The sequence below is a fragment of the Poecilia mexicana genome, unplaced genomic scaffold (assembly GCF_051168715.1).
Source record: "Poecilia mexicana isolate PSO_F unplaced genomic scaffold, ASM5116871v1 scaffold_9, whole genome shotgun sequence".
Taxonomy (NCBI): domain Eukaryota; kingdom Metazoa; phylum Chordata; class Actinopteri; order Cyprinodontiformes; family Poeciliidae; genus Poecilia; species Poecilia mexicana.
In genome coordinates this window covers 6,601,205-6,884,914 of record NW_028263378.1, presented here as the reverse complement: position 1 = coordinate 6,884,914, position 283,710 = coordinate 6,601,205, and the positions used below count along the sequence as shown (strand labels likewise).

At 38.2% G+C, this 283,710-nt stretch overlaps 8 protein-coding genes across 13 annotated transcripts in view; 6 read left to right on the top strand and 2 right to left on the bottom strand.

The window, feature by feature from the left end:
* Positions 1-4,032: 4,032 nt before the first annotated feature.
* Positions 4,033-11,869, bottom strand: inpp5e (inositol polyphosphate-5-phosphatase E). Its single transcript, XM_014996958.2, has 11 exons — positions 11,394-11,869; positions 9,462-10,282; positions 8,755-8,878; positions 8,583-8,680; positions 8,394-8,518; positions 7,246-7,365; positions 7,017-7,124; positions 6,324-6,485; positions 5,546-5,661; positions 5,333-5,469; positions 4,033-4,973 (listed from the first exon to the last, which is right to left on the bottom strand). Exons 2-11 carry the CDS (start codon positions 10,214-10,216, stop codon positions 4,841-4,843), a joined length of 1,878 nt encoding a protein of 625 aa, XP_014852444.2. The 5' UTR covers positions 10,217-10,282; positions 11,394-11,869; the 3' UTR covers positions 4,033-4,840.
* Positions 11,870-13,096: 1,227 nt separating this feature from the next.
* Positions 13,097-16,961, top strand: LOC106923727 (gamma-crystallin M3-like). The gene is made up of 3 exons (XM_014996959.2): positions 13,097-13,848; positions 15,334-15,576; positions 16,646-16,961. The coding sequence occupies exons 1-3, from the start codon at positions 13,816-13,818 to the stop codon at positions 16,922-16,924; spliced, it is 555 nt and encodes a 184-aa protein (XP_014852445.1). The 5' UTR covers positions 13,097-13,815; the 3' UTR covers positions 16,925-16,961.
* A 46,108-nt stretch (positions 16,962-63,069) lies between these two features.
* On the top strand, positions 63,070-114,156 carry notch1b (notch receptor 1b). 2 transcript variants are annotated; one of them, XM_014996955.2, is made up of 34 exons: positions 63,070-63,371; positions 64,031-64,112; positions 79,626-79,888; positions 79,965-80,300; positions 82,218-82,340; positions 82,429-82,662; positions 84,196-84,351; positions 84,645-84,830; positions 85,627-85,740; positions 89,476-89,589; positions 90,263-90,496; positions 90,599-90,709; positions 92,867-93,059; positions 93,695-93,840; positions 93,918-94,031; positions 94,737-94,856; positions 95,738-95,890; positions 95,967-96,195; positions 96,511-96,712; positions 96,834-96,987; positions 97,064-97,248; positions 98,251-98,383; positions 99,521-99,778; positions 100,206-100,318; positions 100,943-101,514; positions 102,425-102,859; positions 103,676-103,824; positions 106,167-106,380; positions 106,581-106,671; positions 107,184-107,346; positions 108,396-108,694; positions 109,399-109,546; positions 110,126-110,223; positions 111,061-114,156. In XM_014996955.2, exons 1-34 carry the CDS (start codon positions 63,311-63,313, stop codon positions 112,351-112,353), a joined length of 7,476 nt encoding a protein of 2,491 aa, XP_014852441.2. In that variant the 5' UTR covers positions 63,070-63,310; the 3' UTR covers positions 112,354-114,156. The 2 variants fall into 2 exon arrangements, with proteins under 2 accessions (XP_014852441.2, XP_087864809.1); XM_088008683.1 differs by having other exon boundaries at positions 84,642-84,830.
* A 1,210-nt stretch (positions 114,157-115,366) lies between these two features.
* On the top strand, positions 115,367-127,426 carry ubac1 (UBA domain containing 1). 2 transcript variants are annotated; one of them, XM_014996956.2, is made up of 10 exons: positions 115,372-115,877; positions 119,676-119,796; positions 119,902-119,975; positions 120,052-120,159; positions 120,247-120,349; positions 121,053-121,161; positions 121,885-122,152; positions 122,318-122,404; positions 123,361-123,499; positions 123,783-127,426. In XM_014996956.2, exons 1-10 carry the CDS (start codon positions 115,740-115,742, stop codon positions 123,896-123,898), a joined length of 1,263 nt encoding a protein of 420 aa, XP_014852442.1. In that variant the 5' UTR covers positions 115,372-115,739; the 3' UTR covers positions 123,899-127,426. The 2 variants fall into 2 exon arrangements, with proteins under 2 accessions (XP_087864807.1, XP_014852442.1); XM_088008681.1 differs by having other exon boundaries at positions 115,367-115,877; positions 120,052-120,349.
* Positions 127,427-128,593: 1,167 nt separating this feature from the next.
* Positions 128,594-158,968, top strand: camsap1b (calmodulin regulated spectrin-associated protein 1b). Of its 2 annotated transcripts, none has more exons than XM_088008680.1 (18): positions 128,594-129,021; positions 130,947-131,113; positions 137,505-137,767; positions 142,804-142,965; positions 143,394-143,474; positions 148,529-148,670; positions 149,061-149,200; positions 149,329-149,425; positions 149,583-149,706; positions 150,533-150,618; positions 150,699-150,786; positions 151,271-153,500; positions 154,901-155,037; positions 155,112-155,326; positions 155,994-156,096; positions 156,214-156,326; positions 156,536-156,654; positions 156,942-158,968. In XM_088008680.1, exons 2-18 carry the CDS (start codon positions 130,948-130,950, stop codon positions 157,236-157,238), a joined length of 4,563 nt encoding a protein of 1,520 aa, XP_087864806.1. In that variant the 5' UTR covers positions 128,594-129,021; position 130,947; the 3' UTR covers positions 157,239-158,968. The 2 variants fall into 2 exon arrangements, with proteins under 2 accessions (XP_087864806.1, XP_087864805.1); XM_088008679.1 differs by having other exon boundaries at positions 149,583-149,739.
* Positions 158,969-159,411: 443 nt separating this feature from the next.
* Positions 159,412-164,211, top strand: LOC106922574 (uncharacterized). 2 transcript variants are annotated; one of them, XM_088008678.1, is made up of 8 exons: positions 159,412-159,526; positions 160,037-160,564; positions 160,641-160,778; positions 160,889-160,990; positions 161,062-161,133; positions 162,353-162,415; positions 162,489-162,539; positions 162,631-164,211. In XM_088008678.1, the coding sequence occupies exons 1-8, from the start codon at positions 159,412-159,414 to the stop codon at positions 163,713-163,715; spliced, it is 2,154 nt and encodes a 717-aa protein (XP_087864804.1). In that variant the 3' UTR covers positions 163,716-164,211. The 2 variants fall into 2 exon arrangements, with proteins under 2 accessions (XP_087864804.1, XP_087864803.1); XM_088008677.1 differs by lacking the exons at positions 159,412-159,526; positions 161,062-161,133 and having other exon boundaries at positions 160,641-160,799.
* Positions 164,212-164,227: 16 nt separating this feature from the next.
* kcnt1b (potassium sodium-activated channel subfamily T member 1b) lies at positions 164,228-243,309 on the bottom strand. 2 transcript variants are annotated; one of them, XM_014995099.2, is made up of 39 exons: positions 243,174-243,309; positions 240,239-240,271; positions 238,349-238,397; positions 236,606-236,773; positions 210,044-210,082; positions 199,740-199,819; positions 198,297-198,402; positions 197,503-197,559; positions 197,349-197,397; positions 197,085-197,144; positions 195,655-195,729; positions 195,307-195,390; positions 193,627-193,721; positions 191,245-191,425; positions 190,664-190,828; positions 189,688-189,824; positions 188,787-188,850; positions 188,498-188,606; positions 188,292-188,400; positions 185,835-185,984; positions 185,518-185,753; positions 185,265-185,285; positions 184,062-184,275; positions 182,831-182,936; positions 182,518-182,690; positions 181,952-182,023; positions 181,717-181,851; positions 181,348-181,459; positions 179,971-180,036; positions 179,287-179,388; positions 179,056-179,139; positions 178,844-178,972; positions 177,448-177,468; positions 177,019-177,316; positions 174,278-174,340; positions 174,010-174,060; positions 171,242-171,253; positions 168,352-168,436; positions 164,228-166,981 (listed from the first exon to the last, which is right to left on the bottom strand). In XM_014995099.2, the coding sequence occupies exons 1-39, from the start codon at positions 243,238-243,240 to the stop codon at positions 166,858-166,860; spliced, it is 3,981 nt and encodes a 1,326-aa protein (XP_014850585.2). In that variant the 5' UTR covers positions 243,241-243,309; the 3' UTR covers positions 164,228-166,857. The 2 variants fall into 2 exon arrangements, with proteins under 2 accessions (XP_014850585.2, XP_087864802.1); XM_088008676.1 differs by lacking the exon at positions 240,239-240,271.
* A 32,131-nt stretch (positions 243,310-275,440) lies between these two features.
* The window catches only part of LOC106922572 (uncharacterized), an 11,376-nt gene continuing 3,106 nt past the window's right edge, over positions 275,441-283,710 (top strand). The window contains exons 1-9 of the mRNA XM_014995098.2: positions 275,441-275,524; positions 275,615-275,729; positions 276,460-276,638; positions 277,202-277,382; positions 278,743-278,926; positions 279,133-279,230; positions 279,394-279,774; positions 280,945-281,118; positions 281,463-281,662. Coding sequence (XP_014850584.2) covers positions 275,441-275,524; positions 275,615-275,729; positions 276,460-276,638; positions 277,202-277,382; positions 278,743-278,926; positions 279,133-279,230; positions 279,394-279,774; positions 280,945-281,118; positions 281,463-281,662 — 1,596 coding nt within the window. The remainder of the gene's footprint in view (positions 275,525-275,614; positions 275,730-276,459; positions 276,639-277,201; positions 277,383-278,742; positions 278,927-279,132; positions 279,231-279,393; positions 279,775-280,944; positions 281,119-281,462; positions 281,663-283,710) is intronic.

The following is a 283,710-nucleotide window of genomic DNA, read 5'->3' as shown; positions in this document are numbered from 1 at the left end:
TTCAACACTTCCACAAGACTTTGAAGCAGTAAGAAGCTGCAGACGGAACCAGAAGGATTACATCAGTACCTCGTTGGCCAGCCCCCTAGTGGACGTTTAGCTATCAATTGATCCAAAGATGCTGCCTATCTTACAAGTCACTTCAGTGGTGTGGTGGATATTTCTGCTTTCGCGGTGCAGCTCAGCGTATGAGCTGCAGGACACCATCCATACTCTGAAAGAAGAGAACCTCCACCTGCAGCACCGCTTGGAGAACCTCACCCGAGCCCTCAGAGAGCTGAAGCACCTTCTGACAGAGACCTCCAAAGGTAGGAATGGAGACATCGCAGAACTGGCACACATTTCCAAAAACAAAACTTCTCAGCAGTGTTTGTTTTTTTAATACTCTGAAACAGCTTCTCAGGGGGAATTTGATCCTGCATATGTGCACGCCTGGAGGGAGTGGTCCCAACATGGTAAGAAATAGAAATTAAGTCTTTCTAAAAATGATTTAATTTAAATTAGATGTGAATTTGGTCAAAGCCACATAAAGACAGTTACAAAGTCGGTCTTCTGTCACCTGAAGAACATCTACAGGATTAGAGGACTAATGTCTCAGCAAGATCTAGAGAAACTCATCCATGCATTTATCTTTAGTCACATTGATTACTGCAAAAATGTCCTCACAGGTCTGCTTAGCAAATCAATCCTGCAGCTGCATCTGATCCAGAACGCTGCTGCTGGAGTTCTGACTAAAACTAGGAAAACAGAGGACATCACTCAGTTCTACAGTCCCTACACTGAGAGAACAGACTTTAAAATGCTGCTGTTAGTTTATAAATCACCGACCGGTTTAGCACCACAACACATTAAAGATCTCCTGTTGTCATATCAACCTTCCACACCCCTCAGGTCTTCTGGTTCTGGGGATGCAGAACAGAACCAGAACCAAACATGGAGAAGCACCTTTCAGCTTCTATGCACCGCAAATCTGGAACAAATTGCAAAACAGCTGAAACACTGAGTTCATTTAAATCAAAGTAGAAACCCGACCTGTTTAAAGTTGAACCGTAATAAATGAAACATTGACCAACATATTTTATGTATTTATGATTTTTTATTGTTTGTTTTCACTTTGATCTGCCATGTTGCTGAAACGTGCTGCACAAATCAACTAGATTTTTTAAAATTTTTGATAAGTTTACTATCTTTCAGGCATCAGCGCTGAGACTCACCAGATGTTGGAGCAGGCTTTGTGTTTAACTGAACTCCATGATGCCGCACATCCCTTCTTCATCTCTCCAGGCCTCCTCCTCTTCCTCACATCTGTAGTCTCTATTCTTGCTGCACACTTTTGGTTTTAATTAACAAATATTCAGCTATAACATAACATAACATAACATAGAAATCCCTGATAATTCTATTACTTTTCAAAATTGTGAACTGTAAATATATTGTATTAATAATAGAAATAAGATGTTATTGAAATCTTCACAACTTAATTTGAGCTGTATCTCTGAAAATGCGCTTTTTCATGTCATATTGCATCCAAATAAGCAGAAATACACAGAGTGTCTGCAGGATTATTATGTTTATATAACAAGTAATAATAAATAATTTTTGCATTCAACTTGAGTGTGATTTCGATGATTAAATCTGATGGGAAGATTTATGATAAGATGCTTTTCTTCTTTACAGAAAGAGAAGAAGGATACAATTCAAAGATACAATACAGCTCTGGAAAAAAAGACAAGATACCACTTAAAATGATCAGTTTCTCTCGTTTTACTATTTATATATGAGTAAAATGAACATTGTTCTTTTATTCTATGAACTACTGACAACATGTCTGAAATTAAAAGCAAACATTTTGTATTTGCAGAAAATGAGAAATGGTCAAAATAACGAAAACGATGCAGAGCTTTCAGACCTCAAATAATGCAAAGAAAAAAGTTCATATTCATTTAGAAACAACAATACTGATGCTTTAACTCAGGAAGAGTTCAGAAATCAATATTTGGTGGAATAACCAGGAGGTTATTATAAAATAATAACATTGTACAGTTGTCTTAAATCACAGATCTTCAGAAAATATCACTTGCTCAGAAGCAATTGATATTTCATTTATAACTAGTATGTATGTCTTTTTTGTAAAAATGAGTGGTTTTTAACATTTTTACTTGCATTTTATAGTTTTTTTTCCTAGTTTCACAATTTTAAATAGAAAATACAAGTTGTTTTTATTCATATTTCAGCAGTTTTGTGGTTGTTCTGCTGAGGCAGTGACATCAGTTAGTGTCATCACAAAGCCGAATTCCTGAATTCTACAGTGACAAACGTTACAGAACTATGAAAACACACAGAAGATTCATTTCTGAACAACGGACTTAAACGGTAAGCTTTCTGGGACAAAAGGCGCTTCCTAACGTAAAAATAACAAAACATTTAACATTTATTGTATTTGTCCAGACAGAACAGAATAACAATGAGTGAGCAAAGGAACCCCATTTTTGAAGAGTGGTTGGAGGATCTTAAAAGGATCAGAAGTATGACATTTGAAGAATTCAACGAACGTCTGGATGCCATTCAGAACATATGTTTAGCTCAACACATTGGACTAACGGTGACCAGACTGTCTAGGCCTGAGTTTGGCGAATTCCAAGTTTTTCTGTCTGACTACATCCAGGACCTGGAAAAGTCTTCTGAAGAAAGAGCTGCTGCAAATCAGGAAGCCAGGAAATTGGCTAAATATGCCGTGAAATGTGCAGGAAAATGGCTGTTCAGTACACTTCTGAAAATGCACCAGAACGGCTCTCTGAGGTACTGGATCGACATCTGGTATTTTTAAATAAACAAGAGTCATGAAAAGCTATCTCAGATGTATGCACTCATCATTTATTAGAATATCATACCCTTATAAAATATGTACTGAAATCTGATTACAGAAAAGTAATTGTAATCAGATCACTGATTACTGATTACAGTTACTTCGGAAAAGTAACTGTAATCAGATTACTGATTACAGTTACTTTAATTTTAATCCTGGCTTTCATTAAGCTGCTGTATTACTTCATGTTTTAAGTTTACATGACAGGCAGTTTGTAAGCATAGTGTAAGATTACTTATTTTTACATTTCAATTAATGTGGGTAGATACAAGATGAGTTATTTACTAAAGTTGATCGATAGCTTGGGAATTGAGCTGTGCCTTTAAGAGGAGTCGTTTCCTTCTTCTTCGTCCTTCCACTCCTCATCCTCTGGAGTTGGTCAGGGTCCCGTCTCCGTTTCCCCTCAGCACCATGGTGAGTTCACGGACCGCCTCTCTCACCACGGACAGCTCATTCTTCGTGTTCAGGATGATGTTGTGGGCCTGCAGGCGGTCCAGCTCCGGCCTCACCTCCACGATCTCATTCAAAGCTTCCAGCTGCGTTCGGCGCCGAACACCTGCAGCGTCACTTCCTCCAACTGCTTCGCCGCCCTGCTCAGCTTCAGGATGGAGCGCACTGCTCTGCAAAATACTGCCCACTAATCTGTTTTTGGGTAAATAACTGGGTAGAAAAGGTGCTGAACAGGTTCTTTTCACAGAATTTTAACTAAGTGAAGTAAAAATGCATTCAGGGAGAAATTTATGGTCAATTTATAAACTGGACGAAAACACAGTTTGTTATGCTGATAATAATCTAATATTTTATAGTTGAAACATGTTTTTTTTCCCCATTTCTTTCTGTTTTTTTATAAAATCAAAAGGAAGTTTGATTTGGACTTGAATGTAATTAAAGCATTTGCTGCAGGTCCGACTAAGTGTCCTCACACTGATAATGTACCATTTATTATCTGTACATCACTGAAGGTTAAATTTATCTCTACTGAACCCCCCGGGATCAAATGTCATGCAGCCCTGAATAAACAGAGGCCACTACAGTAAAATGGCTCATAAATAGCAAGTTTTCCTACTTTATTATTCTCTGATTCAAAAATAAATGTCTCCAGTTTGATAAATACATACAAACATCAGTAAAACTTTGCAGCTATTAACAAAATGAAGCAAAAAATGTAATTTTTCATACATTTATTACTGGATGTTACACATTAGTTTACATAAAAAGTTGCAAATTAAGACGGGTCATGTTGACATGATACCAAGACCCACAGGCACTTTTATTTTATTTTTTAAAAATACGAGCAGAAAGCTTTTTAAGCTCGGAATGCAGGTTCATAGCTGTGCTACATACAGTACATTCAAAGTTTACAGTATTTATGGGGTTAGATGAGAGGTAAGGCATAAAGTTAGTGTTTATGATGAGGACTGGATGGCCTAAATGATGGTAAACATTTCAACATAGTTTTTACAGAAGCGAGTTCCCTGAAGAAAAGTTAAAGTTCTTCATATAAATAAAAACATCAGATTTCCCTGAAATGGAAACAAGTCGTACCTTCCTTTTTCTTCTTCATGCTCTGTAAATTTTACTAACCTCGGTAGAAATGGTATGACCAAAAAAAAAGAAAGAAAAAAAGCCAAACAGCTGCGTTTTCACAATAGTTAGGCTCAGTGCACTATAAATCACAAGGCATTTGATCGTTTAATCATAAAAATGCAACATTATGGTTAAAGATGCAAGTGAAAGACAAATTAGGATGAATGAGGTCGAGTCAGTCGAAGCATGTGAGCGAAGAGTAACCCTCTCACTTTGCGTGTTTGAGAAAAGAAGGCTAGATAAGTAAAGGCCAGACTGCTGATATCTGCAAACCTCGTATCTGTCTGACCTTATGGTCCTCGCACTCCGTCGTCCCAGCAGCTAAGACAACACTGGTTTTCGCTTTGGTCCATTTCCACGCGTGGCACAGAGAGTTGATGGGAACGTTTAAGAGATGGCGCAGATGGTGCTGTTTTGGCTGGATATGGCCTCCCTCCTCTTCAGCTCTCTGGCCGTCATCCTTCGCCTGATGCCCTCCAGGTACAAACTCCGGTCAAACAGACCTCCACACAGAGGAATACTGACCAACACACAAGCAAATACAGTAAAGGGAAAATCTAATTAGCATGGTTGATTAACGGGTTATTGGATTAAAATTACTTCCAGTAAATTTCCACCAAAAACACAAAAGTTTTTAGAGTAATATCAGAAATTTTCTGAAAAAACAAACAAACAAAAAAAAAACTTCTGAGCTTAAAAAGTCAAAAAATGTCTGCAGGGTTTCCCCCAGTGTATTACAAGCCTGGTGGGCCACACAGACATGTGATCTGATCACAAACATGTTGGTTAAATGAAAATAATTTAAAATCTAAAACTGCTACGGCTGTGAATAACATTGGGACTAGGTGACAGACAAAAAAACTTCTTTAATGGACTCACTTGTCTCTTCCCGGCCTGAGTTTGACCTGAAAGACGGCGATGACGGGTCGGTGGTCGGAGGTCTTTATGCTGGAGCAGCTGTTGTATTTCAGCACTCGTATGTCGTTGGCCTGCCTGCTCCTGAACATGACTCTGTCCTGAGAAAGCAAGCGTGCTAAACCACACAAAGACCTAGAGCAACTAGACGCTGAACACAGCAGGCGGGCTTCTTACTGTGTATGAGGGCGTTCTCTGCTTGGAGGTGGTGTCGTAGTTATCACAGCCGATGTCGAACTTATATGTGGGGAAGAAGTGAACCGGTGCTTCCTGGAAACCTTTAAAGATCGAACCTGCACAGAGACGGACAACCAAATACGACAGAGTACCAGGGTCATACTGAGAAAAAATACAAAATCAAATTATGAGGTGAACTACTAGAATGAAGTCGAATAAATTTATGATATTTTGAGATTGCAGTCATATTGTGAGAATAAAGTCATATTATGAAAGTAAAGTTTTAATAATACGAGAATAACACCAGAATATTTCAAGAATAAAGTCAAAATAATGACAATAAGGTTGCAATAATATGAGATTAAAGTCACAATATTTTGAGGTTGAAGTCATAATATTATGTCAGTAAAGTTAAAATACTGTGAGAATAAAGTTATATTAATACACAAATAAAGTCGTATAAGCACAAAGTTGTGAAAATATGAGAATATAGTCAATATTTTAAGAATAAAATCACAGAAGAATAAAGTTGGAATATTAGGACAATATTCTTAGTAGTATGACGCTTTTCTCATAATCTCATGACTTTATTCACAGAATTTCATGACTTTATTCTCGTAATTTTATGGCTTTATCATTGTAATTTTGTAACATAATTCTCATAATTTTAGGACTTCATTCTCGTCATATTATTATTTTATTTTCTTAGCATGGCTTTAATACTCTGTCTTCTCACCAAGCAACCATATTGGCCATCTTCAGCCTCCCTCATACGTACCGTCCTTCATTTGGTTTGACAGCTGGTCGTGCTCCAGCAGAGGGCTCATGTCGCCCCCTACTGTCCCCTTCATGATGGCTTCCACCTCCGCCCGGTCTTTACCGAGCCGGAAGTTGAAATCCCCAAACCAGAAGACCTGATCGAACCTTGTGGTGACATCGGCTGCAAGTAAACAAAGTAATCACGTGAAATAAACCAGGATTTGTTTTAAAGGACGAGTGCATCCAAAGCAAAGACGAGATAAAGAGGGAGAAATGTTAAATTTAAAGAATAAATTTAAGCAAGAGAAAAAGAGATACATATTTTAAGGAAAAGAAATATAAAAATACAAAATAAATAAATCAAGAAAAAATAAGAAAACAAAAAAAATCATACAATCAAAAAACAAAAAACAAAAAAAAAAATCTGAAGTTTTGGGAAAATATTTTGTAATTAGAAAGAAACATTATTGTTTTTATTATTAATTATTTTGAGGGGTTCAGTCAGAGATTTTAGTTCTGGCAGGAAATGAGTAATATTAGTTTGCAAACTTTTGTTTGTGGGTGAAAAATTTGGATACATATTTTATTCAATAAAGACAAAAATGTTCAAATGATCAAGGAAAACATATCTTTACATTGTAAAAAAGACCTCATTCATAATCACAGCTGTTGTTTTAATTTTTTCACATTTAAAGACGCTTTAGCGTCTTACCTGGCGAGGAGCGATAAGGGTTGGTGTCCGGAAGGCTTTTGGGCAGAGCTAAAGCTTCGATGATCTTGTTGTAATCAAGAATTCTCTCGTAAACTTTGGTATCTCCAGCTGAAGGAAAAACCAAGAAACAGAATCATCCAGAGATAAAGAGGAAAACAAAAAAACAACAAAATAGTTTAGTCTTAGTGCGTCTTCTTTACCGTCTTTATCAGCAGACACACCTACTCACATGTGAAGTGGGATGTTATGAAGAGGAAGGAAGTTCCAAAAAAGGTAAAGGTGATGCCGACGGCTCCTTTCGTCTTGATCTGAGAGATGATTCTGGTCGTGACTGTGGCATGTTCCACCTCTATTTAACAATCAATCAATCAATCAATCAATCAATCAATCAATGGAACATGTGAAATTGTTCACAAAATTTCTGTATTTTTCTGCAAGAATTTCTAAGGCCACTCTGATTTAAATTTAATAATGAAAAATAACCGAAACACTTACACACTTTAGCAAGTTGAGTAACTGTTTCAACTTATGTTTGTGTTTTTAAACTCAATATCTTCTTACAGTTCAATGAAAAATCCCTGAAATCTTGTTACTCATACACTCTCAAATTAGTTGGTGTTTGCCATAAGGCGACCAGGACATTTCAATTCAATAAACAAACCACCACAATCCAGTTGAACCATATTTCTTTTCCAAAAATAAGACACAAAACAACTTAACGCAGGCAGCCGCTTTTCTCAAAGATGAAAGGAGAGCGACAGAGGAGACAAAGATTGAACAACTGTAAAAATATGAGACTTTTAACTGTCTCATAAAATGTCCTGTTCACACTACAGGTTTTTATTGTTATGTTTAATAAAATTTATGATCAGATCAGAAATTTTGTTCATGCAGTTTGAAACAAGAATTTAAAACATTCTAAAGTAAAATAAGTAGTTATTTTAACTTGATATTGTGAGTGAACATAATAACGAAATGTGGCTCTTTAACCAGGTGAGGGTAGTTTTTTTTTCTTGCATATTGTGAAATAATTACTTGGTTTGAATTGCAGCATTTAGTTAAAACTCACAATTCAAGATTAATTAACTTAAAAAAACAATGTTTAGTCAACTTGTCTCCTGTTGTTAAATCAATTTCATGAACTTTAATTTCTGAGTTAAAAACAAAACAATTTTCTTGTTGACCTTAATTGCATTTTCAAGGCAGCAGGTGGACTTTCATTCTCAAGTTAACCCACCTTCAAATGTTTTACAGTGTATCGCCCACCCTTAGTCTCTTGCACCTAGGAGTTAAAGTCCCAACATAAATCTAGATTTCGTCTGTTATGATTGATTCACCATGTAAAGATAAGCAGCAGAGCGACATTAGAGGACAGACCTGAACAGAACCACATGAGGTCTCTCCTGATGAACACGGTAAGGTAGAGAACGCCATGCGACGCCGTGTAAAGCATAACATAGTGAGGTCCCAGAGTTTCCTGAAGACAGGTCTCCCACTCTCTCCTGCAAGCAAACAAATGGATAATTAACTCAACATTAATTGTAAAAACCCTCTACCTGGACGTACCTGTCAGGGCAGCCCTCCTGAACCCCAATGACGTAGAAATCCTGTGCAAAGTCAGAGTCCGTCGGAAGGAGGAGATCGTTCAGGTTGGTTGGTAAGAACTGAAATGTCAGACGTTTGGGAATGACCTGGAGGTTAACGATGTGCTGTAAGGGTGTGTGATGCTTCCTCCTACCTTCTCTCCCTGCATGTTCCAGGTGACGACATAAACACCGACTCGTCTGTCGGGGAAGTGGCGGTCCAGCTCCTCGGCCCCGAGCAAGGCACCGCTTCCCAGCATGCTCCCCTCCAGGAAACTCCTGGGAGAAAACAAAATCAGGATTAGTTTCTGCATCACAGCTGACATCTAACGTGAAAGAAACAAAACAAAAAAAAACAATCTGCTGAAACTAAAAGTTTGGATTTTCTCTTTAATAGCTGCTGACAAGAGAAAAACTATCAAGACTTTAGACCCATTTTTGCCTTCATTCCTGTCAAAAATAAGGCTGAGCAAGCATGTTCTCTGATCCATGCTAGTCCCATAACACCACTCTTCTTGCTCAAGATGTTGGCACATAATACATTTGTAAAACCTGAATTTGCAGTGAAACACAGCAGAAGTGGAAAACACCATTTTGGTATTTTGCAATTTTTTTTTCTTTGACGTTTTTGAAAAACAACTTAAAGATGCAAGAAGGCATTTGAGTTAATGTATTAATTAAGCGTTTGATCGCATAATAAACTAACCTGATCATTTTAAGCATCCATATCAACCCTGCTAAAAGTCATCAGCATCTAATAGCCCTGCTACACCAGGAAGAGAAAGCTACACAAAAGACCCTTAATGCCAACCTGATGGTAATCTGAGCCCGGCACTTATGAAGCGTCCTAAGTCCACCTTACCTGTTTCGCACATCCTGGGGTCTGATGGGGCTTAGCACGCTGTAGATGGACTTCATGGAGTTTACCGAGGTGCTGTCCGACCCCATGTTCTCCAGAAGCCGGCTGTCGCTCAGGTTCCTGTGGAGTCTCTCACCGCCCTTCTCTTTGGCCAGCATGCCATAATCCAAACAATCCCTGTCAATCCTATTAGCTGCCCGTAAAGTGGCTGACGCAAAGTTCCTGTCCAGAGTGGGCAGCGGCCCTATGGGCTGCACTGGAGACAGTCGCGGCTTGGCGGCTCTCCCCCTTTGGTCGTCCGGGACGCTCTGCTGCCTGTACGGCCGAGCTTCGTGCTGCGGCTGCCAGGACTTCCTGTCCTCGAAGACCGGAGATCCCACTGAGAACGCAGGCTGTGGTCTGGAGATGGAGTTCTGCTCATTTCTCTGAGATGTTCGGTCATCTTTGAGAGAGTCTGTGGAGGAACCCGTCTCTGCTCTGTCACTCAGACTCTCCTGGCTGCTTCTCAGTTTCCTGGTCCTCATGCTATCCTCCACAGACACACTTTTGCCAAACTTTGAGGCTTTGGGTATTGATGGAGGGCGAGGCAGATACACAGGGATCTCCCTGTCTGCCTGTCCTTCATCATTGTTCTTGTTGGTAGATTTTACATCAACGAAAGGAGTTTTGGGGATCTTGCTTTCTATGTTACCATAGTCTCCTTTCCCAGGAGCTTCACAGGGGCAGTTGAGAGTACAGTCCTCTCCATTCTCAGTCATCCTTTCTTCATGTCTGAAACAAGCTGTGGTGAGCCGGAAAAAGCTTTTTCATTGCTATTAAAAGACCTGCAAAGAAACAGAAAGCGTCTCAGTAAAATGTAAAATAAGTTGCCTAGAGGAGCTGAGGTGGCAGAGAATAGGAAAGGTATTGTTGAAATACAGAAGATATGTGGAAGAAGACAATCTGATGAGAGGAAAGTGAAATTAAACTTTATATCTACATGCAGAATACTATTAAAAGCAGAAAATTAATCTTACATCCCCCACCATGACCTACATGGCAGCATCTAAACAGAGATGCTGTTTTCTCAGCAGCCACAGGCAAGGAAATCAGGGTAAACTGGGGGGAAAATCAAAGCAATCCTAGATGTTAAGATTCAAACTAACAAACCTGAACATGTATCCATTGCTACATCAGTTAGGTTTAGATCAGGGATCTCCAGCTTAACAGCTACTGTTCTGAAGTTTTTATATGCATCACTGCTAAATTTGGTGGACTATCTACATTTTGAGATTCTATTTACGTTTGCGGTATTCCGTTATTTAACAATCAAAAACGTTTTCTACATAAATCAAGCGCCTCTGTTTGGTTTTGTACATCCCTAAGAACATACATTGTTACTTTGGTCTAATAAACGTTCACATGTTACAGATAATTTCATCTGTAACTTTCCCACACAAGTGAACTCTGATTTGCGATTTGAAAACCAAATCCTTAAGCGTAGTATCGCTTTTTATTGTCCTTCCTGCGCAGAATATATTTCAGATGTCATAGCTGACATCGCTACACAATGTCACATTTAGCGATTAAAAACTCAAATGTTTGACTCAATCAATTAAATCACTGCTGCTAGCGAACATTATTAGCCATCTTACTTCAACAAAAATAAAGTTATTTCTAACTTTAACATATTTTACCACTTTTAAACGTTTTACTTTCTAACCAGAAAGCCTCACAACAAAAGCAACTGTTTCATTTCCACTACTTTATGGACACTGGGTAGCAATTCTGCTGTGGTTAGCAATGCTAAATGCTAACTAATAGCAACAATATATTCTAGCTAGCTGAGCTAAATAACGTTACCGTTAAATCTTTTTCAGCCGGATTAACAGAAAATCTCCGTTTATTTGTGTTGCTTTATTCAACCAAATCGAAATCATAATAATGTAGTGTTACCTTCAATGAACTGTCAATATCTGAGTAGCAAATTTAAAATTAGCTCTGCGACTTCCCTAGCAACGTCTAACAAAACGGATTTTGTTGCCAAGAAGACAGAAGAGAACTCGATTGAGATGTGTCACAGCGCCCCCCTCAGTCAGAAAGTTATATTACAACTGTTCCATCACTACCATAGTCGTTTTTAATTTTCTTAATGAATTTTACAGTCAAAGGTGGGTAGAGTACACACAAATTGTACTCAGGTAAGAGTAGCACTACTTCAACATATTTTGACTCAAGTAAAAGTAAAAAGTAGCTATCTACGAAATCACTAAAGTAAGAGTAAAAAACTAACTGGTCAGGTCGGAGTTAATACTTAAAAATTATGTTATCAGTCAGACAAAAAAAGAGAAAAAAAATTGACATGTTCAATGTCAAATTATTTCAATATCGTATGAAACTAAAACTCAACAGATTTTTTTTTACAGATCAAGATGCTCTGATGACAATATTTCAAAATGTCACAACAGGCTCAGAAAAAAAAAATACAGCAACTTAGAGTACAAATAAGAAGTCTCACTTTAACATAACATGTTTTTTCTTCATTCAGTGAAGTTACTTGCAGCAGAGAGAGTATCCTGAAATTTTCCCCACAGAAATTATTCAAGTATATGTAACTGAGTAAAAGTAACTACAGTTATTGTTGCATTTATTCAATAAAAAAATGTCCAGGGAAACCAGGGAAGACAAAAGTCCAAAAACATCAAATACATTTTTAAAAAGCAGTATTATATGTTTATTCCAAGTCATTTCTCTATTTTCTGTTAAGACTTTCTGATTCATGTGGTTTAATTTTAGATCACATTTAGTTAATTATGCCTTAATATCTTTGGAGACGGCAGAACATAATATGTTTATCTCAAACTTGAAACATGACAACATTTAAATAATTTAGAATATTGCAGAACAGCTACCTTTAACCCAATGTAGAATCATCCTTAATTTATTTCTGGGATGCATCAATTTAAAACAATTAATACACATGGTCAATTTGGTTTATTTTTATAGAGAAAACAAATGGAGTCTCAATTTAAATTCATTCACACAAATACTCCAATTGATCCTGGTTATCAGTTACTAAACAGGACAGTATTCTCCATTAGTTATTCAAAGTAGATTAAAACCAAATAAAAAAATCTGCTGCTTTAATTTCTACACATAGTATTTTAGTTTTCTTCTATCGTTATAGAACTTTACTACAATTTTTTGTTTATTTTGTATAACACACTCATTGTACCACCTTTGACATATTGTGTGGGGTATGTATTGCCGACATACAAAACAAATTTACAACGATTTTAAGTAAAAAAAAAAAATAAATAAATAAATAAATTCAAATACAACATAAAATGGGATACTGGGAACATACAAACCTGTTATTTTTTAAATCAAATGCACTGAAATTCTTGGACCTTGTAACATTTAAAACTGTACAATTCATGTTTAAAGTAAAAAAAAAAAAACATGATACAAAAAATGTTTTGTGACAGAGAAGGAAGTTATAATTTAAAAAACAATGTATAGAACATTTATCAGTGTGTAATGGACGACAGAAATATAAACCAGCTTAAAAAACTGATTAAAAAGGAGCTTATTAGGAAATATGTTGCATAGGATGGGTGTCTCAAAGACCAAAAATGCTATTATTGATATTAAAAATGTATAAATAATTGTACATTTAAGGATGAGAATGTGAGATGTTAGTGTCATATAATGTGGAAATAATTTAAGTTTATCTGGTGTTTGGAGATTTAAATGTTTGTAAATTGATGATCTTGTATCTTCTGCTCTTTTCAAACAGGTAAAGTTGTATGTCAATTGGGCATGATAATTTGTTTTAACTTTTATTTTCTCTAGTTTTTACTTTTTGTCAGTTTGAAGTAAATAAATAAAAATAAAAAAAGAATTGTATTGTGTCGATCTTTTCTTTCAAATTGTTTTACCTTTTAACGGAATCACAAAACTTTCCACACGCTTAGCAACATGCCAAAAGGACTGACTGCACACAGCTCATTATGTCAGGGGGAAACAAAAAAGAGAACGCTGTTGTTGCTGAGGTAGGTCACGGTGAATGGACAACGTCAAGGTGAGAGCGCCGATTGTTAACCCCGCCATCCTTTCTGTGACCCGCCGACACTTTTCACGAGAAACAGCCGCTGAATGGATTTCTGAGCTGGCTGGCCCCCCGGGAATGTTGACGACCCTTTCCATATTCTGTGTTTTTCTATGGCATTGTTGCTGGCTCAGGGAGTTTGAACAAAAAGGGGCAGTCTTTGGGTCAAGTATAAAAGGAAAGGGTTAAGCCAGGTAAGGCACAGTTTGGTGCAAGAGAAAGAACAACAGCAGCTCCCGCAGCAGCAAAAGCCGACTGACAACCAAAATGACCTCTTCTGGAATGAACATGATGAGCAGGGTGAGTGCCATTCTTTAATTATGTGTTTTGAGGAAAACTTTTTAAAAAAATGAAATAAAAACAGCGCGATTAATCACTATGCTCAACTTAATCACTACGCTTGAGATGCAAATATGCATGTTTTCAAAATATATATATATTAAAAATACATTTTTTTGTCTGTTTTCCAGGTTTTCATACAGTTTTTGTTTAAAATTTAAATTTAGAGATGCTAACGCTCTGACCTGCTTGTGCTTCAAAGGAAGGATAACTCATCATTGCAATATTTAGTTTGATCAAAACCTCAATCTTAACACTGATCGCACCACTTTGACTCTCCTGGCTCATCTTTTCACTGGCGTTTGCAACGCTGCATTGTTGACCGCAGTACAAGACCATGTAAAGTGCTGCTGTGAGCTAGTGTCTATGGCAAGCCGATTTAACATAAAATCAGTTTCACCGCACTTACATTCCAGATATCTGATATTGGTTTATTACTATAAGTATTAGTAAATAGAGATGTTTCTAGCTATGTTTTTGACTAGACCAGATGCTTATTTGAGAAATCTTTATTATGTCAATATAAATTATGTCAAATTTACCATCTACAATGAACAAGAAATTCTTACGTATAAAATGCAATTATGACCAGTCGTAATTAAAATGAATTTTAACAGCCAAAATGTAGAGGAAGCCCAAAAAGAGGTGCAACAAATGTTGATTTCTGGCTTAAAGAAACAACTCGAGTTACCCAAATGTGGGTAGAGCACCCAAAAATTGTACTCAAGTAAAAGTATAACGACTTCAACATATTTTTAGTCAAGTACAAGTAAGAAGTAGCTATCCAAGAAATGACTCAAATAAGAGTAAAAAAGTATTTGGTAGAAGGTCCACTCAAGAATTGAGCAACTAATCAAATTATTAATCACTTTATATTTAAAAACAAACCAAAATTAAAATGACAATAATTTACATAAGTAACAAAAAATAAAATCAGGCATAAAAAAAATCTTTCAATTGAAAATTAAAAATTTATGAAACTTCAACAAAACACTGCAAGTGTTTGTGTCTGTTTATGGTGAATTTTTGGTTAAAACATGTTTGTTTTTTATTCAGTGAAGTAGAGAATCCAGAAATTGTACTCAAATAAAAGTAGCGATACTTCATAATAAGGATTCAAGGGCTCAAGAAACCTTTGCTTGTTTCCGGCATGAAATTAAGACTCAGGCCCCAGATTAAGAAATGTAATACTTAAATAAAAAATAAGAATAGTAAAGTAATTGTTGTAACATATATATATGCATATTAAAAAAGTGTGTAAATAATCTAATAAATTTAGTAAATTAATATATTTATATCATTTATTAAATTAATTGTTAAACTTATCAAATTTAAGTGCAATAAGATTACTCAAGTAAAAATGAAAAGTTCAGCGTAGTAAAAATACTAAATGTAATTGAGTAAATGTAGCTAACTCTGGAACTAACCAAAGTCTTTCCGTCTCAGATCGTCTTCTACGAGGACCGGAACTTCCAGGGTCGCTCCTATGAGTGCATGAGCGACTGCCCAGACATGTCGTCCTACCTGAGCAGGTGTCACTCCTGCCGGGTGGAGAGAGGCTGCTTCATGGTCTACGACCGCACCAACTACATGGGCAACCAGTACTTCATGAGGAGGGGCGAGTACGCAGACTACATGAGCATGATGGGCATGAGCGACGGCATCCGGTCCTGCCGCATGATCCCCATGGTAACCAACCCCACACTCCCCGCCAAGGGCGTGACTAGAATTTTTTTTAAGGGCCCAAGCACAAACTGTGATAGGGTGGCACAAACTATTAGGACAATGCTAGCAAAAAAAAAAAAAAAATCATAATTATAATGTTACTTTAATCTGTGAATATTATGACTTCATTCTCTTAATTTTATGATTTTATTCTCTTATGATATTATTCTCTAAATAGTAATACTTTATACACTGCAAAAGGACAAAATCTCAAATATTTTTTGGTATAGTTCCTAGAGCGAATATCTTAGCACACTTGAACTAAAACCAACTAACTCAAAAGTAACTTTTCAGTATAATATAGAGGCTTGTTTTAAGTAAATAATTCCTTATTATTGCTGAAAATGTATTGTTGCATTGTCAGATTCTATCACTTATAACAAGACATTTTTCCCATTTTATAAGTTAATTTATCTGCCAATGGAACTGCCGTCACCTAGTTAAAGAACCACATTTCTCTATTATTTTCACTCACGAAATTAAGTTAAAATAATTACTTATTTCACTTTAGAATAACTTAAATCCTTGTTTCAAATTGCATGAACAAAATTTCTGTTCTGCTAATGATTTTTATTAAACGTCACAATGAATTCTGATCAGAAACATTTAGAGTGACCAGGACATTCTCCTCAAGATGCATTAAAATGAATATTTGCTTTAATAAAACACAAGAGTCAGATCAATGTACTGCACTTTCACCTCAGGATACAGAGACATGCTGCTGAGCATTCTGGGAAATAGTTCCCACTCCTGTCTTTTTATTTTTTCAGGTTTTTTTAGTGCCAACTATAAACTGTAGTTTATTCAACGTTTGGAGGTTTGACCAAATTAATGAAAAGTTAACACAAATTACTGCTGTAAGTTTATTTTTCACAAACTCACATTTAGGTTCAAAATCTAAAACTGGCTCAATTTATTTGACTTAAAGACTTGAAGCTAGTAGACACAACTAAATTCAGTTGAAATGTTTTACAGCGTTGGTCCGGTGTTGTAATATTCTGAGCTGTAACCCTCTTTTTGTCTCGCTCCACAGTACAGAGGATCCTACAGGATGAGGATCTACGAGAGGGAGAACTTCGGGGGTCAGATGTACGAGATGATGGACGACTGCGACAGCATCATGGACCGCTACCGCATGTCCAACTGCATGTCCTGCAACGTGATGGACGGCCACTGGCTGATGTACGAGCAGCCCCATTTCAGAGGCAGGATGATGTACATGAGGCCCGGCGAGTACCGGAGTTTCAGCAACATGGGCTGGAGCGGGACGAGGTGGATGAGCATGAGGCGCATCACCGACTCCTACTACTAAACTCTCTTTGCACTGAATAAAGCTGTCAAAAAATAAACTCCTGCTGGGTTGAAGTCACTGCTTATTTCCAATCAAATTTCAAACTTATCAATGAAAGCATAAGCTTTAAAAGTTTTAGACATTTAAAATATCAAATTTAAAAAAGCATCTATTTATGTGACACAAATTAGAAAAAAAGTGAAATGGAAAGAAAACTACACGTGGTTTCAAAATATAAATTAAATTTAAAAGTAGCCGTCCAAGAAACCACTTAAGAGTAAAAAAGTATTTGGTAAAATCACTACTCAAAGTACTGAGTATCTGATCTAAACATCAATCATTTAATATTTAAAAATTGCTCAAAAGAGTAAATAAAACACATATTACATTTTTCATTTCAAACAGTAAGAGGGCAAAAGGGATCTAGTTTATTTTTTTTATTTTATTTATTTTAGCATCATCACAAGTAGAGTACAATACAGGTCAAGCAAAGACATTTAAACTTACATTCAAATTCATTCAGTTCAGTCAAATTCCTTCCAAATAAATGAACTATTTAAATTTAAATTTGTTACCTTAACCGGAATCATTTAAGTTCAGTTGGAAACAAAATTGATTCTGTATGAGACAAAATTTGCGAAACAAAAATTAAGATAGTCTACAAGAAACCGCTTTTAAACCTGCATTGCGTTAAAAGACCACTAGGGGGAGACCAATCAAAAGTATTGCGATAGAAAAGAACCCCAAGTAGAAAATTCTTCTTTTATCACTTGATTTATTACCTCTTTGTCTTCAGACCTTATCCAAAGAGTTTTAATATATTTCCTATTGTTTATTGTTGAGTCTGTGAATAGTGGTCACACTTGGAGAAAAACTGACAATAAAGTGCAAGATTGCACAAGTCACCACCATGATTTAGGCGTTGTCAGCTTTAACAGCAGCACATTCAGTTTGCAGACAATGCACAATAAAAAAACAAATGATACTGAAAACAGTTTGAAAACCACTGTATCATATTATCATCTTTGTGCTCTTAAATTTGATTAATTAAGACAGTGAAATATGCCCTTGTTGAGGAAACAATAACTTTACAGTTTGAAACAGATTGTTCTCTGTATGTATTGTGTTTTTGGACATCATGTGGTTTAAATAGCCTTCATTTGGGTGTTTCAGATAAAAATCACAAATGGACGTCAAACACCACTTTAATATACAGCATAATCAGTTTCTTTTGACTTATTGTTTGATTTGTAATATGAGTTATCAGGAGTCTGACTTTCTAATATTTTCAAGCAGCCTCAAGGAATAGTTTTATCAATCTGTCAGACTACAGACACATTCAATAAATTTTTTAATGTTATTGAAAAGTTCATTTATTTCAGTACCCTCATCACAAAGTCAGATAAATAAATTAGACAGAGACCTTTTTAACACCTTTATTTCTCTTAATCGTGATGATTTTCTGCTAACAGATAATAAAATCACTACATTTAAAATCAGGATAAAGAACTAGTTTTAAAAACAGATAGCTGAATTAAGAGAGAAAGGTTCTTAAGTTCAAAATACACTTTCAATCTGACAAATGATACCGTGATGCATCTTCTAATTTACTAAAAAAAAAACAATATTCATTTGGGATTTGGCTGGTTTTTCATAATATATATATTTTTTAGAGATTTTGCAAACTCCTCTTAGCATCTTGCAGTGTGAAGTTGAATGGTTAAATATTACCATCTTAGCAGTTGCTTTTGCTTGTCCTTTACCTTTAGACTGTTTCTAGTGCAGTGCAGTGGCTGATTTTAGATTATTTTGAGATATTTTTAATAAAATTAACAGATTTATATGGTTTCTGAAGCCCTCAGACATCTATTTAAATACAAATATTTTTCATTTAGGAGCACATGTAGCTAAATCAGGAAAAACTCTTTCAAAGTAATGATTTCCTAATGATGTGTACCTGTTATGTGCCTTTGTGTTTTTTTTCCTGCCATTTTAAGAGAGAAAACATGCATGGGGTGTCCTACATTATTCCTCAAATGATTTTTTTAAAATCATATTTTACACAGAATATTGTTTCTTTTGTCAGTTGTTTATATTAATTCAACTTCTCAGTTATGTTAAAATGTACATTAACTAACCATATGTCCACATACGTTAGAGAAACATCTTACAGAGTTGTAATTTGTTTGCAGAAATTGTGCATGTATGAGGAATTAGTTATCACAAAAACATAAATAAATAATGATAACATGAAAAAGATTTGACGGCTAGATTAGTTTCAGCAGAGGAGCTTTCCTGCTGCTGCCTTCGCTGCACAATAAAGGTGCCAAACTCTGAGCTGGAAGAGGTGTAGTCTGAATCCAAAAGGAAATAAAACTGTTATGTCTGTAGCATTTGCATATAAACCTCCAGTTTACAGACTAAATAGTGTAATAGTTTTCCAGTCGTCTCGGTTTTTAATTTGCCTTTAGTGCCGCTCAGCTGTTGAAATCATAAATATTAATGTTGGACCACCTGAGATTGTTTTTCTGCGCTTCCTTTAGTTATGCTCGGAGGAAGAACAACAAAAGAAAAGTGCTGGAATCAATGTGCAAACACCCTAAAACAATTATCCAACTGGAAATAAACTCACACAAAACACATAAAACAGGGTTTCTACAGGTTTCCCACAGTAAAATTCAAGCTATTTTTAAGCATTTCCAAGGAGTTTTCAAACTTTTCCAGCAGCACATTCTGGAAATAAAACAATAGAAATGAACTAAAGAAGGCAGTTTCAGTTCACTATTATATTACATTACATTATATTACATCATTTATTACTGATGTAATATAATATAATGTAATATAATGTGCTGTGATGATATTCTATCAGCGTCAAAGTAAAATATAATAATTCTCCCTCACTCCCTATAGACCAAAGTGGTCTGAGAACAAAACACAAATTTAACAATAACGGGAAGAAAAACCAGTTTAGTTAATTAACTTTAAAACTATAAAACCACCTTTAATTCAATTAAGATTAATAAATGTTCAGGAAATCAAACAAACCGGTTAAAATTAGATGCTGAAACACAATATAAATGATCACTTGACTTTTAGTCGGTTCTCCTAAAAGTTTATTACAACTTTACTACAAATCTGTGATGTCAAGGACTTCATACAGAATTCAAACACTTTCTAAACCTTGAAAATACCTTATTTAAGTATTTTCAAGGATTTCAAGCACCTGTATGAGCCCTGTAAAAAGTCACGCAGTAATCATTTTACATTTTCTGGTAGCTGGAGGCAATCCTAGTCAGTAGCTGCTTTTTAATTGACCACATAATTGCGCAATGTGACATTTTGAAAATAAACTTACTTAATGGAAACACCATTAGCAAAACATTTAGTTTCAAACTAACTGCTTAAGCCTGAGCTAAATATTTAGCTTTCAAATTGAATATTTAGTTTGTAAACTAAATATTTAGTTCATAACTAAATTTAGTTTGAAATTCTGACATTTATAAACGTAGGTGAAAATATGGCTTTTAGAATTTAATTTTTACCTGTTTGACAGACTAACTAAACCAGATTATTGAAGTTAATTGTTTGCAGTGAGACTTTACGAACGGTACATAAAAATTGCCCAGGATGTTCAGACGTTGCTTCATTTTCTGAGAGCAGGATCTGTACGTTAGTTGCAAAGATTCGTCTCCAGGCTCAAATCATCCGTACCAGTTCTTCAAAGCAGCCTCTTAGTTTTGCAAAATGGATAGCATAAATCCCTTCATATCTCATATTGTCTTCATTCCTCAAAGGAGGATTTCACAAGCGCAGCTTTCTAACATTCCTTCTCCATCTTTTTTCATCTTCCTTCTTCCTCCAGAGAGCAGCCAATCCAGTGGCCGAGCGGGGAATCGATGCCCCTATACCAGATTCAGCCTAATGAGGATCAGAAACATCTTAATAAAGACCCGTAATCCACCACTTAATCCCTCATTACAGAATCATCTGCATTTTCTTGTGGTGCTCCATAAACCGCCGCAGTGACGGCGCATTCAGGCCCATTGTTCTGACTGGCCTCATCTCTCACCCAGGACTACGACTCCCTTTGTCTCCCCTTGGTGTCAGTTTTATTTGATCCGCTCTCATTAGACTTTCAGACTAGATGAGCAGAAGGGCCTGAAAATAGTGCTTTTGTGTGCATTTCTATGCTATCTCTTGTCTGAAATGAAAAACCAGACATATGTTTAATGAGGACGGGATGGACTGGGACCTGCCGTCTGACAGACAGATAGAGGAGCGCGTTGTGGAGAAGGTGCAGTGACCGATTACTGCTAAAGGACACGCTTCCCAAGCAATGTCTAATTATGACTTATGAGAAATTACTCTGAAGTGGGACAGAAAGATTAATCTGGGCCGCAGAGAGATTCACAAAAGTATCACGATAAAAGTTTTACTCAAGTTTAAAAGGGACCTATTGCGCAAAATTCACATTTTGAATGTTTTTGTGCTTCTAACATATGTCCTTCCTTCCTTCCTTCCTTCCTTCCTTCCTTCCTTCCTTCCTTCCTTCCTTCCTTCCTTCCTTCCTTCCTTCCTTCCTTCCTTCCTTCCTTCCTTCCTTCCTTCCTTCCTTCCTTCCTTCCTTCCTTCCTTCCTTCCTTCCTTCCTTCCTTCCTTCCTTCCTGCCATCCACCCATCTTTCTATCTTCCTTTCTTTTTTAATTTAATCCTATAAATTCATGATTTAATCTCAATATAATTTCTACTGTAACAGAATCACAGTTATACGCATATGTTGGTCAAGGATTATGGTTTCTTTGTTGCAACTGGGATAAAGGAGGAAAACGTTTATTTAAACACTCAGCAGTAATAAGGCAGCCTGCTCTGCTTGCTAGTTTCAAGGAATAATAACAAATAAGATGCCAAAGAAAATCATCTCCATTCAGAATAACCACAAGCAAACATACAGACAGTAACGAAGAGGGTTGAAACTGAATTATGTGAAGAGAGGGAGAGAAATCTTTTTCCTTTAGGTGAAGCTGAGAGACGATCCTTGATCCACAGGGTTGGATAATTAGCCCCATGAAGGTACGGAGAGGCCGGCTTTTATCCTGCACTAGCTCTGGTTCATCATTACTTGGTGCGCTGAGGTGAGTGGGAGGTGGAGGGGATGAAACAAAACAAATAAAACTCATTAAAGGTGCCGGAGTGGATACAAATCCCCCCTCTGCAGCGTGCTCAGGTGCTGCAGAAGCATCATTAGCTGTGGTGAAAGGAGCCATCGTTATTCTGCCTGGATATGAACACAGATCAAAGCCTGCGATAGTTCACCGTCTTTTAACCTGAGGCGGGATTCTCAAAATCACAGCTCTCTTTTTGGCAGTTTTTCCATTTTTCCTGCCTGGTTTTGGCCTGTGGAGTTGAAGAAAATCACACTACACAGAAAGAGCAAATCTTCATATTAAGAAATATTTAACTTTTCTTCTTTCCTATCGTTCACCTATGGCAATATTCTGGCAGCAAAGAGTTCAGGTAACTTCTGAAGTTACAAATTATATGAGGGATCATCTGAAAGGTAAAGCTAGCTACTATAAAATGACAAATTTATTACTTTGTGGGAGAATTTTCTACTTTAAAACCATTATTTTAGACACTATTGATATAAACAGTCAGTGGTGTCAATTACTGATACATTTAATCTAATTAACGCCTTCCATCACATATTTTGACACTCCAAGATCAGGATGAGTAAAAAAGGCCTTGAAGGGGATTTACTAAGCAAAATGTTTGTACTTCCATTACAAATGCTTTTTGGCAATAAGTTCAAGTTTTTTGGTGTCTGGAAAATGAGCCGTTTCAACAACCTCCAGAATGTAACAGTGCTGTGGTTACCTAGCAACCACAGCAAAGCCCAGCCCGTTACCTAGCAACCGTATGGAGCTCTCGCACGTTTAGTCGACTGGTTTTCCCGCTGTATGTCCTGTACAATGGCTGCTGGAAAAGACAACTGTTCAGTTGTTGACCTACCATCCAGAAACCACTTGCTCCATTCTTGTTGCGGGAGGCTCCACTTCTGCTTTTCAAAGATGTACTGTTGTATAATTGTCCATCTCTTTGCAGACATTTTCATGTGCAGGTGTAAATATTGAGTTGTGGGGGGCGTGACCAGGAGTTGCTTTTTTAAATTTGAAGTGACAAGAGGCCCTAAAACAGCTCAAAATAGGCGGAACAGAGCAGACTAAAATCTCATTATCTGAGAATGAGTTTGTATAAAAGATGAAATGAATGTGATTTCCAAACCAGAACACCTTTTAGATCTAAAGACCCCAACCTCCTGCATAATGTCCCTCACATTTGCATTAGTAAGTCATTGAGACTCATTCCAGCGATCCTGACGATCTGCTACGTCAAATAAGAGAAACGTATTTCTTCAGATGACCTCTGTGCTCCCTGACAACTTGATCTCTTTTGTGCAAATCAGACCTGCTCAGAAAGGCTGTTTACACTGTAGCAGTGGCAGGTGCAGCAGTTTTCTCCTCAGGGCAGCTTAATGCTGCAACTGTTACCAAACAGAAAAACTGAGGAGAAACATGTGCCAACATATTTGCTCTTTGTTAATTGTAATAATAACATCTTCAGCTAACAGACAGCAGACACACGTTGGAAGCCTCAGGCACTAACTGTGCAACATACCGAATGAAGAACTACATGCCTGAAAATTTTTTTAAATTGTTTAGGATGACCTTAAAGGTGATCTATTATGCTTCATTTAACAGGTCTGTAGGCTATACAAAATATGTTCATTGCATTTTTTGCACAAATTCTTAGTTAATGATATTTCAGTCTGCTCCTTTCAGAATGAGATGTTTTAAATTCAAATAAGCTGCTTGACACACCCTCACAACTCAACGTTTACACTCACACATGTAAATTGCTGTAAGTAGATGGACCATCAAATAACCATATGTCATTGAAAAGCAGAAGTAGAGCCTCCTGCACAACCAAGAAGAATGCAGCAAGGGGTTTCTGATTGGTAAGTAAATAACAAAACACTTGTATTTTCCAGCCGCCATTGTAAAACCATTTGACTGAACATCTTTTAGCTCCACTTGGGTTGCTAGGTAACGAGTTGGGCATGGCTGGGGTTGCTAGGTAACGAATGTGACTTAACAATTGGGAGGTTTATAAAACGTCTCATTTTCCAGACACCAACAAACATTAACATATTTCCAGAAAATGGCTGCGTGGGTTTTTTTTAAGTGTTTTTGCTGGTTTTGTAAATAGTTGAGACCCAACTGAAAGAGTAGAAATGTACAAAAAGTGAATTTTACGTGATACGTCCCCTTTAAAGTGCAGTCTGGAATGTAAGTTAATGAAAATTATTGGTACCTTTTGATCTGTCAAAAGGCATCCGACGTTTCTGCTACAGTCCCACCCGAATGCTAACTCTGGTTCCTGTGGGTTACAGAACCATTTCCTCCACTTGTCTCAGCCATTGCTGATTAGCTTTTTAGGAGGAATGTCAGCTCTGGAGTTTTGCTTTTCCCTCTTTGTGTTTGTTCTCCGCATGTTTGTTCCAGCAGGGAGAAACAAACACTGCAGCCCACTGATGTCGTCCATCCAGATGTCCGGGAAGTGGAGAGTGAATGTCGTAGAGATGGGGCAAAGCTGATACTATAGTGTGATGTGCCACCCTCCCTTCCACAACACAAGCACACCATGAAGCACTGGAGGTTGGTGGGGTCAGGTGGTGACCTCTGATACGACCTTTAAGAGCCAATTGACTTACTACGGCGCAATAATGTAATAAAATCAAGGCTTCAAAATGTAACAAAATGTCATTAAAACGTGAACAACTATGCAAAACAAAATCAGATTTCAGAAAAAAATCAGATTTGAGTGTTAAGCCCTGCAGTTTAAACATGTTTCTGAAAGGACAGGATAGGTAAATGGAAATGATCTTGTATGTTGTAAAGTTTTCTGTAAGTTATGTTTTTTTTTCTAGTACTTTAGAAGTAAGTTCTGGTATTCAGTCTGTAAGGTATAAAAAGGATCAATATGAATTCTTGGAAATTAACCTTTAAGTTTTGAGAAGTTGTAAATTTAGTCCATAAGTTTCAGGAAGGTACAGTCTACCCTACCAACACAGTACCTTTCTTTTTGCTAACTTTCCTACTAAAATACTATAATGTAAAAATGTCTACAGTGTTTACAAACTAAATTATGGATTTTTTTTGTTTGTTTATTTAGGTTAACTATTCTGAACTTGTGTTTTTATTTACTGTGTCATCTGACCTTGGTCTGTTTACCAACATCCAAAACTGAGTCAGTCATTATAAGGAATGCCTTTAAAAATGCATTTCTTTATAAAAGTGACTATAAGTTATTTTTATTTTTGTGTTGCTTAACACTTATCTTAGAGATCTAACCTGATGTAAATCCAAATCACAAAGCTAAAATATTCAAGAAGAAAAAAAATGTTTTCCATTTTGTTACCAAATTAAACCATATGAAGATAAAATCAAACTGTTTCTGGGTTTTTAAAATTGTTATCATTGTTTCCACAGTCAATTGTCTCAAGTCTCCATTTAACTCTAATGAGGAGCTAGTTTACTTGAGGGAATGCTTTATGTCCTGGGAGTCCGCTTCAGTGGATTGACCTCTGACCTTTGCCACATTACCCCCTGTTAGTTGAGAACAAATACTTTAAAGACCAGTATGTTTGTTAACTGAGCTTAAAAGTCAAAGTTAACCACTAATGCAGGACGCATCAATTTCAGTCTAATCTTCTTTAAATTTAACCTTTAAATTTTAAACTTTAAACTATAATTTCAACATTAAATGTGTTTTTCATGGATTTCAGTAACTGGATATAAATAAACTTTAAAATTGCCCTCCAGCCAGTGACAGCAGACCTTTGACTTTAAGGAGCTTGTTTAATTTCTTTGTGCAGCTAAACCGAGAAATTCACAGCAAAACTTTTTGTCTGCAAACCCACTTTGTCTGCAGTTGTGATGGGAAGAAATTCATGAGCCTCTACTGACCTTCAGTGACCTCTGACCTGGGTTCAAACCCTTTAATAAAACCAGCAGATACAATCCGTATGGGGATTTAAAATAAAAGCCATTTAAAGTTATTTTTGTGTGAGTAGAGGATCCAAAAAGTCAAACTTTATTAGTGTAAGCATTAATTGTTCATGTTAATAGTTTGTGTGTATTACAAACTGATCTGGAATCTGGTATCTTCCCTCCGTAACACATTATAACATTATCAGTCTGTGGCGTGGGTCTTGCTGTTGACACAGCTGCCTTGTGGGTGTAAACTAACATGGCCAGGATGCACCTCCCTGCTGCCCAGCCCACCAAAAAATAACACAGCAGCTGGAAGATAACTCCTAACTTTCTTTGACTTGTAAAGAAAAATCTCACAGATTTTAGAACAGGAAAACAGCTAAAGCTACAAATTCCTGTAGGATCTTCACTAAGCAACAGGCTTCTCTTGCAGTAGTGAATCTACACAATGCACCAGTACTAACTATGTTGTTTCTAATCTGTACTACTATCTGGTTTCTATTAATTATTTGCAAGCTAAAGCTATTTTAATTTATAAAGCCTCATAAAAGAAATTGTTATTAAGAAATTATTTCATTTTCCAGTTGAACTTTTTTTTTGGAAGTTTTAAACAAAACAATGCAAAATTATGTAAAAAAATTACCTGGATTTTTCAGCTTTTCTCTACAGCAGTTATGTACTTTTAATCATATAGTTATATTTTTCCATCCAAATCAATACATTTTTCTATCTGAAATCATTTACAACTTGTAAAATATTTTTCCCTCCCATTAGTCTTTTATTTTTATACAGAATTTGTACAATTCAACAGGTTAGGTTGAGGTCTGGATGTGACTAGCAAAATTAAACCAATTACAGGCTTAAGAGGAGGAAACAAACTTAAGGTCAGTTTGGATGGTTTTATGTGACTTTTGTATTTTCTCAAGTTTTCAGATGTTACAAGATATGGATGACCTGAAATATTTAGGTGTGACATAAAGCAAAACAGAAAAAAAACAGTTGTAAAGCAAATGAAAGAAAAAACAACAGAACTGTTTGAGGGAAAATGAAAGTAGTTTTCATGTGGCTCACAGTCTCATAATTGTTTTAGTTGTATTGTACAGTTATTTACATCATTTCTATAGATCAACATTTGCTAATAAATAAATTTAAGAACTGTATGAATAGTCAAGCAGTCATAATCCAACACTTTTAGTGAAAATCAGTGGCTCTGAATAAAAAAAAATGTCAGCATATACCTTGCCTGGCCAGAAGGAGGCAGTAGAGTCATTACTCACTCTTTTTGATTATTTATTTATTTTTTAGAAACAAACCTTGACGCCTGAACTCAACCCTCCACTGCTGTGTGATGTTGGCAGGATTTTTCTGTCACAGTTTCAGCAGTGATGATGAAGCAGAGAGGAAGGCACCCTGGTGGGGAAAACTACCCCGTGTTTGACCCACTCACCTCCTGCTAAAGTTGCACTCGTGCATTCAGCCTGGTGTGACTTTACCCAGAGACAATGGTGTCAGATAGTCGCTCCATGGGGACAAGTGCTCTGAGGTCTATATTTAACGCTGTGTTTGTGCTCAGGAGGAGTGCAGCGTTGTTTGTATTGTGATGTGGAGGTCAGCGGCTGGAGGATGAGAGAACATCCTCCCTGCAATGTGTAACAGGTGCTGCAGAAAGTGGTGTTCTCCCACAGGGCCCAAAGGGGGAAAAACTCTGAGGTCTGCAGTTCACATGATTGTAAAAATGTCCATGTACGGAAGAGTTTCAGTGCCACTGAGTTTTTTTCTCAGAATTGTGACTCTTTCTTTTTTCTCAGAATCAGATAGAGATGAGATTAAAGTCAGAATTCTGGCTTTCATCAAAGAAATTATGTAAAAAAAAATTCCCTTCTCACCCTCCGCGGGTGGTCTCTCTCTCTCATCCTCTGAGCTCGGGTCCTCTACCAGAGGACTGGGAGCTTGAGGGTTCTGCGCAGTATCTTGGCTGTGCCTAGAACTGCACATTTCTGGACTGAGATGTCTGATGTTGTTCCTGGGATCTGTTTGAGCCACTGCTCCAGTTTGGGGGTGACTGCCCCGAGGGCCCCGATGACCACAGGCACCACTGTGGTCTTCACCTTCCAGGCCTTCTCCAGTTCCTCTCTGAGGCCCTGGTATTTCTCCAGTTTCTCGTGCTCCTTTTTCCTGATGTTGTAGTCACTTGGTATTGCTACATCCACCACAACGGCTTTCCTCTGTTCTTTATCCACCACCACAATGTCCGGTTGGTTCTCCATTACCATCTTGTCTATCTGGATCTGGAAGTCCCGCAAGATCTTAGCTCGGTCATTCTCCACCACCTTTGGGGGTGTTCCCCACTTCGATCTTGGGGCTTCCAGTCCATATTCTGCACAGATGTTCCTGTACACTATGCCCGCCACTTGGTTATGTCGTTCCATGTACGCTTTCCCTGCCATCATCTAGCACCCTGCTGTTATGTACTGGACTGTCTCAGAGGCCTCCTTGCACAACCTACACCTTGGGTCTTGTCTGGTGTGGTAGATCTGAGCCTCTATTGCTCTGGTGTTTAGTGCCTGTTCCTGGGCGGCCAGGATGAGGGCCTCTGTGCTGTCCTTGAGTCCAGCTTTCTCCAGCCATTGGTAGGATTTCCTGATATCAGCCACTTCAGTTATTTGTCGGTGGTACATCCCATGTAGGGGCTTGTCCTCCCATGATGGTACCTCTAGCACCTCGTCCTCTGTTCCCCATTGTCTGAGACATTCGCTGAGCACATCATCTGTTGAGGCTTTGTCCTTGTATTTATGGATCTTGGATGTTTCATTCTGGACAGTGGCTCTCACACTCACTAGCTGACTGTATAGCTCAATGGTTAAGTCACCAGTCTTTCACCCAGGAGACCAGGGTTTGAATCCAGGCAGGGGCAAAAAAAAAAAAAAAAAAAAAAAAAAAGCTATCCAGTGTGGGTCCTTAGGCAAGACCCTGTGAGCTTTATAGCCTAAGGGCAGGCCTCATCCAAAACACAGAGGATGGGATGAGACCCTGTCCTCTGTTTCCAGTGCTGTCCTTGAGTCCAGCTTTCTCCAGCCATTGGTAGGGTTTCCTGATATCAGCCACTTCAGTTATGTGTTGGTGGTACTTCCCATGTAGGGGGCTTGTCCTCTGTTTCCAATGAACCAATGCATGGTTAATATTTATATAATTATTTTTGTTTTTACATATTTGTCAAAACTGCCACCATGTCATGACAGTATGGTATCTATGGTATCTTCTCTCAGTGCTAACTAGGAACAACTAATCAGAGCCAGGAGGTATGTGTTAGCGCTGTCAATCACAATCTTGTATGACGCTGCTCATCCCTCTTTTGATCCCCCCCTTGCACTGTGCTACTGCTACAGGTTTTCCCCATCAGTAGATCCTCTTGTGAATGGCAGTCTAGTTAGCATGACCACAGATGATGGAAGATAAACGTTTTTCTTGTAACAGTATGTTGTTTCTTAGCCATTAGCATTTAGCAGCAAATACATTATACATGTAACAGCTTCTGGCTCTGATTGGTTGTTTTTTGCCGGTAAAAGTGAATTTCTTCATAAGGCAATAATAGCTCAAGGAAGGAGATCAATCTTTCAAAGATCACCTGTCTCATAACAAACTGTCACAACATGGTGACAGTTTTAATAAATATGTAAAAAAAATAGTAAAATTTTGTCAGACTTCTGATTTTAAATAAGTCGGAATTTTGAGAAAAAAATTGGAATTCTGAGTTGAAAGTCTAATTTCTGAGAATGTCAGAATTCTAAAGTGAGAATTTTGAGGTTAAAGTCAGAATTATGAAAAAAAGCCAGAATAATGTCAGAATTCAGAGATTAAAGCCAAAATTCTGAGAATAATCTGTTTTAATAATAACTGTTTAAATAATTCTGAGAATAATCTGTTTTAATAATAACTGTTTAAATAATTCTGAGAATAATCTGTTTTAATAATAACTGTTTAAATAATTCTGAGAATAATCTCCAAATCCTGAAAATCTCAGAATTCCAAAGCCAGATACCTAATTTTAAAAAAGTAAGAATTCTGATTTTAGAGTCAAATTCTGATTATAAAAAAGTCAAAATTCTCAGATTAAAGTCACAGTTCTGAGAACAATTTGGAATCTGTTTGTTTTTTTATTCTGTAGTGGTCCTTATCTTCCTCCGGAGACAACAGCTCTCCTGATCTCAAATGGTCCGTTTTACAGTAAACCGTATCTTAGAGGATCTGAGCTCATTTCCTGTTTGTTGTTCCTGACGCAATCAAGCTACAAGACGTTCTGCAGTCGTTTCCCAAAGGTCCAGGAAGCCATTTCCTAATTTGTTACGCCTCCATCACCTCTTTTTCCTCTAACTCCCGGTGACAACACGGCACAAAGAGCAGGCTGGTTCTTATCAGTGTGGGACTTTAAACACGGTTATTTACAGACCGTCAGAGGCCTCGGAGGAAGACGCCCGCTGGCCTTCAGACCCTGAGACGTAGCCCTCGCCGAAGCGTCGGAGGCCTTGCTCCGGCTGCCATGTTTGATGGGTGTCGACAGCCACTTAACAAGACTTCAAAGAGGAATGTTGCAGATGTGTGACTGCTCTCAGGCTCCTAATCTGTTCAGAGGAGAGAGGGCATCCAGGCCGGATCTGTTTCATCCAGCCTCACAGAGGCAGGGCTTTTTTCAGAGAGTCCTGCTGTAATGCGGTGCATTAGCGAGATAAAGGCCTCTCCTCACAGCTGTCTCATGCTGACAGACTCTTGGAAAAACTGATCCCTTCCCTCTCCGCCGCCGTATCTCCTCTTCAGGTCTCTGCAGCCTCACACTTTCCTGAGCTCCGTCTTCACTTTTACCCTGAAAACTCTTTAATCATCCGACTCCTTGAGGTTTCGGGTTCATAACACAGTTCACCTCTCCGCAAAGCCTCAGCAAATTTTCAAGAGTTTCTCAGACACGAGAATTATCGAAGATGTGAGTCCTCTTTATCTGTTTGCCACCTAAAGACTTATATTTAGGTTTAAAATAAAAAACAAACTTTTTCGTTCCTTTATGGAAAAGTAGAGCTGCCACCACAGCAAAATGAGAACTGATTACAGACATTCATTGTTCAAAATACATTCTCATAACACATCACATTACTGCAGTAGATTGCAATGTCATAAATAGCTTTTATAATTACATGATAGACATGATACTACAAGACCCTGCTTGTATTTTGACAATGATTTGTTGATTCATTTACTACAAAACTACCTTGCTTTATTATAATGTTGCCTATTTAGTATATGGTAAGTCTTAAGAAATAAACATGGCCCTTGAGTGCTCTCAATTTAACATTTGTGGCCCTAATGGCAAAACGTAATTTTTCCCCAAAAGATGATTTAAGTAGATCAGTTAAACTTAAAAAGGCATTATTTTAAAATATACTGCTAGTTTAATAGTTATCAGTAATATAATGATGTATTTTTAATGAGGGCAGTGAGACAGATTATCGTAAATATCTGGTTAAAGCAGTCAAATGTTACTTCTCAATAAAATACTCTTATTTAACTCAAGACAATGTTCCTTTCATGTTTTGAAGTTTATGGTATGACTTTAATAGTGAAGAAACTTTCCGATACCAGAGTAAATATGTCATGTAGACATTTTTGTACGTGTATTTAACAAATAAAAAAAACCTTGTGCAAAATATCATGTCAGAGTACTTTTAGGGAGGAATTATTGGTCAAATAGTGTCAGATGGGCTCATGGTAATCACAACCAGTTGGAGAACATGGAGAAACATCCATATTAGACAGCATGGGCCTCTACCAAGATGGGTTTCCTTCTTGTCTTAACTTTCAAATCTTAAATGAATTTGACACGTTCTGCCCCATAAAATTTAAATAAACCAGTAAAAGGGAGACACAGAAGTAAAAATTCAGCCTTCTTGTGTCTCAGACACTCAGTCCATTAAACTCGGTGACATCAAAAGCTGGCTGCAGCTTATGAGCAAACAGCTGTTTCGAAGCAAACAGTGACAAAGACCCGTTTATCCACCCTGGAGCTGTTGGCTCTGACACATATTAGCTCACTTTGTTATTTACTGTCCTCATATGTTCAGGGATGGAACAAGCATCATAAAACATGCCAGAAATGATCGATAAATAACAGATGAAGTGTTAAATATCTCAAAAGTAACAAATCCCTTTGACAAATTAGATATATTTTAATGGGTTCAAACTTTTTTTTGCCTATTTTGCTTCCTTCAGGTTAGAATAGGTCTATTGGCTGTACAAAACATGTTTTAACTTTGAGCTCCTTTAAGAATATGCTGTTTTAGGGCCTCTTATCTCTTTAAATCCAAATAAGCCTCTCAATTCAATGTTTACACTGGCACAAAGATGGCTGCAAACAGATGAACAATTAAACAGTCGTACATCTTTGAAAAGCAAAAGTACAGCCTCATGTACAACCAACAAGAATTCAGCAAGAGATTTCTGGATGGTAAAGTTTACAACAAAACACTTTTCTTTTTCAGCAGCACTGAATGTGCTGGAATTCAGATTAGGTTGCTAGGTAACAGGGTTGGGTTTGGTTGAGGTTGCTAGGTAACATGGCTGGGCTTGGTTGAGGTTGCTAGGTAACGGCTCATTCCCTCCCTCTGCAATGTAATTTAGCAATCAGAAGAAAAAAACATTAATTTATTGCCAAAAAACACTGCTAGGTCTTTTATTTAAACACTTGGGCTGTTTTTAAAAGCACTTTAGACCCAAATGGAAGTACAAAACTGTTCAAAATGTGAATTAAATAACAAAATATTTCCACATGAAAAAGTCAAAGATAGGAATAAAAGAAAGAAAATATTGTTTTTATAACACATCTATGAGCTGGTTTGCACTGTTCAAAATGCTTTACATCATATTTAATACTTATATAATTTAGTTTTAGTATCAGTAAAGCATTTCTGAATTAAAATAATAAAAAAGGCATTATAAAAGGCAACAACAAATGACAAAAGCAATCCAAAAAAAAAATAGAAACAATAGATTAAGACTTTGTGTCACTGCTGGGAAGTAAAACTATGAGTCTCTTCTATAGTAAAGAGCATAAAGTGATGGATTAGAAACCATTTTGATTTAGTCTGACAAACTGGGACATGGAAGAGCGACATCCAGGCTGGAGAGGAAGAGAAGCAGAGATGAAGAGGAGGCTGGCCCCTAGACTTCACATCTGCCACCACCGCACCCCAGGGGCCTCCAGGGCATGGGAACCATGCTCATCCACACCCCCTGTGCTCTTACTGGTCTCTGTGCAAACCTGGGTCCCCACCACTCTCACTTGTTTCCATGTGACACATTTCTGTCTTTGCCTCTTGAATTCATGCTGCAGATCAGCAAAATTCTCCACGGGCCAGCCCTTCCCTCGTCTTATCTGTCTCTTATCAAATGTTTTTAAAGTCAGGGCTTTGATTTGGCCATTTAACCTAACTAAAGTGCTACCTTTTAATTTCAGCTCACATTGTACATCAGGATTCATTTTAGTTTTATATAATCTATGGATTTGTTGTTTAAAACCCAGCTAAGGGTTAAAAGCACAAACCAAAAGATAAGAGACAGAAAAAGATCTCACTCAAGACCAGACTTCAGGGAAAATGTGTCTCAAGGTTTCCCATTATTTCCACTCCTCCCAGTACCGCCTTCCCTGTTTGTGTCATGGAAAATGAAAATACTTTTTCTTTTTCTCTTGGGAAATAGCCAACTTTGACAAAACAGCAGTATTTGACTCCATGGGAATGAAAAGTTTAATTTTATCCAAGGCTCCTTTTTCAGGAAAGAGTTACAGACAAGGATGTGAGATTCAAAAAGAGAAGCTGAAGCATATTAGAGATTAGATTTAATACCTAATGTTTTTAACATTAAAATATAAGTTAGTCATATTTAATGAAATGACCGTATGGTAAAAATAAGTTTCTTATTCTAATGCTCTGTCCAGCTAATACTTAAAAAAACACTGAAAGTATGTTTATGTTTCATTGACTCCTCTGATGATTCAGCTTCAGGATTTGAGTCATTTTCTGCCGAAAGACCCAATTATTATTATTTTATTTTTAAACGCCAGAATTTATGATAAAGCACACTTTAACAACATTCCGAGTCCCTTAGTTTCTTCTTGTGTGCTGTTCTCAGCCTCAACTACATCACATTTCCGCTGATTTGCTTATCTGATTCTTTGTGATTTTCCACCTCTGCCTATGTATTAAAGTTTTTTATTTAAGCATTTTATTATTAAAGCACTCTGTTTCAACCATATTTTACTGTGCATTTGGGTGCTTTCTACTATAAACATGACAGAGTATGTGCAGGTCTTCAGCCTTACCTGACCAAAACAACTGGATCCATTAAAACTGGAATAACACATTATACTCTTCATGTTAATGTTTGTGATGCTTGGACACCAATAAGGTAGAAATTAAGGGTGTTTCCGTTAAGATTTGGTTCAACTGGGGACCAAAATTGCAACATTTGTTACATTTTCAGCTGGCGGGTTGAAAAACCTGTTCACCTCCTAGCCTGTAGTGGCGCTGCACCAAGAACAACTGAAGGAAATAACACGAGAAAACCTCTGAAGAAGATACGTCTTTCTTCGTAAAATGTAAACAAAAATGGAGTAGGGTCAGATTTTAACGGTTGTAGGTTTCTCTTTTGTATTTGGTTTTTTTAAAAATTGGAAGCTATTTAGACTCTCGTGTTTGTTTTGGTTGTATTTACCCAGAATGCCCTGCGCTACGAACAGCACCAAATTTAACTTCAACTGAACAAAAAAAATAGATTTTTAGGCGGTTTTGGTCCATATCACAGCTCTCCAAATGAACCGGACTTTCCAGGCAAATAAACTACAGAGGACTAAACAGGACCAGTTAAGTGTTGTTTTAGATGACTTGGTGGGCCCAAAAGTTTGTTCAACACTTTCAAAAACTTTTTTTTTTTTTTTAACCTTTGTATACCACTATGCAAGGTGCCAAGGTAAACCTGGATGTTTTTCCAGCCTTGTTAATTTAAGCTGTGGGAAAGTTTATGTGAGTAACCATTTTCTTGCTGTCCTTTTGTAAAATAAATAAATAAAAAACCTAAACCACTAACATGCATGTTATGCTCATTGAGAAAGAGGGATAAACACGCCTGTGCTACATCATATGCCCCACGCTATCTTCTAGCAAACTAAAAAAGTATGTGGTGTTGGAGCATTTTCTGTCTTTTTTGGTGTTATTTTCCTACGCTTTAATTTGCGCACTAAATTAAAAGACATATAGCATTTCCTCTCACTAGAGCAAACACAGTATCCCTCCAAAAAACCGTATAAATGTTGGATTTTAGACACTGTGCCATTCATGATTATGTTCTTACTCGGTTACAGAGGGATTACAATGTTTTTCTTGATTTATTATCCCCTATAAACAAAATGGGCATTCATGCAGCATTGTTTCATTTTTTTCACAGTTTTGACAGTCAATGTTACCACGCCACATTAACTCGCCTTCCGTTGCGTGCCTAAAGTACTACAGCACTTAGATCTCTGCCAGCTGCTAACAATGGCACCCTGTGTGTGTGAAGACCTCTGTTACGGCTGTGGGCTTGCACACATGCATGCGCTGCAGCTGTCGGCAGCATGCACGGCCTGCAGTCAGTGACCACAAAACAGCAGCCAGCTGCTTGCATGGAAGCCACCTTCTTATATTCGCAGCTAATTGCTGCAGTGGTCTGTGGCGATACTATTCGAAAAACTCGTTCCAGAAATCACACTTTAAAGCCCATTAAAGTAAGTGGACGGTGACAATTTCCTTTTTATAAATATATATCATTATGGAAGAGCAAAACACAAGGATGGAAAAGCAGCAAGATATTATTGGGCAGAGAAAAGATAAGATGGAAGTGTTTTCAGATTACTAGGGAGAACAGGATGAGATATTGACCCTTTTATAGTTTTCTTCTTTCAGAAAGGTGTAAAATGTTGACTTTTTTGCTCATAATCATTGTTAGATAATGAAATTTTAGTCTGATCAGTTCTGTCTATTTTGATCTCCTTTCAGAATGAGCTGTTTTAGGGGCACTTGTCAGTTTAAATCCAAATAAGCTGCTGCTGGCCATGTCAGGTTTACACTCGCACATGAAAATGGATGCAAACACTTGCACAAATTTACAGCTGCACATCTTTGAAAAGCAGAAGTGAAGCCTCCTGCACAGCCAACAATAATACAACAAGTTGTCTCTGGATGTTAAGTCAACAACAAAACACTCCAGCAGCCATTTGAGCATACAGTAATAAAACCACCTAACCAAATGTGCTGGAGCACAGTTTGGGTTGCTAGGTAATGGGTTGTGCTTTGCTGGGGTTGCTAGGTAACAGGGAGTGCCTGCTTATTTGGAACGTTGCATTCCAGAGGTTTTTGAAACGGCTCATTTTCCAGGCACCAAAAAAGTTTTAACTTATTGCAAACCCTGTGTGGATTTTCTGTTTTTAGAAGCAGCAGAGACCTAAATGGAACAAAGCATGAAAAAATGTTGATTTTTAAAAAAAAATAGTCTCTTTTTTATGAGCATTTTGTGTCAGCTTCATTAAAGTGGAATATTATGTCATTTTCTAGCAAAATCAACTGTATTCAGATATATATCAAGAATAGTTTAAAAGGCTGAATGTTTTTGATGAGGAAATAGCATTATGACACGATATACAGTTTTAAAAAGTCAATTTTGCATAATACTCCCTCTTTAAAGAGGAAATCTGGTGTATGATGTTCCCTAATGATGTGGACATGTCTGTATATTAGCCTTGACACTTAAAATCTGAGAATAAATACTCAACAATATATTTGAACCTGATTATAATTTGACAGCATGAGACGGGAAACTCTGCCAGACTCAGACAAGTGCTACCCGCAACAAAACACACTCCGGCATGTGGAGAAATTCCTGTTTATCCCCCTGACAGCGTCTCAGACCTGCTCAGAGAAACTGGAGCATCTGTCAAGTATGTCTTATGCGTTTGATGTTTTTTTTTGTTGTGAGTCTGGCAGGAAACAGGATACCTTTATGACACATCAGATGCTTCTTCCTGGCAGGCAGTGGAAGATGTCAGGGATTGCAGCTTTATGATGGGCGATGACCTTAGCATGTTCACACAGTAAATGACAACTCTGACAGCTCAGCTTCTGTCATTTACTAAGTTTCCATGGATAATAATAAGGCAGTCACTATTTCCAGCATGCTGCTATAAATTAAAATGTTTAAACTGGTATGATCTGTGGAGGTGGAGCTATAAATTTTATCCAAATAAGTAAGAAATCCAATTAAAATCCTATGTGAATAAGTTTGTTCACATGATAAGTTATTAAAAACCATAATCCTTCTATTTCCTGTCATCTTCTTTGTGATTTCTGCCAGTAGTAACATCCGGTTATTGACCATGTGGCTTCTGTGATCCAAAAAGTATTTAGACTTCAGTTTAAAAAAAAAATAAAACTTTAAATAAAAAGTGCAAAAACACTTTATTGAAAAATGTTATTGTTTTAAATTGTCATGTTTCCATTAAAACTGCAGTATGTAACTTACTTCTTCTGTGTCTTCTGGTAGACCGACCCAGTGGACTGAATCTTAGGGAGAGATAACTGGAATAAATACAAAACACAGTTTTGAAATGGACATTTTTATTTCTTAAAGTTGTAGTATGTAACTTTTATAAAGAATATGTATTTTTTACTGTTTTATTTGTTGAAACTATCACTGCCATGACAGGTTGTTTTGAGACTGACAATCTGTGAAAAAAATTAGCTCCTCTGCCTGCAGTGCTAACTAGAAACAACGAATCAGGGTCAGAAGGCGGGTCTTAGTACTGTCAATCACTCTATGTGTGGCACTGCTCCCTCCCCACCTTGCTCTCTGCTAAGCTGTAGCTCGCAGAGTCTCTCATGAGTGCTAGGCTAGTTAGCACGGCCACTGGTGATGGCAGGTAGACGGTTTTTCTGTAATGGTAAGTTGTTTTCCCACCATTAGTACATTTAGCAGTGAGTACATAAGGTTGATTGAGAGCACTAAGACCCTCCCCCTGGCTCTGATTGGTTGTTTTTGGTTGGGAGTAGCACATTCCTTCAGAAGGCCATAGTAGCTCAGGGAGGAGGTGGAGGAGCCTCATAATATGGTGACAGTTTTAAGAAATATGTAAAAATCATTTTCTGTACAAAAGTTACATACTTCAGCTTTAAGAAATAATAATGTACACTTCGAAGCCATTGTTTTGTATTTATTCAGGTTATCTTGGTCTACCAGAAGACAGAAGTAGTTTGGGGTTCCTTACATTCCTGTCATGGCAGCCATTGCTGGCGTTCAGTTAGAGGCAGACACATGCTGACAGATTAAGCCGGGTCTGAACTCGAACATTTCTGACGTGACATAAATCACTGAGAACTCCCTCTGGAGAAAGTTAAGCAGCATACAGTATATCCTGTCTGTTCTGTAGCGCTGAGCTACTGTTAAGAACAAACCTGTCAGCTATGTTTTGGAGAAGATAAACATACACGATTTGGCGCCTCGTTCATCCTGGTAGCAGGATTTTAAACATAGATAACCACTTTATTTTACTGCAACGCTTATTGTTGTTTGGCTATTTTGTTTAAAGTTTAAATAGAAACTCTTCAGCATTATTCTTTAAATAAAGTATGTTATTAAAGACTTCTCTTTACTCTGCTCTTATTTGCTATCAGAACCTTGTAGTTTAATTTGTAGTTTAGCATTTTTAGGATGATTTTTCATTCTGTGCTTTAACAATAATCACTTCCTGTTTGAATAGGTTTTTCCCCCTGCCTTTGATGTCCTCTCCTGAGCTTACAACTTACGTCAAGCATTTCCTTTGTTCTGGGTCAGATCGTCTCAAAATAAATGTTCAAGATTATTTCTAAATTTCCCTTCTTACAACACCCTTTAAAGATATATAATTTTGTTTTATTTCCCCACTCAATTCACTTATAAAAGGAGAAATTATTTAGAAACTTCAGAGAACGTAAATCCTTTTCTAGAAAAACTCATTTATTATATAAACTGTTAATCTTTTAAAGGAAGCATTCTGCATACATGCCCAGTAGCTCTTTGCTCTCTGATTTATTGTTTTGTTCACATTTCTGCAGTGAAATTAACTTTGGCTTCCTCCTGAAAGGCTCCAGACTGCAACTAGGGAACAAACTTTATACTTTCCGGAGACCTTTTATTTTTTTTACTCTTGAGCACAATCAAGCTTGAAATTCACCTTATCACTACAGGAACCATGACCTCAGTCAGGCCACTTACACACAAGGAGTTGGACCAACAGTAACAAGCTGATATATACACAAACTTTCACCCATAACTCTAAGCCTATTGTTTCACTTGTCTTAATGTAAAACATTAAGAAACATTGTGATTTTCATAACAAGAAAAAAAAATTGGCTTAAATGAAAGGGGATCTATTGTGAAAAAAATTCATATTTTACATGTTTTGTACTTAAATCATGTTCCATCTGGTTCTGAACAAACCAGGCACTTAATGAAAACAACTGGTTGTTTTTTGGTAAAAAGTTTTTTTTTGGTGTCTGAAAAATGAGCCGTTTCAAAAACCACCTGCTTGTCGAGTCACAATCAAAAGACATGGCAACCCCAGCCATTGCCTTGCAGGGCTTGCTAGCATTACCTACCAGCCATTGTATTCACTGTACAATGGCTGTTGGAAGAGACTAGTGTTTTGTTTTGGACTTACTAATCGAAAACCACTTGCAGCATTTTTGTTGGTTGTGCAGGAGGCTCTGATTTTGCTTTTCAAAGATGTACAGTTGTATAATTGTGCATATGTTTGCAGTTGTTTTCACATGTGAGTGTAAACATGGGGGTGGGGGACATGGTGTGAAATTAGTGTGTTTTGTAAAAATGCAAAGGAAACACTTTTTTCGCATTACATGTGATCAGTATCCAGATGGTCCAGACAAATTTATTCACGTTTTTTATATAATGGAAATATCGCAATTGTGAAGTTTTTTTCAACGTTAGCGGAATATTGACAAAGTTTTACGTATATTTGTAGTGGAAATGCAACTACTGTCTTTCTGCTTTTGGCTAAATGAATAAGAAAAACGAGTGCATAGTCCTCCTTTCTGTCCACATAAAGAGATGGGAGAAGCTATCGAGAAAATATTCAATGTACTAAGACATAAGGACGGAGAAGTTGTAAAATAAACTGCATATCTTCATGACAGAAAGCGACAAGTAACATTTGTCGAAAACAAACCACTGTGTGTGATAGATGTTGAGTAATCTCTGTGTGGAGCTAAGGCAGCTGGGAGATTGGCCACTGTTCAATCACTAATGAGCACCAGTGGCTGTGACCCAGTGTCCTTTGCTCAATAAAAGTCCGAACCCTATCCTCGCCTCACTCCGGCCAGCTCTCAGCAATTAGCAAAGGGGCCGAACAGAGCTGCGATGAAAGGCGGGGAGCCTGTGTGGCTCTCGCCGCCGCCGGTTCGACTGTGTCAGATCCAGGCGCCTCGCTGTTCTCGACCGGGGCCGTCTGTCCACAGTGAGAGCCTTTATTCTCAGCGTTGAGCAGACGACGACAGAGAAAATGACCAGTTCACCCCCATCAGGAGGTCAGCTGCCCTGCAGAGGTCCGCATAGTTATCAAAGGCGGTCTGGGGTGAGAGGGGAGTGCGACAAACATTACACTAAACGGGCATTTTTCAGACACTGAGGGTGGATAACATGAAACTTGTTTATCTCTTGATCACTCTGAAACAATGATTAGGGTCATACTGGGAATTTAAAAAAAATAGAATAAAGTCATATTATTACAAGAAAAAAGTATTAATACAAGAAGAAAGTTGTAATAATATGAGAATAAAGTCGTAATATTATGACTTAATTATTGTAATACTATCATAATACTATTGTATTCTCTTAATTATGAAAGCCTGTTTCCGCTATTCTGATAAAAAAATATAATATTATCCCATTATAGTGAGATAATGAGATATTTTTTAATCAAAGTTGCGGAAACAGGCTTCTATATGTACAAACTTTGCATAATAATACTTAACTAAAACTCTATTACACTCATACCTACTGAATGTACCACAGGGAAACCAATCGGTTAACCTTTTGCATGTTTAGCAAAACCTACTAACTTTATGTAGCTAGCAGAATATTCCTGGACATCATCACAAGACTGAAAAACACAGTGGATTATGTTTGTTTTTTAATAAGAAAAGAAAAATGCTGGAAAGACAACTAAATCCTTTCAAGCTTTCCATCTTCAGCTGAAATAAATTTTTTTTTTGTTCTGTTCTAAACAGACACAAAACCAAAACATTTACACAGCTGAACTGTTTAATGAAATTCAGTTATGCAAAGTCTCTCAGCGTTGATGCAGTTTGAAGGATAATGTTCATGAAAATGATACCATCTGCTAGATTAGATCGTCAACTGTCTTGCATTGGAGCAAAATGTGGAACATTTAAACGCCCTGATTTTTATTTTTATTTTTATTTTTACCCCCTTTCAGAAGGGAAACAGTGCGTTGCTAAACATGAGCTAAGTAAAATGTAGGTGTGACTAGACTAGTTAAAATCAAAACAAAGTGAAATCCAAGCCTTTTTCAGGTAGCAGAAAAAGCTTGTTTGAACACAAACAGCAATATTATTTTCTCATGCAGGGTTTTTCCCAAAACCACTCCAAAAAGAAGAAAAAAAAAATTCCCACGAATCATGTGTACAGAGAGGTGGAAAGTTATGGGGGTGGGTGGGTAAACAATAGTGAAAACCCTCAGGCTGTTTTCCGTTATGCTGCAGGGATCACAAGCTGGGAAGAAACAAGATGGCAGGTGTCACCTCTGAGAGTACCTGGGCGGGAAGCAAGAAGCGTTAACGCCTGACCTGATGCAGGCAGCAAAATAAATCGTGCAGCGTCAGCAATCGCAAAACAACCGCAAACAGAGCAGGAATGTTGTGCTCAGCGGACGCAGTGTGGGAAACTGATGTCAGGCTTGATAAGAGCTGCTGGAGGTGGGAATCTTACAGTTTCTGCTGAACTTGGACGGTGAATCTGTCTACCAAAAACATTGTGATGTAGAAACACACAATATCCTCAACAACATGTGTGCTTGTAAAGTTTCTTGTTTGTTATTTTACACCTAACCTTGGCTGAAAATAGATGGTCATTTCCTTTACGTTCAGCTCACGCCAGACATCTAATTTCCACCTTCTGCAGATGTTGATGGGAACTCAGACTCCCAGACACTGGAGGTCATCTATTTAATGAAAAGCTGGACAGAGATGTCAATCATGTTTATTTGTGTTGTGCATTTCAGCAACATGGAAGTTCAAACATAAAAAAACATCATATAGTCAACAGCTGTGAAAATCAGGAACAGACATTTTGCCAAGTGCCATCATTAAAATAATCAATAAATATCAAACATGTTAATCAGTGTTATTATGAATCAAAAGCAACTCTGCAGGTGAGTTTTTAGTCTAGATCTAATGGAACTCAACAACATGTTTGCTTGTAAACCTCAGGCTGTTTTGCAGTTTTCTGGAAGTTTGTTCCAGATTTGTGGTGCATAGAAGCTGAACGCTGCTTCTCCATTTTTGGTTCTGGTTCTACGTTCTGCAGACCAGAACCAGAAGACCTGAGAGTTCTGGAAAGTTGACACAACAGCAGCAGATCATTAATGGATTGTTGTGCTAAGCTATTCAGTAACTTGTAAACTAACAGCAGTATTTTCAAGTCTATTCTCTCAGTGGAAGGACTTTAGAACTTGTCCTCTGTCCTCTGTTTTCCTGGTTTTAGTCAGAACTCCGGCAGCAGTGTTCTGGATCGATTGATTTTTTTTAATGCAGACCTATGAGGACACTGTTGCAGTAATTGTTGCGACAAAAGATTAGCACATAGATGAGTTTCTTTAGATCTTCCAGAACATCAGTCCTTTAATCCTGCAAATGTTCTTCAGGTGATAGAAGACTGACTTTGTAACTCTTTATCTGACTCTGAAGGTTCATGTCTGAGTCCATCGCCACACCCAAATTTTGGTTGTCTCTCTTGATCTTCCTCTTTGGGAATAACTTAAGTTTTCTTTCTGTTCAGCTGGAGAAAGTTATGGCAAATCTATGATTTATTCTAATCATCTGTTTGGTGCATGAATGGTAACTATGGTAACTGTACGATGGTTTGAAGAATAACAACACTTTCCACAGTTAAGCTAAAGTTTGTCAGCTCAGATTTTGAAGTTTATTAAAGGTGCTACAACAATGGAGATGTTCTCCAAATAAGTTTATGGGGATCAAATAACAAATGAACTTACACAAAACCACTTCATAAAATATTTTCTTTTGCTAAACAAACTGTTTTACTAGGTTAGCAGCATCACTCACAAGCTAAATTTTGGGTTGATTTGTTTTGCTATAAATGCCAGACATGTGAATATGAAGAAATCATACAACTGAATAAATTTTGTTTGTTAAAAAGCTAGTTATGAGGATAAAGAGTCAGTTGTTTTAAATGTACTGCTATGCATAGCATCTTTTATGAGTTTTACACATTTTACTTTTTAAATTGTGTTTAAGTTTCAAGCTCATAATTATGACATAAAATATGAAAACAGAGGAGAGCTGTGTGATGATGAATGATAATACAGAATATTACATTGTGTTTTTACTCCATTTTCTTACACACAGCAGCTTCTTTCAGGCTTCTGTTGACTGGAGGATCTTATTGTGTTGGTTGTGATGAAGTTATCGCCTTTTGTTTGCTGTTGAAGTCACTGATGTTGTGAGACTGAGCCACATGTCACTGGGTCACTGCTGGTTTACACACTTTAATCAGTGTGTGAAAGCGTCGGCTGGCAGCTGGTGGGACAAGAGCTAAAAGCACTGCAGGCTGAATAATAGGCTTTATACTGAGATGGATTATGATTATCAGTTATTTGGTGCGACATATGAGATGAATAAATGGTTGGACAAACAGACAGATCTGAGCTACATTGGAAATAAATATCTGCTCATCCAGCTATTCAGCTTTTATTCAGGAAAAATCTCAAACTGCATTGTTGAGCTGTAGCAGAGTGTCATTTTAGGGTCACAAAGTTTCCATAGAGACAATTAGGAACCATTTCTGTGGCAATTGGTTGTTCGGGGAAACAAAACAAATGCAGAGCTTATTAATGTATACTGTTACTTCAGCTTTGGTCAGATAAGACAAAATTGAGCTTTTTGACAACAAAGAAAACAAAGTATAGATATATGGAATAGTATCTCATGCCCACTGTTAAGTATGGTGTGAGATTAGTGATGCTGTGGGCCTATTTCTCTTTCAAAGGCAAAGTAAACCTTTTCTTCATGAGCTATTTGAAATACAAGATAATTTTTAAAAATAAAATGCTGTTGAAAACCTAGAAGTAACCTAAAATAGATCCACATTTTAGCTTTCATTTACTCAGTTACATTTACTTGACAGTTTTACTACGTGTTTTATTTATGTGTGTTAATATGAAACATTGCTGTTTGTATTAAAGTTTCATAAATGTTACATTGAAATAATCCGATTTGCCTGATTTTGTTATTTTGCAATTATGTTCTTTATACCAATTACTTTCATTTTGGTCCTTAAAACACCAACATTTCCACATACCTTTATATTTTAGTCCATGTGATGACATAATTTTTAAGTATTAAATGATGGATGTTTTAATCATTTCCTCGGTACTTGAGTACCAAGTACTTTTTTACTTTTACTTGAATAAAGATATGTTGAAGTAGTGCTACTCTTACTTCAGTACAACTTTTGGGCACTGCATCCTTCTCTGCATTGTGAAAAAAAAGTTTCTAATTTACGGTGAAATATCGACAGCTTACCATACAAATACGGTAAAATTAGTAATTAGAGATCTTATTTTTAGAGTGTTCTTATGGCTAAATTAAAACAGAATCAGTGTTTGTCAATATTTTCTCAGTCCTAAACTCTGTAGAAAAGCTGTGAGTTGAGCTAAATATGAGGATAATCCTTAAAAATAGTAAAAAAGAAAAAAAAATGGATTCTCCATCCTTCTGGTAGCCTGGTCCTACTAGCCAAAAAAACATTGTACAAATTAAAAAGAAGTGGTCCCAACAAACATGGAGGCTGCTGTGAATTTCAAAGATCTATTGCTGATGAGACAAATGAACTTTTTAAAACTTACCAAACAGATGGTGAGTGATGCAAACTCTCATGCAAAGTCAGTGTTGGGAAAATGCTTAAAACTTCACAACAATGCTTTGTTCTGTTGAAAAGTAATCACCATTTCACAGCTATTAGCAGTCATAACATGAAACACAACTCCTTTTTTCTGCTTAATGCTCACACAGCAGTAGTTTAAGGATTAACACCTCCTATTTATTTCTCCTAATGATGGTGCACCATCGTGAGGTGGTCTTGTTCATGAGAGCCTGGAGGTGAAATTCAGACTGATTACTTTTTTTTTTGTTTGTTTTCACCTTCATGACAACTATGCAAGGAAGCTTCAAATAGCTGTTTTCTTTTTGAGAGCAGGATTATGTACACCATTAACAACTAGCTGGTCTGTAATTTACAAAAGAAGTTTGTCAAGCCTCCAGCAGGTAAAGGGGGAAATTCTGAACAAAAGTCAGCCATATCTTTGATCCTGTGGATGTATTTATGAGAACGCAAAAACAAGAAGCCAAGAGCCTTAATTGCAGAAAGCAAACACTGACTTCCTGAGGAGTGTGTACGTGCAGCGCAGTGGGGGATTCTGCCATTTACGTAAGGACGAGCAGGACCTGTTTCTGCACGCTAATGGAGCTTATTATCAAATTATAGATTCTAAAAGATGATTAAAGTGGAAGGAATAATTCACTTCTTATTTGCTTTAGATCTGACAATAATAGGTTGAAACATCTTTGAGGGATTTTTTTTATGAATGCGGGAAGTTCCTCTCTCATCTTTAAATAAACCTCTCAGGAATCAGACTTTTACTGCATGATTTTAAAAGTCGTCGTGAAAAGAGTGAAGGTAAAGAAAACAAGACTAAAACAATGATCACACAAACTTCTTATTTTTAAAAACTGACTTTGAACACATCAAGAATTGTCCAAATTTTTTAAAAATGCGATATGAAAAGTTACACAGTCATATGTGAGCATCAAATTTGGGTTATTTAGTCTGTCATAAGATAAACAACTTATTTCATTTTTCAGGTTCATTTTTCAAAGTCTTTTTCACCATTTTACTCATTCTGAGATCCAGCTTTTATTTTGATAATCCACTTCCGGTTATCGGTCCATAAGTTAGCTTTGGTTAATGGCCGATAATGTTTAGTTAGAGCTAGATATAGCTTGCTATATGAAACTCTTACATTTATAAAGGAATGAATAATTTGCTGTTTTGTATTTCTTTTCTTTTATGATAGACTAAATAATCCAAACTATTGCTGTTAATACAGAAAAAGAGGCAAAACACCATAACAACTACATTTTTTAAAACAGATGTTACTATCAACACAAACTCAAGACCCAACACATATTATTATTTGTGTTCCTTTGCACAATTATTGTTATATGAACACATCCTGTTAAGCCTATACCAAGCATCAGTGATCAACTTTGGGGCAAAAAAGACATTTTGTAAGAGTTGATAGTATGTTTTGAGTTACTGTTAACTGTGGGAGGTAGTATAAAAAATAATAGGCCATAAAAGTCACAGATTGGGCAAGTCAAGGGCACATAGAGGTGACCAATTTGAATTGAAGGAGAGACTTTGGGACAGGTCTTCTCGTCCAACATTAATGTCTGACCTCCGGAAATGATTGTGGAAAATAAACATCCCATAAACATACTCCTAAATCTTATGGAAAGCCTTCCCAGAAGAGTTAATGCTGTTTCAGCTGCAAAGAGCAGGCCAATATAATGTTAAATCCAGTGGATTAAGAATAATATGTCAGTCAGGCAAGTAAATACTTTAACTTGCCTGACTGTGTATTATCTAGTGTAATATTTACTGATTTGCACTGAAGCTTGGACGCAGCTTGGACGGCTTGACTCTGCGGCCCTGTGGGATTGTGGGTAAATATCTGACGTTCAGTCATGGGGATGAAATGTCCCCCATCTAGTTCATAAATTGATATAGATTTACCCAGTTCAAAGTTAATGCCTGGGCTGAGGGGTACTTTCTGTGTTTTCCCATTGCAAAACGTTTTAAGATAAACATTTGCTGGAAAATAACTGGTTACATGAGACTTTGATGCTTTGAGAATTTATTATCCTGAGACTAAACGTCTTCTCAGGGTTAGAACAATATAACTGCAAGCCCCAGTAATCTGCGTGTCTATGCGCTGTTTGTTTGCAACACTAATCACATAATTGCAGTTCATGGATGAGAAGGAAGAGTGAGGATTAGGGCACCTTTGTGTGTTGCTGTGAACAGTGTGGGAGCTCATGACCCGGTGCCACACAAAGAGAAAGGGAACCAGGTGGAACTGGGATAAAAACCACCTGTGAGCTTCAGGTTTACACATCTCTCAACAACAAATGACAGACATTTCTTTTCTGATCAAGGTTTTTTTTTTCCTTTAATGGTAGAGTGCAATATTAGACTGGTGGTCAGCAATTTTACAATCCTTATTGATTTGATTACATTTAAAGCACAGTTTTCTATACATATTGAATGTCATGCGATTTCTCTACCATACAAGCAACCTGAAGTAGGTAGGAAGCACATGATTTACCGCATAAACTTTCCAAAATGATAATATCACAACCACACGTATGACACAATATCCCCTAAACACAATCCTCCAGTTCTTTGTGATTTTTTTGAATAAAAGTGAAAAGATTAACTTTGTACTGTTGGCAAAGACACTTCAGCTATTGTAAGACAGTTTAATGATGTATAAGTTTTTTATAGTTAAACAAAATTGTCATATGTATGTAATGTTATATAATATTTTTGTAAATGGCCATGTTAAAAATGTACAATGAGTGTTTTTTCATAAAAATCAAGATACATGTAATCAGATTTTACGTGTTTTAATGTGTTTTCGCATTTCTGTTTCTTTTGAAAATAATGTATTTGCACGCACGTGAATACATGTTTTAAGAGTTGGCACAGTTTGCAGAAGTTTGAAAGCGCCACTTACTTCTTCAGTTTCACCCTCCTATGAGCCAGAACATCTTGGAACGCTTTAAAACATTTAGCAAAGTTTGTTTTTCTACTGATTTCCATCTGTTTTTATTTGATAATAACATCCTATTTTAGAAGTGTTTACTTAAAAAAATAGAAAACGAAAGTGACACATGCCTAAACATCTACATGCGACCACACAAATATTTGGACACCTTCAAGTCTGAATGAAATGTGCAGCAACCCACACAGACAATTCAAAATTTTATGCTCAGATGAGACAAATATTAAGCTATTTTGGCCAAAATGTACACAGACGTTTGTTTCAAGAAATCTAGGTGAGCTTTTCAAACTTGCACCACTGTACTAGCGGTGAAGCACGGTGGTGGTACTGTCATACTGAGGGGCGCTTCTCTCCCACTGGTGCTGATGTGTTGAATACTAAATGGGCTAGTTCATTAAACCTCACCTGAAATCAACCATGCACACATTTGTGTATAATTTAGAAAGACTAATTGACCTAAGAGCCATGTTTTTTAACGGTGGGAGGAAGCTGGAGTACCCAGAGAAAACCCACACACCCGCAGGGAGCCATGCAGAAAGATCCAGTGCCAGAACTCGAACCTTGAACAAGCTCTACTAATTCTGCCAAAACGAGAGATGGAAATATACCAGAAAGTTGTTGATGAAACTTCTGTTAGAGTTGCAACTTTTTGAAATTCAAAATTTACTGGTATATAAGAATGCAATTATTAGTTAATTGTTGAATAATGGTTTTTTAGATTACAATTAGTTCCAATCGATTAACTAATAACGTCCGTTCAAAACTTATATTAGTGTTGTAGTTTGGACGCCATTAAGAGGAGGGCGCCACTGGTCATCATTTAACAGTTGATCCAGAATTAAAGATTGCAGCTAATCCAGAACCATAATCCAGAATGAGTAAATTGAAACACTGTCTGGTTTGGGGATGGACAATGCACTTTATGCTATGGTGTTTTGAAATATTTATTCTCGCCAAGTATCAGCCACTTCTCAATCAAAAAATACTGATGGCGAAGGTGAGCTGACAAAAAGCCCAGACTATAACGCAGAAAAATATGGGGAAAAAAACCATGACGCTAATTGATTGTCGTGAGATAATCCACTTCAAGGTGCAAAGTTTTAACATTATCTAAAGCGGAACCACAAACAGCACTTCTGTATGTCTCTACTAAGACATATTTTACTCTTTTCATCCTTTATTTTTATATTCAGCTACCTAGATTCTTATTTTGTTATATTTTATAAGTATCTCTAAGTTTACTAATGTGATAAAACCCACATTTTTTGTTTATTCAGCCAGTATTTAATCCAGTTAACACAAAATAATGTCAAAATCTAATGATGTGCTTTTTTGAAAAATAAGAAAATGTTAGCCCTTCATGTTATGTTGGCATCCAATTGTAGTTTTTCAAATACATCTCACTGGCTGTGTATTAAAAATTAAACATGAGAGAATAAAGCATCTTCTTTTTTGTAGAATTTTCTCATTATGATAATTTTCAGTGGTTAGCTTCTCTCTTCACTCTCGGTGGTTAAAACTATCTTTATAGGCTGCAGAGGACATTTTGTGACATTCTTACCTAACCCAGAGTAAAACTGCCTGCGAGATGCCAAAGTGGTAAAACTAAGAGGAATTTGTTTAATGTTGCCTATTCTTGTGTCTCTTTTCCAACTTTCTGCCTCCTCTCAATGCCAAAAATCTATCAATTCCCCCCCTGACCTGGTTCAAAGATCTATACACAGACTTCCAAGAAAAGCAGGTTTCTCACGTTCTACTTTTACCTCTCGTTTGCTCCATTTCCTCTGTCTGTTTAACGTCTCAAAAATGCATCCAGGACGAGGGCAGGGCTCTTTCAGAGTCATTAAAAGAAAAATGGGAAGTGCCAGGACTGGAGTGAAATGGACTGTGACTGGGGGAAAGTGACACACCTAACAGTAAAAGTTAGGTGGTGGTTCCTATTCTGCAGGAAGTGATTCAGTGTTGGAGAATATGATGCTCTTTGGTGACTTCACCTTGTAAATGTTGGCATCCATGAATGTGCTTTTAAAACTCTCAGATGTAGCTCACTTTTATGTTCACAACCAAGATGAGGTCAATAGTAATCAAGACTGTATTTTTGCAGGTGTATTCATAAAAGGCTAATTTTCCTAGCAAATGTTTAGCCAGACACAAAAATTACATGTGAATTATATCTGCAGCCTGTGTTTTATATTTAACAAGAAGAGCTGTGATTAATAAGAAAAGAAAATTGTTTCAAACTTGGGAAAATGCCCTTTGGATCTCTGACACATGGCATGAAAGCTGGGTGTGTAGGAGTAAAACAGTCCTGGAAAGAGAGGAAAAGGAATGAAGCAGAGGAAAGTAAATTACATCAATATGGCAGAGGCAGAGCCAAAGGTAAAGCAGAATATTGGAGAGACTGGGTGTGAATGATGGAGGAAGCAGTGGAGGCAAAGTGGGATTATGATCCCTTGGGAAAATCCACATAAGGAAAAGGCAACATGCCTCTCAAACTCCTTCACACACTGCAGTTCTTTACCTGACTCACCGCTCTAATGTTTGGGAAGCCAACATTTTAAGCAACATTTAATCCCCTTGGGAAGCCTTTTCATCCTAAAAACACAGCTTCTGATATTACTTTTTCTGTTAATCTACACGCTCCGCCCAAAACGGGGTATAATGGCTGAGGCTTCCCACAATGTACACAGTGGGATGAATTCACAGCAGACAGAGCCCAGACAGTTAAAGGTGACGTATTGTCAGGATAGCTCTACGGGCTACAAAAACATGTTCATCACATGTTTTTGTACAAAATCATTCTCAGATGACATTTCAGTCTGTTCAGTTCTGCCTGTTCTGAACTCCTTCCCGAATGAGCTGTTTTAGGGCCTCTCGTCACTTTAAATCCAAATAATCTGCTGCTGACCATTCCCCCAACTCAACGTTTACACTCACAAGTAAAAATGGGGGTAAAGAGATACACAAATTTACAATTGTACATCTCTGAAAAGCAAAAGTAGAGCCTTCTGCACAACCAAAAAGAATGTAGCAAGTGGTTTCTTAATTGTAAGTCAACAACAAAATGCTTATCTTTTTCAGCAGCCATTGTACATTGCATAGCGGTAAAACCTGCTGACCAAACATGCTGGAGCTCAGCTTGAGTTGCTAAGTAACACTACCAGTCAAATATGACTTAATGATTGGGAGGTATTTGAAACGTCTAATTTTTCAGACACCAAAAAACATTAATTTATTGCCCCAAAACTAGTAGATGTTCTCTTTAAGCACTTGGACTGTTTTCAGAATCAGCTGAGACTCAAATACAAATATAAAAATATACAAAATGCAAATTTGGCATGATAGGTCCCTTTTAACGCAGGTCGGTACGCAGAGAAAGGGATAAGCATCTCCTATAACCAGGGGTCCCCAAACTTTTTCCTGCGAGGGCCACATAACTGTTCCCTTTTCTGGTCGGGGGCCGGTCTTAGTTTTTCGAGAAAGAAACCTTAGAAAACTTTTGTTGAGGGGGGGGGGGGGGGGGAGTGAAACTGTGGACGGGGGGATTACTGCCGACGACATATTCGCGTTTGTAGATAAATTTTTACCCAGAATGCAAATGGAAAAAAACCGTGAGCGAAACGGTGACTGGTACTGACTAGTATATTTTCCATTGAGGGAAAATAAGTTTCATATCTGCTCAAGAGCTCCCCTGGTGGTTGAAGAAAAATCCACATATATATGAAAAAAAACACTGAATGCTCTCTGGTATTGTTCAGGGGGCCGGACCAAATGAGGAGGAGGTCCAGATCCGGCCCGCGGGCCGTAGCTTGGGGACCCCTGCCTATAACCATCTAATATTTAGGGAACAGTAGATGGTAGATTGAACTCATGAGGAATAATATAAATGCTTTACTTGCATAAATAAATCTTTAGTGTGATTTTCTAAACTGCTTTATGTGTTAAATGTTTTTTGCAGTTTCCAGAGAGGGCTGCTTGAAATCCAATGAACTGATCTGCAGGGTGAGTCTCCTTGGCTGTGCGAAGGAAAAGAAAGTTAAGTTTTCTAACAAATCCACAAAAACAAAATGGTCCAAAATTGATTTTTAGATGAACAGTTTAAACACAAAAGCGAATTATTTGGGATTAAAATAGCCATTTCCTTTCATTTTAGCAGTTATAGCTGGTTTGATAGCAAACGCCACAGTACAGTCATGTTAAAACCACAAACTAAATAAAACAACCGAAACCTGGAGGAAAAATAAAGTGAGAAACACTCAGAAAACAAGAACACATTATTGGTTTGGCTCAAAGCACTTTGCAACACTTTTAAAACTATTTCAAAAAGACTGCTGAGATATCATAAAGACAGAAAATTCATCCCAGACGATGCAGTTGTAAGAACTAGGTCAGTAATGTGCTGATTTTATTTTTCCTATCCCAGATTTTTAATTGACCAAATTTTGGGAGCAAAGAGTTTCAACAATAGGGGTAAAGTCGAGCTGGGGCAACAAAACATGCAAAACTTTGCCTTTGAGACTCTAATTCAACCCAAACAAAGGGAGGAAGTGGCGCTGTGTGACTGGTTTGCAGTGACTTCCTGTTTGTGATTATGTGTCCAAAAACAGAACCAGGCTCTGCGGACCTCCCACGACTCTCCACTCGAGGCCAGGCAGCCGCTGACCCACTGCGTCTAGCTGTCCGCACATTGTGCTCGGTAACCGGGGCGCCACAATACTGGGAAGCAGCTGCAGCTAACAAAAACGTGGCAAATGCATGGCATTCAGCATCTATAGCTACATGTTTAATGTGTGTTATTAAAAGAGTCAGGTCTTTTAACAAGCTGGCTCAGACAACGTGACTGTCTTACTGTGACCTTATTCGATAGAAAATTTAGAAATTACCACAGCAAGTGACTTTCAGTTAATTTAATTCAACTTTTACAGCATTTTCAGGCAAAATATTAAAGAAAAATGCTCAGAAATACAAGACTTATAACCGAATTAATCATTTAAAAAAAAAAAAATCATTCAAACATTAAATTAATGTATGACTGTAAACTAATATAATATAATATAATATAATATAATATCATATCATATCATATCATATCATATCATATATAATATAATATCGTATAATGGTAATGGCATCATAACTTAAGAAAACATTCTCAGAGATCAATAAACTTTAAATTCTAATGAACATTTAACACTGGAACTGGAAGATATTTTAAATATCCAAATGAAAATGATTGAGTTTGTTTTAATTTATCGTGAGATTAATTGATTTATTCCTTATTATTTCAACAAAATCACCAGGTAAATGTAAAACTAAATTAAAACTCAGAATTTAACTAGAAAAACTATTTTTAAATTCAAGTTCTCAGAGAGTAATGCTGAGGTTTTCTTTTCTTCAGCTTAATAATCACATTAAACTGATGACTGCTAGAGATAGACAAGGACAAGCAGGTATAGACAATAGATGGATGGACAGATGACTTTATTTATATACAGAAACTGTGGGAAAACTCATTTAACGGCAGTCGCTAAGGCATTTTTTTCCAGTCTTTTAGAAGGTCAAGACTGGCTGTAGAAATCCAGCCCAGTCAGTTTGAGGTTTTCCAAACTTTCCCAACAGAACCTCTTTGCTTCCAGACTATCTGCTTCCCATAACCTTGCAACTGCAGGAAAACAGGAGCCAGGGACCCTCGCCTGCATTTCCTCACATTGGGAAACATAATCCACAATTCAGCTTTAAAGTCATTATCAGTCGCTAATAAGAACAATACAGCAACACCAGGATACATTAATCCCTGTTTGAAACACTAAGGAAATAATACAACTGCAATACAATGGCCAATTTTCCTTCCCTCAGCTCAGTTTTGGGCACCGTTCCTTTAAGAACTCTCTGTCCTGGAAGGGAGGTGGGTTTTGTAAAAGGTATGGCCCTGAACATGGCAGCTTGGTTTAGTGGGAAAGAGGAAACAGAACAAGTAATCAAGCAAACTTTCTACGTTTCTCATAGTTTGATTTTTAAGATATGAATGAAAGTTATCCTGTTTCATCACTTTCCACAGCACTTCTTCTGAAAAATTAATTAAAAAATGGTTTCTTGTTGCATTATTTAAAGGTGCTTCATTTTTACACATTTTAAATCATTTTTAGTGAGATGTTAGTCTAGAAAGTTCTGCCTATTTTGATTTCATGGGCTGTTTTAGGGCGTCTTGTCACTTTAAACCCCAATAAGCTGCTGTTGCCCCTCAGCTCAGTGTTTACACTCGCACATAAAAATGGCTGCAAACTGATGCACAATGCTACAACTATACATCTTTGAAAAACAAAAGTAGAGCATGGTGCACAACCAACAAGAATGCAGCAAGTGGTTTCTGTTTCACCTGGACTCTTTTTCAGGAGGGATCGTCTCAAATAACCAAGTAAACAGAGTTAAAAGCAACAATCCAATTTGTTAAAGCACTAAGTAATAATAATTATAATAATTATTAGTAATAAAATAATAATAATAATTATAAGTAATAATAATGTATGGAAACAACAGAGAAATAGTTTACCGTTTCCCTGTGACATTATTTCTTTAACCTTGTGTGTGTATGTGCATTCATGGATGAAAACAAGAACTTAACATAACATAAACTGAAGAGAGAAAAAACCTGAACATGCAAACAAAATCCTACAACATTTCTGAAAGTCAAAAACGAAACACTCATCTCTTCCAACAGCCATTGTACATTATATACAGCGGTAAAACCAGCTGACCAAAAGTTCTGTAGCTCTGCTTGGGTTGCTAGGTGACAAGCTGAACTCTGCTGTGTAACGGAGGAACGCCCGTCGAATGTGACTAAACAATCAGGAGATTTTTTTGAAACGGCTCATTTTCCAGGCACCAAGAAACATTAACTTATTCCCAAAAACCTTCTGGGTGTTTTGTTTTAAGCGTTTGGGTTGCTTTTAGAAGCAGTAAATGAAAGTATAAACGCAAGTCCCCTTTAAGATTTTTTCTTATGTAATCTAAATTTAAATCAGCTGCTTCACTCAATCACACACAAAAGGTTACCTAAGCAAGCTTTTCTTTGTAAATGATGTACATGTCACGATTAAAACATTAAAATCATGAGTAAAACATGTAAAATGATTCACCACTGAAGCGTCTTAAATGGTTTTGGTTGGTCTAGTGAAACACCTCACTTTTAAATGTGCTTTGAGCTCAGCAAAAAAAACTGAGATCTAAGAAGTGAAAGTTCCTCAGGGCCCTTGGAAGTGATGAAGGTTGTACATTTTTTCCAGTCATTCACTTTTTAACAAGCTACTTAAACTGTGAGTGGTAAACAAGACTGCGTAATTAACATTAAAAACTGAGACCCACTCATTAAAAAGTGTGGCACCAGTAATTTTATGGAAAATAAACAAAATCACAATGTTCCCAATAAAGCAAGAGGGAGCTTTGGACTACGACTCATTGGGCTCTAATGGTTTACTTTATATTTAACTTTATCCAGTGGATTGTAATGGTATTCACCCTCCTTTAGATTCTTTTTGGTGTTTTTTTTGTGTGCTTATCACTGTTTAAAAGTTGATCATAATCATTTTACGACCATCCTTTACATTTTTACCTTTAATTTAGAGCACACTGAAACATGTATGTTATATTTTGGAGGGTTTAAAAGAAGTAGTTTTGTTTCAAACTTAATTAAAATGCAATAAGCTGGTTGTTCTTTGGTAGAAGGATAATCCATCCATCCATCCATCCATCCATCCATCCATCATCCATCCATCCATCCATCCATCCATCCATCCATCCATCCATCCATCCATCCATCCATCCATCCATCCATCCATCCATCCATCCATCCATCCATCCATCCATTTTCTTCCACTTATCCAGGGTCGGGTCGCGGGGGCAGCAGCTTCAGAAGGGCGGCCCAGACTTCCCTCCCTTTCTCCAGCAACTTCTTCCAGCTCCTCCAGGGGAACCCCAAGGCATTCCCAGGCCAGCAGAGACATAGTCCCTCCAGCGTGTCCTGGGTCTTCCTCGAGGCCTCCTCCCGGTGGGACGTGCCCGGAACACCTCACCAGGGAGGCGTCCAGGAGGCATCCGGACCAGATGCCCGAGCCTCAACTGGCTCCTCTCGACGTGGAGGAGCAGCGGCTCTACTCTGAGTCCCTCTCGGATAACCAAGCTTCTCACCCTATCTCTAAGCTAGGGGTTGTTTATATATTTATATTTTATTTCTTTTACATGTAAATATAGCACAGACAAATAGAAACTCATATAGCCCCTTGGATAAAACCAAGTTATTTAAAAGTGCCAAATTTTGATTTTTATTGCTGAACCAAAAAAAAGAAAAAAACTTCTTAAAAAAACTAAAAATTTTATTAGGAACAAGGAGCAGAAAGGTTGGACTATTCAAGTTTATCTTGTGACATTTATTATTTTAGCTAGAGGAGGCTAAAAGGAGGAAAATTACTGGATTGGTTTGTGGTAAAAGCCTGGAGAAATCTTTAGTGGGGAAAGCTGCAGAAGTTCAATGAGGCCACTTACAAGTCAAGAAATTACAAGTAATTTGTACTTTTCTCTAATCGAAAGCCTGACTTATTAAAAATTTGGATTCCTTATAAATAATGCAGTCTTCTCAGCAGATTAATAGATATAGGACAACTAAAATATAAACCATGTCTATTATTTATCATGCAAATCAAATGTTTTTCAGTTTTTAGCAGAAATGAAGAAATATCATTGTTGATGCTTTGCACTGTGTGGCCTGAATACGCATGACAGACTTGAGCGGATGTGCGAACATGCCCAGAACCGTCCTTTCATGCGCCACATCTGCCGCTGCAGGCCGGCGAGGAGACGGCCACCCACACTCCTGTCAAACAGAGGGCCATTTATGCAAAGCAGTATTAACTTTTTACACTCTTGGCATAAGCAGTGAATTCATATGTACAGTCAGTGCAGCCAGTTTAAATTATGTCACCAGCAGCTGCTGGGATCCTAAATGTTCAAATGCAACCATGAATCCTCCTGATGAACAATTGAGTTTTGTGTAAAAAGAAACTTTTTAACTCTGAACAGTCATGCAAGTGATTTTGTAAGGGTGGAATTATATTCAGTAAATTAAAAAAAGTTCTTTTAATAACTAAATGAAACTCGTTAAATAGATTAGTTACACTGTTTTGAATTAGAAAGATTTTCAGCTTACAGCTCAGTTTTTTGGTCCGCTTCAGAGTTTGATTACACATTCACACCTCGCCAAACAAACTGGACTTCCTGGAGTTCAACGAAAGCAGACTAAACAGCGCTGGCGTGAATGCACCCTTTTCGTGAAAATTGACAGCAAAGGTTTTAGTGACTAAACATTTTTGAGATTTGAGTTGCCCTGAGGTTATCAACGTTATAATTTAAACAGAAAAGCAAACCATCCTTTGAAAATCTGAACTTGAATTTGAAAGTATTTTGAAAGTTTGAGTTCTTCTACAGAAATCAGTAAATAAATCAAACATTCTTGTGTAGACTACATACATGAAGATGTAGGTAAAGTAGCAAAACATATAAACAGATTAGTTCTCTCTTCGCCTCCTGACTGTTGTCAAAAAGAAAAATTAGGACCATTATGTCTTCGGACTGGCATGGATCGCAGAGCTTCCCACATGATTACATATGGATGAGGATGCAGGCCACAGCATCATCAGTCAGATTATAGCGTGATTTCATCCAGCATTGAGCAGATGCTTGTTTCTTTATGGTAATAAAGTGGAACAGGTCCTTCCATCTGTGCTGTACCAGTCGGAGGGAAAAACCTCAACCCCCCAGTTTGACACAATGAAAAGGAAATCAACACAAATCCTGTTTACTCTCCACATCACAATGTGATGCAATAAACACATTTCCCCCATTTTCCCACAGTAAACAGAAGCACAATAGATATGTCAGTAAAGCACAGCTCTTGTAAAGCCTGAAAAGTTTACGAATAAGTGTGAAGCTTATATATAGCAACATTTACGACTGTATTGTAGTGATGTGTTGCTGCGGTGCAGTTAGATCTGGCACTGGTTGAGCTTTAAGATGATAATCGCTGCAAAATGCTTTTATAATATTCATAAAATCACAAAATGACCCTGATAAACAGCTCAGGTTGACCTTGGGTCGATCTCAGTGGGAAACTGCAAAGCTGAACACTGTGTGGATCACAAACCATCTGTCTATTTTAATATCATGGTTTGCCAATATTTTACTTGTAAAGCTGTTCATGTGAAGTACTCATAGTAACCAATCAAAGCTGGTTATACACTTAATGTAACAAAGACAGTTAAACTCAACAATCTGCATTACAATAATCTTATGTGCCTCAATCAGTGTGGGTGTATATCATTTCATGTCTGCGGTTAACATCTTTCTCTTATTTTTATGTCTTCTTGCAGACACTGGGTTCTACGTGCCTCTACACATGGTGGTTCAGTCAAGTAAAAATAATAAAACACTGTTAAAAAACATGTTTTTTTAAAAAGAAATGTTCATGTACTTATATCTTATCATTTTACTATTATTTTTCTGGGAAAGAAACTAGATTAGCTACCATAACTACGTGGACGATATGCAGCTCTGAGTCACCAGGTGACTCTGAACCCATCCAATCACTGAACAGATGCTTCGAACAGATCAATGTGTGGCTGACATAAAACTTTGGTTCTGGTCTGCTCTTCATCCCCAGAACCAGAACCAAATGACAGGAAGCAGCATTCAGCTTCTATACACCACAAATCTGCAACAAACACCAGAAAACTGCAAAACAGTCGAAACAATGAGTTCCTTTAAACCTAGACTAAAACCCACATGTTTAAAGTTGCTTTTGAAACTTTATAAATGAAACAATCAACGTTCTGATGTGTAACAATGGCAAAATGTAATGTTTCAATTGTTTCTATGACTTTGTAATTATTTTTTTTACGATGTAAAGGGCTTTGAAATGCCTTGTTGCTGAAATGTTCTGTACAAATAAACTTGATTGATTGATAATTACAGGTATAACCTCAATTAACCCTGTTTAAATGAAAAAAAAGAAAAGAAGTGTATTTACTAACCAAGGAAAAGTTAAGACACCATATGCCCCTAAAAACTAGCGATACCCCACCTGTGGTTTGAAAAACAGACGGCGCTCTCATATCCATCTCCCAGCATGTCCGGGTTTCCTGCATGTTCAGTCCGTTTTGAGTCACCCCACAACATGTCTGCTTTGACTAGGCCGAGGACCTTCCATTTGTCAATTCTCTACCCAACCTTGTTGGGCTAAAACAACTAATCGGACTCGTGGTTTTCTTAGACAGGAAATGTGTCCTTTTGGCACACCAAGTATGAAAGTTAAACTTGGTCAGTGTCTTTCTAGCTGTGCAGACATGTCCGTTCATATCTACAGAGCTAATCTAGGTCCCTTCATGGAGACTTAGGTTTTCAGAAACTTTTTTCAGAAACTTCTCTCAGTATTTTATTAATTTCCTGACTCAGTCATGTTGACTAATTTTATTAGCCCTTTTTAAATGTTGGATAATTTCAAATGTTTTGGAGATCTGCTTAAATCTCACACATTTCATAAGTTACAATAATTTTGATCTGAAGGCTCTTTCGATCTCACATCATTTCATGAATGTGAGATCATGAAATCTCAGACATGAGATTGGACACTCATGTCTGAGAGCATACCAGTCAGTCAGAAGCATACCATATCAAATGTTGAAGGTTTAAACAGAGCAAAGCTCCTTTAATATATTGAGAAATAATGTCCTGTAATGATATGCCTTTGCGAGTGTTTATGAATAAATGTGATGGAGTCTTAGTTTGTTTCACCGGGATTTTTATTTTTTAAATTAAATTTTGCAAAACATGTCAGCTTTTACTTTATTGTTTTCAAATATTTGTGTATGAACGTATTAAGTTGTTTTAGGGATTTGTATTTGTTTCATGTCACATGTATTTGTCTCTCTGACAGGTGTTTTACCTGTAATCTCTTGGCAATCTCTCAAAGTGTCACTCAGAGTCTCATTGTACAAATAACATCCTGGCAGCAATGAAAAACGATATTTCCAAACTTGTGCAGCAGTTAAGGTTGCAGTATTTGCTTCAGGCTGTGTAAACATTGGAATGAAAAGTGAAAAGTATTATGAAAGAGAAAATTAAATGAGAAATATTGTACAACGCAGATTATTTTACCAGTTATTCACAACAGATGAGTTAAAGCTAGATTTCTTTCACATTAAGCTCTGCAGAAGTAAGTCAAACCCAGCTCTATTTTCCACGCTTGTGCACACAAACAAGAAATTTAATTTTGTTTCCATTTTTCTGTCAATGAAAACATAAAAATATATATATATAAAAGTAATTGCTTAGAAATATACAATGTTTTTTTTTTTTTACAAAAGAAGTTGAATTATTGTAAATGTGCATGGTATCAATCTGGGTACAGATGTTTTGTGCCAAACTGCAGGTAAATGTCTAAACTGTTTTTGTGTCCAGAATATGTGGGCTCTGCAGTGAGCTGCCATTTTCTAGGCATGTATATCTCTTGGCTGGAGGGAAGTCAGCTTCAAAGATCCTCTGTGCAGATCTAATTGTTTGTTCCAAGATAGTACAATACGCTTTCTCTGTAAAATTACTTCTCATCGGAGAAATAATTTGGATTAGATTAATAGATTCATACAAATCTTCTCCTTTGCTCCAGAGATGATATCAGATGATTACTCCAACAGAATGTAATGCCACATGCTGTAAATTTGTTATCGGTCTATTTTGTTTATGACTGCTACCTGTGTGAGGCTCCTAAAAGTGTATTCACACACCACCTGATGGGAGTGTGCTCCAACTTCTGCTGACTTTCTGAACTTACCGAGTGGAACTCGTTTTAGGCACCGTCAGCGTTTATTTATCAGATCCCAACAGGTGACGCGATTTCTTCCCAGCGTTTGTCAGGGTGGGTGAGAGATGGGCAGATAAATGTGTGCAAACACAATATTATTTGAATATCGCTGAATATTACTATTGAATATTTGAATATTACTTGGATTCAAATCAGGTCATCATTTATGTTTTCTTTACATGTCTACCCATGTAAATACTGCTTTCTTTTTGTTATGTTGGTGCTTTTTATGGAGGAAATAATCTACAGTGTTTTTGTAACAAAAAACTAACTGATAAATGTATTAATTTTACTAGATAGTCCTTTAATATAAGCTTTAATAAACCTAAATAAAGAAATTGTATTTGTATGACCTATTTTACAGACAAAAATCACAAAAAACTTGACAAAAACAAGAAAAGAATAAATTATATGAGATGGATAATTTAAAACAAGTAAGCAATATATTTTTAAAAAAATAAAATCAGGAGTGTTGCCCAAATCTAGGAGAGCTCCCTGAGGAACAGCAGGTTTCCATTATTTTTCTTTGGATTAAACTGCATACAGTTGCATTCAAAATAACAGTGTATTTTTTAAGAGAAAGGCTCAAAATCCTTTTAGTAGATTGGTGACTTGCAAATTTATTGGGAAATGGATTTTATTCCCACATACAAGGGGAAGAAATATGTGTCAAGTCTATTATTATTCTACAGAAAGGAGAGAAATAGGCTGTTCTTTATGCACTCAGTTATTACACAAACCAAACAAATGTTTGAAAATGTATTTTTCCACATTTTGTAATGGAGTAGATAAGGTCTGTGGGTTGGTCTGGACCAGAGCCGACCCATGGCACTGGCAAGTTAAGCAGCTGCTAAGAAGCTCCACACCAACAGGGGTCGCCCAACAGCACCAAGCTAGGATGATAGCATGATATGGGGTGCTACAAATGAAAATATGAGTAGAGTCTCAAAAGGCTTAGCCGACTCTGGGCTGGCCACTCCATGATATTATTCATGTCGCTGTGGACATAAGATTATTTGGTTACCGGTTTGGTCTGGATGATTGTCTTTGAAATACCTACTTAATGCTGCAGAACTAACTTTTACAGAAATGCAGAAATATTTTTTGTCTCTTTGTTAAAACTGTCAACATGTCGTGACAGTATAATATGAAACAGATGCGATTTTAAAAGATCAAGCTGCTCCACCTTCTCTCTGCAAGCAGAGCTACTATTTGCCAACTGAAGAATTGCATCGTTCTCTGACAAAAACAACCAATCGGAGCCAGGAGGAGCCATTTAGCGCTTTGAATCATTGCTGCCTAATATGCTTAAGGCCACGAAAGAGCTTACCATTCCACTAAAGCATTTTATCCATCATCGGTGGAATGCTAACTAGACTATGCACAAGAGTGATTGACAGCACTAAGGCCCTCCTCCTATCTGTGGTTGTTTCTGATTGAGTGACTTATTAATGCAGTTCATACTAGGAGAAAGTAGAGGAGCTCTACTTTTTTCATTATCAATTATTCTAATAATTTTAACAAATGTCAAAAAAGTATATATTTTTTTAAGTGACATATTACAGCCATATTTAGATGATAAAAGAAAGATTTGCAAAATTTATCAGTATCCTAAATTAAAAAAATATAAGATAGCCTACATTATTTTAAAAGATTACAAAAGTAATGTAGTAAACTTTGACTTCATCTGGTATAAAACTGGTGAAGAACATATATGTAGAGCCCAACTTGTCATTTATGTTTTTACTGTTTTTATTTAGCATCGTGCACGAGCTAGCATCTCAGCAGCTAGCATCTTGAGGAAAACCTTTGGCGCTGATGTTCCACAAGTATCAGCTAATTAACCATTTACTACGTGGGAAAACCGCTGGGGGACACAAAAAACAAACTCCCTGCTATCTCTTCATCAAGCTGCACAGCTTGTGCCTGTCTGGAGAACAACTATGTGATTGTTAGCGTGTCGGTGTGGAGGAAAAACGCCCCTTCAGAGCGGAGAGCAGCGGATGGAGACTTTCGTCCCTCAAATCATTTCCAACTCGGGACTTGAAGTGACAACGTCTCATGCCGGGTGTCCGCTTCACTTTCCCCCCCAACTCTCTGTGGATATACTCTTGGGTGAACGTAGAGGGTTTGTTTTTTCCCTGTCAAGGAGGAAGACATAATATTGGATCTATGAAAAGACCCACGTGGATTTGTATAATCTTTTTAAACCAGGAGGAATGCATATTTTTTTGTTAGTGAAACTAACTTTCCTGTTGTCGCTGATAGGAGAAACACGAGGTGAGAGACGGGGAGCTTTCGGTTCGTTAATGCTTCACAATATATTTGAAAAAGTGTAGTTTTGTTGTAGCTTCGATATAATCTTAACCTGTTTTATAACTTTCGTGTCAGCCTGGGAAACTTTCTCCAACTTCCTGAACACAAGCCGTAGATTTGGTAGACTGAGCTGCCAACATAGATCCTTTTACATGTACTTTTCTGATATGTTGCACTTGTTGTCTTATTAATATTAATAACACGTCTTTTCCTAAACTCTCCTCTCCTGGGTAAGTTTTTTTTTTTTTTGCTCAGGCAGCTGTTCCAGACTTATCCAGCAAAAACCAAAAACTTTTTTTCCTCACTAGTGTGTGAATGTAAGCTTCTGCGGTTTAGACTTGTAGTGTTTTGATGCGATTGCACTGTTGTGTTAGTCATATTTTTCATCTTCTGTCAAGCTGCGTTTTAGAACATGCTGATGCCAAACTGCACCCTGAGGTAGCAGTAGATGTCGCAGGTAGACATCACATTTAAGAAGCATTACTGAGGCAATTTCAAATTCTTGTCTGAGAAGTAAATCTTACACAGCTTTTTCTGCTGCCTTACCTCAAAACTTTGCTTTGTTAAAAATAAACTCAGGATGTTTTGCAGAGTACACATGTGTTAAAATGTTGCTTTTGCAGGTCTGAGATGCTCCATGCCCACAGAGTCTTGTTTGAACCAGGGGAGGTGTGAAGCAACTCCAGATGGCAATGGAGAGTGCAAGTAAGTTTAACGTCCACATCTGTCTTCTGTATGACGAATGCCTGCACAGAAGAGTTGGAATGTGGGATTGTGGAGTCTGACATGACTCAGAGGTTTTGGGGTTTGCATGTGAAGAAGATGAAGCAGTGTGCGCTCACACTGCTGGAGCTATTTCTGGGTGGCAAATGGTCAGAGGATGTAGAGTGAAATGAGTGGTGGACTCTGATGAGGGCAGGGGGTCACCGTGAGATACTGTGTTTGGGTATGTGTTACTGCCACCACATTCTGTCGTCTCTCCAGCCAAACTCCTCTCCGGCCCTAAATCTTGTTTTTCTTTTCTTTCACGGAGCGACAGCTGGGTTTGCCAGAAGCTCGGCGACTATTGTTCTGCTCTGCGATTAATTCTGTGTGACTAATCTGGGAGAGGCTTCCCAGAGAGACCCTCAAGCCCCGTCCTTTTGCCACCCCCCACACACCCTTCTCTTGGGAGTTTGTCCCCTCCTCAAAAGCCCTCAGTGCTCACTCTCTCTGATTGCCCAAGACAGATGGCTTGACGCTTTATAACCCATTAAAAATGGAGAAAAGGTTTCTAAATGTGTATTTTTTAAAGTTTAAGTGTAAACCCAAACCTTATTTTGCTTTCTTGTTTAAATGCCCACATTGGCATGAGCAACAGCAGTCAGGTTCACTCCCTGCTGAATGATTGTGCCGACCGGGTCAAAGCTTCGGACAGCAACAAGTGGGCAGTCATCTTGGCCCCCCGCCACATCTTAATTTGGCCCGGTCATGTATTCACTCGTCGCTCACACACACACGCACTCACACACACCCCACCTTCCCACTGGGCCACAAAGCCATCATTGTGCCCCTGCACTGTCCCACTCCTCAGACGTCTCCAATTATAAACTGAGATGGACATTGGGTCGGGTTTGAGCGGGCACACAAGGCCAAGCGAGTGATTGTGTATTTCCGTGTTACGCTCTTCTTGTGATTTGTTGTTTTTGTGGCAATGAATGATCAGTAAAAAGTTCAAGGATTGTCAAAACTTGGGCAGATTTTCATAGTTTGGATACTTTGATTATTTTAGCTGCTGATAATTTGTCCCTTTACATTTTCTCAAAGATGATTAACTAACAAGCTTAAGAGCTGCTTTCATATTACACAGCCAGTCAGTGATGCCTTCTGAAGTCGGGAACTGAGCTGAAGCAGTCCAGACCAGAAATAATATCTTGCAGATTCCAGTAGTACAATGGATGACCCAAATCAAAGCAGTTCAGAGCAGAGCTTCTTTCTGCCCAGTGAGATGAGAGATATCGGGCTGACTCGATGTGGGGCGAGGAAGGATGCTGTTGAGGGATCACATACCTCCTTTGCCACTGTGTTGATTGCAGAGTGATGTGAACTGGTGATGATGGGATGGATTTGGTGCTCAAAAACCAAAGCTTCAAGTTTTGTAGGTTGTTTCATGTTTTGTACATTAGTACAAAACTGGAAAAGTTGTAACCCACCTTTAATATCCTTATTTTGTTAAGAATTTAAAGTTATTTAATCAGTAATATCTCTTGTTTTTAAAGTTATGTTGATTTTGTCATATTTTTCACAAATTTTATGTCCAGTACACATTTTTATCTTCCTTATCTTTGAATTTGTGATTGTTAGTCATACAAACAATGAGCACCAATGAAAGTGAATGGCTCCTGCTTAGCAGGACTGCTTAGCATGTCATGTAGCATTTCACCTACGTATTTCAGCTTTTCCAGCTACATGTTCTTAAAATATTTTAGATACACAGCTCCTCATAAACATAGTCGAATTGCCTGCAAATAATTGTGTTGTATTAAAAAACAAAAGTATGCAAATACTGAACCTCTACTGTATTGCAGTAGATAGCTCTATAGACATCTTTAATTTGTGTAAGCTAATGGTTGATCTAAGCAGGGCCATACAAAAACATTTTACTTCATTTTATGTTTTATTAGACAAGAACAATGCTGGTAGTGCTCTTCCTTTGGCACGGCGATATGGCTGAAAAAGGTATCACTACACAAACGTTTCATACAAGTCGATGTGTTGATAATTATTGATTAATTTTTTTGTTTTAAACATCTGAAACACTGCCCAAATGATGACATTAATTTACCCATTTTATCTGCAGTTTCCTCTTGAGCTCCTGTGCTTATTTCCTTCCTTCGCTCTATGAGGCTCTGTATTTTTAATCAGTTATGAGGCATGATGGTGAAACCTGAAACTGCTCTGTAACCACTCAACAGACTGTTGCTAGGTAACCACAACTTACTCAAGTTGTTGCTAGGTAACCAAAGAGTGAGTGAGTGAGTTGATACCACCAGCCTTGCTTAGCTGGCCGTGAGAGTTTGAGGTTTATTTATTCTTTTCAAAATGACAACTGCAGGTAAGTTGCTCGATGCTTATGACTTTTTAAACGAACCTCACATTGAACAAGTTAAACCTTCCCTGTAAGTTGATCATCTGCTGTTTTGCCAACCTTTTAGTCAGTAGATTATTTTCATGGTACTAAAATGCTTTTTTTTGTCAAACTGTTACGTTTGGAACTGTTTTGATTTAACTAAAAAAAAGGTAACACTTTATTTGAAGGCGTGTGCATAAGACTGAGATGACACCGTCATAAACATGACATAACACCTGTCATGAACATAAAGAAGTCTTTATGAATGTTTATGACAGTTGTCATGAAGTGTCATTCGGTAAATAATGACACTTTTAATGCAAAGTTGCTCTAAAAGTTGCATTAAAAGTCCATTAAATATGGCAACTTTGCATTAAATTATCACAATTTACAAAATCACGTAAAGTTGGCACTTTTAACGGACTTTTAATGCAAGTTTTACAGCAACTTTGCAATAAAGGTGTCATTATTTACTGAATGACACTTCAGGACAACTGTCATGAACATTCATGAAGACTTCTTTATGTTATGTCATGTGTTATGTCATGTTTATGACCGTGTCATGTCAGTCTTATGCACACCCCTTCAAATAAAGTGTTACAAAAAAAACAAAAAAAAACAAAACAGAATCAGACTGTGTCTTTATGACAGGATATTAGAGAAAAAAGTACTTAACTATCCAATTTAAAACTGGTTCTCTCTTAAATTGCCTTTTGTGTTGTGACAGTACCCTGGTGTATCCTTAGGGGAATCTAACAGACTTTCTACTGCTGGATGATTCATAAGTTAAAGTGAAAATGTGAATAATTTAGTGCGTGAAAAGCATCCAATCTACAGGAAGACTTTATAAAACCTTATTAAAGAACGGGCCAACGTTAGGACTTCTGCAAACTACTTTATGTAAATATGACCTAAGCAGATGCTTGAGCTCTCAGTTGTGTAAGACTCACCTCAGTTGACCTGATTGTTGAAAGCATCTGTTTGCACCTACCGTTTAAGTTGTCATGGATGGAAAGTATTGGAATGTTTTCCGAAGGAAGTCACTAATTTGACACAAGATTAAGATTTAAACAAAAAATAAAACATTTATTAAATTTTAGATAAATTAATTGTTAACTAACACAGTTGAAACTCCTATTGCTGCAGGAGCGTTTAGCAGTCATATCTGTTCCTCTTTTTTTTTTGCATTTGTAACGTGGGACTTGAGGTGTCAAGGAGAACAGCAGCCATTAAGGGTTTAAAAACCTGAGGGCTTAAATTTTGCTGCTGAAACCTGTTGACTTTTTAGGGGTTTGAGCAAGTGATGCCTCCGATAACAATCTGAGCCATTAATTCCTCACTGGTATGTGTCCCTGCTACAGTATTCATTTACCTCGATGAAAGTGAACCCTTGTCCCTCCAGTTCTGGGCATTCTTCAATGGCACCTCTGTTTGCCCCAGTCAGATGAGTCTATCTTAACTCCCCCTCACGTCCTGCGCTCCCCCCTCTTCGCTCCTATTCAGAGTCAGGAAGCAGCCTCCAAGTGGCCTGAGGGAAGAACAGGTGCTGTATCTGATCATATCATCACACAAGCAGAAACACATAGTGCAAGGCTTTTATATGGCCGCCGTCACCAGTGTTGGGTTCCCTTTGGCCGATGAGAGGAGTTTTCTGGCCGAAAGAAGCGACTTGGTGGTAGGGATCCTCTGCGCAGTGGATGTTTGGCATATATGCCAAGACAAGTCACATAAACTCTGATTGGAGTTACTGACAGTCTGTGTGTGTGTGTGTGTGTGTGTGTGTGTGTGTGTGTGTGTGTGTGTGTGTGTGTGTGTGTGTTTGCGAAACAAAAGTACTTCGAGCCACACTTCCTCTTTTCTATTATTTTCCTCATCCCAGACCACCTGCTTGTGGGTTGAAGTATAACAACCATGTGGGCCATCCACTCATCCAGACAGCAGCATGCTCCTTAATACCCATGATTACTTGTGGTTTTTGCCCATTGAGCTCAACACAAAAACAGATTGACGATGTCTGCCAGGTGTTTTTTAGCTTTTAGTCTCTCTACTCTACACACTACCGGACACAAGTCATTCTCTGAAGACTTAGGAGAAAGGGAAGAGATGGGCTTTTATGGAAATCTATTGGAAATTAAACAATAATTTTAATTTTACAGTATGGCATCTACCAGTCAGGATTTTACAATCTCCTCCATGATTATAAATGAGACTATCCAAATGACAAGCACATTGCTTAAGGGTGCATTCACACCCACCTGTTTAGTCCATTTTAATCGAGTTTGTTTGTCTGGAAAGTTTGCTTTATTTGGGGAGGTGTGAGTGTGTTATCAAACTCTGAAGTAGACCAAAAAAGCAAACTCTGGTCCACCTAAACACACAGGTCTCCGTTTGGTTGTAGTGAACTCTGGTGAATTCGAGTTAATATATGAAGGCTAAGTGGACCAGTGACCACTCTAGAAGCAGGAAGCGGACTTTAGTACAGGGCCTTCTGAGTAAATACAACCAAAACAAACGTTTGTGTCTAGTGTACAGGGAGAAATGACTCGTGGTCTTTTTCCACAGACAAATCCTACAACCACTAAAATCTGACGCCACTCCACTTTTGTTTACATTACTTGAAGAAGGAAGTCATACTCAGTGTCTTCTTTACAGGTTTTTGTGAAATTTCCTTCAGTAGTTGTTGCTACAGCGCCCCCACAGTCGAGTGGGGAAACAGGTTTTGACAGTGCAATGAAAATGCAATTTCATTTTCAGTGAAAGTAAACCGCACTGAAAATGTAACAAATGTTTGGATTTTGTTCCCCAATCGAACTGAGTCCACTGTGACTGTGAGAATATTTTGAATTGCTTAATTTAACTGTTACACTTCAGTAAGAAAACATATTAGAAAACTTGCGAAACTACAGGAAGAGAACATTTGTTACTAGGAGTGCACCGATTGCAGTTTTCTGGCCAATCGGCATTTGCCGATCTTTAAATAGCCTTACTTGCCGATGCTGATTTTGGACAATGCTGATTGTTTTGTCTGAAATGTTGCTAAATATAGTAAAGTTGCTGAGCTGGCAGCAATGGAGTGACTATTGTTAACTGTGAACGTGCAGCACGACCTTTTGGGTCTGTCAGTGAAAGCTCCCTCACAGCAGAGCAACAGAGGACGGTGGCTGATTTTTAGATCTTTGCCGAGGCAGATAAGCTCAACAAAAACAGATGTGGATGACTGGTAAACTGGCATAGAGATATATAAATAGCTACTATTAAATAAATGAATGTATATTAGGTATGAAACAATTAATCGGATTAATCAATTATTGACAATATCGTCAACTAATTTAGTAATTGAATAATCATTAACTGGAGTATACAGACCCAAAAAAGTCCACTTGATGAAAGAGCAACATACTCAGAGCAGTAATTAAGTCAAAAAATATACATTTTGTTTGTAATGTATGTATTACATCAAATACTGTTGATTAATTATTTGAAAAATTAATCAATAGAAAAGTTTGAGCTTTTCAAATGTTGATATTAGGAGTAAAAAATGCTGTGTTGTTGCATTTTAGGTAATAAAATGTTTATTTTCTTATTTTAAAAAAGGAAATTAAATATTTATTTGCCATTTTTATGTATTTTAATGTTGTGCCAAATAACATTAAATAACAATAAGTTGTTAAATGAAAAATCTGCAGAACGTGCCAATTTTTTTTATTCCATTACTCGATTAATCATCAGAATAATCGATAGAATACTCGATTACTGTAGTAATCCTTATCTGCAACTTTAATGTATATCCACTGGGAAAAAATGGAGTCATTTAGCACAGACAGGAAGTAAAGATGGGATTTTTCTCCTCAACACATACATTAACAACCCGAGGCTTCAGTGTCACCTTTAGACTTCTATAAGTGGTTCCCAGCCTCGTAAAACAGGCTGTGGCAGAAGTCATTAGGGCGACTGCGACTCTCAGAAAATACTTACTCACACACACACACACACACGCTGAGTGTTTGGTCCCTGGGGGGAGCTGGTTCTTTCCCATGGGCTGCATCCCATGTTTCTCCGAGATTCACAGGGTCACTAATGAAGGCTGCCAGATGTGGGCCGGCCAGGTCAGCTCTCCTGTACGATTACAGAGGAAGGAAAAAAGTGATGAACATAAGGAGAGGGCAAGAGCTGGAGAGTCCTGTAATTTCTGCGGCCAGTTGGGATTCAGCGGTAAATCCAGTTACCCTAAAAACAGTCATGGATTTTTCCAACAGAATTATTTCTGCTCAGCAGGCTATTTTTTATCCCAATAGAGTCAATTTGTGCGATTGGAGCTATGTCTAACTTTCTTCTCTTGTGGTGGTAAAGTTGACACTATGGTGAGCCACGATACACACTGCTGGGAAAGCACAAGAGAGGGCAGGAAAAGGGGAGAAAAACAGGGAGGAGAGGCCCTTCTCCCCTTGGGCGAAGCTTTTAAAACAAATCAGACAAGACTAAAGAGGACTTAGCCGAGGCACAGAAGCAAACGGCCAGGAAATGAGAAGTAGTGGGGCGGTGGTGGGGGACAGACAGGATGAAGAGAAGGGAAGTCAGAGGTACAAACATGGTCCACTAACCCAGTTTGACTCCCAGATGAAGACGCCTGAGACATCAAAGAAAAAACGCCAGTTTTTTAAATCACAGCCAATGTGAGACATAAAAACCAAACCAGACATGAGGCTGTCGCCTAAGTACGTTTTCCAAACAGATGACAGTAACTACCATCACTACTGCTGGTAACAAACCTATTGTTTATTATAACTGTAATAATGTCTACAACTTTATATATATAGGCATTTTTTAGAGTGTCCTTCTAGGATTTATAGCTATTCCTTGGGTGGTTGCGGTACTACACCAGCCCTGTTTAGTTCACTTTAATCGAACTCTTGCTTGTTTGCCTAGAAAGTCTGGTTTGTTTGGGAAGGTGTGAATACGCAATCAAACTCTTCTGCGGAACAAGAAAGGAAACTCTGGTCTGCCTTTAGACCTTGGTCTTGGTTTGGTTGAAATGAGCCAAATGAATTCATGTGTGAACACCAAGTGAACTGTAGACTGCACCAAAAGCAGGAAGTGGACTATAGCGCAGTGTATTTTGGGTAAATACAACCGAAACAAACACAAGAGTTTAATGCTAGATTGAGAAATGGCTTGTGATCTTTTACCAAATCCTCCAACCACTAAATTCTGACGCTACTCCATTTCTGTTTAGATTTCATGATGAATGAAGTTGCACTCTGTGTCTTCTTTAGATTGTTTTGTGTCATTTCCTTCAGTGGTTCTTGGTGCAGCACCACCACAGGCAAGGATGGGAACAGATTTTTAATTAGTTTGGATTGTTTGACATAGTGCAGTGAGAAAGTGAACCTCTCCTGCTGAAAATGTAACGAATGCTAGAAGTTTGGATCCCAGTCGAACCGAGCGTACCGGACTGAGTTGTGAAAACAGCCTGACATTTTAGTGAAAGCCCTTTAAATCTTGGGACCACCACGACTGCAGCAATGAGCAGTTTTGAAAGCGTTCCTTTGTGAAACCTGTTTTGGCAACCTGTTAAGATGTAATTACACCAATGAGAAAACTGGAGAATTACAGAAAACAGACCAGGTGTAGTGTGAGAAAACCCAAAGACAAACAATAAAGTAATTGTATCTTGTCGGGTTGAACGTTTAAGAAATGTTCCAGTAAAACAGTGGCCTCCCTGGTTCATGTCCGGCCAGAGCCGTTCTTTGGCACATCTCCTGCCCTAATCTTTTCCTTTAGTTGGACAAATTATTCTGTACATTCAGTAGTTTCATACTGTAATAATCCAAATTAAAATCTAAATTACAAGACAGATTAAAGAAGTTTCTTTTAACTTGATATGTTTTCATTGAACTTATAAATTTGTTAGTGTTGTCTGAGTATTAGTCACATTTTGACAGTTATTAATAAAATTAGGGAATATTTACATGTAACCAGACGCTGACTTTGTGTCCCACAGAGCTTTACATGTCACAATAATTGAATAAATAGACAACCTAATTCACTAAGCCTCTTAAAAAGCATCCAAAGCGATCTCCAGCTGCCTGAATCTGTATACTCACTCTGGGCTTTTATTTGTGTACAGTGCACATGTGTAGCCCACATATTACATCTCTCCATCTGCGTGTGACCTCAGAAAGATGGCAGATGGCAGATTGGCCCGGCAGTCAGGAAAACCCCTTTAAGAGTGACGCCAGGCCCGGGGTCAGATGTCACCACAACATCTGCTGCAGGCTCGAGCCGCCGCCCAGGCGCTCTCGTGCGTCCCGTCCGTGGCGGCGCAGACCTGTTGCCATGGGCTACTTCGGGAGCATGCGAAGAAGAGAAGTGAGCGCGGAGGAGAACAATGACGGCAGCCGGGTTCAGGGATGACACAGGAGATAATAACAGTATCGTCCTTACCGCGGAGATCGCTCCACTGCTGTCCTGCAGTTACATTACACCTCCCAAACACCTGATATTTGCTCAGCTTCTGATTTGTGCCTGTCTTTTCATGTCTTCTTTATTTACCTTTACCTGCCGCTGTTGAGATTATCTGGCTCTGCAGGCCACCAGATTTCTCTTGTTGAAGCAGCTGCTTTGCTCTGTTTGCTTTGAATACAGAAAGGACTCAATAAAGAAGTCTCTGAATATCTTTTACCTTGTTCACCTTTAAGACCTTCTGGAAGCAGTTGATTTTATGTCTTTGAAAGCTGTTTTGAGGCAAGTGTGTGTGTTTTTTTTTTTTTACAAGTTTTTGCCAGGTTAAAGAGCAAACTGTTAGCATTCTTTGCGCAGCGTGTGCTGCAGTTGACTTACTGTTAGCGCCTCAGCTGGAGCGTGTTTGCATAGAGCGTCCATCAACCTGAGGGTGCGGCGTCTCTCTGTTTGTCTTCTCGGCCTTGTGCGAGACTTTCGACTGTTTTGCAGTACAAATACTGCATTACAGTACTTAAAACACATGGAACAATAAAGTGAGTACTGATTTCTCTTGAAACAAAAATGTCCAGGTCAATAGTTGCCAGTTCAGATTATTTCAAACTTGGACCAGAGTTTGCTTTCAAACTTATAAACAAATTTAAAAAAAAACTTGCGATGTGAATAAGCTTGAATAAGCAATAAATTAATTGCATAATAAAGTAAAACCAGACAGAGCATTTTCATTTGGGTTATTGTTTGTTTTCCACTTTCCACTAAAGACTGGATGTCAAAATTCTGCCAGTGAAGTAATACTTTTTTAAAAATCAATATTAGGGAGTTATTCACTTAAAACAAGCTCCTATTACTTGCTGAAAAGTTATTTACGCTTAATTCAAGTTTACTAAGACATTTGCACTAAAAATAGACCAAAATATTTGCTAAAATTTAATGTTTTTGCAGTTATTGTGTTTTAATATCAACCTTCCAATTAGACCAGAGATGGAAATTAACCATCTGCCTTATTTCCATTTCACACTAGAAACTAAACCAAAAATAATTAAGATTTTGTGTTTTTGTATTGTCATACTGCATTAGGGAATACATTAAGCAAGTACTTTTACTTTCAATACTTAATTATTTTTAAAAGCACGTATTTGTTTACTTTGTCTGTTTACTTGCACTTTGACTGAATTACAGTGTTTGAGTACTTCACCACTGCTGTTGTGTGAAGTTTCAAAGCCTCTAAGATGTTTTTTTTTCAGGAAACACGATGTGCAGCTGCTTACGAGCTTCTATTGAGGGTAAAAATCAGGCCAGGAGACTCTTTAGAGTAAAAATTCCTTCTCAACCAGCTTCCCCTTTCTCCTTTTGAGAGCCCGTTCCAGTTGCCTTTCTTCCAGACTCTTTTGTTTCTCCCGCTGTTTGTGTGTGTTTTGGATTTTCAGCTTTGGTTTCACTTGCTCTTGGCCCCAAACACTTAAAGAAAAGTGCGAGATCTATTCGGAGTCACTTGGAAGAAAGTCTGAGGAGGGCATTTAGCATCAGTTATAAATCTGAATGTGACGTCTCGCCACTGAAAAGAGGCGGTTAGACAGGAGTGGAGCGACCCGGTTTTGGCGGGAAGGAAGGTGCACAGAGATGAAGGATTGGATGCCAGCAACTGTTCGGACTTTAAGAGAGGAAGTGAAACCAGCAGCGCGGGCCAGTTCAGGAACAGAGGACGTTTCATAGAAAGATTTTTCTGAGACACTGGGAGGAGAAAGAAGAGGGAAATGAGAGGAAAGAGGAGGTGTAACAGCTGAATACGCCGGGCCTGGAGCGAGCGTTGAATGGGGAGTTGGGGGGTTGGCAATGGACCCACTTATGCTCCCTCTTCTCTTGTTCCTCGTTTTGCTTAGAAGAACATACGAAAGAGGCCGGCCATTCAGATATCCACCCTACGTTGAAGGTCCCAGCTTGGATTCATTCCTTATTTGATATAAGAAGTGTGATAAAATTATTTTTTTGAGTTTATTGGGATGTTTTGTGCACATAGAGGACAGTAGGATGCAGGAAGGAGGCAGATATGAGAGACGAAGGGGGTGGGGTGGGGGGCGTCTGGCCGGGGCAGCAGCTGCTGTCTCCTCATTAACATGCGCACCTGCTCCCTGCGGCCTTTTTCCAGCAAGCTCGTGTGGCGCCTCACGACTCAAGCACTCGCCACCGCTGGGGTTTAATCGGACCGGCCTCCCTCCCAGAGAAGCCCCCCGCCTCAGATATGTAGCACACATGCCTCTACTGTTCTTTATGACACTCGATACGTGGAAGAATTTGACATGTTGCTGATTGTATTAGAGCAAGGGTGTCCAAACTGAGGCCTGTGGGCCATTTGTGGGCCTTGTACTGTCTTCTTTTGTGGCCGCCAAATTAAAAAAATTATAAAAATTTTTTAATTTGTGCATTTTTTTTGCTATAAATCAAACTTCTTTAGTCCTGAAAAACATTTTTCAAAAACAGCATTTGTGTTGGTGGCACTAAGGAAGCTAAAAATCCTAATAAAGATGTTTTTCACCATCATTTTTCATCGTTATCACAATAGGACCACTTGAAAATTGTCTCAAAACAGCAATAGTATTGTTATCGCACACGGGTCAAACTCGAGGCCTGGGGGCAAAATCTGGCCCGCTGCAGCTTTTTATGTGGCCCTCTAAGACTCCAAATTACATCAATAAGTCCCTCCAGTTTTTCACAAATCCATAAAATCAACAGATCTCCACATTTTTTCCAGATTTTTTATACTGCAATTTTTTAAATCAAAATTGGCCAAAAAAAAGTGACTGCTGCCTCAACCTTACTTGGTTAGCTTGATGTCAAGCTAATAATTAATAAAGTCACATTTAACATCATACATTAGTGCAAATATTGTAACAATTTCTAAATTAGTGCCACAAAGTCTGTGATTTTGATTAAAAAAAACCCACAAAAACAATCATGAAATCCTGGATGGACTGACCAAAGATGTTCAATATTATTTAATTTTAAGAAACACTTACTGAATGCTGAAACAAACAGCTATGTATTGGTATTTTAACAGTTTAGTGGATTTTATCAGTACATTGTGGATCAGTAAGAACATTCAGATTTTTGATATGGCCCAAAATGAAAATGAGTTTGATCTCCCTGGTTTATCGCAGTAACTTCTGGTACATTTTATCCTCCAGCAAAATGTACCACAGTTACAGGACTTTGTTACAGGTTTGTTGTTCTCAGATGCCTTTCGCCTCCATAGTTGTTTTCTTCGATATCATTTGACTCAGATTTGGCTTCCCTTTTGATCCTCTTGTTGACACCAATAACACGACAGTCAGACAAGGTCCCACGTTTCGATCTGTGCTTGATGACTTGCCACCGCTGGCTGCTACTGTTTATGTTGCATCGAGCCTAGCATGTGATGTTTTCTTTCCCTTGTCACAGTCCGAAGGCTGCATAATCCCCTGAGAGGGGGACCTGTGTAAACACACAACTGTCCCCACAGAGGGGCCGCAGCTCGGCCCCCACACACACAAAGGTGCTGGACGTCCTGGGAATGTTTGGGGACGCGTCCTGCCAGCCCCTCAGGGCTAACAGCCTCGCCGGGTTTAGTCAGGTATTTCAGAGCCACTTTGGGTTTTGATGTCGTGGGAAGGCCGCTGGACAGGATGTTTCCTTCATGATATTGTGTCTGCGAGAGGCTGAACTCACTACACTGTGCAAAAAGAATCGGTGCTTCACAAATAGATTAAAAAGTCAATAGACTGCTGGATTCCTTTAAGTTCTTGGTGAAATGGTAATTAGCAAAATAATTCAAGTTCAAGTTTATTATTAAAAATGGGTCAGTATTTATTAATAGACATGAACATGTGGCTAATTTCCATCTCCAATCTCATTTGCTGGTTGATTTTAAAGCACAATAACTGCAAAAACATAAAATCTTAGTAAGTATTTTTGGTTAGTAAATATCTTTGAATTAAGATGAAACTAACTTACAGTAACTTTTCAGTTAGATGTAGGAGCCTGTTTTAAGTCAGTCATTCCTCAATAATGATGAAAAATTACTAGTTCCACATGCAGGTTATTTCACCTACAGCAAGATATTTCTCACATATTTTATGTCAATTACCGTCATTTGCCAGTGGAACTAATAATTTTTCTTTGATATTAAGGAATGATTGACTTTAAACAAACCCCTGTATTTTGCTGAAAAGTTACTTGTAAGTTAGTTTTGTCTTAATTCAAGTGTACTAAGATATTTGCACTAGAAAATAGAACAGAAATACTTTTTGTGTTTTTGCAGTGTGATATTGCGTTAGGGAATGCATTCGGCATGTACTTTTACTTTCATTACTTTAAGTGTTTTTAAAAGCAAGTATTTGTTTACTTTGTCTATTCATTTGTACTTTTACTTTAGTGCAATGTCAGAGTACTTCTACACTGCTGTTTTGCAAAGTGTTTCCCATGTTATAAGTTAATTTATCTGCCAATAGAACAGTCAATATTAAGGAATTATTTGCTTAAAACAAGCCTCTACATCTTGCTGAAAAGTTATTTTTAAGTTAGTTTTATCTTATTTCAGGAGATCTTTGCTGTACAAACTAAACCAAAAACACTTGGTAAGGTTTTGTAGTGTACAGTGATAAAAACACAAAAATGACACTACAGAATAAGAAATTCACTCTTCTTTCCTGAAGATTGAAATTTTTTCATCGCCTGTGTGATGCTGGAGCAAATCCTCTCAGCGGAGGAAGGAATAAGAGCAGCGAGGTGGTGGTATAGCGCTTTGAAGTTGCCATAATGTTGGCTCACAGCTCGGACACTGTGGCAAAGCCTTGTCCTCAGGATGAATGAGTGCTGACAAAAGGTCAGAATGAGCACTTTTCATCCCTGGGAGATGCGAGATGGCTGATTCTCTCCTGTGTCAGCTTTTGAAACAGAAAAATTTGGCAGAAGATCTGAAATACTGTAGTTTTTTCTTATGTGTTGTGTTTGTAATGATTGAGACTTGCTGGCAGATCTGCTTTGTGGAAACCAGAAAAACCTCCAAGGACAAGACTAGAGGATTGTGGCTGGTTGAAAACAGAGCTGATATCGATGGATTTGCATGTAATTATAAGAACTGAACTGAATGACAATCAGATGCATGCAACTGTGCAAAGTTCCTGCGTATTATCCTGCAGTGTGTGTGCGCCGCTGTTCACTCAGACTTTAGGTGTGTGGCCCTTTTGTTGAGCCGTGTGCATCCTCTGGGGACGAGCCCTCGGCTCCCCTCATTGTAATTGTGAATGTGTGAATGTGTCTGTGTGATCTGAGGCTCCTCTCTCTGCAGGCATTTTTGTTCGCTGGGGTCCGCGCGACGTTTATGACTCAGACTCAACCTGTGAGAAACATCACAGGAGTTTGTCCCGCTCCCCTCCTCTCCCAGTTTTACAGCCTCCACACATTGTTCGCTGGGAGTGACGGCAGAGAGGCGGATGTGCCTTTTAAAGCAGAGGTTCTCAGGGATGTGCTGCTGGATCTTTTTTGCTCCAGTCACTGATTTATAAGCGCAGTTGCTCATAAAGCGAGGGATATTTGCTTGATTGTGTGGATAAAGATAGTGGAGTCTTTTTCTTTTACTAGTATAATGATGAAATTATTTTTAAAAAAGTTAGACATTTGCTGACCTGCTGAAGCTGCGATTTGTTTTTCACAAATGGGTTGATTTTCTAAATTTCCTGCCCCTCTCATCGGACTGGGGCCGTCGGACAGGATGTTTCCTGTCCATCTCTCAAACTAGAGACGCAGGTCATCGATAAATGACTTAATTAATTAATGAGTTTTAAAAATGATGGTTTTCCTATGGGTTGTTAGAACTGCCAGTTCAGCCTTCTGTGTAGTGTTGTGTCTTGATTGTTTGTTTGTACAAGCGAAACTGCGATATTACTCTTGTACAACCAAAAATAATGTGTGATGACAAGAAATGTAATCTGTTCTAATCTTATCAATCGACTAATAGTTACTTGATGGGCGGGAATTTTCTTAAAAACTTGATTCTTTCTTGTACAAAGAATTTTTGTCTTAATATGCTGAATTAAAAAAAAGTACCTTATATTTTAACAATTTACTGTGTCAGCTGTATTAAATACAAGCTAAATATTGTGGTTTTATCTCACATTGTTCACTAAGACATCAATGGAATCAGTAAAAACTGTAACTTAAGTTGCTTAATAAAACAGAAAGAATAAAATATATGAAACACTTAATCCTTGTTGTCCCAAAAGATTATTACGATAAATGACAATATTGTTGTTTTGAGACCATTTTCAATAGCATAATAAAGAGAGAAGACATTCTTAACAATCAAAAAACTTTAAATTATAAAGAATATTTAACACTGGAACTGGAAGACATTTCAAATATCCAAAATGCATGAACAAAACAACAGAAACAACAAACAAAATTAATTGCAAAGTGTCTGTAAACAAATTGTCAGGGCTGAGACCAAAGCACCAGACTGAAGACTTTACTTTACTTTACTTTACTTTACTTTACTTTTCAGTTTCAGGTTCTGAGTCATGATTAGGCCTGAGTCCAGCACCAAATCATAACCCACCCTGTTTTCAAACTCCTATAAATCATAGTTGTTGCTGACCACACTAACTGCTTGTGTCCAGATGCCGAGATGGATACGTGGGGAGCCGGTGCCAGTTTCATGACCCGTGCAACAACGTGCCATGCATGAACGGAGGCACGTGTCGGGCCGTTTCCAAGGGAAACACAGTGGACTTCAACTGCACCTGCAGAGCGGGCTACGCCGACCGCCGCTGCATGACGCCCGTCAATATCGCCTGCCTCAGCTCGCCGTGCCGCAACGGAGGCACCTGTGAGCCAGATGGTCTACTGAGGTACAGGTGCCGCTGCCCACCTGGATGGACAGGTAAGAGACGAGTAGCTTGTCATAACAAGCTCATTACTGACAGCTAAGACTGGATGCAATTTTCCTGCGACCTCAGGTAAAGACTGCGCGACAGCCGACCCGTGTGCCTCCAACCCATGTGCCAACGGCCATTGCTCTTCCGTTGACTCCACCTTCATCTGCACATGCACCCCGTTCTTCTTCGGACAAACCTGCAACCAGGACATCAACGAGTGCGACAGCGTCCCGCCACGCTGCAAAAACGGCGGGCTGTGCATCAACGAGGTCGGCGGCTACAGGTGCCAGTGTCCTCCGGAGTTCACGGGGAAGCACTGCGAGAGCCGCTACCTGCCCTGCAACCCGTCGCCCTGCCTGAATGGAGGCACCTGCATCCAGAGGGGGGAAACCAGCTACGAGTGCTCCTGTGTGCCAGGTAACTTTAGAGACTTTGTATTTAAAATCAATCAAGTCTAGCTTAAGGCATTACACCTCGTTCAACCTCAGGCAAATATTAGAAATACTTAATAGGTGAAACTAATTCAAATATAAATTAAGGAGTGACTGAACACTGCAAAAGAATTAAATCTTGCCAAGTATTTTGGTCGAGTTTCTAGTAAAAATGTTCTAGTACACTTAAAAAAAAGGCAAAACTAACTTACAAATAACTTTTAGCTTATTTTAAGTAGATTAAACAAGCCATGTCACTTTCTACTTATAACATGAGAAAAATGTTTTCAAATGAAATAATTTGTTAATATTAAAGGGGACCTATTGAGCAAAATTCACATTTTACACATTTTCTACTTGCCTGGTGAAAAACCACCAGACGACTTTTGGCAATAAATTAATGTTTTTAGGTGTTTGGAAAATGAGCCATTTCAAAAACCTTTCAAATACTAATCAGCCTGCCTGTCACCTAGTAACCCAAGTGAAGCCCAGCCCGTTACCTAGCAACCCGGACGGAGCTCCAGCATGTTTGGTCTGCTGGTTTTACCGCTGTATTGTGGCTGTTTGTTGTTGACTTACCATCCAGAAACCACTTGCTGAATTCTTCTTATTTGTGCAGGAGGCTGTACTTCTGCTTTTCAAAGACGTACGGTGGCTTAACTGCGCATCTGTTGTTGTGCATGGCCAGCAGCTCATATATCTAACTGAAAAGTTACTTGTATTAGTTTTGTCTTATTTCAAGTGTCCTAAGGTATTTGCAGTAGAAACTAGACCAAAAATACTTGGTAGGATTTTGTGTTTTTGCAGTGAAGTGAGTCATTTCCTAACCCAACCGAGGAGCTAAAATGATCAGGACTCCTTGCTGGTTAGGCGGTGATGTCATCTAAGGCTTGGTTTTTTCCTGCTTATGTTGTGTCCTCGGTGTGCATGCACACTCGTGTGTTTCTGCTTTTGTGTGTGAACCAAGCGGAGCAGGAAGGCATCGGGAGCTTATCGAGAGGAAATGGCCAAGGGACAACATCCGTTTCACATGGTGGAAAGAAGGAAAGCTCCGGCCTGCACAACCCTCCGCCACACAAGAGCGACGTGTTTACTCTCTTTTTCCTAGTCAGTTCAGATGCTCTTGTGCAATCGTTGGCGGCTCTCCAATCCTTCTCAGGATTATCTCCTGTTCTTTGAAACACACGAAGGCGACTTTCTGGATTATCTGAGACGTTTAAACATTTTAAACCCAATTTAACACGATGATGCATCTTGGAGACATCATTACCATCCATCCATCCATCCATCCATCCATCCATCCATCCATCCATCCATCCATCCATCCATCCATGAATGAATGAAACTGTAGCCTTTTGAGCTCTGTCAAAAGGCTACATATATATATATATATATATATATATATATATATATATATATATATATATATATATATATATATATATATATATATCTTTAAAACTAAGGTCCAAACTTTAACATAAGTGATATTTTGACTGTTAATAAAAGTAATTTTAAGTATTGACTCCAGCAATATATGCAAATACTCATCATGTTTTCAACTGCAATACAAGTTTTCAGGAATAAAAAACTGGAAGGAAGTGACAGTTATGCGTTGTGTTGGTTTTACTTTGCTGGTTATGTAATCCAACACACCACCTTTTAGGTCCAGTGGTTGTTTCTGGTGCAACCGTGAAGCAGAGGGGATGTTATTACACGGCACGCTTCCCGCAGACCTCAGAATGGCACAGCTGCCTTCTTTCTAGGGAAGGAAAAGACAGTTGACCACATTTAACTGAACAAAAGTGTCACTGCAGTTGTTGTTTCACATCAGGAGAATGAGAAACTACATTTTTGAGGTTTGCAGTGCTTAAGAGGGCAACATTTCTCTTGTTGGTTTCAGGATTTTCAGGAAAGAACTGCAACCATAACATCGATGACTGTCCGGGCCACGAGTGCCAGAACGGGGGCACGTGTGTGGACGGAGTCAACACCTACAACTGCCAGTGTAAACCAGAATTTACAGGTTTGTACAACAACGTGACACGGAAAGTAAAATTACTTAAGAATCCATCCATTGAAGAAAGAAATGACTCCTGCTTATTTCCCCACAGGCCAGCTTTGCCTGGACGATGTCGATGAGTGCCAGCTCATGCCCAACGCTTGCCTGAACGGCGGCACGTGCCACAACACATACGGCAGCTATCAGTGCGTGTGCGTGAACGGCTGGACCGGCGACGACTGCAGCGAGAATATCGACGACTGCGCCAGCGCAGCGTGCTTCCAGGGATCCACCTGCCACGACCGCGTGGCTTCTTTCTACTGCGAATGTCCCCACGGCCGCACAGGTGTGTTGGTTTGGTTTATGGGACAACTCTCCAGCGCCCGTGTTATTTTGGATGGGCTTTCTTGTGGAGTTTGAAGTGTGTTATAGAAGATTGAGAAATGACTGTTTGTTGGAGGCGTGGACTCTGTTGAAGATTTAAATTTTACCCAATCGCTAACGTTTTCCCATGATGTATGAAATTTTCCAATTTGACGCTGTGAAGCTTACCAGAAACTGCCTGCACTGTACACTGCAAAGAGAGAAGTGCCAGATGGATGTTAATGTTCATTTAATATTTGGAAGCATGACCAACATGGACAGAACAGCTTTGTTTAGTTCCTCTGCTGCCATCGCTAAAACTTCTTCAGTTTGCTGATTGGCCCTGTAGAAATTCTTTCTGAGGGAATCCAAGTCAATGGGAGAAAGCCTGAACTGTGCTGTAAAAGGAGATGAGAATTTTGTGGAATTGTGTAGGGAAGGCGATGGCCAAGCTAGGAAACAAATGATTAACAACTTAAACAATACATTTTTAAAATCAGACCCAGAGTGTTTTTTCTTGAAAACATTGCATTCCTGTTAAAAAAAGGAATGATCTTTAAGGACACAAAACCACAAAGATCAGATCAGTTGCAGTCACTAATGCATATTCAGTGAAAAACTGGTCACTCAGGACCCAAATAAGCAAAGGATGAAGTCACTGACCTTTCTCTGTGAGTCCTAAAAACTTTCAAACACCAAACCAAAACTACAGAAAGCCAGTTGTCATAAGGGGGAAGCTGTTTTAGCACATTCTGTCGATTATGTAGCCAATCAGCCCTGAAAGGACAGCATATAAATACACAGCCATTCAAAAATAGAAAAAAATAGAATCATCTGTTTTTGGTCTGATGTGTATAAAAGTTTTAGACTTTAAACTAGACATAATCAAATTGAAATGAGTTAAAATAACCTGGACAATACAGCTGAAAAATTATATATCAGTCGATATCAATAATTATTGATTAGTTTCTTGTTTTTTATATCTGATATACTTCCAAACTGGCAGCAATAGCATGACCTTTCCTGTTTTATCCACAGTTTTCACTCCATGTTGGGTTTTTTTATTTTTAAGTACTTATGAGGCTTAAACTTAAGCTGCTACTGTGCAGGTTACTCAACAGCTTGTTGCTAGGTAACCACAAGTTACTCAACAAGTTGTTGCTAGGTAACGGAACAGCATGTGAGTTAGTTGATGCCACCAATCTTGCTTAGCTGGCTGTGAAAGGTTGGAAAAGCCTTTCCTCTGACTACATCCCCCAGAATGCTGTGCGGTTCTTGATCGGAGTTCAGTGAAATTATTGAATATTATGTCGATTGTATTTTCTTTGGATCTTCATATTTCATGTGTTTATCGTGATATATTTTGTTGTTGACTTTTTGCCCTCTCTTAAAGTCTTTTGCTTTTGTTGGCATCAGGATATTCTCACAGGAACCTCCAGTTTAGTTGATTGATGATCGTTTGGAAAGTGAAAGCTAATGGAAATCATTAAAATTCTTCTTTTTGATGCTGCTGCAGGTCTGCTGTGCCAGCTGAAGGACGCCTGCATCAGCAACCCATGTAAAAAGGACTCCAACTGCGACACCAACCCCGTCACAGGAAATCATATTTGTACCTGCCCTTCGGGATACATCGGTCCTTCCTGTGATCAGGACGTAGACGAATGCTCTCTGGGTAAAAACCAACTCCAGAGCCATTTATTTCCCAGTAACAAAACCAGAGTTACCAACAACATACGAGCTCAGGCTCTCCTGTTATTATGGGTGTAATGGTACCCCAAATTGCAGCAAATGACACCCTCCAGGGTATTATCCCTGTAATCACACTAATGATTTTAGCTTTTTTTTTTTTTTACATTAAACCACCAAAATGATGTAATCTCAATCTCAAAGACTTTACCATTAAATTGCTGCTTGTTAGCAATCACCTAAAGGAAGTGAAATGAAAGCATGGATGTGTTTTAGCAGGTTCCAACCCATGTGAGCACGCTGGGAAGTGCATAAACACCAAGGGCTCGTTCCAGTGCAAGTGCCAGCGGGGCTACATGGGAACGCGCTGCGAGCTGGACATCAACGAGTGCAAGTCCAACCCGTGTAAGAACGAAGCCACCTGCCTGGACCAAATAGGAGACTTCCAGTGCATCTGCATGCCAGGTGAGAAGCTACATTAGAAATCTGATTGGCCAATCCAGACTTTACCAGAATGATATCTGCTTTTTTTACATGCAAAGAAATAGTTTTTTTATTTTGTATCTGAAATTGGGAGTACAGTATTTTGATTGTAATGTAACTTTTTAATTAATCAAATTAATCAAATGCAAAAAAGATATCAATTGACATAAAATATGTTTATTAATGATGAATAGAAGAAATAATTTGTCTTCTGGAAGGCAAAAATAAATTTTTCTTGAGCTGAAGTAACCTCCGGATACTGCTTTAAGTGTTTTTGTAGATGTTTAATTTTATTTTTCAACATTTTATTTTGACATGAAATGCATAGCTGCTAATACATGTTAAGACATGTCAGTAGTTCATAGAATAAAAGAACAATGTTCATTTTCATCAAACATATCCCTATAAAAAGTAAAATCAGAGGAACTGATCATTTTAAGTGGTCTCTCTCTTAATTTTTTCCAGATCTGTATATCTTCATTTTTGTTAATTGACTTAATATGATATAAATAAATCAGGAAAGACATTAAAGTGATCTAATGATAGACATTTCTGATGATTTTTGGTGCTTTTTGTGCAACATTTTTAATATTAAGTAACGCAAATAGCTCCATGTGTTTATTATTATAAGCTTTTGTGTAAGTTAATCTCACCTCTTTCCGTATTTCTACTAGGATTTTCATAATAAATGCTTATTTAGGTAGAAAATTGCTGCGTTTGGCGTCATGCTTCTCTCTTTGCATCTCCCCCTCCCACTCCTCGCTTGCTAATTGGCCAGGCTATGAGGGAGAGTTCTGCGAGATCGATACGAACGAGTGCGCCAGCAGCCCCTGCCTCAACAGCGGCAAGTGCATCGACAAGATCAACGCTTTCGTCTGCCAGTGCCCCACAGGTGAGGCTGCCGTAGCGCCGCAGAGGGGGAGGAGATGGGAGAAAGGAAGGCGTAAGGCCAGGGGGCGCAGAGGTTGATCTTTCTCTTTCTCCGTGTGTTTCTCTCTCTCTTTGTGTTTCTTCCCTGCTCCCTCTCTTCCGCTCTCAAACACAAACACACACAAACACCTCTCCGGACGGGCACTAATCCCAGCCCTGAGGCAGGCTTACGCAGGCCCGGGCAGCCGAGCAAGACGATGCAGTTGAGGAGGAGAGGTTAGAAAAATCTATAGGGAGAATCTCTAGGAAGTGTGAACTTTTTTAAGCAAGTTTCTTATTCCTTTCGTCAAGACTAATGATTGAGAAAAAAACTTAGGTCTGTGGTTCACTGGGTTCTGCTGATGATTAATACGGCTAGTTTGGGCTCTTCTAAAGAGCAACAAAGACTGCAAAAACATAACATATTCCCAGTTTTCTACAGAAAATGTCTCACCACACTTGAAATAAGACAAAACTAACCTACAAGTAACTTTTCTAAAGGATATATGAGCTTGTTTTAAGTAAATAATTCCTTAATGTTGAAATGTTGATGAAAAAGTGATAGTTAATAAAACAAGACATTTTTCAATGTTATAAGTGAAATAATCTGCTAGTGGAACTAGTGCTTTTTCATCAATATTGATTGATTATTTACTTAAAACTAGCTCTTATATCTTGCAGAAAAGTTACGTTTTAGTTAGTTTTGTCTTATTTTAGGAGTACTAAGATATTTGCACAAGAAACTAGAGGAAAAATACGTAGTAGGAGTTTGTGTTTTTGTACCGGAGCCTTTTTCATATAAATGCCATTTGAGATGCAAAGATTTCACAAAATCTTACCATAAGAAAAAACTAATTTAGAAGTAAGTTTTCAGCAAGAAATAGGAGCTTTTTTAAAAAATCAAACTACTAGTAAGTTGAGATGTTTTGTTCTACTTATAACTAGAACTTTTTCATCAATATTAAGCAATTATTGACTTAAAACAAGCTCCTAATTCCTTCTGAAAAGTTAGTTTTGTCTTATTTCAGATGTTTGCACTAGAAACTAGGCCAAAATACTCTTGTTTTGCGGAGTTTGTTCAGAAATGGAAGAATGCAGCAAGTTCATTCAAGGTAAAATAGAGCTAGAAAAAGGACGATATTTTTTCTTTAAATTCTTTTGTTGGGATCGGCGAGGTGGAAGTGATTTTTCTCTCTCCCTTTTTTCAAAGAGGAAAATTGTAAAATTGGGTGGATCAAAGACAGAGAAGCAGGATTCCTCCTAGTGGGAGAAAAAGAAATGAAAAGGGAATGACAGAAAAAAACCCATCCCAACAAGAAAGCTTTTGATTTAAATGAAAAGAGCCAACAGAAGAGCTTAACACCTAAAAAAACTGTTCAACACGGAGTGAGGGTTATGCAAGGAAGCAGCTCAAACATTGGTGTTGAAAGTGTTTTTCTGTCTGTGTGTGTTGGGATGCACAGACCGTTATGCTGAAGCAGAAGGGGTGCAACAAGGGGAGGGATTTTAACCGCCCTGCTTGAGATGTAAATTTGTCCCTGTTGCGAGGCCCGAGGCGAGGTCCCCCTTTTCATTCCTGTACATGAAATAGCCATGGAAACCCCGCTGAGAGCCATTGAAATGTCTCGGGATAAATCCCTCTGCAGTGCATGTGTGTTTCTGTGCACGGCTGCACCACCTTTTGTGTGTGTAAAAAAAAAAAAACAGAGAGGAAGAAAAGTCCTGCAGCCGATTTTTCGTTCTTGAAGCCTTTATCATTTTAGACAGATCAGCATAGGGGGCGCTGTTGAAAAAACTTTACATTTGATTCTACAAGCAAGGTATGTCTCAACTTAACTTTTATTAATGAAGTACTAATATTATCCTTTTTATTTGACACATATTTACTGCTTTCAGTCTGCTGATATGAATTCAGTGATGCACTTATTTGTTGGTGAGATATTGAAATTGGCAAAAAAAAAAAAAATCCTAAACTAGTTTCAGCTGGTGATCAAACCTAAAAAAATCAGATATTATTGAGTGTCAGTGCATCTTTAAAAAGGCTTAAATTAATTTAGCTAAAATTAAGGCCTTAAAATATCTTACATTAATCAGAAAAAAGTAAGTTGCCCTTAAAGTATCTTAAATTTTGGGTTGGCAGGACAGTTTAATTTCATATTCTATGTAGTTTATTTTTCTTGTGGGGCTTTTCTGTCAGGCAAATGATTGAGTTGCACACAGGCATCTTCATTGCTTCTCCTAACTAGTTGCTAGCATACCTTTGTTAGCTAGCTAGCTAGCTTTTAGTGTAAATTGATCACTGCATTCATTCTCTGCAACAAATCTTGACATTACAACAATAAAAGATACGAAATTTACATTTCTGTCATGATACAGGTCTTAAATTTCAAGTCAGCGTTGCAACAGGAAGAGTACTTTGCTTTCTCTTATTTGTGCTGTAAATCTTCCTTGACGCTGCAGGGTAACCAGACCCACTATGCTGTTTGATTAAGTTTACAAACACGAACCACAGGTAACTAAAAATAATATAATTTAGCGCTTTGGCCAAATAAATTTTTATATCTCATGTTGTTTAGGTTTTTTAAAACATAATCAGAGAAGAGAAATGGTAGCTCTTGATGTAAATGCTTTGGAAAGTGATTTCTAATCAACATTTGTTCTTTACTTTGTCAAGACATGTATTTATTTATTTTTTTACTTCATTTATCACTTTTCACATCTTTAAACCTAAAAGAAGAAATAGAAACTAAAGTTTAAATTTATTATAATATATCTGTTTACAAATTAGATGAGAAAAATCTCTTGAGCTCTTTTTAAAGATTGATTAAATTTGCAATCAAATTTTAGATTTTATGTTGCAAAATTCCTCTGTATTTTAATGTTTGAAAAGTTTAATTCCACTTCATGGATGTAAGTTCACAGTCTGCTTGCAGCTTTAAAAAAAACAGCGCCTACAGGGAGTAATCAGCTCGGTATCCGCCACACAAATACTTCCTCTCCGGATTATCTTATCGCACCTGTGGGTTTCTGTGATCTTGTGGTTCAGTGGGGGGAACTGAGCACAATATCTCTTCATCAGACAACATCCTCGGACCGGGACTGAGGGGAGACGGGAATATCTGAGACGACAATAACTCCAGGAAAAAAGGAGGAAGCCTGCTGCTAGATTTTGAATGAACGAGGAGTTTGAAAAGTTCGGTGTCAGAGGTCAAGCTGGCTCTTTTCGGAGGCGGGCGGGGAGCGGAGGGAGTGGCAGGGAGGGGGTGCGACTAAGACAGGAGAATTCACATTGTGATGGAAAAGTTTTGGGGGACAAAGAAGGCAACGCGCTCAGTTTGTCGCTGTGTTGAGCAGACAGGCCCTCCTTTGTCTCTCAGACTTTAGTCAGGAGGCCTTACAACTTTCATTCTTCCCTCCGATCTTCCCCTCCCTCCCTTCCTCCCCCACTTTTAACCGAACTTGTCCCCCAGCTCTTGCCTCTCCCTGTTTTTAGCTTTGCTGAAAGGAACAGCGAAGGATAAGGGAGCGGTTGTAGTGTTGCACAGTTGCTCATTAATATGCAGATTTTGTAATGAGTTGAGAGCTCTTTAGGATGAATCCAGGATTATTTGTCGATCTGGTTTTGAACAAATTAGCCATGTTTGCACACACATGCACACACACTTCTTCACAAGCACAATAACAGCCTCTTGTTTTGGTTTTTTTATTTTGTTTTCAGGCTTTACTGGGAATCTTTGCCAGATAGACATCGATGAATGTGCCAGCACACCATGCAAAAATGGCGCCAAGTGCACAGACGGGCCCAACAAGTACACTTGCGAGTGCACTGAAGGTAAACAAGCTTCAACCAAATGTTTTTCAGGGTGACCATGCATCCTTATAAAGTCTTAAATCTGTGTGGCTAAAATTAAGGACTTAAAAGGTCTTAAATTAAAATTTTAAGTTTTCCTTAAGTACGTGTGTCACAGGTCTTAAGTTTTGCCATGGAATGAGTATTTAATCTTATATATGTAGTTTTTTTGTTCTTAAGGGACTTTTTATGTTAGACAAAAGTTTGAGTCAAACAGTTGAGGCTACCGCTGGCTAGCTGCTAATATACCCTTTTTTAGCTAGATAGCTTTTTCGGTTTTCAGTGCAAATTTATTGCCAAACGGCCGAACAACCTTCGTTTTCTCCACCGGCTCACTTCTTTTGCCAACCCATACGAGGCTAGATGTAAAAAAACTTATTAGTTTGGCGCTATGTGTGAGAAACACAAATCCTCTGGCAAGAGTTGCAAAGAAACCCCAGAAGCTTGATTGTAATTCAGCAAAATCCCCCAATCATTCTCTGTATTTAAAGAGTTTTTGATGTTAAATTTAATTCAAGGTGGCATTAAAAGGAGGTCTTAAAAAGTCTTAAATTTGACTTGCTGAAACCTGCAGATACCCTGATGTCAAAAATACATCTAAAATACATCATCAGTTGAATTCACCGGTTCAAAAGGCAACATGTGTCTCCTTCAGGTTACACTGGGAGGCACTGTGAGATGGACATCAACGAGTGTTACTCGAACCCATGCCACTACGGCTCCTGCATCGACGGCCTGGCTTCGTTCAGCTGCAGCTGCAACCCCGGGTTCACCGGCAGGCTGTGTGAGACCAACATTAACGAGTGTCTGAGCCAGCCGTGCCGGAACGGAGGCACCTGCCTGGACCGGGAGAACGCCTACATTTGCAGCTGCCCCAAGGGAACCACAGGTGGGCACTGGCCTGCACCATGAAACAAAAACAAAACAGAAAAGAACAAGTAAGTCAATCAGTCAAAGCTTGAAAATGATTGAAAGTGAATCTTCTCCTCAGGAGTCAACTGTGAAGTCAACATTGACGACTGCAAGGGGAATCTCTGTGACTACGGGACCTGCATCGACAAAATCAATGGCTATGAGTGTGTTTGTGAACCTGGCTACACTGGTGAGTAAAATATAAATATATTAAAAGTTAGCTGTGGGTGAGATGTCTAAAAACTAAAATCTCCAATTTCTGATTTAGATTTTTTTCCTCAATTTCTTTTCTGGAAACAGAAAAGTATTTTCAAAAAGTGGCTTTTCATGTTATTCATACGACGGACTGTTGCTCAATTACAAGAATAAATTCAGTTAGCAGTAAAAGATGCAGTTTTACCAGATTTTTTTTTAATTACAAGAAAAAGGTTGATTTAATGAGGAAAAAAAGCTTCTAGAGCTATCAGTTTCTGACATGTCCAGCCCAACCTGTGGACTGAGTTTCCCTGCATGAGTTTGTCCTCAGAGGCAGAAATGCAACATGCAGAAAATGCAACCTTAAAATGTCTTAAGTTTGTGTGTCTAAAATCAAAGCCTTAAAATGTCAGTTGGCCTTAAATAAATGAATCACAGGTCTTAAATTTTGTCATGGCAGGACTGTTTAATGTAGTGTTTTTTTCTCATGGGATTTTTTTGTCAGGAAAACCTTTCGATGGCACGCAAACGCCTTCATTGCATTCTGTGACTTGATGCGGTTGAGGATACCCTCGCTAGGTAGCGAGCTAGCCTTTTTGCCTGTATCAGAGTAAAAAAAATCCAGATTCACAGATTTTCCTGTGCTTGATTGCTATGCATTAAGTTTCCCCAACTATCTCCTATGTTTATAGGTTTTTTGGTCTTACGTTTCATTGAAGGTGGCATTAAAAAGGTCTTAAATTTGAGTTACTGAAACCTGAAACCCTAAAGCCAGTCTTAGCTACACACAGAAGTTTATTTAAACGTTTACAGCCAGGTCTAGCCTTGAAAATTGTATTGCTGTTACTATAGCTGCAAACAGTGACAGATGCTAACTATTTATGTTTGCATGTTCTTAAAAGACAAAGTATTGTATCTACTATGCTGTCATGACTGCCGGCCAATGAATACCTTAAAATTTCTGTTGTTTTATGTCATTACGTCTGATTTGCAGTCAGTAGAAGAGATTCAGCATTGTTCAGTTACCTTTGCTCACCATACCTGTTTACAGTTGAGTTTCTTTTCCTCAAATCTTCTGTTTCTGTTCCAGTTTCTGATTTTTGTTTTCTTTTTTCATGTGACAGTATAGGTATGTAAATAAAGTAGCGGTTTAAGATACAGGAATGGAGGGTTGAAGGAACGGGCAGAGGAGCTTGATTGTGGCAGAAAGTGGGGGTGACAGATGGCGAGCGAGTGAGCGCACGCTCCTCTGAGGTTTGCCCGGTGTCGCTTTGCAGCTCCACCCTGTCCCCAACCTGCTGCTGTTAGGACATGCTAGCTGCCCGCCCCACAAAGAAAAGACACACACACTGGCACACCAAGTCGCCGGGGATTTGTGCAGGAGAAAAGATTCCCTGAAAGATTCCTGAAAGTTGAGCTTTTAAAAGCTTGGAAGCTGCTCCGTGCTTTAAAGCTCAATGGGCTGCCTTTATGTTATGCGTGGCACCGGCCTGAATGGCGTCAACGCTTCAAGTGGCCGTCAAAGGCGGACTTCGGATCTCTTATGCTTCTGAAAATTGATACAATCATTGCAGTGCCGTATTAGCGGCATTGTGTGGAGGCCCTGTGTGCGACTTCACTGGCTGCTGCTGTGGATTCTCAGATATGTGACCACAAAGGTCACAGAAACGGCCATCTTGTTTATTTTCTGTCAGGGTTAAACACTTACTGAATATGAGTGGGAAAATATTTATAACAGTAAAGAACACATGAAGGAAAAAATCACAACTAATAAATGCATTAACTAAGAAAACATTGATGTTGCCTGAACTCCATAATGCTAGTTGTTCCAAACTCATTTGAAGTGCCACTTTTTCTCTCCTGGATCATGTTTTTAAGGTTTATTTTTACGCATTTCTGGTTGAAAAATGCATACCAACCAACTAACAAGGATGGTTATGAATATTATTATCATTAATAATTATTACTTCTCCCAGAAATTATTGCAATAAGTGATAATATTGTAATTTTGAGACAGTTTTCAACTAATATAATAATACTGTAAATCTTTAACTGTTATATGTTATTGTCTGTCCTTCTTTCACATAAAATCCCAAGGTACTTCTGTGAGTATGTAATGTTGTTTTGACTACAGTTTCTTTTTTTACTTCAGGTATGATGTGTAACATCAACATCGACGAGTGTGCCATCAATCCCTGCCACAACGGTGGCACCTGCATCGACGAAGTCAACGGTTTCACCTGCGTTTGTCCGGACGGCTACCAGGATCCCACCTGCTTCTCCCAAGTCAACGAGTGCCTCAGCAACCCCTGCATCCACGGTCACTGCGAGGACAAAATTAACGGGTAGGACGCGCATCAACACTGCAAAACCACAAAATTTAACCAAGGATTTTTGTCTAGTTTTTTTGTGCATGTATCTTTGTTTACTTGAAATAAGACAAAAGTAATTTAGAAGTAACCTTTCTGCAAAATGCTGCCGTCAAGGTGACAGAGCAGGAGCATAGATTCAGACAAAGAGACATCTTTTTATTTATTTTCTAGTTTTATGTGTTTGTTTATAAATGCCCTAAGGAGATCTGTGCTATTAATTTAATTGTACAGCTTATAAAGCTAATCTAGTCTAAGATATAGGAGCTTATTTTAAGTCAATAACTCCTTAATAATGATGAAAAAGTACTTGTTCCTTTGGCAGATTGTTTCACTTATAACATGGGAAAAATGTCTTATCTGCTAATGGAACTAGTTCTTTGTCATCAATATTAAAGAGTTACTTACTTAAAACAAGCTCTTGTGTCTTGCTGAAAAATTACTTGTAAGTTTGTTTTCCTTTTTTCAAATGTACTAAGATGTTTGCACTACAAACCAGACCAAAAACACTTGGTAAGATTTTGTGTTTTTGCAGTGAACAGTGCTAATATTCATGCTAATCAGAGTTTTTCAGCAGACTTTGACTGAGCCTTCTGCTGTTTTCTTGTTAGCTATAAATGCCTGTGTGACTCTGGCTGGAGCGGCAAAAACTGCGACATCAACAACAACGAGTGCGAGTCCAACCCTTGTATGAACGGAGGGACCTGCAAGGACATGACCAGCGGCTACGTTTGCACCTGTCGGATGGGTTTCACGGGTCGGTATCTCAGACCGGTGACCTTCGTCTGAACTTTAAAGAGTGTGGAGGTGATTTATTGTCTTCTCCGACCTCAGGACCAAACTGCCAGACAAACATCAACGAATGCGCCTCCAACCCCTGCCTGAACCAGGGGACCTGCATCGACGACGTCGCCGGGTACAAGTGCAACTGTGTCCTGCCGTACACCGGTATGATGTTATTATTGAAGTTATTTAATAATACATCAATCTGTTACCATGTTATCGTGGAATTTCCTTACTGAGGGGGGCAGTTTCCACCTACCTGGGTACTTTAAGTTATTTGCCAAAGAGGAAAAATATGCTGGTGATGAAATAACTGTCGAGTAAAGTTCAGTCACAGGACTTCCTCCGAGCTCAAAGACGCCAAACTTTGGATCGCTCTGTGGGTCATGCTTCTCCCCAAACAGATCTGGGAAATGTTTTAATGTAATCTCTCTTATTTTTTGACCAAACAGATAATGCTGGAAAGGCTAAGGGGCCGGCTGTCTTGTATTTGCAGTGTATTTTTTGGATCCCTCCACAGGATTTTAAATAATAAAAGGCCTCTTGCTGGCGTTGGGGTGGGAACACGGTTCTTGACACACTTCCTGTTTGCCTGCTTCCTGTCTCACAGAAAAGCAAATGGCTTCACAATGGCCGGAAGCCGGAGTCGGCTTCCCGTTCGAGCCGAGCGTTTGTGGAAACAGATAGAGGCGTGCGTCCCCAGGCCTCTGATACTGACAGAGCCTGGAGAAAATCCTGGGATAGCACTGATTGAAAGATGATTCTGTGTCCGTTTGGTTTGGGTTATCTCCAAGCCCTGGATGAGATCACGGAGTGAAGTTTAAAAGATCCGACGTAGTTCGCTCAAGAATGTGTTTCCATGTCTTACAGGAGAAAACTGTGAGATCTTGATGGCTCCCTGCAGCTCCAAGCCCTGTAAGCATGGAGGCCAATGTCAGGAGTCAGAGGACTACCTGAGCTTTTCCTGTGTCTGTCCTGAAGGATGGCAAGGTGAGCTCCCAGCATGCAACAGTGTCCTTAAGTTATCGGCAGAGAAGTTACACAGTCCTGGAAACCTTGAAAATGCTTGCTCATTGCTTTTTGAAAGCCTGAATTAACAAAATAAGATGAATCAGATCAGAACAATCTAATTTACAGGTATAGACAGACATTAAAACGAAGACAAAATCATAAAATTAGGAGATTAAAAGTTGTTTCTAGATGTAAAAGATTGTTCCTAATGTTTTCTGTATATTGCGATATATGGTCAAAATCAATAGATAATATGTTTGGTAAAATATCAATAATTTCATTGAACTCCGATTCAGAACCGCACAGCATTCTGGGAGATGTAGGCAGAGGAAAAGACTTTAGCTGCTTAACCTCTAGTTTATGCCACCAAGCAAAGTTGGTGGCATAAACTAACTCCTCTCTCTTTGGTTACCTAGCAACAACCTGTTGAGTAACTCATGGTTACCTAGCAACAGCCTGTTAAGTAACTGTGGAGTGAAAACTATGGATAAAACAGGAAAGGTTGATATTAGTTTGACAGTATTTTATTTAAAACAAAAAAAAACTAATCAATAATTATTGATATCAACTGATATGAAACATATTTATCATGATAGGTTTTTCAGCCGTCCAGCTCTACGAATATCAAATATGTCAAATATAGCATTCAGAAACTGGTGTTTCTCTAAAACACTAAAATGACTTCACTCTTCCATATACGTTCTGTGATTTTGAAAGCTTAAAAAGAATTAATTCACTGCAAAAAGGCATTTCTTATGTAGTCTTATACATCTATTTGATTAATAATCAGGAGATATGACATTTTCAGTCTTATTTCTGACATTTTACATATTTCTGTTTTTATTTTTTGCCCCTTTAAGGTCAAGCATGTGAAGTCGACATCAAGGAGTGCGTGAAGAATCCTTGTCGTAACGGAGCAACATGCCAGAACACTTTGGGCAGCTACCGCTGCGCCTGCAAACCGGGCTTTTCCGGACGCAACTGTGAGACCGACATCGATGACTGCAATCCCAGTGAGTTAATCTGAAGTTCTATTTACAGAGTCAAACCTGAAAGCCGCTCTTCTAAGTGGAGCGATTCCTCCCTCAGACCCCTGCAGCAACGGAGGCCTTTGTAAGGACGAGGTCAACAGCTTCCTGTGTTCCTGCCTGCCCGGATTCCGGGGACTGAAGTGCGAGGAAGACATCAACGAATGCGAGAGCAACCCGTGCAGGAATGGAGCTAACTGCACAGACTGCGTGAACAGCTACACCTGCACCTGCCCGCCTGGCTTCAGTGGGATCCACTGTGAAAATAACACACCTGACTGCACAGAGAGGTAAAGCGCTGCCCCAAACTGAAAACGCACAGCTTTGACTTTGATTGATGTGATCAGCAGGTTTGTTTTCTACATCAGCGTAATCCTGGTTTTCTTGTCCACTGCTGCCCCCTGTGGTGGAATTTTGTTTTGCTACAAAGCTGCACTTATTGCAGCTGCCCTGCTAGTAGAAGTCAGAAATGTTGTTTGTCAAAAAGCTTAAACATAAAGTAGGTCACTGCTGTAAGAACAAAAGTGCAGATTAGTTGTATTCAGTCCTGGCAGCTCAGATTAATAAGCTATTGATTCACTTTGCTGGTCCTTTTTCCTTCTCAGCTCCTGTTTTAATGGAGGAACCTGCGTAGACGGCATCAACACCTTCACCTGTTTATGTCCGCCGGGCTTCACTGGCAGCTACTGCCAGCACGACATCAACGAGTGCGACTCCAAACCCTGTCTGAACGGCGGCACATGTCAAGACAGTTACGGCACATACAAGTGCACCTGTCCGCACGGTTACACGGGACTCAACTGTCAGGTAGGATGAGGGGGAATTAATATCATCAAAACATGTTTAATATGCAAAAATGAGACAAAATGAATGTTTTTATTCAGCTTAACGTCTTTCAGCTGAGTTTGTCTTTTTTGTGTGTTTTCAGAACTTGGTTCATTGGTGTGACACGTCTCCCTGTAAAAATGGAGGATCTTGCCGGCAGAGAGGAACCACCTACAGCTGCGATTGTGAGACCGGCTGGACGGGCCTGTACTGCGACGTCCCGAGTGTTTCCTGTGAGGTTGCAGCCAAGCAAAGAGGTAAGAGGGAGATAAAACCTCAGCAGTTTCTGTGAAAGGAAGCTAAATTTAACTCCATCTCACCTTTTCTGCTCAGGAGTTGCTGTTTTCCAACTCTGTCAAAACTCGGGTCAGTGTCTGGATGTGGGAAACCGCCACTACTGTCGCTGTCAGGTGGGATACACTGGGAGCTACTGCGAGGAGCAGGTGGATGAGTGTACGCCGAACCCCTGCCAGAATGGAGCCACCTGCACCGACTTTCTGGGTGGATACTCCTGCAAGGTGACGACCCTAAAAACAAACACGAACAGCCAGTGATTTGCTGAGATGTTGCCTCGTATGTTGCTTCTTCCTGATTTGGCTCAGCTTATGCATATGTGAATGCAAACTGAACTGGAGATCACTGAGAAAGACAAAAGAGAAATCCTAGAATCTCTAAGATCTGACGTTACTCCACATTTGTTTACATTTTGTGAAGAATTAAGTTGAGGTCTGAGTTTTTTGGGTTTTTCCTTCTGTGGTTCTTGGTGTAGCGCCACCACAGGCGAGCAGGGGAACTGGTTTTTGACTCAGTGTGAAAGCGAACCACAGCAGCTGAAAATCTAAGAACTTTTGTTCCCAATCAAACTGAGTCTACCGGGCTGTTAGGTGTCAAAACACCCAACATTGTAGGCGTGGATTATCATTTTGTAAAATGATGCCCAATTTTAACTAGGGGTGCACCGATTTTTAATTTTGGGAGATCTGTGATTTGTTGATTTCTACATGTGCAGCCGATCTGATCCCCTGATTTTATTTACCTCAGCAAAGGTCTAAAAATCAACTACTGTCCTCTTCTGCTCTGCAGTGAAAGATGTTTGACTGATAGACTGGCCCACATTTACAGTTAACAATAAAAACTGTTGCCACTTTCTTGCTATATTGGGCAACATTTCATATTTAAAATAATTGGTATCGGCCAAAATTGGAATCGGAGGGTCAGGCTTTTTAAAGATCAGTAATCGTCGGCAATCATCCAGAAAACTGCAATTGGTGCAGCCTTAGTTTTAACTGTGTATAGTTTTGATGCCACTGCTAATTTTTGCTGCTTCCCCATAAAGTGTCCTGTTTAATTATAGCAAGTAAATGGCTGAGTTGTGATATTCTTCCCCCGAGAGGAGACTCTGTTGGCCTTGGCAGGAATGAATGAAAACAGAAAACAGCAAAGTAAACAAAACCCATCTTTGTTTCATGTAAGACATTGATCAAACTCGCCTCTCTCTTCTTCCTCTCTCTGTCCCCCAGTGCATGCCAGGATACTTGGGGCCCAACTGTTCTGAGGAGATCAATGAGTGTTTCTCCCAACCGTGCCAGAACGGGGGCACCTGCATTGACCTGATCAATACCTACAAATGCTCCTGTCCCCGAGGAACCCAAGGTCAGCAGACCCCACACACACACACTCCTCCCACATCCTTCTGCCTCCACCCGCCTCCCCTTCTGCCCCCTTCCCGTCTCCACGCTTCATTAATTAGGGCTTAACAGCACCCAGGGCATTAAAACTCCCTCCTTCAAGCCTGCCTCCAACTCTTCCTCCACTTGTCAAATTTGCCATTGATCTCTCTCTCCGACATGAAGGGGATTGTGTGTTGTAGGTCAGCTCAAATTGGCAGCCGAGTTGGGAGCGTCCCAAGGCGGCCAACAAGTTTTTAAAGCTGGCGGAGGGAGTTTGTGATTCAGCTCGGCCTTTTTGCAAACATGTTTCAGTCTGTGCTTTTGTAAGTGAGGGATCTTAGAAATTAGGACAACTTACTTTGTTGTGTCCAGTCCGTAATCAGATATGTTTTTTAAATAGGGCTGCAACTAACGATCGATTTGTCAGATAAAAGGATTGGCACTTTCTGCATATTTTTCATTTTTGTATAATATTAGAGATATAGTAAAAGATTCAAATAAACAAATAATTAAATTTCTTTTTTAAAAGAGAAATTGAATATTTTAGTGCCTAAAATCAAAACACATGGCATTCCTTTAGTGAACATTTGTTCATTTGTAGCAAAGGATGCATCTGCATGAAAAAACTAACATCAAGATGTGAAAAGCTTAGAGCTTCTGCTTGATTTATCATCAATACAGTGCAGGACTGATCTGTCGTTTAGTTCAGGAATAATTGATTAATAATTGGATGGCAAAAGGAGATTTTTTCCACTGAATTTAAACCCGGTACCAAAGCTAAAGCTGTGTCACTTGACGGGTTTTGGGTAGAGCATATTTATAATCAAAGGTCTATTTTCATCATAAATGCAAAATGTATGGATATTTTGTACAATTTTGACTAAATTACTGCTCTTCTTTCAGCAAATGGCCTTTTATTTGAGTCTGTATACTCCAGTTAACAATTAATCGATTACTAAATTATTTAGACAGGATTAATCCAATTAATTGTTTCAATTTAAAGGTACATTTATGCATTTATCTGGATTCTAATAGTTAACTCTTACAGTAAAGACAGAGCAAGAAACACGACAGAACACACACTGAATGAGTCAAACCTCTCCTACTTTCACACCCCTAGGTGTGCACTGCGAGATCAACGTGGACGACTGCAACCCGACCTCCGACCCCGTCACCAAAGAGCCCAAGTGCTTCAACAACGGCAGGTGTGTGGACGGCGTGGGCGGCTACCACTGTATCTGCCCCGCGGGGTACGTGGGCGAGCGATGCGAGGGGGACGTCAACGAGTGTCTGTCCAACCCCTGCGACCTGCGGGGCACGCGCAGCTGCACCCAGCTGACCAACAACTACCGCTGCGAGTGTCGCACCGGATACACAGGTCAGACACCGCAAAAACACTGGATCTTACCACTTCAAATGAGACAAAACTAGTGACTTAAGTCAGCTGTTTGCTAATATTGATGAAAATGTACAAGTTTCACTGGCATTTTATGAAGGTTTTACATAATCTGCCAGTGGAACTAGTAATTTTTCATTAATTTTAAGGAATGATTGACTTAAAAGAAGCTCATATTTCTTGCTGAAAGTTACTAGTTTTGTCTTAATTCAAGATATTTGCACTACAAACAAGACCAAAATACTTGCAGTGAAAGATTAGTTATGCTTTGTTATACTTTCTTGTATTTTTTGTAGATTAAAAACTTCCATCTAGTAGATTTGAACTATCTTTCCCTCATTTTTTCTGAATAAAACCTAACAGAAAACTTTTTTTTGTCTGACTGTGTGTGTGAATGATCTCTCTGCAGGTCAGCGCTGTGACCAAGTGTTTAATGGCTGTAAGGGTAAACCTTGCCGTAATGGAGGCAGCTGTGCTGTAGCCAGTAACACGCCGAATGGCTTCATCTGCAAATGTCCCCCAGTGAGTAAACATATATGTACTGTTAATCTCTAAGGATGTATCTTTGACTCGATATATTAGTTTAAACACTTTAAGTGTCTTCATAGCACAAGAACAAATGTTGATTTTTACCCTGAATTGTTGCTACAGTGTTACTATTTATGTGACCCTTCAAAGTGCAGATAAACCCTTCCTTTGGGTCCCGAAAGCCATGTTTACCTGCGCATCCTAACCACATCTGGGCTGGACATGAGCGGCCGTGAATGAAATTTTATTCTCAGCCATAAAACCTTTAATGGACACAATGACACAAATTGATTCAATGCAGTGTGAAAGCAAACAGCATCAGCTGAAAATGTAACTAAAACAGTTTTAGTCCCCAAATGAACCAGACTGTCTGGTGTGAAAATGTCCTTAATTATGAACACACTAATGTTTATGCACTTAGTGTGTTCAGATATTGAAGTTCTGGTAAATGTTATACTATATATTTACTTTTATTTAGTGATTAGGCTTAAAATATGCTTCCGTTGCAGCTTTTTTCCCCCAAAAAGCTGCTGTACATTCATTACAGACATTGTAATTTCTCATTTAAAAAATGTAACCTTTAACTCACAATATTAATTTCTGTGTTTTTCAATGAAGGGTTTCACTGGCTCCAGCTGTGAATACGACTCCCAGGCCTGCGGCAGCCTCCATTGTCGCAATGGGGGCACCTGCATCTCTGGCCACAACAGTCCGAAGTGTTTGTGTCTGCCGTCGTTCACCGGGCCCGAGTGTCAGTACCCCACCGACAGCCTTTGCAACTCCAGCCCCTGCTACAATGGCGGCACGTGCGAATATGCCGCCGAGGCTCCGTTCTACCGCTGCGTCTGCCCCTCCAACTTCAACGGCCTCCGCTGCCACATCCTGGACTACGGCTTCCACGGAGGCTTCGGCCAAACCATCCCGCCGCCGACAGACTACGAGATGCCCTGCAGCATCCCAGAGTGCGAGGAGCTCAAGCACAACAAGTTCTGCGACGCGCGCTGCAACAACCACGCGTGCGGCTGGGACAACGGCGACTGCTCGCTCAACTTTGACGACCCGTGGAAGAACTGCTCAGCGGCGCTGCAGTGCTGGCGATACTTCAACAACGGGAAATGTGACTCGCAGTGTGACAATGCCGGATGTCTCTACGACGGCTTTGACTGCCAGACTCTGGAGGGACAGTGCAAGTAAGCCGCTTTTGTAGCCGCTTTTATTATTATTTATTTATTTGTTTTTAAAAAGAAATAAAATAAAATTGAAATGTATTTAACATTGAAGTAGAAAATACAAAGTGTGGTAGATTACACTAATTAAAGAAAAATAAATAAATAAAATCTGTGAAACGTCTCTATGAAACAGATTTTATGATTTTAGATTTTATGGTGAATTTTCTACAAGAAGGTGAAATTTAAGGAAAAACTAGTGTCTTTTAGCAGCTAAACCTACAGCTGCTGATAACGACTATTTTATTTATTTATTTTTATCCGATTAATCAATTATTCTGACAATTAATTGATTAATCAGAAAAAACAATTTGTACGTTGTGTTGATTTCTTTCTTTTATTTAAGCTTGTTTTATACAACAATAGGAATGCATTAAAACATTAAAATGTAACTTTTTTTAAATTAGAGAATAAATATTTATTGCCTAAGATACAATAACAGCATTTCTTGCTCAATCATTTGTAGCAAAGGATGCATCTGCAGCTAGAAAATACTTCTAACATCAACATGTAAAAAGCTCAGACCTTCCTGCTCGACTGACATAATGTGTTTATTATTTTTTAGATTAACTAATCAATAATTGGATAGCAAAATCTGCTTTATCAGAAATTTGAATAGGAGTTCTGAGTAGGGCATATTTATAGTCAACGATGTTTTGTTTTCATCTTAAATGCAAAATATATATGTTTTTTGTACAGCTTTGGCTTAATTTCTGCTCTGAGTAAGTTGTATTTTCAGAAAACAGCCTTTTTTAGAGTTATTTACCAATGAATTAATTACGAAATTAGTTGACGATTACTTCAAAAATCGATTAATCACGATTAATCAACCCAAATGAAATTCTCAATGCTAATGCTGATGCTTGTCCTCCAGTCCTCTGTATGACCAGTACTGTAAGGACCACTACGCTGACGGCCACTGTGACCAGGGCTGCAACAACGCAGAGTGCGAGTGGGACGGCTTGGACTGCGCCAACAACATGCCTGAGAAGCTCGCCGTGGGCCAGCTGGTCGTGGTCGTCCACATCACCCCCGATCATCTCCTCAACAACTCCTTTGGCTTCCTGCGCGAGCTGAGCCGCGTCCTCCGAACCAACGTCATATTCAGGAAGGACACAAAGGGGGAGATGATGGTCTACCCGTACTACGGGAACGAACACGAGCTCAAGAAGTACAACGTCAAGCGTTCGGTGGACTCTTTGTCTGAGATTCCTGACAAGGTGCTGAGTGTGATGAGGAGGAGCCTAAATGACGTGGCAGGCGGCGGCATGAGAGCCAGGAGGGAGCTCGATCATGTGCAAGTCAAAGGGTGAGAAAACAGCTGTTTCTCACTTAGGAGGGAAACTTTTTTCACATTTTTTAACATTTTTGAGTATGAAAAATAATTTTTTATATACTTTAGCCTGTTATTCATCCATTCAATCCACTTCTTTAAAGGGGACCTATTATAAAAAATTCACATTGTGCATGTTTATATGCTACCATTTGGGTCTCTACTATTTTTAAAAACAATACAAGCACCTAGAAAAGCATCAAGCCATTTTTTGGCAATAAATTAATGTTTGTTAATTGTTCAGTCATATTGGACAGGCACTACACCACTGCCTATCAAACTAAACCAACCTGAGTTCCAGCATGTTTGGTCAGCTGGTTTTACCGCTGTACAATGGCTGCTGAAAAAAAAAAGAAGTATTTTGTTATTGACTTATCATTTGGAAACCACTTGCCGCATTCTTGTTGGTTGTGCAGGAGGCTCCACTTTTGCTTTTCAAAGATGTATGGTTGTACATTTGTGCATCTGTTTGCAGCTAATTTCATCCACGAGTGTAAATGTTGAGTTTACACTTGTTTACACAGCCAAATAAGCTGCCAGCAGCAGCTTATTTGGATTTAAAGTGACAAGAGACCTTAAAACAGCTCATACTGAAAGGAGCTCAAAATAGGCAGAACTGAGCAGACTAAAATCTCATCATTTAAGAATAATTTTGTTCAAAAATTGTAATGAACATGTTGTGTAAAGCCCACTGACCCATCCTAAACTTTTCAAAGAATCATAATAGGTCAACTTTAAGTTAAATTTAGCCCACACAAATTTTATTTCTCTGTTTTCTGTTTTGTCCTGAAGATCAATCGTCCACTTGGAGATGGACAACCGTCAGTGCTTCCAGCAGTCCAACGAATGCTTCCAGAGCTCCGATGACGCCGCTGCATTCCTCGGAGCTCTGGAGTCCAGCGGCAAACTGGATGTTCCCTTTACTATTGAAGCTGTTTACAGTGAGTATTATTCACTGAAATCTATGATCTATTGGTACAAGATCACAGGAATTTTTGTTTAGTAGGTGAAATTTAGGCAAGAAATTGACAAAAATAACAAAAAAACACAACTCTACCCCATCTGCATCAAATCTTTGTCAATGTGCGCTTATGCTACTGCAATAAAGATTGGACATATTTTAATTACTTTTACACGTTTTTATCAAATGTGCCAATAATGTAAGCAAATAATCAGAAAGACTTTTGCCAAGTATGTTTTCAACACAGTAAAAGAATACAGATATATATATATATATATATATATATATATATATATATATATATATATATATATATATATATATATATATATATATATATATATAATCCTCGTTTTTAATGTCATTGTGCTGAGTAGAGGTTATAATTATACAGTTTTAGAAGACATATTTGAAATTACATTAAACCCCCCTAAAGTTGCAGAAAATGCTACAAAATATGGAAAGAAACTATAAATTGTACATTTCTCTCAATAATTATTACATTAATTTAGCACAAATACTGCCTCATATCTCCTGATTTTAGTTGGCAATACATTTTGCAGTGGAGAATTTTATCAGGTAATTTATTATGACTATATTAATCTGATGTTGAATATATTACCAGATAAAATTTTCTACCACCATCCCCTCTTTTGATGTGGAAAATAAGCAATATTTTTCTATTAATCCCATCAAACTTTATTTAATCTTCACAGTTTAGGTTTGTTGCAGCAGCAGCTGCTGGATGGTTTCTTCCTTCAGTCTTTTTTTGGTCAGAAACTTTTCAATTTCTAGACTGAGTAGCAAAGCAACTTGATAAATTTAACTTTCAAATAATGTTTTCCTGAATTTCCTCTCTGTGGGAAAATAAAGGATATTTCTATCTTCTATCTGTCATTTTTAACTTATGTTTTACAATAATTATTGAAAAACAGACTTCATTAGTAAAAGAAAATGTAGTCCACTGTTTTCACTTTGAAAAACACCAAAGATGTCCTGGATTGTAAGGAAAATAAACCATTTAGTACTATTTTTCTAATTTTTAGTGCAAATCTTAGCACACTTGAAATTAGAGAAAACGAACTTTGCAACAATATATAGAAGCTTGTTTTTAGTAAATAATTAGTTAATATTGATGAAGAAATATTAGTTCCATTGCCACATTACTTCACTTATAATATGGAAAAAATAATCTGCCAATGGAACTAGAACTTTTTTATTTATTTTAAGAAATAATTGACTCAAAACAAGCTGCTGTATCTTGCTGAAAAGCTACTTCTGAGTTAGTTTTGTCTTATTTCAAGTGTACTAAGATATTTTCACTACAAACTAGAATAAAAATATTAGGAAAGATTTCGTGTTTTTGCAGCGTGGTGATAATATGATGTGTATTAAGTTAGAAAAAAACATGAAAAGTGAGTAAAATTGTGCATAAAGCAGAAATATATTTAGAAACAGGCTTTATGCTAACAGGGTCGGTAGCGGCCTGCGGTCGGATCCACAGAACTCTTTGATTGTGTATTTGTTATGCAGTGGTGAACAAATGCAATAGTAAATCTCATGGTCGAATCAATCAATCTCTTCCTCTGTGTGCAAATCCAATGGCTTCAGGCTCCAAAATGGTTAATTGCAGCAAATCAACTCATCCACACCCCCTTCGCTCACTTCATCAGGGCGTCTCTGGCTTCCTCTTTCTCAGACATGTGCACCTATACGTCCTCTGACAGCGAACTCACACACACGCACACACACGCCTTATCCCACATGGCGAGGGGCTGCTGCAACCTTCACCTCGCTGAATGTAATACCAGGACTTAATGTATCTCTGAGGGTTTAGGTTGGGGGAGTTTATCATTTCAAAATCGTTAGTGAAAAAAAAAAGAAGAGGAAAAATTGATCGGGAGTGTGCTAGAAGTTGGGAGTCTTTGTTATCTCGAAAATCCTAATAAATCCTTCGTCTTTACAGCTTAAACCGCGTGCAGTAATTTGAAGTTCATTAATCCCCTCCCTCTTTTTTTTTCTCTTAAAGAAGAAATGGTAAAGTTGTCTCTTGGTACCCTGAGTTGAAAAGGGAGAGAGGAGGTGGTGATGTTCTTTTCTTCCCTATTTTCTTTTTTATCCCGCCCCATCCCCTTTTTTTTATTTTTTTTTTTTTTGATGAAAAGTGGTTAGCTATTCTGATTATTACTGAATAGATAGAAGCTAGCTTTACAAGCAGCGAGGATCGTCAGTCGGTCCCTGGCTCTTGGTGCAATTTGGAGCGACGAAGAGCTGGACAGTCAGGACCTTCGCTCTTGACGATGTCGCCCCGTTTCCTGACAGGCGGCGTTGACCTGCAGCCGTCCGACGGACTCTACACCATGTATTTGGTGCTGGGCGGCGTCGGGATACTGGCCTTCCTGGGAGTGGGGATGGTGGCAGCCCGAAAGCGGCGCCACGAACACGGGCGCCTCTGGCTTCCCGAGGGTTTCAAGACCACGGAGACCAGCAAGAAGAAGAGACGGGAGCCCGTCGGAGAGGACTCAGTCGGACTGAAGTGAGTTTGTCCTGTTTTGGACGTTCGTATTTGGACAATTTTGAATTTCACAATAATCATAAGTGAGTCTGAGACAACTTAGATGATCATTAACCTTATCTGATAGAGAGGTGGGGTAGGAATTTAATCAATGGTTTGTTTTTTTGGCTTAAAAGCAGCAGATTAAGTGGATTTAACCTGAATTTTCTGCGTTCACACAGGCCACTGAAAAACACCTCTGATATTTCTCTGATGGACGACAACCCGAACGAATGGGGAGAGGACGAGCCTGCGGATGTGAAACGCTTCAAAGTAAGAAAGCATTCATAAACTCTTAAGTTGTTTAATATTTTTTATTAGAAATAGAATAAAATAGAAATATCATTAATTGTCCCACAATGGGGAAAATGATAGAATATGAAAACATATATAAAAACAGAAAAACTAATACAGTAAGAGCAAAAATTTCAACATGTAGTTATAAAATACATCATCCAATCAAGAGAAATTTGCAGCTGAATTAGATAATTTTAAAAATGTACAAAATGTGCATGCCTTTTTGAGCATTAAAATGTTATTTACAGTTAATGAAAGCTAAATAAAGTTGGACAGAAACCACCATGGATGGAAGCAGTTACTGGGTTTGTTACTGGGTTTGTTGGGAGCAGTGGTGGTTATTGTATGCCACAATTTCCCAAAGAAATATCTGGAAATGTTGAAAATAAAATTAATATGATCAAATTTTATCATGTGCTTGTAGGAAAACTTCAACATTTTGCTTCTTTTCTTAGTTTTAACTCCTGCTGCGTGATATTTTTTTGCAGCTTGACGAGCAGGCGGTGCTCGACGCCGACGACCAGACGGACCACCGCCAGTGGACCCAGCAGCACCTGGACGCTGCTGATCTGCGCATCCCCTCCATCGCTCCCACTCCCCCTCAGGGGGAGATCGAAAACGACTGCATGGATGTCAACGTGCGAGGGCCAGGTAATCAACATAATCAGTCTGTCGTATTTGTGATCTGGGAGGAAAAACTTATCAAAACTAGTTAAATAACATCCTCACTACATATTATTGTTTGGTTATCTTGTAAGATCCAGACATTAAATGTGTGAATTGTCTTTCCCTGAGTAACAAAAGAATGACATGTTTTCTAAATCCTGTGAAACTGTCAAAATTTTGACTGATTTCATGGGTTCACAAGGTAAAAAATGAGCAGAAATTTCTGAGCAGATTTTCAGTGTGTGTGTGGGTGTGTGTGTGCGTGCATGTGTGTGTGTGTGTGTGTGTGTGTGTGTGTGTGTGTGTGTAATTGTGCGTGAAAGAGCTGCTGAAGCCCCGCCATGTCCTCAGGGTAAAGGATCTTCTTCAAAGCAGCCAGTTGGAAGCCGAGCGCCTCGGGGAAAACACTGATTCCTGATCAGATTAATCATTTGACCAGTAATGGGACTCAGTTTTTATCTGTATTCAACATTATAATAACCAACAAGACCATCAAATGCAAAAAAAAAAAAAGAAACCTACCAGAATCCCTGAAGGAAACTTCAAAAAAAAAAAGAAAAATCAAAGAAGTTCATTTAACAACTTGAGAGCTCACTTTTTCTCTCCGTCATGGATCGATGCACTCGAATCGACCAAATCTGTGAGATCTTTGGCTCGCTTTTCTTTTGAAGAGGAGAAAACCTTTCCAAGTCATCTGCCTGAGCTGCCTCTCTCGGTTAGATATTAATGCTTGGTTTTATTGGAGGAGTCTGGCTTCAGCAAACCCCCGAAGCTCTGCTTTCCTTCTGAGGCTCCTCCTGTGCTGGCGCCTGCATCAGAATCCGCTCTTGAAAGAAAAAGCAATGATGATTCAACACAGGCATAAGTGTCAAATCCACATTCGATTTGTTTGTTGCTTTGTTTTGATCTGCTCAGGGCTTTGAAGTGGAGCACTCCTGTCTTTCTCCTGCACTCACTTGGCCCCTTTCAGAGTTGTGCTGACCGTGCAAATACAGGTTCAGCTTTTCATGCCTTTCTGCTTCCTCTCTCCTCAGATGGGTTCACCCCACTGATGATTGCATCCTGCAGTGGAGGAGGACTGGAAACGGGCAACAGCGAGGAAGAGGAGGACGCCTCTGCCAACGTCATCAACGACTTCATCTACCAGGGCGCTAACCTGCACAACCAGACCGACCGTACTGGCGAGACGGCTCTTCACTTGGCGGCTCGGTACGCCCGCTCTGACGCTGCCAAACGGCTGCTGGAGGCCAGCGCCGACGCCAACATCCAGGACAACATGGGCCGGACGCCGCTGCACGCCGCCGTGGCTGCTGATGCCCAGGGAGTCTTTCAGGTAGGCCGTTTGTCTCCATCAAGAGAGATTTAAGAGAGAAAATAATTCAGATTGTGTCATTGTTTTAAACACTGCAAAAACACAAAATCTTCCTGTTGTTATTAGTGAAATAATCTGCCAATGGAATAAGAACTTTTTAATCAATTTTAAGGAATTATTGGCTTAAATCAAGCTCCTGTAATTTGCTGAAAAGTTACTTCTGACTTACTTTTTTCTTCCTTGAAGTGTAATAAAATATTTGCACTGGAAAATAGACCAACATTAGATTTTGTGTTTTTGCACAAAAGTTATAATAGGAACTAAGGATGTTGGAAATTACTTAAAGGAGATATATCATTCAAAATTCACATGTTGTACATTTTTGTATTTCCATTTGGATGTAAACTGCTTCTAAAAACAACCCAAGTAATTAAAAAAACTACCCAGCCACTTTTTGACAGTAAGATAATATGTCTGGAAAATGAGCCATTTCAAAAACCCTCCAGATATAATGTCATAAACCAGCAGGAAATGCGCCTAGCAACCCCATTGGAGTGCCAGCCTGTCACCTAGCAACCCAAGATGAGCTCCAGCATGTTTGGTCAACTGGCTTTACTGCTGTATGCTATACAATGGCTGCTGGAAAATAATGAACATGTTTTGTATAGGTCATTGAGCCATCCTAACCTGTTGAAGGAAGCATAATCTGCTTTGTGTCTGCTTAGATTCTGATCAGGAACCGGGCCACAGATCTGGACGCCCGCATGCATGATGGCACCACACCCCTGATCTTGGCTGCCAGGCTGGCAGTGGAGGGCATGGTGGAGGAGCTCATCAACTGTCATGCAGATGTGAATGCCATCGACGACTTTGGTAAAAAAAAAATCAATAAATCAATAACTATATGTATTGTGATAGATAGCTGATCAAAATGTAAATGTCTGATTGAAAATTCAGTATTCTATATAAAGAATATTTGCTGAACTCTGATCCAGAACCGCACAGCATTCTGGGAGATGTAGGCAGAGGGAAGACTTTAGCCGCTCAACCTCTCACATTGGTAGAACCAAGTGACTGACTCATTCTTTGGTTGCCTAGCAACTCACTCTCCTTTGGTTACCTAGCAACAGCCTATTGAGCAACTGGCGCAGCAGCAGTTTAATATTTCACCACTGTGCCTCATCACTGTTTAATAAAAAAAACAACGCCGTTGAGTGAAAACTGTGGATATAACTGGAAAAGTCACCTCTCCAGTTTGGCAGTATTTCAGATAGAAAAAAACTAATCAATAATTATCAATATCGGCTGATATGAAATGCTTATATTGTGATAGGTTTTTCAGCCATACTGTCCAGCTCTGGTACCAGAGTAAAGGATTTTATCTGGAAAGGTCAGAGCGTTTAGATCCGTTTGCTCTCAACGGTTGAATAACTCTTGTTTTTTTCTTTTCAGGTAAATCAGCTCTACACTGGGCTGCAGCAGTAAATAATGTAGAGGCTGCTATTGTTCTGCTCAAGAATGGAGCCAACAAGGACATGCAAAACAACAAGGTTAAAAAATATTTAAACTCCTTCTCTTGATGTTTGCTATTGACCCTTTGCAGCTACGTCACCATATCACTCGAGGTGCCATGAGGGATGTAGGAGGTGAAAGACAGATTGAACAGAGCGACTGAGATTTACCCAAGATGTTTTTTCTTGTTCGAGTCGAGTTAATCTGTGAACGTAACACACCTGGTTGGGGCTCATAGACGGTGGTATTTACAAAAGTTGGAAATATCTAGCTTAGAAACCGACCCGTACCTCCTCCCTCCTGACCTTTTGATGAAATTACCGACTTTGCCTGAATTCAAACCGCATGATTTATATCACTATATCACTGCGTTTCCCCTTAAACCGGACCAGGATTAAAAATGTACTAAAGTCTAGATGCTTACCAGTCTTTTCTGTACATGCTAGGCTATATGATGGTGGGGTAATTTCTCCATGGTTACTAATGATTCAACGCTTACCTTCTCCATAAAGCAATATCATACTTACTTGTAAAGTATATGAACATTTGTTTCTTACCTTGTAAAAAAAATGTTAGCTGCAAATCCATGCAAATCCATTCTGGCTGACAGCCATTATGATTGACAGCTAGTATATTTCCTCATTAAACGTTGTACAATAAAATGACAAGTTTGGTTTGCATCCTTGTCTGTTTGTGTAGCTGAACGCACATTTTTAAAGAGAAATCTGCTAAATAGAAGCAATATTAGGGACCGTACAGGTTTTTTTGATGACCGTCATGGCATAGTGGGCCATGTTCTTGCTAAAGGCTGAATAGAAAAGTGTTCTTTCAGCGGCTACTGTCTCATTTAAGACTCTGTCTCCTTCATGCTTCAGGAGGAAACTCCTCTGTTCCTGGCTGCCAGAGAAGGAAGCTATGAAACCGCCAAGGTCTTATTGGATCACTTTGGGAACAGAGAAATAACAGACCACATGGACCGGCTCCCCAGGGACATCGCGCAGGAGCGGATGCACCACGATATCGTGAGGCTGCTGGACGAGTACAACCTGGTACGAAGCCCCCCCATGCACGGCGGCTCCCTGAGCAGCGCCCTGTCCTCCCCGCTCTGCTCACCCAGCGGGTTTCTGGGCGGCATGAAGCAGCCGCAGCCTCAAAGTCAAGGCCAAGGGAAGAAAACCCGCAAGCCCAGTCACAAGGGGATTGGCTGCAAAGACGGCAAAGACATGAAGGTGAAGAAGAAGAACTCTCAGGACGGGAAGTCCGGGACGCTCCTGGACAGCTCGGCTGTCCTGTCGCCTGTAGATTCACTGGAGTCTCCTCACGGTTACGTTTCTGATGTGGCGTCGCCGCCGATGATGACCTCCCCGTTCCAGCAGTCGCCGTCCGTGTCTCTGAACCACCTGCAGGGCATGGCGGACCCCCACCTGGCTGTGAACCACATGGTGATGCCCAACAAGCAGGAGCTGGCCCGAATGCAGTTTGACCCGCTGCCTCCCCGCCTCACCCACCTGCCGGTGTCCGGCCCGGCAGCACAGGGCGCCATGGGCGGCCAGTGCGACTGGCTGGCCAGGATGCACAGCGGCATGGGCCAGGCGGGGCAGTTCAACCCGCTGAGAGCGCCACCCGGAGGCCAAAGCGGCCTGCACCAGGGGATGATCGCAGCGCCGCTCCACAACGGCCACCCCAACTCCAGCCTGTCGCAGATGATGACTTACCAGGGCCTGCAGAACACCCGACTGGGCCCGCAGACCCACATGATGCAGCAGATGCAAAACCTGCAGCAGCTGCATCAGCAACACCAGAACTCTAACCCAACCAGCAGTCAGAACTTCATCAGCGGGGACCTCAGTTCCCCTGAGCTCCAGCAGGGGGCGGCCAACTCCAGCATGCCCATACACACCATCCTCCCTCAGGAGAGCCAGATCATGCCCAGCACCCAGTTTCTAACTCCTCCCTCCCAGCATAGCTACTCCGGCCCGATGGACAACACCCCCAACCATCAGGTCCAGGTGCCGGACCACCCGTTCCTGACCCCGTCCCCCGGATCCCCCGACCAGTGGTCCAGCTCGTCCCCCCACTCCAACATGTCCGACTGGTCAGAGGGCATTTCCAGCCCACCGACGAGCATGCAGTCCCAGATCGGCCACATATCAGAACAGTTCAAGTAGGAAGCTGAGAGTCTCCGCACCCCACAGGATGAGCTGCTGTATATAATTTTTATTTTGTATAAAAAAAAAAAGCACTCGAAAAAGGAAATCAAGCAAAGCTGTAATCGAGATGTAGGACTTTTATAAATTTTTCTACTAACAGCAACATATGTGCTTCATTTACTGTTATTTGTTTTTTTTTTATTTATTAAGGTTGTATTTATGCTTGTTTGACTGCAAAAACACAGAAACTCTTACCAAGTATTTTTGGTTTAGATTTTAGTTACAATATCTTATTACACTTGAAATAAGACAAAACTAACTTTCAAATAACTTTTCAGCAAAAAGGAACTTACTTTAAGTTAATATTTTGCATTATTGCTGAAAAATGACTAGTTCCCCTGCCATATTATTTAACTTGTAATATGGAAAAAATGTCTAATAATCGGCCAGTGGAACTAGTCATTTTCTTCAATATTGTTTATTGTTTAGGATCTGAATTAACTAAGCAGCTACTCTTCCTGAGATCCATCATATACATTAATTTAAAAAAAAAACTGTATATTTTAAGGTAGAAATGTTCTCTTTATTTCTGTAAAATTACTTCTAGGTTAGTTTTTTTCTCCTTTCAAATGTACTTAGATAATTGCACTAGAATTAAATTAAAAATAGCTGGTAATATTTTGTGTTTTCGCAGTGTTCCTGTCGTTCTGGGTCATACGCAGGACAGAGAAAGTCCTTTAGAGACACTTCTTTCTTTTAGAGTTTGTTTTCTGCAGCATACACACTGGGTATTTATTTCCCTAAACATTCTTAGTCTTTGTCCTTTTTATTCTGTTTATATTTTGTATAATCCTGTTTATAATAAAAATTGTGATTAAGCTAGAGCACATTTTAAGTTTCAGTGTTATTTCAGTTTGAAAGTGTGAAGAGATTCCTGTGAAGGCATCCAAAACATCCAGTAAATCGTAGTGACGCTCTCTAGAGTTTTGTACATTTTGTTAAATCGACGAGGCAGCGATACGCTGTTCCTTTAAAGTTTGCATTATTATGTTTTCTTGTGGTGGGGAGGTGACATGTTGTACGGCCATCTTGGAGATTGGCGGTTAACTGACGCAGGCCTGAGTTGTTGTGAGTCCTGTGGTTTTTGGAGAACTGGCCTGTTGGCCACGATGTTTGTTGTTGTCCAGAGGGAACGGGAAAATGTATTTCCTTCTCCCTCCGATTAGTTTGAGCCTATGGCTGTGTTCTTTCTTCTGTAAATATGCTTTGCATTTCCCTCATAAGCAAGATTTTGTTTAAGAAATCTTAAGTCTTCAGCATGCATCGAATTGATCCTGCACTGTTCAAAACTCTCTAAAATGTAAAACAGATCAGATTATATATTTTCTATTTTTCTGGCCCAAAGGCACAAATCAATTTGAAGTATACACAAATGAATGAAATATATTGTTAGGTATTGTTTTCACAAAAATGAAGAAAAAATACATAAACATTGAGGTTTTATAAATTTATATTTATTTACTGTTCTGTGACACAAAACCTCACTGAGATAACCTTTTATGTACGTGCGGAAATGTTTTTTTAAGCACTGCCAACTAAGTTCTCAGTTGTATCCACTTAAATATTATGTGAGATGCATTCTGTTTTGATTTTTGAAATATTATTAGGAAAAAGGAATATGTTAGGTTGTGGTAGCATTTTTATATTTGTTTGCTTCCTTTGTAAAGTTATCATGCGCATTAAATGTATTTCTGCTGTTTATTTTCATTCTGTATAAAGGTTACCTGCTATAATAAAGGACACGTTGGTGTCTTAATCTCATGAGAACGGCTCTTTTGTTCACTAAACGCTATATTATCGAATATTTGAGATTAATTTTGTCTTTAAGTAACAGCAAAATAATTTAAGCATCTTTTAGCCTGTCTCCATCTAGTGGTGGAGTTGAGTAACGTTCCTATTTATGCATCACAACAGGCTAAAACGCTGTAGTACTCTGAAGTTTATGCCAGCTACAATTAACTAATCAAAGGAAAGATTTAGCAATGTTGCAACCCATCTTTATTCACGAATATTGTGTAAGGTTAAGATCCTAAAGAGAACTAACTTTAGTGCTATTTGCTACATTTTTAAAGTTTTATTTTGCTCTAAATACATGGCAGATAACAAGCCTGCTTTTTTAAATATTATTTTATTTTGTTCATTTCATAGACAGACACGACAGATCAAGACAATCTAATATCTGCATCAACAGTCAGAAATTTGCTAGAAAAATTAAGGAAATTTTCAGATTAATTTAAGAAATTCTTGAGAAAAAACTTGCATATTTCTGAGTTTTGAAAGTAGAAAATGTTTGACTTTTAATTATTCCAAAAGATTTTCGACCTCTGAAACTCAGAAATTTCCATGTTTTTTTCTAGAAAATTACTGAGATTAATCTAAAATTTGCAGAGTTTTTAGTGGAAATTTACACCTATATGGCCCTTTTTCTCCATTGCAGCACAAGTTTCATATAAAACGTGTATATTCTGGAAAATATGAGGGGGGTTTTAAAGCAGATTTTTGACTTTTGGAACTCAAAAAATCCCAAGTTTTTTTTTTCCAGAATAGGTCTGAAATTATTCTAAATATCTTGGAATTTTTCTGTCACATTTTTGACTATTCAAACTCTGAAATTTCCAGTTTTTACCTATAGAAAATCTTTTAAATTTATCTAAAAATTTTCATTTCTCACTTTCCGATCTAAAATTTAAAATAAAGAGCCAATAAAACCTGGGGGAAAAGAAGAACCCCCCCCCCCCCACATATTTTCGGAGTTTTCTATCATTTTTTTTTCAAGCTCAGAAATTTTCTTGTCTTTTCTAGATTTTTGGGGAGTAAAAATTCACTTTTTTTCAATCTACAATGGCCCTATTACGACGTCGTATTTTGCAATACATAACATCTTAATTGCTAAAATGTTTGCGTAGTAAACTAGTTTGGCCCGTTTTTCTGCTCCGTTGACATGGGACAAGCGAAACCAACTCCAATTCCCAGAATGCCCCGCCGCGAGTACAGTTGCAGTTCACAGTTCACAACATTACAGTAAAAATAGGATATTCGCTGCCAGCCGCTTATGTGCTAAACGGCAAAAACCGGCAACTTGGGGACCGGAGAACGCGTCACTCGGTTCCCACCACACCGACAACCGGGCCAGAACCCCGAAAAATGGGTCTGAGCTGAGCGGTGCACCCTTCCTTTCTTTCCTGTGTTGTCGTCGGATTTACAAGCGACGGCTGGCTGGCTGGGTGCTAACGCTAGCACGCTAGCTCTCCGAGAAGAGCAGACACGGCAACAACGGCTGTCCGCCTGCCACCGTCCCCGGGCTGGTTCTCTCCGCCGCCGCCTCGGCCGCAGCAGCAGCAGCTATGTTCGTGCAGGAGGAGAAGATATTCGCCGGCAAAGTGTTGAAAATACACATCTGCACGATGGACGGCACGGAGTGGCTAGAGGAGGTCACGGAAGACACCACTGTTGAAAAACTGAAGGAGAGGTGCTTGAAACATGTAGGTTTTTTTAAAAGTGGGGGTGTTTGTGTCTTCTTCGACATTTTTTTGTCCTGTCACTCCTCTGCCTGAGGTGTTATATACCTGCCATTGCCTCTCTTTAAACTGTCAGTGTCAGTGTCACTGGCTTTGTATTTATAGTAACTGGGTAGACTCTGCTATTTATAATTTAGCAGGTTGGCTGCCCCTCTTCAGCTAACTAACACTGTGGCCCTTTTTTCTGTCCCCAGTCAGAGAGGCATGCTGCTTCTTAGCCTTTCTATTATTATACGGCTCACCCCCTCTCTCCTTTTTTGGCCTTTTAACGTGAAACCTCATTAATATAATGGTCAACTTAAACACTTCTGTCTTAACTTTACTACAGTGTTTATGTGTAGTTTTCTTGTCTTGTAGTTGCTAAAATTAGATTATTTCTGCTATACCCAAACTTCATTCATTCATTTATTGAAGCTACTCAAAAGCAGTCAATTATTTCTAGTCTTATTCTGTTTTCTTGTTTTTGTGAATCATATGAGTCAAATTATAATTTGTGTAGCTATATGTTTTTTACATTAGATTTAGCAAAACTGCCAGTTTTACTGTTTTAAACAATACAATTAAAACAAAAATTTGAATTATTATCTAGTTGATTTTTATCAAAACAAATAGGCAGCAATTATTTGTTTAATCACAATATTTTGTGGTACTATTATGATCGCAATAAAAGTGATAAGAAATATTTATTATTTTTTTAAAGTAACTGTGTGGTTCTGATTGTAATCACAGATAATTCTTTTGAAATATTTACTTAAAGAAGAATAATTTTTATTTCTGACCTGCACAAATATTTTCAAATTTATTGATATTTATTGATACTTTTATTGAACAAACTGTGGAGAAGCTAGTAACACTATAATCCCAACAACACAGTTTTGAACATGATTAGTTGAAATTTATCATAACAGCGATAAATCAAAATTCCTATCACGATAAGAAATTTATCACAATAAATGATGAACAATATATTAAATGCCCACCCAAATTAATACTGCTGCTAAATAAAAAAAATATTTATAAGCATTGAAATAATCTGCACAATACGGTAAAAAAGTATTTATTCTGATTTTGTGTTTTTTCACACTTGAATCAATGTTTCAGATCATCGAATATCCGACAAAGCAGTTTTTAAAGGATTATTTAATTAATTGAGGGAAAATGTATCCACACCAACCTTGCCTTAACTAATTAGAAATTTGAATAAATAGTTTTAAAATGATTATTTTACTTCTCAATGTTTGAATTTCACCTCGCTCTTTGAAAATTGTAGATTAGCTTAGGCTACATGGTGTGAGGTGGTGTAATCTTATGAATTTATTACAAAACATTTTCTTTGAGGATTTTCTGTTAGTTTAATTAAATTATATTTAATTGAACAAGTTTATTTTTTCCTAAGGGGAAGTCGAAAGTCACGGTGAAGCAGCATAAACGTAATGCCGTCACTATAAACCAGGGGTGTCAAACTCCAGTCCTCAAGGGCCGCTGCCCTGCAACTTTTAGATGTGCCTCTGCTGCACCACACCTGAAAAGAATAATTAGGTCATTAGCAAGGCTCAGGAGAACCTATCTACACAGGGAGGAGGTAATTAAGCCATTTCATTCCACTGTTTTTTTACCTGTGGCACATCTAAACACTGCAGGACAGCGGCCCTTGAGGACTGGAGTTTGACACCCCTGCAAAACGCAACAGTTAACATGCATTGAAGTCCCGTCATAAAAGTCATGGTTCCAACAATTACAGCAAAGCAACCCCAGATCACCACACTACCACCACCATGCTCGGCTTTTGCTTGATGTTTTATTTTTTAATGAGAAGCTACGTGTAATAAAACACACATCTTCCAAAAAAGTTCAGTTATGTCTCATCAAGTTGTTTAATATTTTTCGAAAAGGTAGATGCGTTTTGGCAGAAGTCAGACGGACCTTTATTCTGTTTTTGGTCTGCAGTGTTTTCCTCTGATGCATTACGCCCAGTCCTTCTTTTTTTGTTGAGTCATGAACACTGACCTTAACTGAGGCAGTTAGGAAAACATGATTTTGCGATTATATTTGTTTAATATTGCAAAGACATCATTCTGTTTAATTTAAGTCAAGGATAGTGCATTAAACAACGTTACAACTGATGGTTTGTACATTAGTTTTCTAGCCCAGACCTTTATAAAAGGCATCAAAACTAAAATGAAAGATTCCTGTCACAATTTCTGTGACTAATAATGAGGAAAAACATTAAAATTCATATTAGAGAAAACAAATTCTGCACAATAAAGTCGGTATATACATATGTGAACACGATATTTGTTTCTGTTTTAGCTGTTGTTTCACCTAGAAATTGACTGTAATTAACCCACACCTCCCTCACTCTTCCTCTCTCTTTGACATCATCATGATGCTCCCATCACTCTCTCTGTAAGCTTAACATACCGCTAATGGTCACTGAAGTCTATATTAAGTGAGGGCATTACTGAAAGTTTTCTCAAATGGCAGGATACATTATTGGTTTGATGAGTCTAGATACATTGAACTTACTATATAATAATAGCACAACCAATATTGTATCCAAGCAATCCTTTGAAATTATGCACTGATATTGCAGTTTAGATATTGTGCTATGTTCTTTTTACTTCTTGGATGAGTTGCTGATGCTCTCTGTATTTCAGGGGTGTCTAAAAATGTGGCCCAGGGGCCATTTATGGCTCTTGAACTGATTTTGTGCGGCCCACCAGCTGCAATTTAAGAGTGATGCAAATTTGGCCCATTCAGTACAGGTGTTTGATGCAGATGGAGACTTTTTATAAGGGTTAAATAATTACAAACATAATTTTCTTACAATAAAAAATGTTAAGTACAACACAAAATATTTTTTTTTTTTTATAACCTGGCTTTATTCTCCTAAGACAGTCGTTAACGGCTTAATGAAAAAGCATTGTTGTGATGACATGCTGAAGGTGGAGAGTTGGAAAGAGTAGGAGCTTCTTAAAGAGACAGAGGCACTAAATGCAAAGTCAGATTTTTTTTAGTTATGTTTGATATATACAAAATTTTTATAACAACTGAAGATAGTAGTTACTTTTTTATACTATAAAACGGCACTCTGTGCCAGGAAAATGCATACTACTGTTCATTTAGCTTAGTAGTTTGGACAGGAATGCTCTAAACTTTTTATATTTGAAATCAGTACTTCATGTGCAGTTTCATGGGTGTAGTTTAATGTTTTTCAGTAAAATAAAACTGGAACATTGAAGGTTACTTTTAAAAAAACATTTAGTGTTTTTTAAAAGTAATCAGAATCAGAAGGTCAGGGTTTTTAAAGATCAGTGTGGGGTTGCTGTGGTGGTGCAGGGGCAAAGCACCACCCACATATTGAGGCCTTATTGCTCATGGTGGTGGTCGCAGGTTCAATTCCTGGCCTGACAACATTTGCTGCATGTCTTCCCCCTCTCTCATTACCCTGTTTCCTGTTGAACTACTTTCAAATAAAGGCCACAAAAACCAACAAAACCTTAAAAAAAAGGGTCTTGTAGCGAGTTTGCCTGATTTGCAGCTTCCATATTTAAATCCTTACCACTGTAAAAAAAAAATCTAATAAATCTTGCATAAACACATAAATGTATTTTAAGCACTGAAATAGATCAAAAGATCTGTAAAATGGAGTCTGAAGAAGCATGAAGTTTTAAATCTATATGAGTTATCTCCATATTTAGTAGCTGCAATCCCAGATTTGTCTTTTGTCTAACATATAATTTTTTTCTCTATTTTTTGCAGCATGTTCATGGAACTCTAGAAGACCCCAAAACACTTACCCATCATAAACTTATACACGCTGCTACAGAAAGAGTCCTCACCGACACCAAAACTATCGCTGATGAAAACCTTAAAGACAAAGGTATGCATTGCTCGTGTGGCATGTTTTTAAATTCGAGCAAACATGTCTTTATTATTTTAAAATATATTTAAAATATACGGGTTTGTGTGTCATTTATGTTGGCAGATGTTTTGCTGCTCATAAAGAAAAGACCGCCGCCAACCCCTCCCAAGATGGCAGATGTTAGTTCAGATGAAAAGGTAAGCTTGATCATGTTTCTGTGGGAAATAACCCGAACGTTTTCATGTTACATATTTTTTTTGCTGTTTGTTACAGAAGAAACAAGATACCAAAGCTCCAGATAAAGATGCTATCCTGAAGGCTACTGCCAGCCTGTCCACACGGCACACTGAGCGCACTGTTACGCAGCACAACATCAGAGATGTAAGACGAGCTAGCTTCCCTGCAGTTATACTAAAAACAATGGATGTCTGTGAACATGTTTGTGTTTTGATGTTTGTGTTGTTCCAGTTTCAAACGGAGCTTAGAAAAATCCTGGTTTCTCTTATTGAAGTTGCACAGAAGCTTCTTGCCTTGAACCCCGATGCTGTTGAACTCTTCAAAAAGGCCAACGGTAAGCAGGAATATCTAGTTATGATGAGGATGCACCGATCCACTTTTTTCACTTCCGATATCAATACAGATATCTGAGGTTTAGAATCAGCTAATACCGATCTGATACAGAAAAACAGTGCTGAATGGACTAAAACCTTATACTTTAAACACTCAATTACAAATTTATTTGATAACTCTGCACCAGTACAGCATGCTTAAAGACAACGTCAAAAAAATACAACAATCAAAAACAATAAATAAAATGGGAGTAAAAACTGGATTATAAAGTCTCTGTAAACAAAATTGCTCTTTACTAAATATTAATGATCAGAATGGAAATGATCAAGCTCATTTTAATTTATCTTGTGATTAATTGATTAATTTCTTATTTCGACAGGCTTAGATTTTAGTTTATGTTTCTGTCATAAAATGGGCACATTTTGAGAAATCCTTACAGAAGAAAACTAAACACTCACACATTGACCATATTGATGTACGGAAGAGGATTACAGCCACTGAAAAATAAAATGATTATGTTGACTTTTCTGCCTTTGATTGAAAACGTCCCAAAGGCCCCAGTCGGCTTCTTTAATAACAAGTGACTATAAACTGTAGTTTTTCTTCATCTTTTCTAAACTGTGTGTGCTGTTGCTTCAAAAGTCTTTATTTTTGTGTTCTGAGATATTCTGCCTTTCTGTAATTGTTTGTTTTTTGTATCAAAGCGATGTTAGATGAAGATGAGGAGGATCATGTGGATGAAACGGCCCTCCAGCAGCTCACTGAGATGGGTTTCCCTGAGAGCAGAGCCATCAAAGCACTTAGACTCTGCCAGTAAGGCTGATGTGTAATTGGTCTTTATCCATTCATTTGTTAAACGGGCAGTGTTTTGTAAAACCAAGTTTTTTTTTTGTTATACATCATGATGTTATAATGTTATTCCTTCATCAACAATAAGTGTTACTTTGATTCTTTGATGCGTGTTTGAGAAATCCGTTAATCTCCTTGGCAACCATACAGATGTGCAAAACGACTGATTGGACCTAACTCCGCCTTTGAGGTGCAGCTCCACACCAAGCATCTGAACTTTGGCCTCACAGATCTTGACTCCCCCACTAAGCTCCTTCAGACTAGCCAGCCTTGATTGGCAAACACCTGGTAGAACCGCGCATCAGCTGAGCTCAATATGCGACCTACTTCTCAGTGAAGTGCTGCTAAAAACGTTGTTAAAGGGTTAATAGAGGAGCGACGTTGTGATGATTTCCTGAAGTTCCAGAAAGGAGCTTTTAAAAAGACAGAGGCCCAATTTCAAAGTGTTAAATTACAAAGTCAAATTTCTTTTAACTCATATTTGATTTATTACAGCATTTTTCTAACAACTGAAGGCAATATAGTTACTTGATTCTGCTATAAAATAGCACTTTGTGCCTGGAAAAAGTCATAATACTGCCCCTTTAAATAAAGTTTGGGTTCAGAACAGCATTATTTTCCAGCACGCACCCTGTATTTATTTATTTATTTATTTACTTATTTACTTTTTCTTTTATTTCCCTGCAGCATGTCGGTGACCCAGGCCATGGAGTGGCTGATCGAACACATAGATGACCCCACTGTGGATGCACCACTACCGGGACAGGACTCCTCCGGGGCATCAGGGGCCGCAGCAGCGACGATAACGGGCCCCTCGGCTTCAGCCTCCGCTTCAGCTAACATTCTTTCCAACCTCTCAAGGCAATCGAGCTCCGATGAGAGCAGCCGGCAGGACGAACTCACAGAGATCTTCAAGAGAATACGCAGGAAAAGGGAGTTCAGGCCAGACTCCAGGGTCAGTGCTTTTATGTAACATTTACATTTAAAAATATAAGCTTGTGGATTTCATTTCTTTTCTTTTCTTTTCTTTTCTTTTCTTTTCTTTTCTTTTCTTTAAGGCTCTGTTAATGTTTCTAAAAATTGTTTGTCCAATAATTACACCAAGTCTTTGATTCTCCAGGCTGTGATTGCATTGATGGAGATGGGCTTTGATGAAAAGGAGGTGATTGATGCTCTCAGAGTGAATAATAACCAACAAGATGCAGCGGTAGGTGATTACATAAACCGTGGTGTTATCTCAATCAGTATCTGCTGTTTCGCTGGAGTACCAACAATGTTATTATGCAAAGTTCCCATACGAGACGAAACCTGTGCTGTTATTTTTTGTTCATATTTACATGATTATCCCTCAGTGAGAAACTAAAGAAGACAAAAAAATCAACAAATGAGAACCACCCTGTTCATGAAGCTTCTCATTCCTCTCTTTATTTGAATAAGTTGCTAGTTTTATAGCTAGAGCTTTACAGTTGTTTTTAATGAAAAACAAAACATTTAAAGTTAACTGTTTCAAATGAAGTTAAACCAACAATTATTTATTCTCCTTTTCATAGGCACAGTAATTTTAAATTTGCTTCTAATAGGAAATGACATCTGCATGAAACACTGTAAAAGTAGTTTCATTTTTATGCACCTCCTCATAATCAGTGTGAAAATCCCTTATACTTACTGACCAGGTTTTTGGCTCGTTTCCACTGGTATTTGACAATTTATTTTTGTTAATGAGGGTGGAAAGCCTCTTTGCCATCACCCTAATACTTAGCTGACCCCACAGATTCTCTGTCAGATTGAATTTGGTGAACAGATAAAATTAAGAAATAATTTCAAATCTAAATCTACCTTAAATAGAGTAATATTGGATTTAATTTTATTTCACAGATTACAAATTAAGACTGCAAAAAATAACATGTTTCCCTACTAGTTTAAAAAATGGTTTGCATTTTACAAGTGTGTGTGTGTGTGTGGTTTTATTTCAATATTTACTTTTTTTATGTCATAAAAATGGTTTTTATTACCTTTTAAATATTACATTACGATTGTTTTATACTCAAAATTAGTGATCAGACTTAGTGTTTGTGGAAACTTTATCGATTTATTAATTTTGGGGGGGTTATCTTGTAAAATGTAATTTTTACACATCTGTGTTTCTGTTTTTTCATTCTGCAGTGCGAGTGGCTGCTGGGAGACAGGAAACCATCTCCAGAAGATCTAGATAAAGGCATCGACACCAACAGCCCTCTGTTTCAAGCGATTCTGGAAAACCCTGTGGTCCAGTTGGGTCTAACGAATCCCAAGACTCTGCTAGGTATATTCCAGTGTGACATTGATGAAAATCCGTTTTTCAGAAGATCTTTGTCTTATGTTAAATTGTGTGTGACTATCTGAACCATTTAAGTGTGACCAAAATATAAAATATAAAGGGAATTTCTAGATGACAGTTAGATTTGAGGAAATGTACAGGAAGTTGCCCGCTAAGCACCAGCTCAGAATGTGGCATCTCAGTATTTGTCATAAACCATCGTGACATTTTAAACTCTAGGGGAGTTCGATAACCATGTCATGTGTTTTTCTTGTTTGTTTTTGTGCAGCGTTTGAAGACATGCTGGAGAATCCTCTGAACAGCACCCAGTGGATGAACGACCCTGAGACCGGCCCGGTCATGCTCCAAATATCCAGAATCTTCCAGACCCTCAATCGCACATAGAGCCTCCTGATTACCCTCGTGTGATTGTGGCAGCTTGTTTGTATGTATGATCATACAAGGAAATGTGTGTATGGATGTGACACAAATAGAGTTTACTGGGTTTTTTTTTGTTTCTTTTTTTCTGCCTTGTAAAGAAAAAGCCAGAGGAGTTAAAAGTTTGAATTAAAATGTTACACTATTTATAACAATACAGTAAAACGCCTATACAAAACAAATGTTATTATTATTATTATTATTATTATTATTACAGTGGTAATATAAATTGAGATTTAACATGTTGTTTTTACATAATAACAATTTACAGATATGACAGACATGATTTATTTTATATAATTTCTCCATGTAAAGAAATTACATCAGGCATCAATTTAATGTTTACACTTTAAAGAACAGTTTTTGTATGATTTGCAATATTTAAATATAACAGTCTTCTCTGTTTCTTTAAAATGTTACATTTCATTATTAATGAATGTGTGGAGGAGTTCAGGTTGTTGTTGGAGTTAAGCGTTCACAAAGCTCTTTGAAAACGAGCTTTCAGACGCGGTTCTGCTCAGACGCTTACACACTCATCACTGGCATGAATGTCGGAATAATCTTGTGCTTTTCATAATTTTTCCTCAATAGTTTTAACATAAAAATGCAGTTATTAAAAAACTATTTGAATTATTTGTGGATTTTCTCTCGTCTAAAGAAGATCCAAATAAAAATACATATTTGTGTATTCACCACATGTTTCCTGCAGGTATAAAAGAAGCTTCTCTTTTCTTGTCATAACTGATTGATTTTTTTAGTGTTAATTTGGTTAAATTGGTTTGGTTTGAGGGCTGCACAGTGGCACAGTTGGTAGAGCTGTTGCCTTGCAGCAAGAAGGTTCTGGGTTTGATTCCCGGCCCCAGTCTTTCTGCATGGAGTTTGCATGTTCTCCCTGTGCATGCGTAGGTTTTCTCTGGGTACTCTGGTTTTCTCCCACAGTCCAAAAACATGACTGTCAGGTTAATTGGTCTGTCTAAATTGTCCCTAGGTGTGAATGTGTGTATGCATGGTTGTCTGTCTCTGTGTTGCCCTGCGACAGACTGGCGACCTGTCCAGGTTGTACCCCGCCTCTCGCCCTGAACGTTAGCTGGAGATAGGCACCAGCACCCTCCCAACCCCACTAAGGGACAAGGGTGTAAAGAAAATGGATGGTTTGGTTTGAAGGCACAGCTCAGCTTTTTAAGTTTAATTCACACATTTTCCAAAAGTGTTGTAGGACGTCCAATATATAATTTTGCGTTACCTGTTCCAAAACCAATTTTAAAGTGTGTTTCAACTATCTAAATTTAGAGTAATTTAGTTAGACAGTGAGACAGTCCCACAGCATAATGCGGCCACCACTATTTTTGACAGTTGTTAATGTGCTTTGGTTTGAATTCCTTTAAGCATATTTTTTGTGGCCAAACGGCTCAGTCTTTGTATTGTTTTACTTCACAGTGTTGAATCAGGAGACAATGTGCAGGCAGCTACAATTGTATTGAGTTTGGAGAAGGGATTTCTTTCTTATTCCACACCAAAACTTCATTTACTGAAGTCCATAAACTGGTTTTTCAGCTGTTTCTGGTGTCTGTTTTGCTCCTGAAGATCCTAATGGATTCCTTTATTTTAATGGTAACATTTTGGGTCACATGGATGAAACTTAGGTTTCCTAACAGGATAATGATCCCAAACGTTTTAAAAAAAGGTCTTAAGAATATAGTTAGCTGGCTAAAATAAAGATTATTTCTAAAACCCAGCCCCCAACTATGAATACAATATTTATAGTTTCCTGGCTTTGTTTAAAAGCCAGTAAACAAACAAATTTTTAACGATTCAGAAGCTTGTTAATGACAACAAAATATTTACTGTTAGGTGAGATTTATTTATATGTTTCAAACTGTTTAGATTACATAAAATAAACAATAAATTAAAACAGTTGTTGGTTTTATCTTCTTCCCACTGTGGAAAAGGAATGACAATCTTTAAAAGTCCAATATTACGAATGACATTCAGGCCAGTGATGAGTGCATGTAAACTTCTGAGCGGTTCTGTGTTATACATTACCTCTCCGTTCACACCCGTAAATCACTGTAAGTTGTACACCTCTCACTTATTAAGAGGAAAACTTCTGTCGTCTGCGAACATGAAACTTTTTTTGCCTTTTCAGAGACCTCGTACTCTAAGTTGTGTCGGTCCTGATTTTCCAACAGTATGCTACAGTCGGCCTGTGTGTTTGTTGTCAATGTGGACTTGAATGTCACTATATCTGCGCTTCTTTAGCACTTGTTCACCTCTTCGAACACTGCTCACTGCGGCACAGACGAAGTCAAATCATGGATTGTCTGGAGTCGGACAGTAAATGAAGCTGAGCCTGATCAAAACGTGGGGCTGGGGTTTGCCTTTTAAACCTTTAATTTGAATCTCTGAATGACAATGCGTTTGAATCACGCTGCTGGGGCACAAGCGTCTTTATAAACACAGTTTTGGTCTCCAGTTTCCTTCAGAGAGCAAGGAACACTTCATGCTGTCAACCAAACCAAAATGTTCCTGTATTTCATGCCTTGTCCCTAGTTCTACCCAATGAAGAGGGGAGAAAATCTGTATTTCTGTGCAATAGTAAAGACTTAAAGATATGTATCTGATATGAGTATTAGTGATGTTTAAACTGAAAGGGTTAGAGTGTTTTACAATGTTATTAGCCTTTGCATTGAGTACTCAAAATCTCCAGCTAAAAGTTGGAACTCTTTGCCTCTTGTAGTTCTACTAAAAAAAAACAATATGGAGGGCGGTGTTGGTTGTTTTATTTTTATTTTTTGCCAAGCTTTTGAGTGTTTTTATTCTATATTTAAAATGTAGTACTGATGTGACTTTCTGCTCAGGGAGGCTTAGATTGTTGTCGTGGCAAACCCCTGCTCAACCGATGTTAGTTTGGCTTTAGCAAATCTCTTCAGACTGCAACATCAAGACATGCAATATTTAACAAAAAATGGGAAAAAAAAGAAGATATTTAAATGTTTTTGGAGAGAAGTGTCTGTTTGAACTGTGTTTTATTACATTATTTATATCAAAGCCAAACTCGTAACTTGGTCTTATTTCTAACAGTTTTAGCAAACCTCGAAGCTGCACTCCAAATGTAAAAAGAGAAATGCTTCAAAGGTTGTTTTTACATCGTTTTAGAGATGTTCTTATGAAAATTGTGGGTCAAGGTGTGATTTCAAGTGGTGTTTGAACAGGGCGAGTTGATGTGTAGAGCTGCTGAGAACTGTACATTGAGAGATTCTGCTCTTAAAGAAAACATTAAACCAAAAATAAGAGAGAGAACATTTCCAAACATTCATCTGGAATTTAAATGAACAAAGCAAAACATGTTTGAGGTTACCAGCTATTTCTGCTCTGCTATGTCATGCAAGACTGTCCCACATCAACAACCTATGCAATCTATTGAGTGTCTGTTCATTCAAGCAGCCACAAGGCTACTGACATCTAAATCACATTAAAGTTAATTTGTTCTGTGGCTTTGCTCGTTGGATTCTGTTTGGAGTCGGTTTATGTGGCGGCTTTGTTTTGGGGAACAATAAAGATCAGTGTTGCAAACATAATAAAATACAAACTTAAAGTGCTGTGCCTTTCAAAATAATATGTAGCCCTTAAAAGACCTACGCAATGGAATGCATAATTACAAAGTTAAAAAAAGATGCATTGTTTTTGCATTTTTTTTTACATTAAAAGTGTGGCCTGTGTGTGTATTTAGTTTGTAGCACCAAATTTATCTGCTTTTACAGACAAATTTAAGTTTCTAGAAATCTCTAATTGATCTCTGACTTTTGTTTCATTGAGTAATAAATGTGACGTAGTTTGTTTTGGTCCGTATGGCATTTGGAAGCTTGACACGAGGAGAAGATAATCTCCAAAACTCACTATTGTAGAAAAAACATAAACATGCTAAGCTCTACTGAGAATATATGTGGAACTTTTTGCTTGCAGATGAAACTAAGATTGCGCTTCTCAACAACAAATCCTCAAGGTGAGTTTAGCAAGAAACAAAGTGTTATACAAATATTTATTGATTGGATTATTTTCTTAGTGTGAAATTACGCTACTGGAATAAAGAAATGTTTTTTAAAAGGGTTTTGAGCATGGCAAGCCAACAAATATCTCTACGCCTGAAGAAATTTAGCATAGCACAGGTTTAAACTTTATCAAGTAAAAATTTCTTACTAATACCCAGTTTTATCCTTTTCAGTGCAGAGTTTAAATTGTATTTATTAAACAATGTCCTTAACTAACAGCCGAAGGATTAAATGATACTGTCATTATGTACATGTCATTATGGTATAAAACAACGAAAATGCAGTTTTTCAAAAATCATAAACAGGAATCAGTGCTGCTTACTAAATCATCTCACCGACTGAAGTGTATATACCACATTTCTCCACTAGATGTCAGCATTGATTAAAGTCAATGCTGACATCTACTTGGAAAAGTGATTTTCCCCCCCCCCAAAGTGAATACAATTTTAAGATAAAGGTTGACAGAACGTTTGTCCCCCCAAATTTTAATACATTTACAAACATACATATTTTTGGAGAATATAAACCGAAAATGTTCGTTGTCACCGTTTTACTGTTGACAGTTTGGAAGGTAATCACGCATGCGCAGCATTCTCATTTAGAAAGGCAGGGATGAAAATTATTTCCATGGGCAGAGCGCGAACACACCGCGGGATGCGTGTGTCTCCTCTCTACCATGAAGCGTTTAATACAGAGATAGGTTTATAATCAGGAGATTACCTGCTCTTGTTATTTTATTTTTATTTCAACCAGAGTCTCGTCGCATTTTCACTGCTTCTGTCTGGCGTCTGCTTCGCCTGTGAGTCTGCCGCGGAGCGGTTGTCACACAGGCCGAGAATCGGATTCTGTTGCTGGGAGGAGACCACACAGACTCACCTCCCTCCCTGCTAGCATTATTATTAGCTGGCTACGATGCGTGTCTGCGGCTGCTGTATTTTCTACACAGCAGACCACGTTACAACGAGGCAGGTCTTTGGCTAATTGGTTGTGTAACCCTGCTGTACCTAAAGGGTGATTTGGAAATACGCAGCACCTTTCAAGGTAATGTTCTCTCCTGCTAACGTCATTCATGGCTCCAGTGAATGCTGGGGGGGCTGTTGTATTAGCAAGCTAACAGTTAGCTGGGGTTAGTTAGCCGCTATTTATTTGCATGCTCAGCCGCTTTGCTAACCCAGTTTACAGCCAATATTCATTTTCAGCTAATGACTGTTGCTTGTAAATTAGGTCTTTGTAACATGAACATATTATCATTATGCTGTAATTTACATAGCAGCTACCCTGCTGTTTCAGCCAGCCATTATTAGGCCGTTAATAGTTTCATTGTGATAAAGCAGTACCGCAAGGATAACGCTACAGGTTATAAAACAAGGTAAGCTAATATTAGTTTAGTCCTTTTGTTGTTTTTCTTTAGGAAAAACATTTACCTTCAGCAATGAAATAATGTCTCTTAGTTACAGGTAAAGGTAACCACTTTGTTTTGAGTTCACCTGTTAATATTTTTACATTTTCAACTATTTGAAGCCACAATTTCCAAAAAAAAAAAACAAAAAACAAAAAAAATTTACAAGGATATCAAACTGGCTTAGAAATTAAAACTGACATCTCTGTATTGTTGTAAACCAGAAACACAAGCATGGTGAATAACTGAAATCGCAGGTGCATCTCAGCTATGCAGAAAAAGACTGCACCCTACACTGTCTGCTCAGAGTGCTGTATTTGAGCATATTAATGGAAAGTGGAGTGGAAGGAAAAAATTGGTTAAAAAAAAGGTGCACAAGCAGTCTTGACGAGGCAAAAAGAAAATATATTTAAGTTTAGGAGAGATTCACAAATTGGGCTGAGGTTGAATTAATTGATGCTGAAGAGGACAAGGCTTTTGCTCAATTGTCCTTAAGTTATCTTTTTTTGGTGAGATTTTCCTAGAAACTGAATTTTGGGTATTTAACAACATCTGTAAAATTTACAAGAAATATTAACTTGAGGCACTACTCTATGTAATGTGTGTACCGTAATTAACTTTTTATAATTTTTGAGGATTATCTGTACAGATTTTACATTTGAAAGCAAATTATTTAAATGGGGAAAAATGAATAGTTCAAGCTTTTAGTTTAAACTAAAATTGTTTGCTTTGCCACCTGTCAGAAGGATTTCTTTGATTTACTTTGGTCCACACTTAAAACACAATCTAGCTATTGTCTCAAATTCAATACAGTTATCAGATATTGTGTGGGTTGATTTGTATTATGATCCACAGATGCCTTCCACGGTAGACATGATTATATGCTACATTTAGAACTGTTTTTGGTATTTAGTGGTTTTACTTACACCTGACTTAAATGCCATGTGTGTCATAGACAGGCGTTTACTGTATAATCAAAGTGTTGCCATGTGTCACTGTGGAAACAAAAAACTTAAAAAAGTTATTTGGATACATTGTCACTTAATCACACTTTTACTATTAGAAAATAGCATTTTGCTCTGCTTCAGTTTGTCCCTCTGCCAACTTTTACCTGCATTTCATTTATGCACATTGTCATTTAATTGTGTATTAGTTTATTTCTCCTGGCAGTTGGGTATTGTCAAAGAACTAGAAAGATAAATAATTAGAACAATACTTGGATCTCACATCTTTTTTACACCCATTTGATATCAATTCACTCTTACAAAATGACAAATTAAACCAAAATTAATTCCTTTAGACCTCCTGCTGGTACTTGGTTTTACCTTTTAGTAAGATAACCACATTCTCTTAAGAATAATGTACGCAGACAAAAGAATATAACTTTTAATCATCAGTTGTCAAAAAGAGTACAAAATGTTCAAGTGGCAAGTACAAAGTTACCCAGTACAGATGAACCTAAACTGCAAAAGCACCAAATAACGGAGTAGGAAAATGACCAACCCCTCTTTTTTTCCCCAACATATTCAGCTTCATTTTGTTGCTATATTTATTATTTATTTTGAAGGATGGATGTTGACTTGTGCGCCGGCGGGGACGGTACCAGGAAGAAACCGGAGTTACCGGTGGCTGCAGACGGCACAATGGATGTAGTACCTTTGGAGATGTACGACTCTGCCAGAGCAAAAATAGCTGCAAACCTGCGGTGGCTTTTTGCCAAAGCCTATGGCATTGGTAAGTTGATTTCCAATAATTTCCTCACAAACGCTCGTAATTTTTGTATTTGGAAATTACTGGCAACTGCGTTGGTCGCCTGAAATCTGTATTTTCAGTCTTCACAGACTTATCAAGTGACATATTTTACACCAGAGAGTATGAAACAAAACTTTAGTAAGCACTAAATCAATAAATTACATGATAAATTAAAACAAGCTTGATCATTCCCATTTCTTTTGCTAAAGACTGGATGACAAAAGTCTTCAGTTTGGCACATTGGTCTCAAATAACCTCTTTTTTTGATGGGTAATTTTGCTTCCAGAGGCTTCAGTATTCATTATATTTGTTTTATTTATTTTGGGTATTTAAAAGATCATCCAGTTCCAATGTAAACAGTTTGTTCAAAATGAAAGTCTATTGATATTTGAGAATATGTACGTGCATTATATTACTTGCATTCAGTTTCTGGAACAGAAGAAACGGCCAAAACAACGCTTTCAACTTCCTTGTAGCTGAAATATGCTGCACAAATAAAATTTGATTGAGCGATTGTCTTGTAAAAATGGTTCCAAAACAACAATAAATATTATCATTTATCTCAATAACTTTTAGGATATTTTATGATCCAGCTAAATTTGTTATTGTGACAAACCTTTTTGCAATTTATTTTTCTCATCTTAACAGTAAGTATTTTGCTGTTGAAACTTAACATTCTCAACACACTCAGTCTGCAGTTTGTTTGGTGCTTCAGCAGAAAAACACAATTAAAGGAAAAGCCAGAAAGAAAGCTAAAACACACACATGTAATCCTAACACCAACTCCCCAATGGCAGCTGAAACCTCGCTCACTGACTCACCAGATCTGTGCGTTCTTGTCGGATGGCCAATGAGATTGAACTTAAATCAGACGGAGGGACAGTCACTGATGCTTAATCTATATTTGTTACACTGTGCTCAGTGGATGGAAAATACTCATCTGCACATCACGTCGCTCACACTCCCTGTTGAAGCTGCCTGTGTTAGTAAGAGGACCTTTATGTTAGATGATGCTAGTTTCACCTCAAACACACTTGAGTGGAAATCCAAGAATATTACCAGTTTTAAGGGAAGGAAAAATTTAAAGCTAAGAGACTATAAGTCATAATTTGCTTGATCAGGTAACTTGGCATTCAGAAAACATCAGATTTAATTTAAAAGTAATTCAGGAGCAGCTTTGTGACGTTTTTTTAATCTCACAAGAATAGGCCTTTTGCAATAAAAAATTTGCTGGTTACTATATTGTTCCGGTAATTATTGAGATAAACGATAATGTTGTTGTTTTTATACCATTTTTAAATAATATATTAATAAGTTCGCCCCTCAAATATCAACAAACTTTATAGAGAACGCTTAACTGTACAACTTGAAGATATTTTAAATATCCAAAATAAACCACAACTAAAGACGACAAATAAAACGGAAGTAAAAACAACCAAGACCATAAATAAAATGAATTATGATGTCTCTGTAAGCAGAATTGCTATTCAAAAAATATTAGTCAGAATGGAAATTATTGAGATAATTTTAACTTATAATGTGATTAATCATTGCTTATTGTGACAGGTTTGTACAGGATATCCAGTCCATAGTGTTGCTCATATTGCATCCTCTTCTCTTTTTTCTTTCTTTTTTATGTTCGTCTCTCTGCACCGCCTCATTAGTTTTATTGTTGTATTGATGGCTCATATTGGTGCTGTTTGGGACTGGGCCTTCACTCCCTCCCTCTTCTCTTTGACAGACACTTTATATTTAATAGATGTGGATTTCATAACCTGCAGATGTTCTGTCAAAAAGTGTTTTGTGTCTTTGACTAAAATATAAAGATGTGAAGCAACTAGTAGAGTAAGAAAAAACAGTAAGTTTATTTTGGGATTAGATTTTAATTAGTATTCAAAGAGGTTGTTTTTTTTTTTTTTCAAAATCTGATGTGTAGTGTAGCTTTATCCTCATGAGTCATTATGTGGAGAAAAGTGAGGCTTACACAAGCCCTGCACAGCTCACTAATATGATTTTAGACTGTTATGGTGATGAGAGAAATGGGAGTGCTGGTGTGGTGGAAACTGGAGCAAATGTTTTGATGACTACATGAATTATGACAAAATGTTAGGGTGTGAGTTACAGTTGTCATTAGCCTTTCACTACTGGGAAAAATGAACGAAGACCAGACGTATCTTTCAGTGCTTTTAAGTCTCTCCTTACATTGCCGGTTTGTTAGATGTCCAAGGAACATCTCTTTCTGCTTCTCCTGTCCTCACTGGAGAAAATGCCATCTTACTCTAAATATTAACTTTCTTGCATCAACACAAGAAATGACAGAATTTCTGGGCATTCTTTGACATTTTTGACTATTTACGGTGAATTTGTTGTTGCACATAAACGTATTGTAAAGTATATGTTGTCAAAGTAGTCGGGCTACAAGCAAACAATTATTTTAGCAATTGATTTATTCTGATGATTAATCAAATGTGCCAAAAGAAATTCATCACATTCTGCATTTTTCATTTAACCACTTCAACCTTTTTAATGTTAGAAATGGATTAAAATGCAAAAAACCAGAATCAATTAATTTTTAAATAAGAAAATAAACATTTTGTTGGCTAATATGCAATGACGTAGCATTCCTTTAGTGTGTGCTTTATCATTTGTAGCAGGTGATGCATCTGCAGCCAAAAAAAGAAAAAATACTTCCAACATGTGAAAAGCTCAGCTCTTTCTGCTTGTCTTAACATCGATGTAAGGCTAATCTGTTTATTTTTTGGATTAACTGATTAATGATTGGAAAGCAAAACATGCACAATATGAGATTTCTTTTCCTTTTTTAAGAATCTGATCCGAGTGAAGCTAAAACTAAACCGCTTGTACAGTTTTGGTTAATTACTGATCTTTCATCAAATGGCCTTTTTTTACTCTGTATTCTCCAGTTAACAATGAATTGATTCCTAAATTAGTTGAGGATTATTTCAAGTCGATTAATCACTGTTAATCTGATTAATCGTTTCAGCCCTACAGAGTAGTGCAGCTTTGTTTGCTGCCTGATGCATCAGTTCCTGAGTTCAGGCTTTGCATGTCTGTTACATCAGCATCATCTCTGGTCAGATCGTACGCCATTAAGCTCTCCTTCATACTCTGGTTTGTTATGATCATTATACAGATTTCCAAATGTCACTGAAGCATTCACTTAAAAAATGGCAGTAGAATTGGAGTTTTTAAGGTAAACAGGGTTGGGATAGAAAACTTTTTTGTTTTTCCTTCAGGGTTCATTAAGGTTTTACTTGGTTCTGTTGTTGTCAGCCATCATGAGCTTTTGGTAATGATATAGATGGATAATAGCAGCATCTTCCTGCAGACAAAAAATGATACGCTGCAGCATAGTCGTGCTTCGGAGGCCCAGAGGGAAACGACTCTCAGGTGTACCTGCAATTGCCTTCCTCCAATGGGAACTTAATAAATTAGTCCTGTTTTCTAGTCCCCAGACGGCTCATATGGGGTCTGCTACGATGCAAATATTGCACGGTTGTTTGTTTGGCTTGTGCCGTTTCCGGCAGATGTGAATCCTCTGGCTGTGTCTCAGCTGATCCCAGCCTTGGAAGCTGACTATGGCTGACGGTGAGGACCAGTCGCGCTCGCAGGCAGGTCGTTAGCCCTCCGTCTGCTTCTGCTGGTGCAGATTATGGTGTGGCACCGGTCACGGTTGGCTGTGTGTGATCTACAGCATCCTGGCTGTTGTTGCCAGGCTCCATCATGATGCTCCACCCCACCCCAGTTGGTGTGTTTTTTAGCCTGCCCTGGGCTGCAGGAAGGCGGGGTCAGCTGCCACATGACATCAGTGTCTGGAGAATGAACTCCAACGGCAAGACCTCTTTGTTTTCTGCCACAATAAGTCCCACTGTCATGATGTTCATTCACTCCAGGAATGGCAGAAACTGTTGGGTTAAATGTTTAATCATGTGTTGCAAAACTGTTGTCGATTTTTGTATATGGGGACAGAAAAATGACCCGAGCTTAAAGGTACTATAACAGTTGCTGCTCGGCTAATTATGATGAGATTTCCCTTTAAATTAATACCATTTGTTCTCACAACAAATCTTCTGTGCACTAAAGAATTGCTTCGTTAAACCAAAAGCCTTTAAGAGCTTTTTAAGTTGCTTCTCCTAAGACGATACACTGAGAAGAACAGAAAGAAAAACAAGTCAGAAGAACTTTAAAACCCTGAAACCTTTTACGTTAAAATACCTTTTTATGCATTTGTTAGTAGCATCTTTCTTATGATATAGTTTTTTGATATAAGAAATCATTATGACTAATATCTAATTGAACACATACGGCTATATTTTTCAGTAAACTCCTATTTTTCTGCCGAGATTCTTTGCATAGGGTTTGAGCAAGTTAAAATTTGGAGCAGTCGAGCACTGGTTCTCGTTTTATTTGCATTTAAGTTTTCAGTTCATCATATGTGGACAAAATGTACAGAGAGTAATGCTCATGCTTTATTTACCGTTTTACGTTGAGTGTGCTGCATGAACGTTGTAACTGAGTGTTGTAAGCGGTGTATCGTGCAGCGTTTTGGTAATTTCCACTCAGGTATTGGTTTAAGGAGAGCTGTAAACATTTCTGGTTTGTTTTGCTGCTCTGTTAGTGAACATTTTTTTTTATATAAAATGTAAAAAACACTTGGATTGTCAGAGATGTCTGATTATGGGATAAATAAATAAAAATTTCTTCCATAAATCAGTCTTTTTTGGGGGTTTCTTTTTTATTTTAATTTTTTAAATCTATAGATGCATGCACAAATATTATGCAATTGTTGCTGCTTTCAGCTTGCTTTAATGGATAAATGTGGAGAGTCTTGCAGATCGTTCATTGTTTTCTGTTGCATTCAAAAGTATTACCCATGTAAAGAAACCTGCAGCACATCTTTTCCAATCAAATTTAAAAATGGATCAAAATCAAGTCGGTATCATCCAGAAAAATCCTGATTGGTACATCTGTTTTGAAAATCCAAACTCTAGGTCACATCTGCAAATGCTAAAAGCTGTGTGTACACACATATTTACCTCCAAGTTACCATTTGATAGCTTTTGGGATTTAATTATACTTAATTTTTTCCCTCTTTTCTCTTTACTTTTACTTTTTCTCTTTACCCTTCCTGCTTGCTCTCCAGTATTTGACCTGCAGGTTGCTGATGAGAAGGTTTCTCGTTGCCTTCACAGTGTGGAAACCAGGAACTCGTCATACACACACATGCAGCTTTCGCTGTGTTATCACATCTCTGGCAGAAATCTAAACAGGTTTAGCAGAAACGGGGTTATTTCTGCTGCCACACCATTTTATGCTGGAAGTTGGAAGGATTTTTTATTTTAAACATGTGGCTTACCTTCAGGATAAATCTGGTTTGCGCTGCTGCTTTGCTCTGTGCCCTTGTAAGGCAGTGGCGTCTGGTTTTGAGAATGACCTCACATTCGGAGTAACAGAACTAGTTACAGTTTTCCTCCTTGTGGCTCCAACATTAAGTAAGCATTGGCAAAGTGTGCCGTCACCTGAGCAGCCTTGGATTAGCAGGATCTGCGGCCCAAGCTACTCTTAAAGCAACACACTCACTTATAGTTACAAAGAGCTCCGTTTACTCGCAGTAAACAAACCTAGAACAAATATTACACGTATCTTGATTTGGAGATAGAGATGCTTTTGTGTTGCCTGGCACCAATAATACACATTTTCCTACTTCCTTCAGGGTTCACACAGGTGCTTCAAATCTTTGAAAATGCTTGCAGGTGTTTTCAAAGTTTGAAAAGTGTTTGATATTCAAACTGCGCAGTTTTGTAATAAATGCAATCCAACGTTTGGTTAAAAGCCTAAATTTGGAAAAAAAAATAAATAAATAAATAAACTTTACAGTTGAAACCAGATTTTTTTTTCCAACTAAGAAAGAAACAGAAACTTTTTTTTCTCAGTCTAAAGTTAAATTAGTTTAAACTTCTCTTATTTTAGGTTAGTTAGAATTCCAAAAATGATTTCTATTCGCTATAAGTGTGTTGTTCTTGGACCAGTCAGGTGCGTATGTGTGAGAGACTTCTTGTCCCTGCTGCAGATGCAGAATATTGTCACTAAAAAATAACTCATATATTACATAATAGTGAATTGAAACTCTTTTTTTTCCTTTGTTTTATTTTTATCTCAATTATGCTGGAAAGGTTTGAAAAGTTCTTGAATTTCATTGTGGGTAAAGTGTGCAAACTCCATTGCTTACAAACTGTTATCATATTAAACTATGTGAGTAGTTGAGTTTTAAAATAGGGCACTTCACATTCCTCTTTTAGAGCTTCATTAAGAGCCACCTCCGTCACCTAAGCCCAGATTCTTTCCCTTGCAGACCATATTCCAGAGGACCTGCGGGACCCGTTCTACACAGACCAGTACGACCAGGAGCACATCAAGCCCCCCGTCATCCGTCTGCTTCTGTCCTGCGAGCTTTACTGCCGTGTGTGCGCTCTCATCCTGAAGACCGAGCAGGCCGCGTCGCTTCAGTCCCACCTGTCGGTCATCCAGGCTCTGTCCAGAAAGGGCATTTATGTCATGGAGAGCGACGACACGCCCGTCACAGACGGAGACCTGGCCTGCATTCCTATCAAAATGGTAAGGAAGTGTCTCAAAAATTGAGCTTAACATGCAGTGCTGTGGTGGAAGTATTTGCTCCAACCTATGGATTTATTCTGTTCTTGCTTTTTTAACAAATAGAAGGTGGTTTTTAAATCAGAATCTCATTCATTACAGAAGAAGGTGGCCAAACCAAACTGATGATATGTGAAAATTAGCTGCTTCATAAGCCGAACGGCTGCTTGTTCTACAAATGTGGAACAATAAATGTCGATTGATTTCAAATGGTTATTAATTTCCTGTTAATGAAGATTAAATTTTTGGAAAAGCTGGATTTTTGCCCAGGACCTGCAATCTTGTTTTACAGCTTCTGTTTATTTGGACAGAAGCTGTCCAAATGAATTCAGGTTCACGTCCAGACAGGGTAGAGTAATTTGCAATTTCTTATAAAGTAAAGAAAGAGAGGAATTAAAGTCAGATTTGGATCAGAATTTATTTCTAAGCCATGTTGCCCAGTCCTAATTTTAAACCCACGTTGTTTCTTTTCATTTCTAACCTAACTCTGCAAAACAAGAACTGGCTTTATGAAATGCATGTAACTTATGGGTGTTGCCATGTTAACTGATGAGATGCAACACGCAAAGCAAAATCCTAATCACAGCTCTAACTTTGAATGGGAGTCTTTGTGCAGCTGGTATGGCAGTCAAATCCCAGATCCTTTGAATAGAAAAGATAAGATTGCAGCCAAATCATCTGGAGCTTGTTCCAACAAGTCAAGCAGCAAACTGTGTCCACAACTCTGTCATGCAAAGTGCAGCTTGTTGGTTTTATGAGCGATCGTGACCAATAGATTTCATGCCCACACAAAGTTCTTCACAAAAGCGTTATTAACTAAAGCCTGGCTAAGATTGATCAAGCGTTTGATTAAGGAAACCAGCATTATTTCTACTGGTTTTACTGTTTAATGACATCAACGTAGCACAAAGTTTCTTTTACCAAAAACATGCAATCTGTACCAAAGCTAACATTCCTTGACTTAATCAACACCTGCCGACTTTTACTGCGTTTTGGTTCTGTTTCATGTTTTAGATTAAAAAAGATAAACAAAAAGTGCATATTCAAACAATTCTAGCTAATTTACTTTCTAATACTCTTTAGAGAAGGTGTGTTCAAACTTTTTGTCATGTGGGCCAAAATTATAGTAATAAAAATGTAAAAAAAAAATAAAAATTGTAATACATTAAAATAAAATCAAGCAGTTATAGTTATCTGATTTTGTAGAAACGATCCAAAACTTTAAAAGGATTTTGCACATTTTCCCTTGTAAGGGAAATTTAATTTAGTTTTCAAATTCTTTTGGGCTTGTTTGAACAGATTTATTCTGCCTATAAGAAAAAGATCTGAGCCACTTTCTTTCAAAAACACTTGCAATATTTAGCCAAGTTAAGAAAATTAGATAAAAGTTTAACTTTTTGCATTGTGCTTAATATTTTCTACTGTAGGAAAATTACAATATAAAATATTATTTTTAATTATTATAATTATTTTTAATTGGCTGGTGTAAACTTTTTAAAAATAAAAAGTTTGCACCAGCACCTGTGATGGACTGGCAAAATTTGTGTCATTCTTGAATTGCAGTTCCTCATCCAAACTGTTTCGTAGTTTTTCTCCATTTTCTGAAATTCACACAAAAAACAGTAACTGACTGTGTTGTTTAGTTTCCTAAGCAAGTCGGGTTTTACAAACTAGAGCTGTGAACGAGCAACAGGACCTGATGAAACTCTGAGGTCACCGTAACATCTGTAAAACGTATTTGCTACTGACATTTTTAAAAAGTGTCCTCAGTCTTTATCTTATTTATTTTGCTCTCTTCACTTTAAAATAATAATTTAAAAAAAAAAAACCTCCCTGAGAGCCAAAATGTCCCACATCATCACCACTTTTGGCTGCTGCCTTTCAGTGCACCTCATCACAGTGTGTGTGGCGTTCACTGACCTCATGTAACCGCGACATTCTGGCTTTCAAACTCAATAATCCACATGGGCCTGTGTGTAAGCAGCCAGACACAAAGCCTAGCTAGGAGATGGAAAAATTATGAGCTTATCTCTGATGGACTGCTGTAACCCTCCTCCCGGTTTGCTGACTTGACAGGAGGTTTCCATGGCAACTGTTTTCCCTACTATTTCAAAGCGTGTGTGTGTGAATGAAGGCGCCGCTGCACATGCAGACGGCCTCTCTGCGCCTCGTCTACGTTGGTTTGGGGCAAAAGCCAGCGCCTCTGAAGCCTTGAAGGGAGCCGCCCTCCTGGGTCAGGTTGGGTTAGACGAATGTGTGCACAAAGTCTGCCAAGATGGACGCAGGGCTTGGGGCAACATGCTCCCAGTAGGGCTGCTCCTGCACCAATGAAGGCAGCACGGTGGAAAACAAAAGACTGGAAAACACAGTCAGTTTTTGTGCTCTTATTTTGTTGTTCTTATTGACATACAGGTGTTGCATTTGGATGTTTTTGTACCAAACTACATTGAACTTATTACATGTTTATTTCCTGTACATCCATATGAAGTTTTAAAATATGCAATTTAAAAAATCAAATTTTTACAACTCCAATTAGGTGAGTTACAAAGGACTAATTTTGATTCCCATCAACCTTTGTTGGTAATCTAAAATATCACCAAATATTTAGGTTTTTCCCCATTTCTTAAACTAAAACAAATGTGATTTATCAAAACATTTACAGCAAAAGACTAAACCAAAAAGAGGACAGATTCTAGTCTTTTAAAATAATGTTCTTCATATTAAAAACACAGACATTTGCACCAGTCTAATCTGGACAATAATAAAATAAAGATTTTATTACAGAAACTAAAAAGAATATCAAAATGTATGTACAAAATATTCCTGTTGCTCAATCGTTTGGCAAGATTTACTGCATTAATGCTGTGTAGCATGGAGCTACACAGCTGAGAGGATTATGAAGCCTACGTTGCTTTAATAGCAGTTCTCAGATGGTCTGAATTTAGTCATCAATTATTCTGACGATTAATTGGATTTAAAAAATTTGACATTCTGCAGATTTTTTTTATTTAAGAGTTTTTGTACAAAATTAGAAATACATTAAATGATGCAAAGAACCAAATAATTCAGCTTTTTAAATAAGACAACAAGCATTACCCTAAACCTAACATGCAACTTTTAATGCTAATTTATTTTTGGAAAATTTTGGCTTAATTACTACTCTGAACAAGTTGTTTGTTCTGCAATTTGCCTCTTTTTTTTTGAGTCTGTACAATCCAGTAATCAGTGACTGAATTGGTTGACGATTATTTCAATAATCGATTAATCACGATTAATTAGATCACTTCAGCCCTGGTCTGAATTGTTGGCTTTGATGTCTCTTGTCTTCCTCATAATATAATATAATATAATATAATATAATATAATATAATATAATATATATTCCATAGGCTTCCGCTCCAACTCGTTTTCTGGATAATGAAGCTCAGTGACGTTCTGGTCATTAAAGTTGATACCTTTGGCGATGTGAGCAGGTGCCAAGTCCTGCTGGAAAATTAAACCAGCGTCTCCATAAAGTTTGTCAGCAAAAGGAAGCATAAAGTGCTTAAAAATTTCCTGTTGGGCAGCTGCGCTCACATTACTCTCAACAAAACACAATAGACCAACACCCAGCAGATGACTTCGCTCCACAAATCATGGAAACTTCACTCTGGATGCATAAAAGAAAACATCAGAACTTATGCAATGCATTTTAACTTTTATCTGTCCCTAACTTTGTCTGTTTGAAAGTATATTTTCTGTTAGTCTCCATGTAGGTTGTGCTGTAGGAAAAGCTCTGAATAACTCTCATTTTCTGTTAACAAGCTTAGTCTCTGTGCACTTCCATCAGCAATTGGATTACGCCGGGAGCGAGTTTCATTACGCGCTGACAGAAACAATGCTGTATGTTTTTATGGATTTGTTCTGTAATGGCTTTGAGTGACATGGCCTTCTGGAGTACTGTGCAATAAGCATGAATTAATATCTTTTTGTCACAAGTTAATGTCCAAAACATTACAAGGAAAAGGATCAGGTTTGCGTGTGTAATGTCACATTCAATTAATGGCAGCAGTGTTTTTGGGGGTATTTGTATTTTAAGAGTCCTGCTTGTACATTCTGCTAACCTGTAATATTTTTATGATAAGTACTTTTAACTGCCCTGGATATCCACACCTGATTCATATTTTTAGGTGCTGTGATGCTAAATCTCAGAGTGGTTTGTGTTGAAGAATCAGAAAAATGTCAGGAATTGTATCCGAATTACATGTTCCTGATAGTGTGGCTCTAATTAAGGCTGTTGTAACAATTAGTCTAGTAATTGAGTAATCTGTTGGTTATTCTGACTAGTAATCAAATAAAACATTGTTCCATTCTAGATTCGCTACTTTGGCTAGTAAAAGAAATGTATGAAATAGAAAATGCTAGTGGTCAGTTCCTTCTCTTTTAAGTGCAATAAGATTCAAACATCACGCTTGGTCTCAAATTTGAAGAACAGAGAGAAATAGAGAGAGTCTTGAGTGCAAAAAAATCAATCAAGGTTATTTGTATAGAACATTTTAGCTACATGGCACTTCAAAGTGGTTCACATCATGAAAGCATAAACGCTTTTGTATAGCCAACAGCTGTGAAAACCAATAAGACTATTCATTTTGTCAAGTGTCATTGTTAAAATCATCAGTACTCATGAAATGTGTTGGTCACTGTTGCATTTAAAAAAAACTTAAATTGAAGTGTTAATTCTACATTTTATTCTCAAGTTTGAAGTATGAAAAAGCTTTTATATATATATATATATATATATATATATATATATATATATATATATATATATATATGCATGATCTATTTTTTCACATCACTTTTCTTGATTAGCAAGTACCTGTCATGCCTGCTGAATTGTTTCCTTGTACGTGTAAAACCAGCCAGATTCTGCGTTCTGATCTCTTCTTGCAGTGTTAGGTTAAGTTAGTGGAGGAAAAAAATCTAACATAATTGAATTATCCTGTTTCTCTCGCTAACAGAGTGCACACATTTCAATGATCGATGCTCTCATGATGGCCTACACAGTTGAGATGATCAGCATCGAGAAAGTGGTGGCTTCTGTCAAGCGCTTTTCTACCTTCAGTGCCTCAAAGGAGCTGCCCTTTGACCTTGAGGATGCCATGGTCTTCTGGATCAACAAGGTTCTGACAAACTTTTGAGATATTAGAAACACAGCAGGACCTATTTTACTAGCTGTCAGCTCTCTGAAACATTCAGCTTCTTTTGCTTAAATAAACTTCTACAGTTTATTTTTTCAGTATTTAGTTTGTTTTTCCTTCTGACCTAAAGTTTAAAAAAGATGCACCAATCAGATTAAAATCTGTAAACTTTTAGCTGCAATTCAAAGTTTGAACAATCTGGTTGTCTTTTAGGATCATCCAAGTTTTTTTTTTTTTTGACAATTTCTGTTTGGGATCAATAAAGTATTTTTTGAATTGCTTTGCAGCAATCATAAAGCTGTTTGAATATAAATACAGATTTAAAGTCACTTAATGCCACATGGGAAATTAAAATTTGATATGTTTTCTTTCTGGGTATAAACATGAACATGTTTTGATTTCTGTTGCAGGTGAACATGAAAATGAGGGAGATGATGGAAAGGGAACACAAAGTGAAGCATCACCCTCTGGAGTCGCCCAGCCACCAAAAGGTAACGCCATTCAGTGTGACTGTACAGAAAGTTATTAACTTTAAGATGAAATTCTTCTCGGGTTGATTCAAGAAAGCAGCAACTTCCTTTGTTGGCTTTGGGAATGTCTCTTTGTAATGCTGTTTCTGCAGCTCCTTTTTCTTTACTCTGGAAGCAGATCTGATCCTTTTGCTTGTAACCTCTGACTTTTTATTCTCTCTGCTCCTGTTCCTCATACCTCCCTCCTCCTGTTCCTCCTCCTCTTGTCCCTGCAAACTGGATAGTCTCCCTCCAAATGGTATTGGAAGCTAGTCCCTGTAAGTTGGATGCCAGCCCCCGCCCATACACCCGTTCTTGACCCTATAATCCCCCCTTTTTGCACGCATAGTTTTGTGTTGATGTGCGCGCACACTCCACCATGGCTCATTCAAGCTCATTCAGTGGTGCCGTTTGTCACCTGCGCCTCACCAATGGGGGAGAAAGGAGACTTCTTTTCCATTGTGGCTAACATGCCAGACAGGTGTATGGCATTCCAGCCTTTTAAGCGCTCTAAAGATGCTTCCTTTGCTACGCATTGTCAGGCCATGTGGATTCTCTGTGCGTAAGTGTATGTGGTTATTTGCTTGTACAGTGAGAGTAAAGAGCCATGCCCACACGTCTCCTTTGCTTTGCAGACCCATCCTTGGCTACCACCTCTCACTGATCTGCTTAGTCATTCTCCCACCAGTCTCTCTCTCTCTTTCTCTCTCGTTCTTTCCTGCTTTCTCACACCAAGTAAAATGTGCCCACGACTTCCTCTGACAGTGGCTCTGCTTTGTGTATGTCAGCCTGATGCCATGCCCGAGCTGGCCCACAGCATGCTGGAGCCGCCGGATCTCTACGAAGTGGTACAGTGTGCTGTCCTAGTCGGGAGAAGAATTATCTGTAGTGCTGTAAAAAATGTTTTCTCCCTCAGATTTATTCTGCTTTGTACGTTTCTTTGTCTAAGTTTCTCTGACCTTAAAACCGATTTTAAGACAAGATAGAAATATTGATTATTCTTTGAATCATTTGAACGATTAATTGGATAAATAAATTTAGCATATTCTGTGGAAAAGATGAAAATGAACAAATAGTTAATTTCCATTTTAAAATGGGAAAATATATATATATATATTTTGCCTAAAATTCAATAACATGACATTCCTCTTTGATCGTTTATAGATTCATTGATTAACTTTTGCATGGCCTATTAATAATTAGATAGCAAAAGGTGCGTAATGGAAGATTTAGTTGGCAGAATTTGAACTGGAAGAAGCTAAAACTATGTGCCACTCAAATATTTACAAAGGTTTTTTTTTTTAAATTATCTTAAATGCAAATTTATATTTTTGTACAGTTTTGTCTTAATTACTACTGTGAATACATCATTCTTTCAGCAATTGGCCTTCTTTGACTCTATTTTCCATTTAGTCATCTGCCGATTATTAAATTAGTTGGTGTTTATTTCAATAATCCATTAATCACAATTAATCCAATTAATCGTTTTAGCCCTAGACAGAAGAAATACAAAATGCGGTTTTAAAATGGGGGGAAAGGGAAGAGTCTATCCAAACCAGCTTTGATTCCAAAGAGTTTCACTTTTTCCCATAGTCTTGTGGGAACCATCCACATTAGGTTTTCTCAGATGTGAAACAGACCTTTGGGTTCTTTTTGGTCTTCTAGTGGATTCAGTTTTTGCCTAATTACGTCACAAACACCGACTTTAAGCAAACAAGGCCTTCGGTGCTTTAGATGTTCTGGGTTATTTTGTCACTTCCTGGATGAATTCATGATCAGGCCTTGAATAGTTTTGGTAGAGGAACTCCTCAGATCGTTCACCACTTCCACTTTTATTCTATTTTTGCGCTACAACTAGGCCTGTCACGATAACAAATTTTGCTGAGCGATTAATTGTCTAAAAAAATTATTGCGATAAACGATAATATTGTTTCAAGACCTTTTGACACTGATTTAATGGAAATGACTAATAATGTACGCTATTTCCTGCCATAGATAGATGCACTTTATTTTCAAAAGAACATGACACTGGAACTGATAAACTAAATGAACAAAACAACCAAAAACAAAAATAAAATGGATTCTCAGTCTCCATTAACAAAAAACGTACTTGAATAAAAAGTAAACATAAAGCCAAAGTGAAAATAAATACTGTATTCAACCAAAAGAGTGCAGATTATGAAGTCTGTATACTATATTGCCCTTCAGTAATCACTAGATTTAAATAGATAAGATGGGCACATCCGACTACCTAATGCAATAGTTCACACTACACGATTTTTTTGCCTCTATTTTCCTCTTACGACAATCTTAGATAGTTGGCCGATCATCCTGTAGTATGTGGTGGGTTACGGTAGATTGTCGTGGCCACTCCGATCTAAATCAGGGGTTTTCCCCGACTGGGAGATTAACGCTGAATGTGACAGAAAGCGTGGATTCTCCTCTGGGCTTTGTGGAAACAGCATTAATGTTTATTCAAGATTTAGTGCAAAGAATATAGAAATGACAAGGAGAGGAGTAGGGGCCAAATTGCTACCGCAGCTGATAAACCCGGTATGTTTTCAGCTGTTCTTCATTTACGTGACATAAATAGGTTATAATGATTTTCATTCAGTCAGAAGAGACTATAAAGCCGATAATTAAAATGAGGTCGATAGATTTAATTTATCGTGCGATTAATTGATTTATCGTTTATCGCAACAGGCCTAGCTACAGTTTCATATGTGTATTTTTAGTTGGCTTGGATTACCTTCCCCTCCATTAATAAGCTAAATCATCATTAAACTGCATTTTGTATTTTCTTGGTTTGCTTTCTCTAATCTTTCAAAATCTGCTCAGTGTGAAACATGTTGCAAAGCGTTTTTTACAGCACTGCATTTAGAGCCTTTAGTTTGGATGTTGGCCTCTCTTATGACCTTAAATGCTTCCTTTAGTTTCTTGAAATGGCCTCAAAAAGCCCTAGACTTAGACGTTGGTTAATGCTTTAGTCGTGTGTGTGTTTAGGTAGAGATTTTTCTTGTTTGGTTATGTTGTACTGATTGTGAGATGTGTTTAGAATAAACCTGTTTTTCTTTAGTCTTTGTGATATTTGTATTCTCATAGCATTGTCTTTAAATGCGTATATTATTTGCATTTAAGGGTTTGATATAGTGGTCCACTTTTTTCAGTTTTCTTTAAAAGGCATTATTCAGATTTTAGCCAATACTGATTTTAACTTTTATTTTTAATCATTTAAGAAGTTACTAAATAAAATGACGGTCATTAAATGGTGTGACTTGTTAACATGAATTAATATGAATAAATGTGTCAGCTTTGACTTATCAGTGCTGTGGAACAACTCTGAAATCAGGAATGTGTTCAGTATCCATTTTATATACAAGCCGCAGTGTTTAGTGTGTAAATATGTTGTTGTCGTGGTAACAATGTCTGCAGTGCTAACAAACGACAGTATTTGTTTACAACAATATTAAGTGTCAAAAGATATTCAGCCTGATTGATTAAACCTGACACACACGGTGTTTCCTGACATGATGAGGTTCTTTGTAATGGTAGATGAGAATGGGGTGTAATTCAGAGTGCCACCACAATATTTATCAAAAATATCGCCATTGATTAATTTCGCTGAGGTATTTACATTTTTAATTTTAGTGGATTCTGCAGAGTTTTTATGGGTGCTGCTTGAATTTCAATGAGGTCTTTTGAAGGTTTGGAAAGTGCTTGATTTCTGTGTAAAGTCCTTCAAAGTCCTTGATATTCTTTCTGCATAGTTTTGTAAGAAAGGCCAAACTAACTTTTGATTAAAATCCTTAATTTGTAAAGCATGATTAATAGTTGAAACCAGATATTGAAAGATAATAAATATCAAACTTTTTTTTTTGTTTTATGTCAGTTGGAATTACAAATATTATTTCTATTTGCTAATGCTAGAAAGTCTTTGAAAATGCTTTAATTTTACTATGGAAAGAGTGTACGAACCCCGAATCTATAAGTTTCATTATCTAAGCTTGGGTTTCCAATTTTTTATTTTTTTAATCTCACAAATTGAAAACTGAACCGACTCACAATTTGATCAACTTTGAGTGCTGAATGTTCTTGCTTCCTCTAAGTGGGCCACTGATTAGCCCAGTTTCCATGCCAGTCAGCTGATTTGTGCAGTGCAGTTTAACTGGGTTTCATCTCTGGCCATCTGCTTCTAAACACCAGAGAGAGGTTGATTCCTCTGCTCTGCTGTTCATGCTACAACTCTAACACCGTCACCTCCATCTCCTCACAGTAAAACATCTTCAGGGTTCTCCCCACTGGAACTGATTTATTGTACGATTTGATATTTTCAGTCAGCAGCAGGCCTGTCACGATAACACGTTTTGCTGGACGACAAATTGTCCCAGAAGTTATTAGGATAAACGATAATATTGTTGTTTTCTATATCATTTTCAAGTGATGTAATGCAAGAACACATTCTCAAAGATCAATAGACTTTCAATTCAAATTAACATTTAATGTTGGAACTGGAAGACATTTTAAATATCCAAAATAAGTAAACAGAACAAACAAAATAAAAATTATTTTGAAATCTCTGTAAACAAAATTGACCTTCAGATTAATTGAAACCAAAGTACCATACTGAAGACTTTTGTCATCCAGTAGAAAGAGAGAAAAAAGAAAAACGATAATTCATGCAAATGGAAATAATTGAGCTCGTTTTATCATGCAATTAATTGATCTACTGCTTATTGCGACAGGCCTAGTCAGCAGTGTAATGTTTTCAAAATACACCATTAAACTGATCAGCTGAAGGGTAATAAAGTAAATCCCCCACTAGTTCAAAGTCCTGGGGGGAACCTTGACCTGCTGCCTTCATTAGTTTGAGCATTAACTGAAGGAGAACCTTCAAGGTTAATGTGCTTTGAAGAACGCATTTCAGTATTAATTGGAAAATTGATTTATAGCTGGGGAACCGTGTTGTTGCTTTAGGGATGTTTCATGATGACATTCTTATCCTCATGAAACCCTGATGGTCTCCCCCTGCTGGTTAGGTCCGGTATCGTCGAGAGCACGCATCAGGTCGCCAGCTGCCCTTCTTCCCGCTGCTGGAAGACCTGATGAGGGACGTTTGTGACGGCGCCGCGCTGCTCACCGTGGTCCACTACTACTGCCCTGATATCATGAAGCTGGAGGGTGAGATGTAGTTCATTCATTCACTTTTACACTCTCAAAATCTCTAGCAACATCTTACTAATTATCAGTTGCCTTCAAATAAACGACAATAAACTTCCTCTGAATAAAATGTCCTTTTTTTTTTAGTTTTTTTTGTTTTTTTTAATTTAGTTTTTGTCTTCAATGTGGTGGTGCTGGAAAAATGTGAAAACTTACCTTGAAAATGCTTGAAAAGTGATTTATTTTTACAGTGGGAAAATGTACAAACCCTGTGAATGTAGCATGAATGTGTGTAAGACTATTTTTGTTTTTCGCACACGGTTCACAGTTCCTCTCAGCGTGACATTTGTAGTCGTCCGGTCACTGAGCTGCATCCCGATCTGACCCGTTCTCTGCCGCCTGTCTGATCAGATATTTGCCTGAAGGAAGTCCCTTCCATCGCTGATAGTCTGTACAACATCCAGCTGCTGAGAGAATTTGCCAGTGAATATCTGAATAAAAGCTGCTATCTGACAATGGAGGACATGCTCTACTCACCGCTTGTTCTCAAGGTAATCGCATCCGACAGATTTCAGTTTCTTTCATGGAAGTCAAAGTACTCAACTTGTACTGCTGCTTTTAAATGTCACCACTTCTCTCCATTCAAGCATTTCTGATGTGCTTCTAACTCTGTCTGCAGCACAACGTTATGGTGTTCATTGCTGAGCTGTTCTGGTGGTTTGAGACGGTCAAGCCAGAGTTCGTCCAACCCAGAGACCTTCAAGAGTTTAAAGATGGTAAGCATCACAACAAACAAAACCCAAAGTGCATTGTTAGTTGGTTCTTTACTTTTATCCAAAGTTATTAAGAGCCACTCTGGAAGATCCAACGAGCCACTTGTGGTCCCCGCAGGTTACAGATGGCTGTAATTTCTCCCTTTTTTTCCCCATTTAGCTCGAGCCATAGCTCATCCCAAGAGTGCCCGGCCATCAGTGCCCATCTCCAACGCCACCAAGCGCAGCTTTCTGACTAGTCCTGGTGTGGCAGATAACCAGAGCAACCCCGAAGTCTGTAACAGGTACTTCCTGCACCCCGAAGGCTCTGACCCTCTGTAAGTCTCTTCTCGTCTTTTTTACTTTCCCTTCACCTCCTTTTTTAGCAGCTGCAGTAAATTCAAACATGGGTACATATGTAGTGGTGTCTGGTGTTCCTTCTCACATGATTCTGTGTCATGGTTGTCTAAACCCATTCCAACTGTGTGTTTTCTGTGTTGTCTTGAAATATAATGTGAGGCATTTAGGGCTGCAACTAACGATTATTCTGACTATTAATCAGATTTTTTTTAAAAAGCACATTCTGCGCATTTTTCATTTTATTCTTATATTATTCTGTATATAAAGCAAATACAGTTCATTCTTTGAACGAGAAAATAAACATTTTATTGAATAAAATGCAATAAAATTGAATTCCTTCAGTGTATGCTTGATCATTTTTAGCAAAGGATGCATCTGCAGCTAAAACATTTCTAACGTGTGAAAAGCTTGGCCCTTTCTGCTTGATTTAACATCAGTACAGTGCAGAGCTAATTTTTGTTACAGAATTTGTACTAAGTGAAGTTAAACTAAGTAATTTGAGAAGTTCTGGCAAAATGTATATATTATTTGTACAGTTTTGGTTTTACGACTCTGAATATGATGCTTTTCATCAAATTACCTTTTTTATGTATGTGTACTCCAGTTAACAATTAATCTATTCCTAAATTGCTAATAATTTCAATCACTATTACAGTTTCAACCCTAGAAGCGTTGGATTATATTGAAATGTACTGTTTTTATTGTTTGTCTATTTTTTACAGTAAGGGTTTCTTAGAAACTTCTCATTGCGTTTGTTATGCTTGGTCTTAGTAAGGGCGGTCCGGCCTTCAGTCCCTCTCATCCGCTGCTTCCTCTTAGACAGAGACAACAAAAACAGCAAGGGGACGACGGCGGAGGTAAATATAAGTCTTCACATCTCTTGGGAATGAAGGTTCATTTTCTTGTCCTACTTCATTTTTATTTTTTTCCTCCGTAGGCTTGAGAAACCGTTCGAACTCTCTCAGTCAGATGGACGGACAACAACTCAGAGGCTCTGCTGCAGCGTGGCCCGACAAAAGGCAAAGGTACATGGGGAAAAAAAACACACTTTTATTCAATCGATGTCGTATTTACAGTTGCTGTTGGTACTCCCAGCCTTTGAACATGAACACATTTTGTCAGTACAACCACAAACGTCTTTTTTTATTGGGATTTTATTTGATAGATCACTACAAAGTAGTGTATTGCTTTAAAGTGGAAAGAAACTTGTTGCTATGATACCCCTAAATAAAATTGCAACCACGATGTGTTGTGTGGAAGCCTATCATTCGAACCAAACCAAACTCCTGAATTACTGGAGTCCAAAGTTCAACCTAGGGTTTGAAATGATTGAATGTCAAACACAATTTAAGAATGGTGCAAATTTGACCCCCTGTCAACTTCCTTTCCGTCCTAATCTGACCACAAAAGTGGAAAAATTATAAACTGTACATCATTCAAGTTCAAAAATACTTAATTGATCCAAAGGGAAATTAAATCATAAAAACACATTTCCTTTTTGTTTTTTAGACCCCTGTCCACGCTGAGCCCCTTCATGCTGCATTCTGCCACCGACAGCGACGCTGACATTGCCTCTGGCGACAGCGTGAGTCTGGCTCGCTCCATTAGCAAGGACAGCCTGGCGTCCAACGTCACCAACGTCACTCCTAAACATCAGACCGCCGTCCACCAGTCGTCCCTCGCTGCCATGCGAAGAGTCAACGGCCACAATCTACTGAGTCATGTCAACATGGAGGACGGGGAAGAAACTCCCGCCGACGCTACTGTCATCCCGAAACGATCCGACGGGCCTGCTGCGTCTGCCACAGCCATACCTAGACCTTCCTCCGACTCCACGCCTGCCGCCGACGGCTTTTACCTTGAACCACTGATGCCTGCTGTTCTGAAAACGGCTAAAGAGAAATCTGTATGTCTGAACAAAGAGGAGGAGAGCGGGGAGGGGCCCCGCTCGGCAGGTAGGGGTTCCTTACGCCGTGGAGATGGGTCTTCAGCTGCCGTTCGCAGAAAAGCGCCTTCTGATCTCAACCAGACGTTTCCCGCTCCAGGTGAAGAGGAACGCTTGACGGACGAGCGGCAGCAGGCGGATTTCAGACCAGTCATATCCAGCAGCGTGAACTGTTCGTCCAGGGAGCCAGCTGAAGGTTTCTACCTTCACTCGGACTCTGATGAGCCAAAGTGCGTCCACGGTCCGGAGGCAGAGCTGGAGGACCTGGATGAGGAAGAGGAGGATCTGGACGAAGCTCTGACCACTAAAGACTCGAGGAAAGGTTACGACGAAGCAGACGAAGAGGAGTCAGCCAAGCTCCAGGAGGACATGAATGTCAAAGAGCACGAAGACAAAGACTTTAATGGCGCCAGCGGCCGCTCCAGCCCCTGCCTCAGCACACACTCCCAAGCTAGCAGCATGGCCAGCGGCAGCGTGCGCATGACCTCCTTCGCTGAGCGAAAAGCGCAGCAGCAGCGCTTCGGCAGCAACCACGACCTGCGCTCCAGCGCCTCCAGCTCCCAGAGGACGACCCCGGACGGGTCGGAGAGCAGCGGACCTCTGTCATCGTCTTGGAGACTGAAGAGAGATCAGAGCCCCTCCTCCCCCTTGGGAGGGTGCAATCGTCCAGGTGACGGTGGCACCAACGTGCTGGCGTCTGAAATCGTTCAGCTCCGGATGCAGCTGGAGGAGAAGCGGCGAGCCATTGAGCACCAGAAGAAGAAGATGGAGGTGCTGGCGGCGAGGCAGAGACAGAAGCTGGGCAAAGCGGCGTTTCTGCACATCGTTAAGAAAGGAGGCGGACGGAGCGACACGCTGCCCAGCTCACTCAAAGCAGACATCTCTAAAGACGATCTCAACGGGGAGAAGGGACCCTTAAGCAAAGACGATATGTGTGTCGACACCCTACGGGGGCAGAAGGAGGCAGAGGGGACGGATGCCTTGGAAGCAGACAAGAAGGGGAACGGCGGGAGCTTTTATCTCGACGAGGAACTGGACCTGAACGAATGCAGCCGCTCCATCGAGCTGCTGAACGAAGCCATCGGCAGCATCCAGCAGCAGATGATGCAACTGTCGCTGCAGCAGGAGATGCTGATGAAACAGAATGTGCAATCCCCACCCGGCGCGGCGCCGCCTCCTCCACACGCAGGAGACAAAAACGGTGACTCGAAGACGGGAGGCTTTCACTTCGTGGAGCACCTCTCTGGGTCGGGCAGCGCCCCCACCAGGAAGCCGCCCAAGCTGAGCTCAGGCCGGAGCTCCAGGTCCAAGCCGTCCGAGCTGAAACTGGCGAAGGAGCAGAGCCGACCGGCCTCCAGGGCTCTCACCCCGTCCCAGGGCGGGTCAGAAACCTTAGCAAGCCCACGGCAGTTATCTGGGGGCAGGTCCCCCAGATGTGATCGAAACCCCACCGCCGCGGAGATGATGGACCGACCGGGATCTGGGCATGTCAGAAGCGCCACCTTCCGCCTTCACGACGAGGCCAACATGCGCCTGCCAACCCGCGTGGACCTAGCATGCGTGCCTGCACCAGAACCGCTTGGCGAGTCTGGGTCCAGCACGCAGGTAGAGGGTGACGTCAGTTCCTCAGAGAAGGAAGGACTCCTGTCAGAAGAGGCACAGCGAAGCAAAGCCCACCTGATCGAGGTGGATCTGTCCGAGCTGAAGGCCCCAGAGGAAGAGGAGGGCGCTGAGGACGCCGCAGCAGAGGAAGGCGACGGAGAGCAGAAGTCAGTGATGGGCTTCTTCTTCAAGGTAATCCTTCTCTCATTTCATGTTTTTTTTTGTTTTTTTTCTTACAACGATGTTATGAGTTGAAGTAAGGCTGGACAAAATGACTGAAAAAGCCATCATAAGTGTGTGTGCTGTGGTGGTGCAGGGGTTAAACACAACCTACATATGGAGGCCTCAGTCCTCCATGCAGCTGTCGCAGGTTCGATTCCCGGCCTTGGCGACCTTTGCTGCATGTCTTCCCCCTTCTCTCATTACCCACTTTCCTGTCAATTAACTATCAAATAAAGGCCACTAGAGCCAAAAAGATCTTTAAAAGAAAAAGCCATCATAATATAAAGTTTCATATCAGTTGATATTAATAATTGTCTATTGATTAAGTTTTTTTTTTTTTTTTTTTTAAATATCTGAAGTACTGCCAAACAGGTGAGGTGATCTTTATCATTTTTAACAGTTATGATTCACGGTGGTGAAACCTTAAACTGCTGCTGTACCAGTTTGTTGCTCGGCAACCAAAAAGTGAGTGAGTTGCTAGGTAACCAAAGACTGAGTGAGTTGGTTGATGCCATCAACTTTGCTTTGCTAGCATTGAGAGTTTCAGCGGCTGAAGCCTTTCCTCTGCCTACATCCCCCAGAATGCTGTGAGGTTCTGGATTGGCGTTCAGTAAATATTCTATTCTAAAATATAGATTATCTATTGATATTGATTGCTTGTCTACCGCAATATATATTGTTACAGATGTATTCCCCAGTCCCAAGCTTAAGTGATCTTTACTTGTCTACTCATCCACTTTATTATATTATTAATGCAGCTTAATACAAAAATTTTGTACAAACATTTTCCGAAGTACAGATGTCCAACAGCACATCTACTTTAAGCATTTAACTTTCCTACTATCAGATATGAATAGACTTGCTCTATTTTTCTGAACTGTATTTCAGTTTTTTTCATCGTTTGGCTGGTAGTGTGTCTTACAGTCATTGTTTTTTTCCCCTCTTCATGTCATATTTTTGGACTAATGCAACTTATACTCTGGAGCGACAGAAAGTTAGTACATTTAGGACTGTACTTCTCTCTTGGTTTGTTACAAGAACACCAGTCTCATTTTTGACCTAAGAGAATCTTGGGAAAGTATGAGCTGCGAAGGATGAATTTGGAGGAGCCTTGGTCACATCACTGTGACGTAATCGGTCTACTAATGCAGCCTTTGAATATGGACACACACAACATTGATCTTAAACCACTTTGTAAAGGATTTGACTTTTCTGTTAAGGGTGAATTGGAAAATTAGAGTTGAGTATTTGAAAAGGAAAATGTGCGTTACCTCTCCAAGAAGTCATAAAGTATTGATTTTATCTCTACAGTGAAATTTGGTCTAGTTGTTTTGTAATTAAATGGTGTTTAACATTTTGCCATATCCTAGGATGAGCAGAAAGCTGAGGATGAACTTGCGAAGAAGAGGGCAGCATTCCTGCTGAAACAACAGAAGAAAGCCGAGGAGGCTCGTATTCGCAAACAACAGCTAGAAGCTGAATCCGAACTGAAACGAGATGAAGCCAGGTAGATCAACCAGTAATGGCAAACGGATCTTACCGTCCCTTGAAATGCTAAAATTTGTATTTGGTTTGAACAAGGCGAAAGGCGGAGGAGGACCGCTTGCGTAAAGAGGAGGAGAAGACGCGGCGGGAGCTGATAAAGCAGGAGTATCTGCGGCGGAAGCAGCAGGAGATGTTCGAGGAGCAAGGCCTGGTGAAGCCCAAAACGCCCAAACCCAAGCAGAAACACAAACACAAACCGGTTATCAGAGAGGAATCTGCCACTGATCATTTCTCCAAGTGCTCTTCCACACGTGAGACTCTTAAATCAGAACTTCCCTTCACATTAAAGCTGGACTGTGTAACTTTTATTAAATATATTTGGTGAAACTGTCACTATAAGACTGTATGTTATGAGACAGAAAATCTGAAAAAAAATTGAGCTCATCTGCCTTCTCCCAGTGATGACTAGAATCAACCAATCAGAGCCAGGAGGCGGGTAAATCAGTCTCCTGTAGTGCTGCTCATTCCCTTTTCATTCCCCCCCTTTAGCTATGCTGCAGCTAGCAAAGCCTGCAGCGAATGCTAAGGCTAGTTAGCATGTACACGGAACATGGTGGATAGTCAGTTTTTCTGTAAAGGCAAGTTGTTTCTCCTACATTTGCTCATTTAGCAGCAAGTACATGATGTTGATTGACAGTGCTGAGGCTCTCCTCTTGGTTCTGATTGGTTAATTTTGACAGGGAGCATTGCATTTTTTTTATACGACAATAGTTGTTCAGGGAGGAGGTGAAGGAAACTGATCTTTTCACAGAATATCTGTCCCATAAGATTACATCATGTCAAAAACATACTTTTTATATATTTTATCTTTTCCAGTTCTTTGCTTTACTTTTGTTACATCTACAGATAAATTACCAAGATTTTCTTTCCAAACCCCAAATTGCGTTGCATTAAACATTGAATTTCTCTTCTTTGCAGCAGACAACCTGAGCAACGCCCAGTCAGGCTCCAATCTGTCTCTGGCCTCTGCAGCAACAAACGAGGCCGACAGCGTCAACTCCGGAGGGGCCGGCTCCCAGCGGTAAATTACCCCCCGACTGCATTTGTAATTGTAACCTTGTTAATTGTGAATCTGTTGTGTAATGAATTACGACATCCTCTAATTTCTCTGGCTCTCTGTTTTTGTTGCCGTGTCCAGCTGTGACTCTGTGGAGTCGTTTCCAGGCAGTCGCAACAACAGCCGAGCCGCAGAGAGAGACTGGGACAACGGCTCCACCGCGTCCTCCATCACTTCCATGGCTGAATACACTGGTGAGAAAAAAGGCTGCAACTATCTGTTGTTTTATAAATGCTGGTTTTTCATCCTTTGACTGAAAATGAATGTAATTGTTCAGTTTCTTTGCTTTTGTTGGTCATTTTCAGAATTCAAAGCTCGACTCTTGCTGTGAATGTTATGTTTAATTTTCTGACACATTACCATTTGTCTTATTATAATTTGATCAACTTTTTTGCTTCGTTAGGCCCTAAACTCTTCAAAGAGCCCAGTGCCAAGTCAAATAAGCCCATCATACACAATGCAATCTCTCATTGCTGCCTGGCGGGGAAAGTCAACGAACCCCAGAAGAACCAGATCCTGGAGGTCAGTTTTCTACCTGAACTAGACCAACTTATGAGATTAGTGAATTTTCTTAGCTTAACCCGTTTATACCAAGTTTCCTCATTAAAGCTTCACTTTCTCTGCCTGTCAGTGTTTGCATTTTTCTAAGTGTTCAAAGATGTGCCAACCCAACCTTAAACTTCTTAACTTCACTTGTCTGCCATGCTTCTCCTAGGAAGAGTGTGATTTGTTTTGGTTTTTCTTCCTTTGTGTTTTGAATTGTTGCGCTCGGAATTTAATTTCTTCTCCTCGTTTTTCTCCCTCTCCAGGAGCTGGAGAAGTGTGAATCCAACCACCTGATGATCCTGTTTCGTGATGGCGGCTGCCAGTTCCGGGCACTCTACACCTACTTCCCTGACACGGAAGAGATCCATAAGCTGACGGGCACCGGACCCAAGAGCATCAGCAAGAAGATGATCGACAAGCTGTACAAGTACAGCTCGGACCGCAAACAGTTCACCGTCATCCCTGCCAAGACTGTGTCGGTGAGCGTGGACGCCCTGACCATCCACAACCACCTGTGGCAGGCCAAGAGAAGCGCTGTGCCAAAGAAAACGGGGAAGTAGCAGACCGCTTTCAGATCTGCGCCGTCTTATCTCGCCGCCCAGCTTGGCCTGGAAACCTACTTGGGAGGATTCACGTCTAGGTGGAGGGACTGGTGAATCATCTCCTCCTCCTCCTCCCTGTGATATCGGTGTGATTGCTTCAGGTTTATTTTAGTTATTTTGAAGCAAGCATGTGGCATTGTTTCTCTAATATGTAGAGAACGTCCATTTTTACATGGAGTATTTATTAGTTCAGCACTGTCGTGGTTGAAAGCTCGGCCGCAGCACTAAAACCCCTTCTTCTCCTTCGGATAGATGTAGGCATGAAGGTGGAGAGACGTTTGTTTTACCCGTTTAGGATCATCGGACCACTCCGTCAATCTGTTCCCATGTTGACTGTCAAATCAGGCTGGCATCGCCGACTTCTGCCTCACCACCGATCTCCAGAATCCTGCTGCTCTGAACTGTTTTTTTCTTCTTTTCGTCAGGATGGAGGAATCTCCAGACATCCTTTTGCCTTCTCTCACGCATCGTGGTACTATCATCCATTTATTCAGCCGCTTTTTAAACTAGACGCTGATCGTGTAGCACCGGGTAGGTGTGTTGCAAAAAAGGGAAAAAACTGATCATTTTATCTACATTTTTATTTGTTGAAACATCCCTTTTTTTTCCCCTTGAGGATTTTTAGAAAAACGGGGAAACTACAGGCCTTGGTACAACAGTTTTTGTTTCGTTTTAGCTCTTTTAAATCATTTTTATTGAAGCGATGTAGTTCAAGTTTACGCAGATGTTATGTGTTTTCATCATAACGGGAATTCTCTGATGTTTAGAGCTTAGTTGTGTTTTGTTTTTTTTTGTTTTGTTTTTGTTTTTTGTTTTTTCTCTCCACCGGGCACTCTTGAATTGTCCTGTACAAAGGTGCACTCAAAATACTTGTCGACGGCTTCTTTTCATGCAATGTAACCCTTCCGCCTCTTCCTCCCCTCTGAGTATTTACATCCCATCTTTATTCACACGAGCAGAGGACACTCTCGTCGTGAAGGGTGCTTCCCGCTTTGCTCGACTGACAGTATTTGATATCCTCACGCTGGGGGGAGGGATTGAGGGAGGGCTTGTGGCTCAGTTGTGTATCAACATTAAAGAACATTCCTCCAAGGTGTTGACAAGCACTGCCACATCGTCTCTCTTCTTCACTGTCTTTGCAAAACTTCAAAGTGCTTCTTCTTCTTCTTCCTTGTTTTTTTTTCCTTTTCTTTTTGTTAAATAAACCATTCGTTGGCCTCGAACAACCAGAAGTGTCGCACAAGCACTTTACTTTCTGTTCGGTTTCAGAGTTTGACAAACTAATACGTAACACTGCTGTTTGTGTAAAGAAAAATCAAACGCTAAAGATTTGATACTGACGGCCGCAGCTGAGGAGCGTCACTGAATCGTTGCTACTGCTGTCTCTCCAAAAGTTACTCGATACTTGATGAATCGTTTGCTGCATTTTGATGTCTGTGTGCGCGTGTGTGTGTGTGTGTGTGTGTGTGGAGGGGTGCATAAGTGGTGGAAAGTGGTCTTTAAATGTATGAAAGTATATTTTTATGTTAACTAAAAGATTGTATTGGCATTTGATCACCATTTTTTGTTACACTAGTGTACTTTTCATCCATGTTTAATTTTATCTTTGATCCCATGTCATCTATTTATTTTAAAATTGAAGCACTGAAACAATAAATTTCCAAGTAAATAAAAGTCACTTTTTTCCATTTCTGTTTTGTTTGATTTGTCCATCACTCTTGCTGTTTTTCTTTCACTGGCACTGCACAGACTTCACTCTTTTTGCTTTACTTTGTCATGCCACTGCATCTTTTTCACGGGAGTGTTTGTCAGAAAACTGATACTGCTGCGTTTACATTGAGGTTTCTAAATTAACCACATCTCTGGGACCCCCCGGCGCAAACTGCTGCTCACTCTGCCAACCAACTGGAACCGCGACTTTTAACGCCAGCTCTCGTAACCATGGCGAGACATGATCCTCCTTGGCAACCAGTCCTGGTTGTTCAGGTGATGACCATCAAACTGTGCGGACGGTTCTTTCCAGTCAAACGGAGATGAGCGTTTGATCCATCTACTCAAAATGAAAGGTGAGTTGTCAGACTTGTTGCTCCAGAAGCTTTTCCATTTAAAATGTGGAGTTTTCGTGTGATTGATGCTGTATGTTTCCACAGGCGTAGTCGCTCTGGCTGTGTTGTTGGGAAGTGTTCGTCTCGGACGTCCCTGTGCAAAAGGGGAGTCGGTTTTGTTCTGCTTTGATGCTCTGACAAGTGAGAACTCCAGCTTTTAAACTTTGAGATGAATAAAGTTGACAGATTAAGCAGCAACAGCTTCACTGAAAAATAAAATTTAGTTTTTTGAGAAACTGGTATTACCTTTTATGAAACTTGTTCTTGCATTTAAACACTGATGTTTACGATTGTAGTAGGAATTTGATTCTAATCCAACACTTTGTCTGCATTTGAACTATTAGTCAAATCCTCAGCTGTATTAGGTAGTAATTTCCCTAAGATGACTTATGTTGGTTTTATTTAACTTACTGCAGCAGTGTTGGATTGAAATGTTCTCAATCCAACATTAAAAACTTTAGACTCGCTTTCAAATTCAAGTTTTTCTTTTGGCATTCCTTCCAAACAAAACTTGATCATTTTTATGATGCATTTTAAACCCTAGAAAGATGTACTCATTTTCCCATAATGTAAACAAATATATAAGCTGGTATTTCAGATTTATAAAGCAAAGGAGACAAATGTATCTTTGTGCTTCACTTTTTCTCTCAGATTTCATCCCTAATTGTACAACCATGATTGTGGCTTTAGCGAACGTTGGAGAAATCAACTCCACGGTTCTGCAAAGCGTAAGCCTCTCCTCCATCACAAAGTTCGAAAGCCAAAACTCGGGTATCACAGGAATCGCTGAGAATGCCTTCAGCTCTTTTTCGCATCTGAAAATTCTCATTTTACATGGTAACAGTTTGTCCAACGTTAACCAGAACTGGTTCAGAAGCCCTGCTACTATCACTGAGCTAGATTTCTCTTCCAATCTGATTAAATATTTGAACGAGTCGAATCTGACGGGACTCACAAACCTCAAGAAGCTCAATCTGAGAGGGAACAAGATCCACACCATCCATCCCGATGCCTTCAGATCCCAGAGGAAGTTGACTGATCTGGATTTGTCAGACAACCAGTTGATGAGGCTTTCCCCGCAGATCTTCATGGATCTAAAGTCTCTAACGTCCATCAGACTTTATGGGAATCCCTGGAGCTGCTCTTGTGATGCCCAGGACTTTGTTGACTCTCTGAAAGGTTTGTAACTTGTGGCACTAAGAACTCAAACTGTTTTCAGAACATTTAAAGGTTAAAACTCCTTCCTTGTCCTCAGAACTGAATACATCTCTGCTGGTGAATCGGATGAGTGTGAAATGTAAGACTCCTCCACATCTGGAAGGTCGACCAGTCTTCAACGTGTCTGTGTGTTCGACTGCCACACCTCCATTGAGGAGTTCAGCGACTCCAACCAGTACATCTGTCATTTCAACATGTTTGGTTGTGATCCAAGATTAATCCTTAGACCCTGTTTTTTAATCACTTTCTATGAATAAATATTGTTTGTACCTTTTTGATCTTCAGGTAAAACTCAAACAACTCGCTCACAGCAAACATCTGGAAAGACGGAAAGATCTTTCCATACCAAATCCACTACCCCAACTCAAACGACTTCTGCTCTCATGGGTACATGTGGATTATTTCTCCTCCTTTCTGTTTTAATCTCTTAAAAGTGTTTCTTCAGCTTCATCTCTCAGCAACACTTTCCTCTTCAGAGACTTCTGAGAGAACAAAACCGCCTGATGCCACAGCGTCATCTTCATCCCCTGGTACATCTGGGCTAATTATTTAACATTAGACATAGTTTTCCCTACTTGGTATGTGCAGGCTGATACTTTTAGGATCCTTTTATATCAGTGTAAAACTAAGGGCAAACAATTAGTCAACTTAAAGGTAAATGAAGAATATGTGTGAAGTAAGATGTATAAAAGGAGGCTGGATTAAATAAGTTATCAAAAATGTATATTATGGTATTTGAATTGTGAATTTATTTGTATTAGGTAAAAACTCTGCTAAAATAATTTAGAATAAAACACCAGGTAAAAAGCTGTCTGCTTTAAATGCCCAGATAATATACTTCTTGACTGATATTTATATAATTATTATATGATTAAAATCTGTAGCTGCTGTGGTTTTGTTGAATTTTTTTAATGTCTACATACATGCCTTAGTTTTATACAGGAATAAAAATAAGGACGACAAACACACCAGTAAAGTTTTCTTGGTGGCTTTGTGACCAACAGCACCACCATGCGGTCATAGTTAGAAATTACATCTTTCAGGTCATTCTTCCCTCGGAGGTTAAATATATTTTTTTTTCTAACACCAAATTCAGCCTTTTGGCATCGAGATGATCAGCTTGTGGTTCTGCTAAGGCATCGAGGAAGCCCCGGTTGCGTTCATAGCGGCCTTAAGCTCATCTTTATCGTTATTTCCGGTCTCTTTTGATTTGCTTTTGACAATACTTCTTGAGTTCTCAGAGTTTTACGTAAAGCCAGATTTCTGTATTGTTACTTATGACAGTGTTAGCCGGAGCCAAAGCTTTGTTAGGAAATTATGAGGTAGTCTAAAGTTTCCTGGTCTTCACTAACTTTGGATTTGAAAAAAGCGCAGCAGATCAACAGTCGTTTATTCAGACTTTATTTTCAGGATAAAACTCTTATGAGACTCTATCAGTCATTGTCAGGTCACCGCTCCATTGCAGTTGAAATATATTATTGTGATTTAATAACCAATTCAGCTAAATACTTCTGTACTTTAATGCGTTTCTCATCGGGTCTGATGCTTCGTGAAACAGAAATTACATACTAGAGTTGGCCTGAAATCCTGTCTCTTACCAGCAGGCGGCGCCAGTGGAACATGTAACTGCTTTCATCTCGCTTCCTTGACAAAAATTGAATTGAGATTAATCTTACATCAAGAAATGATTGTATGCATTCCATTTTGTAGAGTTTTTATTAATTTTTTTTAATCTTTTGTTGCTGTCAGGACATTATGTGACGACATTATCATCAGTCATCAGACCTGTAACTACACCTACACGAGTCGTAGGTGTGTGTGATTCTTCTGAATTAGTCTCACATTTAAAACCAAATGTATTAATTTGCATTTCCTTCATCCTCAGGTTCATCCACAACCTCAAACACAAAGATCTGCACTCTAATCGCTGTTATTGGTTTGAGTCCTCTTTTTATTTGAACATTTTTAGTTAATTTGGTTTGAAAAATCTCATCTTGATATGAGATTATGGCTTTCTTCTTGTGCAGTGGTCCTATGCATGCTGCTGCTTTTTGCGTGTTTCATGGCACTGATGCATAGGAGGAATCGCAGTAACAAAGCCGTGAGGCCTGGATGTCCAACAGAAGAAGAAGAGAAGCAGGAAGGAGATGGCGTGTCGAGTCGGGATCAATCTGGATGTCTGGAAAAGGCTCAGAGAAAATCCTTCACTGGCATCAGAGCAAAGTCTGCAAACGCAGTCATCCTCTCAACTCCTTTCTGTGTGTCTGAGAATGACAAAGTCACTTCTGAAGACTCTGAAAAAGAGAACCTTGGAGCTGAAATGGGAGGAGAAGTTCACCCAGAAACTTTCACAACCAGAGACTCGATGGAGGAGTGTGTGAAGCAAGAAGGTGATGATGGAAATCCCTGTGAAAACCAGGAGTGTGATCATGTCAACATGGACGTTATACCGTACTTGAGTATCGGCACCAAGCAGAACAAACCAAATCCTGATGAAGAGTCTGCAGAAGGTCCAGGTCAGAGTCATCAGAGAGGAAAATTCATGAGGATCTCCACCTGGCCTCCTACTGCAGCTCAGTGGCAGGCAAGATGCAAAGCCAAAGAGGAGGAAGAGGAAGCTGATGAGTTTACTGTTTGGACTCGGAATGCAACTGTGAAGGTCTCAGAAGATGTGAAGATGATGATGGAGCAATCCAGCAGCAGCTCTAACCGGTGTGAAGACGAGGAAACAAACATAACTCTGAGTCTTTCAGACAGCTTCAAACCTCTGGAGACTCCTGTCCGCGTGTCGGAGGGGGAAGAAATGAACCTGGATCCAGATTCTGCAACACAGACAGACATCTGGGTCAGCACCGGCGAAGAGCTGAAGCCCGAAGAACATCCGGCAAAGAAGAAGAGAGAGGCAGGTGTGAGGAAGGACCAGAAGCGGGCAGAAAACAGAGCCGCCGCTGGGGCGAAGGCGCCCTCTGGTGGCGCCTCTCCAGATGACGAAACTCTGCTGTCAGGGAATGAATACGCCTTCATGGACCTGCTTCATGAAGTGGTTCAGAACAACGGCCGCTGGACGAGAGAGAGGTGGAAACAGAATAATATTAACAAGCAGCGGCGATGAGATCAGATTCAACACTCTTAAGATTATCCTGTGAGAGTGGATCATTAGTTTAGACAAGAGGATAGTTTCAAGAGTTTCTTAAAATCAACATATTCACTTCCTATACAATTTTTTTTCTTCCATTTGGATCTCAGCTGCCTGCCTTTTTACTGTATTTTTTTTTCTGTGACAAGCAAATCTGATTACGTCACATTCCACGGGCACTAAGCTGTTGCCTAGCAACCCTAGCTGAGCCCAACCCATCACCTAATAACACAAGCAGCACGTTTGATCAGCTGGTTTTACCACTTCTGGAAAATACAAGCGTTTTGTTGACTTATTGTTCTGAAAATATTTGCTGCATTATTGTTGGTTGTGCAGGAGGCTCTACTTCTGCTTTTCAAAAATGTACAATTGTATAATTGCACGAGTTGAAATAAATAGAATCGATGGTGACTGTTTATCACCATCGGATTGAATGTTTATCATAAACTCAGTGTGAAGTCAAATAAAAACATCTTCCAGTCGGTGGATTTGGCTGCATGCAGCATTTATTTGTTCGTTTCTGTATGTGCACTTCTCATAAGAAATAGTACAAAATGGATCATCCTCTGTTTGACAATGAATCAAAAACAAAGTGGAGGTAAACATAATACATTGGCTTTTGATAACATCTAGACAACATGCACGTTCCATTCATATAAATACAGAGTATCAAATAATGGCTCCAACTTGCAAGCAGTTGATTCAGTTATGGGTTTTTTTAATCTAGCGACAGGACGCCACGCTAACTGTTCTGCTAACGGTAGGAAATGTTTCGTTCTTGGCAAGCTTTTTATATCAAAACATGCTTTTAAGAGATAACATGCCCCGTGTGTTGAGTCCAGACATCAGAAGACATCAAGTGAAGTCGTTCAGTGCTATAAAGGTTTGTTGTGAGGATCCTGTAAGGTGTTACATTAGTGGTTGCATCCTCCATCACAGTCGCTTTCACTGAACTGTTACTTCTGACTCTGTGAAACACGTTTTCTGGACCAGTAAAGAAAACGACGCAATCCCTTCTCTATCACTTTAGAATAGCTTGAAATGAGAAATAAGAACAGCATACCTAAAATTAAAATCTGCAAACATCTGAAGTCATGCTAATGAATGCATGATCGGTCTTTGCTTTGCCGGTAAATATTGTCCATGTTCTACAGATTCAAATTAAAGGGTCATGCTGTCACGCTCCGCACGTCGCCACAGAGCTTAGTGCAAAAATAGTTCAAGTCCTTTTTACTTTTCATGGCTACAAAGCCATGTATACAATTCATATTTATAGTGATTAAACCCAAGATACAGATGAAAATTAATGACTCGGGCATAAATACTGAAACTGTGGTGTACACAAACCACAGCACTTGATTTTCAAAATAAATGTATGACAATTAAACACTTGATTATGTTTGTGAATACCTGTGCAAAATATCCTGCTGTGCAGAACTTAAAAGGCCATTTAAAGCGTGTTAGTCGTTTACAATCAAAATGATTTTATAGCTCAGATGTTTTTTGTCAAATCGGGTTTTAAGTTTTCAAAAACAGAGAAAAAAAAAACTGTTCCACTAATGATCTCCCTGAAACAACAGATATAGTTGTAACTTTATATATTGATATGATTTACAGTACAGGGAAAAAGTATTTGCTCTTTTTCAGATGTACAAAAATTACATGTCAACCAGTTCACTGAAGTTAGCATGTGTACAGTCTGGCTATTCACACTCAGTAGCTAAAACCTCACGCTAAACTTAGCTGAGCTAATGGTTTGATAATTTAAGAGGTACATGTTGCTAAAAATAAAAATAATTCTCCCCAAATATTTTAAAAAGTCAGTATTTCATAGTGCTGTGAGGAGCTGGGGGAAAGCAGAACTCTTGTCTTAGCTGCATGTCTCCCCCCTCACATCTAACCTTCCTGTCTAAAACTGTCAAAGACCAATAAAACATTTTTTAAGTCAGTATTTCTTTACACTTCAGCCATTATATAGATGGAGAAACACAATAAATAATAAAAATAATTAATTCTTCAAATTCTAGGATTAAACTCAGAATTCTGGGATTAAAATAAATAAAGTCAGAATTTTTAGATTTTTTTTCCCCAGTCCACCTCCATTAAATTCATTTTTCCTAACAAGCAAATCAAATTAGATTTAAATAGCAAGTATTATGATCAACAGTGGTTAAATTTGGCACTGAATTTGATATGATAGCCTCCTTAAAAATATGTATTTCCCGAACTATATGTTCTTTCTTCTGCATGTTTACTTTTTGCACGGCAGCAGCAGCAGATGTTGCAGTCAGGTTTGAAAATGATACAAAAAAAGAAAAACACTGGTGTCCCAAAAATAAATTCAAAAATGGCACAGTAATAACAGTATTTACAAATAAATAAACAAAACTTCATAGAATGTGGAGCTGTCATGATTTCTAACAGGGAAATAATTTAACAATGTTCATTTTTCATCAACTGACACAATTACAGAGAGAAATGCTAACTTGGCTAATAAAGGTGCAACTGGTGTAAGCATGTAATAAATTTAAAACAATGACAAAAAGTTCACAAGGATAAATGAAAGTGACAGTAAAGTAAGAAAATTGCACATGTACCTTATTTTCCTGGTAATACTTGAAAATGTAGAAAACCAACCCAATCATCAGCTCTCTAGCAAACCGTCATGTTTAAGTTGTCGGATCTGAATGATTTTCAGTTAGTTTCTGATTATAAGCAGAAACAGGCGAAGAAATTGGCAAAAAGCCGGTAGTGGCACAAGGGCAGCTTCCCCCCACCTGAGCAAAACATGAAATGAAATTATTTTACCTATCGGCCCAGAAACGACCAACAACCCTTCTGATCTCGGCGGTCGGGCTGGACAGAGGAAGCAGCGTTCAGGTTCTCGTTCGCAGGGAGTTTTGTGAGGGGAAGTGATGACTAGGCACTCTTCATGCATCCTCCAATGGCAGCTCTGATGAAAACGGGAATCTCAGGGCCGTCTTTTAGGATGTGGCTAATCTCTGGTCTCAGGCCGAGAGACACTTAATGCACATTCACTATGAACACCTCATCACCGCCCCTGGCAGGCCTTCCTTTGTGCGAGGTATATGAGATCTATTTAAAAGACTCAAAGCTTTTAAAGGTGAGTTTCATTTCTTGACTGTGCGCCAAAGTCCTGTTGGTTCTTGGTGTTTCGGGGCGCCTGTCCCATCTGTGAGTCCTCTGGCATGTGAGCCAGAGGGTCGGAGCGAATAATGTACCTGTAAGGACAAAATCCACCACGTTATTCTTCATCTGCTACTCTAAGAAGATTAAAATATTATGCAACCTCCTGCTGCTTAACTTCTGTTTACACCTGCTAACTAACATTCATACAGAAGCTAAAATAAAAAAAATCAGCCAGTAACCAGAATCAGTGCAAAAACACAAGTATATTTTTGTCTAGTTTCTAGTGCAAATGTATGAGTATACATGAAATAAAACTTATTTACAAGTATTTTTTCAGTAAGATACAGGTCTCTATGCACAATGATATGTTTTGCACGTTCACTAATTTTTATCTTAATGTTTGCCTCATGTTGAAAACATAAAGATACCTTAATAACCTCACATTAATCAATATGTCAGACAGAATTAATAACCTAAACATCATTTCAGATGAGCAAAACGTATCCAGTTATGTTTAACTTATGCAAAATGAAAAATTACAATGTTTACATTTTCTTTAAGCCAAGTTTAAACTAATTAGATTTTAAGTCATTATTTTTGGTTTATGTCTCAAAGAATAACCACAAAATCTCATCAAGCATTTTTGTGTAGTTTCTAGTAAAAACATCTTATTACACTTAACATAAGGCAAAACTAACGTACAAGTAAATGTTTTAGGAAGAAATAGGAGCTTGTTTCAAGTATAATTTAAGTACTAGATTATTTCACTTACAACAAGATATTTTTCTGATGTTACAAATGAAGTAACCTACTAATGAAACATTTTTATATCAATATTAAGGAATTACTTACTTAAAATAAGCCTCTATATCTTGCTCAGTTTTGTCTTATTTCAAGATATTTGCACTAGAAACTAGATCTTACTTGGTAAGATTTTGTGTTTTTGCAGTGAGCAGGTCAAGTTGAAAATATTTTGATGGCTAATTGTTGATTTCTCTGGACTTCTCCACCTAAAAGAGAAGCACAGAAGTATCGTTTCCACTGTTTGTTCGTTTTAAGTCAGTAATTTCTTAATATTGATACAAAATAACTTGTTCAACTGGCAGATTATTTCACCTACAAGACATTTTCCCCATGTTACAAATAAAATAATCAGCCAATAGCTTTTATCAATATTAAGGAAGTATATATTTTAAGTGTACTTAGATTATAATGTAGATAAAAATGCTTTGGAAGATTTATTTTTTTGCAAAGTCTGAAAATGTGAAATGTGAGAAAAATATGAAGAAAAAATTTTAATTGTGATGTTTTATGATTTTACTTTTATGATTTTTGTTTTTTATTTCCCTGTGTCCTGCAGAAATCCTGATAATGATTTGAGATTGATGCTGCAGACTCCCATATGGCAGTAAAACCAGAAGAAATGCAACCAAAGCTGCCTGACAGGAAGCGGCGTCCTTACACGATGTCGTTGATCTCCAGCATGGTGTCAGGAGGAGGATTGATGAGAACGTAGGACAGCGTGTTCTGGTGGTCGTTCATCTCGTCTGTAAAAAGAGACAAAAGAGGCCTTGAGAGCTGCTCTGCAGCCCTCCCTCATCCTCCTCCAGTAGACCAGCCAAAAAACACGGCCTCTAAACTCTGACGCTCTGAAAACCTCACTTCAGAGAAAAAGTCATTTGAGTTTAACATCTAGAATGAATTTTCTAGTTCTTTTATTCTTTTATTATTTAGTGTTTATATGCAGACGTTAGTCATTATCAGTATTTGAATTTAGAGAATAATGATACATGATATTATGCTCTAGAATAACTGCTGCAAAGACTAAACGGAGAATCTTACATCTATGAAATGAATGAATAAGAACTGGTTTATATGATTATGGAAATATAATAATTTGTTTCGTATCATCAGTCTGTTATTTACACCAGTAATCATGTGGAAAAATGGAGATAATGTGTCGCAATTCTGCTCAACAAATTCAGCTTAAAATTTCAATTTAAACATTTGAAAGCTTCCGGTGATGAAACTTTCTTTAAGCTTAATCTGAATGTCAAGTTTTTAACGCAACCTGGGATCAATGGGCTCTTTGCACCTCAGCTTCCGCGTTCGGGGTAAAGCGGCTCGATTGTTTCCGATCCAATACAAATATCATTTACATTAGGTGCTTTCAGGGCTTGGCCAAGGTTTGTACATCGATCCGAAGCCCCAACAAGTAAGCTGGAGAAAGGTTTTAAGATCCTCGTTATACATTCACTGACACGAAGGTGAGTTTTACTTAAATTTTGTGGCTAACATTAACGTTAGCTTATGCTAGTAGGCAATATTCTCCATTGTTCTTGTAAAATGTGCTATTTAAGTATCTAAACATTCTAACGACAATGTATTTATCTTATTTGTTTATTGTCGTTAGTGTCACAGACTAACAGGGAGGTTATGGTTCGGACTTTTTACTTCCGAAGCCTGACGAAGCTCAACAAGCCTGATAGCTTAACAGTAGCGCAGCTCTGGTGTCAGAGATCTGGTTCAGCTGTTCAGGTTCAAAGTTGCTGCTTTTAGAAAAATATGACCGTGTTGCTTCATGTCTCCGTGTTATTTCGTTTTAATACCTTTGCATGTTTCTTGTGAAGAGCTCAGATAGGACGGTGTTTACAGCAGTATGTACAGGCGGATCAGTTGCTCGGCTGTCTGGCTCTGGTCTGCTCTCTCGTTACCATAAACTCTTTCAGGCTGAATACAGAAGTGATTCCATGGAAATAACTCAGGGAGGCTCCTTTATTTACCATCCGTATCCCCGGTAGTTTTAGGCTGATCCGGAGTGAAGTGAAGGCTGCAAACTTTGCTGTGCGGCGTTAGCTGGTAGCGACAGATATTTACAAGCCATCTTCTTAATTCAGGATCGCTTGGAAATTAACGAAAACTTAAAAGCCCATTATATTAGGAAGACAACGATGTTAATAGTATTGTTTTTTTGCATCTGAAATACGACTTAGTCTTTTCTACCAGTCATGGTAACTCAAAGCGGAAAAAAGTGAGCCGCATTAGCTCCTGGAGATGTGACGTCAACGCCTTAGGTGCAAAGAGCCCATTATATCTATAAGGAAAAGAAAATCACAAATCTGAGAGGCAAAGATTTTAATCTCTGAATAATGTGTAGAAGAGGTTTCAGACTCATAAGGTGTTTTATCAGATTAAATAAGAACCCTAGGTGATTCTGCCTCCACCATGTTTTACACATATAGCAATCAGTGTGTAATAGATTGTAGTTCTTCCAGGCTGCAGGATGGTGGCAGTGTTCATCTTAAATTTCACCCAGTCGACTCCAAAGTGAAGGATCTAAATCAAGGTGAAAAACTCATTTTCATTTTGGACCGGTTGTGGCTGAAAGTGTTGATAAAACTGCCCATTAAGAAATTTGTTAATGTTAAAATATGAATAAATAGCCGTCTTTATTCGATGAGTACTTCTTAAAGTCGTATGGTTGTAATGTGGAAGCATAGATACAAGAAAATGCTTTAATTTGATTAATAAAATGAACTTTAAATACACAACGCTTGTGTTGCCCTCTTGAGTTTGACAAATGTAATCTAAATACGAAAGATAAATGATTCTAAAATATAACTAAGGTTTTTGTTGGGACAAGTTGGGATTTTCTAAAAGTGAACTTATCAGCTGCATCTACTGATGACGAGCAGCAGCAGAAGAAAGAAACCAAAGATTTATGTAGGTTTACCTCTGCCTGATGAGAACTTGATTGAATTTAGGATCAGGGCCACTGAAAAAGAAATCTGACTTTAATCTCAGAATTTTGACTTTATTTTCAGTTTTTTTTTTTTTTTTTTACTTTTTTCTTAAATTTAGAACTTTTTTTCCCCTCACATTTCTAACTTTAATTTCTGAATTCTGCCTTATATTTTGGAATATTTCAAATTTTTCCTCAGAATTCTGATTTTAATTTCAGAATTGTTACTTTTTCCCCAGAATTCTAACTTGTTTCTTAGAATTTTGACTTTAATTTCAGAATTTTGACTTTTCCTCCAAATGTTGACTTTTATTTAAGAATTTTGACTAAGAAATTTTTTTCTCAGTGGTCCTAATCCTCTTTTGTACAAATTACTTAAAAGGAACCATATGACATTTGTAAATCAACATTAAATATTCTTGGAAAACTTTAATTAAACATCCAGATTGAGCAAAATGAACAGGTTTCATTAAGTCAGGGACTGAAAGTCTCAGTGTTCAGTGTGTTGTGTTCAGGTGTGCTGGTGCTGTGCTCCCTGCCTGTGGTTCCTACTGCACTCTGTGATGGACGGAGGACGGGAAAGGAGGGCGCGTGTGTCTCCATCACCCACCTGCTTGTGGCCCTTTACAAAGCCAGGCGGGGTGAGAAAGAGAGAAGGGCTAACCGTTACTGACAGGCCACTCTGTCGAACAAGGGGAGGCCCACATGCTGCCCGCTGACCCGAACAGAACCACCATGCGCAGCGTCAGAACGGTGCCAACATGCAGACAGAGTCCGCCACAGATATAACCCCCACCCCTCCATCGCATTCGCTGCACGTCCTGCGCATTCCACGCGGGCGCAGCAGGCTGGTGGGGCCATGCCACAGGACAGCACACGCAGCTTCCCCCGCTGAAGCCCCGGAGGTGACAGGCGACAAGCCCACAGACACAGAGGACATGCTCCAGCATCCGCCAGACCGGACCAAACGCAGAGCGACTCAAACCAGACTGAGAGTGAAGCAGAACACATCGGGAGTGTGAGAGTGGAAGAGGTCAGGTTTGATCCACTCACTGACTAACGTTTGTTCACACTGGAACAAAAAAACTAAATCTTACCAAGAGTTTTGGGTTGAGTTTCTAATGCAAATATCTCAGCAGACTTGAAATGAGATTAAAAAAATAACTTACAAGTGACTTTTCAGAAAGAAATAAGAGCTTGCTGTCAATCGATTAAAAGATTTAATCAGATTAATCACATTCTACGATTAATCGCTATGCTCAACTTGAATGTAAAGATGAACATTTTCAAAAAATGTTTAAGAAAATGTTTTATTGTCTCAGTTTTCACATCGTCACTTTCCTAAAATAATCCCCAAGTCATTTTTTGCCAGAAGGAGTTTCTTTTTGGAAAAATCACTTTTGACAAAAATAACTTAAGATATTATTTTAGGAAAGTGACAATATTCAGAAAGGCTTGAATATTATAAAATAAGTCATTTGGTTCAAATGTAATTTAGAAATGTTCTAAAGATGTGCAGCAAAGGAACCGAGGATGGGAGTCGAACTCAGGACTGTCTTAAGGACATTATGGTTCCTTAATAGTGATGAAAAGTCATATTTCCTCTAGCAGATTATTTCACTTACAACAAGATATTTTTCCTCATACTTTAAGTTAAATTATCTGCCAGTTGAGCTACAAATTTTTCATAAATATTAAGAAAATACTAATGTGAAACAAGCTCATATTTCTTCCTGAAAAATTAGTTTTGTCTCATTTCAAGTGTCAAACATTTCCACTAGAAACTAAAACAAAAACATTTGGAAAGATTTTGTGTTTTTGTTAGTTTCTCTTCTAATCCACACCTAAAAACACAATCCTCAGAGGATTAGATAAGGATTATATACCATGGCCAGCAGCTTCTTACCGACAGTTTGTCGATATCTATTGATCCAACAATGATGGATACTACACTGTAAAACATTTGAGACACATTCAGTTGTATCTACTAACTTCTACTCTTTAAGCCAAAGAAAGTTTTAGATTTTAACTTAAATGTGTGAGTTTGTGAAAGATAAACAAGTTGTGTTAGCTTTTTGTTAATAGCATGTTTTCTATCATGTGAGTTAGTTACTTTAACATGCCTCTTGTGTGTTTTTAAGGCTATTACACATTTTAAAACTGTTAGTAGGAGAGTGTCTTTAAGCCCAGTTCAAACTAAAAGTTTCAAAGCAGAATTTATTGTGATGTTTAATAAAATGTATTTTATTTATTTATTTTATTTTGAATGCATTAAAAGACATTTGTTCAAGGATTTAAATTCTTATGCGTTAAAATAAGTAGTTATTTTAACTTGATAATGTGAGTGAAAATACAGAAATGTGTACCTCAGAGCAGTTATCTTACCTAATGTGGAAAAATTGTTTAAATTGCAGTTTGAAGTTATAACACTTCACTGTTAAAGATTAATGAGCTACCAGAACTTAAAAACTTGTCTCTTGGCTAAATCAATTTGATGAATTTCAAATACAAGGTAAAACAAATACCAAGTAATTTTGGTTTAGTATCCTAGTGGACTTTAAATAAGACAAAACTAACAAGTAACTTTTCAGCAAAAAATAAGAGATCTTGTTTTAACTCAATATTTCCCAAATATTGATAAAAAGTTGTAGTTCCACAGGAAGATTATCACTTATAATCATGTTAATAATTCTTCAAATGTTAAAAGTGAAATAATCAGCCAGTGAAACTAGTTATTTTTCATCAATATTAAGGAATTATTTACTTAAAAAAATGTCTTGCTGAAAAGTTAGTTTTGTCTGATTTCAAGTGCAATAAGATATTCACACTAGAAACTAAACCGCAATAAGATTTTGTGTTCATGAAGGGTTTTCAGTTTCTTTCTGTGATTTTCCTGCAGCAGATTTAACATTTCAGCGAAATACTCTGCAGCACCAGCTTACAAAACTCTGGGGGTTAATGACCATGGTATAGAGCTATAATTCACTCCGAGATCCACTGATGTTCAGAAAGAAACAGGCTGGAGATAACGGGACGCTACGGTGCAGAGCAGAACGTCGTTTCCTCCTCTAACTTTAGACGAAATTTGGGTTCTGAGTCTAACCTTCCATCCACAGACATAATGCACTCCACTCCACTCTTTAAGCCAAACTCTGATGCCCTGCAGGACTCTAGCCATTTGGGACGTCACCTCACAGGAACACAATGCAGCAAAGACCAGATAGACAGAGAGACAGAGAGAGAGAGACAGGAGAGTGAGAGGCTGGCTGCTGATCTAGCACTCATCCTAGCAGGAAACACACACACAGAGAAACACACACACACCCACGCACACACACTCATGCAGTGAAGTTGCAGTATTGTGATTAACCAGCTAACCTGACGGCCTTGTCCCCTCTGTATACGGCTGCTCTGAAATATCCTGCAACTCTAAGCAACGGTATTCACTGTTAACTTCAACGTCCTCATTTCTTTTTGTCATTAACATAATTAGATGTGTAACAATACAAACCTATTTGATAATCTCTTTAATAACTCAAAGCACTGGATTTTACTGGATGCTGGCGAAAGGACAAATTCCTTTCTCCACCTTGGACATAAGCAGTCACTTTGTAAAAAAGAATGGGTTATGAATGACATAAATTACCTTGCAAATATCCTAGATTTACTCGATTCATGACATCACTCGCTGTGAGATTAGAAACATCCTCTACAAGCCAAGAAAGGGGAGACAGAGGAGTCAGAGAAAGAAGGGGAAAAACAAAAAGAAGAAGGAATCAAACAAAAAGATCCGGCAGGCAGTGAAAGCTTTGGAAACGTTTTTTTGGTGACACGTGAGAGCAAAGCAAAGAGCTCATGCATTGCTGTGTGTATGGAAACACCTCCAGATGATTTACTTGTTAAATATCCTGCATCAAAGGTTTAAACATCCCTGGGACAACGCCCAGATTTTGTGATTTTAGCATCCAAGATAAATCATTTAGGATCTTTTCCAACTCTATTGTGACAGAAAAACAGAAAAACAAACAAAACTTTTAGAGGAGAAAAATAGGAAAGCTGTTATAAACTCAAATTACTTATTTGGTGAAACATCTGTCTGTCTGCAATAAAGAAGCTGAGTTATTCTACTGGGGTTTTTCTGCTATTTTAATTATGTAGCTGAAGCTACAGTTTATCAACAATATTTTTACTAAAACTGGATTCTTCACCATAAGTGGTGAAAAAGACCAGATGAAAACTGATCAAATATGTATCAGTATTCCCCACATATCTGTTTCTATAATTCATTGTATTTGTTGTTTCTGTTTTGTTTATTTATTTTGGATATTTAAATTGTCTTCCGGTTCCAGTGTTAAATGATTATTAAAATTTAAAGTCAATGCTCTTTGAGAATCGGCATTATATTAGTTGAAAATGGTCTCAAAACAACAATATTGTTGTTTATCACAATTCTGGGACAATTTTGAAGGTAAACTAAACAAAAGAGTTGATCGTAGAAAATAAACCAATATTAACTGGAAGACAATGGACAAAAACATTGCACTAAAAATTTCTTAAATGACTTATCAGGGTTTAAATTTTTAAAATCACAAAAACACTGCATTTTAAAAAGGTGTGTGTGCTTCTTATATCCACATTAAACACAAAGGTTTACAGCTGCAACACATCTGGAAAGTGGTTCTGATTTTAAACATGAAGCAGAAAGAAAACGCATGAAACTGAAAAGAGGAGGATGCAGGCAAAATGCAACTCATTCAAAGTTTAATGCTCCTGCATCATCATGCAGTATCTGCTCATGTTCACTTGTTTGTGTGATCGCATGTGTGTGAATTATGGCTGCATGGATGTTAATGAGGGTTACCAAGGAGACGGGATATTTCTGAAGGACCATGGTACTGAGTGAAATTAATGAAATCCACCATGGAGAGAAATGGGATGAGGTAAAATAGCTGTAGCACAGATTGGAGTTTTATACACAGCTGATCCCACAACAGAATAATTTAACTGGTTGAGTTGAGCCTCAGTGGGCAAAGCATTCATTCAGACCTTGTAGACTCTTCTAACTTTTATAAGTTTACTTTAAACTGTAATGTTATTATCATACAACAGGTGTTTTGATGGAAGGAGACAATACTTTTTTTATTCAAACAATACTGAGACCTGGATTCAGATGGATCCTCTCAAGGCTTTTTATCACAGTTTTCATCAAAAAAGAAAATTTACTAACCATATGAACTCAAAAAAGTGACATACTAACATTATTCCTCGATAAATGAAGTGAAATCACTTAAAGTGAGTTAATTTTGCAGAGAAAAGTTCTGTGTCAACATCAAGTCTTGTGAAAACCCTCTTTATGGTTGTTCCACCAAAACAAATCCACTGCCAAACAAGAATGGTGCTTGAATCCGATCTTTCATCACAGCAGACATCTCTTCCAGTTCAAGTTCTGAATTTTTATGGATGATTCCAATGCAGGAAGACAGTTTAGCTGTCTATTTATACATCATCTTTTTAAATTATTCATAATTTTATTGTTTTCACCAATAAGTAGTCCAATAACTAATAGAAAAGTATGTTTTACTGTTAGTTTCAAGCATCCGACATGCTGATGTGAGCGAATCTATATCAATTGAGACAGCACAGCATAGTGTGAGACTAAGTAATGCTCCTGGGTCATTGGTGCAACATTAGTGCTAGAGCATTTGTTTACTATGGCGTCTTCCTACGCCACAGAATCTGATAGTGTGAGAGGCGTAAAAGTGTTTTAGCTCCATGTTAGCACTGGATTCAGTTTGGTGGGAATAAACCACACGGTGGCGTTGACAAAAAGAAAATTAGGTAAAGGTTGAGACTGTGGGCTCGTCAGGTTAATTATATATAGATAAATGGGCTGGATGATTAAAAAATGCAAAACGCAGATCTGATGTCTAGCTTTCTCTGGAATGACCTTTAAAGTCGTTCCTGCATTTTAAATAGTGTCTCAGTTTTGCACCAGTAGATGTACAACTGTAATCAGAATAAATTATATTTTTGTCATGACAAAATAAATTAAACTACACTGAATATATTATTTCATAAAATTTCTTCACTCTTTTCCAGATTTTGCCAGTTTGCAGATCTAAATTTGTCAATCTGTGTAAAGTTTGCTCACTGAGTATAAATTCAACCAACTACATTACATCTGCCTCCAAAATTCAAATTATTTATTGAACTACCCCTCCAATCTGCAGCAAACATTCACAGTTGCATTCATAATTTTTGAGAGGAAATGATCATCACAATTGGATGGAAGGAAGATAAACACAGATAATTGTCAACAACTGTATTCAAGTATTTTACACAATAAATATTGTCTGATGTTTGCATTCCTTAAACAGTGGCGCTCACCGTATCCCACAGTCGGGAGGCCCAGATGCTTCATCCGGTTCTTGACCAGCTCTGACAGCTCCTGCCTCTCAGAGCGCCGGTACAGGTTGAGTCTCTGCTGCGAAATGCGCTCCGCTCTGCTCGCCGGTTTGACGTTCTTCCTGCTCAGCCGCCGAGCCCACTGCATGCTCTTCTTCCTCAGCAGCGGATGCTCTGATTGGTCACTCGTGGTGGAGTTTCTGTGGGCTGTTTTCTCTTTCCAGGACCCGGCGCGGCCCTGATGCTCCTCCCCATGCTCGGCATTGATGGACACTTGAGACTACAGCAGCAAGGGGAAGAGGAAATAGCTTTCTATGAAACTTTGAGAGCAACAAACATGTGTCTCTGATGCACACCTTTCTCTCTGTCTTACTTCTGCTAATCAGGTAGATTATCAAAACAGAGACTCACCTGCACATTACTGTCCTTCCTCTGAAAGAGAAGGCCAAGGAGACATCCAGACAAAAAAAGATGCAATGAAAGATGAAGCATTCAAAGCAAAGGAAATCATTGAAGCTTAAAAATCGGCTTGTTAAATAGTAAATATTATATATTTACTATACAATAGTAAATATACAATATTTACTATTGAAAATATTGTATATTTACAATAGTAAATATAACAGCAGGGAAATAACAGCAGGGAAGGACAATATGTGAAATTGTAGTTACCAAATGAAAACTATACAATAGTAAATATTATATATTTACTATTTCAAAATTCACTTACACAGCAGGAGATTAACAATAGAAATGTTAATATTCATTTAATTCAAGTTAGCAATTAAATTGGCTGCTGGTCGTTTCACTCCTTCACTCATTCATATTTCAATTGTTTTGGTCATTTTGTACCCAAATGTTTCAGGGAACGCTAACGCACCAGGGGGTGAATTCATACACACTTTGGCAACAAAAATGATTTAAAGTAATTTTCTAAATTGTATATATAGGTTAATGTAAAGAGATATATGACTTATGACTGAGAAAAAAAAACTCTACTTGTAGTTAATTTGGTTTGATTTTAAGGTCATAATCTGTCATACTTTATAAAAGGCTATAAAGTTTATATGAAATGTTACACAATCAAATGAAATTACACAATTAATTTCAACAATGTTTTTAAATACTTAAGCATGAAAAGAAAAACATATTTGCAATTATTTACTTATGGGAACAAAATAACAGCAGGGAAGGACAATATGTGAAATTGTAGTTACCAAATGAAAACTATTTTACATCCTTAATATGATATATAATTGAAAAACAAATTTGAAGGGGAACATTTTAAAAGTTATATAGGATGTGTAAAACTAAAAGTGGAAAAATACTGAAATTAAATCTGTCCATTACTTTTATGTCTTGTGGCATTGCAGTAGGGGTGTACAAACTTTTAATATCTGAATTGGTAAAAGGGTAAAATGACCTGAAACCAATTTATATGTTTGAAATTAAATGAAATAATTCATCACTGTCAAATGAAGCACAAAATAAATAGAGTTAACCAGGCAAAAAGTTAATTTCTCTCTTCTGTTTTGTATTAGTTGCTGTCAGCCTGCAACGTTGGTCTAATTCAACAAGTAATGAAGCAAACAAGGTAAGAAAATTCACTTAAAGTGGAGCAAAGCAAAAGTAACAAGAAACATAAGGCAAATAGAAAGAATCAGTGAAAAAGAATAAAGATAACCCAAAGTTAAGACTCCTTCTATTTAAATAAAACTCTGTGATTTAAAGATAAGATGGAAAATAAAGCCAGATTTCATGGGTCGGTCCGGATGTGAAATGAGGCGATTTATCAAACTTCGCTTGCCTCCGACGTAGAGAACATGTGCGACTCAGTGCGGTAGATCCCAATGGGAATTTCAGCACTGGAAGAACAAAATTTCTGGAAGAGTCGGCCGTAAGTCCTGATCCACAAATCTTCCTCCGTGATTTTCATCTGAGGACGGAGAAAAAAAGCGATCGGGTTGATTCATATCGCTCACGTTTTATCTACTGAAACCCTCAGGTTTTGTTACGTACAACACACAGGTAGCCAGATCCGGGCGTGGTGTCCAGTCCGAGCAGAAGCCGTGTAATAGCGATCATGTAATCCTTAACAAACGACTGTCAAAAGACAAGAAAAAAAAAACCCTGTGTGATAATTTACCTGAGGTGGAACAGCAAGAGAAATTAGGCTCTGTACAAGTCTATTATCATTTTACTCTTTTCTGTAAAGTACTAAAGGTCAACTCTGCAGCTCTGCTTCCCCACCTGATACAGCAGCGTGTCGAGCATGCTGATGCTGAACACCCTGCCGGCAGCGAACGGCAGCCGGAACATGAAGGCCAGGTTGGAGCCCTTATCGCGCTCAATCTGAAAAATGAGGGAAGAAAATGTCCAAGTATAAACAAAAACATTTGAATCTGCTTACTCAGCAGTTGTTCTTTTATTTTGCACCAGCATGCTCTGCAAAAAATTACTAAGTACTTTTGTGAAGTTTCTACTGCAAATATCTTAGAACTAAATTATAAGTAACTTTTCAGCAAGATTTAAGTTGGTTTTAAGTCAATAATATTCATAAAAATCTACTAGTTTTTTAAAATTATAACACTAGACAAAAATACTTTGTAGGATTTTGTGTGTTTGTAGTGCTGAAGGGAAACATGTTTTGACTCAACTGTAGACTTAAATTGTTAGGTTTAATAAGTTCAAATACTTTTTAAGTTTTATGTGAAATATTTGAAAAACATTAACAAAATGAATAAGGATTCTTTACATAAAGGAAAAAAACCTGAATATAACTATTTGGTGATGCAGGGTAAGAAATTATCAGATGGACAAAATTTTTTCTATGGAATACACTACAGGCCAAAAGTTTGCAAGCAGTTTTGGAAGCAACTCTAAGCTTCTCTTCACAATGACCTTTTTTCTTTAAAAAAGGTGGGATGTACTTACTGTATATTCAGACTTTTCGTTCATTGATATGCACGATTTCCCACAATTGACGTTACCAGACCATTGCTGAATGAATGTTAAAAGAAAAGAGGCTTAGTTTTATTGCTGACAAGAATTCTTAGTCAGTGCAAAAATAAATAAATAAATAAATACAGTTTGCATGTCGTGCATATGCTATGCCATTATTAGTAAAACTACATGGAAAAAAAACCAAGTCCATGCAAAAATAACTGGAAAATAAACAAAACACCGATTCTATTAGTAACTCTTTTTATAGCAATTTATTTTGGTCCAAGTAAATCAGTGAAACATCTGTGGAAAATGAATCTAGCTTCCAAACTTTTGGCCTGTTGTGTACATCTAGTCCAAAGTTTCTTTGCTTAGTTGTGTCTCGTTTAAAAGTATAGCCACTGAGGGGCCAACTGGTGTCGTCATCTCAGTGTTTTACAGAAACGACTCCACAGAAAATGTTTTCGTACCCACAGTTTCTGTAGTCAATGTCTCTGTTCAGCTGTGTCTCCTTCCTGTGGCTTGTTTTTCAGTGACTTATCAAGTGAATAAATTTATTCACATGTGATTTAAAACTAGTTTCTTATTTACTAGAAACACAACAATTACAAAACTGTGTTGTTTGAGATTAGCAGAATATCGACAAAGTTTTGCACACAGATTCCTGTTAAAGAGGAGTGGTTCCTCTCTACTGTCGCCATGTTCTTGGTCAGGATGAGGGATAATTAATTTTGACTCAACAGCTCAGCTTTCTCAATTAGACTTATTTTAGTATATAATTAGATCCAACTCATTTTAAATGTGTGGATTGTTCTGGAATCAACTGAAGTGATTTGAACTGGATTTGGACAAAATGATTATTTTTAGTCGGATGTAAATTGAACTTGTTTCATTTTTAAAATGGAATGGAACAAGAAGTTTGAAACAAACTCAATTGAACTGAGTTGCAAGAATGTATAATAACTAATTTTCAGATGGTCTACATAACTCACCAAAGCATCACCAGGTGAATTTGTTTTATCTTTGTGCAGTGTAAGGTTTATGTTAAAATTTATTAGTTTTGTTTACTCCAGTCTGCTGTTATTCATCTATCATCAGACTGCTTTTATAGAACAACTTTTGGTCAAAAACAGATATTACTGACTGATGGAAAAATACTTAAACTATTACGTTTTCTGACAGGCAAACTAGTCAAGACATAAGGGTACGTACGGTCTACCAAAGTAAAAAAACAAAAATAAATAAATAATAATAATAGTGCCACAATGTTATATATTTGCTCACCAAGTAGCTGCAAAATAGTTTTTTGTCTCTGTCAAACAGAAAAAAACAATGTTCTAAGGTAAAGATCTGTCTAGAAACACCAACCTTCTCCAGTTTGGACAGAGCGAGGGAGTAGCAGTCCTTCGCTCTGAACTGCATGAACCTCATGTTGGACGGATGTGTGAGCTCCGTGATGATGCTGAGGCTGGGGAACAATCTGAGTGAGGAAGAGGAAAGATGAAGGGCTCTTTTTTCAGGGAAACAAAAGCTTTGTACTCAGAAGAAGCCCATTCAGAACAACCATAGGTGTTTTTAATTCTTTCACAGCTAAGTGTTAGTTTAAAACAAACTAGTTTTGTTATCTGAAGTAGTGAAAAGAGACAGGATCCATTAAGTGAATCCGGTTTTCACTAGAGCTGAAGCATCAGGCTTCAGAGTTCATATTTGTAAACAGTGAGCCTCTCCATTTGTTACCTGAACATTGTCTGGACATTGACAATAGTCTTGGCGTCTGCCATGTAGTCTTCCTCAGCGCTCATGGTGCTCTCCTTGTCCACAACCACCAAGTTATCAGCATAGATTATTCCACACTGGAGCAGGTTGTCCAAACTGATGCGTTTGAGAAACAAGCATTTAGGGACTCTGGTATTACTGCTTTTCTGCTTAAAATAAAACAAATAATCATCATGTCACACTTCAGATCACTTACTTATCAATAGTTCCAGCCATGAAGTAAACCATTGGAAAGCAGCAAATGGCCTCTAAGAAGTGGTTGTCTGGTCTGCAGGAAACAGAAATTGTGGAACAAAACCTCACTGACAGATTATGAAACAATTTGAACGTTTTCCTGCTGCGTGCTGATGAGGAATGGGAATATTTGCTAGAATTTCCCTCGAAAAGGAAGTGGAATCAATATTTAATTGAGCAAAGCAGTGGGAGGATTCGCTAAAAAATGAGCTGCTAATGGAAATTCAACGAGAGCCAGACATTTCCTGGCTACACTTTTGTGTGATTTTCTTTTTCGCTTTGTGGCAAAAGTGATTGAAAATTTAAACAGAAAAAGAACTAATAAAAAAAAATGAATGGATGTTTGCATAAACAAACTCGGGGATGTACAGATGCTTTTGAAGCTTGTTTTGAAATGACTGCAAATTAACAAGCTATTAGGTGTAGTCATTAGTTCCTAATGTAATTACAGCATTTCCACTGGTTCTGCATCTTTGTACGAGTGAAACAGTCACACATGAGGCTGGAACAGAAGTTGAGGAGTCTTACGGATAGTCCAGTAGCAGCACTATTGGGTTGAGCTCCTTTCTGGGCCGATAATAAGCTCGCAGGGGAACTATGAAGTTATAGAGCCCATTTCCTGCCGTCTCTGCAGACACTATAATCAGCTTATTCTTGAAGCCGTAGGCCTTGGCATCCTCAAAGCTGTTATGTGTGCAGCCCTGGGTGGAGACAGAGTTCAGCAGGAAGTCGTCAGGCTTTTAGCAGAGAAATCACCTTACTTATTGTCTCTGTAATGAGTACGAGGAAGAAAGAGAGAGAAAGGATGTAGGGAAATGTTACACAGCCATTTCAACTTCACCTTATCGAGGCGAAGGCAGCAGAAAGGAGCTTTCTGTGGCAGCAGGTGGCACAGAGTTGGAGAGCTGCCGATATAGGGGGAGTTTGGAGGGTAGCCCTTCACAAAGCTAGCGGACAGGAAACAGAAATTTAGAGGTGATTGAAACCTGTGCTAAAACACAATGTAAATACAAAGCCTTGCAAAGTATCTTTATCAATCCATGGCATATTTTGTGAAATAAACAACATGTGACAGAAATAGGGACAAGAAAAAGCCTTCTTCCTTAAGAATTGTTGTCCTGCTGGAAAGTTAGTGTTTACCACAGTCTTACATTTTTTGATGGTTTTTGTGGCACTAGGACAGAAAGTGGGCAGAGAGAAGGGAGGAAGGCATGAAGTAAAGATGTGGGCTATCTGAGATGACACAGGATTTATTAAAGGAGATCAGAGTAAATTAGGCTGAAAACAAAATTAACCTTCATATTTTTATATGCATTTATATCCATTCACTGATGACTTACAGCCTTAAATGCATGTTCAAGTAAAACAACGTGACTTGTTTTGATTTGCATTTAAGTGGCAGCTTGATTCATTTCATTTAATTTGTGTCAGTTGTATCTCCTTAAGTTGCCAATTTGACTTTCCAGCATTAATATAGAGGCAGTTGCCACTTAATCGCCACATGATGGCACTGTGGGACCTCGAGTTTCACGCTGCACTTTTTTCTTAACTTGTTTCACCACCAGCTCTGCGCCTCTGCAGTGACAGAGGCTCAGAAGACCATGTTATGTTATGAGCAAGTTTAAGAGACCTGTTTATGTTGGAGTCAGTCTAACAGTTGCTGTTTAGGATTAGTGACTGATTCCTCACTGCATCCGAGCCCCTATATATCACATTTCTGTCATCAGAAAGATTACTGAAGATTTCCTTGAGTTGCTGTGATGTCGGCTGCATTAGGGACATTGGCAGGAAGGATCCATGTAGCATCAGCATCACTAGAAGAAAAAATCTGACCTTCCTGTCATGATATTAGTCACTGCGTTTTCCAGCATCGTGACACACTGATTATACGCCTGCTGAAACCTCATCCATCTCCCGTTCTACAGCCAATGAGGGATGACGGCGAGGAAGAAAGGTGAGATCAATCAATTTCAAAACGCAGAACGCAGCTGCCTCACTAAACACCCCAAATTCCAGAAATCTCCTGCGCTCCGCTGTTTCTTCATGCACTGAAACACATCCGCGCTACTCACTCCGACCCCACGGATCCCTCCTCATCTGATTGGTTGGTCTCGTCCTCCGATTGGTCACTGAGGAGGTCGCAGGGCAAGATGGCGGAGGAGTCAGCAATTTCCAAGACGGGTGCGATGCTTGGCCTTCGACTTCCTGCTCCGTTTTCGGTGGGAAGGGTCAGTTTCCCACTTTCCTCCGGAGGATCGGGATGCTGGAGATCTATCGCTACAGTCCCTACAAATTACACGGGCGGCGTCAACTAATTTAGATTATTTCATAAGCGAAGCAGAAATCAAATGACGCACAGCAGTTTTACAGCTCTTTGCACATAAAAACTGATCTCCATTTGTACATTTCTGACACTCAGCATTTTTTATTTGTTTACTCAGCAAAACGTCCTGTTTCGTCTTGAGGAGAAAATGTATTGATTTTCAGAAAAATGCTTTGTGTTCACAGAGTAGCATGCAAACTGCAGTCACAGAAGTTTATCTATAAATACAGAAAATACTTTATTGACATACATCATATAACTGCTCATAATATGATGCATGAAAACTCCATAATGCATCTGTTGAGTTCATGGCTGAAATGATTATTGGATTGATCGATTATTGAAATAATTGTCAACTATTATTTAGAGATCAATTAATTAGTCAATTAGAACCAAAAAAGGCCATTCTGAGAGAAGTAATCAAGTCAAAACTGAACAAAAAATATGTATTTACATTAAATTGCATTAAATACACACCTTTTTCTATCCAGTTATTAACCGGTTAATTGAAAAATTAATCAACAGATTAGTCCTATATTGGGTTGATAAGTCAAGCAAAAACATCAAGTTGATGTTAAAAGGATTTATTTATCTGCAAATGCATCCTTTGCTGCAAATGATCAAGAATAAGGAATGCTATGTTGTTGCACTTTAGGTAATAAAATGTTTATTTCTTTGCATCTCTCAAAGTACTTCTAACATTGAACAAAAGACTCAAGTGGTAAAATAAAACAATGTACAGAATGTTCCTTTTTTAAATCCAATTAATTAATCGGTAGAATAATTGTTTACTAAAATTATCGTTAGTTGCAGCACAAATTGAGTGTATGTGCTGTACATTAACATTTGTACAGCACATGCAGATTAAGTAAAGTGTCCCTGAAACAGTAAAGAAATACATAATAACATTATGGTGTAAAAAGAAACAAGGATGCATCATGCATGAACTTACCAAATGAGGTGGCCTGATCAACTTTCACAGGTCAAAAAAACAAAAACAGGCACATAACAATAGTCAGCCGATAAAGTAAAGGAAAGCAGGTCAGTAAAGAAATCATGCAAAAGCATCAACAAGGCAGCCACCATTCAGAAATGTACAAAATGCAGTTTTGACTAAAATAAAGCATCTATTTTCTCTTTCACGCCAACCTACAAAACCTCCCACTGATTATTACATGTCATTTCTGTCTGGTTTTCAGTCTTACCCATGCTGGCTATGATGCTGTGCACAGGCAGCCTGGAGGGGGCGTCGTAGAGCCCGGTGACGGGGAGACCCTTCCCATGTTTTTCCTCCTGTTTGAAGATGAAGGCTGAGTTCTCCTCCTTGGTGATGTTGATGTAGTAGCAGGTGTCGGTAGCAGCCATGATGTGACGTGGGCCGGGATTCAGGAGGATGCTCTTGTTGTCCTCCCTCTTCACCCCGATCAAACACACACCATACCTGCAGGGAAATTCAAACTCAGATTTAAGTTATTCTGTGTCACAGATTAATCCAACATTTGGAAACAGAGAATTCACTGACTTCTTATGGGCATGAAAGGAGGCGTAGGTGAAGCTCTTTCCATCATACTCCCCAAAAAACTTGCTGTCAGCTAAATGGATGTGGTACACCTCGTTCCCAGAGCAGCGGCCATAAGTCCTCTGCCACGGCTCCGGGGACGTCTGCCCCTCTCTGGGGAAAGAGCACTTTATTATTTACTGTTTTATATATAGCAACAATTCATACCCTCCTTTTGTAGATGATTACAGACGCAGTCTGCACTCTATAAGGTCAATAACGTCACATTGTTCTTGGTTTTCTTTCAGGATTATTACAAAAATAAAATTTTTTGTTTTAATCAGATTCAATTTGGGATTCTGGCAGATTGGATAAAGTAAAATATGAAAACTTAATCTGCTGGGCTTAACATTATGCATTGAGGTTTCAATACTCTTGTTCTGTTTTCCTTCATTACGTTCAACTTTTTTGTAGCAGGGATCAAATTGTGACTTCTTTTAGTGATTACTAACATAGTAGAACAGTTGCATAGTTACTAATTCATTAAAATTGTTTTATTAAAAGAATATTTTTAATAGTGAGCCTTAAAAAACAAACAAAATAATGTTTTTTGATTGTCAATTAATCGTTTCAGTCTCGTTGCTGCAGGGAGTGAAAGTAGAGCAGGGATATTTCAACCACCAAAGAGCACCGACTGTTAAAAATAGTTTTACTTTGGACTTTACAGCTGTGACAGAAAAGCTTTTTCAAGATGTTTTGTCTTCAATAAGTGCAGAGGGAAAGGCAAGTCCAGCAATGACCAGAACCCTGCTGGCAGATGAAGAGCATGTCAACATTTATCTGGATGTTTATGTTCTGCAGACTGGAATCCTGCATTTAATTTACTGAACTGCCAGCATCGGATCATTCGGTCTGATTATGCCTCAATTTATGGGATCCTTCACAACAAGAGTCTTCAAATGGCATCAAACTAATTAAAACCACGACTGTAAAATATGTTGGTGCTGTATGTATACGTCAGAGCAAGCAGAGAAAATACAACATATAATTCAACTTGTGCACATAAGTTTTACTAACCGAAAATTTGACAATGTGTGAATAGTTCAAATAAATTATTAGCAGCCCAGATTTGATAGATTTATGCTTAAACCACATAATAGAACCATAATATCTTTGAGCTCTTATTTAAATTTGGTAGGAAAATATTTACAATTTAAAAAAATTGAATCCCTTCCTGCTCAGTCCTGCTCCTCCTCCTCAGGTGTAGCCACAACAACAAACACATGAAAGTAAGCTGGACACATATGCTATAACTTTCAATTGTGTTGACAGCGTTTAAATTAACACCTGCGGCGGAGATACTGACTTTGAGTTTTTGTCACCTTCACAGGCAAAAGCCAGTGTTAGTTTCTATAATAGACACAGATGTGCCGTGCTTTTAATTTGGCGAGAGAAGCTGATCAAATAGACGGGCAGATTTACAGGCTAAAAGAAGAAGCAGGTGATGCTCAGTGACACGGTTTCTGCTGTGCTGGCAGCGCATCAGTCAGTCTGGAGTCTGTGCAGCTGAAAAGACGCTTCCACAGAATTTATTTTTGATTAAACTGTCAAGTAAAGTTAAATCAAGTGAATAATGACCAGAATATAAGTACAAGAAAAGAACGTGGCCAGCATGAAGTCTCTCATTTGTTTTTCAAGCTCGGCGTTTGATTGCTACTGATGGTTTGGACTCGGTAGTAGTCCCAGCTGCAAAACCTTGAAAGACGAAGGGAGAAACATTACGCTCAGGCCAAACACCAAATTATTACAAGAACCGGCTTAAAAACTGGCAGCAAGTGGATGCTTACATAAATATAGCTAATTATATTGTTGCAAATAAAATTTCTTCAGGATTACAGAATAACTCAAATTTGGTTTAGAAAAATTTCAGTTTTTCTGCTTTTCTGCTATCACTGCCACTGTTCTTCCTGCCACACAGGAGATTTAAGCATTGATGCCACGTGAGATCCAACAAAAATGGCAAAACCAACGATAGCACCAAATCTCTGAGTGTTTAAACAAAATGACATTTTAGTTGCGCTGCAGCAGTCTTTCTTTGCCTACTTAAACATGACAGAATCATAAATACAAATAACAATATTCAAAGTGAAACATGGAATATTTCTGTAAGAAATGCTCTCCTTTGAGGAGTTAGCCATGTTCAATAAACAAACATTCAGGGAAAACATCTACAGGATAGCTCCTCTGTAGATCAGTAAATCAAGATGCTACATGTTTGTTTTCTTTGTTTAACCTACAGATTACAAATAGGTATTTAAATGAGTAATTTATGTCGAGTAAAAGAAGATTTTATTAGCTAGGTGCCAATGTTTTGAACTTGTTTTTAAATTTCTGAATTGAAGTTGAATAATTCTAAAGTAACTCTACTAAAATAAGGTGAACGTTGTTTAAAATTTCACAGTAACAGTAGTGTTTACTCACTGTCCTCTGGAGGTGTGAACCAGCAGAGTCACTAAGGTGGACGTGGCTGGACACACGCAGTTCAGAGCCAACATGGCGTACTTGAACTCCTCTTCACATACAACATGATCTGTTGAAAAGAAATCATTTACAATCATTTCTAGGTCTGAAAAGTATATACATATATATATAGTATTCATGAAGATATGTATATGTTTTCAATTTACCTGCAAATTTTACGTGAAACTTATTTTCCGGTTTGAGGATTTGGACGTAGAGAGGACAGTTTGGAGCGAAGTCCTTTGCAGCCCAAGCCCTCAAAATAGTCTGGTGATCCTGCAGCAGGAGAAAGATCAGTTTTATTTACCAACACAACAATTTCCAAGAATTTTACAGAGTCTCAACTTTCTCTTTGTTAATTCAGGATCTAATATCGTAAAATGACTTGGAAGTATAATATGAAGGGAAATTACCCCTTTACGCTGTTTTACATTTACACCTCGTTACTTTACTTACAGCAGCAGTTCGGTCGACCTCATTCCTGCTGCTCAGGATGAAGCACGCCTCAGCATCGTCCATCCTAAATGAATCAGAGACAACGAGGCAGGGATTCAGCTGATCACACAATTTAATAATTAGATAAATTCATGCTCAGTTTGGAAATGCTCAAATGTTCCCACACAAAAGCTAAAAAAAAAAAGAAAAGAAAATAATCTGCAAGATGATATTAAATGATGCAAAATTGATGGAATAACTTGAAGTTAAGATTATTGTTTTTAATTTGCAGAACATTTGTGTTTTAATTTTGTATATTTTAAGGCATTTTGTGACAAAACATTTCCTTTTGTAATGTTTGAAAAATGTCAAAATTGTTGATTTGAATCTTCAACAATTTTTTGTTTTTTAATTTAAAATGAGAAAAGATGGCGAGACAACGGGAAGAAATGCAACAAACCATCCAGAACTGTTAATCAAACCAAACCATTACCAGTCCGTAATGTAGCTGGTAGAGGCTACATTACAGACTGCAGCCTCTACCAGCAGAACTACACTGTGCTCTGTGAAGCACTTCAGCACCAATAAATTATGACTCAGTTGTAAAAAAGATGTTAAACAATATCTGGCTGTAAGATTATGCAGCAAAGGATTTACTGATACAGAAAAAAATTGTAGGTGATAAAAAAATCTGGGAAACTTATTTTTTTAATGTCTGTAGCCTTTGTTCAGCGTAGATGATAAATGTAGGATAAAATCCTGTTACATTGATGTGCAAGCAGAGGGCAGCCAATGTAGCTAGCGCACCGTGTAACTGCTGCCTACTGGCTTTGTGCTGCCACTTAACACTGTGATTTTACAACCAGCTGAGACTTTTAAAATGTCTAGATTGTCCTGTAAACGTGTGCAGGCTAAAACTCACTTGGCCCTCATCAGGTCCTGGTCTTTGAGGGCCGATCCTTGCAGGTAAATGACCCTCTGAGACCACAGGGGGATCTGCAGGATGCGGCGAACCTGAATGTCTATTTCTGTCGGGCACAGGATCACCACGTAGTAGTCCTGTGAAGCAAAACAGACAGCTTTTTTTCATTTTAGGGATTCCATCGCTTCCTTTAAAATCATCAAACTTTATGTGAGACTAGGACTGGGCAATAAGGCAATAAAAGTATATATGGTGAAAACATATGATTCCTGCTAATATTCAAGAACTTCACTGAACTTCGATCGAGATCCAAACAGCATTCTGGGAGAGGAAAGACTTTATCTGCTCAACCTCTCACAGCAAAGCAAGTTTGGTGGCATCAACCAACTCCCTCACTCTTTGGTTACCTAGCAACAACCTGCTGAGCAACTTGTGGTTACCTAGCAACGGCCTGTTGAGTAACTTGCACAGTTTCATAACCAAGGCTAAAATCTAGCCTAAAATGTGACGCAGAGTTTGCACAACCCATTTAAAATGAACAAATCTGTTCTGTGGAAAATGTAAGACAGGAAATGTTATAACGTGTCTTACAGTTTAGTGTGAACACGACTAAACTGCTACTTTGTTCAGGCACTTTTTGATTAAGTTTTTCCCTCCTGCTAACAGGAAGAGCGTCATGTAATAAAGTTTGGATGCTCCAGCAGGATTTTCTCAACATTTGCATCCATAGACTGAAGCAACAAGAATATAAATGATCCCATTGTGCAAAAGTTTACAATAGCAAACAGACAAAATGGAAACTTGTGACTGACAATGCTAAAGGTGTGGTTTGAATTCAGTAGGAAATATTTGTAGTCAATTAAGAATAAGCTGGTGAGCTAGTTGCTTCAAACTCTGGTTTTCCCTGTTTTACATGGCCATGTTTTTGGGTGTTACACAGAAAAGAAAAGCTCTCTAACAGCGCTGGCCTCTGTACCTGCAGCCTAGGATGAGCGTAAAACTCATTAAGAAAATCCATCAGCAGGTCGATCTTGAGCGAGCTGACACACAACACAACATGTTTCTCCGTCTGCGCCCGGTGACGGCTGTAGTTCCCTCCGAGCTTCTGGCTCTCCATCCACAAGTACGCCAGCTCCTCAAACTGAAACAGTGGAACAGAAACAATGGTTAAAAATGGCAGAAAGGGGACCGATTTAGTATATAGGCAGCACATTTAAAAGAAAAAAACCCCACGATTATTTTTACATGAACATCTCATTAGAAAATGTGAAGCAGTCGAGTTTTCCAGAGTTGACAGAATTGCCGGCTAATGCAGTGAGGATCTAATTAGGCCGACATTTTGGCTGAGATGCAAAAACTCCTCCTGTAGCCTAAAGTCTGAGAATGTAAGGCCCTCATTAGTTTTTGATTTGTTGTCAGGCCACATCAGCTGCAAAAAAACTTCACATTAAAATTTGATAACAGACTCATAAGAAGCACATCTCTGCTTGCAGAAAGTCAAAGAATTTCAAATTCTAGGAGACGGTTCATCTGAAGTCTGTTTCATGTGGTCCATACCTGCAGCGGAAGGACTACCAGAGCAACACAGATGAGAATAACCACCAGCAGCTGTGAGGGCCAGATCTGTGGAGTAACGTCGCCGTAGCCCACAGTGGAGAAGGTGACGATGCAGAAATAAAAGGAGTCAAACAAGGACAGGTTTTTCCCGGCTCGCTCAAGATGCTGAATCCCACAGGCTCTGCAGAAAGATAGGATGAATTATTTACATGCAACCAATGTCCTTCAGGTAAGGATGACTGAAATGAAAACACATTAAGGCATGGCTATTTATGGACTACCAAGATTTTTAAAAAGTTGGAGTTTTAAGACAACCAGAGGTTTCTCTGGTTTTTGTGCTGCCCTTCCCCAACCTGTTTCTCTGGGCTACCAGTTAGCTAGCTGAATCATGTTTGAACCCTTGGCTAAAAGAATGACAAATTTGACTGTTTGGAAATATTTCTGGTTGCCAAAGGAAACACAACAACAAATAAAAATGTTTACATAACATTATTACAAATGAATAATAAACAGTGTTACTTGATCGTCAGTAGAAAAGATTCAAATGAAAGCATGTCATATATTTTTGTTTTAAAGATGATCTATTATGCATCCTTGGACAGGCTAGAATTTGTCTATTGACTATAAAAAAACATTTTTATTATATGAAGAAGTTTTTTTATTTATTTTTTTACACAAAATCATTCTTAGATATTAAATTTTCATTTGTTCAGTTCTGCTTATTTTGAGCGTTTTTAGAGCCTCTTGTTGCGTTAAATCCAAATAAGCTGCTGTTGGCCACGCCCCCAACTCTATGCTTTAACTCGCACTTGAAAATGGTTGCAAACAGATGTGCAATTATACAACCGTCCATCTCTGAAAAGCAAAAGTGGAACCTCCTGCACACTATTGGTAAGTCAATAACAAAACACTTGTCTTTTCCAGCAGCCTTTGTACAGCGCATACAGGAGTAAAACCAGCTGACCAAACGTGCTGGATCTCAGCATATTTGATAATTTGTGATGTTTTTCAAACAGCTCATTTTCCAGACACCAAAAAGCATTAATTTATTGACAGAAAATGGCTGGGTGTTTTATTTTAAAGTACTTCAGCTTTTTTTTTAGAGGTAGTTGAGACTCAAATGGAAGTATAAAACTATGCAAAAAGTAAACTTTGTACAATAGGTCCCCTTTAAAAGTATAAATACTAAAATAGAGAGAAACTGTTCTGTTTCTACTGAAGCTCATGTCTGCATGTGATGCATGTCTCACAAAGACAAGTTGCTTCAGGACCACAATTTAGTTTTCTATTTGATCAAGACCAAAGGGCACCAAAGTCAATGCAGCTTCTGCTCAGTATCTCATTTTGAAGTGACATTGATTGTTCTTTTGGTAATCTCCTTCAGAAGCTGTGCTAATTAATTTGGTTATTTTCTTTCTCAGATAAATTGAAGATTTAATCAAACCCTGAGACACGGGAAATGAAGCTGCCTGAGCAGATGGGTGGTCGTCACGGCTCACGAACACGGCCAGAGAGCGATGGCCAAGGAGGAGCCCGCTTTGATTAAAATAAATTGGTGCTATAAAAGTCCAAATCAATAACACATAAAGAGAAGAACAGATGAACAACTGAATGTATTTCACTGGGTTAGCTGTAGATCCTGCACAACAGATACAAGGCAGGATGATTAACGTCAGGAAAATAACTGACATAAAATGTCGCTACTTGCTTGTGCAGGAAGAGTGAATGCTGCAAGTCAATGACTCAATGCAACCTACGGGGTTTTCTGAGTTAGTTTAATAATAAATTAAATCTGACTGCATTGTTTGTTAACTAGCATCACAATAAAATTTCCTTTCCCCCCTTCTTCTTCTTGGTTGACGACAGCAGTTATCTGGTTATTAATTTACATACAGATTTTTAAGGCCCAAATCTGAAGGTAAGATATTTAATTAGTAAAGGTAATTACTCTAATTCTCAATGTTTATTAGAGATGCAGCATTGAGAATGTTTCTGTACCAATATGTAAAGATTTGACCTGCTAATTTTAATTGTTTATCGCCCCTTTTTAAGATTTTTCCTCACAATAAATACAATGTTCTTTGAAAATGTACAAATAAAATAAACAGTTTAGGTATAAACAAAACTTAGCTAAAATTAAATTCAGTTCGATGCTGTTCACAACAATAAAATACACCTTGTAAAAATAAGCAATGTTTTTTACTTGATTGACTACAGTTGAAGTTACCAGGTTTTTAATTTTAAGTACATATACAGCAGCTTATATTTTACTGTGGTGCATTTCAGTAAATTTATATCTTACAGAAAAACCTGAGCACATGTGGCCTCAGTGGAAATGTGCCAGCATGCCAGCAGATGTTTAAAGAGCAGATGTTCCCTCACCCTGTGAACACCAGACACAGTAAGGTGCAGATGAGGATGAACACCTGGTTGAACATTGCGGAGTGCGTCCTCTGGATGGCACGATGGAAGTCATTCTGGGGGAAGAAGAAAAGTTTATCGTCTCCATATTTCCTCCTGTGAATACTCTGTATGTCATCAGCTGAGAAATGAAATGCAGCTTCTCTATTGCCTTACAAAGTAAAACGTGTGCAGCGACAGGACAGACTTTGATGCGAACCTTACAGGAATATATTTATACTCTCACATATTGGAATGTTGTTTAGAATAGATAACTGGGTCATTTCCTAAAAAAGCACAATACTAAACTAAACTGTACCCCACAAATCCACAACATTTTTGCTATATTACAGTTCTTTATGTGCACAAATCTGCTCATGTTTAACATGCTATTTATTATATGCAAACTATACTGGTGTCTCTACATTAGCATGCTGTCCATCTTCATATGAAGCAGCTAATGAGTGGTTCTCAGTTGCACCTTGTTAGCATGTCCAGCCTGCCACCTCCTCCCTGCTGGCCCCAGGTTTTACCATCTGTTGACTGCAGCCTTGGCATGATGCGCTCATCCTGTCATGACCTCGTCTGAATCTCAGTGATAGCATAGATCATGTAAGATGTGATCTGACTCCTTTAAAAGTCTTCCGGCAGATACAAGTCTGTGCATTTGTTCCTTTCTTGTTGCATACATTTACTGGAATTTATGCATAATACTACCAGGAAAAACTAATGACTTCTCTGCTGCAGAAACCAACTTCTAGCTGGTCGTGACTGCATTTTTTCTTGAAGCAAATCAGCCAACTGAAGCTGAAGAAGTCACTGGTTTTAGCTTTAAAGGCCAACTAATTACACAGCACACTAGTATATCAAAGAACCCAGAGTTGCTGATAACAGTGTTACATGGATGGCGTCAGTTTTACTGCCTTCAAAAAGATGCACTGCCTTGTGGACAGATTAGATGTATTTACAACACGAGAGACGAAAGGAAGGAACCGGCTCATCTGATTAAATTCTGTTCACTGGTAAAATCAACAGCTTCCACATCTAACAACATTAATCAGCTTTAATAAAGCTGCTAGGAGGGTAATGATCCATCAAAATCTACAAAAGTACAAACTGCATGAACTTAAGATTCTGTAACTCATGTATTTTCGGCGAGCAACACATTTCAAGTCAATGAACAAGATGAACCATGAAAGGCTGAATCTTTGAATACAATTATGAAAACAATGTTTACTGAAAAAAAGGACTTGAAGGAATTGAGATGTTTATTCTTCTACACTGCATGAAACTACAGATTGAAATATGAAACTGGCATAGCTAAAATGTATTTTGGGAAACTGTAATAACTGAAATAATTACTTTATATAAAGTATATAAGACCAGTGTAAAATATCCTTAATATTGAAAATATCTCTAAAAGTGTGTTAAAAGTAAAAGTAAATAGCTCCACTTATCACTTTGTAGCTTCAACACCAGAATGTCCTAAAAAGTTTAATGTCAAGAGTTAAAATGGGGAAACAAAACTGGAACTATTTTTTTTTATATTGTTCAGGTTGTCTGCAAATATTTTTTTTTGTTCATCTTTATGTTAATACCTTTATAAAACGTAATGTTTTCAGCTGACAGCTACAGAATCTTGTAATGGAAAAAAAGACTTACGATCATGTTCTCCAGAGCACCTTTGGCAAGCCAGCAGTTAAGAAACACGGGGACGAATATGTTTCTCAACGGAGCCCAGAAGATCTTAAATAAGTAAAAAGTAGATAAGAAAAGGATTAAAACTTTACTTAAGCGCTAGAGAAGTAGTAAAAGCATGTACTGGACAATTACTTTTAAAATAATTTCTGATTCTCTCTCTTTTTTTTGCAAATAAACAGTAAAACAATGTGCAGTAAAGGCTCTAACATCATGCTGCTAACAGTAGAATACCTCTCAGTTTGGACATTTCAACACACACACTGTTTTGCAGAATAAATAAATTGAAGTAAATGTAGATGAATTACTCACTGTGATTATAAATGGTACCGTATTAATCATCTCCAATATGAAGGATATCTGGAAGATCTGCTCCCAAATGTTCCCCTGGAAGGGAAATGTGTGGAAAATGATTGAATATTCTGTTTAGAGAGTGGATTGTTTTCAGAAGAACAATAATGAATAAAAAGATGAGCTTTTACTGCATGGTGTTCAACAAGAAACAGTACAACAGTCCATTCATCTATGTTATCTTTAAGTTGCTTTTTCTGCTGTTTAATTTTAGTATTTTAACAAAATGCCAAGTTATATGTAGTTAATATCACTCTGAAAAAGTAAATTCACAAACATATAAAAGCAGCTTAGGAACAGACACTGTTAATCTAACACAACAAATAATCAGTAAGATTCAACATCTGAAAACGATGAAACAACGAATGCAGCAGTGAAGGAGCAAATAAAACGTCTACAAAAATATACAAGGCTTCAATTTAACGCCAGCTAAGAGCAGCACAACATTTTGACGTCATTTAATAAAAACTAAAATGCTTCCTAATCCCCAAACCACTCACTGGGGCAAAAAGAATATGACACGGCTGAAAATAAAAGGATTAACTATGTATTGAGCACAAGTTTCACCAGATGACTGCAGGGTGAGACATTTAAAGCAGCAGTACAACATGCTTACCATCCTCAGAGTGAAGCAGTTTTAAATGGATTACGTTGTACAGTACTTCTGCACAGTACTTATACCTTAAACCAAAAACTTCTATTGACATCATAAAGATTTACTAGTTAAGCCAACATGGATTACTGCATAATGTTCAACCGCAGAGAAAATAATACAGTTATCAACATTTCTTAAAAAAAAAAAAAAAAAATCTGAGTGTCGTGTGAATTTGCATTCAGTCTCCAACAGTCAATACTTTGCAGAAGCAGAAGCACCTTCCCCTGTTATCACCACTGTAAGTCTTATAGCATATGCATCTGCAGAAGAGAGCACACCACACGAGAGATGGAGAAAACAGAGAGAGCGAAAGAAAGATGGACATTGTAGTTGTAGATGGTAATAAATTAAAACTGTTTGAAAAGAGTTGAAATTCCCATCACTAATGGAAAGCATCTGCTAGCATCATTGTTGAAGTTTGGTCCCAGACTTCACATCAGTACTTTAACAAGACCAGATATTACACGCACTTCAATCTACAAAAAGTGTACTGCTGCTCTGGCTAAATGTTTACGGTTGTTGTGTGTCTCAAATCTGCAGCCTTGTCAAAAATTAAATGACATTAAATTAAATAAAAATGCACCAAAGCTGTTTTTACCTCATATAATGAATTGAACATTTGAAGCTTTCGGTTCACAAAACACACACACACACACAAAAATCCACTGAATCAAAAAGCTGCACCACAACAGAAAAGAGGAATGAGAAAAACTTGTGCAGGAAAGCAGACCCTTACCTTGTAGCTGAGATATGTGATAAGCATAGTCTCCAAGAAACTGATTAAGGCCACTGTCACCTGCAGCACAAAGGGAGAAGGAGATGAATGAACCTGGCATCTGCTGACTCATCTCCTCTGGCGTCTTAGCTTTCACTGAGGAAATACAACGTGCTGCGGTTTGTCTAATAAATGACAGTCAGGTTTTAGGGTTGAATTACACGTTCAGCTCATGGAGAGCAATTTGATTTATGCCCACTTTTACAAGATTGCCAACAGCATCACCTGTATTGCCCACACAGGCTGGAGTCTGTTCACCCAGAAAATTAGGTTCCTGCAAAAACAAAAACAAACAAAAACATTTCTTTCAAAGTTCTTCATAACCGAGAAGCAGCTGAACCCATTGAGCTCAATAAATGGCATTTCACATTAAACATACCATTTGATTTCACGTCCCTCTGCAGAATTCAGTGAACTGCTGTTTCGGCATGTTGTGCTGCAAAAAATACATAAAAAAAAGAGGCAAAAACAGGATCAAAGTAGGTAAATAAACTCAGGAGCAGACACATTTAGGAGAAAATTCACTCACTTGTATGCAGATTTATAAATATTTATAAGATAAACAGACTGTAACCAAAATAAGAGCTAAAGAACAGCTGGGAGGTAATTCTGGCACAACAGAAAACGTTGAGCTTCTCACATTAGATAATTAATAATTTATTCCACTGTGGACTGTCAGATATTTTGGAAAATAATTTTTAATATAATTAATTTATTCGATTGTATTTTTCATAGATTAATGAATCTAGATAACACTTACTGAATTAAATTACTGAAAGTAATCAGCTTCTCAGTGGTAATATTTCATTTATTTTATGATAAACTTTTTTCTCCAGCAGAAACTGATTCTTTATGGAAAAACACTGTGCTGTCTGCCAGGAGCGAACATTCACACTTATATCTGTTTATCTGTGACTGAATTATCCAGCATGCCTGTTAGTACCAGGTTTGAACTGGATCTGTGTGTTCAGCTTAAGTTAAATCCTCAAAACAAAATGTCATCATGTCTCCAAGTCAAACAGCAGAACTAATGTTTGGGTTTACAAATAATTTATCATAAATATGTATCAACCTCATATAAAGAAATGAAAATGCATTATTGAGGTCTGTGTTGCTTTCTTAAACCGAGTAAAATTAAAATGCGTAGCAGGAACTGCTGAAAGTGAAGCTCACCCATTGATACTGTAGTTTTCTGTGGGATTATCCAGGCTGACTCTCAGAATGTAGAGGGCACAGGTGAGGATCTTCAATGCAAAGTTGAACAAACGGATTCTCAGGCCTGTGGAGCAGCAAAAACAAACATCTTGTCCTGATTGACACACTGGCTTACATTTACCTTCAGCAGACTCTGCGGTAATCTCTGCTGTTCTTAGAGGAAAGTATTAGAAAGGAATGAGGATGATCCAGAAAGAATGTGCAAAGAAGATGCTTTAAATTTTGTCAAATGCCAGAGGAAAAATCCTGTCTCATTAAAAAATGTTTTGGCAGAAAGCGTTCCAACAATCTCCATTGTGAGATTATGCTGCTACACTAAAAAAAAATGTTTTATTCCACTTACCATGTATTCCTATAAATATGGCTCGGATTGCTTTTGCAGAAGATACAATATGACAACCCCACTCCCCAAAAAAAACTAAAACAAAAACAAAAAAACACTTGCTTTGATGAAATTTTGTTTTTATATCTTTGCCTGTAACTCTGAAGAAACAAATAACACCCTGGAACTCTTAAATTATTTTTCCATGACACAGATTAAAATCCCCCAACAAAAACACAAACATATTCGGGGTAAAGGGACATATAGGGTAAGAAAGATGGGTTTCAAATTTCTACAGATATTATCTAAATCCACAATGCCTTCTATGGAGTCAAGATTATCTGGTTGAATGAGCTCTGACACACTGTCCTCCAATAAATAAACACAAAATCAGCATAACCTGGTCTGCGTAAAGCTGCAACCTGGTGCAGATGTGCATGTCATCCATGGGGTGGTGCTAGCTGCAATAAACATTTCAATCAACCTCAGCAACAGCTGCTAGATCTGTCCTGATGGATGAAGTCTGCATCAACGTCTGAACAGGTTAAAACCAAACTAAAGGTCAGCAGCCTGGAGGGGATCTGTTCTTGGGCTCTGCTGAGTTGTTATTTGTTTTAAACTTTGGTGACTTACAGACAACTGCAAGTTTGGAAAACGTCAGCAGAGAAGAAGATATGCTAATAGTTTGTCCTGCTGGAGGCTTTTTGCTGTGCACATTTTCACAACTAGATGCAAATGAATAAGTTGCAGAGACAAGACAGCAAAGTGTTGATGTGTGGTTGCTTTGGCAGATACTGAGACAGAGTCAGCGCTCCAATGAGAGAAACACTGCAGCTCAGATTCCTCTCAGTAAATGGACCATAATCTGTGTATCAGGCCACAAATAGCACAGTCAAGACAACAAATATACAAGGTAGCAAATTTAATACTAATACCCTAACCGAAACAGTAACCTGACCGGCATCGCTGACTTCAGTTTCCTTCTGATGCTGTTATTTGTTCATTATCATCATGCAGCAACGATCAAACCATTTTCATTACACGATGAGAGTGGCTGATGCTTCCTGTTTGCTACTTACTTGACCTTTGGTTTTTGATGAAGAAAAGCTTCAGCCTCTCCTTGAAGGTGTTTTCATTCACATAAAACTCAACCTGCACCCTGCGGGAAGAGAAACAATCACACCTCAGTTAAAACATGCACAGCCGAGCCTGTGGACCCCATGCATAAACAATCCACCCCACAAACGATGATGCATCTCGAAAAACAACGTTTTTATTTACTGTATGTTGTGCATAAGGATTTAGAAAAAAAAGGTGACAAACTCATAAATTTGCAAGGTGTCCCTCCACCCCCACACAACATATTTGTTTTAGTGTGATGTACAATGGTGGTACTTGCTGAACAGTTAGTGCACGAGCTTTGTTAGAAATTGAAATTGGTTACAGAGAAAATCACAACAGGTTAATGATGTCACAACTGTAATAAAGGAAAATGCAGCTGCCCAATATCTCCCTGCTATTTGGACATCTACTGAATAAAACATGGCTTATTTGCAGTTGCTAGCAGACTTGCTACTTGCAGTCTACCTCTGGAGGTAAGATAAGGCTGTACTTTTGTTTTTGACAGACAACCCCTCTGGTATGGATGCACCAATTGCAGCTTTCTGATCGATCACCGACCTTTAAAAAGCCTGATGTGTTGATTCCGATTTTGGCTGATATATTTTTCTTCTTTCTCTGAAAGTCACTAAATGTAAAAACAAAAAGTGGGGTGACACAGGCAGATGTGACTTTGTGGGAAGATTTGTGGGTCGGTCCACTCAGCAGAGCAAAAGTAGATCTAACGATCTATTCTGATATCTAACTCTTTGCAGAGGTAGATAATATTTCTTTCACATGTAAGCATCAACCAATCCCCAGTCTCCCAAAATTAAGGAAGTCAGGGCAGATTTATTGGTCCACCTCTTCTCCATAGTTCTGCAGCCCAGCTTTAGATGTTGCCAGTGCTTAAAGTTAAGATCTTTTGATCCTGATAGGAAACAGTGGCTCCACTTAGATGACCAACTTGGCAGATGCTCAAAAAAGAATTAAAAACCTTCAGTTCATTATCTGTCAGTCACGATTAATGGATTCGGAGCATTACTTCATCTCCAATGGGAGTGTTTATGGCATTTGTACTAATTACATCAACTACTCTGACTATGGGACTGGCACAATACCAATAACATAAAACAAATTGGTTAAAATATTCTAAATTTCTGAGATTAGCAGAAATTAAAATAGGTTTTACAATCCTACCTTCAAAACAAAGAACACACATCATTTCATACAATGAGCTCGTTATGCTTTTTTTTTTTTTAGAATCTTTTTGTCACTGCAAGAAAAAATATTAGTAACTTTTATGATGCAGTTCAAATATGATAATATTTAAATGTTTAAAAAATGCAACAAGTCCCAGTGTAAGCCTGTGTAACATCTCAGTTTAAACATCCGTGATGTTTAAACATCTCCTCCTTCCTAATAGATGCTAAAGTATAAATATTGATCCATTTTGCCACACAACAGCACTCTAATAACAGTGTACTTACCTTGAAGTACATGTTTAATCTAAGGACATGATGCTTATTGAGTTTAAAGTCAGGTAATGGTTTTAGATTTCTTCACTGAAACATTAGTCCAGCTCAAGCATACATCTCCAAACAAGCTTTAATTACACCAATTTGCCCTGAATAATTAATGCGAGCTTATACAATCCAATTGTTTCACACAAAAGGTATTGGCACTTTCACTCTCTTTGTGATCCAGGCTGGTTTATTTATTCAGGACATAAATAAATGAGAACAGCAGCCTCGCTCATATTGAGCTCAAACAGAAAAGTTTGAATTAATAATTAAAAATCATCTCTCCGTAAAAACAGCTGCACATCAAGCTTTGAGGACGAAACAGATTCAACTCCACATACTTTATGTATTTTAAGAGACTCAGGTGGGGGGGATCTTGACCAAACAATCACTTGAGGAGGCCTGGAGACGAAGCCAGGGAACCGTGGGCAGGTTAGATGATTGCAGGTAATGAAGCAGCTCTATTGTTCATTTCTTTAAGGCAGGGAGCTTGTTGTCACTAATGAGTACAGAGGGGAAGTAATAATGGCCACAAAGCGGCTTCTTGGAGCCGTCTACATTGTATGAGAAGATGAATACAGGGCAGGAAAAAAAAGGCAGCGAGTTGAGGATCAAGCAACTGGCTAATTATTATGGGAGGAGCCCAGCGTGAGTGTGTGTGTGTGTGTGTGTGTGCGTGTGCGCGCGCGCGTGTGTGTGTGTGTGTGCGTGTGTGTGTGTGAATAGAGGATACAAGAAATAATTAGATATGATGTGAGCTCTTCCCCTCCCCCATCTTCCAGATTCATTGCCATAGAGACAACCGACTGCAGGAAATGCCCCTGTCTGTGTTATGCTCTCACTATTAGAAAATTAAAAGAGATAAATGCAGAAAACAACAATTTTTGCCTAGAAACCCCTTCAAACTCCAATTACTATGGATTCTATAAATGCAAACAAATGTATATGATGCATAATGCCAAGCAAGATTCTTATATTAATATTTCTGTCAGCTGAGACGCAGGAAAGGAATTAATGAAGGCAGCAGAGGGTTTGTGTTTACCCAGCAAGCTCACATAAGCATGACACCAATATAAACTAGTTCTGACAGGGTTATTTGGATTACTGCAGTGCACACAGAGAAATGCAATTCACCGGATTTATAGAAACATCATTTGTGTCATAGCTTTTCATTTTCCCCCTATTATTATGAGAGCATAAAGTTAGAACTGTTCTTTTTTAAGTGGCTTCCTGCAGTAATTAGTATCTGAGCCGCAGCAGATAGCAGACTGACTCCAGATCAGGGAATCAAGAAGAAATTTTACTGAAGGAGTCACGCTGAAAGCTACAATCAATCAAAAGCCAGATTCACATGGTGCAAAAAACAAAAAAAAGCAAAACAGCTGAAACACTGAGTCCCTTTAAATCAAAACTAAAACCCACATTTAGAACCATAATAAATGGAAAACTGACCAACACATTTGATGTTTATTGATGATCTTGATGATGGAACTCAACAAAATGTAATGTTTGGTTTCTCATTTGGTGACTGTATGTTGATTTTATGATTTTTTATTTTTATATATTCATGTTCTAAAGCACTTCGAAAATATGTTATACAAATAAACTTGATTGATTATGTTTGTTTCAACCTGAGTTTTGGGATCACTAACATTTGATTTAGCATTTTAACAACCAAAGACGAGCTTTGATAAATATCGAGCATTCTTTTATCTTTCTCCCCTCTTCATTTCCATCTGATATCTGTCGATTGCTTGTGACACGATTCTGATGCAGCAGCAAGAAATTATACAGGCCGGCAGCATCTATTGGATCTTGCATCATGCAGTGTGAAGTGAGTTACTAACAAGCTTTTCAGAGTGTTTTTCATATATTTGCAGGTTCACACAGACTGGATTCAACAACATTAACTCTAAACTTTTAGAAATATTTTTTCCAAAGTACAGAACTATTCTCAAGCATAATTTTTCTGTCTTTTTGTTCCTGCTCGTTTCTCTCAACCTCAAGTTGGGCGCAGCAGATGGCGGCTCCTACTGAGCCTGGTTCTGCAGGAGAGTTTTTCCATGTTTAAAGGAAAATGTTCGTTTATCTCTACATGCTTGGTGATGATGAGACATTTCCTTCTTGATAAATTAAGCACTTGGCCGCGCTTTCATTACTTTATGACAAATGCCTTTGACTGTATTGTATAATTATTCAGTTTTGACTATTTAATTGGACCTAAATGTAATTATATAATTAGATTGTATAGATTGTCAGGAAACTAACTGAATTGTATATGTCCACATAATTGTATATAGATTAACCTGTTTGATTTGTAAAGTGTCATGGTATTTGTTATTGTTTGCACCTTATAACTTCTAACTTTAACACATTTGTGTTGAAAATCCAATACTACAAGCTCTGAGGTTGCTAAAAGTTGTTGCAGAACTAGCATAGAAACACTGAAGCTCTTATGTTCAGAAAGTAAAACAAAAACTTTGTCCTGTGAAGATGTTGATGTAAAAAACATTTGAACAACAGTATTTTCTTTAAATGCTGTGAAACGTCTGAGTTTGATCTACTTGGTAAAGGAAGTTATTTATTTCTGAGCCAGTCAATTAGTGCGAGTCCTGCAGTACTACAGCTTCCTGGTTTCACAGACTGACCTCTGCATAACAACCAAGGCACCATCAACACAGAACAAAATGATTTATTTACTAAAAGTAATTGTTTGAATAATTAAAAAAAAATTAAAACTGAGTTCATGAAGAGGACCATTGTACAGTAAAATGTGTAACTCTGAGATACTCACTAATTTTTATCACAACATGTGGAAGAAGCGCAAGATCCGTACAATGTTATTGGTGTTTATCTGAGTTTAAGTTAAAGAGTCCTGATTCACAGTTTAGCAAAAAACATTTACTTCAACAACTTTGGTTTACAATTTCTGCAAAAAAAAAAAAAAGAAAAAAAAAAAGAAACTTTCTCTATCAATATCAGACCTGTGATTATCAACAAATTTCAAAACCTGTTTCAGGTTTTCAGGACCTAACTAAAAGGAAACTAGTTGAAATCAAACAGACAGACCCCAGCGTGGGTGTATTTGTTCACATAATAGGCACTAGAACACAGACAATGGCAAAACACCCGCCCAGGCACGGTGCCTTTCATTGTGTTTACAAGTACTGCACTTCTGACTAAGGCAACAAATATGATCAGACGACTAGTCGCAGCTAGAGAACCACAGCAACACCATTTAAGTACTCGCCGTCTTTTCTGCAGCAAATGTAAAATCTGCAAGCCATCACTTGCCATGTAGAGACACCAGACACACTGTCAAACATAAACAGGAGCTGGGTGCACGTTTAAGAAGTCACACAGCATCTGCAGCAGGCTGAAGAAACACCCACTTCACTAAATTATAACAATGCCAAGCATGGGCAAGGATGTTCACACAGAGTCTTAATATATGCATTATAAGACCTTGTGCCTCCATTTTGCAAGTTAATGTCACATTTGGAGCTTCATATTAATTAAAAAAACCCCATAAAAAACACAGATTAAAGAAATTTATGAGGGTAAAGAGCTGTACCAGTTCTAATGTGAAAGATCTTACAGGTTACAAATGTACACAAATACAGAATGATTTTCAGTTAATGCAGCCTTGCCTGAAGCAACCTGTTAGTCTCAGCCTAATTCAGTGTGGTGCAGGAAAAGAAAACGCTGATAGTTGCCAGGTGCTCTGTGCAACGCAGAATATCAAATTCAAGAGAGCAGCAGCATTAGCTACTTGCCACTTAAAGGTTATATTATAATGAACAGTTTCTTGAGTAAAAGCAGAGGCACGTATTATAGTGCAGATTCTACAGCCTCTGATGAAATCATTTTATTTACACATCCACAAACAAGAACCGCAGTTTACCTCGCTTAAACAGCTAAACTACCAAAAACACTGGCTGCTGAGATTTTTCTGCACAGGTATAAATTCATTAACAAGTTAAAGTGACTTTCCCATAAACTGGAAGCATCTCATTTTAACTCAAGTCCTGATGCACGTCAAAACGTACACTGTTCGACTTAAAAAGAGCTTCATCTAAATGAACTCAGAGCGCTTTGCACTACACACGCATACATCCATTCAAACTCACGTTTATACACCAGAGGATTGGGGTTAAAATCCCTGTCCAAGAGGAACATCAACGTCTGACAGGAAACAAGAACTGAACCGACAGACAACTCCTTCAATCGCTGAGCCAAACCTCCAAAATGTTTATCATCAGTTTGGAGTCTTTTAATAGTGACTATTTAAAAAACACATTATAAACAATCATGAGAACCTTAAAGTTTAAAAGCATTATATGAAGGTAAAGAATTTGCAGTAATTACAAATATAAAACAGTTAGTTGTTAGTTAGAAATAAGTAACTGGATTACAGTTTGTGAAGAAACTCAGCGTTTGGTGTCAGAAACTGCAAACAGACAAAAACAGTTTTCTCAGTAGGATACAGCGTGTGAAAACACAAGCTGAATATAATTCATTTAACAATATTTGAATCAGGTTTGCTTCGATGCGTCACTCACAAGACAAATGGCTGAAAATAGAAGATTTCCCATCACATCATCACTTTGAGAGGAATCTGACCTAAAAGCTTCAGGGATCCAAAAATATAATGCCTGAATATTAAGCAGACACGTTGCTGCTATGTGCTGCATCCTTTGAGGAGAAGCTAAAACTTTTTATAATGAGCTGAAGAGTAAAGCCCAATAGTCCTTATTGTGCAAAAATAGTTGAAAAGGCTTCAGGGCAAAACTGGGCTGAAAGGACCTTGAAATAATGAGTCTGTGATCCTAATGAGTCTGTGAAAATGAAATATATCCGTTTTACAGGTGCTAAAATGAATGAAATATGAAAGCTCATGAAAGGATTTATTAAAAGAGCATGGCTCCCGCTGTTTTTAACAGCTGATTTTCTGGTTGATTTAAAGATTTTATCAACACAAATAACTAAAAGTATAAAACAAACTCAAACTACTGAAATAAGTACGCAGTTAGTGGAAACAAGAATTAGCAATTAGAAAGAGAAATCTTATTTATTTCTGGACAATGGATGATTGATGTTGAAAGAGTCAAAACATTTTTTACTAACTCTCAAAACAATGTGTGCTATTTTTATACAGCTTCAGGAAAAAAAAAGTTTTTGTAAAAGTCATTAGAGCAATACTAGTCGCGCTCAATATTCATGTAAGAAATGACAACCTACCCATTGCCTTATGCCCCCTTCTCATTGGACATAGGGCACCATGGCATTGCAAATCAGCCAGAATGAGGGTGATCTTTGCAGTCTTGCAAAGATCCTCTGGAGTTGAATGAGACTGAGCATAAGAGTTCCTTGAGTGTTTTAGACAAGTAAGAAAATGTCTGTGGTGAGGAATGGGATTGGTGACAGATGGTTCATTTCCAGGTGGCAGCACATCCAGTTCCTGGATGCTGCTTGGCAGGGAATGCTAGCAGCACAGGTCCAGCTGCACCTGCATGGTTTGGTCATAAGAGAATTTGAAGCTGAAGTCATGCCAAAGCTACAACCTAATCATGCTCATGGCAGGCAGGCAGCACTCCAAATAAGTTAATTTAACGCAATTTGTGGCACAGCTGCAATGCTCACTGCATCCATCAGCTGCTCCAGTTGCAACCAAAAGGATCTCATAGAGCAACTGCAAACAGCTCAGCTCCTTAATCAGGCTTGTTGCAAACTGAGATTGATATGCACTCGGCTTCCCATAGAACAGGGCTATGATGGACAGATGGGAAGAAGTGCACACACCTCCAAATCGTGCATATATTAGTTGCTTGTCAGCAGCATGGGTAAGTTGTGAGTGTTTTCAAGGTGCAGTTCTAATGCAAACGCTGTCAAAGAGGAAGTCCGGAATCCCATTCAGCAATTCGGAGGGATTAGGAAGACAATCAGGAAATTTCACAGCCACAGCATAACTTCCATTTTCACGTTTTCTCTGCATGATTTTTTCATACTTCACCAAGTATAACATTTTGTTCCAGGTTAAGTTTATTCCACTAAAGGGCAACCGATTAGCCACAGTCCTGCAAGATTTGAATGGTCCTGGAGGTCAAACATAATTTATGGTCGTTTTAATCGAGTGTGAAGGAAAGTTTAGAATCAGATACCTCAAAGGGTAACGTTGGAACATTTTAAACGCTGCTTTTCAATCCTTCTGGCAATTAAAAGAAAAAAGTAAAAAGTTCATCTGGTTAGATTATTAAAAAAAGAAAAAAACTCTTTTGATCAGATAATATAGCTTCAAACCTTTTCTGCTACTACAGGGAAAACTTCAAGGTTGTGTAACAAATGATAAACTACTGCATCAGGAAAACAATTACAGCACCTGAATGTGTTTCACAATGCAGTTAATCATTGTTCCTTGAACCTGCAAGCTGAGATGTGTTGCCTTGAATTAAACGATTCCAGCTATGAAACTTTTATATCATGCCAAATGTAAAAGGCTCTCCATGGCTACATCTCAATTAAGAATAATTAAAACAAAAGAGGCTGATCATAATGAAGCAAATGCTAAAGCACCTGTCGTATAGTTTATCCTCTCCCATCTCAATGTAATTTTCAGCACTAATAATGATGAGTAATAACACTCCCAGAAGCAAAAAATGAGGCATTAAACTCAGCAGGAGGCGTGCTGCCAAGATCTGACGTCAAAACTTTTCTCATAATGTGCTGATGTTTCATTTCGTATAATAATGCAGAACATTTCATAAAGATCCAGTAGAGACACATTCCACTGCTGCAGACAGGTGTCTCATCCCATCAAACTAAAAAGGCTGAGATAACTGCAGACCATCGCTTGTCGTGACTGTGAGCCGAGATGAGGATGATGCTTTTATTTTTAGCCTTTCTATTCGTGTGACTGAGGTGTGAGTTTGTCTGAGGCGATGTGAGATTTAATCAGGAGAAAGACGAAGCACGAGCTGGAGTCATTTCAGAAAAACATTAGGCAAATTTCAATTTGACTTTGTACTTAAAGTAAAAATATGAACATTTAATGACCCATTTTAAAAATCTATTAAAGCTGAAGGGCATATATTATTTGGATAATTTTAAGGGATATTCACAAACCTCCATTGGGTAATCAGTGGAAGTACTTCAACAGGTGAATTACTTTCAGAGCTGATAGAAACAGGTGTGAGGATCAGATGGTGCTTTAGTTCAACAGCTTGTGCACTAAAGCACAAGCTGTTGTGCTTTAGTGCACAAGATTCAGGTTAGAGCAGAACCTGAGTCTTTTTTGTTAGTAACTATTTGTTAGTATGCTTTTTTAACCAAGAAACCATTAATGGAAGAAAATCAGAAAGAACCTGAATAATACATTTAGTTCTGGTTTTTACCGGTGATAAGCTCTGACTGATTCTTCTAATAATCTGTAACTGGATTTTATATCAAACTGATTAGAAAACATTTAAAGGGTTTACACATTATCCATATTTACTATTGATTCACAAATTAAGTAAATCCCAACATTACTTGGTTTTGACAAAAGTTAAAACGTTTTTTCCAATCATGCAGTTGCACACAAATCCAACAGTAATGCAGTGTACTCCTCAGAGAAGATGCCCTTCATCCCTTAACATGGTTAATATCATGCACAAGCGCAACCACTATTGCACAGTTATGACATTAGTGATGCAACTTACAAACAGGATCCACTATAAAAGTAGCAATTAAGGTTCAATTATAGTCTGTATGACAGTGCCTTCAAAAAGCGTCACCCTGTTGGATGTTTCACCATTTTGAGAGCTTTTACAAATCCATCATGAGCAATAACATGTAGCTTTTTTGATGAAAAACTAACCTTAAAATCAAAGCTAAAGCTAATTACTACCCCATAATGACAGTGAAAAACTTTGTTAGCCTGATGGCATAATTGTCTAAGTCAAAATTTAACATTTTTGGAAAAAGAGAAAAAACACATTTTTCAGCAAAACTTAGGCAAATATTGATTTTGGGCTGTAACAAGTAAAAATCTGAATTTCCTCCAGTTTGGTTTGTCTTGCGGACCCTGAAGGGTTTGAGTGAAAACAAAAAGTGCGTCGACAGTTCAATGCTGTCCTCTTAAAAAGCCAAACTCTGTTCGTCATGATTGATCTGTTAAAGTAATAAAAAGGTTCAAACATCCAAGGGGATGGGTACTGTAAAATCTGGTCACTTACTTTCATATTTAAATACCTTCATAAAACAGCTGAGCAGAATGTTTTAGTTAGAGGTGGGAACATATAAAAAAACTGAAACACAATGTTAACCCCTTCATTTTATATAATAATACAGTGGAAGTTTCTTTTTTTTTTTGATAGCTTCATTAGAGGTTGTCAAATTCCCAAAAGTGATTGCAATAAAAATCTACAAGCCTGCAAAACTAGCTGAAGGTTTTATTTATATCTTGGCTCACAAGGATGAGATTTCAAGTCCAGGTGTGAAGAGACTGGCGTGCACATTCAATCATTACACGAAGAGTACGCAGATAGACACTCAAGCTACCTTTTCACCTTGTACTGTAAAATAGTAACATAAAAATTCTTCTATGTGCTCCAAAACATTACCAATATGACTGGTGAAAAGGTAGCAAGGTATGAGAAATTTCCATCTTTAGTGCAAAATCTGTCACATTTATGAATAATTTCTAAACCCAACGTAAACTGCAGTCCAGTTCTCACTGCAGACACAATCCATGCCATGCAAGCATGATGCTGCCATACACTTACTGAGCATTGGTTGAGTCCATACTGTACTCCTCTTGGTACCTGGACGCAGCACACATGAACACAGACAGGCACATGTTAGGTTGAGTCTGAGACAGCAGGCGAGGGAAGGAAAGTGTGAAAAGACAGGAGAGAAGAGAAGACCACTCGGGATCCCACGTCAATTTATTTGCATGTACTTACAGGTGTGAGGAAAACAAAACAAATTCATAACCTTCACAAACTGAAGCAGTTTATGCAGCAACAAACAACAAAGCAACAACTGGTGCCAGAGGGGAATCTCAATATGTCAGAATATCATAAAAAAGTTTATTCATTTAAAAAATTCAGCTTGAAATGATAAACTAAATATCTGTTTATTTTGGGCTTTCAATAATTTACAGCTACTGAAAAGCAAAACGTAGTTTCTCAGAAACAAGAACACAAGTTGGAATAATAAATATATATATTCTCAATGCAGACTTGTTATGTTTTGGTGATGTTGTAGCTTATATTTCTCCAGAAGACAGTTACTGACATCCTGCACAAGGAGGGTAAGCTACAATAAATAAAGCTACAATAAATCATCCCTAAAAATCTGGTTTTTCAGATTATCGTACACAATAATCCCAATATTACTGGAAAGTCAAGTGGAAGGAAAAAATGTGCGTGAAAAAGCATGTAACTAAACCTAGAGTTATTGTTATAAAATGTTTAGGAAAGATGGTCAAAAGTCAGGTTTTCAGTTGAATGTTAGTTTTTGAAAAGCGACTGAAGAATAATAAAATCCAAATAGTTCAAGATCAAATGTGACATTTCTACAGTCAGTGGCGACTGCAACCCGTTTCATAACAAGGAACAGTCAGCGCATTTTACTGCACTTCATGTTTCCTTCTGTAAGCCTGTCACAATACACAAGTAATCAATTAATCACATGGAAAATTAAAATGAGCTAAAAAATTTCCATTCAGGTCTTTAAGAGTTTTTGAAGGGTAAATTTGTTGACACAATTATTTATGGTTTTGGTTGAAAGTTTCCCATTTCTGTTTTATTATTTTTGTTTGTTGGGTTTTAATTTATATTTTCAAGATATCTTCCTGTTCCAGTGTTAACCTGCATTACTATTATGCCTTTATTGATATATTACGTACTTGAAACAATATTATTGTTTGCTGCGATAACAAATTATTACGACATTTATCATCCAGCAAAATTTGTTATCATGACAGTCCTGCTAACAAGCTTTGTAAGAAACCTGATTAAAATTTTCAACAGGACTTGGCTGCTGCACTGCCAAAGGTATCAATATCTGATTTAATGATTATGGTGTCACGCAACGTTGATGCAGTAATTTAAGCAAAATGAGCCTCAACTAAATACTGAATGCATAAACTGTATATGTCATGTACATACTTTTCATTAGTCAAATAGTTCTGTTTTTTTTATATTGGTCACATATAAGAAGCAAATTTTCAGAGAGGCGTAAAGCTGGATATAAGCAGAATTTACATAAATTAAGAATTGAAACATGTCCCTGTTTGTGTTATAAATATATGTAACATTTCCTTTTTTAATGGAATAAATAAACTTTTTTGATGAAATTCTTATTTATTGAGATGCCTCCGTGTATTATAAAATTATAGAATGAGTAAAAAAGAGTATTCTAGTTAAATTCAGTCAGCTGAACATTCAGTTTGCCCAGTTCATTACATTTCTGCTACAGATCCATCCTCAGCAAAGTTTTACTGAGATCAGCTTCCAAAAACCAGTAATAATTACACACATTTGATTGAAAAGGCTTGAAATTTTTACACGTTAGAAAGAGAAATGACAGCTGATAGAAAATGCAAACCACAGGAGATCAGTAAGAAAATGTGCAGCAAAAGTGGAAGGCATACACATATTTATGTAAAGAACTAATTAGTCGACAGAGCTAACAGAAAAAGATATAAAGTTTATTTAATCTGTACTCTGCACACATCAATTTTTGCAATAAAATAAAATAAAAAATAAACCCAGCAAATAAATCTGCTGATAAAATGAGGCAACATTCTCCACTTATGAATTGTTAAAGCCGTAGATATTTAATGCAACCAGATTTTTATTCCCTGCAGCGTTGTAAATCATGGTCAAGAGTATTAAGCCTTGAAAGGATGTGATATATAAAAGATCAATATTTGGCAGTGGATTTAGTTATCCAGGTCTGAAAGAAGCATCTTTAAATGGAGACTGTCAATCATTTCGTCACCACAGAGAATAACTGATTCATGCTGTGTGGACAGATTCCACAGAAGTGGAAAAGCTTTCAGTGGAAGCACTTTCTAAAGATTCATATCAATAATGCTTTCACAATGTAAGAAGCCTAAGAAGAAAATCAATCATTTATTATAATATATGTGAAAAGGTTTTACAACTGTATAAGTGATGTCAACATAAAGTATGGAGGAAAAGAAAAAAATCCTTACGGATTATAATAATAACTCTAAAAATAACTAGTTTTATCACAACAAAACAAAATAAAATATCTATATAACCTAGTAAATAATGTAAAAAATATATATTTTAAAAATATATTCTTACTGTTAAACTGACTTAAAACAAATTCCTACTTTGAAAGGATGTGAAAAGATCCTGCAGGTTTACTTAAGTATGCAGTGTTGGAATATTTACTCTCTCATGTTTCTGGCTCTTCTTCTATCTGGATTTAATCGTTTGGCAACCAATGAGACAAAAATAAACAATCAGAAAGTGATTGCTTGCCTATATCTGGGATATTACATAGCAACAAGAGCATTAGCTCCTTGTTTCTGCTTCAACTGACCATTTGTGGCCATTTGTCAGCACTTTGATGTGCAATAAAGCTATTAAGAGCTTAGATAGTTCAGCTGTAAAGACAACAGCTGTACCTTTAAGCTCTGCTAGCATCTGTTAGCGTGCAGCAACTATGATCAAATACAAAAAGAGCTTAAAATTGAAATATACTGAAGAAACCAGCACATGTAAAGAAAGTGTTACATGCTGTAGCAAATTTTTTTTTATTCTTACTATAATTACAATAATTATAGTAAAATATATATATGGAAGAGGTGAAATGATCCTTACCTCCTACGACATTTTAGATGGCACCTATGAGCTGCGCTCCTGAGGACCAGCATTTTCATAGCGTGCCTTGAACTGCTTTTACTGAGAACCGCCTTAAGGGCTGAAGCACTGGAAGTGGGAGGACCTCACACATGTATCTCCACATCAGTTGCAAGCAAGAATCGATTTGTTGTTCTCACTTTATTGAAAGCTTTCTGAAAACTACATTTCCCAGACTGCCCTTGCAGAGGCATTTTAAATTATTTATTTTTAAAATATCAAGTAAGTTCAGCCACAGAGAAGTGATTATGTCGTTTCAGCCTGTGATAAGCTTCATTACAATATATATTTTTACTCTATGAAGTGGCTGCAACATTTGATGCTCCTGTAAACTTTTCAGTAAATAACTGATTTAAATTTTGTTTCTCTTTACTCACTGATTCATGCATCTACTATGGGGACTTTGAATGCATGCATGCTTCCTCTGAGTGTCTGCATATGTTGGACTCAGTCCATCATGACACTGAGATTTATAGTCCATTCAATAAGCTCTTAATCACCACTGTTTTTATACAGGGTGGGCTAGTCGCCCTCATCTATCAGAATAAATTACTAGCAGGTCCTGTTATTCACTTCACTCCTAGAAACTACCAGGTCACCCCAGAGGGTCTGAAGTGAAGAGCAGGCAAGGTTATTCAATATGCTGCAACATCTACCTCAAATCAGCTGGAGAATATCTGAAATCTTCATAAAACACTGGGGTTTTAATGGGGTGGGAAATTAGTATATTTGATTGTAAATGCTTTTTAAAAGTGATGCTCTCTTTCATTGCATGCTTTTGTGTTTGATTATTGAGTGTAAAAGATTTTGAAAGTATACAATTTTGAAACATGAGGTTTCTCCAAGTCCTTTTAATGAGATACCAGAGTTTTTTTTTCTGTAGCTGTAGAGACCTAAGGTCTCCATCTCCAGTGCTTGAGGGTCAATTGTCCTGCAACGTTTGAATGCATCCCTGCTCAAACACACCTGAACCATATGGCTGCATCACTTCCTCAGCAGTAACTTCCCTTGATAATGATGCATCCTTTGGATTCATGTGTTTTCAACAGGAATGTATGAAAAAGGGGCAGGATGGTGAGTTTTTATGACGGGAGTTGGAGCCCCAAGTCAAAGAATATAGTGCTCTGAAAAAAAGCTACTACACCATTCCCAAGCTTAAAAGGAAGTCCTTGTTTGGAAACTAAAAGAGATCCACCCCTCCGTCTTTTTAAGGTAACACTATTTTAAAACGACAGTTGGCTGGAAACAGTTGGCCTGTTTGTTCAGCAGCCAACTGCAGTCTTTCTTCAGCAGCTGATGAAGGCCCAGTTGATTAATCAGCTGACACCGTCGCTTTGACACCTAATGTTTCTCTACAACAAAGGAGAACTGAAAACGGTGCAACATTTAGTTCAATAAACACACTTACTTCAATGCAACTAGTAAGTTTAGCCACAGTTTATTTGGTTTGTTGAATGTATGAAAGTCAAAATAACAAATGTTATTAACATTGTCATAAGTAAGTTTCAATTTTCTTTAAATATTGTTTCTTTTTCGTTTTAAATATTAGCAATAGATACATTTTAACATTTTTATTTTACATTTACTTTTACTTAATGCTATCATTTCATGAGAATCCAACACTGGTCCATTAATAATAAATTATTCAACCTAAAATTACTTTGTTTACATAAAGCCTGTGACACGAGTGTCAAGAGACATGGATAATAGTTTCCATATATTGCTAAAAATAATTACGGAAAAATGGATACATACATGCCTGAAAACATGTTTTGTTTTTAAAGCTCTGACCTGAGAGACTTTATCCTGAATGTTTAAAAAACAATTATGACAGATGGCATGCAGCTTACTGCAATTAAATCCCTCCATTAAGTTTGAGGTGTTCAAATCAAATTAAGCTAATTACGGCGTGAAAGCTGAGAGTCATAAATAAACATGAAGATAAATGAGAAAGACCCGACTTGTCCTCGCTTTGAAAAATGAGCAACACTGAACACTATTTTATGAAACAAGCAAGCAGTGAATTTAGAAAGGACATGAACAAGTAATTATTTGAAAAGCTGTTAAATTAAAATTTTTGATTCTTTTTAAATTGTGAACAAATGAGAGAATGGTGATAGAGCGATGATAAAACTAAAAAAAAAAAAAAAAAAATACAATTCAGCCGTCTCATTTGTTTCACCTCTCTACAAGCCGGAGTATTTTATTCTTCTTATCCCATACCTGACATCTGTTTGTGGCTTATATGAAAACCCTTTTTCTTCCAGTTTTGCAGACAGATGAAGATGCATTACCTGAGGCGACTTGTCCTTGCAATTTTAGAATAAAGTCTACTTAATTTTTCACTCTTAAGCACATCTATAAAACATCCTCAATATAAAGTACCTCAAAAAGCTCAATAGAATGGGACAATAAAAAGGTTTAAAAAAGACTGGAGGGATCATGCGACCAGAAAAAGATTAAAGTCAGTTTAAGTATCCAAAAGAATTTAAATTAGTTAATGAGTGTCTTCAAAAATGTTGTCTTTAAGCTTTACTTACTAAAGTAGAGTTTTGTTGTAAATTGAGGTTTAAAAATGTTTAATACATCAAAAATTATCGAACAATTTTAACTTTAAACCAATGAAACCTAAAACAATTAGTACCAAAAGGCAAATACCAAGATGAAAAAACAGCAGCAGGTGCATAGAGCATGTTAGCAACTCAGATATAGCACCCACATAAAAATGTCATTATAAATAAATTACCAAGTGCTCATCTGCATCAGCTCCATGCAGGTCAAATGTATAACATTGTTGAACTGTGAACCGCAATACTGATGTCCATGTTAAGGCTGCACAATATCAGGAAAACTGATGATTGTCTGTCACTAAATAACATTTTAATAATTACATGTCCTCTAAGTCAGTTTTTCTCAATGGCTAATAAAATTTAACAAAAAGCATCAGACTGTAGCTGAACTCAGATTGTATGTCGGTAAATATATAAATTTCTCCCATCAACCATGTTTTGTATTACTTTGAAGTTAGTTTCTAGGTTTCAGGCATTGACTGTCTTATTGAGTTTGAATGGCAACATGGAAGGTGAAAGTGTAAAGGACTGCTTTTGTGTTCCAAAGCGAGACTTTCAGCTGCTTCCATTCACTTTATGTGTAACACAAGCATTGCACAGCTCACAAATATAAAGTATTCTGGCTACACGGTTGCTTCTACCAACCTGCATGGAGATGGGGACATGAGTTTATTAACAAATACCCAAACTTGAGTGTTTGGAGGCACAAAAGATTGACACTCATACAGTTTATAGAGAACACAAACCAAATTGTCTGATATGTGGCAGAGAAGTTATGAAAGACAAACCACACAGGTGCAACTAGGAATGAGTTGTAAAAGAGTAGATTTGATTTTTGGGTATAGATAATATGAACTTATTATTTATGAGCTGTTGGCTGCATGTTAATGTGTTAGTTTGGGATATGGATATACTGCAGTCTGTAACCATCAAAACAAACAAGACTCAATAATATCCAGAGGTAAAAGATAAAAAAATGTACCTGACATGTCTTACTATGCATGGCTTTTAAAAAGATTAGTCTGTTGTTGCTTAGCTGAACTTTTTCCATGTGTTCTTCAAAAACTTAAAAGTATTCTGTTATTAGTACAACAGGGTTCCAAAATGTTGTAAATCATGCAGATAAAAGTTTTCTACTGCTTATAATATGACTGATTTCATTACGGATTGCACTTCCAGCGTTTCTCCAGCCATCTGAACTCAAACCCCACACTGATCACATTTCTCAACCTAGAAAGCTCTGAAATTCCAGACAAAATCCAACCAGGAAGCAAGAAGTATAAATAAAAACTCTTATTAAAATATTCCAACTAAATAAAACAAAACAATAATAGAGAAAAACATAATTCCTCTCTAATCTATATCCTATAGTCTTCTCGCGAACAATAGAAACGTTACCACAACAATGGTTGAAATCTGGTTTCCTGGGCAACCAGCCAGATGATACATTAGGTTTTACAGCCATTCAAAGATACTGTGTATTAGATTAGAATACAAACAGATTTATGTATGGGCAATATTACTCAGTTTCTGGGTTTACTAAGAGTCAATATGTTCTGCTTGATTGCTGGTGGAATCGCTGGTTTTAAGAAAATAGATTTTGATCAAAAACAGATAATCACTTATCACTACAATCATCTCCATCACAGCAGCAACGGCAAATTTCATTTTCACTCAAGTAATCCTTGGAAATCATTTTTGGGGTTTGTGTAACTGCTTATATTATTCATCCTCTAGCAATTTCATCTGTTATATATCTCTCTGCTTTCCTTTCCAAATTCATCACCAGCACTTCTATTAACACCGTTATCACAACAAGGGATACTGGATTTTACGCTGTTGATCACTTTTGATTAAATAGACATTACTGTCCTTTATCCCTCTGTTTCCCTCTTAAATAGTAGAAAGAGAAACCTGGAAATTTGTCAGCTTAAGTGTCAAACCCTGACTCACAGTGTTCATTTTATGTTCACCTGGATCTTCAGAACGTTAGACAGTTGTGCCAATTCTCCTAACAAACTGTGACATCCGTCTAGCCCTGCCATCAACAATAAAAGGTTTAAACAAGTGACATTTGCCCCAGGGGGTAACATGGAAATGGCATTTTCATTCAATTTCCAAGAGAGCTCTGACTTTAGCTGACTAGAAAATATTTCTGCTCACTACAAACATCAAGGACAAATCAACTTTTGGGTGAAAAATGGATGAGTAAGCAGTTAGAGAATTATTCAAAGAAATAATAACATCACAATTCTCACAAACTATTGCTTTTAGGTACTCCATAAAACAAGATATGCATGTGTGCATATGGATGCATCACCAGCATTTTTGGCTGTGCAGAGCAGCTTTATGCAACATTGCCAACATTACAAAATACTTCTTTTTTTTCAGCTTAAGCAGCCTGACGATAACAGAGACAATGTAAAGCATGAATCTCTGTTGCTCTGTGTGACAAAGGATAAAAAGTCCATGGTTGTTACACAGTGAGCCAGCCCACATGTACCACATCCAATTTGTTTACCAAATCGAAGAGGAGTGCAGACTGATTCTCTGGATTTTGCACATGCTGAAATAAAACATGCTAGTGGAGCATGTTAAACATAAAGACTTAGACGGTCTCTTGTGATTTGCATTTTTATTTCATCACCCATTCTGAATGTAGTTCATTAGAATGTGTCCAAAAAACTGTTTAACTTTAATTAAGCAGTGATCTGGTATATATTTGACCCAAAAGAGAATCTCAATTCATAAAATTGTGATAGGAATGCAGCATCTACTGAATTATGTAAGCGCTATACTGCAGCCATTAAATCACAGTGATGCTGTGAAGAAAATGACTGGCAAGTCTTTGCAAAAATAAGGATGTGGGCTTTACGGCTGACGTAAAAGTTGCCCATGATTTAATAATCTACGAGGTATGTCAATTAGAAACGGAGCGTTACGCTTCGACACATTCTAATAGATTCCTATGGGAAATACAGATTTACGCATGGAAAGCGTCAGTAGTAATGCAGCGTAACTTTCAGTCATGCATAATTACGAAATAAGTTGTAAGACTTGAGGCGCTATGCGCACTCAGCATCGAGTTATTTCGTGGATGCTGCATTCAGAAACACGCCGCTGCGGTTTGGATATGCGGCTGCTACCTTTGGCCGACATCGCTCCCGAAAGAGCCCGGGCTCCGGAGAGGGTTGGAGGGATTGACCCAGGTGGGCTCGGGGGGTGTCTGCACGTCGGTCTTGACGTCTGGGTCGATCTCCGATGGCGAGGGTGTCAGTTTAGCGCCTGCCATGCTTGCCAAGCGATACTTCCAGCAGTGCGATTCCTCCTCCTGGTGTCAGAACAGGCTCGGTTCAGGCGCCGACCCTGCCGAGGAAAAACTGCATCCCGGTCTCACTGATGGCGCACGGGGACGGAGGGGAGACGTCTCCCTCCCTGCCGCATCACAGAGTCCTCCGATGCACTGAAGGGGGAAATTAGCAGGACTCCTGGTTGTGTTGTGGAGTTTTCCTCCATTCCTGGTGGAGATAAGAGCGCCCTGTGCAGCTCACATTCACTCGTCGTCACGATCCAACGTCAAGCGCTCAACCAACCCGACGGGCTTTTCAACGGGTTACATAACCAATTGCAAAGTTAATGATCATGTTTTTCTCCTCATACGATCAAGAAGCTATTCATTTTCTTAATGTCCTGAAAACGGCATCATATTCAGTTGTTCTTTTGGAAGATGCGAAATAATAAACCAAAGCAGCCTTCCGTATGAATCAAATCCACAGTTCAGTCAGGAGGAACGAGAACCCGCATATACAAACGAGCAGGTGGCCCAGGTAAACACTCCACGGCATGGTCCTACTGGTTTGCATAGGAACACAGATCAGCCGGTGTGCAAACACCATCATCATACAACTGCAATGCCTGTAGATTATTAATACAACAGCAAACCTTTCAGTGTTTGGTCTCTATTTCTGAAAGAGCAAGGAAAGCAAATGCAGCATATACCACTCCTATATAATTTTAATCTAATCACATTTAATTTAAACTTTAACATATTATGCAATAATGCTTTTAAATAAACAGTAAAAGGGCAACTTTTAAAATCAAATCAACCAAATACATATTCTGATGCCAGAGTCTACCTGGCTAGATCTTTCCCCTCCTTGAACATCTGCTGATTGTTATTGATAGCAGAATAATGAACCATGTCTCAAAGTTCAAATCATTTAATTTGATCCCATAACAATGAGTATGCTTTACTCCAGAGTCAGATCAATAGCAACCAGAGTATCTGTGGGATGTGCAGCAAACAACCTGCAACAAATACGCAGAAGCTGCTCGATTCCAATGAAGCAAAATGGTTTAAAATCCCATAGGAATGTTTCTGATACCTGCTTCTTCATCACAACAGGATATTTTTGTAAAACATCATTAAAATTGAAGAAGAAAGTTTTGATTTTCAAGTTCGGAAAAGCAAGTTTAGTAAACCAAGTTTACTGAAAGTTCTGAAATGATTTGAACTTTTATGATGCATATCTAAATTGGTTTCATTATGCATCCATTTTTTATTCCCTTATATTCTATCAAATCAATCTTTCTCTGAATCTTTTAAAGTGCCATTTTATTGTTAAACCACTACGTTTTGTTGAAGTTTGATTATAAAACATACAGGTGCACAGAAAATATTCTTTGAGTCTTTGTCTGGTGATGCCTATTGGTACACGTGAGAGACAAACAACTGGCTTACTAAAGAGTAACTGATCTAATTTTCCTCACTGCAGCTGTAATAAGAGCAAAGAGCCGAGTTAAATTAAGGGCTCTGTTGTTTTTGAGGTCAACAGTGCGCTGCTCTTATCAATCAGAAAAATAAAAAATACAGTAGAGACTCTGGTTAAGTTGATTTGCTCCTCAGTTGACATGATTTGTGTTTGAACAGTTGAATAAACAGAAAATAAATAAAACATTCAAGCCTGGATTTGAGGAAATGCAAACAATTCTCTTGCGTGGTATAATACAACTGACCCTATTCGCTAACCACTATAGTCCACTAAAAATAAGGTTTGATGAATCTAAAAAAAAAAACAAAAAAGACAACTGATAGTTCCCTAAATCTTTCAACACATAAAATGTTTTATATTGCCCATTTCTATTCTCGATTCATCTGTCATACTAATGACCTAGAGTTTGCTAGATGATGTTTTCTTCCTCTTAATGTTTGCTCCTAATAATGTTGCATTACAACTTCCATAACTAATGCATTTAGGAAGCACATGGCGCACAGTATGTTCAGTGGAGATGATATTTTGAGTTTTGCCTCCAGGAAACACATTACCCATCTGGTTATGTTGGGATGCAGGAGATGGGACTGTGATTATTTAATCCCCAATTGGATGTGGGAGTCTGGAAGACTCATCCACTGATGCAAACAAATGAGAGATCTCTTCTAACTGTGAGGCGTTTATTATCTTTGAAAAAGATTTTTTGGTTTACATCATTATGTTACCTGGACTGAAATAACTTTAGCTTAGTAGATTTTCTCTTAAAACTCCAGTTTTATGACAATATTAATCCAGATTTATTATACTGCATATAGAGAGCTACCCCGGGATCTAATAGTGAAAGTCAACTTATCATGCAGAACAACATTTAACATTTCCCACTGGTTTTCTGATCTTCAACTTCAACAAGGCTAAATTGGGTTTGGTATCATTCCTGGGTCATTGTTCTCATTTCAGAGGTGGATATGTTGCCACTATTTTGTTTTTCCTCTTGTTCAGTTTATGCAGGGATTCCTTCAAATATTCTCCACTGCACTTCTGTTTTCAGCATTTTTTTGCAAGAGATAAATGTGCTTGAACTAGTCACCCTGCTGGCTTTTAATGGATTTGTACTGTAATGAGTTGATAACCCAACTACCACCACTGGTATTTGTTTTACAACCTTGAAAGTATATTTTGCCTTCTTATTTTTCCCCAGTTACATATATATATATATATATATATATATATATATATATATATATATATATATATACATATATATATATATATATATATATATATATATATATATATATATATATATATATATATATATATATATATATATATATCATGGGATATATATATATATATATATATATATATATATATATATATCTCACTGGTTTGTTTGTTTCTATGTTGTTTGAACTGCATTAAATCCTCTTAATGCACAAACAGTATTTTTGAGCAAATTCTGATTACAGTGAAATTCAAACTGTCCAGAATATAATCCAACACACAGTGCTAAAAAGCTAAATATGGCTTCATTTTACGTTGGAAAATCTCATTGTTTTTAAGAAAACCAATGTTATGAAAATGATTGTGATCTCTAACAATCCTTTTTTGTAATTTAGAAATGTAATTTATTATGTTGTCCAGAGCATCTGGGAACTTCTAGCTTCAAACTTTCCAATAAAGACCAAACATTTTGATGCGTCGTCAAGCTTCAGTTCTGTTAAAAACCCGTAGTTGTTTTATTGATATAATAATAACTTTACTGTATGATCTGATGGAAAATGGAAAAACATTTACAACACAAAGCATGTGTCTTTTATTTTATTTTTAGTTAAAGTAAGAGTGACCCAAATACTGTTGACCTGACGACCATTTTGTCTGTTTAATCTCCAAAGGATCTAGAAATGTTTTTAGGGTGAATGGCTTCATTAAATTATTCAAGTATCAGGATATTTTGGATTAAAATTATGTGGACTCTCCCAGTACACTGAAAATGGGTCATCATGGTTTCACTCAGCAAAATAATTATCCAAAACATATGGGAAAAATCACTCCAGAAATGGTTAAACAAATCCAAAACAAAACTTCTTCCATGACCAACTCAATGGATTTTACACGTCCCAAATCCTATAATCTGTTTGGCCTGAGCTGAGGAGAAGAGAAAGTATGAGATTAACCAATGAGTTTCCTTCTCATCCTGCACTGGATTGTAAGAAGTTAAAGTAAATGACTGTGCTGCCCTGTTGGAAAACAGGTTTGTACAAAGTATTGACAACAGATGTGCCAATTCTGGTGTTTTATTAAAAAAAGATTGAAAAAAAAGATTCTCTGAAATTAAAGGTTGGGTTTAAGTCAAATGAATTGAATAAAAAGTTGAATTTTTAAAGAATAGATATTCTCTCTAGGATTTATAGCATCAAACCTTTAAGGGCTAAGCTAACAATTTAAAATAAAGAGAGAACAGCAGTATTAAATAATGAACATGTTTGATCTAAGAAAGTTAAGAAACAGAAGTGAGAACAGACTTGAGCACAGGGACCCTGTGTGGCTAAGGGAAGAACTACAGACGCTGTGTCGCTGATCTCATAACAGAGCGAGAGAGAGAGAAAAATTAAAGTCACTGTTTGCTTCATGTGTTGTACAGCTAATGACAGATGGCAGTATAGCTCTAGGTTTTATTTTCTGTGAGGTTACACTGGTGCACAATGTTTGGATCAGCTCCTCAAATCTCTTCTTCCTTTCCAGGCGTAGCAAGGATTTACACCATAATTTACAAAATGAACACTAATGAAGCAGAACGAGAAAAAAAAATAACAGATTGAACGTCAATACAGGGAAAGGTTAATGCAGCATGATAAATCAAATATGCCGTCTCATGCTCATACTTCATATTAATACACATTATGTCAGCCCCAAGGTAAATCCTGATGCAGATATTAAATGCAGGGATTTGACAGATATTGACATAAAGCAGCAAGGCATATTAGCTGAAAACTGGCCACAGCTGAGGGGAAAAAAATCCTCTTCGAAAATCTTGGAGTAGCTTCATGAATTCTGCAAGATCATAACTATCGTCTGACACGATGGCACAAAAAAATGGAGACGCAGAAGTTTGTGAGAGCTATGATGTCTCATAGCTGCCAAAGATCTGACATTATGAAGTATACTATGAAGTACAAAATACTGAGAATGACTGATTTAAATCCACTATAGCTGCTTCAGATAAATAGTTATACAATATAAATAAGGGGGAAAATATCTAGTTTTTGGCTCAAACTGGGGAGAATTATTTCACTCATTAAGATGGTTGAAGATGATTGATTAGCTAGTGATCCCATCAGTGTTCACCAGTCACTGGGCACGCCTCAGCTCCCACTTTACTGCATAAGGGCAATGAGAGCTGTGGTAATGCTTCCTCTGTCAAAACATATTAGGGCGGTGAGCTGGTGCTGCTGTGGGCGAGCTGTCTGCCTGAGCACAGTGTTGCGCAGAGAGGAGGAAGAAGTCTAGCCAATGACACTGGCAGTCTTACACATATACACACTTCCAAGCAACACAGGCAGTTATTTTTTTCCTTGCTGCTTTGTGGCCTGTGGCTCATTTGTGCAAAAAGGCTAAACTAGCCATTTGTTTGCTGCAACCTTGAGTAATCTTTAAGAAATGACAGGCAGAGGGAATGTTCACTTTTGTTAGACGAGTGTGCTACAGACAGTGGCTGCTTCAAATTTAAAAGAAAAATCTGTCTTTTTGAAAAATGTCTCCGAGTGCTTTAGATCCTTTTGTTGAACCTTTGTTATGCCCTTTTGTGCTCCTTGCATGAAGCAGAACTCTCTTTGTGCATCTTAGGTGCACAAAGAAATGTTATTGAAGGTCTTTTCCCAGCAGCTTTTAGACTTTTAGACTCTATAACCACCACAACTCTTAAACTGAATAAGTTTTTACATTTCTGCTGTCATTTCCACACTTTCTCATTTCATATTTGTACAGTCTGCTTTACCTTTTTAATGCATATATGAGTACATTTCTTATAGATTTATTTGAATCTTTTTTTTAAATGTGATCTTTTTTCTTTCTTAAATCATCTTTTGGCAAAAAAGAGGTGAAATGTTTTTCTTTTGCCAAATCTAAGGTCATTACTTTACAGAAGGTGGCGATATGCATTTTTTTTTATAACTTTGCACATTTTTTTCTTATGCTGTAACACATTAAAGTTTGAGGTTTAAACATTATATTTAAATATAAGTTTTATATATATATATATATATATATATATATATATATATATATATATATATATATATATATATATATATATATATATATATATATATCAGTCAAATTCCCATTTCGTACTATTTCATCATTTCATCATGAAATAATAGAAAGTCCCTAACTCATACCTATTTGCATTGCATATTTTAAGAACTGATGCACAGCTTATTTTGTATTATATTATGGAATTTAATCCATAACACAGACCCCATCAGAAGATTTCTTTATCTAGGAAAGGTCTAAAACCCCTGAAGTTTGTCTAACTATGAATATGCAATCAAATAATGATTTGATTGAATGAAAGAATCTTGGACACCAAAACCATCTCTATCCCAGTGTTCCCCAGCCTGGATCTACTTCTAATTGCAGCATTATGAAACACTTCCCTCTCACTGCTTGCTTATGAAGTTATCTATCATGCTTCTTACTTGGCAGCATTTTAGTGCAATTAAAAATGACATCTCTTTCCATTTCTGTTTTTCTTTTAATTAACCTATCTGTCTAACACACATTAACATGCAGGGACAGGACAAGCAACACTGAACTGAAACAACTAATGCTTAATAATTAGACACAGCAGATATCTCTCACAGTATTTGCTCAGTACTTAGCACGCCACAAATATCTATAAACAAATATACTCAACTAAGAAATTCATCCTGGCTCTGACTGGTTGTTTCTGACTGGAAGCTATGTATTTCTGCAGATGGCAGTAGGACCACAGGGAGGAAGCAGAGGAGCGCAATAAAAAAAATAAAAAATAGATAAATCATCTACTGCAGCTTTAAGAATCAGCTGAGCACTATAATAATCAAATAATCAAATATTTCCTCGTCAAGTTAATTCATCATGCTGTCAGTTTTAAGCAGGAGATTTGCATCAATTTTGTAGCAATAGTGCTTATAATTTTTAAACAGTGCTGGTCTGAATTCATGTTGATAGAAAGTGAATTCAAAGGAAATATATTGAGTAACATATTTGGTGACGGCAACATAAGCCCTAAGATATCTGACATTTCCTTTTTACTGTGTTTACTTTAAATCATATTTGGGAACAGAATTGTGCTAGTGTGTATTTTTTAATTCAGAACTTTAGATACACTTAAGAAATAAAAGGACTTTTCTCAAATTGCACAATGTGATGACTCCCAAACCCTATTTCCTGTTTTGAATTAGATGCAACTTACAGAAGCCTGCATGAGTCCAACCAAAGAATGTCAGGCTTAAAAGTGACCAGAATTTTAAATAGTGAGGACAAGAATTGCATTAAAAACATTATGGAAAAAATGCTGCAGTTATTAAACTTTGACTGTGTTTTTTATGTAGAAGATAAAAAACACATCCAACAACTGACAGGCAGCTGAGTTGTGAGTTTAAAAGGCTGCTACTGGGCGTTTTTCTAAACTAATGCTGCAAATCCATAATCAGCAAAGCAGAATGTGACAGTGATTATGACACATTTCCCTAATTGCTTTGGACAATAAAAAAAATGAAAAGCAGGCAACTGAGGACGGATTGTTTCAAAACTACTTTCAAAAAGCTAGAAAAAGACAGTTGTAACTGACTTTAATTCTATGTTATTATATACAAGAGGAAAATATTTTGGATTAATAAAGCCGTTTCTTAGAGCTGGTATATGCATGGGTGAAAGCTCTACAAAAAGCCAGAGCATCAAAATCTCCTCCAATGATCTGCCTCCATCATTACCACCATTTAAGTCCTGATAAAATCACCTCCACTGATCTTAATTACACTGGCAAGACAAAGCAGAGGAGTTCAATGTTAAATGCACCAGAGAACTCCAGAAAAAGTGTTGTAATGGTCCAGAAGATGAGCTAATTCTATGGGACACATAAATACTGATTTTTCTCTTTTTTCAGAGCCTGTCCCCTGATGATTCTACTTCTAATTAACCTTCCCATGTGTGTTATTCTCCTGGGAAGTGCCCTGAGCCACTGAAATGTTCACACAGTCCTACATGTAGACGGCTAAAAGCCCCTTGGGAGACATAAATCAGAACAGAAAGTGCTCAAATTTATATTTTCACAACATGTGTATGTCTGTAACAAAACTCCTTCGGCCACTGTTAAACAGATTGTTTATGTTCCCAACAATGGACCCTTACACAACACCCAGCATTGTCTAAAAAACATACGGACATATTTCGGTTTTCTGTTCCACTGCAGTAACAACAGTAACCCTTGGACTAACAACATGTTTAAGACACAGCCATTAGGCTGCTGATGAGAACAAGTCTGGAGGACTTTAAGTGTCGCCCACCCACTCTGTGCTGATGGTGATGACTAATACCACCTATGGTCTGAACCGCAAGCTCTAGTAGCTCCACAGAAACAGAAAAGTAACCAGAAACTACAGCCACTTTAAAAAACAGAAAATCTTTCTGGTGACATTACTAAATTGGATTCAAATATGAGTAGCAACCCATAAGATTTTATGGGTTATAAACAGATTATAAAAAGAATGATTTAGAATAAAAAAAATACTATGTTTTATCTATTTGGACTTGATTTTTAAATGTAAGGATAACCTATAAGAAATCAGGTTCTCAGTTCTCACAAAACATATTATTTATTTAGAAATTTCAGCAGCTGTTATATCTGCTCCCCTGTTTCCTTCATTTCTCTTATCTGTAATCGACATAATGCTTGCGTTCCTGCGGGTTTTTGGGTTTACCGCGCCTCATTTCTGTGTTTGTCTTTGTTCCCGGTCTTATCAGCCTCGTAAACACATTGAGATGGAAATAATGCAGGCATTGAGTCCCAGCAGTCCCCTCCGCCACAGAATTGGAGCAAACAAAACAGCTGCTGTCATCAGAGCATGACTATTGTCTGAGGACATTTTACTTGTGCTTATGACTCTGGATAACAGTATCTGGCTGAGTCAACCAGAACCCCCTTTAATCGAACATGTCATTTTGATTTACAGAATCATTAGAATTGGGCTGCTTTGAAAAACATCCAACTAGTTTACATCACATCGTATCTTTTGCTTCCTGCACAATTTAGACAGATTTCTATATTAAACATCCAAAAAACAAAAGGAATGCCAGAGAGAAGCTGTTGCTGTCAGCATTAGTGTTTCATCTTCCTTTCAAGTGCCACATTTTGACACTGAAGATGCTATTAAGAGTTAATTAAGTGACCAATTAAAAGTGTTCACTCTGTTTACATTGTGTCAACCAACACACTGTCTTGATTAGATGAGAAAACCCCCAACATAATGACAGATATGCAGAGGATTTATTTGCATGTATGTAAAATACAAGGGAATCTTAAAACATTTCTGTAATTCAACTAAAAAAGTTAACTTAATGCCTTGATCCATCAGACAGATGTTTATCATTACCTTAAAAATATAGCTCATAGATAACACATGAACTTCAATTTATGAGAAAAAAATAACATTCCATAAGACAAAAACAGAATTACTTTCATGCAAACATTTGTCCATTTATGGTCTATAAAAATCATAGGAAGACAGCTGACTGTCAAAGTGTAATAATAATGGTAAATTGAGTGGAAGGAAAAACTGTGTTTATGTGCTTTATGTCATACTGCATAAAATACTAAAACACACATTGTTGCAATAATTCATGAAAAATAGTCCCAGACAATGATTGAGTGTCTATATTGTACAAAGAGGTGTTTTGCTGGAGCCTGATATGTCTGTATTAAAAAATGCCTTATTTTCTGTTTCGTGATATTCTCATTTTCATTAGCTAAAAACTTATCAAAATTAACAGGCATAAATTCACAGATTATTCTGTGTGTAATTAAATTGTTAGTTTAACATTTCAAGATGCAATAAAATAAACTTTTTAATGGTATTCAAATTTTGAGATGCACCTGTATGTGGAGCCTAATTTCTGTTTATGACTCTGAAAAAGATTTTCCCCCTTTCATGAATGACAATGTGAGAAATAAGCTCACATAAACAAGCCAAGACACTCAGTCACAGATCCACAGGTGTGCACACTATTATACCCACACTTTGAATCCGTACACCCGTGGAGACAATACTCCCACTCTCTCTCTCACACACACACACACACACACACACACACACACACACACACACACACGCACACACACACACACACACACACACACACACACACACACACACATGTTTGTGTTGCTATCTTTGTGGGGACTTTCCATTGACTTCCATTCATTTCTACAGCCTAAACCTTACCTTTACCCTTTTCCTAACCCTAACCATCACATACCTAACCCTAACCCTAACCAAAACTCAATTCATACCTTAGCCCTAACTCTGACCAATGACCCAAAAACAGGGTTTCCCCTTGTGGGGACCAGGTTCTGGTCCCCACAAGGGGAGCAATTGGTCCCCACAACGTAGTATATGTCAGGAAAATCGGCCCCACAAGGTATTACACACACACACACACGCACACACACACACACACACACACACACACATGATCTGACACATTAATTGCTTGTCAGACACAGATTCAGCTTGATTGTTCCTCTTCAGCCCCCACACACTCAAGTTGTCATTTTAGCCCTCTGACACTCAACCCTTATAATAATGACAATCTAGGAAGGATATTTCATGCACCACACACACACGCACGCACACACACATACAGTTTCAAACTGTACTCTCATTTCCACATTGGAGAAACAAAGACAACAGCATGAGAAGTCACTGATTCTAGCAGCACAGAAGGGCATGATACTGTAAAAGTGACAAATGTCAACAAACTTTGCCAAAACACACTCTGGTCATTTCATTCTCAGTGACAGGCGCTGATTCACACGTGATTTGGTGACATTAGAGCAAAGTAAAACTTGACTACTTTGAAGATGCAACATGTTATCAGCCTTAGATAAATGCTTTTAGCTGAACTAGAAGCATCAGCCAAGACAAGTAAATAAGAATAAGATTATAGCTAGTAGCTTTTTAAAGTATGGATAAGGTTACAGCTTCACTTACAAATCTACATAAAGGTAAAACCTGAATTTTATTTTAAATGTTTTTATTGTGATGCTAACGTTGGACCATGAGACATTAAAGTAGTGCATATAATGAAATGGAAGGGAAATTATACATGGTTTTCAAAACAGCTCATGAATAATAAAATTCAAGGTGATGCTGATATTTTTATTTGCCTGAGACAAGCAAAAAAATATATTATAATACATGACTGTACAAACAAACCTGTGGTGTAGATTTGTTTCAGTCTCCTTGAGTCACTTTAAAACTCAATTTTCTTGCAATTACAACTGTAAGTCTTTTGGATTAGTATCTTTACACCAGCTTTAGACATATAGGATAAAAATTATGCCAATATTTTTTTGCAAAGTCACTAAAGCTCAGTCTATGAACCTCAGTTATCAACTCATATGACCACAGTTCATGCCGTTTTGTAAGAATTTACATTGCGGGATGATGTGACCTTGTAGTCCAACTTACTCTAGACTGGATATGAGGCAGAACTGACTGAGTTATTCTTTAAGACTTACTCATATAAAAAGGAGGATGATCATTAAGGCAAAAAGCTGCAGTTTACTCCTCAACCTCACAATTAATCACTGTCAGTTCTACCAAAGTCCAAGGTATTCTGAAAACTTCTGATGACAAAAACTTTTGCAGCTCAATACAGGTTTTATTGCATTTGATGTGTTGTATGGATGTGGTTAACTTCTTTTTTAATACAGCTGATATTAGTAACTGCTCTACTGTGGCACAGGTGGTTCAAGCCATCTGTGCACTAATCGGAGCGCCGGGGATTCAATCTCCAGCTCGTCCACATGCTGAAATGTCATTTAAGGAGGAACAGTTTCTCCTGAGGGCAGCACAGGAGATTGCATTTCTTTTCTTCACCAACATTATGAGAGTGTGTGAGAATGGAATTACTGAGAAATGATATTAGAGGCTTTGATTCATGCTCTGGTCCAAGATTGATTCTCAAGTTGCTATTACTTTAAGAGTTGGACATTTCACATTTCAGTTAAAGGATAATGTTTAAGTGACACATTTTAATTCCTTCAACTTTTTTACATTTTGTCGTGTCACAACCATCAAATTCAGAGCAGTTTATTAGGAATTGTTATGTTCTATAATAACACAATATAGTCCATAACTGAGAAGTGGAGGGCAGGGTATATATTTGTAACTAACACTACACATCCCCCCTTTAGTGTATTGTGATTTCTTTACACTAATAGGTAACAATAGGGAAGCTGGTCAGAGTTGATAGGAAGATGAAATCCTTGAAGAAAATCCTTGCAGTGGCTCACAGTATTGCTGTCTGCCCAGGGAAGGACGATCGCAGTCAGTACACATCCGAAGGGCACAGAATATCAAACCAAGACTAAAAGAGGAATTGTTTTTCTTTCATAACAGTTTGTTTTATTTTATTTTATTATTTTTTTTACACTTTCAGAGGGGGAGTATTCTAAGAAACTAAAGCTGGAGGGAGTGTGATCAAGGTCTGCAACATGCACTGAAATACTCTTTGGAGGAGAAATGGACACATATGCTACATTTTCCCCTTAGCTAAACTAAATGTTAACTATAAAGAGCATTAAGTATTCACATACATTTATTTTGTATGGTCACTGCATTTTGAAAATATCCATAGATCTGTTGAAAAGAAGATCATTAAGCTGATGCAATGTCATCTGAAGACTGATCATTCTACAGCAGAATAATCAAGAGTTTACATCAATCCATCAACATCTTGTGAATGGTCAAGCACAAAAAAATTAAAATAAAATACATTGGAAGTTTTAAATGATAGCTAAAGAGTAAAAATATCTTTGTCTCTTTTAGATGATTTGACATACAGTCAAATCCAGAAGCCGCTCATCTTAGACAAATGTGTTACAAATTGTTCACTCTAAGGCCTTCAACAAACTGAGACGAACGATTCATACATTTGTTACGACAGGATGCAGCAGCACAGAAAATTATGTAGTTAATATGCCGGGCCAATTGGTGGCGCTGTAACACTGACACAGAATGATAGAGAAAATATTGAATGCTGCCATTTTTGTTATTTGTGAGTGAGGAGGCTGAGATGGAGTTATGATGTCACTGTTTTTAAATAAGACAGGGCTGGTATGGCCAAACCAGCATTCTGAAATGCATCCACTCTGGAACCCGGTTTCAAAAATGATCGTTTCTGGTTTGCCAAGACAAAGAATCTGTATGGATTCACAGCCGACTAAAGACCTTTACAGATATACCCAAAATGGCCCCCATGTGGACAGGAGCTGACATGATTGAAACGGCTGACCGTAAAGCAACACAATCAAATCCCATGGACAATACTGGGGTTAAAAAAAATAAACAAATAAATAAAAAATAAAAAGAGGTTTTAGAAGGATACCTTCAACTATCAAGCAGTAATAACCAACTGGATGAGCATCTCCTTCTCAAAACCAATAAAAGAACCAGATAAAGGTTTTAAACCGATGGTAAAGATAAACTATAATCACATACAGTAACACCTACGATTTACAGGTCCAGTCCTCCAGTGAATGATGCCCTCACAGTCTGGATCACTGCCCCAACAGGCCCCATGCAATTACACCGGACCTCTTTACAGGCCAGCTTGCAACTACAATAGTTCTGGGCAGATATAAATCACCCCCACCTCTGCTTAGACGTGATCCCGGAGGACAGGTAGCTCGCATAGCCCGACTGCTGCCACTAATTATCTCTCACCTGGCCACTGGCAGTCAGCGACATCCACTGCTGCTGTACCCTCTTTGCCACTGGCTGTATCAGAGGTAATACATACAGGGTCATGTTGGACATTAGTGACTAAAGCAAAGGGGAATAAAACAGAGAGGAATTTCATAGATAGATCATTGTATTTTCATAAGGTTGAACTTCACATCATTTTGTATTCCACTGCAAAGTTAGTTTGAGGATTCAATATTCAATGGATTTATTATCCTACACAAAGAAACGGTGGCTTCATCATCATAATTAGATTTTAATTTTGTATACCTTACACTTTGTTTTGCGGTTTACCATTAAAGATTGTCATTGAGTGGTTTGGGTCTGGTCCTGATGAATGTGAACATTTTCATTTTATTCCTAGCAGTTCTGTTGTCGGATCAATTATGTTAGATATTTCCACTAAGACTGCAGCAGCTGCAGGTTTGTTTTGGTATGTAGTGTGGTGTAAGTTAGCTAAGTTTCTTGTTTTGCTGTCAATTACACACATAGAGACACAAACCTGTGGTGACAGGACTATTGGTTGCGTTGTTTTTGACAACACCTTTATTAACTAGACCAAGCATGAACTCAAAAGGAACTGGTTATTTTCCATCAAGAACCAGCAGATGTGGATTGAAGATAAATGTGGCTGAAGAATCAACTCATTTTGCAATCTACACTAATTTCTGCTACCCTTTGCAAACTAAATTAGTTATCTTTGAAATGAGAAAATTCATTCCAGCTTCAGTGGAAATGATTAGCAAAATGTTGGGATTTTTCACACAAGCCTAAACAGTTTAACGGTGCTGTTTTCTAATTGCGACCAGATGCTAATTTGCAATGGATTGTAAATCAGGGCTCTAGTGGGGGCAATCCCAACACAAATGGGTAATGCATCCTACTGGTGTTTGTCACGTAAAATGAAACTGGTGTTTTGAGAAGGCAGCTTCTGTGTTGCTTGCGTAAATGGAAATCTCAATGATACAAAACACGGATGAAACCAGCAAACTACCAAGCAGATCCATTTTTTTTTATTACTGTATAAGTGTTGGTGGCAAAGCGGAAAAGACTAACTTGAAATGGGAAAAATGTGGAGAACACATTTATTGACCGGCAGCTCTTCAGTCTTTCCAGTAATAAGATGTGTGGCTTTATTTCCACTAAAAAAGAAGCCATGGTTTTACCTCTAGTCCCAATAGACTTGTCTCTAAACACAACATTGGTGCTGCAGTCCACACCCCTTTCCTAACAAGTTTAGAGACTGAAGCAGAGTAATGGTTAATGGAGGCAGCATGGATTTTGTTACTGACGACACTTTCACATATAAGACACCCTGTTGCACCTCAAAATTTTTTCCTGAGATCCATTTTTTTAAAATCACAAAACAAATTTGTTCATTTTTAACTGGTGTGTGTTGTAAGATATAAAGTGCCAGGATTTGAGCAATGCATAGTGAAAGCTTGGAAATTATGCAATAAGCAGTGACCATTAATGTTTTTCCACAGATTGTTGCTTTGATCTGTTAGCTTTGTAATGAACACTATAGTCACAATTGATGAAAACAAGTGGATGTAAAACAGGAATATAAAGAAAGTATGTGCTTTATTTTAATTTTTTGTTGGCATTAGTAACCTGAATGTTTTGCCAACACCATTAGAGATAACAATGTGTTTAGTGAGCTAGCACTTGCCCCTGATAATAACCTGGAAGCCATTATGCCTTCTACTCAGCACCCAGTGTAATAAATACAAGAAAAAAAGACTTACGCCATTAGAGCGCTGGCCTGCCGATTCTCCTTCTTTGCATGCACTGCAATCCGACATAATTAGCATCATAATTAATGTGCATACAATCGACTAAAAAATGTTGTCCGCCAAGCTCGGAGTCATGGTTTGAAATTCCACTTCAGGAATTAGGAAACTGCCCACTCCTGCACATACGCATGTGAAACAGCTTATTTGATTTGAGGAAGCAAACTCTCCTCTGTAATGCAATTTTTGGCCGTGTCCGAGAATGGTATAGGTCTGTGGTTGCATCCAGCATACATACACTCACACATACAGTTATATGTGGATGCCAGCATTTTCTCAACCAGTCGTTTGTTGGTAGCCAAGCAACAAGCTTTAATTACGCTTTGGAGCTAAAAAGTGATCAGCAAAAACAGGAACCAACAGGAGGAAGCGTTCAAATGAGCAAAAATAATCACAATATTCTAATAATTATATATACAACATGGAACAAAGCATAAATAAAACAGTCAGTTCAAATAAACCTGATTTTTTTCTACACATTTATATGTATAAACTGTTGAATTATCTGCCCTACATTCACGCCATTGATACATTTTTCAACATTAAAGAATAAACTGACAAGCACCACTGGAGAGAATATACCTGCCAACAGAGAAATCACTGGACCTATTGGGAAAGCAAAAAGATCATTTGTGGGCGAGGGGTGGTCAGAAGCCCTGACGTTCTCGATGCTATGTGCAGACAAAGGCCTCGCACTGATAGAAAATCTACTGGCAACAATTTACAGCGGGAAGCCCCAGAGACACAGAGAGACTGAACACACATAGGCCTGAGAGCGGCAGTGCTGGTAAACAGAATCGTATATTTACTTATAAATATTCTGACTCAAACTGAAATATGATGATATTTATTTTTTATTCAACTCAGGAAGCGTAAAATAAATCACGGTGTCTTTGCTGCAACATGACTTCTGTTGAGAATAAACAAACCTGATGTCCAGCTTTCACAGTAAAGTCCTCTGTTTTATCGCTTTGAAAAGGGCAATGCTGTTCGTCACAAAAACTGGTGTCAGTTTATATTATACACACAAAACTACGTCTTTACAGTTGGTGATGCTTATTATGCCAAATTATTTTTGTGTTTGTTTTAATTTAATAATTATTATTGTTATATCACCAACCAGCTTTGTATTATAAACAAATAATAGATGATTCAAGATCACAAGGAAATGCAAAAGAAAGAAATCTCAAACAAACTGTAACTAAAAGTACCAAATCTGTACCTGAAAAAAAAACAACTATAAATGAGGTACTCAGGTGAGATGTGTTCTCTTTAATGGTTCCTCTGGTGTATGCAGACCTGCTCACACTGGTCCATGAGGCAACATTCTTTTTATGATTACATCATATCCAGCTAGTAGATTAAAGTACAAGTTAATATGTATAAAACATGCAGCGCAGCAAGTTTATTGGACGTACCAAAACAATAACACAGTGACGCAGCAGTCGTCTGTTTTCTAGCACCACGGCCAGAGAAACAGCGACTGCTGATCCTTCAGTGAAATGACTTCATTTCAGCACCATGGAGAGGTCCTACGGTACTCAGTGGCGGTTCAGGCTAATTCTTCCTCTCATGGGTCATAAACAGCATCTGTTGGTCTGCCTCCCCAACCGCAGCACTGACAAAAAATCCTCCCAGTGTTAAAAGACTCCCAGAGTCCCCCAGCACTAGTAGCTGTGGCACATAATAGCTTACAAGCAAAATGTTTTTCTGTTCTAAAAGAATTCATATTAAAAAGGAAAAAAAAACTAGTCACAGTCTGGTTTTTATAGCTTTTTTTAGCTAAGTCTGTTCGGTTTATGGCTTTGTTGTTTCAGGGACAGATTACTTTAATACAGAATTCAATGTGGTTAATTCTCTGCCTTTCAAGCACAAAAAAGGTTTCAAAATGTGAAAAGTCATTAGAGAAGGTTTATTAAATCATCCAAAAAGTTAATTTCTCTGCTGCCATTTTACAAATATTAAGTGAAAAGCAGTCAGGTTTTGAAGAATAGTAAGACCCTTTCCCCCAAAGAAACCTCTTACAGCTCTGTTTACTTTCTATGTTTTACTTTAACTACACATAAAACCAAAAGATAAGGTCCTGCTGCTGTCTCTAAGGGCTCATAAGAAAAACTAATCATGGAAAGTGTAGCAAAGACATAAATAAAAAAGAAAGAACAGCTTAGTGTTGTAGACCTCACTTAATATATTCGTCCTAGGAGAGTAGAATACATGCATGCACAGAGGCCAGTCCAGAAATATCCCCTGACAAGCAATCAGATGTTATAGCACAGTAAATACAAGCTTTTCCTGCTACCTGTCATCATTCTGAAACGTCTGGTCCCCCAGCAGCAGGTCCCTGAAGCGGTAGCGAGGTGGAAGAGGAGGCACCTCTGTATCCACATCTGCCATCTTAAGAGACGAGATATCCAGAATAACACCGGAGTTGCTGCTATTGTTTTTCTGCAGGGTCTCAGAGGAGGACCTGCACAACAAGAAGCAGAGCAGCACCTGTTCCATCAACATGCAAGCTTTGGTAGAGCAACTATGACATTTTAGTAGGATTTTTCACTAAAACCTCATGTGCTAGTAAGACGTAAAGTTGGATACATTAGGATGATTAGAATCTTCATGAGAAAATGGAGGATTTAAAACTCCTTGTAAAAAGTATTGTTAGTCCTTTGACCTTTAGACAAATACACTTAAATGTATTTTAGAATCTTATGTGACAGATTGGCACAAAGTAGTGCATAGTTTTAAAAATGACACATGGTTTTCAAATATACAACACATATAAGCCATTTGTATTCAGCCTCACTGAGTCAATATTTTGTAGAAATTACTTTTCACTTTAATTACAGTTCCAAGTCTTTTCAGGTACAATATTTGTCTACCTGCTTTGCACATTTGAAGACTGAAGTTTCTGCACAGTCTTCACAAAATATTTCAGACTGAGTCACAGCAGGTGGACAGTATTTAGACATTTTGCAGTTGAATTTAAGGCCTTCAACTGGGCCACATAAATTATTTAAACCTGCATGTTGTACTGTTGAAGATGAACCTCCACTCTGGTCTCATATGTTTTGCAGTCTCTGACAGGTTTCCGCTCTGTATTTAACTCCATCCATCTTCCTGTCAGCCCTGACCATGATGCTGTTTAACAACAGGGAAAGTGTGCTGAGGGAGATAAGCAGCGGTTGTTTCACTTCAAACAAATTGCTGTCTCTTCTAAATGGTTTGTGTAAAAGAAAACTTACTGTCTTTGTAGGTTATCAGTCGTTCTTTCCATATTAAATGATGAATTGAATAGTGCTCTGTGAGAAGCTGAACACTTTAGATATAGCTTTACAACCTAACTGTTTGCTTTTGTCTTCATGGTGTTTGTTCAGTTATGTTCTCAAATAAACATCTGAGGCTTTTGGAAATCGGCTGTATTCAGACTGAGATTAAATTATACACAGGATGATTTTTTTTTTACTAACTGGGTGAATTCTGAAAACAGTTGTTTTGATTATGAGAAAAAAGAGTAAAGGAGATAAATACAAATGTAGCAATTTCTTTATACTTCCCAATTATACACTACTTTGTGTTGAACTGTCACATAAAATGTGAAAACAATACAGGTTTGTTCTTGTAACATTACATAATCTGGAAGAGTTCAAAAGTTATGAATACCTTTCTCAGAATATTACAGTGTTTTTCAGGCTAGTAAACAATCTGCAACAAAACTGAAAAATAAAGATTAAAATAAATCACGCTGTGGAAAAACGTGTTTCTGTTGGCTGTTTTTCAAGAATAGCATTCTGTTATAAAAACTGATTAATAAATACATAGACTTTTTTCACGAAATAACTGAGTCTACTGATGCAATATGATATATGTTTTTCAAAACACCGAACCATTTCCCTACCATCGAAGTGGACAAAGTGTTTACAGAAAATCATGAAAAAATAACCCTCGGACAACACGTTGTGTTCATGTCTGTCTACGGTTCTGACTTCAAAACACTGCTCTTTACTGTTTCTAGAGTCACATGTTGGGAGATGCTTCAGGAAATTACCTGTCGCCATGGGAACTTGATGATCGGCGTGGAGGACTCATGATTGCCTCTTGTGGGGGGGATTGAAGTGAGAAATGAGAGAAACAGAAGAGGGAGAAACATGAACAAGAGGATTCAAAGATGATTGTTGAACTTTCACTTCTTTAGGACTTTGCAGGAATGCCATATGATTACATAAACTGTTTCTCAGTTAAAGACTGCCCAGAGGTAAGCAATCTCTCTCTCTCTCTCTTTCTCTCTCTCTCTCTCTCTCAGGTTGCTGCTCCTCAAACCGAGAAGGATTACACTGACACACTGTAATGCAATTGTATGGTTTATGGTGTACATTCTGATGACAAGGGAAGCAACAACGCTGCAGGGGTTAAGTGGCCATTATCTACATAGAGAACATGTTTATTAAACCCACCCTAGAGTAGGATTTAATTTCTGGAAACATGGTAAGGTGGAATCCACATATCAAGGGGATTCTAAGCCTATTTTCTGCTTATGAAGCAAACGGGGAAAAATAAATAATTTCAAAAATAGGACACCTATTTCTGTTGTACCTAAACTCTACACCTACCCAGTGCATGAGCTGTCACACTGAACATATTGAGACAGCTTCATATTTGTGGAACTTTCTTTTGTTCTCATTCATTGCTCAATCACTAACTAGGCAAACATTAGGTTAATCATCCAGATCTATGCACTATGCGTGTTTGTGTTGCTGTGTGGTCATCACAGCACAGTGTGGGCAGCCCTGAGTGGGCCACTATCACCAGGCATGATCTCCCTCATCAGTGCTGACAAAGACCCAAACAAGTCCTGTCCAAGGAAGGGCAAAGTGAGATCAGCAAATAAATGTGGGAAAAAAAAGAACAAACAGGAAAACTATAAAGAGAAATTAACATAATGTGTAAATCTCCCCTTTATGTAAGAGGGGAGGAAAAAGCAACCAATTATTTTGAGGTTTATTTACTGGATGCTTTCAAGTCATACATGGACTTTTTCTGCCCTTTATGGTCACAACAAATAGAACTCTTTGTAATCATGATCATCATAAAACTGAAAAATAAAGATTATGGATCAAAATGTGGGTTAATTTTGATAATTGATATGATCAGAATTTTCTTAATATTGTGCAGCCTAATCTGATATCTGTAAAAAGCAGCAGATGTGCTTAAAATTCTGGTTTAAAAGCCGCAACTGTTTCAAACTAACTTAACTTTGTCATCATATAAAAATTATAAAAATAAAATTGCTGCATGTTAAACCAAACTATTTAAAATGCTGGCTGCAGCTTGTACTCTTCATTCTGGAAAGAAGAGCTAGAAACATTATGACACTTGCCAGATACAACATCTGGAGTAAAATATATCTTTAAGACACATTTTAGGGAAACACAACATCAAGGATCAAATACGATCAGATTAAAGAGCCAGAAAAACTAAAAATCATCAACGTGTGAAATAATAAATCGGCATTGTGCTTTCCATTTTTTCATGGTGGAAAGTATTTTTAGATCACATAAAGAGTTTTATGAGTCATGCCTACATATGAATGATGAAGCAAATTGACAAAATGATCTTTCTTTTGCATAATTGTGAAATGGAAGCGCAGCTACAAAGAAAAGGGATGCAAAAAGCCCTTTCACTACAAACACAATTAATGCTGGAAATGTGGATGAGCTCAGTGAAAGTAAACAGGTGAAGGTGACAGGTTTCTACTCAGCTTTCAGAAAAACTCTCTCCTTTTGGAAACAGGTTTAGCACCAGGATTAAGTGACATTGGATTTAAAGGAATAGACAACCTGAAACATTTAATGCCATGGCTGAGACAGATGACTCGAGCAGGGAAGCAACAGTCAGGCCATCATGCAACTCTGTGCATCCTTGTGAATACAGCAATTACCTGCAGAGGGCCACACTTTTTTTTTCTCCGTATCTAAGTGGGGAAAAGAAAAAGACAGAAAACATTTGATTGCAGAGGCCTCAGCATTTTAAATTCCATTTCAGCCTCCACATATGTAGCATCAATTTGAAGCAATCATTTTGGGCCAAAACTAACTGCAGAAAGGCATGCTGTGCTGTGGAGTGTGACCGAACTGTCCTCAGAGTTATGTCTTTAAAGCTACAGTATTATTGCGTAGTTTCAACCTTACAAGCATCTCTGAACAACAGCAAATATAACAACTGCTAACCCGTTTTTAAAAATGGAAAATGAAAAGAGTCTTAATTAGCTTGTGAAGTGTCATAATTTCACCAAAATCCTAATAAATAAATAAATAAATACAGATGAAATCTTTGACCAGCTTTACAACTTTAGGGTGAAGGCAGCTCAGACTTGTGAAAGCACTGCAACAAAACTGGCTGCCAGCAACATGAAGACACATGGATGTTGCTTCTTGCCACTTATAAGAGCAGCACCTCAGGGACAGTTTCCAATAAAGGTTTAACCCTTCAAATTGCCTTATTAGTCATTATATAGTTGCTGTTAGTAGTTCATTCCATCAATGTACTGTCATAAATTGTTGGCGTAAATAGGAACTAAAGTAGATGGTGGCATTCAGTAGAGGTTTAATTCTCTTTATCTTCCAAATTTGCTCCAATATTTTACAATATAATTTGATGTTCATGCTCACAAGTAAACACTGATTAAAGCAAAGATTGTGCAGTCACTGCATGAGGAGTGCTGACGTTCAGATGCATACCAGTAACATTGCTGCTCAGAATTGGAGCAGAAATTGTTTCTACCTGAATGGCTGAATTACATTTTTTTAATCACCAGCAGTTATACACTACTGCAGTCAATTACAGGCAAACTGAGCTCAGCAAGACAGTGCTTTAACACTCCTGGGTGGTATGCTTGTCTGGTAAGTCTTCAAGCTACTGTTCTCAGAGAATGTGAGAATGCCTGCCTAAATTTCCTTTAAAAAGTTTTATTTTATGAACCCAAATTCAAGTTATCCCTACTCTCCTTCTGGTAATTGTGCAATGCTTTGATTCCTATTCTTCAGCAAGTTTTGACTACATTTTAGGTCACCTTGTCCACATCCCCCCCCCCCACATAATATATATATATATATATATATATATATATATATATATATATATATATATATATATATATATATATATATATATATATATATATATAAGATTTTTTAAAAATTGATTGCAGTCTATAAGAAAATATTCCATGCTCTACTGTCTGTGGAAAACACGCTATACTTACAAACATCAATAATAATAATAATAATAATAATAATAATAATAATAATAATAATAATAATAAAATAATAATAATAATACAAGAAAGATTATATTTAGTAATACAGACACCTATCTCGGAAATGTTGTGGCCGATAAAACACCAGAAAACATGCATAATGTTCTTAGAGTAACTTTGTTTACCTAAAGGTGTCCCCCTAGAAGTGTCCCTGTTTCAATCCGAGGTCCCATCATCCTAAACACAGGTTCGGTTTAGATAACCTGCTTTAAATAAACTGTGCATACACCACTGCCTCCATAACGCAGTCTGTTTTCCATCAAGAAATCCCAGCGAATGCTCTGCCATGTCTAAACCGTGACAGTTACATGATGGTTGAGGTACGGGGGAGGAATCCAGATCCGGAACTCAGTCCAGCGGAGTTTCGTTCAAGATTCGGTTCATTCAAATCCAGCGTTAATCCTTTTCACAAAAAGAAACACGTAGTTCTGTTCGGTCAGTTTGACATATTTACATACGGGCCCGCAGGTTTGGTTTTAGTTGGAAAAAATAAAAAAAATAATAATCCCAGCACTCAAAGCTGATTGGTTGACGTACTTCCTAAAGGGTACAGCTTTTACCTGCACACTTCACAGTTAATTTAAATATCAATGCGCGACCCACCAATGCACCGCTGGGGTCAAGACTTCGCCGTCGCTTAGCAACAACTTTGTTTGCTACTATTGACGAACTACGTAACTTAGCGGACGGATGTATCGTGTTAACCTAACGCTATTTTTAGTCCACGTGCTGAAGGTTAAAACTTGATTTCTCCATTTTCCTTCTTTCCAATTAGCTCGCATTCTCTGTATGACCGTTTTCAGCCGCGCTTATATAACAACCGCGCTTGATCTAGAAAAGCAGCTGCAAACCGAGCCGCATCTTGGAGCTTTCTCCGCTGGAGTCCTCTGCCATGTTGTCTCTGCATCTCACACAGGGACGTCATGTAAGCGGCTTGTCCTCCCGGTTTTCATGCATCTCTGTCCGCATCAGCATTTTTTTCCTCCCTTGAACAGTCACAGCGGGGGTAAGGCTGCTGATTTCCCAACCTGAAGTCACTCGCTGGAGTCTCGCCATCTACTGGACAACCTTGACGTAGTGCGTTTTCTGCTGAGGAAATTGTTGCGTTTCATGTTGAGAGGGATTCTCTCATAAAAGGGCTTTTAGTGGAATGAGTTAGCTTTACATTATTGCGGTAATTCTTTCTCCCTACTCATTGAAGTACTCATCTCGATTATTGTATGAAAAAAAACCTGCTTCCTCTTGTTACTGTAACAGAGTGAAATATCAGTGTTGCTCCATTAAATTCAAATTATGCCCACATCAGTCAGAGTCATCTGGTGGTAAAGATGGAAAGTGCAACTACGGTTCTACATCAAGAAATATTACTGCGTAAATGCAACCATTAAACATTTAAACCCAGATTTAATCAAAAACACCCCCAAAATAGAAGCAACGCACAAATTACAAGTTACTATTTGTTTCACCTTTGTGATTCAATAATAGTTATAAAGCCACAGGTCTGCAACAACTTCTGCTTGAACACACGACAATAAAAGTAATTTATCTCAAAACATACCTGCAACAGCTCTGTCTTCTGCTATTTGTCTTACAATAGTCCCCCTCAAGTTGAAGAAAATATTCATTCTGTGCGCACAGACAGGGCGAGTGGGAGACGCCGCTGCTTCAGGAAAAAGCCGTGCCGCTCTCTGTGTGCGCCTTCCTTGTGTTCAGTCCCTCCACTTTTCAGCCCATTATCCTCCAGGGGGAAAGAGCTCTGAGCGTCATCATGTTAGAGCCCACACAACCACTCATGCTTTCACTCTGTCGCTTTATCTCGACGAGGATCTGGATTCCCACAGACTTCTGGATCACCTTTTGATCCGTCTGATTTGCTGTACGTCACAGCCCATTATGCGATTCTGCTGCCAATCAGTGGGTACAGTTAAATCGAGAACTGTGATTGAGTCATTTTGGTTTACAGTAAAACATCCCATTTTCCCCTAAAGGGTTTAGTCTCAATCTAAAAATGATTTAAGAAGCTTTGTGTTTCCCCCCAATTACTTAAACATTTCTGCACATCTTCAAAGCTCAAAGTCTACACTAAATTAGATATTTTCTTTCACAGAAGAAGTTTCTCATGAGCTGTTTGAAATCCCTTGTTCATACTTTGTACTTTTTCCTCTTGTTAATATCATCAGTGAATATCACAGTGAAAGCACATGAACAGAATGCTTTTCCTATGGCTCATTTGACACACTGAGCAAAGAAAGGATCAATGAGGGCATAAAAACAAGATAGCAAGTGTTTCGTATGGGGAAAATTCAATGTCATTTTGCACAGTAAAGACACTAAATGAATGTAAATGAGAAGGATATGAGTTGCATTAAATATTGAGAGTTTGATTAACGGGATACATTTGGTTCTGGAACATCTTGAAAGCTATTCTGCTTATTTTAAATGTCATGTTAAAGGCTTATTTTTTAGTTCTCCATTTCACAGTTGCATGCAACAACTGCACATCATCAGTTCAGTTTTACAGCTATTTTAAGTTGAATTTTTATTTCAAAAATTTAAATGTGGAAGAAGATTCTGCTTTTATTTTGTAATTTCACAACTTTCTTTTAAGTAAATGTCGGTAGGTAAGTAAGGGGCTTGAAAGATAATATGATTTTCCGACAGAACAGTGTCTGGTGACTGGTGGTTTGCTGAAGGCCGAGTGTCTCTGTTTCTGTAGAGATCACACCTGAAGTTGGCAATAATCTGCACAGCTCTGGATTCTGACCAGGAAATAAAGTTCAGTTAGTGGTTCTGTTCTGTTCTGTTGGACCTCAGTGCAGCTTTTGACACTGTTGATCAAGACATTTTACTGAATCGACTGGAGAGTTGGGTTGGACTCTCCGGTCCAGTGCTGCACTGGTTTGAATCTTACATAAAAACAGGGATTTCTTTGTTTCAATCGGAAACTTCTCATCAGAGAGGTCAAAGGTCACATGTGGGGTACCCCAAGGTTCAATCCTAGGACCCCTTCTTTTCAATATTTATATGCTCCCACTGGCTCAGGTTATAGCAGGAAATAAGATCAGCTACTATAACTACGCGGATGATACACAGCTCTACATCACGATGCTACCAGGTGACTCTGAACCCATCCAATCACTGAACAGATGCTTAGAACAGATAAATGTGTGGATGTGCCAAAACTTTCTCCAGCTTAACAGAAATAAAACTGAAGTTATTATCTTTGGACCTAAAGAGGAATGAACTAGAATCAGTGCACAGCTTCAGTTATTACACCTAAAACCTAGTCATCAGGCCAGAAACCTGGGAGTAGTGATGGACTCTGACCTGAACCTTCAGAGCCACATTAAGACAGTCACAAAGTCGGCCTTCTATCACCTGAAGAACATCTCCAGGATTAGAGGACTAATGTCTCAGCACGATGTAGAGAAACTCATCCATGCGTTTATCTTCAGCCTCATTGATTACTGCAACAGCGTCTTCACAGGTCTGACTAATAAATCAATCAAACAGCTGCAGCTCATCCAGAACGCTGCTGCTCGCGTTCTCACTAAAACCAGCACATAACACCAGTTTTAAAGTCCCTACACTGGCTCCCGGTAGCTCAGAGAATAGAGTTTAAAATACTGTTGCTAGTTTATAAATCACTGAACGGTTTAGCACCACAATACATTAAAGATCTGTTATTGCTGTTCCAACCGTCTAGACCCCTCAGATCTTCTGGTTCTGGTCTGCTCTGCATCCCCAGAACCAGAACCAAACGAGGAGAAGCAGCATTCAGTTTCTATGCACCACAAATTTGGAATAAACTTCCAAAAAACTGTAAAACAGCTGAAACAATGGGCGCCTTTAAATCTCAACTTAAAACCCACCTGTTTAGAGTTGCCTATGGTTAAATTAGGATTAGAGTATATTTTTAATGTTTTTATCTGATGTTTTTTTTTAGATTTTTTTCTAATGACCTTTTCAGCTCCCATCACTAACCTCTGCAGGGCTGTCTTATCTGCCACAGATAAGACTTATGGACAGATGTGGCTTATGGACAGATGTGGCTTATGGACCACACTGACATGCAGGGCCTCAATATTATTTCAGTTTTAGCTAGACAGAAAGTTATGAGGATGCTGGTACGGATTGAACTTCAGAAAATGCAGGCCTAGTTTTGCTTCAGTGCTATGCATAAATGTATCTGTCAGTTTTTCTCAATGGAAACCTAACTTATTTAAATGTGGACAGAAATGAGTGAATTAAAAAGATATGCCATACTTTGTTCATTCCTGTTCAGTTGGTACATCAGATGATTTTATGTTGTTCATTTTTTGATGCTTTTATTTTTGCTATAATTTTCAAATAACTTCATGTATTCAACAAAAGCATTTTACATGTTTATGCTTCATTAGAAACATTTAACTCAATAACGGCATACGTTTCCATCATTCCATGTAATTGTTATGAAACATATAAGCGCTTTCAAACTCTTAACATTTTGCTTGTTTTGGGTAATTAAGAATCAGTCAAGATCTACAGTTGGATACTTGAAAATGTGATCCATTTATGTAGAAAAAAAATCTTAAATCCATTTTATGCAATGTCATCTGCACACTTAGGGTTCATTACATGAGATAGAGAATAAAAAAACAATTATTTTTATGCTAACCAGATATCTATATTGTGCTTTCATTTAATGTCACTGAAACTCCAGCTGTCAGCTCTGACTAATGCAGCTTTTGGAAAGAACCCTTCAGTTATGCAGTAATTTTTCTGCTTCATTTAAATCATGCTGTCTCCTACAACCTGCATCCATTAGGCTAATAATCTCCAACATGTGTTCCCTGTTCACATTTTATGAGCATTGTTGAGTCTCGGCACAGCTCAGGCTCTCTCCCACCTGGATGCGTTCTCTTTATGCTCCCAAAGTGTCTAAAAACGGATTGAGAGGGAAACAGGCTCAGTCAGATTCAGTGAGCAGCCCAGAGGCATATATAATAGAAAAAATATATAGGAGCCTTACATGAGCTTGGTGGATGAATCACAATGTAATTCTAAGCATTAGTTTAAAAGCAACATTCTATCTTCATTTAAAGCATATTTTTGCAGCCTCTGCATCTAATGTAAGTTCACTCTATGATTATGGATTACATAAACATTCTCATGGATGTGGCAACTAGGTACACATTGCTTTGTTTGCCCTATCCAGCTCCATTTATCAGATTTATGTTTTCTATGTGTTGGTCATCTATGATATATTGTAACATTACATATAATAAAGTATATACTTTTTGTGGTGCTGGAACTGATGTTACATGCTAGCTCTTGGGTTATGTCATTTCAAATAGTTTCCCTTGTGGCTCCATACTGCACAATGACATGACAAAATGTCTTAAAGTTGACCTGTTATGCTTCCTTGAACAAGTTAAAATAAGTTTTTTTTTTTTTACAGAAAATCCTTCTTAGATAATGAGATTTTAGTCTGATCAGTTCGGCCTATTGAACTCCGTTCAGAATGAGCTGTTTTAGGGCTTCTTGTCACTTTAAATCCAAATAAACTGATGCCCCCCCCGCCCCCACCACCAACTCAACGTTTGCACTCACACGTGAAAATGAGTGCAAACGTTGAAACCAGCTGTCCAAACGTGCTGGAACTGAGTTTGGGTTGCTAGGTGATGGGCTAGGCTTCGCTGGGGTTGCTAGGTAACAGGAAGTGCCTACTGATTTGTGACGTTACATTCCAGAGGTTTTTGAAATGGGTCAATTTTCAACCTCGTCGGGTCGCCCCCCACCTCCTCCAAGTACTTGGGCTGTTTTCAGAAGCAGCAGAAACCCAAATGGAAGTACAAAAATGTGCAAAATGTAAATTTTGAATAATATGTCCCCCTTTTAAGGATTTTTCCTTGAAAAATCCATAATTGGCTTCTTACCACCATGAGCTGTAAACCTGCATTATTTTTAGATTCTCTCATAGCCAATAAATGCATTGCTGATGACTGAAGGATACCTGAAACAAACAAAATACAGATATACAAGAAAGAGATATTCAGGAGACAAACTAATAAAAACATTTCACATAGTTTGAGAGTTGAGGGGAAAGTATTACATTATCATTGTTGGAGCTTTAGTTATTTGATCAAAATGCAGGAACACACTGAAACCATTGAGTAAGCTTTAAGGAATAATTGAATTATCCTAGAATGCCTGGAAGACGCTTATGCTTTGAGTAGCAGACAAGGAAGTAATGTGAAGCAGAATGAGGTTAGTGCAACTCTGGGGAATGGTATGCTAATCTTGAGCATTCAGGTTTTATTTTTCAAAGAGGTTGCTACATTCACACTGCAGCTTGAACTGAGCCAAATCCATTTTTTTTTTTTTTGCCTTAATGCAACATGCATCGGATCTTTTCATGACAATCTGAACAATACAGTATATTTATATTTTTTGAAAATATGAACTGTGGACCACATATCCAGATCACATGGATATGTGGTCCTAAATCCGATACGTATGGGATCTCAGAAAAGAGCCCATACGTACTAGAGTCTACGGTCAGGTCGCATTCATCTGACCTGAATGTCATTGATACTCAACAAATGTCACTATTCTGTGGCCTGATGTGCAAACAGGAAGCATGGTGGACAATGCTTCCTGGTGGACCATCATGAGGATTAAGTAGTTAATGTGCACTGGCTCTGGTCTGCTCAACATGATTAATTTTAGTGGTTCTCTTAACATAAAATATCCCAGGTATTCAATGCAACCAGCAGGTGGGAACAAATTTTTAAGATGTCCCACTGGGGATCTTTTAGAGAGCAGAAAGGTTTCAAATATCTAACCTTATACATGCTGTATGATTAACATTCCTAACTGACACTTAAAATATTTACTCAAAAATGTGACGGCTACATTGACCCAAAGGAAGTGTAAACACTCTTCTAAAAATGAATGAATTGTTTATATAAATATAGTTTGTTTCTTGAAAAGAACCTGTGGTGACCCAGAAATACCCCAACTTTCAGGCATGATTTAAAAGCGTGGGTCATGATCTTAATGGGAACCAAAATTAGTTGTGGGAATTTTCCTGATGTATGCTTCTCACAGACAGAAATAGTCGCAAATGGTAGCACAAAACAGTTGCTTATCTTTAGCAAAGTCAAAAGGTTGGAGAGTGTGTGTGTGAGTGCAGTCATACATGGGCAAAGATCTTTTTACTAGATCAGTGTAAGGTTGTGTGTGTGTGTAGTCTTTTATGTGGTACACTGAAAGGAGCATTTTCCTAATGCATACCACATTGTGGGGACCAGCTGTTCCTTATGGGGTTCAAAGCACGGCCCCATAAGAAGAAGAGGAGTTTTTGGATTAGGGTTATGTTTAGGACAACATTGTGAATTGAGTTTAGGTTAGGATTAGGCTAATGGCCAGTGTTAGGCTATAGAAATTAATTAAAAAATGAATGAAAGTCGACGCAAGGTCCTTGTAAAAATAATTAAGAAAATATACTAAGTATGTATGTGTGCATGCTTTGAGGGTGTTTAGAATAAAAAAACCTGAATTTTGTTTTTAAATTTACTTTAATAATTTTAAATGCTAAAAGACAATAGTACCCAAGACCTTAACATATGGGGGTTTAACTCCTGCGTCAAAAGGAACTGCATGATCTTGACTCAAGATCATGCTTGGCACTGAACACAGACACAAGCACATAAATGGAGGGAAAAGGGGAGGTGGTTGTTAGGTTCCGTGTTTCTGTGTGGTTATTTTTGAGTTTCTCTGTGTTCAGTCCTGTGTTCCTGTGAGTCTCTGTCCTGTCCTCCCCGTTGATTGCTCCCCAGGTGTGTCTACTTACCTGATTACCCTCCCTGTGTATTTAAACCCACCTGTGTCTGTGTTTCTTCGTCGGGTCCTTGTCTATGTCTAACGTGTCTAAGTTTGTCAACTGCCGTTGTGTCGTTGCCTATTGACATTATATCGTACTCACCAGTGGAACTGCCAAGTCCTGGTTTGTGCGTGCTCTCGTCTGATGTCCAGTGTTTATCAGTTGCTACCGGTACTTAGCTGTGTGCTAGTCTCTGCCGTGCTGCCTGTTTTTCCGGACTGTGAGCTCATCATTAAACTTCTCATCATCACTATAACCTGGGTCTCGGCATCATCTCCTCACCACCAACACCCCCACCTTACGACAGAAGGACCCGACCAAGACCGGTGGGGAACGCCATCATGGGTCCAGTAACCACCACAACTCCACCGCTCTTCCCGTTCCTCAAATCAAAGGACATTCACAACATCGAGTTCGAGGAAGATTTCTGTTACCTGTTCAATCTGTTTCACAATGACCCGTTTATGCTGGATTTGGTTCACGAGCTCCACGAAGAGTTTCTCGCAAGGAAAGTATTCACTACACCTGTCAGACCTCCGCCAGTTCCAGCATCCGCTCCAGCCACCTCCGTCCGCCCGTCTCCAGCCACCTCCGTCTGCCCGTCTCCAGCCGCCACCTCCGTCTGCCCGTCTCCAGCCGCCACCTCCGTCTGCCCGTCTCCAGCCGCCACCTCCGTCTGCCCGTCTCCAGCCGCCACCTCCGTCTGCCCGTCTCCAGTCACAACAGTCCCCATGGTGCTGGGGTTTCAGGCAGCCAGGCTTTCGCCTGGGCGGCAAACGGCGCGGCTAGTGGCGTGGCCTGCTCTGTGGCTCCCCGAGTCTGCTGCAGGAGCGCAGCCGCCCGAGCTCCCCGAGTCTGCTGCAGGAGCGCAGCCGCCCGAGCTCCCCGAGTCTGCTGCAGGAGCGCAGCCGCCCGAGCTCCCCGAGTCTGCTGCAGGAGCGCAGCCGCCCGAGCTCCCCGAGTCTGCTGCAGGAGCGCAGCCGCCCGAGCTCCCCGAGTCTGCTGCAGGAGCGCAGCCGCCCGAGCTCCCTGAGCCTGCTGCCGGAGCGCAGCCTTCCCCCGAGCCAGAGCTCCCCGAGCCTGCTGCCGGAGCGCAGCCTTCCCCCGAGCCAGAGCTCCCCGAGCCTGCTGCCGGAGCGCAGCCTTCCCCCGAGCCAGAGCTCCCCGAGCCTGCTGCCGGAGCGCAGCCTTCCCCCGAGCCAGAGCTCCCCGAGCCTGCTGCCGGAGCGCAGCCTTCCCCCGAGCCCGAGTTTCCTGAGCCTGCTGCCGGAGCGCAGCCTTCCCCCGAGCCCGAGTTTCCTGAGTCTGCTCCGCCCGAGTTTCCTGAGTCTGCTCCGCCCGAGTTTCCTGAGTCTGCTCCGCCCGAGTTTCCTGAGTCTGCTCCGCCCGAGTTTCCTGAGTCTGCTCCGCCCGAGTTTCCCGAGTCTGCTCCGCCCGAGTTTCCCGAGTCTGCTCCGCCCGAGTTTCCCGAGTCTGCTCCGCCCGAGTTTCCCGAGTCTGCTCCGCCCGAGTTTCCCGAGTCTGCTCCGCCCGAGTTTCCCGAGTCTGCTCCGCCCGAGTTTCCCGAGTCTGCTCCGCCCGAGTTTCCCGAGTCTGCTCCGCCCGAGTTTCCCGAGTCTGCTCCGCCCGAGTTTCCCGAGTCTGCTCCGCCCGAGTTTCCCGAGTCTGCTCCGCCCGAGTTTCCCGAGTCTGCTCCGCCCGAGTTTCCCGAGTCTGCTCCGCCCGAGTTTCCCGAGTCTGCTCCGCCCGAGTTTCCCGAGTCTGCTCCGCCCGAGTTTCCTGAGTCTGCTCCGCCCGAGTTTCCTGAGTCTGCTCCCCCCGAGACCCCAGCCGGCCTTCCTGCCGGTCCTGCGGATCCGCCTCTACGTCTCGGCTTTCTGCGCCTGAGACGCCGCCCGCCGGATCCGCCTCCACGTCTCGGCTTTCTGCGCCGGAGACGCCGCCCGCCGGATCCGCCTCCACGTCTCGGCTTTCTGCGCCGGAGACGCCGCCCGCCGGATCCGCCTCCACGTCTCGGCTTTCTGCGCCGGAGACGCCGCCCGCCGGACCCGCCTCCACGTCTCTGCTTCCTGCGCCGGCGGAAGAGACCGCCGGACCCGCCTCCACGTCTCTGCTTCCTGCGCCGGCGACGCCCGCCGGACCCGCCTCCGGGACTTCGGTTCCTGCGCCGGCGACGCCCGCCGGACCCGCCTCCCCGCCCACCCTGGTGGGTTGTTTTCTTTGTTTTGGACTGTTTTTTCTGGACTCTAGCCCTCCTGCCGTCGTTGCCTTCTCCGCCCACCCTGTTGGGTAGTTTTTTGTTGGACTGTTTTCCTATGGACTCTTGCCCTCCTTCCGTCGCCCCTCCACCCACCCTGTTGGGTTGTTTTGTGTTTATTTGGATTTTTTTTTTGTGGGCGTCTGGTATCCGCCCTTGAGGGGGGGGTACTGTTAGGTTCCGTGTTTCTGTGTGGTTATTTTTGAGTTTCTCTGTGTTCAGTCCTGTGTTCCTGTGAGTCTCTGTCCTGTCCTCCCCGTTGATTGCTCCCCAGGTGTGTCTACTTACCTGATTACCCTCCCTGTGTATTTAAACCCACCTGTGTCTGTGTTTCTTCGTCGGGTCCTTGTCTATGTCTAACGTGTCTAAGTTTGTCAACTGCCGTTGTGTCGTTGCCTATTGACATTATATCGTACTCACCAGTGGAACTGCCAAGTCCTGGTTTGTGCGTGCTCTCGTCTGATGTCCAGTGTTTATCAGTTGCTACCGGTACTTAGCTGTGTGCTAGTCTCTGCCGTGCTGCCTGTTTTTCCGGACTGTGAGCTCATCATTAAACTTCTCATCATCACTATAACCTGGGTCTCGGCATCATCTCCTCACCACCAACACCCCCACCTTACGACAGTGGTAGGCATTAAACGGCAGATTCAATTTCAATTCCTCACTTTTCTTCTTCCCACTCACTTGAAAAAAATTTATGATTAGAGACACGCACAAGGATGAAAGATATGGCATATGATTTATCAAATAAAAAGTAATGAACAATACGGTAAAGATAAGAAAACTATGAATCCATCATTTTTGATGTCACTTTGCACAGAACAAAAGACCAAGGCAGCAAGATAATCTCAGAATTTTTAATCATGAAAAACAAATATTCCTAATACATGTTTCTTAATCATTCTAACAGTTGGTTATTTTACTTCGACTAAAGTCTCATTAATCAGACTTATTTGGGTATTTTCATGTCATATATAAAATTAACCGACTAACATGCAGATCTGGCAGATGAATGTTAGTCTAATGTGGAAATAATGATAAAAAAGTTACCTGATGCCAGAGAAGGCTCAAACTAGTGACGGCTTAATCTATTTGCTTAGATCCTTTAGAGTGTTTATGTAATCTGTATGAGTTTCCTGATACAACACTTGATACCTGTTGTATTATGTATTTTCTTCCCAGCTGCATTCTCCAGCAGCCACAATATTAATAATAATAATAATAATAATAATAATAATAAAAAAACAAAACAAAAAAATAAATAATTGAATCCTTGAATGCAGCTTGTATGGATTTCAATCTGTTTTCTACTTTTTTACTCTTGTCAATAACATTTATATTGACATAGAGACTCCAGATATGGGAACCATAGAACAAATGTAAGAGGCAGTGTAATGCTTTGGGCAATATTCTGCTGGGAAACATTGGGTCCTGCCATCAGTGTACATGCTACTCTAACATGTATAATTTATTAAGCATTGTTTCAGACCATCAAAATCCTTTTCACTGAAATTATTTCCTGGTGACTGTATCTTTCAGCAGGACAGTGTTCCCTTCACAACGCAAAATGTTTCAGAGGAGTACAACAGACATGTGAAGTATTAAAATGACCTATAAAAAATGCCCCCAAACTTTATTCAATTTGAGAATTTGTGGAAACGAAGACAAATGAGTCTTACCCATTGAAGTACCACCTACCAGTTTACAAGACCTGAAGAACCTGCTGCTAAGAGAAGTAATAAATGTGTTTGTGGGGCTGTGATTGCTGTGTCATGAAATCACAGCCATACAGTTACTTAAAAAAGAAGTTAGGAACAGTACTTGTCACTTTTATCCCTACTAAAATAGTACCACCACAGCGGTGCCACCATGTCCTGCAGTGGCTTACAGGAGCGTCTGCATTGCCACCAGACACACTCTGCTGTGGGGGTGGCTCAAGGGTGCTACATGTCTGTGTCTGAGCTGGAGCTGGTCTAATGAGAGCCAAAGGGTGTGTGTGTGTGTGTGTGTGTGTGTGTGTGTGTGTGTGTGTGTGTGGGTTAGGCTGGGGGAGGTGGAGGTTGCTGGTTGCTACAGAAGCTGCTGGAAATCATAATTTAAGCAAAATCAAAAAGAGAGCAACAAACATGCTTTTACAGTTAATTTACATTGATGTTTTGTATATTTGCAATAGTTCTTGGGGTTGTGATTTTCATCTATGTCTGCATAAACCATGGAGTCTTAGTGAAAAGTTATTAAAGTTGTTTTCTCTCCATTTATAGCGGTTAGATGAAAATCCACATCAGAAAAAAACAATGATTCTTATTAGCAAAACTTTACTTAATGGAGATGGAAAAAACAATGTAAAAGCCCCTCAGAGATTAGTTGCTACGAGGTAGCCACAAAGAAAACAAGCACTTTTAGGCAATTAAAAGTTGATCAGTATGTTGAAAGACTCCTTCCTATTTGTCTCCAGCCAATTGGGGACGATTACTGTGATCTGTAATTTATTTAAGAAGGTGGATTTCAGTGGAAACTGAAAAAATGATCACATTTACAAACATGATTCATGAAAAAATAACCTCCATAGGAAAAAGAAAACATTTAGTTTCATGCACAAATGAGTTCTCCTGGGTATTTTGTTTGTTTCACATAATTTCTGTGTATTCTTCTTTGTACTTCCTTGTCGGTGAACTATATCACTCATCTGTAGGTTCTAGTCCATCAAAATAACATATTTACTTTGTCTTAAAAGATTGCTGAGGTGAAAGCCGAGTCATAGACAATTATGTTTATGGCATTTAAGATCAGGTGGAAAACTGTTTCTGCAAGCATGTTACTTACTGGAATTTAAATTTAGCCTCTAATACAGTCATATTCAGTAAATTTGAATATACATTCAGATGTGTCTCATGTGTCACATTAAAAGTACCTTTTGGAAATTTCAACCTGGAGGTATTAATTGTCTTTAAACCTACATTTTAATTATGTAAATAACCTTTTTTATTGCTCTGAGGTAATATTCTAATTTTAAATTTCACGTTTTATCCAATTCTAAGCAGAAAATCTGCATAAAGGGTGGAAAACACCAGTGACTGCAGTTAATCTATACAATGTTTTTCACTTACTGGTAAAGATCCTACAATAAATTGATTTTTCAATATTCTAACGTGTTGATAAGGCTCTGTACACAGTTGAGACGCATCAGTGAAAGAGGAGCTTTCAAACGGGAAGATAAACTCGCAAATTGGAAAATCTAAACGTCTTTGGTCAGGCTGGTGAGACACAGTCATTAGGAAAAAGTGCTGAAATAATATTTTAGTTGAATGAATAACATACTCATACTTAACAGAGGATTATTATGGAAACAGTCAGCTCCCTAAAGACTTCTCAGAATACAGCAGAAGAGAAATTTATATGTAAAAAGTTTTCATTCGTGAAATTATTCTGCCTACGAGCAATTAATATAGAGATGTAACTGAAGACGGCATTTGCAAGAACTTTGGACCGTTAATTATTACCCTCTTATTTTTGCCTTAACACTGACCTCTACTGTACAATGAGGGACGCAACACCAACTCTATTACATCACAAACGATTTGAAAACGATCAAACCCATTTATCCTTTAATATCATTCTAATTTGGCCTCTAGTGTTTTCACAGAGTGCTGTGAGTGGAGATCTTTGCAGAAATGACAAAAACACATTAATGAGAAAAACATTTCATCAACAAATTCACAACAGTCCACTCCTCAAATTTAATAATCAGTATTTCTCAAGTGGCTGAATGGTAAAAAGTTTAGTTTTCACAACTTTCAGCAACTCTGGAAAGTTGCATCCTGGCCAACCAAAGAAGAGGAAAAAAAGAGTTGGGGTGTACACGATACTAATGACCTGCAATTGAGTCCACATCTGTCACAGCTCGGATCTTGCACCAAAAAATCTCATTACCTCCACATGTGGGCATTTAAAAAAACTGAGGTTGTAATGTTGTTTGACACTTGCCTGATAATATCAAGAGTAAGTGAGACAGTTCTGTTAATCATAAGTTTGAGGGTTGTTGATGTTTTTTTTAAGTTTATAGTTTGCTGTAAGTTTGTGATTAGACTGTTTTACATTATTACTGCTTGAATCTTCATCCTTTATGAATTGCTGACTATAAAGGATTTGTTTTCTATCAAACCCACAAGCCAAACATGAAGAAATAACACAAATATGGCAAAATTGTATACATTTTGTCCTAATGCAATGCAATTTCTTTTACTTGAAGCCATAAATGCACTCCACCATCATTTGTAGCACAAATATCGTTGTTTTGAAAAGTATTGACAAAAACGAGTGCAGTCAGCTATGTGCATCAAAGCGTGGGATTTATCCTTGCAAAAATAAAAAGAGAGGTTTGCCAAAAGGTCCTATGTTCTCAAAAGCAAAAGAAAACAAACAAACAAAAAACATTTTGGAGAATTGGGAGCCCTTTGCAATAAAGACTTTGGCAGAAAAGCAAATGTTAGGTTTTTCAAACTACAGGTTTAGTTTTTATCTTGACAATTCAAGTTATTTCTATAATTGTAAATATTGTTTTTATATCATCTTAAATGATTTGTTACTCTATAAATGAAGCTGTTTCCATTTCATGCCAAGTTACATCTAACTACAAACCCTCCTTCAGTTTTGCCTCCTTCAATAAACCTTTTTCAAACCTATCAGTGTGTCTAATTGTTTTCTACCTTAGAGTCTTAAGAAACAAAACAGATTGGATATTGAAACATTATCAAGATAATTCTTGGGAGCTCTGATAGATTATTCCAGTTTGTTTAGACTTAATTAAATGGTCCATCTCTGTTTCAGAGTGACTGCTTCTGACCTCTGATTTTAAATGGTTTAATGCAATAAGATAGTTGAACTGCCTCTTATCAAGTCAGCATTCGATATTTGCATTTAACATCAACATAAAAGTCTTGCATCAATGTGTGAAAGAATATGCAAAGTTATTCCACAGTGTGGCATTTTAGGATAACTGGAAAATAAAGTCAACATGTGCAGTTTGTTGTTGACAGATATCAACTGCCTCCCTCTTCTCAGCACATATTTGATCGAAGTAAGTGTGATAACAGCAGATTAGCAGACAAATCACAGGGAAAAAAACATTTTGAAACTGTCATTAGAAGGTGTGGAGCCTGTGGAGCAGCTTTAATGTTGTTTTGCAGAGAAACCCAAACCTCTCTGCTGCTATGTGCTTGGGACGGGAGTGTTTTTATGTTTTCCCTCCCACAGATCTCCAGGGGACTTTCCTTTATTGTGTTGCCCCTCAGATTGAGCTTTTAAACTTTACTCCCTTTCACAGACATTATGGCAGAAAACCAAACATTAATTATTAACGGAGGCTCCTCTTTAGCATGTACGCTGTCTGGTACAGATCGGAGCAATTACAGCCAAAGATGTCAACAGCACTCTCCTGATAGTAGAGCACAAGACTGCACTATACGGCCTTAATGGGGTTTGTCAGAATGTGAGTGGAAACGTTCATTTAATGAGCACTGTGCTGCATTTGGAGGTTTCACACCCGTTATAACTGCATCTGTCTTGGGGATTTGGCATTGAGCAGGTAGGATCACTGTTACACAAGCATGAGCTGCAAAGTACAAGCTACAATAACCAAGCAGGCACTGACTTTTCCTGTAAACCTTCAGGTGGATGTGTTTTCTTCCTTAATTGCAAAGTAATCCCTTGGGGCATACACAAATGCATGGGCACAGCACATTTTCTGAAATTTGAAATGCAGCTTTATGGTATGAATTGTGGTGGTTTTGTGTAAAGAGTTCAAGCCATCATTATCTACAGTGAGTCTGCAGAAACGTGGATGGTATGAATTACCACAACACTTAACTTTTCTTTGGGATTAATAAAGATATGTATTGAATTGAGCTTTTAAAAAAATATACAAAAAAGGTTCCAAATAAAATGACCAAGCAATCTTTGTGTTCCTAAAGCTGCTGGGTTGAAAACACCCACTCTGTGTAAAGAGATCTTTTTAGACGGACCAAATGACTCTGATTACAAAAAAACGAATAAACGCTCAATAAAAACAAAAAAAATACTCAGTCTAAGAAACACCTCAGAGTTAATGTCGTCTTAAATGTGTACCTGTAAGTTTTGATTAAACACAGACAAAAATAACACCAATTTTAGATAATAATCAGACTTTCAGTGTGTGGTACAACAGCAGCTATTAGCATCCGTTCATTTTGGACATCTTTTTGGAGATTTGCCCTGATTTGTGTGCAAATCAGGACTTTTACCAGCAGATGGTCTGGCTCTGGTTCCACAACACCTGCACTGTGGAGACATGCTGAAATTGTTATTGTGAGGGACCAGACTCAAACAAGGACAAAAAATTTTCAAAGTAGAAAAAAGGTTTCCATTTAATTATTCAAAAAAATCATTAATAAAGCATAAAGATTTGAAGCAAAAATAAATTAAAGGATAAATAACAAATTTGGATCCAAATTAACTGAGGTCAACTGAACTCTAAACACAAACAAACTGACCTCCTAAACAAAGAACAAAGGCTGCTTAAATAGGGGTGGAGTAACCCAAATCTACCACAGGAGGGATGTCTAACCAAACAAAAGAACAAATAAATACAAAATTAACTAAAGCATTCTATAAACAAATAAAGCAAAATAACTTTAACTTAGCACAAACAATAAGTGAATATTTTAAGTGACAAAATTAAATAATAATCTTGGCATCTCCCCCTTCAGTCTCAGTAGTTTGTGGATGGTTTGCCCCAGGATCCTCCACCAGCTGGTTCCTATCAGCAGCACCTCAAAACAACACAAATATAAATAAACCATTCAGACAGACATTAACTAAAGTGTGCACCCATTAGAATATATGTCTAAATGAAATAACTTAAACTATACTAATAAAGAAATCAATACTAACACTATGTGGTGGTGGTAGGAGCATCCACCACACACTCCCCCTCCTCTGAAGGCTCGCTGGTACAGCGGGACAAGTAGTCAGCAGTGATGTTCTGTCTGCCAGGGATGTGCTGCACCTCAAACTTGTAGGGCTGCATGGCCAGGTACCAGCGGGTTATTCGGCTATTGGTGTCCTTCATCTTCTGTAGCCATTTTAAAGCTTTGTGGTCAGTTTCCAAAATGAATTGTCTCCCCAAGAGATAATAGCGGAGCGAATCCAAAGCCCACTTTATAGCCAGACATTCCTTCTCTATTGTGGAATAACGGGTTTCTCTAGGATACAGCTTACGGCTGATGAAGGCGATTGGATGCCGATCATTTGGAGAACCCTGAAGCAGCACAGCGCCAAGGCCCTTATCTGATGCATCCGTTTGTAAAATAAACTCCTGCTGGAAGTCAGGGCAGTGGAGGACAGGATCTTTACTTAAGGCCTGCTGAATATCTCTGAATGCTTGCTTAGCTTCTTCAGACCACTGTAGAATATTTGGGCCCCGAAGACTGGTCATGTCTGTGAGAAGAGAAGCTCTAGCAGAGTAATTAGGGATAAATTTGTGATACCAACCAGACATACCCAAGAAGGATTTAAGCTGTTTTCTCGTCTGGGGAAGGGGGCAGGACTGGATGGCTTCAATTTTTTTAATTTGTGGCTTCACCAATCCTCCTCCGATGACAAAACCCAGGTACTCCGTTTCCTTCTTTGCTATGGCACACTTGGCTGGGTTCACTGTCAATCCTGCTTTCTGGAGACACCCAAAGACCACTTGTAGATGTTGCATGTGTTCATCCCACTCCTGACACCAACTGTGAGGGACCAGACTCAAACAAGGACAAAAAATTTTCAAAGTAGAAAAAAGGTTTCCATTTAATTATTCAAAAAAATCATTAATAAAGCATAAAGATTTGAAGCAAAAATAAATTAAAGGATAAATAACAAATTTGGATCCAAATTAACTGAGGTCAACTGAACTCTAACTAAACACAAACAAACTGACCTCCTAAACAAAGAACAAAGGCTGCTTAAATAGGGGTGGAGTAACCCAAATCTACCACAGGAGGGATGTCTAACCAAACAAAAGAACAAATAAATACAAAATTAACTAAAGCATTCTATAAACAAATAAAGCAAAATAACTTTAACTTAGCACAAACAATAAGTGAATATTTTAAGTGACAAAATTAAATAATAATCTTGGCATCTCCCCCTTCAGTCTCAGTAGTTTGTGGATGGTTTGCCCCAGGATCCTCCACCAGCTGGTTCCTATCAGCAGCACCTCAAAACAACACAAATATAAATAAACCATTCAGACAGACATTAACTAAAGTGTGCACCCATTAGAATATATGTCTAAATGAAATAACTTAAACTATACTAATAAAGAAATCAATACTAACACTATGTGGTGGTGGTAGGAGCATCCACCACAGTTATCAAAAAGAAATGTAGTATATCGAATACAGATTTTTAGTTATATTTGGGACTTGAACAAATAGTTGCTCCCCAAGTTTCAACATTTAGTTTAAAACTTTACATAGACAAAATCCTATTTGCTCAAAGAAGTCTGCTTCCATCATTGTAAAATGTCAAACCTTGTCTGCTCTTAGCTTTGCTCAGTGTGATGTTAGAATTTCCTTTTAGCAGCACCTTGGTGTAAGTTGGGCCTTTTGCATCCTTATCAGTTCACACCAAGATGTCGCCAGCTGTCTGCTTTCAGTAACAACTCTTTACAGCTTTCGCCTGTAAAGGGCGATGATGTAAAAAGTCTTCCCCTTGGAAACCTGACAACTTTCCATGGTGATTCATCCACCAATCCTGCTGTCTGAAAATCAAGGCTTCACTTTCACATCCGAGACGTTTCTGTCGACATCTGTTCCAAAGAAATTGTTCACTTGCTTAAGTGCGGTGTTATGTAGCATTGATGTACATAACAAACACTCTATATATTTGTAATTGGAGACGGTAGTATCACTTTATAAGACAGCAGAATGAAAGTAAACTGCTGATTGTATTTTCTATTAATGGAGAGTATTTAATGGGATGCTGCTAATGAAGATTTACAGGAGGTATGAGTATAAAAACAGGATGTTTGGCATTTTGGTGGTCTTGAGCATGGTGGCAGGAGTTAATACTTCAAGACCGAAGACCAATGACCTCACAGACAAAAATACTGCTGCTCATCAAACTCAGAATTGCTACAAGGCTTTTTGCAAAAAAATCTAAACTCGCATATTAATATTAACATTTCCAGAAAACTCCCTCCAAAGTCATAATGCAATGGTCAGAACAGAGGACTGCAGAAGTACTGATTGCTTGGAAAGGTTGTTAGGAGAATGCCATGATAATACGGCATGACTTGTTGCATCTAAAATGAACAACAAGACCTTTGGAAGGTTTTTGATTTGGACATATAAAGGAGAAATGTTTGGCAAAAATCAAACAATAAACTCCTCTGTAACTTCATTGCTTGCCCAAACACAGTGAAAACAATTCAAATGAGATGATTAGTTATAAGTACAAATCTATCTAGGCACATTATCTTTTTAACAGTATTTAGACAGGAATATATAGAAATATTATGCCTTTCTCTAGCTGGAATGAGTCAGTATATGAAGATCAAAGTGGAAAAATGTAGCTAGAGTGAGCTAACAGTAGTTTTATTTCTAGAAAGTTGTTTTTTTCTGTACTTGAAGCACATTTTTAAAGGCTATTAAAAGTTCCAAGATGACTTTCAATGGTATTCATGGCCCACATGTTTGATTTAGAGAGAAGAAACATGCAGCTGTTTTAGCATTATCTTTTTGATGCTTAAAAATAATACAATAATAATACCTACTCTTAGAAAGTAGTTTTTTAAGAAAACATGATTTAAATTATTCCAAATGGTAGAGATTTTTTCCCCATCATGTGTCCATGAAGAAAAAAACAGAATAGGAAATGTACAGACTCACCTGACATCCATGTGAGTCTGTGTCACTTCGATGACGGCTTTCGTTTGATCACTTTGTGATCATGGCAGCACACAGCCTGTGGCCCCCTAAACCATTCAGCTGTAAAAATCAACATTTATGTAAGGTCAAAGGTTAGATAAAGTCAGTGGGGTTTAAAGAAAATGCTGATGGGGCTTCATGGGAAGTGTCTTTGATGCTTATTGGACCCTGTGGAGAGAGATTTTTCAAAGATGTTCTCAAACCTGTAAGAAACTGAGTTGACTTTTAGAACCTGGAAAACTGCAGTGCAAAGGAAAATATATTTTTAGTTGAAATACATAAGAAATTGTGTGATGCTAATGAGCAGAAAAAAAGGAAAAACCTTTTCACCCCTTGTTTATTTGTCCATCAATATTAACAAATCTCACCTTGCTTATTGTTAGTGTTAAATTCACTCACACTTCCCAGGTTCATTATCAACCTTACATAATGTTGACCTGATTGCTGACTAACACAAATCTCTGTGAAAAAAAAAGTGTTTATTTGTGTTGATGGAACAAACCCTCTGCAGCACCAACACACATAAAAACTGACAGTCTAGACAGTTTAGATTATTGCTGCTGTCAGTGATTCAACAGTAGCCACAATATCATTGTATAACCGTCCCACACAAACTCCTAGAATAGGTATGTCAGTGTATGCTGGAAAATCCATCTATTTTGAGTTCCTACAAAGCAGAACAAACAGTTTTGAAATGGTTAAATAAATGAGAGCTAAGTCAGCTGGTGGGTGGCCATGACCCCACATGTCAGACACGATGCGAAAGGGTTGCAAAGACTTCACATGGCGCCTGCAGTTGAAAAAAAAAAAAAAAAAAGTGCTGAAATTGACACCGTAGCTAAGTTGAAATGAAAATGAGACTGAGGCGCTCACGTGGATCCCTGGAATATGGATTCATTAAACGACTTCATTTAAGTTCACATGCTAAATGATCCAATAACTTTGTGCATCCTGCTGTTTTTCTGAGAGGAATCTCTGAGAACAGGATCTTATGAAAGAGCAGTCCATTGCCTTTATGTATTTATTTTCACATTTTCATGTTCACAGAAATCTCTTCCCTATTCCAGTTTGTGTAAATCACACAGAGCGCATCTACAACATTTACATTTGTCACTTCTTGTAGATATATAAAAATGTGTGTACATATATACTGTGTATATTTTCTATTGCAGCTAGAAAGTCTCTCACTGAAACATTTTGGAACATGTAACCCTTATAATGAACACATTAATAAGTAAAGACTTTTTTTTTTTATAAAATCAAAATGGTATTGTTGTTTTAAGGTTATATTTTTAGTTGAACTTTACTTTCTAAGCTGATCAGCTTTTTCGAGGAACATTTAATTTGTAATTCAAAACTTTTTTTACTCGGGATAAAATATAAAGCAACGTAGAAGCATCAACAAAATCTTATGAGAAATCTCATTATAGTTTTTTTTACTGCTTAGCTGTTAGGTTTACACCAGTTGGACAAACATCCACCACACACCCTCCAAAACGTTTCTCTCTTTTTCTTGTCAGTTCGCAGAATGTTTCCCAAAGTCTTGAGATCATCAGATTGTTTTTTTTTTCTTTGACAAATGTGAGTTGAATCTTTGTTTTCTTCTTAAACTGTTCTTTGCCTTAGCATTCTCCCATGGATGCCAATTTCACGCAGTCTCTGTCTTGTTGTTGAATCATGTAGAAAACGTGAGGCCTGCAGGGTTTTAGATGTTTTGTTCTTTTGACCTTGAGTTGTTGTTGTGCTGCTGGAGTAATTTTGGTGAGCCAGCAGGTTCAACTCTTACGCTTACAGATGACTTTGTGACAGATATCGACTTAGTATTTCTTGAATTTCTTTAAATTTTGGCAGATCTTTATATTGTCGAAGACGTTTTTTTTAACTGTTTTGATTCTACAAGTCTGATTCATGACAATTAGTGGTGGGCGGATTGATCCAAAATATCAATAATATCAATACCAAGTCAGTTTCAGTATCGGGTCAGTGTTGGTGTGGTTAGGTCAATACTTTAGTTTTAGATATCATCTTGAAATTTCATTTTAATCTTGTATTGGAGTTTCTCAAATCAGAATTTTTACACCGTAGGAGAAAAAAGAACATACATTTGTTTTGTTTTTCTATTTTTTCTGTTATTAAAATATTTTGTAAACACCTATAAATGTCTTCCAAATTCTGTCCTATGTATTACCAAAAATAATTCAAAGGAAAAAACACAAAAACATAAAAAAAACCCATCAAACTTAAATAACAGAAATGATCAGTACTGGCTGAGCTTTATATCGGATCGATACCAAAATGTGAAGCATAGCACACCTCTAGTTTGTATAGCTTTCAAGAAACCTAAAACATTTTAATATCAAAGGAGTTGATTATTCTTTATGCATCTCACAGCCCAATGTTATATAATGCAGGCGTTTCAAACATGCTTTCTCCAGCCTCCTACCATGCCTAATCATAACCTGCTATAAATATTCAAATTATATTTCCCACATATGAATTTGAATGCATATTATTTAGAATGAAGAAATTATTATTATGGCTATAATCAGAAGTTGTCGGTAATCCAGCAACACGAAGCCAGGAGAAAGCCAGCTCACAGCTGAGCGTGGGCAGAAGAAATGCTCCAAACCAGAAGCATGGGTTCAGTGTTGTAGTCCTGAAGGAAGCACAGGGCCTCCGTATTAAGATTCACATCTTTATTGAATTCTCAGACATGCCTCAGAAGAGCCTCATACATCCAACCCACACACCACTGGAAACCTGCATGGCACTCTGAGGAAGCTGACTCCAGACAGGGGTATAATTTGAGTGTAGAGTCTCTCGTTGATTTATTTAAACACTGTTATGTAAGCGTGTCATCAAATTATAACACTGTTTGATGAAGCAAGAAAATCCTTTCTGATGAGTTTTTTAGTTAATTTAGTAAAATGAAAAAATAGAAATATGAAAAAAAAACTAAATCTGAAAGGTTGCTGGTGTCGTTTTACAGGACTGCTGACAGAAATGTAGTAATCTTCCGCTGTAGAGCTTTTGACGTGATGAATCACATTTGGACTTTGGGAGCTTGATTTCCAAATTGAATAAAGCATTTCATTTATTTTGGAAAGATGACAGGTTCACCAATGATGTGGCTGTTTAAGCTCTGACTCCTGCCACACCCTACACTGCCTTCTTATTGAAACCAAATTCAGAATGGGCTTTGTTTAAATCAGTTATCCATGCAAGTTTTTCTGCTGCACTTTTCCTTCCACTCAACTTTCCAATATGCTTCCCATATGTTGATATATTATTACTCTTGCATAATATTACTCATTAGGGTGTTTTCCAGATGTAAGCAGTAGTCATCCAAATTGAATAAATGCTTAAAATACTTCACTCCCTGCAGTTTATAAAAATTTTTCCACGTTTTGATTTTCAAAAAACTAAATTTTTCAATGTCTTACCTTAGTAATAATGTCACTTTAAGACTTACAGCAAGCTATTTTGAACATAGTGAAAGATAAGAATGCATTGTCACAACATAAATCATTCTTGATTGAGTCCTGTCTATGAGGTCCAAGTGGACAGCAGGAATAAAGCAGATGGGAACAATAAAACAGACATTTTCTCTAAGCGATCATGTGGGAGCAGCTGATCAGGAAGTCCCACAGATGGCACATTCTTTCTTCCAGAGGTCCATAACATGTCAGCGCAGCACAATAAATCACATGTTAACACAAACCAGGCGTGTGTCATATGGAGGTAGGGTTCTAAATCAGGATAAAAAATAACATTTCTGGCAGGATGTTTTAGGAGGAATCATTCAGTCTTAAATCACAAAGTTTTATTGTGTAATCAAAGTTTCAACTTGTCATGACAGGAAAAAACTCACATTCTAAATTTGTCACTTAAAAAGGAAAACTAGTCTTTTTCCTTTTGGTCTTAATCGGAGTCCAAAGAGAAATCAGTTATTTTGATACAAGAACACAATAAACAACAGGCGGCTCTGTGCATCACCTCAACAGGAGGACTAAGGTCTTATGTGGATGATCTCTCTGTGGGTAAAACTCGAAAACCCTCTAGTTTGGCTGAGTGGGTCAAAACGCCACATGTTCCACATCTGTTTGAAAAACAGCCCTCAAACAGCTGGCCTCTTATTTCCAGACGAAAGCAGAAGCTGTTGAATCTGAGTGAAATGGGCCATTCTAGACATTGTTCAGCAGAACCACATACTGTCATTAAACAATTGATTCGATTTGGAAAAAAAAACAAAAACAGAAAGTGCAGAAAATAAGAGGCTGTTGAACTAAACCAAATCCAGAAAGACGCGGATGAAATCGGAAAACTCCCATCAAATTGCATCAATAAACAGCAGAAAAAAAATAATCAACTGTCTTCAATGGCTTACCTTAATAATGTAATTTTAAGACTTACAGCAAGCTATTTTGAACACAGTGAAAGATAAGAATGATAAAAGATGCATGGTGATCAAAATTTTTAAATTATTATGCCAGATTTTGAGGAAATAAACTGAAGCCAATTTTCTTTTCAGATTTTCCAGAATTGTGTTTTTATCTGCCATAGCTAGGTGATGCACAACAAAACAATCTAAAATCTCAGAATATTGATTTTTTTTCTCATGAATAACAGAACACATTATAGTTTTTTTTTTAAGCTGAGCTGTCGCGGTTTGCCTGCTCCATGTCCCTGTCCAGGAGGTGGCAACCTGCCACATGGCGCTCCTGGTCTCCATCTGGGACCTGCTCCGGCACCCCTGCTGCTCCTCGCAGATGGACGAGGCTCTGCACAGGCCATGCTCCGACTCTATCTGTTAAGTCAAGATCTGATCAGGCGTGTGTGTGTGTGTGTGTGTGGGGGTGTGTGTGCGTGTGTGTGTGTGTGTGTGTGTGTGTGTGTGTGTGTAGAGGTGTGTGCATGCGTGTGTGTGTGTGTGTTAGGGTTGATCATAATTGTAGTTTTCAAACTGCAGGGTCCCAGCAGAAACTGTTTTTACCGTTTTATTTTTACTGCTACTACAGCAAACTAAAACAGATTTAAAAAATATATATATATTGAATTTAAGTTGCACTATAAAAACTTTATTTTAAGAAAATGTTAATTTTGTTTGAATATGTTTGAGATATTTAAGCAAAAATAATTTTACAATGTAGGGAAGAAACATCAAAATTTCCTTTGAAATTTACAGATTTATTGATGCAGCAAGTAAATGCGACATTCATCAAACACTGAATTGACATTTGTATGTTTTTACAACTGATATATGTTGATAACTATCTCCGTTATTATCCAAAACACCCATTGTCCCTAGTGTGGGTACACTATTGAAGGGCAACGCACCGATTATACAATAAATACGTTGCTAACAAGTGCTTTCACATAAATCTTTCACACATCAATGCTCACCACATGAGCTGATGCAATAAAGGTCAGCTGTCAATGACAGAGTCCAGCCGGACTGCAGTAAGCTGTGGGGAATATGTTTTTTATTTGATTGTGTGTGCTGGCATTCAGACTGTATTTAAAATGTGTGAAGTAATTAGGTAGGAAGCACATTGTGCAGCAAGTCTAGTGATTCTCTTTCAGAAAATATGCTTAATGTTATTAAATTATTTGCACCGTCGCATGGATGCCGATGCTGAATGCCAGCCTGACACAAAGCTGGTTCACTTCATGCTGACTAATGACAGACGTGGTGTGTACTGCAAGGTTCAGAGCTCTGTTGAATGCATTTCGGTTCAAATAGTTTTTCTAACAGCAGGAAGAGATGAGGCAGCAGTTCCCACAGAGGAAGTTAATTAGCGCCAGAGGAACAACATCCCACCAGGAAGTTTTCAAAAAGCTGCCAGCACACTTTCTCTCAACGTGAGAGAAGATGAGTCAGACTGTGGTGCTGTGACAACCCGATGGGCTTCTTCTGCCCTCGTGTGGTGAACAACTGCAACTACACCATCTGTAGCTCTTGAAACTCTCTATAACTCTTGAATCTATAGATTCTGTGAAACAGGAAATATTCTTCTGTCTGTTGTAACATTTCTGAACACAGAAACATAGAAAATGTCATGGCGTAACATGAAATCTGAGCCACTGCTTTAAATACATAATAGCAAATTAAATGTCCAGTTTTTTCCCATAGATGAGAACTGAACTGCTTATGTTATGAGTAACAACTAGTGTAATCTTAGGAGTTATTCTGATGCTACTTCAAGGTATTTTGTGCAAAAAGGAAGTAGCTCAATAACAGCTGACACAATTATCTTTAAAGGGCTGGTTGTGGCAGAATGTTTTGATAAAATTAATAAACTGTTAAAATATTGCCTTTGCATTCAACAAACACTTCATAAAATTAAATCACATTAAGCATGTTTTTATATTGAAATAAATAGACTCGGTGCAAATAAAAACTGGTTTGATTTGACTGATTAAAGTAATATTTAAGCACTCCACTATTATCTTGGTGGTCTGTCCATGTGGCTCTCTAGACTCTAAAGGGCCACATAAATAGCTTTGGTGAGCCAGATTTGGCCCACGGGCCTTCAGTTTGACACGTGCTTTAAACTGTACTTCAGATTGCTCCGATCTTGTGAATATTCTCAATAATATATTACAACATTAATTGTACATAAAGTAGAAACATATTAACTTGTCGTGGGTATTTTTTTTACCGATGCAATTTACATATTTGTCCACAGGATATTTTAAGATTGTGTTGATTCAATCAAGAAAAAGTTAAGTTTGCTTTGTAAAACAGAGAAAGGTACACTTTAGCTAAATAGTGCAACATGTTTTCAGTCAAATCATATTTTTTCTTCCAGCCTGAAGCAGAATATAAAGCAGGTTTCTTGGCATCATAAAAATGAGAACTGGGATGTGATCTGGACATGAACTCTGTTTTTGTATTTTATATTTCCTTCCCTTTTTATATAAACACATATATATATATATTTGACAGTTATTTTGAAGTTTTGTCTAACAAAGATAGTTTTGCTGAGAACAGTTCATTGTTTCAGGTGATGCCCTGCTCACACACTGACACTCATCCATGCCTGGATCCAAATAAACAGCTGACTGCAGATTTACTCATTCCTCTGAGGGTTAATACTGAAGGGCACCTCGCTGGAGGTAATGAGCCAGAGGAAGTAATGCCCTTTCACTCCTCTAACTCACAGTTGTCCTGCTGGTTCCCAGACGCAAATCCTCAAGTTTCTGGTCACAGTCTGGCTTTTCTGAACTTTAGACCAGAAATCAAGTCGTGGGGTTGTTGTTGAGGCTGCTGGATTTATCTGCAGAACAAGCCAGAAGACAAACGGGATGCACAGGACAATAACTAAAGCACAAACTAGTGAAGGCAGCATGCTAGAAGACTGATCACAGATTCTGACACCACTAACAATCTCTTTAAAGTAAATGTATCAAAAGCATATATTTAAATCAAACTATTTTTGAAGCATTTTTAATTAGCACTTTCTTTAGTGTGAATATGTTGTCATATAAAGGCTCATTTCTTTTAACCACAGGCCATAAGGCTGGACAAAGGCCTATATTTATCTTGTCAGCATGCACAATGTGCAGGATAATGACATTTAATCTTCATGTCAAATGTTCATTTGGGAGTGACACCAGAGAAAAAGTCCTCTTTCTCTCTCTGAAAATCAAAAATGTAAACATGTAGGTTTCTAAATGTGAGTTAACTGCTTGCAGGCCAAACATATTTTGCCTATTTTAAAAAGATCTAAAAAGTTATTGTATTGCTCATTTCTTTCATGTTTACCTGGTCAACAATATACTAACTACAATGTCGTAATGAAACAAAGTTGTCAACACAGATTTATCAGTCAATGGCCTGTGAAAAGAAACCCTTTCACTGTTTGCTCCAACTTTGTGAAATGTTACAGGACACTAAATGCTTGTCTCTTGGCAAAAGTTTTCCTTTACTAAATATTACATTTTGTTGGAGGCAATTATTTTTTAAAATGGGAATTTTTTTTTACCTGGTGAGAAAATATGCTGAAATTAAATTCCTAATCATTCAAGTGGGGCATTATGTCTTTTCAACCTCTTGATCATGCTCCCTGGCACTTTATATGAAAGTAAATGGCTAACAGGTAATTTTAGTGTAATAGCTGGAAGAAAGAAAATCCAGAAGAACCCGATTATTTATACAAAGTGCAAAGTTTATGCCACACTCAAGAGTAAAATGATGGGATCTTAAGCTGCTCCTCTCTGCGCTTTGGGCTTCTGATGTTCAGTATAGGCTATTATTACACAGAGAAGGCAGGAAAATTAGAAAATCTAAAAGGCTACAGTGAAAAGTGGAACACAGGATGACTGCTAAGTGATTAAACCTGCCCCCTGATAGCAGATAATTACATAAGCTGTCTGTAAAATGCTTTGATCACTTCCAAGCTCTCGCTGCTGTCTCTCCTGCGTATTTCCTTGTTGCTAATTGATGACATTTACAAACCTCGACCCTCAAAGATGCCGCGCTGTGACAAAAGACAAATCGCAGCTCCTGCAAAGCTCGCCTCGCATAGTGCTCCCCCATTCCAGGATTGTGCAGGGCGGAGGTGTGTGACGAACCAGCAACAAACTGACACATTTCATCAGTGAACATGGCAGGGAGCAAACGTTGTGCTGCCAAGCCAAATACGCTCAGACCCCCTATCAGTTTATGAATGTAATGGATCCAGCAGGCAGGCTGAGAGCATGGCCTCCAGAGGCTCTTTGAATGTGCCACAGCACATAAGAAACTGCATAGAGCTTGTAAGCGCTCGGCAGGCCAGGCTTTTTTTGGAGGCAGCTGAGGCCCACAGTGCACAGTACAACCATTTAGACAGCTTACAGAGGAAATGTCTTAAAAAAGAGCAGGTCTCTCTGACAAAGGGTTGAAAAGTAGCTATTATATAAATGATGATGCCAGGAAAAACCTCTTTTAGACCATAAGTGCTGGTGGACACGAAACAAAAGCTTCATATCTGAGATGTTCTTTAGGTTTTATTTTAGATAGAAAACAGAAAAAAAAAAAAGTTTTGTTTTACTTAGTAGCAGTGGTATTTATTGTGCCAAGGTGGAACATTTTCTGCTGATGTTTTAAAAATGTTTTGGGCAGCATTCATAAAACTGTTTCTCAAACCTTTGCCTATTAGGAACCACAACTATACTGTTGGTCATGGTCCTCTGGTATTTGCATGTAAAGTTCTTATGGAAAGCAAGCAAAGTAACTCCTCAAAGACTTTAAAACAGGAAGAACCACAACATGGAAAAACCCACGTAAAAATGCAAGAGACCAAGAAAGGAATAAAGTTCAAAAAGTAATTTTGAACAGCCACAAAATAACCATGAACAGGGATAACAAAAACGACAAAAACAAAGAAACACAACCCACACAATAGTAATGTGTTACTCTACTGAACTGAACTGAATTAAATAACACCTATGAAGGACAGAAATACAAAGAATTAAAAATAAAAACAGAGAGAAGTGACCAAAATAAAGCCTCCAAGTGACAAAATAGCCAAGAAATGCAGGGCAGGGAAAATAACTTCAGAAAAAGAGAGGTTTAACAGTGAACAACAGTAGAGGTGCAAAATACAGGAACGAAGGTCCAGCCAGTGTGCCATAATGACATATAGTAACCCATGGGATTAAGCAGCACACCTTAACCCAGTGGTTCCCAAACTTTTTCTCCTGGGCTCCCCCAGTGGTTTCCAAACTATTTCTGGGCTCCCCCTATGGCTTACAAATAGCTGTCTGGTGAACAATGTGTGAGCGAAGGGGGTTGGGGTGGATTCTTAGAGACTTAGCTGTTATATTCAGCCACGGCTCCAGATGAACAAGGGGGGGAATCAACTTTTTGGGGAGCAAAATGAATCGTAGCTGAACATGGACAACAACACCAGTAGCCTAAGCTACTTGTTAACAAGCTTAAGGTGCTGTATTATTAGCTAGTCATCTTTTAGCCAACATTACCTGCATCCAACAGCTTTACTCTACTCAGTTTGTTAGTTTGGAGGGAAAAACTGTGAAAAGTTCTTTGCGTTTTGCTGGTTTGCTGCCATGATTCAGCAAACTGACAAAGGGTTTGTCAGTTTGCTGACAAACCCTTTGTTTGTCAGCTGCTACTGTGCGTAGCTCTGCACAGTAGCAGCAGGTCTCCTTCTGCTGCACAGGTTTAAAGGCGGCTCGGAAAAAGAGGTTACCACATGTTAACAATGGTTTAAACAGTTTTAACTGCTGATAAAAGTGACAGAGGACACGGATATGGGAAGTGTGGAAGCCTCTACTGTATCAAATTGACATAGGAATAACAGAGAGTTGGCCATTCTAAGGTAAAAACCCAGCGTATACAGTGTTCATGTTTTGTTTTTTTCATCCAGACTGCTTCCCACACCCCCCTGCAATGACACGGCTCCCCAACTAAGGGGCGCGCCTCACAGTTTGGGAACCTCTGCCTTAACCTGACCCAGGAGAAAGATCCAGTACAATGGAAGACATTCTGTCCTGTTCCAGGACCCAGCAGTCCTCACTGACTGCAAACCTGCTGCCCAAGAATCACACACCATAAAGTAGTGGAGAGACTCTTATTGACCCATTAAAAAAAACAAAAAACAAATAGTGACCTTTTGAATGCAAACAAAATAAAGATGAGTGTAGATTTGCAGAGAAACAAACATGTCAACCACGGGACTATCACTTTGCATGAAGGGAATGAGGAGACTAGATAAACTGAGGAAAGTTTTGTCATTTTGATGTTACTAATCTACTACATGTCTGTAGTGGGAGTGTAATTTCTACTGCAGTCATTTGTTTGGGAATCAAACAAATATCAGATCCAGTTGCTTCAGGATCTCTTCAAAGAAACTAATTTACCTTCTAAAATAGTAATGTGTTACTCAGCTAAACTGAACGAATACAGATTAGCGACAATTTGGCCTTTTTGTATTAGGCGTTATTGTTCTACTCAAATACCCAACCCACACGAAACCACCATCAATCAAAATTTGACATAAAACATTTGTTTTACAAATTAACTTTTAAATGCAGAACACTAAAACAAAACACTGATAATGTGATATTTATTGGATCAGACAGAATGAGAACCAGAATTTTAAATGTTACACTTCTGTAAGTAAAAGTATTTATTTTTTTCTTTTTTCTTTTCCAAGCATTTTAGGCGATGCAGGCATTACTCGTCAGGCATTACTCGTCAGGCAGAATTAAAGATGCATGAGCAACCAGTGTCGGGACGGCAGCGTCTCGGTGCCAAAGGTGTGCACTGCTCAGGTGTCACCGGTTGGCTGCGTGAGGAGAGCAGAGAACAGGAGATCAGCAGCTGTGCAGGTATCAGATCACCTGTTGCAAAAAGACTCTTTCAGCTCCACACTCAGACAAGGCAGCAGGTAAGGCTCTATGCTGTGTGGATTTAACAGAAAAGCATTGAATCAAAGAAGAGACTTAAGGTTGTTATTTTTTCTTTCTTTTTCTTTTAAAGACATGGTCCTTAAAGCTGTTTTCTACTTCTAAGTAAAGAATCTTTGCATTTCTCAGATCAAAGAATGTCATTGGTTTAAATGATCAGAGTGACTCCTCTTTTAAGATGCAGCCTGTTCCATACATAAGCAGAGCTGCTACAGAAAAGACTCCATCACCTCTGCATTCAAGCCAGGATTTAGACATTTAGTGGAGCGACTGATTCGTTGACCTTGGTGCTCTGGCTGGAGTGTAGCTGTGTTAAAAGTTCAGGCAAGTAATGCAGTCACAAGTCAGGAAGAGTTGAAAAACAAGATGGTTAACTTGATCCTAATATGTATATAAAACTATCATAGGGAGGATGGTCCATCTGTCTTCTCAATAAAACAGGCCAATGTTTCTGTACCTTGGAGGCACAAAAATAATAATGCAAACATCATGGAATTTCATTAGTAAGTCCTGTGTCACAGTCATGCATTAGGAGGTGGCCTGACTTTGGAGGTCATTAAAAGCTGTAATAGCTTAGGTTTTCCAGCATTACAAAACCAGTAAATATAACTAATTTACATTTTAAATTGTTGCTATGGAGACTTGGTAACCCTAAGACATTGCATTTCTCTAGGCCTCTTTTATGATTCTCCTCATTGTGCATGGTAGAAAGAAAATCTGTAATCCTCTTGCAGTCGTGTATGTCACAGTTCCAGTTTTAAACTGACAATTTATTGCTTTTCTTCTGACCACATGAAGGAAAGTGTCTATTTTTCTTGCTGTTTCCTGACAGACACACATCTGTCTGACTTAAATGGGATGTTTTCTTATCTTTCCCATGTTAAAGAGTGACCATAAAGAGAAAAACACATTTCTGTTGCATGATATTTATACCACAGGGAATGTTCCTTGTAGCTCTGAATGTGACATCATATGACTGTAATTACAAATATATTTCTTTTAGGACTTTATGCGTATCTTTACCTTGTGTTGGCAAGAACGGTGACTTGCACTGTAGCGCTGCCTGCTGTCTGTTTTTCCAGAATCCCTCAGTCCAGATACAATTATTAGGTTTCATGTTCCGCATCTCAATGTCAGGCTGCAAAAGGAACAATGGAGGCTTGTTAGTGAGAAGTGAAAAAAAAACCCAAAGATCACTGTCATCTCAATATATGCTTTCTGTGGAGTTTTTCTTTAACACATTGGGTGCCACAGAGCAGCTATTATGCCTGAATGAATTCGCTGAGCTGCAGGATCACAGCGGCCCCTCAGCTCAGGTGTGAAGAAGAAGACTAAATCCATTTTCACCCTCAAACACTAATCTCATGACTTCACCTCAATCTGCTTGAGTGAATTACTTTCCACATCGTACCCCGACCGGGAAAATCTATTCTGTCCTCTGTTGGTTCAGTGTTTGTAATAGATACCAGATAATCACTTCGTCATAGGCGACATCTGTACAAATCAGCATGGTAACTCAAAAAAAACAAAAAAGTTTCACAAATATAAATGAGAAAGCATAATTTTATCCTGTCAGATAAATAAATAACTACCTAACCAATAAGTATGTTTTTATTTCTATGCAATAATCAAAATTTAACATTTTAATGTTTTTGTAGCTCTAATTTACAACAATTTATTTGTTTTTAGTCAGTTAATTTATTTCTTTAAAATTTTTTCTTAATGTTTTTTATTGATTTCCCAGCACATGCAGCCATTTTGAAGTCTAGTTAAGATTTTTGTAATAATTTTGAGTAATAATTTTGAGTGTGAAATATTTTATCTAAAAATTTCCTTCCTTATCTGACAAAGCAAAACTTGAATGTATTCCTATCCAGATAATAGGTAAACATATTGCTGTGAAAAAGTATTTGCCTTATCACAAATTTCTTCAGCTTTTACATTTTAGATGCTGCAAACCATCGAATAACTGCAGATTATCATTTGCGGTAACTGACAACAAGCGTTTTATTTTAATTGAGCCACTAAACGGTTTTAAAGCATCATAGATCATCTATATCATCTCTTTAAGGAGCTTTTTTCCCCCATAATAAATTCATTCATCATTTACAAATAGCTTTTTCAGACTTTATTATGATATTAGAATGTATTTGTTGACTACTTTGTGTCTTTCTCATATGTAAATTTCACATCTGATTCAGATATTAGGAGAGAACCTTTCAAAACTCTCCAGGATGTCGGTATTGACAAATAATTTTAGTGTTCTATAAAATATAAATATTCATATGCATCGGTCTCAGACTCGGTTTGTGATGGAGACAAATCAGAACAAGTCAATGAGAAGAACTCGGAGGAACAGCCAGTCTCTTCTTCAGGATCCGTACTACAGGGAAGTTCCTGGAGGACATAGAGACACTCCTGTGAGTCTTCATTAGCATGTTTCTGAACATTTCATCGTCATAGTTAGGAAGATATTTCAATTCATCCTCCACCGTGATTTGTATGTGCAGATCCCAGGAAAGCCAAGAGATGCTAAGATGATTCACTCCATTGCAAGTCTGATCAGGGCAAAGAGCAAACTGCTGCTGCTCGAGAACCCTGATACTGTGGAAATCTACAAGGTAAGTAACACTTATGCAGTTATAAATAAGTTATAAGTTACAGACATTTTTACACTGAAAGTTATATTTTCTTTTCAAGTTTAAAACTGAGTAATGAAGAAGAAACAACATGCATGCCAAGCAACAGCTAAACGTGTTATGCAAAAGTCTAGAGCCACGTCAGTGTTTTCTTTTTTTGCAACATTTTAATGATCCTGACTAATAATGTAATGTTTTATCATTCAATGAATATAATCTGGGAAACAGAAAAAATGCTGTCCTGTAATCAAAATAGCACTTTGTTTTACTTTAATTTCCTTTTTATTGCTTACATACAAATGCTTCTTGTGTTTTTAAGGGCAATATCGATTTAGGCTGTATTTAAAAACAAAAGCAATGCCCTTCTTCATTTTAATGTAATTTCTGCAGTACCATCCATTACCTTTGAGAGGCGCCAGAGTACAGGACGCCCATAAGGTTAAAAAGAAATGAACAAACAGCTGTAAAGGCTGGTTAGCTACAATAAAATGCACTTTTCCTGACATATTGAGGAAAAACATTATTGAAGAATCCAGTTAACATGAAACAGATATAAAGGCATGAAGAGAGGTTTGACAGTGCTGAAAGATTTCTTATTCAGAAACTTTAGCGGTTCTGTGCACAATCAAGGCGATAGTCATCAGACCTTTGCAAACTTTTAAAAAAGCTCTCTTTATTTGTTTGTGTATGCTGGATTTAGCTGAAGGATCCCACAGCTGATACCAGAAAGTCGACAAGAGGTGACCTTTATCTTCCAGCCATCTCAAAAAAAGCTCCAAGCCTGAACTCACTCAGCAGAGCTCTGAGTCAGTCCTGCCCTTATCTGTATGACAAACGGAGAGGATCCTTCTCATCAGTTACTTCACAGAGAACAAGAGTTCACACAGAAAAACAGGTGAAGTGACTGTTTATCAGATTCATGCTGAAAAAGATTTATATATACTGTTATGTACTAACCAGTCACTTTATATCTCTTCCATTGATCGTACAGTAAATTAGATGATTTATGTATCTTTAAATTCCAGATGGACTAAACTTTTATTAGAAACTGCTGATCTGTTGTGATTTATACACACAGCTATTTCTTTGGTGACAGAGAAGGTTTTAAAAAAATGTAGCCTGGTCCGGTGATTCTTGAATTTAGCAGTGATAATCTGATTGCTAGGTCAGATTTTGATGCTGATAACATAAAAGCATGGCTCCATCCTGCTGTGTATCAACATTTAAGACTGCTACAGCTCAGACTGAGTTCATTGTATTTCAGTGAACTCCACAATAAAACAGTTATCATGACCTAATGCCTAATGATGCATTGGTGATCTTTTGGAGCTGATACAACCCTTATCTGTCAAAGCATAGTGTTTTAACTCATTTGTTCTGCTTTTAACATATCAACTTTGAGAACAACATCTTCACTTACAGCACATATGCAAGTATATGAATTATCTTTCTTTATAGCAGAGCAACCTAAAGGCCCAAAAGGAGGCAAAGAAGTCCAACGTGACAGTGACTATGACCTACCTAGGACCAAGTCAGCGACGGTCACTCTCAAAGTCCACCAAGGATGAGCTGAAGGTGCTTCAGCAAGTCAATGGAGGAGAAAATCTCTGTGTCTTTAAGGGCCTTGTTGGCGCAGGAGGTAATATACAAATCTCTTGTAATTTTGGATAAATTGAAACTGTTGTTAATTATTTAAGATGAAACAGATTCAAAAGCTAATGCAATATGTTACAAGTCCAGATTTTCCCTGAATAACTGCTAAGGTTTGACTAGTATGGGTTTGCTTAGAAAGATCATTGGTTCTCTGCATCATTTGTATGATTCTGCTTTATTCTTTATTTCCTCCTTTCTAACATGCCACCATTCAAATTACTCATCAGTTATCTGTTATAAAACCTTTTGTGCTTACAGCTATTTAGATACTCTTTTTAAATTTGCTGTTACTTTTGGTTTTTTCCACTAACTTTGGTAACTTTCGCTCAGTTGTTTCTCATTCTACCAGTCTCAGGTGTTTCCATCAAAGTCTACTTTACTTAACAAGACATAAAGATGCCAGCATAGAGTTAGTGTTTTCGATTGTGTCCACATGATTTGGCTGTAAGTTTCCTTAACACCAGACTAAGACCGGACCACAGGATTAAAATCCACCAGAGTGTGGAGGTTGATCTCTGCAGGGCCTCAGGAAAGCGTTCTGGGGAGCATAAAGATCGTAATCCACTCTCCATTAAGCGGGAGGGATTGTGAGAGTTCCTTGAGTGTTTTGAGCTTTCACTAAGTGTTTGTGGAGGTGCATCGCTGCAGACTGGTTTTAAGAGTATCTGAAGCTGCGGCACCTGTTGAGTAATCTATAATTTTCACAACAGCTCAATAAAAAGCGCTGTGCCCAGGTTTCTTACATAGAAATCGGCATGTGTTTCATTCCCGGGTAGTAAGGTTCACATTTGTTAAGAAGACATCCAAATTGCAAAAAATAGGTTAATTCTGGGGGACTGAAAGAAACTGAGTTTTTCAGACTGCAGAGAAAATGCAAACTGGACACATGCAATGCTGTCAAACAGACGTCCTGGCATCCTATTTAGCAATGAAGAGGAGAGAGGAGGAGAACATACAAGAAGCAGATGATATACTGCAATACAATACTGGGATGGCCTTTAATACTGAGCAAACAGAAGGAAGTCAGGGAAAGCAGCAGGAAAAACATTGATGCTGAGCAACCAGAGACCAGTCCGAAATCATGACAGGGAAATGGATTCTACAAATTTGCTGCAATGTTTGAATATTTCTAACAATCCTAGATGCCATTCGATTGACTTAGTCTGATGTGACAGAACTTTGATATACGCCTACTGAAATATTGAAATAAACCCAGTAAATACCTTGAATCTACAGAGTAAAGAATATAGCTGCTCCTGTATTGATGGAATTGGGAGACCTTCAGTTTTAACCAAAGGTTGAAATATTACTTTAAGTCTTACATTTGGTCCACTTTTATTTTTCAGAGCAGTTTCAGTTTGTGTCTCAGAGGCACAGAGGTTTCCCCTTCAGCGCCAGCTTGTTTGTCAACGGCATCGTGGTGGCTCGGATCAGCTCCTGCTGTGAGTACCGCTACGCTCCCGGCTTTCAGCAGGGCAGGAAAAGCTACTTCAGACTGAGCTGGCTGGCTGGTGGGACCCCCTGCTACAGGTCAGGTTTCATCCTACAGTCAAGGTTCAGCCATATGTTGGCAGAAATTTAAAATTAGTACCAGTGAAAACAAAGTGGGCAAATCCAACTCTAGACATTTGGGAACAAAAGAGAAAGACTGCTTAAAAAAAGCGATGGTAGTGATGATGGTGGCACAGGGGAGGAAATATGACTTATGATGAAAGCACATTTTTCATCTTTTTCAGATGCACTAGTCTCCGAAACAAATACAGCTCCTGCCAACAGCTGAACAACGGCACAAAGGAAAACTTAATTCTCCCTCTCGAGCAGAACACTGGCAATGGTACAAAGCCTGGAAATGAGTGTCTCCATTTTCTATTACTTCCCAAAGCTTATTCATCAATATTTTTTGACATTGCGCCCACTCCTGGGTTTCAGAGGACTAGTCTAAATAAAAAAAATCTACCACAAAGACTTATTTTTTTTTCATTTTGTCTCCCATAAAGGCACCATCGAGTCGTGTCCATCATCCCCTCTTTTTATCCCAGCCAAACCTGAGAAGATATCGGTGAGGAGAACTAGAAAACACGTCAAGGAACGCAGCGGAGGATCCACTGACAGCGAAGAGGCTGTTTTTTCTGGGATGAAAGAAAAATTCAGGAGGAAAAAACGCAAGGGTCAAACCGATCAGAAAGAGAGCAAAGGAAAGACAGGTGGGAAAAGCAGAGGGGAAGATGAGCAAGGCGGCAAGGGCTCAGAGAGATCAACTGGCTCTGAACAATCTGAAGAGCAGACAGGACAGAAACCCAACCACTCAAAAACAATGGGGAAAGCCACTAAGCCGCAGACAGAACAGCTGCCATCAAGCAAGACAAGTAAAACCGTTGGTGAGCGCTGGGTCATTCCTGTTGGTTTCATTACTGTGAAGCAGAATGAAAAAGGTGTCAGAGCCAAACACCTTGGCAGTGAAACTAGTGTTTGTATTTTTGACCTCAACATTTAGTTTACATCAGTTATAGAAGCACAAAAATCAGTTTGCTAAAACCAAATGTGAACGTAAAAGTGCTGACTTTATGTTTTTTTTTTAAAGAGTTCATTGCTGCTAGCCGGTCATCTTGGCAAACGTTCATTTTATTTATTCATTATAAATCTATAATTTGTCCAAATTAAATGTTTTGGGCTTAAAATTAAAATGTTATGGATTTTGGGATATGACTGACTTACACTTTGCGATTTTGTACTTGACCTGTGACCCAAATTGATCAAAGTATTTCTTTTTAAATTGTTCAATTCAGTCTGACATAATTGGTATAAACTTGTGAAGTTGATCAAATTTGTTCTTTCAAAGAACTGACCACATGTTCTCATTGGGTTTAGTGTTGAAAATGTTCTCACCACACATCCAAAAATTTAATGCTTCATCTGTCATCCTGATCAGAGCTCCATCACACTTTAAAATCCTCAGATAATTATTACATTTTTACCTAATATGATGCGATGACACCACTCTTTCTTCATGACATTGTTCTTGGGCAGAATTATTGAGCTCATTGTTTTGGATGAGAAGCAATCCAAAATGAACGATTCACTTGTGGGATGACACAGGTCAGACAATGCTCATCATCTCTTGCCTGGAAAAAATGGTTTTCCAGATGCTGCTGAACTATAAACTTGTTCAAAAAGTAAAGTTTTAATTCCTGCAGTCAGTCCAAAGTGCTCTGTTAGGAAAATATGGAAAATCTCTAATGTATCTTGATTATTGAGGGATTTACAAAACAGCTAAAGTAGGAGAAATATTATCTTTCTTTTTTATTATCGTCAAAACTCTTCCAGAAAGGTTTTTGGATCAGCCAAAAACTTTTAATCCAAATGCATTTGGTGGACTTCCTGACAGTAAAGAATCACAGTCGTCCAGCCTTAAAGCAACAAATGCATAGACTAGTTTTACAGTGTAACCCCTGGACAGGAAGTGTAACTCAACCCAACAAGATTTGTGCATGTGTTATTTCTCTTTAATGGTTTTACAGTAAAAGAAGAAGAGCATTTCTTTTTAAAAGAGTCATTGCAGGGTGAGGAGGGACTGACAAAGCAGAACAGGAAGGAGCAGAGAGACCTCAAGTCAGATGGGAAAACCAGCGATGGAGGAAGACTGAAGGACTTCTACAAAGAATGTGTGGAAATGAGTGCTGAATTGAACCAGAGCCCAAGCAAACACTGGTTCAAGGCAAACAGTGAGTACAGACTATACATAACAGCAGAATTAAAATGAGTCCCTCTGGAGGGCTGTAACTCATTTACGTAACACAATTTGGGGGGAAAAAAATGACTGAATTTGCAAGAAGCACGCTGAGCAGCGTCTGCTTGAAGGAAGATTGATGATGTGTGGGAGAGATTATACAGATGTTGCCTACACAGACATACATATTCCCACATCTATAAATCTAAACTGTTTCACTTTTATCTTTTGCTTAATGGATGCACAAACTGAACATTATTAGTTTGACTCTCGTATGTAAATCTTGTGTTCCTTTCACGCGGTTTTATCACCCATTAGTTGCTCGATTCTCTCTTTAAGTCCTAGAGAGGTGCCGGCTTCAGAAGAGGCTGTCGTCATCATGCCCCAAAGCTCAGAACTCCGATGTGGAGCTGAGTGCGGAAAGTGACACAGTACTGCAGCCTGATGGAGAGCTAGCGGAGGAGGAGGAGGAGGAGGACACTGCAGGCCAGGATGCTGCCAAACAGGAGCCTGTTCAAGAACAAGACCTGCAGGCACAGGTGTGTGTCCAACACAGATCCACTGTGGAGAGAACCTGTGTTTCTGCCAGAAGCACTGCTGCCTTAAAATTACAAGCACTGGCTGTGCCAGATGACCACATTTTGGAATTACTGCATGCAGGCATGTGCATTGTTTTTTAGATTGTGAAATGCAGTTAGAACAACAGCCCTCCAAACTAAAACACATTTAGTTTTTTAGTGTTCTGATGTCATTTGCACCTACATATTTCCCTGATGCATGAAATCCAGATTTCCCTTCACCTGTAAAGTATTTCTTATAGGTTTCTTCCCCTAACTGCTGGCTTTATATCCGTCAAGAACAACATTTATTATTTAGCAACATTTTTTGTGATTTATTGTTCTGAACTAGACTTTGGCTTCTCCTGGATTCCCAAATGAATCAAAATGTGTTTTCTTATCGTCTGTGGAAAGCAATTCAAGTCGATGCTCATCAGAATTTTCTAAATCCATGATCGTACCACCACCGTGTTTTATTGATGGTTCTAATGTTGTCAGAACCAGGAAGTACATTCTTTCTAAAACATTAATGATTCCTGCTTGTCTGTTTAATAACACTTCTTCCACATCTGCCCCAACATATAACAAAATGTTCTTTTGTGCATACAGACTTGTAATCAATTATTTTAAAATTAGATTTTCCTTGTAGACTCATTAACTTTTATCATTGACTTTTATCTGTAGTGATTTTTGTTGACGCTTTCTGGTGAGGATAAACGGCGGTCTTGAATTTTCTGAGCTGATTCGCTGTGTCTTTATGAAGATGGTTTTCTCTGGCTGATGAGCATCAACATCTCTTAAAACCTCTTACAAGCTCGTTTAGTTGAGTCTTGATGATGTGATCGATTGCTGTTCTGTAGATAAATCAGGGCAGCCACTCACATCTAAAGGTCATCCCATTGATCGGGCTCGCTCATTTATTCTAATTGCACCTTTGACTTAATCATCAAGACGAATGCTTACACCTCCTCATCACATATGGGTTCCTGTAATGCGCAGCAGCACCAAGGTTCAATAATTAAAAATGATTGCATTACCATGGAATATGCTTTAGTTAATACCCTCATGTTTCTTACATCAAGGTTTCTGTTTGCATCCATCAATGTTAAACTGGTACATTATCAGCAAGAAGTGGTTGAAGAGTGAAGCTCAGATGGGGAAGAAGGGAAAGAAAACATAGAAATAAAATGAAAACTTTGCTTCTTCAGAAGTTTGAAAGAGTATTTTTGAAAAGTGGTGGGTAATAAAAAGAAAGAGAAGCAAATAAGTGAATCATAAAAAAGCAAATAAGTGACATAAGTGGAATCGGTAAAATTTTTATAAACATTATGTGTTTTTGTGAGATGGAAATCTCAGAGAAACAAACAAAAGTCTTCAGAGCGTAACTCCAGGCCTGTGCAACGTGGAGCTTTGTAAACATGTTTCTTATAAGTCGTAATAAATTACTTTGCTTTAGTGCCGTTCTGTTTTATTGCTGAACATAAAGTTTGCACCATCGTAACTTTGTTGATGCATGAGTTGCTTATTAAAAGGATTCCAATAAGAAAATAGTTTGTAAATCAGGGATGGTTAAACATCATATTTACAGGACATGATGCTTATGGACGGTGGACATGGTGGACTCATATTTCACTGGAGACTAATACTTTTTCGCTAGCATCTATAAAAAACATTTTCTTCATTTGCTTACTTAATTGTTTTTCCAAAAAGTCCTGGACATATCATGCAGTAACAAACAATGCATTGTACCAAGTGTCCTCATTAAAAACATCAATACACATCAAATATGTTTCAATGTTCCAGTTAAATGGGTCAAAAGCAACTTTAAACAGATACATTTTTAGCATTGATTTAAAGGAACTCTGTGTTTCAGCTGCTTAGCAGTTTTCTGGAAGTTTGTTCCCCTCGGTGCTGCTGGGGTTTATGGGGATACAGGAACCAATCAGTATCAGTTAAATCTCCTTCAGGAGTCGATTCCAGCTTTAGGTCAAACATGCTGAGAGCATACTTGCAGACATAAACTATTTGAC

Bases quoted from the DNA above. Each gene is read 5' to 3' on its own strand.
- inpp5e (XM_014996958.2), bottom strand. From the start codon at position 10,216: ATGACTGAGAATGGAGAGGACTGTACTCTCAACTGCCCCTGTGAAGCT. The intron at 7,366-8,393 runs GTCTGTCCTCTA...ATTGTTAAATAG, and splicing joins CCTCATGTGGTTCTGTTCAG to AGGTGGAACATGCCACAGTC. The intron at 6,486-7,016 runs GTAAGACGCTAA...GTTTACTTGCAG, and splicing joins CCCTTATCGCTCCTCGCCAG to CCGATGTCACCACAAGGTTC.
- LOC106923727 (XM_014996959.2), top strand. From the start codon at position 13,816: ATGACCTCTTCTGGAATGAACATGATGAGCAGG. The intron at 13,849-15,333 runs GTGAGTGCCATT...TTTCCGTCTCAG, and splicing joins GAATGAACATGATGAGCAGG to ATCGTCTTCTACGAGGACCG. The intron at 15,577-16,645 runs GTAACCAACCCC...CTCGCTCCACAG, and splicing joins CCTGCCGCATGATCCCCATG to TACAGAGGATCCTACAGGAT.
- notch1b (XM_088008683.1), top strand. From the start codon at position 63,311: ATGCATATTTTTTTGTTAGTGAAACTAACTTTCCTGTTGTCGCTGATA. The intron at 90,497-90,598 runs GTGGGCACTGGC...TCTTCTCCTCAG, and splicing joins CTGCCCCAAGGGAACCACAG to GAGTCAACTGTGAAGTCAAC. The intron at 106,381-106,580 runs GTGAGTTTGTCC...GCGTTCACACAG, and splicing joins GAGGACTCAGTCGGACTGAA to GCCACTGAAAAACACCTCTG.
- ubac1 (XM_088008681.1), top strand. From the start codon at position 115,740: ATGTTCGTGCAGGAGGAGAAGATATTCGCCGGCAAAGTGTTGAAAATA. The intron at 115,878-119,675 runs GTAGGTTTTTTT...TATTTTTTGCAG, and splicing joins AGGAGAGGTGCTTGAAACAT to CATGTTCATGGAACTCTAGA. The intron at 122,153-122,317 runs GTCAGTGCTTTT...TTGATTCTCCAG, and splicing joins AGTTCAGGCCAGACTCCAGG to GCTGTGATTGCATTGATGGA.
- camsap1b (XM_088008679.1), top strand. From the start codon at position 130,948: ATGGATGTTGACTTGTGCGCCGGCGGGGACGGTACCAGGAAGAAACCG. The intron at 142,966-143,393 runs GTTCTGACAAAC...TTTCTGTTGCAG, and splicing joins TGGTCTTCTGGATCAACAAG to GTGAACATGAAAATGAGGGA. The intron at 155,327-155,993 runs GTGAGACTCTTA...TCTTCTTTGCAG, and splicing joins CTCCAAGTGCTCTTCCACAC to CAGACAACCTGAGCAACGCC.
- LOC106922574 (XM_088008678.1), top strand. From the start codon at position 159,412: ATGCTGTATGTTTCCACAGGCGTAGTCGCTCTGGCTGTGTTGTTGGGA. The intron at 162,416-162,488 runs GTGTGTGTGATT...CTTCATCCTCAG, and splicing joins TACACCTACACGAGTCGTAG to GTTCATCCACAACCTCAAAC. The intron at 162,540-162,630 runs GTTTGAGTCCTC...CTTCTTGTGCAG, and splicing joins CACTCTAATCGCTGTTATTG to TGGTCCTATGCATGCTGCTG.
- kcnt1b (XM_014995099.2), bottom strand. From the start codon at position 243,240: ATGAATATTTTCTTCAACTTGAGGGGGACTATTGTAAGACAAATAGCA. The intron at 181,852-181,951 runs GTAAGTGATCTG...CAAACGCATCAG, and splicing joins ATGGCTGGAACTATTGATAA to TTTGGACAACCTGCTCCAGT. The intron at 174,061-174,277 runs GTAATTTATGTC...ACCGTTGCTTAG, and splicing joins AAATCTAGGATATTTGCAAG to AGTTGCAGGATATTTCAGAG.